The sequence below is a fragment of the Cupressus sempervirens genome, chromosome 9, assembly GCF_028749045.1.
Source record: "Cupressus sempervirens isolate cs-2001-9-10 chromosome 9, ASM2874904v1, whole genome shotgun sequence".
In the NCBI taxonomy this organism is placed as follows: Eukaryota; Viridiplantae; Streptophyta; class Pinopsida; order Cupressales; family Cupressaceae; genus Cupressus; species Cupressus sempervirens.
In genome coordinates this window covers 299581722-299870079 of record NC_143126.1, presented here as the reverse complement: position 1 = coordinate 299870079, position 288358 = coordinate 299581722, and the positions used below count along the sequence as shown (strand labels likewise).

General features: G+C 34.8%; 4 protein-coding genes across 4 annotated transcripts; 3 read left to right on the top strand and 1 right to left on the bottom strand.

The window, feature by feature from the left end:
- Positions 1-105209: 105209 nt before the first annotated feature.
- Positions 105210-251753, top strand: LOC149538587 (ATP12 protein-like protein). Its single transcript, XM_089799895.1, has 4 exons — positions 105210-105809; positions 124266-124440; positions 250739-251016; positions 251166-251753. The coding sequence occupies exons 1-4, from the start codon at positions 105396-105398 to the stop codon at positions 251268-251270; spliced, it is 972 nt and encodes a 323-aa protein (XP_089656021.1). The 5' UTR covers positions 105210-105395; the 3' UTR covers positions 251271-251753.
- LOC149538590 (uncharacterized) lies at positions 197473-200296 on the bottom strand. Its single transcript, XM_089800210.1, has 6 exons — positions 199935-200296; positions 199471-199769; positions 198958-199355; positions 198616-198839; positions 198303-198490; positions 197473-198196 (listed from the first exon to the last, which is right to left on the bottom strand). Exons 1-6 carry the CDS (start codon positions 200294-200296, stop codon positions 197580-197582), a joined length of 2088 nt encoding a protein of 695 aa, XP_089656336.1. The 3' UTR covers positions 197473-197579.
- Positions 204170-206094, top strand: LOC149538589 (uncharacterized). Its single transcript, XM_089800209.1, has 3 exons — positions 204170-205253; positions 205419-205674; positions 206038-206094. The coding sequence occupies exons 1-3, from the start codon at positions 204514-204516 to the stop codon at positions 206092-206094; spliced, it is 1053 nt and encodes a 350-aa protein (XP_089656335.1). The 5' UTR covers positions 204170-204513.
- Positions 206099-206923, top strand: LOC149538588 (uncharacterized). The gene is made up of 3 exons (XM_089799894.1): positions 206099-206230; positions 206349-206572; positions 206698-206923. Exons 1-3 carry the CDS (start codon positions 206114-206116, stop codon positions 206906-206908), a joined length of 552 nt encoding a protein of 183 aa, XP_089656020.1. The 5' UTR covers positions 206099-206113; the 3' UTR covers positions 206909-206923.
- Positions 251754-288358: the final 36605 nt, after the last annotated feature.

The window sequence follows — 288358 nt, the reverse complement described above, 5'->3', positions numbered from 1 at the left end:
TTATTTTGATTGAATATTGATGCATCCTAGATGGGGGAGTATCTATGATGAGAAAAGTCATCAAGGAATCTTGGTAGTTGATATTGAACAGTGTCTTTGGACACTTGAGCCAATTGAAGAATTGGAGCAAATGATTGACATAATGAAGCCTTTGTCATTGATGTCAATGGGGAAGAAGTATACATGAAAAAAATCTCCAATGAATGGGGGAGAAGTGTCTCCTATGTATGTTGGAGAAGTGTTATAATGAGGGAGAGTGATTGATTTCAATGAGAAGAAATGTTGAATATAAGTGTGAAAATTGATGATCATTCATGAAAGAATGAGAGTTGTTCCCGAGATTTAGACTATGAAAAACTAATGTCGATCCTAAGAAAGAGGAAGTATAGATAGAGCAATGTTCCTATGAGTTTTAGATTTGATTGATGAAGAGGATTTGTAAAGGAGAGAATAACTAGAGTTTGATTTGGTATTCTTGGAATTTAGATGTTTTTCATCTATGTTGCCATCAATGCCAAAGGGGGAGATTATTAATATGAATGTTGATGGTATTCCTTTAGGGGAGTATCCTAAGTATTGCTAGAACACTTGAGGATATTGTTAGCATAGTTGACATGTTTCATTCATGATTGTGTTTGTCATTGATGTCAACATATCATTGTTTTTGTGAAGACTAGCAGAGTAGTAGAGAGAGAATGAGATCGTATGAATTGTATATTTATGATCAGGTCAAGCATAGTTAAGGACATGTTCTACATTATATCTTGATGATGTGGATATGTCCACATACAAAGAGTCAAAGACATGCAAAAGATATTCTTGATTTATAGAAGACAGTAAGTAGATAGAGTACCTGATAAGTGGTTTATGATGATTGATTTATCTCTCTTAACAAGGATAGAATCATGATGAGCATAGTTAGACAATGACAATAGATATCCTGATGATGATTTTAGTGAGTATGCAAGATCTAAGGTTGCATGTGTGGAAATTTTTAAAGGCTATGAGCCAACAATGATTTGTAATTATGAAAAGATGTAATGTTTTGTATTATCTTAATGATGCCCTATAATAATTAATTGGAAAAGCCTCAAGGCTAACTCAAGGAATTATTTTGAGGATAAGGTATAAAGGAAGGTTATTTTCCTTTTGATGAAGTGTGTATTGAATAATTGAAGTGTGAATTGTGCATGTGTTATGTAAATTTGGTAAATGTGTGTAAGCGATCCAAGGGATTATTTGGATACGAAATTGGTGATCTAGTATTGAGATTAGAAGAGGTTTAGTTTGGTCAATAGGATAGAGAAGGACTTGAGATTATTTGATTAATATTATTCTACAAGGAATAATACAAAGATCAATTGGAAAGTGAGTTTGGTGATCCGTTTGCCTTCTACAACTCCTAACATAGCTGGTATAACTCCTAACAGGGTTGGAACCTCCTAACAGGGACTCAAAGTCTCGTATAGGGACTGATATGTACTGAATGTATTTCATTGGCTCCTAAAAAATTCCATCCTCTAAAAAGGAATATTTATATTACTACATCATTTTGTATGTACCATCCCCACTGGGTTTTCCCCTCTGATCAAGGGTTTCCTAGTTAACATATATGGTGTTATTGTGTATGAGTACCTTGTTATGGTTGTTGATTATATTGTTCAAATGTTTAAAGATTAATAAGCTTGATAAATTTTTTAATAGTTGGATAACTGATTCACCCTCCTCTAAGTTATCTTGGGGGACTTTACTTTTTAACGATTTCATTATTTTATGATACTTCTTGTTTGGTATAGGATGTCTTGTTTTGTGCATGACTAGATTATGGTTGTTTCTTACAATTCATCTATATATCTCATAATATTTTTTTATATAATCCACCATAAGATTCTCTTTCTTTCCTCACACCTATGGGGGCAAGGTTGTTTATACATTCAACTTTCCTTAGTATGGTGACATTTTTTCATTATATGACATTATTTTCCCATAAAGAATTGTGTCTTGATCATGACTCTCTCTTATACAAGAGGCACATGTCCTTGGTCATCACTTCTTATTTATTTGCAAAACTATGATCATAATTAGTATTGACCCCTAAGTTTTGCTTTTAAATTTGTCATCCTTTATCCTAGGATCCCTATTCCAACTATACATAGGGGGTTGAATAGGTGCATTCTTGTTCTTCTTCCCCTCTTTAGTCTTGAAGATGATATCTTTGTTTTGATACTCCTCTTGAAGATATATGCCTTACTAACAAGATAAATTCCTTTCAAGAGTCTCTTCTTATAAGAAACATATCATTTTATAATTTATCTATTCTCTTAGCTTACAAGTACTAACTCTCTCTTCTAAGTTTGTGGCATACATTGTTCTTAAAGGATATCTCCTTATTGATAGAGGTAGTTATCCTTGATTCTCTTCCTTACAGTGTCTATAGCAATATAATCATCCTAAGGAGGGGGGAGTACATACAACCTCTACTATAGTTTAATTTTTATGCACTTTTATTTTTTACTTTTACATGCCACTCCTCAATGGGTATTAGTGACACTTATCCATCCTAAGGAAACACATTTACATTTTTACTTTTAAATTACTAAACCTTAAGTATAAGTGATACTTCTCCATCCCAACAAAACACATAAATACATTTTATCTATAGATAATAAACCCTTGTACATATAAAAATAACACATACACATTTATACTCTATGGTGATACCAAGGAATTGATCCCTGGTTGTAGAACAACACATATGTACATGCATGCATAAGTCAACAACAGGTGCACATGATTGACTATCCAAAACACAATCCTATTAGGCCATTCAATATTTTGCCCTTTTTTTTGGTTGGGGGGGGGGGGGGGGGGGTGGTGGGGGTGTGGGGGGACATTGACTATCAGGCACATAAACCTAGTAGATTATTAAATCCTTCCTTTTTTTGATTCATAATAGGGCACACAAGCCTTACAGGGAAATATAATTACTCTCCTTCTCTCTATTTATACTTTCATGTTGGTGGGTTATAATTATGAGGGATGTAGTCTTTTGTGTTACTCTTGCCTTTCCCATGTGATATCTTATATTTTTTAATATCCTTACAAATATGATATTGGTGGGGGGATATTTCTTCAACTGAGGTCTCTTTGCTAGTTAATTTGGGTTTTATTACTAACCCCTTTTGTGTTTTTTGACTTTCTTTACCTTTTGTTTTCATTTGCTTTTTTTTTATGCTCTTATGCATAGGGATAGAGTTAGGATCCTAAGTTTGAGGGCTTATGCCCTTAATTTTTGTGATGTTTTATCTCATTGTAACATTGTTTCTTATCTTTTCTCTTCTTCCTTTACCAAGAGTATAAATTTCCTCATACTCCCACTAAAGTGGGGGCTGGATCTACCATCTTAAAATAGAAGCACCTCATTTTGAGAAATTTTAGCCCTCCTTAGTGTGGATTTTATCTCTCTTTTTCCTCCCTAATCTGGCCCATGTTTCTAGATCATCTCTCACCTTGCAACATGGTCATTTAGGTGTTGCATTATCAGCTTTTTGTCCATAACATATGGTAGATCCACTATTTTCTAATTATTTTTGCATCTTCTCCAAGGCCTTTGGGATCTTTTTTGTGCCCTCTCTTGGGAATAGATCTATAAGAGGTTGACCTAGGTCAATCTCTTCCCTAAAGAGCTAGGGTCATGGGGCCCAAAGTGCCTCAGGATTTCCAATTAATTTATTTTCTCCCAAGTCAGCCTAATTTGTTTTCCCATCCAAAAAATTGAATAAAAGGAGGATTAGGATCTTCATTTTCACATCCATGAATCCATTAACATATTTACTCACACAAGACATTGAATATCTATAAGAAAGCATATATATGTTCAAGCAAGCATCTTCAAACATTCATCAAGTTCAAGCATTTCCTCCTTATATCAAGCTTCTTCCTTCAAGGTGGTAGTGAAGTTTGGCTTCAAAGGAGGAGATTTACCATTCCTATTTATTCAAGTTCTTCTATCCTTAATCATGGCATGTCATATACATTCCTATACATGAGTTTTTGACTTATCTGATTTCTTTTGGTTTTGTTAAGTTGAGCCTGTTAAATTTTCATATTTTATCACATATTAAATTCATTTACATCTACAAAGGTAATTGTATCTTTCATTTGATATATTTGATCCTACTACATGTTAAAATTTCCTTTAATGTTACATTTCAAATTCAAGGTTGATTCATGAATGTGGGTCTTGACCAATGCAAGCCCTCATCCACCCAAAAAAAAAAGTACTATGAGGAGGAGCAGGTTAGCAAAATTGTGTTTGCATATTTAGAAATAACTTCCCAAGAGCTTTTAGAAAAAATCAGATGAACCTAGTTACATGGTCTCAAGAGCACGATGACTTTGGGGAATGGTGTTTAGACACTTTTCCTCTAGGTTGACTTGTTCTCAAAGCTTAGGTAGGAAAAATCATTTATGAGTTTTTTTTGGATTTTCTATTTTATTTAGGGATTAACAGATGAAACTTCATAATCATGCACAAATCCATATTTTTTAGAGAAAAAAGAAACCTTCCTCTATGTATTTCAAGGTGAGCACTCTATCATTGATTTTTATTTTTAGTTTAAACATAATTGCATATCTCGATTGGGTTGAGTGTACACATTTAACATTTAAATTCACAATATATTTTGTACTTAGTCAATTAGTTCAATTGCATAGTCACATCCACATATCACACATAGGAAAAAGAGCATTTTCTTGCATTCCATTCCTTTTTACAATTCAAATAGTATTCACATCCCTTCCTTTACTTAAGTCTTTCTAATCTAGTTTGAATTAAAAAGGGATTGTGCTTGGAAATTCTCCTTCTCCCCAAACACATTTTGATGATATTGAATGAAAAGAGGAGGCCTGTACCTTATTTAGCTCCTCTTCCATTTTTTACCAAAACAGGCTTATATAGAACTCAAAATAAACTTTATCCCACAAGCTAATTAGGCATCAAAATTAACACCTTAAATTAACCCTTGAATAGGGACCAAGAATGATACCCAACTAGGGATGCACTACATCCTTGATTGGCCATGCAAGGATGCACTGCATCCCTAATTGGCCATGTAGGGATGCACTTCAACCCTTCTAATTAGCTCTAGAATAATTAAGAATTCCTTAGAGTCCCAAAATAGGTCTTAACTTCCAAATATCAAATGAAAATTATGGAAAAACCTAGTTTCTATTGAAAATAATTATTCAATTGTATATTGTCATTGACGTTACACAAATTTCATACTCTAAATGAGCATAGCTAGTGTTAACTAAACTTAGTCGGGCATTGAAGAAAACTCTAGTATCAACCAAGCAGAATTTAGTATGAACCAAGTTTAGTTAGTCATAAAAGAAAGTTAGTGTTAATTGAGTTAGGTCGCTCAATTAAGGGAGTTTGTATTAACCAAGTCAGGTTGGTTACTAAAGGATTTTCGTATTAACCAATTGACTCATTTCAGTATTAGTTGACTATCAATAGATTACTTCTATTAATTAAATGATTAATACAAGATGACCTAGTGGATGTTAATGTTTGTTTGTGAGGGTATTCAAGCTGACTTGAAATTGAGTTTCATATATATGAAAGGTCAAGTCATGGATTGAAATGAGAAGGAATTGGAAGAATGAAAAAAAAAAAGTGAATTAAGAAAGATATTTGATTAAAGACAGAACATCCGATGAGCTGCATAGAATATTTTAATCAAGGAGGATTAAGAGGATAAACCATAATAGGGATCTAAATCTGCAAAATTATTTTCTTCAATAATTAGGTCAATCATTATTAATCTCTAACAATTGTAGGACTAAAGAAATCTCTTAATAGAGTTGGCTTAACAACCATTTTGTAAATCCTCTAACAAGGTGGCATTTCTAGATTGAAGTGTTTGAAGACCTCTAACAAGGCCACTCCTAACTAGGTAATTCAAATTGTCTAATAGGGTCACACTTAACTATGTGTTTTGTAACCTTTAACAAGGTTGGCTCTTAATAGGGCTCACTTCAGAAGAGTGAAAAGTTGTAACTAGTTGCATTGGTGGTTCTCCCAAATTGAGTTTCCACATTAAATCTCAGTGTCTCACGTGTTCATGTTTTTTATTCAATGCTTTATGTTTCTCCAACTAAGTTACTAAGAGGTTAATATACTATAATATTTTAAGGTTTCTTTGTTAACCGAGTTACAATGTATATCTAGTTCTAATTGAGCAATGCAAGTATTTGGCTTAGTGAGAAGTTTGTATTGACATCTAAGGGATTTGGAATTATTTTTATGGTAATTGATTCACCACTCCCCTCTTAGTTACTCCTCTTATATTTCCAACAATTGGTATCAGAGTTGTTGGTGCTTGTAGAAAAGGTTTCAAAGACCTAAACTAAAGATCAAGATGACTTACAAAAGAGAGATTCCTAAGCTTAACTGAGATAACTTTTTAGCATAGCAGAAACTAATGAAGCTACATCTAGGAACCATTGGAGAAACATGACTAAATTTCTTAGAAAATTAGTATGTGGCACCTCCAAAGCCTTTAACTATGGATTAGATGGTGGACATGAAGAATCACAACACAATGATGGTTGATATTGCTTCATCTCTCAACTATTTTGATTTTGATGAAGTCAAAGATTATCCTACTACCTATGACATGTGGAAAAAAGTAGCAAAAATCTATGGAGGAGATGATAATATGAAAAGAGGCAAAGTAGAGAGTATAAGAGGCTAGTTTGATCAGATGAAGATGAAATAAGATGAAAACATTGCAACATACAATAAAACAATCAAAGCAAGTGTAAGTGCAATCAGAGCTGCGAGAGGAAAAATAGATGATACAACCATAGTTAGCAACATATTAAAAAATATTTTTCCTATTTATGCAATTAGAGTCTTACTTATTCAAGAGATGAGATGTGATCCCAAAAATGATATAACTTTGGATGCACTAGTGGGAAGATTGACTTCTTTTGAGTTGGATAACTTTGGTAACTATCTTCCTAACACCAACAATATAGAATCAACATTCAAAGCCAAACTAACTCTTGGAAGAAAGGAAGGAAACTCAAAAGCCAAATAGACTAACAGTGAAGAAGATGATGATTCTAAGGATGACCTTGAAGCTATTGAAGCCCCACTTGCAAGAAGGTTACAAAAAAGGCAAAGGTAAATATAAAGGTAAAATACCATTGATTTGTTTCTCTTGTGAAGAAGTTGGTCACATTGTTGCAAGGTGTCCAAACAAAGAAAACAAGAATGAAAAAAAAATCAATAAGTTCAAAGGCAAAAAATATTTCACGAGCTACAAAGACTACAAAGACAAATGTAACATATCTTGTTACATTGCTAAAGATTCTAACAATGATGATGAAGATAAAATGGTATATATTGTTGTTAAGGATGAATGGAATAGTGAGGAAAATGAATAAATGACACTTATTTCTCATGTTAGAAAAACTAATACATGCATAATAGATAGTGGTTTTTCTCATCACATGACTGGTGATAAAACTAAGTTTGAACACTTGGAACATTATGATGCTAGAAGTGTTAGATTTGGAAATAATGAACCATGTTATGTGAAAGGAAAAGGATGCATTGCATTAATTGAAGGAATCAAATGTGACAATTCCTACTGGGTTGAAGGACTAAGAAAAAATCTTTTGAGTGTGGCACAACTGAACAACATTGGATACAAGGTAGAATTCATGAATGGGAAAGCCAAGTTGTTGGATGGTAACGGAAACCTAGTTGGGACTAGCAATCTGACTAAAGGTAATCTATTCTATCTAGATCTCACTAAAAGTTCATGTTTTTTGGCACAAGTGGAGGAAAGTTGGCTATGGCATAAAATAATATGTCATGTGAACTTTGATAATCTGGTTACCATAAGAAAGAACAAAAGAGTAAGAGGTATTCCAAATCTTAAGAAACCTGAAATGGCCATACGCAAATAATGTCAAATCAAAAAAATGTGCACAAGTAGTTTCAAAAGTAAGATTTACTATTCTGAAGAAGTCTTGGAATTAGTTGATACAGATCTTTGTGGACCAATAGGTATAGAAAGCTACGATGGAGACAAATATTTTATTTTGTTTATTATGATTATTCTGGGATGATGACAATGATTTTTCTAAAAGAAAAGTTTGAATATTTTCAAAAATTCAAGTGGTATCTTGATAGAGTTGAAAAAGAAACAAGAAAGAATCTAAAATGCCTAAGGTTAGACAGAGGAGGTAAATTTATCTCTAATGAATTCAATGAGTTATGCAATGAAAGAGGAATCCAAACACAAGTACAAGTACGTTCACCTAGTACACCTTAATAGAATGGATAGATGAAAGAAGAAATAGATCCATCATGGATTGTGCAAAAACAATGATGATAGAGAAAAATGTTGCAACCAAATATTGGAAAGAGGTAATCAACACAACAATTCATACCCTGATCTGAGTTCAATTGAAGAAAGGTACAAATCAAACACCTTATGAATTATGGTATGGATATAACCCAGTGTATTTTATTTCAAAGTATTTGGAATCAAATGTTATATCTTGAAAGAGGCACGAAAAGGAAATTTTGATGCGAAAAGTGATAAAGGCATATTCCTAGGCTACTTCAACAAGGGAAAAGCATATAAATGTTTGAATCTTGCTACTCACAAGGTTATAGAAAGTGTACATGTGAAAATTGATGAGTTTGCATAAAAGCATGAAGAGCAAAGCAAAAAGGTGTTGGAAATATAGATGGAGTAACTGAAAGGGGGGGGGGGGGGGGGGGGGTGAATCAATTACCACAAAAACAAATCCATAGATCCCTTAGATGTCTTGAAAACTAGTTACTGCTGTCACTTAGTAGCCACACAGAAAAATGTTGTAAATCAATAGATGTACTATTAGTTAACTTATTACTAATCTTTAAGCATTCATAGAGATTAGCATGCATGCATAAATAAATAAAATGAACACAAGAGACACTAGATTTGACATGGAAACCCAATATGGGAAAAACCACCAAGTAACTAGCTACCAATTTTCACTCTTCTGAAGTGAGCCCTATTAGGAGCCAACCCTGTTAAAGGTTACAAAACACACAGATAGGTGTGACCTTTTTAAAGGATTTAATCACCTTGCTAGGAGTGGCCTTGCTAGAGGAATTTACAAAAATTCAATAGAATTGTCCACCTTATTAGAGGATTTACAAAATGGTTGTTAAACCAACTTTGTTAAGAGATTTGGAAATCATTGCTACAATTGCGAGAAAGTAACAATGAGTAGACCTAAATGAGATGCAATTGAATTGCTGATACAAATCTTTGTTCTACTTCACTAGATCCCCACTGATCGAATAAATCTTTGCTGCTCCTCAAGGATATCTGACCCTTCTTCAAAAAAAATTCACAGTTTCCTCTTCATATAATCGACACATTTGCATGCTCACTCATCACATTCATCCATACATTAGAATTCACAACTTGACCTCTCATATATACCTTACAAATTATCAAGTCAACTCATTTACAAGTTACAATTATCAATAATCATTACATTAGTCAGCTACAATCATTACATTAAACAATTAAACTTTATTTCCCAAAACAATGAAATCCTTCATTGGCCGACCCTACTCGGTAAACACTACTCTAGAAATGATTTCCAGTGTTAGCCAACTGAAGCTCGGTAAACATTGCAAATTCTACAAAATCCTTTGGAGACCTAGTGAACTCGGTAAACATTGACTTTTCTTTACTGACCTTGTGAGCTCGGTAGAAACTGTTTCCATGGAGTATTTTTCAGGAATGCTTGGTAGACTCTGGAATTTTCTTTGTTAACCAATTGAGCTCGGTAGACTCTATCTAAAAATTGATATGACATTTGTGTAACATCAAAGACAACACACAATTGAACAATTGTATCCAACAATCTCCCTCTTTGGCATTGATGGCAACACAACATGTCATAGTAGATGAAATTTGAAAACAAGTCATTCTCTAAAAGAACATTTCTCCCTCTTAGATTTTATTCCACTAACTCTTCTAATACAGTAATCTCCCTTTGTAAAGGAATTACATAGCTTCTTTTCTAAATAACAAACTCTTCACAAAAAAATTCAAATCTTAGAAATATATGACAGTAAACTCTCCCTCTTTGACAACACGTGCCAAAGACAACACAAACCAAATGAGTACAATGTACCTTAAGTACTCATTCATATGCAATATTTACATGACTATGTTGCACCAACTGATAGATCTTGAACTTGGTATATGTTGATGCATCACTAAAACTTCATTTTAGTGAGCTTTAGATAGGGGAACGACCCCTAACTTACCTCTTAGATACAAGAATGCATTCTTAGGTAATGCGTTAGTGAATATGTCAGCAATCTGTTCCTTTGTATGGACATATTCAAATATGATCTCCTTATCCTGCACCAATTCTCTGACAAAGTGATGCTTTATTGCAATGTGCTTGGTTTTGGAATGCATTACTAGATTCTTTGATATGTTAATTACACTTGTATTATCACAAAACATAACAACTAGTTCTTTAATCTCAACCTTCATGCATTCTAATAATTGTTTGAACCAAATAATATTTGAATAGTTTGCTACTGCAACAACATACTCTACTTCTACTGTAGATTGGGATGTACAATTTTTCTTTTTACTTGTCCAAGAAACCAACCTCTTTCCAAGAAAGAATGCTCCACCACTTGTACTCTTTCTGTCATCAATGTTTCCTGCCCAATCAACATCAGTAAACACTTTCAAGTCTAGATTACCTCCAAATTTGTACCACAATCCATAATCTTCAGTGACTTTGAGGTATCTCAAGATCCTCTTGATTGCCATCATGTGATTCTCTCTAGGTTTTGTTGAAAATCATGCTACAATACCAACTGCAAGAGCAATATTAGGCCTTGTAAGAACTACATGCTACAACTTTCCAATCATTGATCTATATAAGGTTTGATCTACCTCTTTTGATTCATCATCCATGGTAAGCTTTAGTCCAGTACACATGGGAGTTCCAACTAGTTTACAATCTTCCATACCAAATTTTTTGAGTATCTCCTTGATATATTTAGATTGTGTGATGTAGATATCATTCTTGCTCTGCTGAATTTGAAGACCAATAAAGAATTTGATCTCACCAAACATAGACATCTCAAATTCCTTGTTCATTTGTTTTGAAAATTCTTTGCATTGATCATCATTTCATGTAAACAAAGTATCATCCACAAATATTTTTGCCAAAACAATCTTGTTATCTAGTCCTTCCTTGATATACAAGCTATTGTTATCATTAGTTCTCTGAAAACTAATCTAAATAAGATAGTTATACAATCTTTCATACCATGCTCTAGGGGCTTGTTTCAAACCATATAATGCTTTGTGTAATTTGCAGACCATGTCCTTCTTGTCTAGATCAACAAAACTTTTAGGTTGTTCAATGTAGACTTCTTCATCTAGAATACCATTAAGAAATGTAGATTTGACATCCATTTGATATACCTTAAATCCTTTGTATGTAGCATAAGCAAGTAAGGTCCTGACACCTTCTAGTCTTGCAACAGGAGCAAAGGTCTCTCCATAGTCTATTCCTTCTTTAGATTAGCCTTTACATACCAATCTAGCTTTGGTTCTTGATACCTTACCATCTTCATTCAACTTATTTCTGAATACCCACTTAGTTCAAATCACATTTTTATCTTTAGGCCTAGGTACAAGAGTCCAAGTTTTTCTCTTCTCTATTTTCTCTATCACTCTTTATTCATAGCATCAATCCAACTTTCATTTTCTAATGCATCTTTGACATTTCTAGGTTCAAAATCAGCAAGTAAACAAGTACCTTTTAGCTTACTTCTTGTCATAGTTCCTTCAGATCTGTCTCCAATAATCTGATCTATTGCATAATGTCTCCTAACAAACTTGGCTAATATAGTTTCCTTTCCTTTTGATTGAGTTCCACTGTCTTCATTTTGAGTTTCAATTTTTGGCTCTGGCTGATCTGACTGTTGCTTAGGTCCTTCAGACTCGGTAGGCATTGGCTCAGTAGCATCTAAATGTGACTCAGGTTCCTTCAACTTGGTTTGAACTTCTTGCAACTTGATGACTGAAGATTTGGGATTAGAAGTCTCCTGATTGATAGATGTATCTAGCACTATATCAAGTTCAATGAAAACAAATCTCTTGTAATCTTCTGGGGTTCCTTTTTGCTTTCTTCTTCATTCCTTTCTAGAAACTCATCAACTTTCACTTGTGCACTTTCTATGACTTTTTAAGTAGACAAATTCAAACATATATATGCCTTACTCTTGAAAGAATATCCTAAAAATATACCTTCATCACCCTTCACATCAAATTTTCTTTTTCTAGATTCTTTCAAAATATAACATTTGCTTCTAAATACTTTTAGGTAACTTACATTGGGTTTATAGCCATGCCATAACTCATAGGGGGTTTTGAATGAGTCCTTCTTCAACTATACTTGGTTCAAGCTATGAACTGCAATGCTGATAGCTTCCTTCTAGTATTTGATAGCAATGTTCTTTTCAATCATTACAGTCATTCCACAATCCATAATAGATCTATTCCTTCTTTCTGCTATTCCATTCTGCTTGGGAGTTCCAGGAGCTCATACCTATCTTTTGATTCCTCTTTCAATACAAAAGTTATTGAATTCATGGGAGATGAATCCACCACTTTTGTCTGATCTCAAGCATTTCAGTCTTTTCCTTGTTTCCTTCTCTACTCTGGCCAAATACCATTTGAACTTCTTAAATGCTTCTGATTTCTCTCTTAGATACATGACAGTCATCATTCTAGAGTAATCATCAACAAAAAGAATGAAGAAATTTTCTCTAGTATAGATCTCAATTCCAATAGGTCCACACAAATTAGTATGCACAATTTCCAAAACTTTTTCAGACTGATAGTTTTTACTTTTAAAACTAGTATTTCCCATCTTACCAATTTGACAATTCTTGCATAAACCAACATCAAGTTTCTTTATACTAGGAATGCCTCTTACTTTCCTGAATTTGCTTATTTTTACCAGGTTATCAAAGTTCACATGACATAACCTTTTGTGCCATAACCAAATTTCTTCAACTTGAGCAATAAAACATGAACATTCACCAAGTTCAAGATAGAACAAGTTACCTTTTGTCTGTATGCCTGATCCAATCAGCTTTCCTTTGTCATCCAGCAATCTTGTCTTTCCATGCATGAATTCCACTTTGAATCCAATATTGATTAATTGTGCCACACTCAACAAATTATGTTTTAGACCTTCAACCCAATAGGCATTATCACATACAAGCTCTTTGGTTAGTGAGATTCTTCCTTTTCCTTTTATGCAACAAGGTTCATTATAACCAAACCTCACACTACCACCATCATAGTCTTCAAAATGTTCAAACTTTGCTTTGTCACTAGTAATATGATGAAAGCAACCACTGTCTATGATCCATGTATTATTTTTTCTCACATGAGAGATAAGTGCCATCTTATCTTCCTCGTCATTATTAGATTCATCTTTCATAGCAATGTAAACAATTTCATCTTCACTATTGTTAGAATCCTTAGAATTCTTAGCCATGAAACATGTTTTCTTACCTTTATCCTTGAATGATTTGAAGTCTTTCTTGCCATTACAATTGTGACCTTTCTTCTCATCCGTGTTTTGCTTGTTTGGGCACTAGCAACAATATGACCAATTTCCTCAAATGAAAAACATATCAAAGGAACCTTACCTTTGTATTTTCCTTTGCCTCTAGAATATTTCCTTGATAGTAGAGCTTCAACCACCTCAAGATCACTTTCAGAACTTTGTTCTGATTCTTCTTCACTTTCTAACTGAGAATCTTTTATCTTTTTTCCCTTTTCTTTGAGTGAAAGCTTGGCTTCAAATGCCTATTCAATGTTCTTGGAAGTTGGAACATAGTTGTCATAGTTATCTAGCTCAAATATAGTCAATCTTCCTACTATGGCTTCTAAATTTATCTTATGATTTGCTTCACATCTTCTTTCTTGAATTGCAAAAACTCTAATTGCATATATGGGAAGCAATGTTCTAAGAACTTTACTTACAACTATTTCTTCTTTGATATCTCCTCTAGAAGCTTTGATTGCACTGATGTTTGCTTTGACTCTTTCAACATATTTAGCAATGTTCTCATCCTCATCTGATCAAATTGTCCTCTTAAACTTTTTTCTTTGGCTCTTCTCACATTATCATCACCTCCATAGATATCTTTCAGCTTGTTCCACATTTCAAAGGCAATTTTGCAGTCCTTGATATCATCAAATTCTTCATAGCTTAGGGCTGATGCAATGCCTATCATAATGGTGTTATGATTCTTTTTCTCAGCAATGTCATTAATAGATAATGTACCAATAGGAGTTGCATATTCTTCATCAAGATATTTCAATCTTGTATCTCCAATGGAAGCCAGATGGAATCTTAGGAGACCTTGCCATGTTGAAAAGTTATCTTTATTAAGCCTTGGAATTTCCCTCTTGTAAGACATCCTGATCTTTAGCTTAGATCCTTGAAATCCTTCTTGCAAGCACCAAATGCTCTGATACCAATTGTTGGAAATATAGATGGAGTAACTGAGAGGGGGGGTGAATCAGTTACCACAAAAACAAATCCATAGATCCCTTAAATGTCTTAAAAACTAATTACTATTGTCACTCGGTAGCCACACAAAAAAATATTGCAACTCAGTAAATGTATTGTTAGTTAACTTATTACTGATCTTTAAGCATTCATAGAGATTAACATGCACGCATAAACAAATAACATGAACAAGAGAGACACCAAATTTAACTGAGAGGGGGGGGTGAATTAGTTACCACAAAAACAAATCCATAGATCCCTTAAATGTCTTAAAAACTAGTTACTATTGTCACTTGGTAGCCACACAAAAAAATGTTGTAACTTAGTAGATGTACTGTTAGTTAACTTATTATTGATCTTTAAGCATTCATAGAGATTAACATGCATGCATAAACAAATAACATGAACACAAGAGACACAAAATTTAATGTGGAAACCCAATATGGGAAAAACCACTCAAGTAACTAGCTACCAATTTTCACTCTTCTAAAGTGAGCCCTATCAGGAGCCAACCCTGTTAATGGTTACAAAACACACTATTAGGTGTGACCTTGTTAGAAGATTTAATCACACTGCTAGGAGTGGCCTTGCTAGAGGACTTTAGAATAATTCAATAGAACTATCCACCTTGTTAGAGGATTTACAAAATGGCTATTAAACTAATTCTATTAAGAGATTTGGAAATCACTACTAAAATTGTGAGAAAGTAACAATGAGTAGACCTAAATGAGATGCAACTAAATTCCTAATACAAATCTCTATTCTGCTTCACTAGATCCTCCCTGATCGAATAAATCTTTGCTGCTCCTCAAGGATATCTGATCCTTCTTCAAAATTTGCTCACAGTTTCCTCTTCACATAATCAACACATTTGCATGCTCGCTCATCAAATTCATCCATACATTAGAATTCACAACTTGACCTCTCATATATACCTTACAAATTATCAAGTCAGCTCATTTACAAGTTACAATTATCAATAATCATTACATCAGTCGACTACAATAATTACATTAAACAATTAAACTTTATTTCCCAAAACAATGAAATCCTTCATTGGTTGAACCTGCTTAGTAAATACTACTCCAGAAATGATTTCCAGTGTGAACCAACTGAAGCTTAGTAAACACTGCAAATTCTACAAAATCCTTTGGAGACTGAGTGAACTTGGTAAACACTAACTTTCCTTTGCTGACCTTGTGAGCTCGGTAGAAACTAAATTCTACCATAGAAACCTTTGATGCCAGAGTGAGCTCGGTAGAAACTGTTTCCATAGAGTGTTTTTCAAGAACGCTTGGTAAACTCTGGAATTTGCTTTGCTGACCAACTGAGCTCGGTAGACTCTGTCTGAAAACTGTTATGACATTTGTGTAACATCAAAGACAACACACAATTGAACAATTTTATCCAATGCAAGGAAACTAAATACTACATAAGCATTGTTTACTATGACCTTGAGACTTTACCCAAGTTACAAGCAAATGTGATTGAGCTACAACAAACTATACTACATGAGTCACCCAAGTCTACAATGCAAACCGAGTTGCAACCTATGCAACCTGAGTTAGAAAAAGTTCAAACTGAGTCTCAAACAGAGGAAACTAAGTCTCAAATAGAGGGAATTGAGTCTCAAATAGTGGGAACCGAGAAAAGATCATATGTTCATAGAATCATTGAACATGATGAACCAAGTGAAACGAGTCTAGAATCTAGAAGGAAGAAACATGTACTTACTAAATGTGTTAGAAGGCATCATGCACCTGATCAAATAATTGGAGATCAAACATGAGGCATAATTACAAGGAACAAACTAAAAGGTACATGTTTTCTTAATGAATTTGAACATAGATCTATAAAAGATGCTTTGAGTAATGAAAGTTGGATAGAGGCAATGAATGAAGAAATGGAGTGAATTGAAAGGAACAATACTTGGACTTGTTCTTGGACCCAAGGACACAAATTTAATTGGTACAAAAAGGGTTTTTAGAAATAAATTGAATGAAAAAGGTAAAGCATCAAGGAACAAGGCAAGGCTAGTGTGTAAAGTATATGCTCAAGAAGAAGGTACAGACTATGTAGAAACATTTTCTCCTATTGCTAGACTTGAAGGAGTTCAAACACTACTTGTAAATGCTACACATAAAGGATTCAAAGTGTATCAAATGGATGTAAAATCAACTTTCTTGAATGGAATTATGGAGGAAGAATTCTACATTGATCATCCTGAAGGTTTCATTGATCCAAATAAAAGAGACATGGTTTGCAAACTACATAAAGCTTTATAGATCTGAAACAAGCTCCTAGAGCATGGTATGGAAGACTAAATGGATGTCTAGTAAGGATTGTTTTTCAAAGAACAAATGATAATAGTAGTCGATATATTAAAGAAGGACCACATAATAAGATATTATTAGCAAAAATATTTTTGGATGATATTTTATTCACAAGTCATGATGATTTATGTAAATCATTTTATGAAAAAATGAGGAAAGAATTTGAAATGTCAATGTTTGGAGAGATAAAATTATTTGTTGGTTTACAAGTGCATCAAATGAAGGATAGCATCTACATCAATTAGTGAAAGTACATCAAGGAAATATTGAAGACATTTGGAATAAAAGATTCTAAACCAATTAGAACACCTATGTCTACTAGACACAAACTATCTAAGAATGATGATTCAAAGGAGGAAAATCAAACTTCCTATAGATCCATGATTGGAAAACTTTAATATGTGGTATACACAAGGCCTAATATTGCATTAGCAGTTGGTATAGTTGTAAGGTTTTCTTCAAATCCTAGAGAAAAATCATATGATGACAGTCAAAGGAATTATAAAATATATAAAAGGTACTAAAGACTATGCTATATAGTACAAGAAAGGAGGAAACTTTGAGTTGAAATCCTTTATTGATGTAGATTGGGCTAGAAGCATTGATGATAATAAAAGAACTAGTGGAGGAGAATTCTTTCTTGGAAAGAGGTTAGTATGATGGACAAGCAAGAAGCCAAATTACATGTCTTAGTCTACAACAAAGGAAAAATATGTTGTAGCAGTCAATTGTTCCAACATAGTCTGGATCAAGCAACTATTGTCAAGAAATGAAGGAAGAAATGAAGGACCCAATGGTTATCTATTGTGATAACACAAGTGCAATCAACATATCCAAGAATCTTGTAATGCACACTAAGACAATACACATTGCAATCAAGTATCATTTTATGAGGGAATTAGTTCAAGAAAAAGAGGTAAGATTGGAATATGTAAACACCAAGGAACATTTTGCTAACATATTCATCAAGCCATTACCTAAGGATAATTTTTTGTATCTAAGAGGTAAGCTAGGGGTCATTCCCCTATCTGATGCTCACTAGAGTACATATTAGTGATGCATCAATAGAGCTTCATTAACAAACTATCAAGTTGGTGCCAGGATTTTAGAGCACATGACGTATGAATTAGTACATTAGGTACATTGAAAATTCATTGTATAAAGCCTTTGGCATTTGATGTCAAAGAGGGAGAGATTGATGTCATGACAAAGAATTAGAGGAAGATATTTGTATAAGAGCAAGAGGGAGAGTTGGTTCAGACTAAGTTTGAACATAAGATGTTAGAGGGAGAATCTTAGAGGAAGTTCTCATGGATGAAGAATTAGAATGAAACTAAAGATATTATAAATCATTTCATTTCTCAAATTGTATAAATCATTCAATAGTATATTGTCATTGATGTTACACAAATGACACACTCTAACCGAACACATCTAGTGTTAACTGAACTCAGTTGGGAACTAAAGAAGACTCCAGTATCAACTGAGCAGAACTCAGTATGAACCAAATTTAGTTGGTCATAAAATAAAGTTAGTGTTAACTGAGTTAGGTCAAAAAATTAAGGGAGTTATAGGTCAGTTACCAAATGATTTCAATATTAACTGAGTGACTCATTTCAGTATTAGCTGACTGTCAACGGATTACTTCTGTTAATTAAATGATTAATACAAGCCAACCTAGTGAATGTTAAATATTTGTTTGTAAGGGTATTCAAGATGAATTGAAATTGGGTTTCATATATATGAAAGGCCAAGTCATGGATTGAAATGAGAAGGAATTAGAAGAATGAAAAAAAGATGAGAATTAAGAAGGATATCTAATTAAAGACAGATTATCCAAGGAGCTGCATAGAATATTCCAATTAAGGAGGATCAAGAGGATAAATTAGAACATAGATATAAATCTACAAAATTAGTTGCTTCAATAATTAGGTCAATCATTATTACTCTCTAAAAATTGTAGGAGTGAAGAAATCTCTTAACAGAGTTGGCTTAATAGTCATTTTGTAAATCCTCTAACAAGGTGGCATTTCTAGATAGAAGTGTATGAAGACCTTTAACAAGGCCACTCCTAACTGGGTGATTCAAATCCTCTAACAAGGTCACACTTAATCATGTGTTTTGTAACCTTTAATAGGGTTGTCTCTTAACAGGGCTCACTTCAGAAGAGTGAAAAGTTGTAACTAGTTGCATTGGTGGTTTTGCCAAATTGGGTTTCCATGTTAAATCTTTGTGTTTCATTTGTTCATGTTATTTGCTTAATGCTTTATGTTTCTGTAACTAAGGTACTAATATTTTAATACACTTTAATATTTTAAGATTGATTTGTTAACTAGGTTACAGTGTATACCTAGTTCTAACTAAGAAGTGCAAGGATTTGGCTTAGTGAGAAGTTTGTATTGACATCTAAGTAATTTGGAATTGTTATTGTGGTAACTGATTCACCCCACCCTTCTCATTTAATCCTCTTATATTTCCAATAGTTTTGGTATAGTAAAGATATTATGAGTGGTAGGAAAGAGGAAATGGAGGACCCAAATGGACAAATCCTACATTGAACTTAAATAGAAACACCAATGAGGATCTATTAGGTCCTATCGTGATTCCAACTAGGAGGAATAGATAGAGATATGAAGAAAGAGGGAAATGCAAGTATAGAATTAAATCTTACTAAATACGTGCTATATCATCATTAAATTGAAGTGCTTATAATTTAAGATAGTACATTAGCCCCACCTTTTGTGAGAATATGAACTCGATCCAAACTATTTGTAAAGTAGAGCACAAGGAATGAGATAATATTATCACAGTCAATGAGACAAATAATTTTCAAGCCCCCAAGGGATTGAGTCTTTGCTAACTCCAAGATCATAATAAGAGAAAAATTACTATTGAAAGAACTAGAGAGAGAAAAGAGGTGTGATTAACTTGTGCAATGAGAAATGTGCATCTCACTGTGAATCACACAAAAGAATTGAAATATGTTACCCATGTATGGGACTTAGCATATTGAATTTGAATGTATAGGATTAAATGGTCTAAAGGGTTTGTGTGCCCAATAGTCAATCCCACAAAATTTTACACCTTGCAATCAATCCCACAAATTTTTGCACCTTGCAACGACTTTACACCCCCCTGATATGACATGCCTATACTATGAGAATAGTTTTGACTTTGATAGGATAGGTCAAATGGCCTAGAAAGTGTGTGTATAATTCTAGTCAACCAATCCAAGACATGTAAAAAGAGAGAGTAGTTGGCCCTAACAAGTTTTGTTATGCTAGTGTGCTATTTATGTTGCACTTGAAAAAAATACAAACATATGAAAATAGGGGAACCATGCATGCCCCCCTAAAATGGAGAAATAATTATTTATGTTAACATCTTAATGAAGTGATGAAGAAGGATAAAATAATTTCAACATCAAGAAGTATCCACAAGCAACACCCAGTCGAAACTAAAGAGGCCACAACTCCTATGAGGCCATGGAAGGGTAAAGTGCAATGAGACACTATGAAAGAAGTGAAAATGTAGATTCTTGCAAGGGATAACACACTACTACAAGGCTCCAAGGTAAGTGATCTATTTACTATGGAAATCCAATCACAAATGAGATAAGATTGAATGTCAAATGATAAAAAAATAGTACACAAACAAAGGAAATAATGGATCCTTGAGAAAATGATAAAGATGGATAGGGTTTCCTTGCCCCCTAAGTGTAGGAACAATAGGAAAATGGGACCTATTATGCTACTCACAAAGTGGACCATGTACAACAATGAATCCCCAACAGATAGGATAATAGTGTTACATAATGTTGGGCAACATAATAGGGACCTAATGTTAGGATTAGCCATAGATAGAAATAATAACTACATGAAAATATAACCAATATTGGAAAAATGATAAATCACGTAGAAGAGAACACAAGACACAAATATTTAACATGGTTCAGCCAATCCCTGGGATACATCCACCAAACAACAAGTCCAATATTATTATTATCTAGTGATTACAACCTAATTACAATCTATAATCCCTTATAGCTCAATACCACCACAAGAAGCTATAATCTCATCATACATTATGAAATCCCTAAACCTAATCCATTTTATACAAGACTTTTGTTGCTTACAAAATTAGGGCTAGAATAAGTTGTCTAATAGAAAAATAGTAGTTGATGCCTTTTACAATTATAAAGTCATTTGAGTCTTCAAGGGTGCTACCCCCTAAACCCGCACAGGGGTGTTTCCCCTTGAACCCATCATGTAATGCCACGACGAGTGCACCTGGGGCTCTACCCCAGGACCCTGCAAGGGGTGTTTCCTCTTGAACCTATCCTAGGGGTGTTTCCCCCAAATCCCCATAGCAATAATCTAAGGGAAAATTACACCAAATAAAGTGAGAGAAATTAACCTCCAAGACTGATTAGGCTTTGCATCACAACAATCTCCCACTTGGAGACTGATCAGAATCTACACCAATAACCTCCCACTTGGAGAATAGTCATAGCATCGTTGAACCTATAGCTCCCACCAAAAATATAAAACTACCTTGGACTCTATTGTTTTTTATTTTTTTTAGTCTATAAGACCAACTAAAGCTGAAGAGGAGTTCAACTTATCCCTTGTCACTGCCTTGGTAAACATATCTACTAGTTTATCATATGTATGTATCTTCTCCAACTGTAACTATCCATCATCTAAAACTGAGCAAATGAAATGGTACCACAATGATATGTGCTTTATCTTTGAATGTAGAGCAAAATTATTTGCAAGATGAATGGCACTCTGACTATCTATAAACAAATAAATGTCCTAGGGTTCTACTCTAAGACCCCATAAGAGGCACTTCCCCTTGACCCTATCTTGTGGGCATTACCCCCAAATCTTTGTAATAATAATTTAAGGAAAAACCATGCCAAATAAAGTGAGAGAAATTCAACTTAAAGTCTGATTAGGCTTCGAATCACAACACCTAGATGTTATTTAAAGAAATTACAATTGAAATAGAGTTCAAAATAAGGAAATATAAGAGTAACCTCATTATTAATGAGTTGTCTAATCTTGTAAAGTAAATCTTCACATTCATTATTAGAGTACTCATGATAACGGTGATACATGCAAAATAGAAGATTCATACATTTTTGACAATGTTTCTTTCTACGTTTAGGTATAGTAATCACCTTAACATGAAGGAGTTTAAGAAAAAAAAATTCTTGATTATAAGAGATGATAAAGGAGAGGATGTGGATAAATAATGAGATTCAACACTTTATTTCACACATTCTAATGTATAATAGATGATTATGTTGAAAGAATGCTCATGCCCCCAATTGCTTAAGGGCATATGATAATGAAAAGTCATATCACTAGGTTTGACAGATCCACCATGAGTAGAAGTAGCAATAAATATATTAGAAAGAGGACTTGGTCAAGAATTCATGAATGAAAGGTCCATAACTCTATATTCTCCAATAAAAGTTGATGTGAAATCCAATGTACCCCAATCATCTTTAGACTGAGTAGAAGAAGCAAGTTCATCTAGCATTTTAAGTTTTAGTTTTCTTCACTTCCAATGTAGAAAGGGAAACTTGAGCATATTCTATGTTTAAAAAAGGGTGAGGCACATCATAAGCATGACAGGTATACATAAATATTGTTATAAATAAACTTGACCTTATGATGAAGAGCAGAAGGAATAACATACATAGAATGAAACCAAGCTCTTCCTAAGAGAGGGTTATAGTTGAGGGGTCCAAGAAAAACATGCATAAGAGTGTCCAATATTAGAGGACCCACCTTAACAAGCAATGTTATAATACCCAAAGTTCTCTTATAAATGTTATCAAATATGTGAATAGGACTATTATTAGGTTGAATAGATGCAAGACAACATTTATAGCCTTTAATAGATCCATACTACAAATATTCAAACCCAATCCATTATCAATCAAAGTCCCATGTGTGGTATTTTTATTAATAAACACAACTACCATAAGATCATCATAACAATCTTGAATCTCCTTAGGAGGAGAATCATCACATGTAAATAGAATTGAAAGTCAAATTAAGAGATTGGTTAAAGCTTTTTTCAAGGTTTTTTGATTTTTAGGATATGTAATTGTGATACCAAATCAAAATCCATCCTAAGATTTTGACATAGATGAGGTGGAGGATGGAGGATAGGTCGAGAAGTTGGAAGAGATGTAGTAGGCTAAGGATTATTACTTGTACAATAGGTGTTAGACACTGCATGATAATCTAAAGGATCACTATATTTTCCCTTAATCGCTATTTGAGCCCAACCTTTAACAGTGAGAAGAGGTTTAGTAAGAGGGTGATAGATATTGAACACGTTAACTTTATGAAGCTCTTGATTATTTTTCTAGGAGAGAGATAGTAGAAGGATTGTGATCTTCCATTAATGCTTCATGTCTATTAGGAGTAAAAATATCCCTAAAAGGAAATTATGCTTGAGGAGAAAAGTCATGTTGAAAGGAAAAGGAATTAAACATATGATATTTTTTGTGAGGGAGAGAGTAATCAACGTTATCATCTAGAGGTCCATCCCAAATAGTGACATTGGGAACATCATAAATTAGTAGAGGTTGATCAACACCATCTTTAAAAAGATGAGATTCATTGAAAGAACACATAAAAGCATCATCATATGCATTAAATGAAATGTGTGAGATATCATGAAGAGGACTTCAAAATAAAGAGAAAAACCCCATTAAAACGAAATTTAAAGACTAGAGCATTTTTATTGTATTTCTACAATGCAAATATATAAAGTACAATCTATATGTAAATATAAAAGGAGATCTAAATACCACCAATGCAAATAATAGCATACAAAGTAGATCTAGATACACCAAGAATAAATACTAGTATATTTTGGCAAATATGTGACTACGTGACTAAAACTTTTAGTCACACCACAAAAAATATGATCATATTATACCATTTCTTTATAATTTACAACTATAGGTGACTAAATTGGTGACTAATTTATTCATGGGGTAAAAACATAAGATCAACCAAATAAATGACTAAACATATGATTGAAAAGTTAGTCACTAATAATTAGTCACTTAAACAAAAATAACTAAATAAACTACTAAATAGCTAATCACTAATAATCAGTCACCTAAACAAAAATTAATGAATAAAATATTATCACTCATTTATAATAATATTTGATAAAATAATCATAGACTAATATATAAATTAGAAGTTCCATTTTACTAGAAATGCTTGTTTTCTAATAGGAAATCTTATTTCATGAGAAATTTATCTATTCCCAACTCATGCCAAAAATCTAGATTTCAGGTGATTTTAAAATCAAATATTGATAAATATCATTTATATATATTATAATTAGAAAAAAAATGTAATTTTAAATAAATAAATAAATGAGAACTAGTTATTGATATTTCTTTTTTAATCTGTAATAAATGTATTTTACTATATGGTAATTTCAACATCATAATTCAGATTACAAGTACCCCATACCGGCCCACAAACCTATTGAAGCTTGCAAATGAGGTGGAAGTAAACAAAACTAATTACCACCTTGAATTACCCTCCCTACACTTATACCATTTGACTACTTAGGCATACAAAGAGTGCCCAATAAGACAAAATTAAACCAAACTAGTCAAAGTTTCAAGAGAACAAAAATATCATACAAACTAAACCAATACCACATTCACAAGAATCATCCCTTTATTTCATATTTTGATGATCAGTTGGAAATGAACATGCTAGCCTGCATATCCATCTTTTATATCTTCTTTCCTTGTCTACTATGTTGTCACTTGGGCACCGCCTATGATTTGGAACTTACAAATATGTGGAACTGCCTCTAAACTCCTCCTTCTGCAACACTCCTCCTAAATGATTGTAATGCATTTAATTTTAAAGAAATGAGATTTTAGAAGAGACATCTCCCACAATATTTTAATATATCATTAAGAAAGATATATACCGTTTAATAGTCAAAAGATATTATTATATTTGTTAACATTAATTAAACCAATTTTTTTTTACATAGAATTTATAATATACAATTAGAGTTATTATTATTATTTATATTAATTTAAAAATATAGATAAATATAATTAATTTTATACTCTCAAATAATTAATAAATAAAATTAATGAAGCATTTTAAACTCTAAAACAAAACTTATATTATATTAAATATCAAATTCGAAAAATAGTTTGTCTGTTGGAGGGAGCTTTCCTCAAATATTTGGCGTTAAAGTTCAAGAATTTTCATCATTTCATTTAGCCCACCAATTTTTTGCTCCAAGTTTTAAGCATAGGGGGGGAAAAAAACTTTGGTGTCAAAGTTCAAAGCAAATTTCATTTTTTTATTTTAGCCCAACAAATTTCCCTCCAATTATTTTGAGTAGAGACAGAAAAAAACCTTGAAATCATAGAGGAAATTTGCATTTTGAATTATCTCCCTCCCTCTCTTGACATGACTATTCTTCTATCAAATATCATTTTCCTATACAATTGTAACATAAAGCGTATACACAATGAGTATGTTCAGGCTTATGGTGACATGGAGCACCTTATGATCATTGCCCTGTTGAAACTGAACATCTATGGAATTAAATCCCATTCTGGTATAATTCAAATATTTTTTTGCACTCTTTTTGTATGTATTTATTTATTTAGTTTAGGTTTTAATAGTTTCAGTAGAAGGTGGGGTTTTACATATGATGACGTTGAAGCTAATAAAATAAAATTATTTTCATGTGTCTAAGAGGACTACAAGGAGAGGGTGAATAGCTTCATTTTCATGTGTGAGACTCTAAAATTAGAGGCTTCTTTTCTACAGGTTTGTGAACACTCACTTTTTCCTTATAAAACCAATCTGATGCTTGAGAATTTACTTTAGGCTTAGCTGCACAACCCATGTTTGTTTTGTTGTGTTAGATTTTCATCTTGAATTATTTTTTGAGGTAGAGAGAATTTTTTTTTTTTTGTTATAAGGGCTTATAAATTCTCTTCAATAGACTACACATATTATGAGGTTGTTATTTGGGTTTACCAAAAATTGTGATGCACAACATTCTACACCAACCTAACTCCAAGACCACTTATTGACCCAAACTTTATTCAAGATTCAAAGTATGAAATGAGGCTTATAACAATATTAATGCCTCTCTTTAATTAAATAATCTTCATAGGGATGGATACTTAATCTCAAGGTTCTATGCACACATCTCCATCCTTTACTCAGAGGCTTGAAAATAACTGTTCAACATAGTCTCTCTTTACCTTAGCAACTCTAGAACTCATAGGAACACTCCATTGTCTTCGTTAATCCATAGACCTAGGGTTATTAGGATTCCCCTTGACTATTCAAAAACTTCAAAATATGAACTTATCAACAACCTTCTAAACATAAATAAATCCTCCTCAATTTTGACCTATGTGAGGGTTACAAATAATGACTTCTACTTCTTATATTAATGCAAATTTTCTTAGAATAACACCAAACTAGGTTTGACTTATCATTGTGGAAAGTTAGTCTTATAAAGCCTACAATAACATATCCATTGCTAAAAAATATCATGGAAAAAATCCACTATCAATTTTATGACTTTAAAAAAAAGGTTTAATAACAATATAGTATTTGAACATAGAGGAACCCAATATTATTACGATTGTCCATAGTTTGGACCAATCTGAGCAACATCCAAAAATGTAGTCTAAAAAATTGTATATTCTTTGGATTTGTTTTTGAGAAGGGGATTTATAAATCAATAACAATATATCATTCTATCTTATATTCCTTGAAACCCCTATGATCTTACTAGCAATCATAAATACTTAAACTACAATACCTAAATTGGACTATCTAAAAGTACCATTGCCTTTTTTCATTCATCAATAGCATCTTGCCTTTTTCCAATATTCATTGTTCAAACTTGATCAAAGGTTACATACTATTTTTGAAATGACATAAACACATCAATAATTTTGAAACATGAAGAAATTATTATTTGATCAAACCTCTAACAATGAGAGTCATGTACCTTACAATATTAAAATAGTAACAAGATGGTTCAACCTCCTTTCCCACACATATCAATAGTTAGGAACAATTTATTACAAATTTAGGATCAATGCAAATATTCCTAATAGTATAAATTGATGACTCAAATAATTAATACTTTTGGTTGTAACTGTGACTATCTCATAATAGTTTTAACAATGTTTCAAAAAAAAGAAAAGATTAAATAACATAAGAATCCTTGTTCAAGGGTTATAGAGGGGTTTTGATTATTTAAAACCATTTCAATGTAGAGTTCCTATTCAAAAATTTATAGTCCCTAGTCCTTAACAAATAATTCACATAACTATCACAAAATAGTGAGAAATATCAAAGTGGCCTTGCTAGGGCATCAATTTATTCCTTAATGGCACAACCTTTGAATTTCAAACCAATTGAATATTAAAAAGAGCATCCAAAATTATAAAAAACCACTAAGTTCTTGAATTTTCTAATGATGCAGTCAGAAGAAATAGAAAATTCACTCTACATACCCTTGTAAATGACTATTTTAGAATACTTTAAAAAAAAATTGATTATAAAACCTCTACACAAAACGAGAAAAACTCCAACCAATTTTGAAATGGAGAAGACTCGCTACATTACAACTTCAAATAGGTTTTAGGACCCATTCAGTCCATAGCACTAAGATACATGCCATTGATCCATAAATTTAAAGAAAATGGTATTTTGAAATGTGTACAAAACTATAGGAGAAGACATTTGTACAATTTGCATAAGACCTCCCCATAAACACCTATATCTTAGAAACTCCTTTGACCATTAACTTATATTGGATCATCAAACTAAATGTGTTTTCCTTTTTTAATTTTATTAGTGGTAGTAAACTATAAAATTGATATTTGAATACATAAATTATAATTATAGATGATTAAGGGCAATGCTCAATTTTGAGTTTTGATAAAATACATCATTGTTATCATTTTTTTTTGAAAAAATAACCCATAAGTATATATAAGTATGATGTGCATTGTATAGTTTATACATATGGTTTTATAATCCAACATGTCTGACTTAATGCATGTTATCTTTTTGTAAGTGTGTAGTTGGATTGCTTCACTAGGAATCACCAATAATCTCTACAAGAATATTTCCCTTGTTTGAAATAATGGAATCAATTTTCATCTCTTACAATAATATCTCTTGAAACAATCTTGGACACAACACTGTGGCAATCAACACATACTCAAAGGTTCTTAAAGACTCTAATAGTTGTTCCTAGAGGTGTGCTTGACAATCCAAATGCAATTGCTAATTTCTCACTATGTTTGTAGAGTAGTAAACCTCACTCTTTCTTCTCCACATCATTAAGTATATATCTTTAATGTGGAACATACCCTGAAATTTTCATCTACAAAGATAAGTTCTCCCACTTTCCACATATCTCTTGTGTTTGTAGTCATGATTTTTCTCCAACACAAAAAAGCATGTACCATTTTATGATCTTTGATCCAACTAAATCTAGACATATTATTTATTTTTATATCTTTCATCGATATCTTTGGTATTTGAATTTCACCCACTAGTAAATTTTACATAGATCTTGGAGAGAAGAATATAAATATCAACATTTATGGGATTTGGGTCCAAAAGGAGAGTCACTGCTAAAATTCCCAATTTTCTAGTATTCTTATGTGATGCACAGGAACCAAGCAAGCTTGTCCACACAGCCAAAATAGGTTTAATTTGCATTTTGATGATAAAGTATAAAATTTACTCAAGATAGGCAACACAACAAAGAAGGTCTATCATGCACACATAATGATGAATTATAGGAACAACAAAATAAGATGCATTCATGTAATTGAAACATTTACAACCCTCATCCACTAAACCTTACAATGATGGTGTTCTAAGAGATAACATCTCTCTAGGTTAATTTGTCAAACAATTCATGCGCCTTTTGTATGCTTCCCCATTTTGCATACATATCTATCACAAATTTATTTAAAAAAAAATTTCACTATCCTCTAATGAATGTCCATTCCATGTTCTAAAGCTTCCATTGTAGCACATGCTAGGAGGAAGCTAAAAAAGTTGTGGAGTTTGGCTCTAAATGTGCCAATCTCACTTGCTTAAATGTTCCCAAAGCCTTTTCAACAAACCCACTTTGTGCGTATCCTAAAATCACTGAATTTCATTTGAGACATTTTTTCAAATAGTTCATTTTCTTTAAGTATGCTCCACATTTTCCATGAGATAAAATATGGTGTAGGATTACTTTATGAAAGTCTTAAAGCTTCATCTGAAAAACCATTTTAACCAAGATGGTTTTCATGGAACCAATCCTCACAAATGCAACATTGAATTTTCTCTTAATGAGTATCACAAGGAGTGTATCTAAGGAATTCCCAATATCACATTAATATATTGTTTTAAGATATATGCATCCTCTTTGATTGTGTGTGTGTGTGTGTGTGTGTGTGTGTGTAATGAAGTCAAACATTGTAAGGATTGAAGTATCATATTTGAGATAACAATCCTACCAAGGCTCAACTTTGAATTGCATTAGATCCTACAGGAAAGGTTTGGAGATACACAACTTAGGTTGGTATTTGCAGTGTATTATAATACTTACAAATTCTTGTGTACATTCCTATTATGTGCCTATTCAATTATCTATTTAATTCCTATTTATGTTGAGAGATGGACATGAGAGAAGCTTGAAAGAAAAATTTTCAATAAAAACTTGATGTATAAAATGTATATTAATTTAGAGGTATCCATGTAAATAGAATTATCTTATTTTGTATGAAGACCGATGCCACAATATATAATCAAAATTGTAAGCCCATAGTATATAGTTCTCTATATTCTTTTCTTATAGTTTGATTCTCTTATCTCCTTCCATGTTTTTCACCAACAAATTATCTGCCTAATATTTCTCTTATCTCCTTCCACATTTTTCACCAACAAAATATATGCCTTATATAGACATCAAAGAAAGATGATAAATCACAACCCTTACCTCAAAAGAGTTGTCTTCTTCCAACTAACCATCACCTCCTCTAAACACATGACTCTATGTTACCATTGTAGTTGTTGTGCTTAAGGATTAATTAAGGATAAAGGCTTGATGATTGTGGAGCCTCTTAGTTTGCAGAAAAGTAAAAAATATTGAGCTTCATGATTATAGAGGATCAAATAGTAATACATATATCTATCAATTTCGTATCATTGATGAAGTTTAATAGGCATTTATAGGTTAGAAGTGATGGCGAAGGCTTCATTTTTTGATAGCACTGATTTAGATCGACAAATTGCATTTATGGTTTCAAATTATTGACAAGAATGTCAAAGCATATTTCATTATGTCATAAATTGTGAAGTCTCACTATTTTCAGACAATTTTTTATTAGAATTTGACTAGGATCATGACAAGAGACCTCTAAAATTATCAGTGATGTTACTAGGCATTGAGAAATGAATCCAGGGTTTATATTGAAACACAATTCCCTGTTAATGCTTAGTTGCATTAAAGATTCATTATATCTCTAGGAATGAATCATGAGCTATCCAAGTCCTACATCATATATAGAAAATATGTTTCACAAATTTATTGAGAGATAGAGATCTCTATCATAGCTACAACCTTAAATAGAATGAACATCTTAGCACTTAAAGCTAATTATTAGATAAAGAATTGAGATCCTCCCAAATATTCACTATGAGTTTTTTGTTAAACCAATATGATGTAAATGTGCATAAGATAATCTAAGACCAATAAAAGTCATTTTTATACAATATTTTTCTACCCAATTAGTACTTAATCTACGTCTTGTAGTTTTCTAATAGTTCCACTCACAATATTGCATAGATCTATTCTATTAAAACTAGATGCACCTTAACTTTTTAGGTATTAAATTTGTGCCCTTCAAAATTATCAATAGCATATAATTTCTTCATTAAAGTAATCCGTATCACTCTAATAGAAAATTCTACAGTTTTGAAACTATGACTAACATTTAACAAAGTCTCCTAACAATGTGAGTGTAATAAGTATCAAAGAATTTGTATGTTGTTTGGCCAAGCTAGAAAAATCTACCATTCACTTATCCTTGTATACTCTTCATTTATTATGAAAATACTTCAAATTCTTTCTTTATAATCATTTAAAAACAAAAAAAAATCCCTTCTTCTTTAAAATTATGTAACTACTTTTTTGAGCAAAAAAATTTTAAACAAGTTGATAGTATAATAGTGAACATTCTTGAGGGAAATCTAAATATTCTCAACTAAATTCAAAGTAGGAACTCGAATACTGCCTCATTATCAATGTCTTCCATGATTTGTTCAGATTAACATATAATGTAGGAGCTAATGATGATAATGTAGAAAAACTATGATTGGAACATATTTTCCCTAAAATATTATTTATATCTAGATAGGGTGCCAAAGGAATTGCTCATTCTACCTCTTGTGGTTGTGCAACAAGAATGCCCATTTTAGAATTATGCTTGATTAATTTAGATCAGTTATGTTCACTAAGACTGCATAATCATTGATTTTTGTAGAAGCTTGAGAAGTACAATAATTCCATATTTGACTTGTGGATGTTACTTCACTTACAACTTGAGGCCAAGAATCAATTATAGGTACCAATGGTGGGTATGTAGTTTATGAAGCCTCTCATAATTGAATTAGGATGTAATTTCAAAGCTCTACTATGTGGCTTTTGAACTAGGATTTTGGGTATGTGGCCATTAAAAGATGGTGTAACCTACAATAGAAACTCCTACAAACAAACTAGATTGTGGTAATAATGAAAGTTCAAGGTTTGTATCAACAAAAGAAGACAATGATTCTATTGAAGGGTTAGGTTGCATTATGACATTTTTTGTAATTGAATTTCTAGAGCTAGAAGGGTTTAATTCAATATCAAGTCTTCGATCATTGGAAGAACTATTTTAAATTGTGGCATATTCATCTATATCAGCACCCAACAAAAAATCACAGAGCTTGCTAATGTCATCAAGTATAGAGCTTTGAGAAAAAATAATATTTCTTTGTATCATATCATTAGCATGTGTCTATTCTCGAGAATGAATGTTTATTGATTGTGTTTGAGTAATATAGTAGGTGTTAGAGGGTTTGGCCTATTATTGTTTGTAAGAAATATGTTGATGCAATTTTTGTCTCTGCAAATCATCTGTGAAAACCCAACTTCCATTTGATTCTATGACATAGGCTCCTTGCCCATGAGAGCCTAAACTTGATTGATCTCTCCAATAAGGGCTTGAAAACCTACTTCTACTCTGGCCAACTCTTGGGTTTAAGCTAGCCACATGCTTAATATAGAAGGAAGGTGTCAAGTCCTTATTGGCAGTAAAGTTTCTATTATTTGAATGAGATAAAGATCTCTAATGATCCATGGTAGGATTTAGCTAAAGAAGAGTTACTCACCCTATATTTTCTTGATTGCTTTGGCTTACAAGAATTATGTTCCTTGTCGTATTTATGGTATTGAAAGAGCATTGTAAAGTTCTAGGTGGTTCTTTGCAGTCATGCATCTTTTATAAATTCTTTTTCTTTTATTTTTTGAGAACAAACCTTTCCTATCTCAATATTCATGTCAAGCTTTGTTACAAGGTTGATGCAACTACCATTGACAATAGTTGTCTCTACAAAAGCACTATATTCTTTTCCCTTCAACTCTATGTCATCAGTTTTCACTTTATGATGACTTTTATTGAGATACATGATTTCTCTAGTTAATGAACTTTTATATACCTTACATTTGAACTTATTAGATGCAAAACCTACACATATGCAATAAAATTGTCACCAAACCAATTAAGCTCAATAATATTACTAGGGACTAGTTTTCTTGCTGGAAAATTAGGAATAAAATTACTATCCCCTTTTACCATAGCATTCGGATTATATTTCCTTTAGAGAATCCAAGACTTCTTCAACATTACTTGCTTGTCAAACTCCAACAATGGCATTCACTACCAAAATCAAGAAAATAACTCATGCTCAACACAATAATTTGTATCATTTTTTCCACCTTCTTCATCAATCCACACAAGACCAAAAGAACCAACACTTGATATGGGTAAAGCTCAAAGCAGAGAGGGCGGGGGCCCTAGCTCGGTTGGCTAAATCTTCCCTATTGCAGGGGGTTGGTCACGGGTTCTAGTCTCCCCCGTCCCCATGGTACCGGTGGGTGTGTCGCGCCAGCCCTACCGGTCACGTTAAAAAGTTTACCAGGTGCATTAAAAGAGTTAAAAAAAAAAAAGAAGCTCAAAGCAGAGTATCATTAAATTTATCTACAACTACTTGAAAAATTGATGGTCTAGGATGCTTTTTTAGTTTACTCTCAAGGAAAATGTGTTATTAACCATGAAAATAATACTTTCATTTTTCATCTAGATTTATTAGTTCCTATCATGGGCATGAATACTATTGCATTCATAAGGTGCAAGAGTCGCAAAAAGTTGTTGGCAATTTTGAAAAGTTGCTTGACAAGATTTGACAAGAAGATTGCATAACGCAAAGTTGGAGTTGTTAGTTACATAAACTATCTTAAAACTCTAAGAAAACTTATAAAACCATGAAGGAGACCCATTCCAAGGGTTGGAGATTCTAATAAGTGGACTTGAAAATTGAAAACCACATTTTGTTGTTCCACAATCAACAATTTCCATGTTTTTTATTGCTCAAGTACTTTGATGGATTGAAGGATTCCTATTTGAGTTGAATATTTGTATTTCATGTTATTATAGTGCATTTTTGTTTAGGTTACAAGTTTGTAGGAGTTCATTTGCTTACAATTTGAAGATCGCTTGTAAATAGACAATCTGTTGGTCTTATTTTGACAATTTTTGTGAAAATGGCTACCCATGAATCCCCACAGTGGAATCATCATGGCCTTGAGGAATATGGAAGTGGAGTCTTTGTACAATGTAAATAGAAAAAAAGGAGTCTGGACAAAAAAAATTGTTGTCTTTCAAGTGATGTCATAGGAAAGTTTTCAATGCATGGCTAGGCGATCACACTACTTGCAAGATGATTTTGATGGATTGAATGTGTTAGATAGTTCAATATAAGAGTTAAAAAATGAGGAGGGATGCATGAGGGAACTATATGTGAAAGGATAAGTTTCCAAGACAAGTTTTGTTATGTATTTCATTGGACCCTAGTAAGAATTGGTATGAATTGCTTGAAACCCTCATTATTAGGAAAAAAAAGTAACGAAAGGGTGTACAGACAGGTTGAGGACCTGAGATCCAAAAAATATTGAAGCATTCCCAAAAGGGTATTCACATTAGTGATTAGTTTTCCACTTTGTTTAGGGAAATTTGGAGTTTTAGCCCAAAAACTAACTTTGGAGGCCTAATTCAACTAGGCCTAATTAGGATAGTTTTTCCTAATTTGAAGGAATCAATAATGAGATCTATGGAATTTGAAACCAAAATTTTGGTAGAATTCCAAAATCCCTCAAAATGAATCTCTCACCCATGGTTGAAGGTAGAATGACCATTATTGGTAAAGTTTTGAGTTTGGGGAGTAAGTTGGAATGTCCCTCCGATGGATGCAAGTTGTAAAACATTGGTGTAGCTAGATAAGGAAATGTGGAGGATAAGATAGAAATCATCTCAAGGTTTGGGTGACGAAGGAGAACCCTAGTAGGCTAGAAGAGAAGCCTAGGTGAGTCCTTAGTGAAGAAAAGGGCTAGTAAGCAATCCAGTTTACATCATCAAGCATGGACATTTCAAATTTAGATTGCATAAGCTTTGAAAAACCTTGACTTAAAGCATCACCATTGGATCCAAATACTATATCATTAACATAAACAAGAACAATGATAATATCATCACATTTACCATAGATGTACAAGTTACTATCAACACCTCCTCTATTGAAGCCATTTTTGATAAGATTTTGATCCAACCTAGAATACCAAGCCCTCAGAGCTTCTTTCAAACCATAAAGAGTCTTTTTTAGCCTGTAAGCATGATTATGATAGTCTTTGTTTTGAAATCCTTCAGGTTGATCCATACAAACCTCTTCATAAACATAACCATTAAGAAATTTTGGTTTAACATTCATTTGGTGCATTTTAAGGCCCTTGAAAGTTGAATATGCAAGAAAGATTCTAATTGCTTCAACTCTAGACATTAGTGCAATTTTTTCATCAAATTCCACACCTTCTATTTATGCATAACCCTTACAAATCAATCTAGCCTCATTCCTTGATATCTTTCCATTTTTATCAAGTTTATTTCTAAAGACCCATTTTGCACCTATTACATTTTTATCTTTAGGTTTAGGTACTAATTCCCAAGTTTTATTATTTTCAATTTGACTTAGTTCTTCTTTCATAGCATTAACCCAGAATTCATCCATACTAGATTCTTTATATGATTTAGGTTCAATTTGAGATAACAAACAAATATTATCACATTCACTAGATGTAGTTATTGTTCTTGTTTGAATACCTGCATGTTTATCTCCTATATTATGTTCTTGAGAATGATACTTCTTCAATCTTGCTACTGTAGCCTTTGTACTTGTGGATTCTGGTGTTTCTATTTGATCTTTTATCTCTTCTTCACCTTCATCAACTTTATTATTTGATTCTTTCAAGTCTTTATCACTATCTTGTAGGAAAGTATTATCCATTCTTATTTCCTTTTTATCCTACACAACTTCATCCACTTTCACATGTACACTTTCAAAAAGTTTATTTAAACTTTTATCAAAACATTTGTAAGCTTTACTTTGAGAATAATATCCTAAAAATATTCCTTCATCACATCTTGAATCATAGCTTCTTATTTTATCATCATAATTATTAATGAAATATTTACTTCCAAAATTTCTAAAATTCTCAACAGAAGTAGGATGTCCATACCATAACTCATAAGGAGTGTACTTAGTTTTTACCCTTAGTTGTGCCCTATTTAAAATGTATACTACTATGTAAATTGCATCTTTCCAATATTGGTTTGGTACTTTAGATTCATCTAAAATAGTCCTTGCCATATCTTTCACTCTTCAATTCTTTCTCTCAACAACTCCATTTGTTTAGGTGTCCTGGATGTTGCATATTGTCTTTTGATGCCTTATTTTTCACAATAATCAACAAATTTCTCTGAACCAAACTCACCACCTTTATCTGATCATAAGCACTTAATCTTCATATCTGACTCATTTTGAACCATTTTCTTAAAAAACTTAATCTTGTTAAATGCCTCTAATTTATGCTTTAGGAAAGTTACCCATGTCATTCTTGTATAATCATTTATAAAAATCATGAAATACTTTTCACCAATTAACGACATTGTCCTTGTAGGACTACATAAATTAATATGTACTAATTGCAATGGTTTAGAAGAAAAATATTCTTTAGAAGGAAAAGATGCCTTTGTTTGTTTACCATGTTGACACCCTTCACAAATAACATTCTTTGGCTTACTTATACATGTCATACCTCTTACTTTCTGATGCTTACTAACTTTTACCAAGTTGTCAAAATTCAAGTGCCCAAGCCTTTTGTGCCATAACCAACTTTCATTCACTTGTCCCATAAGGCAAACATATTCATGATTGTTAGTGTTGGATACAATTGTTCAATTGTGTGTTGTCTTTGATATTACACAAATGTCATATCAGTTATCAAATAGAGTCTACCAAGTCTAGATGGTCAGCAAAGTGAATTACAGAGTCTACCAAGCATTTCTGGAAGTTACACTATGAAGACAACTTCTACCGAGCTAACTTGGGTGTCAAAGGATTTTGTGATAGAAGTTAGTGTTAACCGAGCTCCCAAGGTTAACAAAGGAAAGTTAGTTTCTACGTAGCTCAGAAGGTCAGTGAAGGAAAATTAGTTCTTACTGAGTTCATTTAGTGTCCAAAGGATTTTGCAGAGTTTGTAGTGTTTACTGAGCTTCATTTGGTTGACACTAGAAATCATTTATGGAGTAGTGTTTACCAAGTTGGGTCGGCCAATGAAGGATTTCATTATTTTGGGAAATAAAGTTTAATTGTTTCATGTAATGTTTGTAGACAATTGATGTATTGTTTATTGGTAAATGTAACTTGTAAATGAGTTGACTTGATAGTTTGTAATGTATAAATAAAAGGTCAAGTTGTGAATTCTAAAGTATGAATGGATGGATGTATGAATGAGTGAGTATGAAAATTGTGTGAAGAAGAAGGTGTGAGAAAATTTTGAAGAAGGATCAGATATCCTTGAGGATCAGTAGAGTTGTATTCAATCAGTAAGGATCTATTGAAGTAGAATAGAGATTTGTAACAACAAAGTTTAGTTGCATCTCATCCAGGTCACTCATTGTTACTTTCTCACATTTGTAGCAATGAATTCCAAATCTCTTAACAGAGTTGGTTTAGCAACCATTTTTGTAAATCCTCTAACAAGGTGGACAGTTCTATTGAATTGTTCTAAAGTCCTCTAGCAAGGCCACTCCTAGTAGGGTGATTAAATCCTCTAACAAGGTCACACCTAACAGTGTGTTTTTTAACCTTTAACAGAGTTTGCTCCTAACATGGCTCACTTTAGAAGAGTAAAAATTGGTAGCTAGTTACTTGGTGGTTTTTTTCATATTGGGTTTCCACATTAAATCTGGTGTCTCTTGTGTTCATGTTATTTCTTTTTGCATGCATGTTAATAATTGTGAATTCTTAAAGATCAGTAATAAGTTAATACATAGTTCATCTACCGAGTTACAAAAATTTTCTGTGTGGCTACCAAGTAACAACAGTAACTAGTTATTCAAGACATCTAAGGGATCTGTGGATTTGTTTTTGTGGTAACTGATTCACCCCCCCCTCAGTTACTTCATCTATATTTCAAACAATTGGTATTAGAGCTTTTGGTGCTTGCAGGAAGGATTTCAAGGATCTAAGCTAAAGATCAAGATGTCTTACAAGAGGGAAATTCCAAGGCTTAATAGGGATAACTTTTCAGCATGGCAAGGTCTCATGAGACTCCATTTGGATTCCATTAGAGATACAAGATTGAAACATCTGGATGAAGCATATGTAACTCCTTCTAGCACATTATCTACTAATGACATTGCTGAGAAGAAGACTCATAACACCATGATGACAAACATTACATTTGCCCTAAGCTATGAAGAATTTGATGATGTCAAGAACTGCAAAACTACCTTTGAACTGTGGAACAAGATGAAAGAAATCTATGGAGGTGATGATAATGTGAGAAGAGCCAAAGTAGAAAGTCTAAGAGGATAATTTGATCAGATGAGGATGAGAGAGGATGAAAACATTGCCAAATATGTTGAAAGAGTCAAAGTTTGTCAGTGCTATCAAGGCTTCTAGAGGAGATATTGAGGAGGAAACAATTGTAAGTAAAGTTCTTAGAACATTACTTCCTATTTATGCAATTAGAGTTTATGCAATTCAAGAAAGAAGATGTGAAGCAAATCATAAGATAACCAAATAATAAGATAAATTTAGAGGCCATAGTAGGAAGATTGACTGGATTTGAGCTAGATAACTATGATAACTACATTCCAACTTCCAAGAACATTGAGTCAGCATTTGAAGCCAAGCTTTCACTCAAAGAGAAAGACAAGAAGATAAAAGATTCTCAGTTAGAAAGTGAAGAAGAATCAGAACAGAGTCTGACAGTGATCTTGAGGTGGTTAAAGCTCTACTAGCTAGGAAATATTCTAGAGGTAGAGGAAAATACAAAGGTAAGGTTCCTCTAATCTATTTTTCATGTGAGGAAATTGGACATATTGCTACTAGGTGCCCAAACAAGGAAAACAAGGATGAGAAGAAAGGTCACAAGTGCAATGGCAAGAAGGATTTCAAATCATTCAAGGACAAAGGTAAGAAAACACGTTTCATGGCTAAGGATTCTAATGATTATGATAATGAAGAAGATGAGATTGTTTACATTGCTGTGAAAAATGAATTTGACAATGATGAGGAAGATAAAATGGCACTTATCTCTCATGTGAGCAAAAATGATACATGGATCATAAATATTGGTTGCTCTCATCATATGACTGGTAATAAAACTAAGTTTGAACAATTTGAAGACTATGATGGTGGTAGTGTGAGGTTTGGTAATAATGAACCTTGTTGCATAAAAGGAAGAGGAAGAATTTCACTAACCAAAGAGCTTGTATGTGATAATGCATATTGGGTAGAAGGACTAAAACACAATCTATTGAGTGTGGCACAACTACTCAATATTGGATTCAAAGTGGAATTCATGCATGGAAAAGCAAGACTGCTAGATGACAAAGGAAAGTTGATTGGATCGGGCATATAGACAAAAGGTAAATTGTTCTATCTTGAACTTGGTGAATGTTCATGCTTTATTGCTCAAGTTGAAGAAAGTTGGTTATGGCATAGAAGGTTGTGTCATGTGAACATTGATAACTTGGTGAAAATAAGTAAATTCAGAAAGATAAGAGGCATTCCTAGTATAAAGAAACCTAAGGTTGGTCTATGCAAGAATTATCAGATTGGTAAGATGGGAAAGATGAGCTTTAAAAGTAAGAACTATCAGTTTGAAGAAGTTTTAGAAATTGTGCATACTAATTTGTGTGGACCTATTGGAATTGAAAGCTATACTAGAGAAAAGTTCTTCATTCTTTTTGTTGATGATTACTCAAGAATGATTATTGTCATGTATCTAAGAGAGAAATCAAAAGCATTTGAAAAGTTCAAATGGTATTTGGCTAGAGTAGAAAAGGAAATAGGAAAAAGACTAAAATGCTTGAGATCAGACAAAGGTGGTGAATTCATCTCCCATGAGTTCAATAACTTTTTCATTGAAAGGGGAATCAAAAGATAGGTATCAACCCTTAGAACTCCTGAGAAAAATGGAATAGTTGAAAGGAGGAACAGATCTATCATGGACTGTGCAAGAACCTTAATGATTGAAAAGAACATTGCTATCAAATACTAGAAGGAAGCTATCAACATTGCAATTCATACCTTGAACCGAGTACAGCTGAAGAAGGACTCATTCAAAACCCGCTATGAGTTATGGTATGGCTATAAACCCAATGTAAGTTACCTAAAAGTATTTGGAAGAAAATGTTACATTTTGAAAGAATCTAGAAAAGGTAAATCTGATGTGAAGGATGATGAATCAAAGGAGGTAGATCAAACATTATATAGATCAATGATTGGAAAGTTGCAATATGTAGTTCAGACGAGGCTACATATTGCTCTTGTAGTTGGTATAGTTGCAAGATTTTTGGTAAAACCAAGAGAAAATCACATGATGGCAATCAAAAGGATCATGAGATATTTGAAAGGCACTGAAGATTATGGATTATGGTACAAATTTGGAGGTAATCTGGCTTTGAAAGTGTTTACAAATGTAGATTGGATAGGAAAAATTGATGACAGAAAGAGTACAAGTAGAGGAGCCTTCTTTCTTGGAAAGAGGTTGGTTTCTTGGACAAGTAAAAAGCAAAATTCTACATCCCAATCCATAGCAGAAGCAGAGTATGTTGCAGCAGTAGTAAACTATTCTAATATTGTTTGGTTCAAACAATTATTGGAAGGCATGAAGGTGGAAATCAAAGAACCTATTGTTATATTTTGTGACAATACAAGTGCAATTAACATATCTAAAAATCTAGTGATGCATTCAAAAACCAAGCACATTGCAATAAGATGTCACTTTGTTAGAGAATTGGTGCAAGATAAGGAGATTAGATTGGAATATGTCCATACAAAGGAAAAAATTGCTGACATATTCACCAAGCCTTGACCTAAGGATGCATTCTTATATCTAAGAGGTAAGTTTGGGGTCATTCCCCTATCTGAAGCTCACTAAAATGAAGTTTTAGTGATGCATCAACAAGTACCAAGTTGAAGATTTATTAGTTGATGTAGAATAATCATGGAAACATTGCATATGAATTAGTACATAAGGTACATTGTTCTTCATTTGGTTTGTGTTGTCTTTGGCATGTGTTGTCAAAGAGGGAGAGTATACTATCATATCTTTCTGAAATTTAAATTTATTTGTGAAGAGTTTGACGTTTGTAAATAAGCTATGTAATTCCTTCATAGAGGGAGATTATTGTATTTAAGAAGTTTGTGGAATGAAATCTAAGAGGGAAAAACATTCTGTCAGAAAAAGACTTGTTTCCATATTTCATTCTGCTATGACATGTTGTGTTGCCATCAATGCCAAAGAGGGAGATTGTTGGATACAATTGTTCAATTGTGTGTTGTCTTTGATGTTACACAAATGTCATATCAGTTATTAGATAGAGTCTACCAAGTCCAGATGGTCAGAAAAGTAAATTAAAGAGTCTATCGAGTGTTTGTGGAAGTTACACTGTGAAGACAACTTCTACCGAGCTCACTCGGGCATAAAAGGATTTGTTGCCATCAATGCCAAAGAGGGAGATTGTTGGATACAATTGTTCAATTGTGTGTTGTCTTTGATGTTACACAAATGTCATATCAGTTATTAGATAGAGTCTACCAAGTCCAGATGGTCAGAAAAGTAAATTAAAGAGTCTATCGAGTGTTTGTGGAAGTTACACTGTGAAGACAACTTCTACCGAGCTCACTCGAGCATAAAAGGATTTTGTGACAGAAGTTAGTATTAACCAAGCTCCCAAGGTTAACAAAGGAAAGTTAGTTTCTACCAAGCTCACAAGGTCAATGAAGGAAAATTAGTTCTTACCGAGTTCACTCGATCTCCAAAGGATTTTGTAGAGTTTGCAGTGTTTACCGAGCTTCACTTGGTTAAAATTGGAAATCATTTCTGGAGCAGTATTTATCGAGCTGAGTCAGTCAATGAAGGATTTCATTGTTTTGAGAAATAAAGTTTAATTGTTTCATGTAATGACTGTAGCTAGTTGATGTATTGTTTATTGGTGTAACTTGTAAATGAGCTGACTTGACAATTTGTAATGTATAAATAAAAGGTCAATTTGTGAATTCCAAAGTATGAATAATTGATGTATGAATGAGTGAGTATGCAAATTGTGTGAAGAAGAAGGTGTGAGCGAATCTTGAAGAAGGATTAGATATCCTTAAGGAGCAGTAGATTTGTATTCGATCAGTAAGGATCTATTGAAGTAGAACAGAGAGCTGTAACAAAAAAGTTCAATTGCATCTCATTTAGGTCACTCATTGTTACTTTCTCACATTTGTAGCAGTGAATTCCAAATCTCTTAATAGAGTTGGTTTGGCAACCATTTTTGTAAATCCTCTAACAAGGTGGACAATTCTATTGAATTGTTCTAAAGTCCTCTAGCAAGGTCACTCCTAACAGGGTGATTAAATCCTCTAACAAGGTCACACCTAATAGTGTGTTTTGTAACCTTTAACAAGGTTGGCTCCTAATAGGGCCCACTTTAGAAGAGTAAAAATTGGTAGCTAGTTACTTGGTGGTTTTTCCCATATTGGGTTTCCACATTAAATCTGGTGTCTCTTGTGTTCATGTTTTTTTCCTTTTTCATGCATGTTAATAATTGTGAATGCTTAAAGATCAATAATTAGTTAATACATCGTTCATCTACTAAGTTACAACATTTTTCTGTGTGGCTACCGAGTAACAATAGTAAATAGTTATTCAAGACATCTAAGGGATCTGTGGATTTGTTTTTGTGGTAACTGATTCACCCCCCCTCTCAGTTACTCCATCTATATTTCCAACTATAAGTATTTGTGATATCTTTTAAATTGTATACATTCCCTTTAGATCTTTTACCTGATGCAACGAACTATCCAAATTTTACTTTGATTTGACAACCATGATCATAAAAAACAAATTCATATCCATGATAAAAAAATTGACTAACACTTAAAAGTTGTACTTTAATCCATCAAGATAATACACATCATGAATGTAAATTTTATCACTAATCATCAAGGAACCCAAACCTTTAATTTGCCTTGAAGAATCCTCACCAAAACTAACATTGCCACCTTTGTAGTTAATCAAAATGTCATACTTTGTTTTATCTCCTGTCATGTGTCTAGAACAACCACTATCAATTATCCACAATTCCTTTTCTTTAGAATGTATAGCCATTTAAAAAACATAGACTTATTAATCTTATGCCTCCATAACTTAGTCACTTTAGTATCAAATTCTTTATCAACTTGTAGACTAGCATAAGATTGATCATTCTGAAATGACTTAGTTTTGCAATTCCTCATAATATGACCAAAGAGATTGCATTTTTAACATCTTAGAAAATTCATTTTAGGAAAGGAATAACCAAAATGAAACTTTTAATACCTCCTTGACATGTACCTACAATTACTTATTCTATGTCCATATTAATGACACATGAAGCAATACCCATCAAAGAAAGAAGTAAACCTATTTGAGTATAGTTTACCCATGAAAGAAGTGTTTGATATAACCTGATTTTTATCATTAGAAATATAATTAAAATATTCATTTTTACCTACATTTGAAGTGGTAGTAATCTGATTTGTATCATTACTTCCATATTTAAATATCTCAAATAAAGATTTATCTTTCTTGTCACTAGAACATTGTCCAAGTTCAAAACCAATTCATGTTAGATCATCGGTTCTTCTTTGTTTCCTTAACATATCATCCAAAGTAGTGTTCTCATATTTTTCTAACTTTATTTTATATGCTACTACTTCATTCATTAACCTTTCACATTCCTTAGTGAAAAAGACAATTCTATTTTGTTTGTCAACTTGTAATTTCAATTCTATAACTTGTTGGTGTAATTCTTTAATTTCTTTTTCAAAGTTCTCTTTTTCCTTTAAGAATTTATTTTCTTGAACACTTAAATTCCTTTTTAATTCCTTGATCTTTTTAAGTGCATAAAGAAATTCACATTCTAAATCAGCCTCAACAAGTTCAACATCATCATCACTATTTGATTCTTGACAAGTACTTTCTATAGCCATGAATAAAACTTCATTTTCATCACATTCAAAATGACTAAATTCACTATATGAAATAGTAGCAATCAAACTCTTCTTATTCTTATAGAACTTCTTTTTATTTTAGAATTTATTTTTACTTGATTTCTCTTTCTCATCATCTACTTCATTAGGACTATTATAAGGACATTTAGATGCAAAGTGTCCTATTTTATTGCAATTAAATCATTTGAAAGGAATTTTACCTTTGTATTTACCTGCTCCTTTCTTTAATTTCCTTGATAAATGTGCTTCAAGAACATCAAGATCTTTTTATTTTAAAGAGACTTGCTTCACTTTTTTTTCCACCTTGAATGTTGCTTCTTTGCTTGTGGATTCCTTCTTGCCAAACTCTCTCATTTTATAAGCTACACTCCATGAATATCTTCTATTGTATACTTATTAATATCTCTAGTTCCTTCCATATATAACATATCTTAGAATCAAATTTATCAGGAAGAGATATCAAAACATTCTTTACAACATCAATATCATCAATTTTTTCACCAAGTCCTCTTATGCCATCACAATTTCATCTATCTTAAGGAGATAGTCTTCTACCTTTTCATCATCACCCATCTTAAGGTCTTAAAATCTTGCTTTAAAATGTTGTATCTTGGCTTCTTTAACTCTATCATTACCATGGTATGTTTTTTTCAATTTGTCCAATATTACTTCTTTAGAATAATTGCAATGCATCACCTTAACAAAAACATCTTTAGATAAACTGTTAAGTATAGAAAATTTAGCTTTCATATGAATTTCATACTTCCTCTTTTCATCAAGATTTATAGGAAAAGTATTAGGAACTTTATAGCCATTAAAAAATGAATCCCAAACATTAACATTAATAGATAAAAAATATGTTTACATCATTACTTCCCAAAAAAACATAATTTGATCCATCAAAAATAGGAACCTTTGAAGAACTATCTTGATCTATAAAAGATAAGTAATCCACTCAACCAAAATCTACCCAAAGTTGTTAAAATTGATATAGGGAACCTTTATTTGATACCACTTGTTGGAATACAAACACCACTTGGGGGAGGGGGGTGAATTAGCGGTTTAAAATAATTTTCAAAACTTGAAACAATTACAAGTTATAAAATTTAACACATGAGCAAGATAGGTAATGCATAACAAAGTGACATAATATTTTAATGTGGAAAACCCGTTAGGGTGAAAAACCACTTTGAATCTAAAACTTTATTGGCCTCTTGGGAAAATATTTTAGAGCTACAACTCTAGGAAGCACGAACACCCTATTTTAGAAACACCTATTTCAAGGAACACCAATCCCTTACACCTGAAGCACCAACTTCAAGAATACAAGAAGCACCAACTTCCAAAATGAACAAATAAGATACAAAGTTAAAGGATCATCTCTGTGACAATCACTAGTACATTTTGGCAAATATGTGACTAAAAATTTTAGTCACACCATTAAAAATTTTAGTCAAGTGACTAAAATTGATCACATTCTACTATTTATTTGCAATTTATAAGTATAGGTGACTAAATAAGTGACTAAAATAGTCATTGGGTAAAATCACAAGATCAACCAAATAGAAATAACTAAATAAACTGCCAAATAAATGACTAAATATGTGACTTGATACTTAGTCACCAATAATAAGTCACCTAAACACAAGTAACTAAACAAGTGACTGGATAATTAGTTATTTGTACTTTCTCTCTTCACTTTCTCTAAGGTCTATGTATTAAAGAATTATGTTAACTTTATTTTCCATAACTCATTCATGACTCTTGGACCTTCTATTTCTCATAGTAATTGTGGTTTTACTTTGCATCCTTTCAGATAGAGGACACTTTTTAAAATGACTTTGGAGATTTAATTCACCATTTTGGGCTTCTCCATGAATATTGTAAAGTGATTTAGTTTTCCTCTAAAGATGTATATCAAAAAATAGATGGATCAATAATACTTTTCTTAATTTATTTCTCTTTTGTTTATATTACTCATTTGGATTCCTATTTGTTCATTTCAATATTCATAATTAAATGAATTATTAATTTATAACTAATAGGTAAAACCATAGTAAAAAAATATTGACAATTTATTATTAATTATAAATATATTTAATAACATGTAATTGCTAATTTTTTTTATAAAATATGAGAAAATAAGTATGCTTTAAAATTAAAACTATTTATCTTAAATTAAAAAATACGTTATTTATTATAATTATTAATTAATAAATACAAACTAAACCATTTAATAGAAATTAAATTAATTAATTAAAAAAAAAAAAATAGAGTGAACACTTCTACACTATATTAAAATAAAAGTAATAATATACTTATTCAACAATAAAAAATATACAATCAGATCATATTTTCAAATCTTTAAAAATGTAAGAAAATAGATTAGTAAAACTTAATACTATTAAAGATACTAGTCTAGGAAATTGAAAATATAATCCCTCTTTATTTTTCATTTTACACTTTCAACTTCCAATGCTTTTTTGGGGCTATGAAATTCCTATCCTACAAAGTTTCATTTTATTTTTTTCTTTTTTCTTTTTTTATGCTCTATTTCGGCCAAGAAGCATGCCACAATTTGATGAATTTCTCCATGGTTTCATAGCTTTTAAAGTAAAACTTCTTAATGATATCTGCAAGCCATGGATTTTAAGGCTTTCTTTGTGTGAGTAAGTCCTCCATTTTGTACATTAAAGCTTTATCTATGCTTAAAACCATGGAAAACAACAACTTCATGAACATGCTTGAACTTTGTGGATTTCACACTAATTGAAATAAATAACATAAGATTTTAGGTTTATTTGAGGATTCCCTTCTCATATGATTCAATATATTGTATTTTCTTAAGGCTTAACCTCTGTGATGTTACCATTTATCAAGGGTTTTCTATATTGATGACTCTATTTTGATATATACTTTGTTATTTATTATGCATAGTGGAAGGAAGAAGAAGAAGAATTATCATCACCATCTTCAAAATTAGGGGAAACAAAGGGCTAAAATGAAGGAAGCATGGACATGAAAGAGAGGAGGCACAAGGACATAGTTTCAATGCCCCACAAAAAGAAGCTGCAATAGTAGCAATGACAACAACAATAATCAGATCCTCTCAGCCAGGTGAGTGCACAATTATTTATTCTCTATGGAACCATAAGCACAATTCACCTTTGACTCGAGATAATATTTCTTTGACTGGATAACCTTTGGGTCAAGTTATGTTCTAGGTTTCTTTTTGTAAAATTATAGACTATAGTGCTAAGATTTGTGAGTCCAAGTTGAGCCGTTGAATGTTGGCTATAGTTGTTGGATAACGTTCATGGGATTTGTGGATTTTGAGCCCGAGTTGCACCATCACAAGTGTTGTTTTCTATTGCTAGACTAAAAATCTAAAGAGGTGAAGACAACTTTATTATTATTATCTTCTTGAACTGGAATCATTAGGAATTTTGTGGAGATTTTGAGCTTGTGTTATGCCCTCATAAATGTTGCTTATTTTTTCTGCACCACAAACTCCTAAAGCTTATTGAAAACTTAGTTCCACATTTTTGGTATGTGATTCTAAGTTTGGCACTTACAAGTGTTGCTTGCCACAATGTTTTGAAGTTTAATTGGAACTTATTATTTAAACATCTTTTTTGAAATTAAAAAATGAGCGGGCTATCTGAACCTGAGTTACACTCTTATGGCAATTATCTTTCATCACTAGCCTACAAAACTTTGGAATTAAGCCTAATCTTTATTACTAGATCTAGACTACTTTGAAAATATGTCATACGTATTACATCACAAAGTACCTTATCATTGTACTCACCAATAACTCAAAAGGTTACATATCCTTGTCTTGTCACGAAAATGTTTTTCTCATCACTCACTCAAGTTTCTATATATGGCTTAGGGTGCTCAAATGTCTTCAAATGCAACCTCTTCAACATCTCTAATGAAACTAGGTTGTCAAAGGAACCTAAATCAATAATCATGTTTCAAATCTTGCCTTGGCTTAGGCAGTTAGTTCTAAAAATTGAAATTTCTTGTTTGTGTTGTTGTATCCTCTCCTCATTTCTCACCATAAGGTTTTATCCATAAATATAGGGCCCCACTTCAATGACCTTGCCCTTGTCCACATCTTCCTCATTCTTCTCTTCCACTACACCTTGTGTCATAGTAACCCTATTATCATAATTTCTTATTTTTCAAGGAACTTATAGAAGGGATGCCCTTCCTCAACACATGTATAACACTTCCCACTAAACCTACTATTCCATCTACCAACACCAAATCTATTATTGGTTCTTTGTCCTCCTCTTGACTCATTCATAGGCTCCTTTCCCTTTTCAAGGTTATTATGACCTTGACCTTCATTGGATCCTCCTCCCCTTCATCTATTTGACTGATTTCTTCCTCCACCTTGCCTTTCTTGTCTTTATCTTTTCTTCATCGATTACTGCTAACTTGTAGCATTCCTCAACTGTATTAGGGGTATTCATACTTATCTCATCTTGGATTTTAAACTTCAAATCACCCAAATATCTTGCTACCTTTTCTTCCTCTTCCTCATCATATGCAACTTTTATATCCAAATTATGGAACTCCTTTTTATACTTTTGGACATCCATGTCCTTTTGCCTTAAGTTTTGCATCTTCTTGTATAACTAAACCTTATAGTCCCTTAGAAGGAACTTCTCCCTCACCTTGTACATAATTCTCTCCCATGAAATAATTTTGGGAAACTTTTTCTTCCATATTTCAGCTTGCAAACAATCCCACCATAATAAGGCATGCCCCTTTAACCTAGACTTTACAATCTTGACTTTGTGTTCTTGCTTCACATCTTCACAATCAAAGAAATTTTCAACACTGAACCAATCAATGAGTTCCTCCTCATTCATTATTCCATCATACATATGGATGTCTAATTTTCTTGTGTAGTCATCTTCTTTGATGCCTTTGATAAACATTGCCATTCTAGTGTCCTCAGGATCCATCTCTTCTCTAGGTATCCTCTCTTCTTCAACTTCAACTTCTTCTATATCTTCATTAAAATAAGATTCTCTCCCTTTAAGAAAACATTTAAACCTTTCTTCCAAATCTCTTCCTAACCCTTTCATTACTTTAACATATTAAAACTTTCCCTCTTGACTCAACACAATGCCCTTGAACATCCTTGTTGAAAACTGTCCCCAAACACCCCTCTTGGTAACACCATACCCCTTAAGGATCCTAACCATATCAGCTCCAACCCTTGACCATACCCTTACTCCTTGGACATTCCCAATACCCTTACAATGAATAAGAAATTCTCAAATGATTATGACATTTAACACAATTAGATATTGCTTATGACTATCCCCAACCCCATTTACCATACAAAAGACATCATGCTTGATGTTTGAATCTATCATATCCCTTCCCAAAGGAATAACCAAACCCCTCAAAAAATTAAAAAAATTTATTTGGACTCCACACCAATTATTAGACCCCACATTATAAATCTTATCTACCCTTTACATCCCTTATTCCATCATCCTATTAGGACTTTCCACAATTAGTCCTTCTAGGACAATTTTTATAATTCCCTTTGGTTGACCCTCTAAACATCAAAACTAATTTTACTAGAAAGAATACAAGTTTAAGGTAAATTAAATATATACCATTTCCCAAAATATCATGATATCAAAATTCTATTTGATCCCTCAACCATAATTATTTTCAGATTGCAAAATTTGAGACTTTCATTATGACAACCAGTTCCAAACTCTAAGATAGTCACCCAAAATGATTCCAGATCATATGCCCTACCTTGTAATAACCTGGAAGTCATATATAATTTCCTCTCAATTTACACCATATCCTAACAACCTTTCAAATCATGATAGGTTGGGAAAAATGTCACCAAACATGGTGTATACTATCTTGAACCATTCTAAGACAATGCAATTAGCTTTCGATCTATTGGATTCACATGAAAAGATGTGCATGTTTCCTAAAATCTAATTGGATATTAAAAAATAAAAAAATAAAAACGTTCCCCATGGTTTGTTGGTTTATTTTTTTGAAAACAAAAGAGTTTTACATTCTATTAATGTCATTAGTTACCTTAGCAAGGGTTTTGACCAGTTTCACCAAAATAGAGATATCTTCCTCCAAATATACTAAAAATAAATGCCACTAATGCCAAAATGGATATAATTCTACAATTAATAAATCCAAGATATTTATTGGAGGTTTTTAATGAGTTGTCAATATGAGAAATTATTGTGATCAGCCAATTATGATAGAAAACCATGAAATTTATAAAGAACTCGTGAACTTTATTGCCAAATTCATGGATCATGACCATTAAATTGATTTGAGAGAATTTTAATCTCATTTATAACCATTATAATATATCCCAAGTGAGAAATTAACGTTGGATAGGCCCCGATAGATTAAGAAATCTTTAGATTGTGAGACAGAGGGAAGAACAAGAGTAGGAATTTGATGAGGATATGGAGGGTGAAATTTTTTGGAATTACAATAGGAAAGGTAAACTCTAGGGGGGGTGAATTAGTCATTTAAACTTTAACCCATAAAATATTCACCATACATCCATCTCATATACAATAAGTAAACTGAGATACCATCTAAAGTATGTAAACAAGTAAAGATTCACACATATATGACGCAAGATATGCTTACCTAGAAACCCTCCAATGAGAAGGTAAAACTGGGGTGGGGATGACACCCACAAATCTTCACTACTATAGTAATAAAGTGTATCCAATGAAGGTTACAATGTTTGATAATGAAACATGATCTACCCTGTGAAAGGTCTACCTTGTTAAAGGCTTACAAAGACTATTAGGTCTCACCCTATTAGAGGATTTCAACATCCTGTTAGAAGTGTACCTAGTTAAAGGACTTCAACTCACAATTAAGTAAGCACCTTGTTAAAGGATTTCAAACAGCCTATTGGGAGTACTTTGTTAAGAGATTTAACTGATTCACCTATTAGAATGTCTTAGTAATGAACATGTGATTAGCACTCTAATGCTTGATGAAAAATCACCTCTATTCTACTATGTATTTGATCCTTCTTGATCAGATGTATCTTTGTTGTTTACTGTTTCTTCCTCTTCCTTCATTAACTAATTCTACAATTCAATTCAGATCATAATGCATTGGTCACCATGAATGTCCTATTTTGTGCATGCAAAAATTTCCTTGATCATTCATTCATTCCCTTTCTACTCATAAGAAGTTTAGGATTTATCCTCCTTAAGAAGACCTAGGTAACTTAGGGTTAGGTATGAATCAATGACTATGATTCATCCATGTTACCACTTAAACCTTCCCTTTATCTGATTGTGTGCATGTACTACATAGGGATTCCCACTTAGGATTCATCCTTATCAACAAAATATCGTAATTCAATCCTTAAGTCAGCCCAAAAATAGTTTACATAATATTTTGTGCCAATACAAATAACTATGACAAAACTATGTTACTTGACATCTGAAGTCCCTGGTGCTTGGCACATACTATGACTTCAATGCTATCACTCAAAATATGAATGACTTGGCATGCACTACTTGCTTGACTCCTGAATCACTTGGCACATACTATCTGCTTGGCACTTGAGTGACTCGACACTCACTAGTTACGTGGCATGCTCTAACTTATATGTTGTGCTTGACATGAACTAAGTAAATGACTTAAGTGTATAGACACTAACTAGTCAAAACCAATCTAAGATTAACATAAATTGTTGAGGTTGAATTGAAGAAGAGAAGAAATGTGATCTAGGGAGCTCGTCTAGGAAGAATAGGAAGGAAAAAGAGATTGATTTGGAACAAGATAGTGATTCTGAACAGGAGTAGGAAGAGAGTATTGAGAAGAGAGGAACATCGCATAAGGTTTCAGGAAACAAGGGGAAGAATGTTGAAAGAGATTGTGTCCCCTTTGATGATAAACTCTTAATTAAGAGGATGGAAAGAAAAAAAGGAAAAATGTGATTTCCCAGGATGTGGATGTTGAGAAAGAAATTAAGGAGACAAATTTGGATAGGAACAAACAGGGTGGCATAAGGACTACTCTGAGCATAATAGGAATGAGGATGACCATGGTTTTCTGAAGGGAATCTTTGGTAACCCAGGGATAATGATGAAGGATATTGGCACTCTAAAGTAGAAAATGCAAGACATTTCAAGGGATTTTGATCAACTCAATAAGATGACAAGGGAAGAGAGAACACTGGGTCAACACATTGACAAACTTTCTAAGGTTATCGACAACATGAAATTAGGTAAAGAATTTGATGAAATGTGTGCCACCACTTGAAGCTATGAATGAAAATTTAGATCAGCTAGGAAAAGATCTTCAAAAAAGGATGGATAGTTTGGATACTAGAATGGGTAACTTAGGGAAAATGATTAAGAAATTGGTAGATCAAAACTGCACTATCTTGAAGACTGTGGCTAAAAACTTTAATACTCTACTGAACAAGCTTGAACAGGGTAAAGGCCAAAACTCTAATGCTATGAAAGAGGACTAGGACCCGAGAAAATGCACAAGGGCTAATTCTAAGAAGAATGAGAGTGCAAAAGAATTTTTTTTGGATGACATGAAAACATTTGCAAAAAATATGAACATCGTGGTAGACCAAGTAGCAGACCTTCTAAAGACTCTATACCTGTCCTGGGGCTTTCTTTTTGCTTTCCTTTTGCTATCTTTTCATGCATAGTTGTTTTTTGGCCTCTTGTTTATGGCTTGTCTTGTTTGTTCCTCTTTTTGGCTACAAGACCTTCTGTTGTCTGAGCTTCTATGCTCTTGTTCCTATGCTACTTTGTACAAGGTTCCAAGTCCTTTAAAACCTATTTTTATGTATTCAAAACTTCAACCACCCTTTAACCAAATAAATGCAAAAGTTGTCAAGAAAAGTTGAAAAGTTACTTTATGATTTTAGTGCACCTTTTGCAACTTTTTTACTTTTCAAACACTTTATCAATCTAATAACCCAATATGATTAAATTATACATTTAAAATAAAAAATGATTAAAAAAAATATTCATTCCAAACCTTAGTCTATTATTTTGACCATTTGAGCCATTTTGACAACTTTTGACAACATGACAATTTTTAGGCCCTATGAACCAAATGACCCCATAAACATACTAGTTGACTTTCACTAGCCTTGTTTCATCATATTTGATCCTTATAGACCTTATTGAAATTAATGGTCCATCAAAACATAAATATTTCATATTTGACCTATTGGAGATCCTTTGAGCAACATGGTCATCCTACACCAGATTGTTGTTGTAGTTGACATTTCATGATTTTAATTCATAATTTGAAGGCCAGAAGTTAGTGTTTGATGAAAAGGATTTTCAATTGGGTGGGAAATGGTTTATAAATTTTAATCATACCATATGCTAAGTATTGAGGCTTTAGTAAAGTGAGAAGAATGTTGGAGTTCATAGATCAAATATTGACCTTGTGAAACTAGCACAAATTAAACCCTATTGAGAATGGGACAATCAATTTGAAGACCTTACATTGCAAAACAACTACCATTTATTTCTACATATGTTGAACAACATCCAAATGGGTACTCAAAAATGATTTTACATTTGGAAAATAATTTTTGGTTGGAAAATTATGGCCAAAATATGTGTTTCGTTGCTTACTTTAAGGCATAGGTTGAATATTACCAGTCAATTTTAGATTCAAGTGTTCCCAAGTAACCATATTATAAAATTGGAAATGTTAGGTAAACTCCAAAAGGGTATCTAAAAAATCAATTCTATTGTGGATATTTGTCTTGGATTAAAAGTTATGATAAGAAAGGTCAGTTGGCTGATCTACTACATCATATGCCTATTTGGTGTGAGCAATAGAAGTAGGGTGTAACCAGTGTTCTATAGAAGTTTATTTTGTCTTAATCATATAATTCTTACTATGTACAATGTTCATTAAAGGTTATTTTAGTGATTTGGGTCTTAATTCCATCCACGATGTCTTTTAGCCTTAAAGAATTGTGTTGCATTAAAGAAAATTTGCATGTATTGGAAATCTATAAGAAAATTAGCACTTTGCACCTTCAAAAGGAATCTAATTTTTTTCCCTCATGCCTATTTGATGGTGTGGAAATGTGGAGAACATAGGAGGGAGGAATGTAATCATCTTTATTCAATGAAAATCTGCAATTTCATAGATTTGGGCACAACAATATGAATATTGCTTAAGTATTTGGTTTTGATTATTTTCATTTGTATTAAAAAATGTGTATCTTTATGTTTCCCTAAATTTATCAAGTGAATCTTAATTAATTTTGATAAAAAATTCCATCTATCTTGAAATCATTAGGATTGTTTTTTGATAGTGTTGTAGGTAATCATTTTGCCTTAGTTTTGTGAACATAATGAAAGCATAGGGCTAGTCCCTCTTTATGTATTTTTTGTTTCTTGAATAATGAGACCCATGCATGTATTACAAAATTATATACTAAAAAAATTAGTTTTTCATTCACGTTCTATGTCCTCTTATTGTTTTATTTTGGTTGAAATCCAATTGGGGAAGGATATATAGTGAATCCACTTCCATTTGGTAAAGGTTTCATGTTCAACTATTGAGTATTAAGGAATAAAAAAAGGTAAAATGACATGTTTAATAATTTATGAGGACATATTGAAAATTGAAAATTTAATCTTTTTTCAACAGGTAGAGCTAAGCACATTTGCAAATTTACCAATTAAAATTCATTGTCGAAGATCAGATCTACAAAAACCACAATGTTGTTCAGAAGGGTCATGAACTATTATCAGGTATGATAGCTTGATTTGGCCTCATAAGATTTATTAAACCCTGATAGAGAGGTGTGTGGTGGGTAGCAAAAATTCTATGGATTTATAGGGGAAATGCAAGGTTTGTCCAATAGGTTTAATGACACCTAAATGGCTCCAAGAGGTCAAAACTCAAATTATCACTTACCCAATGCCGCAAATGACTTGAATCACTTGTTTGTTACTAATATGAAGTATTGCAACATCTTTTAGGCTTGTAGGTTTATCCTTAAACTCCAAATGTTTCCTTCTAGGCCTAGTTCAGCTCAAATTAGGATAGTTTGGGACTGCTTTTTCCCCATTTTCTCACAACTTTTCCAAACAAATTGAAAAATAAATTACATTTTAAGATACCCATTTTTCTTCTCTAAAACATATCAAAAACTTAGATAAGTTTTTTTTGGACCATATCCTTTTTGTACCAATATGGCCCTTTTTAAAGCTTGAAAACCACCACTTTTACTATTGGATACAATTGATAATTGCATGATTGTCTTTGATGTTACACAAATGTCATATCAGTCATCAGACAGTGTTAACCGAGCTCACTTGGTCATCGAAGAAAAGTAGCAGACAGTGTTAACCGAGCTCACTCGGTCATCGAAGAAAAGTAGCAGACAGTGTTAACCGAGCTCACTCGGTCATCGAAGAAAAGTAGCAAACAGTGTTAACCAAGCTCACTCGGTCATCGAAGAAAAGTAGCAGACAGTGTTAACCGAGCTCACTCGGTCATCAAAGGAAAGTCGGAGAAATCGGTGTTTACCGAGTTCACTCGATGACTGAAGGATTTCATGAAATTCTCTGTATTAACCGAGCTCAGTCGGTTAACACAAGAATTATTTTCTGTGCAGTATTTACCGAGTTAAGTCGGTCAACGAAGGATTTCTCGAAGGTTAAGTAATTAAAGTTAATTACTTTATGTAATGTATGAAGCCGACTCATAGCACAATTATTTATAATTGTAACTTGTATTTGAGCCGACTCGATAATCTGAAAGGTATATATGAAGGATCAAGTTGCGAATTCAAGTATGGAAGTATGAATGTGAAAAAGCTAGCAGATATGATTGAATATCTAATATGCAAATTATAAGGAAGGTCAGAGCAAATTTCTGAAGGATCAGAGATGCAGAATTGCATTTGATCAGAAAGGATCTAGAGGAACAGAACAGAGATCTGTATCAGCAAAGATAAGTTGTATTTATTTCAGATCACTCATTGTTACTTTCTAACAATTGTAACAGTGTTTTCAAATCTCTTAACAGAGTGGGTTTAACAGCCTTTTGTAAAATCCTCTAACAAGGTGGCAATTCAGTTGAATTGATCTAAAGACCTCTAGCAAGGCCACTCCTAGCAGGGTGATTAAATCCTCTAACAAGGTCGCACCTAACAGTGTGTTTTGTAACCTTTAACAAGGTTGGCTCCTAACAGGGCTCACTTCAGAAGAGTGAAAAATAGTAACTAGTTACATTGGTGGTTTTTCCCATATTGGGTTTCCACGTTAAATCTGGTGTCTCTTGTCTCTTGTTTCTTGTGTTTTCAGTTTGATTATATGAGTATCAGCAATGAGTATTTCCTTTGACATCTTAAGGGACTTGTGGGAAAAGTTTTTGTAGTAACTGATTCACCCCTCCCCTCTCAGTTACTCCATTCTCATTTCCAACAATTGGTATCAGAGCTTATTGGTGCTTGCAGGAAAAGATTTCAAGGATCTAAGCCAAAGATCAAGATGTCTTACAAGAGAGAAATACCAAGACTCAACAAAAATAACTTCTCTGCATGGCAAGGATTGATGAAACTTCATTTGGCTACTATTGGTGATACAGGACTGAAATATCTTGATGAAAAATACAAAGAACCTTCCGGCACATTATCTGTCAATGATATTGCTGAAAAGAAGACTCATAACAATATGATGATAGACATTGCATCTGCACTAAGCTATGAAGAATTTGATGATATCAAGGATTGCCAAACCGCTTTTGACATGTGGAACAAGCTGAAAGAAATCTATGGAGGAGATGACAATGTGAAAAGAGCAAAAGTAGAAAGTCTAAGAGGACAATTTGACCAAATGAGAATGAGAGAGGATGAAAACATTGCAAAATATGTTGATAGAATCAAAGCATGTGTCAGTGCAATCAGGGCATCTGGAGGTGATATCAAAGAAGAGACGGTTATAAGCAAAGTTCTCAGAACCTTGCTTCCCATCTATGCAATCAGAGTTTCTGCAATTCAAGAAAGAAGGTGTGAAGCAAATCATAATATCAATTTGGAGGCTATAGTTGGAAGACTAACCGCATTTGAACTAGACAATTTTGACAACTATGTTCCAGCTTCCAAAAACACTGAATCAGCATTTGAGGCCAAACTTTCACTCAAAGATAGAGGCAAAAAGAAATTAGAGTCAGAAAGTGATGATGAATCAGATCAAAGTTCAGACAGTGATCTTGAAGTAATTGAAGCTCTACTGGCAAAGAAATACTCCAGAGGCAGAGGAAAATATAAAGGTAAAGTTCCTCTAATCTGTTTTTCATGTGAAGAAATTGGTCATATTGCAGCTAGGTGCCCAAACAAGCAGAACAATGATGAAAAGAAGGGTCATAAATGGAATATAAAGAAAGATTACAAATCATTCAAGAACAAAGGTAAGAAATCATGTTTCATGGCTGAAAATTCTAAGGATTCTGATAATAGTGAAGATGAAATTGTTTATATTGCTGTGAAAGATGATTCTGATAGTGATGAGGAAGATAAAATGGCTCTTATCTCTCATATAAGTATGAATGATACATGGATTATAGACAGTGGTTGCTCTCATCATATGACTGGTGATAAAACTAAGTTTGATCAGTTTGAAGATTATGATGGTGGCAGTGTAAGGTTTGGTAATAATGAACCTCGTTTCATAAAAGGAAGAGGAAGAATCTCTGTAACCAAAGAACTTATATGCAACAATGCCTATTGGGTTGAAGGTCTTAAACATAACTTGCTAAGTGTGGCACAGTTACTCAATACCGGATTTAAGGTGGAATTCATGCATGGAAAGGCAAGACTGTTGAATGAGCAAGGAAAGCTGATAGGATCTGGCACACAAACTAAAGGTAACTTGTTCTACCTAGAACTTGGTGAATGCTCATGTTTTATTGCTCAAATTGAAGAAAGTTGGTTATGGCATAAGAGGTTGTGTCATGTCAATTTTGATAATCTGGTGAAGATAAGAAAATTCAAAAAGGTAAGAGGCATTCCTAATATAAAGAAACCTGAGGTCGGTTTATGCAAGAATTGTCAGATTGGAAAAATGGGAAAGACTAGTTTTAAAAGTAAAAGCTATCAGTCTGAAGATATATTAGAAATTGTGCATACTGATTTATGTGGACCCATTGGAATTGAAAGTTATACTGGAGAAAAGTTCTTCATTCTTTTTGTTGATGATTACTCAAGAATGATGACTGTTATGTACCTAAGGAATAAATCAGAAGCTTTTGAGAAATTCAAATGGTACTTGGCAAGAGTAGAAAAAGAAACAGGGAAAAGATTGAAATGCTTAAGGTCAGACAGAGGTGGTGAATTCATTTCACATGAGTTCAATAACTTCTGCATTGAAAGAGGAATTAAAAGACAAGTTTCAGCACCAGGAACTCCAGAACAAAATGGGATAGCTGAAAGAAGAAATAGATCCATTATGGATTGTGCAAGGACCCTAATGATTGAAAAGAACATTGCTATCAAATACTGGAAGGAAGCTATCAGCACTGCAGTTCATACCTTGAACCGAGTACAACTGAAAAAGGACTCATTCAAAACTCCCTATGAATTATGGTATGGCTACAAACCCAATGTAAGTTATCTGAAAGTATTTGGAAGAAAATGTTATATTCTGAAAGAATCTAGAAAAGTTAAATTTGATGTAAAAGGAGATGAAGGAATATTTCTAGGTTACTCTTGTAAAAGCAAAGCATATAGATGTTTAAATCTATCTACTCACAAGGTCATAGAAAGTGCACATGTGAAAGTTGATGAGTTTGCAGAGAAATCAGAAGAAGAAAGCAAGAAGGTTCCTGAAGACTATAGAAGATTTATTTACATTGAACCTGATACTATACCAAGTACTCCAGTTAATCAGGAATCCTCAACTCCCGAGTCATCAATGATCGAGTTGCAGGAAGTTCAAACCGAGACACAAGAAGTTTTTACCGAGCTAAAAGAATCTGAGTCACTTTCAGACTCTACCAAGCAAGTATCTACCGAGTCTGAATCTACCGAGCTAGAACAACAAGAATCTGAAGTACAAAGGGACAACAATAAAACTCATTCAAGAAGTAAAGAACCTGTGTTAGCTAAATATGTCAGAAGGCATCATGCTCCAGATCAGATCATTGGAGACAAATCTGAAGGAACTCTGACAAGAAGTAAGTTAAAAGGCACTTGTTTACTTGCTGATTTTGAACCCAGAAATATCAAAGATGCATTGGCAAATGATAGTTGGATTGAGGCTATGAATGAAGAAATAGAACAGATAGAGAAAAACAAAACATGGACTCTTGTATCTAGACCCAAAGATAAGAATGTGATTGGAACAAAATGGGTATTCAGAAATAAACTAAATGAAGATGGCAAGGTATCAAGAAACAAAGCTAGACTAGTATGCAAAGGATATGCTCAAGAAGAAGGTATAGACTATGGAGAAACCTTTGCTCCTGTTGCAAGATTGGAAGGTGTAAGAACCTTACTTGCATATGCTGCTCACAAAGGATTCAAAGTTTATCAGATGGATGTCAAGTCAGCATTTCTCAATGGAATACTGGATGAAGAAGTTTACATTGAACAACCTGAAGGTTTTGTTGATCCAAATAAGAAGAACATGGTCTGCAAATTACACAAGGCGCTGTATGGTCTAAAACAAGCTCCTAGAGCATGGTATGAAAGATTGCATAACTATCTTATTCAGATTGGTTTTCAAAGGACTAATGATAACAGTAGCTTGTATATAAAAGAAGGTCTAGATAATAAGATTGTTTTGGCAGAAATATTTGTAGATGGCATTGTTTTCACAGGCAATGATGATCTATGCAAAGAATTTTCAGAACAAATGAACAAGGAGTTTGAGATGTCTATGTTTGGTGAGATTAAATTCTTTGTAGGTCTTCAAATCCAACAAAGTAAGAATGGCATCTTCATCACACAGTCAAAATACATCAAGGAGATATTAAAAAAAAATTGGTATGGAGGATTGTAAACCAGTTGGAACCCCTATGTGTACTGGATTGAAACTTACCAAGGAAGATGAATCCAAAGAAGTGGATCAAACACTGTATAGATCTATGATTGGAAAGTTGCAGTATGTAGTACATACTAGGCCAGATATTGCCCTTGCAGTCGGTATTGTAGCAAGATTTTCAGCAAAACCAAGAGAAACTCATATAATGGCAATCAAAAGAATAATGAGATATTTGAAAGGAACTGAAGATTATGGGCTATGGTATAAATTTGGAGGTAATTTGGATTTGAAAGTATTTACTGATGCTGATTGGGCAGGAAACCTTGATGACAGGAAAAGCACAAGTGGAGGAGCATTCTTTCTTGGAAAGAGATTGGTTTCTTGGACAAGCAAAAAGCAGAATTGTACATCCCAATCTACAGCAGAGGCAGAGTATGTTGCTGCAGCAGTAAATTGTTCAAATATTGTTTGGTTTAAGTAGTTATTGCAAAGAATGAGGATGGAAATCAAAGAACCAGTTGTTATGTTCTGTGACAATACTAGTGCAATCAATATATCAAAGAATCCAGTGATGAATTCTAAGACCAAGCATATTGCAATCAAATATCATTTTGTCAGAGAATTGGTACAAGACAAGGAGATCAGATTGGAATATGTCAATTCAAAGGAACAAATTGCTGACATATTCACAAAGCCACTACCTAAGGATGCATTCTTGTATCTCAGAGGTAAGTTAGGGGTTACACCCCTATCCGAAATTCACTAAAAACAAGTTTTAGTGATGCATCAACGCATACCAAAATGAAAATCTATCTGTTGATGCAGTCAAATCTGGAAGCTTTGCATATGAATCAGTACTAAAGGTACATTACAATTCATTTAAGTTCTATTGTCTTTGGCATTTGTTGTCAAAGAGGGAGAGATTTACTTTACTGTCATATCTTTCTGAAATTTGTGTGAAAAAGAAAGTTCTTATATAATTCCTTCACAGAGGAAGATTACTGAAAGAGGGAGAGTCTATCATCTTAGAGGGAGAATTGTTTTGATGACACATTGTGCTGATAAGGACTTGTTTTCAAATTTTATTCTGCTATGACATGTTGTGTTGCCATCAATGCCAAAGAGGGAGATTGTTGGATACAATTGATAATTGCATGATTGTCTTTGATGTTACACAAATGTCATATCAGTCATCAGACAGTGTTAACCGAGCTCACTCGGTCATCGAAGAAAAGTAGCAGACAGTGTTAACCGAGCTCACTCGGTCATCGAAGAAAAGTAGCAGACAGTGTTAACCGAGCTCACTCGATCATCGAAGAAAAGTAGCAGACAGTGTTAACCGAGCTCACTCGGTCATCGAAGAAAAGTAGCAGACAGTGTTAACCGAGCTCACTCGGTCATCAAAGGAAAGTCGGAGAAATCGGTGTTTACCGAGTTCACTCGGCGACTGAAGGATTTCACGAAATTCTCTGTATTAACCGAGCTCAGTCGGTTAACACAGGAATTATTTTCTGTGCAGTATTTACCGAGTTAAGTCGGTCAGTGAAGGATTTCTCGAAGGTTAAGTAATTAAAGTTAATTACTTTATGTAATGTATGAAGCCGACTCATAGCACAATTATTTATAATTGTAACTTGTATTTGAGCCGACTCGATAATCTGAAAGGTATATATGAAGGATCAAGTTGCGAATTCAAGTATGGAAGTATGAATGTGAAAAAGCTAGCAGATATGATTGAATATCTAATATGCAAATTATAAGGAAGGTCAGAGCAAATTTCTGAAGGATCAGAGATGCAGAATTGCATTTGATCAGAAAGGATCTAGAGGAACAGAACAGAGATCTGTATCAGCAAAGATAAGTTGTATTTATTTCAGATCACTCATTGTTACTTTCTAACAATTGTAACAGTGTTTTCAAATCTCTTAACAGAGTGGGTTTAACAGCCTTTTGTAAAATCCTCTAACAAGGTGGCAATTCAGTTGAATTGATCTAAAGACCTCTAGCAAGGCCACTCCTAGCAGGGTGATTAAATCCTCTAACAAGGTCGCACCTAACAGTGTGTTTTGTAACCTTTAACAAGGTTGGCTCCTAACAGGGCTCACTTCAGAAGAGTGAAAAACAGTAACTAGTTACATTGGTGGTTTTTCCCATATTGGGTTTCCACGTTAAATCTGGTGTCTCTTGTCTCTTGTTTCTTGTGTTTTCAGTTTGATTATATGAGTATCAGCAATGAGTATTTCCTTTGACATCTTAAGGGACTTGTGGGAAAAGTTTTTGTAGTAACTGATTCACCCCTCCCCTCTCAGTTACTCCATTCTCATTTCCAACATTTTACAAAGGAAGTACAAGAAATACTTAAACCCAATCTGAAAAACCTTGGTAAGTATTTTATTTTGGTCCCAATTAAATACTTATATAGTCAATTTCAATCCATGACTTTATTTTCTATGGAAACCCCAAAAACCTCCTCAAATAGACCCTAAAATGAGAGTTTCTTCATTCAACTTATCCCAGTTAGTTTTGAGATCAATTGGTTTATCCTACAAAACTTTAATGATTTACTATAACTTCTCCAATCATAAAAACATAGGCTCATTTAGCCAAAACTCTCGATTCTATAGGCTAGCCTCAAGTTTCCTTTACTTCACTCCATAAAACTCATAGGGTACCCCTACAAATCTTAGTTTCCTTGCATGAAACATGTTATTACATTTATGTAAATGTTATTAGTGGCCCATTCCTTGAGAATCAGCAAGCCATTCAAGCAATGGACTCCAAAATCAAAAGTTCTACCAAAATTGGTTAATTAAAACCTTTATTTCCATACATCAGTAAGTATAGATCAGATTTTAATGTATTAACAGATCAAAAAAATAGGTAGAGACTTACAATATGACTGTATTAATATTCTTCAATAATCCAAATGTGATATTCAATAAATAATAATTAGTAACAAACCAAATCATGAGAAAACCTTTAATTTTATTACAAAATCTCCACTTCCAGCCGTATAGTCCTGTATATATTTAGTATTCTTCTTTTTCCATCTTTAAAAAGGCATTTAATTGTATTTCAACTTCTGAAATTGAATACAAAAGGTTAGAAGTTGAAAATAAATGCATAATAAAATAAAATAGACTTTCCCTCCTAAATCTAAGTAACCATTACAATTTAGATTTTTGAATTTGTAACTCTTTTATTTATCAACTTTTTGGAAATTATAATCTATAAAACTTTAATAAATAACTTTATATCATTATTCTAAGTTGTCTTAAACTATTTTGGATCCCTTGGGTACTATTTACCCCCATTACATTAGAAATTAGTCCTAGGCTCCTTATCATGACCCTTAGGACTCTTATTTTTTAAATTGGTATAATTGCTTCCAAAGGCCATTATTGCTTCCAATAGATTCCATTTGATATAATGAACTCCATTTGTCCTTTTATGATTTATCCATACCTCCTTGATCCTAGTTGAAGGCCTTGGTGCTCCTACACCAAACCCTTAATTCCTTCTTCTATTCTTGAAAGGAAAAATTAAATGTCAGCTAGCTAAACTTAAGAAATAAAGGAGAGATAAAAATGGAAGTTCAAATAATTATTGAGGAAGATCAATGTATGCACATATATAAATCTTTCATGCCCTAAGGCTCATGAGTTATTCTTGAGTCCCATAGATTCCTTTGGCCTCCTAGACCTTATTAGAATCCTTCATTCATTCTTTGAAGGGAGGAGATCAAATTAGCTAGCTAATATTTACAAAAAGAGGAACCAAAAGTGGAAATTCAACTAAAAATTCAAATATTAGCATAACTTGGCGTTAAATATTTGAAAGATGGTTGATAATCATGTCTTTAGGGAGATCAAGTTGAGGTATACATATATGGTTATTCAATGATTTTCCCCAGGAGGCAATTATCTCTGTAATAATGTAGCCCACACTACATAACAATAGGTGACCATATGCCATTTATTTGATGACTCTATCCATTATGTTTTGTCATTATGTAATGTAACACTCCACCAAGGGACCCAAAAGAAATGACCTAAAATTTTACTAAGTTTGCGAATATTTTTTTTTTGAAGCAAAAAAAAAAAAACATGCACATCAAACACATAGTAGCGGAAGCAATAACATAAAATCAACTAAGACATACATAACAAGTTACATTTCTTAAGGATCCCAAGATGTTGAATTACATATAAATTTAATCTAATACTAAGTCCATCAAATACCACATCCATATGAAAGAATAACTATAAAGTACAATGTCCATTTAAATAATATACATTTGCTCTTAATGCCTCTTAGCAAATTAAATTTGGGTTGCTCAATCATCCATTGTACATGTCATAGGGTATGAAAGGCTTAAAAGAATATACATATGTAGAAATAGAAATACAACATCCTCCTCGAATTCATGATACAAAGTACAATAAACATAAATGAAACCATTCACCATACATGATACATCCATCCATCATAAGAGATATAACATCCATCATGAAATATAACCATCCATCATAATGAAACATAGAAGGAATGAAAGTAAATGCAAACAAGGAATGCTCCATCCATGGTCACTATGGATGAATCTTAATGGTAAGAGGGAAAAAGAACTACCACCCGACTGCGTGGAACCTAAATGGCCCACTCCCATCGCGCTGAGGAGATAGTCTCAAGTACCAAATAGGATATCAAACCACATATCAAAATACTCTCTAAGTCTAAGAAATCCTAAAAGTAATATAACTCAAAGGGTCTAAGATAGGTCGACATCTAATTCTCAAAGGCACACAAGACACGTAGGAAACCTACTATGTAAGCAGGCAAGTGTCATCACACAAATCATGCTAGAGTTACTTTGGTAGTCTCTCAGGACCCCGACCCCCTAGTGATCCCTATGTGGCCACTAGTATCCTCTCGTACTGGCAAGGCATACTACGAAATGTAAGGTCGCAACCAAGTGTTCTCTCTACTCCCATCCTAGTCTGTACTAGCACTCGAGGCATAGGCGAGAACATACAAAGACTCTTATTAGGTTCATTTTACTCTCATTTAGTGTAATGTTTTGACTTATTAAACAACTTACAATGAGCTACCTTGGCAGCCACTTAGGGCCTCGGCCCCTATTGCAAGCCACTTCTCGACACTACATGTAGATTTCCTACCATAAGCTCATGAAATCACAAATCAAAGAATCATAGTAAAATCACCTTAGCCCTATACAAGTGACTGGAAAGCATCATAAAGATAATCATAATAATCACATTAGTTCTCTACGAGCAACTGGAAAGCATCAAAGATAAATCACAATATCCATCGATTCTCAACAAGAAACCGAAAAGTATCCCAACAATAATGATCAAAGACTCAAAATGGTTAAGTTAGGTATCTCATAGCATAAATCTCGCTATCCCACAAAGACACTAAAGACAATAATCAAAAATATAAACACAATCAACATAGAGCATACCATCACATACCATGGTTAAGTAAAAGTAATCAAGATCGAGTCAACATGATACCACACTCACAAAATCCCCAAGCCTTCGATAGATGTCCTAGAACTGGTCAACAATCTAGCCAACCCCAAACCCCAAACACAAATAACATATAGAAACAAGATCCAAGTACATGTTTTAGCTCGTGTTAAATCACATGGTTGGGTTAGATACAAGGTTTCCATTTTTGTTCTAGTGTATGTTTCAAGTTAAAAAGAATCCTCATTTACCCTATAGTTAACCCATGAATTTGCTTAAACAAAACAAAGATTTACCCCCCATATTTTTTTTTGAAATCAATTTTTTGAAATTTTACTAAGGGTAAACACTATACTTGTTTGAGTTTGCTAAAGTAAGATTCTCATTGATTTCCCAATAGAATAATTCTACTAGAGTCGGATTAAAAAATTTAAAAGATCTCCTACCTTACTAACTAATGCTCATAGTAATTTAAATTTAATTCAATTTTAAATAACTGAGGTCTATTAAATAACATTTAATTAATTAATTAATTTAAATAAATTAATAACTATATTAAATATCATTTATTAATTATTCTTAAAAATTAATAAATTTTATTTAATAAAAATAATATTAAATACTTCATAATAATTAATATTTAAAAACTCTTAATAAATTTTATTAATAAAATTATAATAAATATTATTTAAAACTTAAATTAAATTAAATTTTAATAAATAAATAAATAACTTTAAAAAAAAAACTTTATTTAAATTTGTTTTAAGGTCGGTGGTCATTCCCTTAAAAGGGAGGCACACGGCTAATGTGCCTACTGTAGCAGGCTTGTGGCTGCAGTGGCACGTGCCATTGTTGCTGTAGTCTATGATAGCAGTCGCATGACTGTTGTAGCAGGCAGGGGTGGGGGTGTAGTTTATCCACCCTCCTACTCAGTAATTTTTTTTTATTATATTTTTTTAATAATTTTTTTTAGAAAACGTTTTTCACAAACTTTTTTTTTATATAATTTTTTAAAATAAAACTTCCAACATTAATCTAATAGGGAAAATATGACCAACTAGTCAAATTTTTCCATTTAAATTTTGAATTTCAAAGCAAAACCCATTCCCTACTTAATTCTCAATTTTTAATTCTATTGAAAGAAGATTTTATTGATCAATTAAGAACATTCTATGTACATAAGAACTTACAAAAGTACCAAAAACTCTTAATATGATATATCTGTCACAAAACTATCCAGACAACCATTTAATAGACACGATGAAGACAAAAAAGAAAAGAGCGTATTAAGATATGCGAAAATCACAAGCATCTACCTAAACACTGATGCTAATCGCTACGCCCCAGAAAACTGTAGAGAAAATTCCTCCTTCTAGAACCTTCTCCTTTCCAAAAATTTCTTCCTTCTCCAAAATTCACGGTGATTTGAAAATGAACCCCACAAGTTGTGATATGGAGTTCTCTCCCAAAAATCGAGGCAGTAATTGTGCGTTCACTCTAGAGAACTCCTTGCTCACAACCCTTAACTCAATATTAACTTTTATTTATCTTTCTTTTATATTTTCCATGCACATTTATTAATTAATTAAATTACTTTATTTTAATTTTCACTTGACTCTTTTTGGATTAATTTATTAAATTAAATCTCATGCACACATCATGCAATAATGAAATTTTTAATAAATTAATTTCTTTTCCCACTTCTAAATTTATTTTTGAACATTAAATTTGATAACTATTTATTAACTTAAATAATAATATTATTTATTATTTATTTAAAAATGAATTCTAAATATATTATTTTTAAATTAAATAAATATTATCATGTTCCAAATTTACACTTATAACTTTTATCTTCAAATTTAATTCTTTTTATTTAATTAATTTCTCAATTAATTAAATATAATTAAATATTAAAATATCATATTAATTTTCCATTAAATTAAATCATTAGTTTAATCTTTTTAATTAGACTTAATCAATAGATAATTCTCCAACGACTCATAAAGTAAAATATGAAAACCCATCATAGAAAAACACATACAAAATCAAACTAAAGGGTTATAATCATGAATTAACGTCATCTAACGCATTCGGAGGGTACATGACTTGGATACTTGTCCTAATTGTCAATTAGGACAAATGGCTCAAAGGTTTAGGATTTGGACTTAAGAATTTATCTCCCCTCTCTTACCATTGAGATAATGCGATAGGGTACGCTCATCCTGGCAATTCAGGGAAGTCGACACGCGATATCTACAACCTGCATAAAATCCACGCATGTACATACACAATATATACTAAGCTAAACATGTAATGGCAAGAAGTGGTGCATCGTGTAGATCTCGACTAGCAAGTGACTATGACTCCCTTCCTTAACCACATCAGAAATGCCATACATAAAGAAAACAAACACGCACACCATACACATGTAGTATGGGGTAAGTATCCATAAGAAAACACATATAATGATCCATCTAACTAAACATCATCAATAACTAAAAAACACTGAAATAATCATCATGCATACATGAAGTATAGAGTACCAAGTAATCTCATCATTTATCAATTGAATCTGAAACAATATCTGATAATCTCAAGATAATGCTACTAATCATCAAACCTAAAACTGGCCTAAAAGAGTTTGGCAATGATAGCAAAATGTAAACTAGGGACAGACACTACATCCACCCCCCCTAGAATTAGGCTTACTCCAGGAAGCCTATAAACAAGTAGGGATATAAATCTCGTAATCTAGAAGCATCCTCCCATGTAGTTGAAGAGTCATCAGTAGGATCTCATTGGACCCTTACCTACTCTATGGTTCGATCCTTGAGGGTCAATTCTTGCTACTCTAGAATATGAGCTGGCTCCAAAGCAAGCTGCCTATCCTCTACTTGCAACACATTCCAATAAAAAACATGTACCACATCAGGGATATACTGCCTAAGTATTGAAACATGGAAAACATCATGAATGTGAGCTAGGTTGGGCATTAAAGCAAGACAATAGGCAACTGGACCAATCCTCTCAAGTATCTCAAATGGTCCCACAAAGCAAGGTGCTAGCTTTGAGCCCTTTCCATAATGGATTGTACTCTTCCACAGATGCACTCTCAAGAAAACCTTCTCTCCCATAGAAAATTGATTATCTGTCCTATGTGCATCAACATACTTTTTCTATCTATCCTATGCCATTGTCAAGTGCTCTCATATACACAGTACCTGTTGCTCCATATCTCAAAGCATCTCAGGACCCAATAGGATGCGATCCTCAATACTATCCCAACTCAAAGGTGTATGACAAGGATGACCATATAAAGCCTGGAAAGGTATCATGCCAATAAAATTGTGATACTCGTTGTTGTAAGCGACTCCACTAGGTAGAGATAGTCCTCCCAATGAGTCTGCCTATCCATCACATACATTCTCAACATATCTTCTAGAACCTAATTCACTCTCTATGTCTATCCATCTATCTTTGGGTGATATGCCAAATTGAAATTCAACTGCACTCCAAGATCATGCTGTAGTGATGTCCAAAATGTGGAAGTGAATATAGGATCTCTATTTGAAATGATCTTTCAGGGAATACCATGTAGTCTCACAATGTTGTGCATGAAGACATTAGCTACAAAAGCTATGGTGTGGGAAGACCTTACTGGTGAAAAGTGTGCCACCTTAGTCAATTTATCAATGGTGACTATGATAGCATCATGACGATGAGCAATCATAGGTAATCCCACTATGAAGTCCATAGAGATGATGTCCCACTTCCATGAAGGAATAAGATTTGGCTGTAAAAGTCTCGTTGGGTGCTAGTGCTCTGCTTTGAATCTCTAACACTCAAGGTACCTAGCCATAAAGTCAGCAATGTCGCACTTCATCCCTGTCCAATAGAATAAACATCGCAAGACTGCATGCATCTTCTTGACACCTAGATGTGCCGAGTAAAGTGCACGATGGGCCTTTGATAGGATCAATGTGTGAAGTTCATCCAGTAGCAACACATAAATCATTCTTGAATGTCTCAAAAGGCCATCTGACTCTAGGACATAGTCTAAATACTTACCCTCCAAAAGTCTCCCTGAATCTATCTCTCTGCACACCTCCTGATACCAAGAATTGGTAGGGAGGGCTTGAAGTATATGACTTCTCAAATCGACACTAAGAGTCATAAATGATATCACATGTCTCCTGCGACTCAAAGCATCTACTACCATGTTCTCTTTCCCTTGAATGTACTTCACCTCGAAGTCATACTCACATAGAAACTCCATCCATCGCCTCTATTGAGCATTCAGATTAGGTTGTGTGAAAATGTATTGGAGACTGTGATGAACGCTATGAAGTTCAAATCTATGCCCCAACAAGAAATGTCTCCATCTTGTTAAGGCATGAACTACCACTGCTAACTCAAGATCATGTGTAGGATAATTCAATTCACGATCCTTGAGCTTGCACAATTCATATGCAATCACCCATCCATTCTACATCAAAATTGCTCCAATTCCCTCAAGGGAAGCATCTGTACACACCATGAAATCACCTACTGGATCAGGTACTGCTAAGATCGGCACACTGGTCAAAAGCTCCTTGAGCCTCTGAAATGCTTCCTCGTATTTCTCTATCCATAAAAACTTCTTTCCTTTCCTCTAAAGAGAAGTGATAGGATGTGCTATTTTGGAAAAGGTTTAGATGAATCTATGATAATAACTAGCTAGGCCCATAAAACTACAAATCTTTGGCAGAGTAGTGGGTGTAGGCTAATCTACTATTGCTTGGATCTTTGTGGGGTCTACAAAGATACCCTCACCTGATATGATGTGTCCTAAATATTCTATCTTTGATTGAAATAAATCACACTTCACTACATTGGCATAAAGTTGATTATCTCTCAAGCACTGAAAAACCAAACATAGATGCTCCTCATGCTCCTTTTGGGACTTGGAATATATTAGTATATCATCAAGGAACACAAGTACCAATCTGTCAAGATAGGAATGGAATGCTCTATTCATCAGGCTCATGAAAATTGATGCAGCATTCATCAACCCAAAAGGTACTAGTATGAACTTGTAGTGCTCATAGTGAGTTTGAAAGGTGGTCTTATGAATGTCAGCTTCCTTAATGCGAAGCTGATGGTATCCTAACTTAAGGTTGATCTTGGAGAACACTATAGCTCCCTTGATCTGATTAAATAAATTGTCGATCCTTGGTAGAGGATACCTGTTCTTTATTTTCACCTTGTTCAGATGTCTATAATCAATACAAAGGCATAAATAACCATCCTTCTTCTTCACATAGAGCATTAGAGCTCCCCATGGTGAAACACTAGGTTATATACTACCCTTGGCCAAAAGTTCCTCTAGCTGTAGGCAAAACTCACTCAAGTCTTGAGTGGTCATACAGTAAGGAGCTCTAGAGATAGGCTCTTCTCCTGGAGTGAGGTCAATGCTGAAATTAATATCTCTCTTTGGGGGCATGCCCAGAATCTCACTCAAAAAGACATTTGCATACTCCTGTAGAATAGGGTGGTCCAAAGTCTTTCTCACATGATCTTCTTCATCTAACTCACTTACCATAACATCAAATATCTGATATCCCTTAGGAAAGCTCCACTTCAACTACATAACTGAAATCATCCATAGAGATATAGGCCTCGGTATCCCCACAATCTCCACATCCTTCCCTTGGTCATCCTGACACATAATGGTCTTCTTCCTACAGTCTATACTAGCTCTATGAGAGCCAAGCCAATCTATACCTAAGACCACATCATATGAGCCAAGAGGAATGACTTGAAGGTCAACTGATGTCTCAAACCCTCCTATGCTAAGCCCACACTTATGAACTATGGACTCTATGGAAACCTTAGTGCTTGAGGCTAGTTCCACTTGCCAATCCTAATCTTGCTTAATTGCTTCCAACTTACACTTAGCAACTAATGATGGAGAAATTAAAAAATATATAGCACCTAAATCAAACAATACAGAGAGAGGTGTACCTCAGATAGCTCCCATAGTCTCAACCACAGTCCCTTGATGGTCTGCCTAATGGTGATCAACTGCTACAAAAACCCTATGAGCTCTACCTGCATCTCTGACTGTAGGCTCAAATGCTGCTAGCCTAGGACCTAAATACTGAGGTGCTCATTGTGGACAATGGCCTGTAATGTGTCCAATATGCCCACACGTATAACATCATGTGCCTCTGCTAGATCCTCTCCCTATAGGTGGTGCATTCGATCGTTGGTGGCTATCCCTACTAGTAAAAGACTGGTTGCTCTGTGCAGGCTAAGTGTGTTGACTTCATTTATTGCACTGAGCATTGTGATTGTTCTTGGAGTTAGAACCACTACCATCACTCTGTGCTTGAGGGTATGATCCATTCTACTATTGTGACTATTGAGGCTGTTGTTGATACTAATTCCCCTTAGGACAAGGAGGCTTCTTGTTCCCACCTAAGTTGTGATAGCCCTTAGATCCTGATGTTGTAGGCACTCCCACAAAACCTCCATGTCCAAGGTTGACACTCTGCTCTACAAGGATGGCTTGATGTACCACATCCTTGAGGGTTTTAGGCTTAAATACTTTAACACCCCCAACTATACGGTTGTTCAAGCCTCTAATGAAATGTTGTGCCAACTGTGTTGGGTTGTCAATGAATCCCGAAAAAGGCATGAGCTCATAAAGCTTGCGCTCATACTCTACAACGGTCATAGTGTATTGTCTTAGGTTATAAAACTCATTTTCTCTATGCTGCTTCCATTCCTCTGGTAGGAATTGCTCACAAAAATTCTCCGAGAATATTTCCCATGTGACACCATTCATATTTATGCCCAACTTCTTTTCCTCTATAGTCCACCAAGTGGCTCCAAATTTTTCTAGGTTGGTAATGGCAAACCTTGCTTTGACATTATTGTCAAAGTCCTACATAGCAAAAATCCTATCAAGAGCAATAAGCCACTGCTCAGCTACATATCCTGAACCATGCCCATTAAAGGGCTTGACCTTGGTCCTCATAAATTCCTTCATCTGAGTAGATACTATGGATCTATGATGATCCCTCCAAGGGCTTCTAGACCTAGGTCTATGCTCATGTCCTGCTTGATGTGCTCTATCCCGATCATGAAGAGGAGGTAGGTGATCAATAATGGTTTGCATCATTTGCCTCAGATCCACCTCCTCAGAGTCGGTATGCTGCTCTCTACGGCTCTCTTCTTGATGCTCACTAATATGCTCTTCCCTATTCTCTTCCTGAATGGGGCCTTCATGGATAGAATCATGTACACTGATAGCTCTGCCTCATCCACAACCTCTTCCATGGCCAAGGCTACGACATCTAATGGAAGATCTCGTCTAAGATACCATCCTACAATAATATCCAAGATGCAAGATACTAAAACAACCATAAAGCACACTACTTTAAGCATGTATATAAAAGACACATGGTTTTGAAAATAGAATAAATTCCAATTTTCAGTTTTGCCTATGTTTAGGTTTAAGTATAATTTTTAGTTTGACATCTAAGTGTTGAAGTATGAAAAATATACGACTAAAAGTTTAAATTTTGTTTCGGTTTAACTAGTTCAAGTTTTAGTTTGATAGAGGTACATATAATAGTTTAAAGTTTTCATTTTTGTTCAATTAGTTAACACTAGTGGCGTTCCAATATACCTAGAGCTCCCAATGTAGAAACTTGGGCTCTGATACAATATGTAACGCCCTGCCAAGGGACCCAAAATAAATGACCCAAAGTTTTACTAAGTTTGCCAACTTTTTTTTTTGAAGCAAAAAATAATAACATGCACATCAAACACATAGTAGCAGAAGCAATAACATACAATCAACTAAGACATACATAACAGGTTACATTTCTTAAGGATCCCAAGACATTGAATTACATATAAATTTAATCTAATACTAAGTCCATCAAATACCACATCCATATGAAAGAATAATTATAAAGTCCAATGTCCATTTAAATAATATACATTTGTTCTGAATGCCTCTTGGAAAATTAAATTTGGATTGCTCAATCATCTACTGTACATGTCACAGGGTATGAAAGGCTTAAAAGAATATACATATGTAGAAATAGAAATGCATCATCCTCCTTGAATCCATGATACAAAGTAAAATAAACATAAATGAAACCATCCACCATACATGATGCATCCATACATCATAAGAGATATAACATCCATCATGAAATATAACCATCCATCATAATGAAACATAGAAGGAATGAAAGTAAATGCAGATAAGGAATGCTCTAGCCACAGTGACTACAGATGGATCTCAATGGTAAAAGTGAAAAAATACTACCACTCGACTGCATGGAACCTAAATGGCCCACTATGAACCTAATAAGAGTCTTTGTATGTTCTCACCCATGCCTCAAGTGCTAGTACAGACTAGGATGGGAGTAGAGGGAATGCTTGGTTGCGACCTTGCATTTTGTAGTATGCCTTGTTAGTACAAGAGGATACTAGTGGTTGCATAGGGATCACTAGGAGCTCGAGGTCCTGAGAGATTACCAGGGTAACTCTAGCGTGATTTGTGAAATGATACTTGCTCGCTTACATAGTAGGTTTCCTACATGTCTTTTGTGCCTCTAGGAATTAGATGTCAACCTATCTTAGACCCTTTGAGTTAGATTACTTTTAGGATTTCCTAGACTTAGAGAGTATTTTGATATGTGGTTTGATATCCTATTTGAAACTTGGGACTATCTCCTCAACACAGTGGGAGTGGGCCATCTAGGTTCCATGGGGTCAGGTGGTAGTGCTTTTTCTCTCTTACCATTGAGATCCATTCATAGTCACCATGGTTGGAGCATTCCTTGTCTGCATTTACTTTCATTCCTTCTATGTTTCATTATGATGGATGATTATATTTCATGATGGATGTTATATCTCTTATGATGGATGGATGTATCATGTATGGTGGATGGTTTCATTTATGTTTATTGTACTTTATATCATGGATTTGAGGAGGAGGATGTATTTCTATTTCTACATATGTATATTCTTTTAAGCCTTTCATACACTATGACATGTACAATGGATGATTGAGCAATCCGAATTTAATTTGCCAAGAGGCATTCGAAACAAATGTATATTATTTAAATAGACATTGGACTTTATAATTATTCTTTCATATGGATGTGGTATTTTATGGACTTATTATTAGATTAAATTTATATGTAATTCAACATCTTGGGATCCTTAAGAAATGTAACATGTTATGTATGTCTTAGTTGATTGTATGTTATTGCTTCCGCTACTATGTGTTTGATGTGCATGTTATTTTTTTTGCTTCAAAAAAAAAAAGTTGGCAAACTTAGTAAAAATTTAGGTCATTTCTTTTGGGTCCCTTGGTAGGGCATTACATGTAAGGCAAGAAAATTTCATAACCTTGAATGATTTTTTATGTTGTGTACATTATAATTTTGTTTCTAGTCTTGTATTATTTTTAGTTCTAGTTGTGCTTGTAATTGTGGTCTATTGTAATTATGTCGAAGTTATGCTCATGCTATCTCATTCGATAATTACCTTGTTTATATTTTTGCTAAATTAGCTATAAGCATTTTGGGGACCTTTCAAAAGCCACTTTTTCACCTTTATTGAAGGAATAATCTTTTATTTTAGAAACTCTAATTGGAGGAAAATAAACCAAAAATGATGTTTAGCAGATAAAGGAGAGGAAATAAGTCTTACAACCAATCAATTTTCTATTACTTTCTCCACACTATTGTCCATTCATGAATCAAAACTAGGCTTATGCTTCTTAGTATCTTACGTATTACAGTGTTGGAGGTGTCCTCTCATGCACAACCTCTAACCATCATGAGACATAAAACAAAACTATCCTCTACTTTTACTCTTTCTTTTTTGGCTTCTAATGGCCCAAAATATCATGAGGATCAGTTTGGAACAACCGAGAAATATGTGTATGGTTGTTGACTCATGTAACCTTGTCTCTAGTTCAACTATTGTATTGATCGATGTATCTGGCAATTTTGTCACTTGATAAAATGATCTCAGTTTCTATTTTCTTTCTGATTGGATTGTGTCTATATGACATTGTTAAGATTTTTGATGTATCATTATGGACTAGTTATTATAGGTAGAAGATCAATGATAGTTGTTAGACTGCTTTTGTTTTTCTTGCATTTGAGGGCATAGAACAAAAATGTAATAGTTACATCGTCAAGAAATATGATGCCTCATTTAGTTACCCTTTATAGTTATAGGATTCCTTTTGGCATTTTATTACAATTTAATGAGTTTTCCTTTGTATAAATAGATGAGGATGCATCTACTTGTATCTTTACTGAAAACTAGCTAGTGTGTATCTAGCATTAAAGAGGATCCAAGGCATAAGAAAAAATAAAGATTTGTGGCTTGTCATGTGAAGAAAGAAGAAAACTTAAGCATTGAAATTGGTGTTAGACGCATGATATCCAATATGACCTCTACAAGAAATAGTGGAAGTATGATCCCTCCACCATGCTCTAGTGCTCTAGATTTTGTCAATCACTTTGATAGTTCTAACTAAAATAGTGTGATTTGTTGTTGATAAGAACCTTCACATTATTTAGGCTCATTGGATTTTCCTCCTTAATCACCTTTAAAACTGTATCACCTCTAGTGAAAAAATAATATTTATTATTGTCACCTATAACTTGATACTAAAAGGATGAAGGTTGTCAATAATGAAAACAAAGCTAGTCTTTTCAAGTCTTCAAAAAACAAAATCAAGAAATTCAAATTTAGACATACGAACACAAACATCAATAATAATAGAAAAGGAGATTAATATAAATAGCTTGCAGAAAACTCATGAATAAATCACAAGCCAAGAAAAGGTATGTTCAAATCCTCCCAAAAAATATATATGAATTATATTACATAAATACCCTAGAGAAAGTACTAAAATATAGTTACCTATTAAAGGTTTGAAGTGTGTTTCCACCTCCAAATAACTTTTTTGGTGACCATTTTTTTCAATGACCTAATCCATTTTTCTTGTACCATGCCATAAATGGGACATGAATCACATCACGCCATTTAAAAAATTCATCTTAGACGAGTGCATTTATTTTTAAACCTCATTTGACCCAATTTACCAATTTACCAAATCTCAAAAGCCTATCCTCAAGGAAAAACCAAATAACCTGCCTACTAGGCCTAAAACTTCAACTAGGCTTCCACCTTTTTTTTCTCACATTTTTTTCCCAACTTTCCTAAAATATCAGATAAATAAATTGTATAATTTGACACTAATTTGGCTTCTCTAGAACATACCAAAAGATTAGGTAGGCTTGTTTTGTACCATGTCTCTTATGTTACACTATGGGCCTCTTTTTAGGCATAATACCCTCCCATTTACCAAGAAAGTATAAGAAATACTTATCTCCCAATACTATAACTTGGTACAATGTATTCAAATGATCCCAAACTAAGGATTATTTAACTATTTTGGACCCATCAACTCTCAATATATAGTTTCTATGAAACCTTGACCAAATTAAGCAAAACACTAGGGCCTCTTGAAATCCAACCAAGAAATCACTTCCATAATCAAATGAAAGTTATTAAACCATCCATTAAACATATATTAAATATTATAATCATAAAACATAGGCCTCTAATGGCTATATATCCTACTTTTGTTCCTTATACATAAATCTAGTGTCCTTCAAACACATAAACTCTAATGGTGATCACAATCTTTGGAAATGTTGTTCACCTCATGGATGTAGACCTTAATTCTTGTGAGATGATGATTCCATAACATTTATAATATTGTACCTAAGTTCTAATGTGCAGATAGAGGTGTGATACTAACAAATGATAACCACTCTTGCTTAGGAAAAACATGAAATTCATGGCTATCAAGCAGCAATAGGAGTTATGTCCATTTATGAGTGGAATAGTTAATATATTTTTAATTAATGGTGTAAAAACTTTCATTTGATTCTACAAGTGGGTTCTTGGTCGGATTTGAAGAGGCCCTAGTTTGTGGCCTTATTTGGTGAGAGTTTCATAGAAAGCACATAAAGAGAGTTGATAGGTTAAAAGTAATTGAAGGATACTTTGTTTAGGATCATTTAAAGATATTGTACCAATTTATAGGGTTGGGGGATAATTATTACTTGTAGTTCCTTTGTAAATAAAGGGGTTTTTATGCCTAAAAAGAGGCCCATAGTGTAACAGCAGAGACATGGTCCAAAACAATCCCACATAATATTTGGATTTGTTGTAGAGAAGACAAATGGGTATTCTAATAAGAAATTTATTTGTTAGGTTTTTTTGGAAAGTTTGGAGAAAAATGCAAGAGGACAACATTTGAGGACTAAATAGGGCTTGTAGGTCTAGAAGGCAGAGTTGTTTGGTTTTGCCTTGAGGATAGACATTTGAAACTTGGTAGGCTGGTTATTTGTGTTATATTAGGGGATTATAATCCCTTAGATTCCTAAGATGTCATTGGGGAGGTCAAGTACTTGATTTGGGCAACCGAAGCCTTAAGGTTGTGTTGGGAAACTTGTGGTAAAACACATTGTTTGAGCATTTTTTGTCATAGAACTTGGAAAATCCCACCTTGATCTACATCAATCATGAGGTATTTTCCATCAATATTAGGGTCTTATTTAAGTTTCCTTGTTTCTTCTTTCTTTTCCTCTTCTTGAATCAAGTTAACTCTCTTATCTCTGCCTTGATCAGATCCATTCCATTTGGGACACCTGAAAGATCGATGCCCTAATCAAAGAACCTTCATATAAACACATTACATCCTCTTCCTCCTCAAAATATTCCACCTCTAATTCCTCCTCTTTGGTCTAATGTGGATTCTTTTCCCTTATCCTTGTCATTGCTACATTGAAAATCAGAGTTTGTCCTTCCACCTCTTCCTCTCATTGATCCACCTCCTCTACTATTGCTACCTTACCTTTCATTTTTCATTTTCAACTTTTCCTCTACTCTAACAACAAGTTTAAAGAATTCTCCAAGGGTTGATGGCATGTTTACTCCTATCTCATCTTGAATGGTGTACCTTAATCCATTCATGTACCTTGCAAACTTCTCATCTTCATCTTCTAATCCTCTTATGCTTAGAGTATGAAATTTCTCTAGGTATATGACATAACATCCATGTCCATTTGCTTTAAGTTGTTCCTCCTCATCTTTATTTGGATTTCCAAATCTAATGGTAAGAATTGATTCTTAACCATGGTCTTCATTCTTTCCCAATTTGAGATCTTGTTCAGTCCTCTTTCTACTCTCTCATTTTGAATGTTGGTCCTGCATGTAAGGGTTGTTCCCCTTAACTTTTCCTTTGCTATATTTTTCTTCTTCTCTTCATCTACGTCCTCTAGATAAAAGTAGTTCTCAAGTGCTTCTATCCATACAAGCACTTCTTCAATCTCCATCATGCATTGATACATTGGCAAATCTACATTGCTCTTTCCTCCAGCACCTTGTACTGCTTTGATCAATCTGAAAAATCTTCTTTCTTCAGGGTCCTCTTCATCTCTAAACCCTCCATGTAATTTCCCTTCAAAATTACCTTCTTCTCCATCATGATTGTCTTCAAGAACCTCTTCTTTTGTAGGTTCTCTTCTTTCTTTCTCCAAATCTTCTATTCTCTCCAATATTTGAAGTCTTCCCCTCCTCATTTATCTTTCTTTCCTTTCCTTAGTGGCTTCTAACTCCCTCTTTTCCCTTTCCTTTTGTTCAAGTGACATGTTCACCTCTTCTATCTCCCTTGCCATTTGGTTCTTTGGTGCCATATTCCAAACTTGAGTCTTCTCCCTCTCAAAGGATCTACTTGTTGCTGCTCTAGTACCACTTTATGAAGAGAATTGTGATGGGAAACCAAATTTATATGGATTTATAAGGGAAAAACATGAATTACCCAATAGGCGTAATGACACCTAAATGGCTTCAAAAGTTAAAAACCAAACAATGACCTACCCAATGTCCCAACCAACTTAGATCACTTGTAAATACCTTAAATGAATTTTTAAAATGGATCTTGGACTCACAAACAATGGATTTTCTTCCAAACTCCAAGTTACTCCTATTAGGCCTAGTTTTGCTCAAATTAGGACAACCCAAAACTGTTTATTGCCATTTTCTCCAAAATTTTCCAAAGAACCTAAAAAAAAGATTAAATATTCTAATACCCTTTTGTAATTTACATAACATATTTAAAAATAAGATATAGTTTTTTTGGACCAAATCCATGAAAATTTGTTGATTTCACTAAATTTAGGCCAAATTAGGTCACTTTTACAAAGGAACCTATAGAAAAATTTGTTACCAAAGTCTCTCACTTTCAATGGAGTTGTATTTTTGTATAAATAGAAGGGTTTAATGACCCATTTGAACTCAACACTTAATTTATTATTAAAAGTATAAAACCCTCGCCAAAATAGGCTTAAATCTAGGCCCTCTTGGTAATCCAACCTCCCAACACTTCCAAGACCAAATAAATGATCCAACACCATATCTAGGACATGTCCTAACTCTTTTTGGAATAAAATAACCACCTCCTTAAGGTAGATATCTTGTTGCTATACCCTATCTCGGTTAGAACTTGTTACAAACTTGTTTAAGGCTTTAATACTAGTTTCCCTCCAAAAAGTAACTAATCATTGTAATTTGAAAATTCAAATTTGTAACCATTATTCATTCCTTCTAATTAATTCTAAACCTATAATTTTTTTGACAAATCTCTTCCTAGGATCTAGCAGTAGTGTAATTGGGACTGCCTAGTGAAGGCAAGTTCTATTGCTTTGCCTATATAGTGAATGTATCAACCATCTTCTAATTTCTTATAAAATAATATTTGTTTTTTAACACTTAAGTTTAAGAATGAGAGTTTTGTTTTGTTCTTTTAAGGTTTATATCTCTAACATGTTATGTATCATATGATATATTTGTATGTAAAGTATTTTCAATGATGTCATCAGGAAGCAATTCTAGTTGGAGAGGATAATCTTCGAGTGGACATAAGGGTTTGTTGTGGAGATGAAGTCCAAAATTTTTGAATTGCTTTTAAATATCAGCTATGAAATATTCATTCAAAGAAATAGTGAAGAAGTACATTAAATTAATGATTTCCTTTTTCGATCATCTAACTAAACTTACATATAGAATATATTCTCATGAGCTAATAATTATACTAGTTATAGATAATAAAATATTGTAAGATATGTGGTGTCTAATGTCAATGAAAGTAAGATGTTTGAATAAAAAATAGATATACATGTAGAATAGAGTCTAATGAGTTCACACACACACACACACACACACACACACACACACACAGATTCATTATGGATAATAAAATATCATCAGCTATGTTGCATCTATTGTCCACCAAAGCCAGATATGGTAATTCAATCAAATTGAATGTACACAATCTTCACTATTATGATGCCTTTGTTACAACAATATGATTCATGTGTAGATAAATTTCCTTAGCTATAACTTAAGGTAGGATGTGGTAATTTGGATAAGAAGTGAGCCTGGAGTATCATCTAAATAGAGCTTGATGTGCTCTATAATGTGCAAGAGAGAGTAGAACTACCACATAACTAATTGCAAATCATTTTGGCATTGGCTACCTACTAAAATTTAACAAATTATTTTAACATCGATATATAACTACAAGTAAAGAATATTTATGCCTTTATGCTCGCATGTCATCCTTTCTAGTTATTATTCCTTGATGAATAGGAACTCAGTTTACAATTCAAATGAAATAATCATTAGAATAACACATTTTATGAATAAGAAGCCTATAAATGAATCTTATCTTCTATTACAAATCCAAAACAAATAAATATTCATTGAAATGATTTCAGTCATTCAGATAAGTTTACTCAAACCTATTAGTTATACACATCTAAGAGCACTTCATCTTTAGCTAAATATTCCCATGTGTCCCATGCCAAAAGCTCAAATTTGATTACTAATTCGAATAGGTAGTGTTGATAACTCCAATGAATGTGCATTGGTATCTCATCCTCTCTATTTGAAGGCATTCTTCTTAATGGATAGAAATAATCTTCTCAACTTAATGAAGTAGTGAGACCCGACTAAAATGCTTTATTTCAAACAAGAATTTTATCAAATAAACTCTTCTCATGTACAAAGCACATGATTCACTAATTTCACATAATTCTATCCAAATTTTGTTCCAACTTAAATCTTCTCACATGATCTTGTTGGAAAACCATTATGTGTTGATTTTATAAGAACATTAGTAATAAGCTCAAATGTGTAAGATCTTGGAACACTCTTTTAAATTTAGATCGTTGGACCAATTTAAAAACTGACAGTAACATATGCTATTAGATTTAGATCATTGGACCAATTTAACACATTTTCACAAAATTCCTATTGTCACCTTATGATAGTAGGAAAGTAGTCAAGTTGATAATACTAAATAGAGGTCTCTAGTCTCATCATGGGGCTTTAGGGAGTCTAAAAGAAATTTTCACATCAATCAAAACTATTTTATCATGTAATAGATGCAAGAGAGGTTCTATCAAAATTAATATTAATCATATGGAAATTTTCTAGATTTTAAAAACCACTGTAAGATCTATATGTAGTTTCATAGTCATCTGTGCAACAGGGGCCTAGGTGACATCAAAGGCATAGTGATTGGATGTTGCCTTTTGACCCCATTTCAAGAAATATTGGTTCATAACCTTTTTGGGTGCTATATTGAGAAAGAAATGCAACAAATAATAATTTATTATGTATTTTTTAAAGGGTGCTAGCTCAATGGAAGAGCATGTACTTTACAAGTAGGATGGTGGTGTTTTGATTCCATCGTGCTCTATTATGACCAAATACACTACCAAATATGTGACTAAATATTCTATTGAATATTCTACTAAATATGTGACCAAATATACTATTATATATACTACTAAATACACTACCAAATATGTGATAAAATATGCTACTAAATAGGTGACTAAATCAACTATCAAATACAAACTAAATATGTGATTAAATATACTACTAAATATACCACTAAATATGTGACAAAATCAATGATCAAAATTAGTGATCAAATAAGCAGCTAAAATTGTTTAGTATTGTTATAAATGAGTGGATATTAACTACTATTAGACACATGACTGATTTTAGTCACATATATACAAATTTTAGTGGTTTTTTTAGTCACATATTGTTGTTTTTGTATTAGTGAATACAAATCATGAATCACTAGTTTCAACTTCTTGTTGAAAACATAACACATGATATACTTCTATTCTTCTCTTTTACTAATTCATTTACATCAAAAATTGCACCAGAGTATAGAAGCCTCTTTCAATGAATTTATTAGATGATATCATGTATAATTAGATCTAAAACAAAATATATGAATGCAATAAGATGAATTGAATTAAAGTCTTTCAAACTATCAACTTTCTTGAAGTGATAAACCCTTGTTTCTCCTCAAACCATCAAGTATCAGAATATGTTTTCTTTTTCCATTAAAAGATATGATCAAATATTGATATAAATGAATGAAGAAGCAATATATAACCCTTCTTATACCTCTAATAAACTTCTTCAATGAAAATCAAATCACAAATAGGAAAATAGAAACATAAAGCATTACCCTCTTATTTGTTGTTAAAAATCTGCCTGCAAACTGTTTGGTCTACAAAAAATTCCACACAAATTCTTCAACTTCTGTCAAAACCACCTGTTAGAAGTTTTAGAGAAATGTATCATCTACTTATAAACCCAAAAAGTTGACATTTTGGAGGCAGGTATAGACTCCAAACTTCAATTAGACCAAAACTACTCAAACTGCTAAAATTATTATAACAATTTGGTAACTACTTCTGATAAACAAAGTTTTTCTCTTTCTATACATGTGTTATAGAAAAACTAACAAAGACCCATTTTATCTAATTTAATGGACATTCCAAAAAGGTATGATAGTTGGGGTGTAACTAAAAAAAGTCTCGTTGACTTTCACATAGACCAAAACTATTTTTTGATAATTATTTTCTTAACCAATGTGAACATCAAGTGTTAATTGTCTAACACTTAAGTGTTTATCTTGAATACGTTTTGAACAATATTGAAGGACATCAAATAAGATAATTACATGATGTTAGCCATACCATATGCTCATTATAATTGCATAGACAAATTATTGACATCAATGACAACAATCAAAGACCAAATACCAAGGGTTCAACATTGGGATGCGATGATGGAAAAGGAAATCAACATAAAAAAGAAGGTTAAGAAGGAGAAGGAGAAATCAGTTCATTAGAAGGAGAAAAATAATACAAGAGACGATAACAACAATTATGAATTTTATGACAAAGAATGAGTGTGGATTATAAGTATATTTAGATTATACATAGTAGATAGAGTGTTCATTAACATTTGACCTTGTGATAATCTTGGAGTATAGTAGGTAAAATTGGGCTAATTATAAATCATATATATTGGTAGAACCATGTTAGGGGGTGAGAAATGGTGAGGAAAATCAACTAGGTGTGTAGATAAATATGGTGTAGTGTCGAAGGATGAAATGAAAAAGATGATATAATTAATCAGATTTCCACATTCTACTTGATTTGTGCAAAATGCTTCTAGTTTTTTATTGTGTGTGAATTTTTAACATCAACATTTCAGATCACACTTTGTGATCCATCATTAAGATGAAAAAGCATGCATGAGATATAAAATGTAAGATACAAACTTGGCCTCCCAACAAATATAATACAAGATCAGGAGAAGAGGGTGCATGCAAAATGAGGAAAAAAATAAAGGTCGAATCAAAGCTTCAAGAGAAGACTCAACAAATGAAAAGACTTTGAAAATAATAACACAATTTAATATTAACAACAATGATAAAAGCAATACCACTAATCACAATAACAACAACAACAATAATAGCAATAAAAAGAATTATTATTATAATCATTAATATATTATAACTATTGTTGTTGTTATAGTTGTTGTGATAATATCAATAACAATAATAATAATAAGAAGAAAAATAATAAAAATAAAAACACAAAATGAGGCAAGAGCCTACAACACAATGGTAAATTGTGAGCCTCTTATTTGGGAGGTCATGGGTTCAAATCTCCTCAAGTTAAATAAATAATAATAATAAATTAAAACACATAATAATTAATCTTGGCTTTGGCCTCTTACCGATCAAAAAAATAAAAAATAAAAACACAAAATGAAAACCAAATCTAAAAAATGAACTAAACAAAAAAGAAAAAACAACTAAAAGGACTAAAAACACCAACTAAATGGCTCTACTAAAAATACTTCTAAGAAAGAATTAAAAATGTTCCATAGAAAGGGCAGAGAAAAAATAGAGTAATAATTTAATTAATATTTGTTGGAAATCTAATTGAAAAGCTCATTGTTGTTGAAGATCAAAGAGGGAGATTGTTGTAAAAGAATGTTTTCAATCATTATTTTGTCATTGATGTCAAACCTACTATTTGTAGGGATGATATTTGCTTATAAGATCCAAGTACTATCACATAGTTGTTTGATGAAGAGGATTTGATCAACAAGATGTAACAAGAGTACCTAAGGGAAAGGTTGAGTTATGATGTTGTAATGAAGTGCAAGGATCAATTAAGACAATGGTCAAGTAATGTATTGATGACATACTCAAAGATATAGAGGTTGGTCACATTTAGAAACATTGAAGGAAGAAGTTGTAACAGGGTTGACTGCAAAGCTTAAACTAAGATCATAAGTGGGTGCCAAGCAAGTTAGTTGAAGCCAAGCAAATTCTTAGTAGGAGTCGAGTAATAGAAATTCCTAATGTGTGCCGAGTGATCTTCATGTGTCGAGTGAAGATCAAGTGTCGAGCATTAAAAAAAATTTAGTTGGTGCCGAGTGATCTTCAAGTGCCAAGGATCAGGAAAAACACAGTTGATGCCGAGTAACACAGTATGTGTCGAGCACCAGTATTTCAATAGTGTCGAGCTACTGCATTATTTCAAAAGATGAAGAATCACCAAATCTAAGCTGACATAGTGGTTACATTGAATTTTGTGAACAAGTTGGAAGATAAGGATGATGAGTTGTTGGCACAAAATCCTATGTAAACCATTTTTGAGCAAATTCTAAAGAATTATTCAACAAGTTTTTAAAAAATATATAATATTGGTTAGACATAATGAATCTTACCTAATCCATGCGAATTGAAATTGAAAAATGGAAGAATCGAGCGGGAAATGGTATTCCAAGACTTCTATTTGAGAAGTTATAGACCACGAAGCAAATAGTTGTTGATACTGTTGCTGCTGAAGAGCCAAATCTACAAAGTGGTTAGAAGGGTGTCAAGAAGGAGACATCTAGGAGAAGGAAGAGCATAGAGGCTCTACTTCTACAAGTGGTCTTGAAGAGATGATTGCACTGGTACATTGAGTATGGAGACTCAAGGTGACAAAGCTTGAAAGGAGGGCAAGCTATCAAGAGTTGTAGAGATTGAAGGCCAAGCAAGGGTATGAGTTGAGAAGTGATCTGAGATCTACAACATAAGTTGTATGTTGTAGTCAGATCAAGATTCTCTAATACTCTCTAGTAATTGTATTAGATCTGAAAATCCTATGGGCTTAGGTTGGCCTAATAGCCATTTGTAAATCCTTTAACAGGGTGGCATTCTAAGTGAATGTTCTAAAGTCCTTTAATCGGGCCCACTTTTAACAAGGTGGTTAAATTCTCTAACAAGGTCACATTTAACAGTGTGTTGTAAGCCTTTAACAAGGTAGGCCTTTCATAGGGCATCACTTTAGAAGGGTGAAAATTGTGTAGCATGTTAGTGGCAATTTTTTCCAAATTGGGTTTCCACATAAATCATTGTGCAATGTGTTGATTTCTTATATGTTATACTTGCATGTTGATTTACAGTAACTTGTTGATTAGATAAGTTAAAGCCTTATTGAATGAATGGTTGAATTGGTTCACTATACTTAGTGAAAAGCTTGAATGGGACATCTAGACCTTGAATAATTGATTCCCCCCCCCAAAGTTATTCTAAAGAAATTCTAACAATTGGTATCAGAGCCTCTGTTGATTTAGTTTCAAGGTACTAGAAGCAGAAAGATCAAGATGTCTAAGAGAGAAGTTCCCAAGCTCAACAAAGACAACTTTGCTACATGATAGAGTTTGATGAAATTGCACCTTGAATCAATAGGTGACTATGCACAAACCTCAATTGGAACAGAACATGTAACTCCAACAAGACCTCTTACTACAGATGATTTGAACAAAAAGGAGCATAACCAAGCAATGTTGGAGATAGCCTCTGCACTTAATTATGCTGAATATGATGACATCAAAGATTGTGACACTGCATTCAAGATGTGGAAAACCTTGTCAGAAATCTGTGGAGGAGATCAGAATGTCCAGAGAGCAAAGAGAGAAAGCTTAAGAGGAAATTTTGATGACATAAAGATGGAGGAAGGTGAAAATGTTGCTCAGTAAGCTGCAAGAATGAAAGAAGTGGTCAATGCAATAAGAAGTCTAGGAGGACAATCAGAAGAAGAAACAATAATGAGCAAATACTTAAGAACTCTGCTTCCTATCTATGCTATAAGAGTTTCAGCCATCCAAGAGCTGAGGTGTGTACAAGGGAACACACTAACCTTTGAAGGAATAGTTGGAAGACTTAGTACATTTGAGCTATCAAATTTTCACAACTATAGACTTGAGAACCTTGAATCTACTTTCAAGGCCAAGATGACAGTAAAAGAAACTAAGGAGGACACATCAAGCAAGAAAAGAAGAAAATGAAAACATGCATCCAGTGATAGCAGCACAAATGAGGAAGATGTGGAATAGTTGGAAGCACTACTGGCTAGGAGATTCCATAGAGGTAAAGGCAAATTCAAAGGTAAGCTCCCTATCATATGTTTCAATTACAATGAAGTAGGTCATATAACTGCAAGATGTCCACAAAAGAAGAACTACAAAGAAAGAAACAAGTTCAGGAATAAAAGAGAAGATGACAACAAGGAGAAAGGCAAAAGATGCTACATTGTTGAAGAAGACTTTGATGAGAATGATGATGAAGTAGTCTATGTAGCCATGAAGGATGAATCAGACAAAGATAAAGATGAAGCAACAACATTGGTTACCTGTGTGAATAAGAATGACAAGTGGATCATAGATAGTGGATACTCACATCACATGACAAGAGACAAAAGTAATTTCATTACCTTTACTCAATATGATGGACATAGTGTTAGATTTGGCAATGATGCCCTATGTCAAATCAAAGGAAAAGGCTCTATCAAACTTACAGAGAAAATTTCATGTGATAATGCATACTACGTTGAAGGATTGAACTACAACTTGTTGAGCGTATCACAATTAGGCAATGTAGGTTGCAAAGTTGAATTTGGAAACAAAAGTACCAAGATCTATGACACTAATGGAAATTTGATAGGAAAAGGTGAAAAAAAAAGGAGTAACCTATTTTACCTAGATATGGAAGATGCAACATGTCTTGTTGTTAGATTTGATGATGTGTGGTTGTGGCATAAAAGGTTGTGTCATGTTAACTTTGAAAATCAGATTAACATCAACAAGAAAAAGAAAGTCAGAGGGTTGCCCAAGTTGAAGAAACCTAAAAACACAATGTGCAAACAATGTCAACTAGGAAAGATGACTAAGTCTAATTTCAAAAGAAAAACATACACTTCCAATGAAGTACTAGAGTTAGTCCATACAGACTTATGTGGCCCAATAGAAGTACACAGCTACCTAGGAGATAGATACATAATGCTATTTGTAGATGACTATTCTAGGATGATTAATGCTATATTCTCAAAGAAAAAATTTGATGTATTTCAAATGTTTAAGTGGTATTTGGCTAGAGTTGAGAAGGAAATAGGAAAGAACCTGAAATGCCTAAGGTCAGACAGAGCAGGTGAGTTCACATCAAGAGAATTTGAAACATTATGCAATGACAAAGGTATTAAAAGACAAACATCAGCACCAAGAACTCCACCATAGAATGGTATTGCTGAAAGGAGGAATAGGTTAGTGATTGACTATGCTAGAACCTTGATGATGGAGAAAAATGCTGCACTAAAGTATTGGAGAGAAGTTGTAAGTATTGTAGTCTACACACTGAATAAAGTTCAAGTCAAGAAAGGTACAAATGCAACACCTTTTGAATTATGGTATGGTCATTCACCTAATGTTAAACATTTCAAAGTATTTGGCTGTAAATGCTATATTCTAAAAGATACTATAAATGGAAAGTTTGATGCAAAAAGTGATGAAGGCATATTCCTTGGATACTCCACTAGAAGTAAGGCATATAAGTGTTTGAATGTTAACACTAACAAAGTTGTGGAGAGTGCAAATGTAAATTTTGATGAGCATGCAGAAGTTTAGGTTGATGAGTCAAAGCAAATAGAGGATTATAGATCCTTTGTATACTTCTATGAAGGAATGACAGTTGAAGACAATGCTGCAAATCAAGTTGGGAATCAACAACAGACTTCAGTATATGCCGAGTCTCAACCAGTGAATGTCGAGCTACATTCAAAAGTTGAGCTGCAAAATATAAGAAATGCACATTCTGATTCTAAAAATAGTATTCAAGAAAGGAATGATGAAATGCCAAATGAAGAAGAATGAAATGAATTTGAAGTTGAAGGATCAAACATGGAAAGAAGGACTAAACCCAGATTGGCAAAGTATGTAAGAAGACATCACCCTGTAAATCAAATCATTGGTGACAAGGATGCAAGACCAATGACAAGGAATAGGCTCAGAAATGAATCATGTCTGCTAAGCAAGGTTGAACCCAAAATAGTGAAAGATGCACTACAAGATGATGATTGGTATAAAGCCATGGAAGAAGAGATAGATCAAATTGAGAAAAACAAAACATGGTCTCTAGTTCCTAGACCAGCTGGCAAGAATGTGATTGGTACAAAATGAATGTTTAGAAACAAACTTGATGAGAATGGTGAGATAACAAGAAACAAAGCCATATTAGTTTGCAAAGGCTGTGCACAAGAAGAAGGATTGGATTATGGAGAGACATTTGCTCATGTTGCAAGAATGGAAGCTGTAAAAACATTACTTGCATATGCTGCATACAAAGGTTTCAAAGTCTACCAGATGGATGTGAATTCTGGTTTTCTGAATGGTATACTGGAAGAGGAAGTTTACATAGAACAACCAGAGGGATTTGTTGATGAGAAGAACAAGGATATGGTCTGCAAGCTACACAAAGCACTTTATGGATTGAAGCAAGCACCTAGAGCATGGTATGAGAGGTTGCACAAATATCTTGTGAAAATAAGATTTGAAAGAATAGATGACAACAACAACTTGTACATCAAAACTGAAGAAGGTAAAGACATTTTGATATCAGAAATCTTTGTTGATGATATAATATTTGGAGGAAAAGATATTTTATGCAAAGATTTTGCTGACCAAATGAAGCATGAATTTGAGATGTGAATGTTTGGAGAAATCAAAAAATTTGTTGGATTACAAGTACATCAGTTGAAGCATGACATATTTGTGACCCAATCCAAATACATCAAGGAAGTGTTCAAAACATTTGTGCTAGAAGACTAAAAACCGGTTAGCACACCAATGGCAACAGGCCATAAACTATCCAAGAATGATGAGTCTACTAAAGTAAATTAGACATTGTACATGTCAATGATTGGCAAGGTACAATATGTTGTACATAGTAGACTAGACATTGCATTAGTTATTGGAATAGTAGCAAGATTTTCTGTAAATCCAAGAGAAAATCACTTAATGGTAGTAAAGAGAATATTGAGATACCTGAAAGGAACTGATGACTTTGGTTTATACTACAAGAGAAATGAGAAGTTTGAATTGAAAGCTTATACTAATGCAGATTGGGGAGGTAACATTGATGATAGAAAAAACACCAGTGGAGGAGCACTTTTCTTAGGAAAGAGGTTGATTACATGGATAGGCAAAAAGCAAAGTTGCACCTCACAGTCCACTACTAAAGTTGAATATGTAGCAGCTGCTATAAACTGCACCAATATTGTATGGATCAAACATTTGTTGCAAGGTATGAAGGAAGAAGTAATTGAGCCTGTGACACTTTATTGTGATAATACAAGTGCTATTAGCATATCAAATAATCCAGTAATGCATGCTAAAACCAAGAATATTCCAATTAAGTATCACTATGTAAGAGAGCTGGTGGAAGACAAAAAAGTGAAGATGGAATATGTTAGCTCAAAGGAACAAATTGTAGATATCTTCACAAAAGCACTACCTAAAGATGCTTTTGAGTATCTTAGAGGTAAGTTAGGGGTGATACCCCTATCTAAGGCTACTTAAACCAAAAAGCAAGTATGCCCTGCATCAAATAAGTTGAATGATGAAAATTTTATAAATTGATGTAGAGGATGTTTACTTTGGGATCCATGCCTAAAGTAGTAGAAGTGCTAAAAAATTCCAAATCATTCACAAGAAAGGTGATAGAGGGAGACATTAAATGAACCTATAAGAGTTACATCTTCATATTAAGATGCTAATATGACTTTGGCATTGTTGTCAAAGAGGGAGAAGTAAACAACTGATCAACAACTGTTGAAGATGAAGGATCAGAAAAGAGGACGAGATAGTAGACAAATGATCAAATAAAGATAGAGGGAGATTTTAGAGGTTGATCAAAATAGTAGAAGATGTACAATATAAAGGGAGAAAGACAAAGAACAAGGATACAGTAGCAAAGAGGGAGAAGCTGAAATGAAGCAATCAAAATAGTAGAAGAAGATGTGATGTTACAATTTACTTTTTGGCATTTGACTTACTATTCTAACCTAGTAAGCTTGTGGTTGAATGGTTTAGTCTGATGATTGATTAGTTTGGTTTGCCATCAATGCCAAAGAGGGATATTGTTGGAAATCTGATTGAAAAACTCATTGTTGTTGAAGATCAAAGAGGGAGATTGTTGTAAAAGAATGTTTTCAATCATTATTTTATCATTGATGTCAAACTTACTATTTTTAGGGATGATATTTGCTTATAAGATCCAAGTACTATCACTTAGTTGACTGATGAAGAGGATTTTATCAACAAGATGTAACAAGAGCACCTAAGGGAAAGGTTGAGTTATGATGTTGTAATGAAGTGCAAGGATTAGTTAAGACAATGGTCAAGTAATGTATTGATGAAATACTCAAAGATATAGGGGTTGGTCACACTTAAAAACATTGAAGGAAGAAGTTGTAACAAGGTTAGCTGCAAAGCTTAAACTAAGATCATAAGTGGGTGTCGAGCAAGTTAGTTGAAGCTGAGCAAATTCTTAGTAGGAGAAAAGTAACATAAATTCCTAATGTGTGCTGAGTGATCTTCATGTGCCAAGTAAAGATCAGGTGTCGAGCATCATAATATTTTCAGTTGGTGCCAAGTGATCTTCAAGTGCCGAGCATTAGGAAAAATACAGTTGATGCGGAGTAACACAGTATGTGTTGAGCACCAATATTTCAATAGTGTCGAGCTGCTGCATTATTTCAAAAGATGAAGAATCGCCAAATCTAAGCTGACATAGTGGTTACATTGAATTTTGTGAACAAGTTGGAAGATAAGGATGATGAGTTATTGGCATAGAATCCTATGTAAACCACTTTTGAGTGAATTCTAAAGGATTATTCAAGAAGTTTCTAGAGGAAAGAGAATATGGGTTAGATGCAATGAATCCTACCTAATCCATGTGAATTGAAATTGAAAAATGGAAGAATCGAGTAGGAAATGGTACTCCAAGACTCCTATTTAAGAAGTTATAGACCGAGAAGAAAATAGTTGTTGATACTGTTGCTGTTGAAAAGCCAAATTTGCAAATTGGTTAGAAGGGTGTCAAGGAGGAGACATCTAGGAGAAGGAAGAGCACAGAGGCTCTGCTTCTACAAGTGGTCATGAAGAGATGATTGCATTGGTACATTGAGTATGGAGACTCAAGGTGACAAAGCTTGAAAGGAGGGCAAGCTATCAATAGTTGTAGAGATTGAAGGCCAGGCAAGGGTATGAGCTGAGAAGTGATCTGAGATTTGCAAGATAAGTTGTATGTTGTAGTCAGGTCAAGATTCTCTGATACTCTCTAGAAATTGTATTAGATCTGAAAATCCTATGGACTTAGGTTGGCCTAACAACCATTTGTAAATCCTTTAACAAGGTGGCATTCCAAGTGAATGTTCTAAAGTCCTTTAACCAGGCTCACTTCTAACAGGGTGGTTAAATCCTCTAACAAGGTCACATTTAACAGTGTGTTGTAAGCCTTTAACAGGGCAGGCCTTTCATAGGGCATCACTTCAGAAGGGCAAGAATTGAGTAGCATGTTACTGGTGGTTTTTCCCAAATTGGGTTTCTACAGAAATCATTGTGTCATGTGTTGATTTCTTATGTGTTATACTTGCATGTTGATTTACAATATCTTGTTGATTAGATAAGTTAAAGCTTGGTTGAATGAATGGTTGAATTGGTTCACTATACTTAGTGAAAAGTTTGAATAGGACATCTGGACCTTGCATAACTTATTCACCAACCCCCCCCCCCCCCCCCCCCCCCAACCTTTAGTTATTCTAAAGCAATTCTAACAATATTTATATCAATATTATTATAATTACAATAAATAATGAAAATGAATACAATAAAATAACAAAAACAAGAACAACAATAAAAATAAACACAAAAAAATTTAAATTCAAAAAATAAACTAAACCACAATCAAACCTGACAAGGAGAAAAAATACAAGCTAAATAACTCAATACACCAACTACTAAAAAGAGGATCACAAAGAAATAAAAGAAACTATACATACATACATACATATACATATACATGCATACATATACATACATACACATATACATACATACATATATACATGTATACACACACACACACATAAATGTGTGTGCGCATGCACGTGTATATATGTACCTATATAAATATATATATATTAATGCTACAAGGAACAAAATATACCAACAAACCACAAGAAAGAGGGACAAGAAGAAGAAAAGCTAAAAACTAGAACGAGAACAAGATCACACATCGTGGAAAAGGGACAAAGATCAAACAAAGAGGTACAAAGGAGAGGGCAAGATGAAAGAACACATGGATAAGTAGAGGGCTGAATAACCACCATCCTTGAACCTTTTACTAAATTTTTAATAATTAGAAATGGTGAACTCAACGAAAAATGCAGTTCAAAAATATGTAAAAGCGGGAAAGGAACTCTTAATTGACAGTAGTGCTGAAGGAAAATTGTAAGCCCTGACATTCATCCCCTCATGTGAACTAGACCTACTCAACAAAAAATAATAGAGTTTAAAAGAGAATTTGGCAATACACTACAACAACAGTTTCGATATATTGGCCAAATTGCATGAAAAAAGGAACAAAGAAATCACAAAAGCCTTGAAAGTAGAGAACATGCATTACAAAACAACAAGACTCATGGAGCAAGCAATGGCCCAAGGAAGAAAGAAAAAACCAAAAAATCCTCCAAAAACACTGTGGATTAAAAAATTGAATGAAGAAGGATGACAGGAAGAAAAAAACAAAGATGGTAAACTCCAATTAAACACAGGAGAATGATTCCAATAGGCAAATGCAAAAAGGAACAAGTGAAAGCAAACAAAACTTCCTCAAAATGAAATAGGCTAAGTCTACAAAAGTCATGATTAGGGCTCTCACATCCTAGCTTACTATGGAGTGTCATGCTATGAGATCAAATCTAGATCAAAAAGGCATTGACAAGAACCAAAGCTATTGCATCCCTTGTCCAGAGATGGAAAATTGGGTGAAGAATTGGATTTAACTACATGAAATATTCTTCTCAAAGATAAAGTATGCAAAATCTAGATGGGGAAAGCAAGCAAGGCAAGGATCAAATCATAATCAACTACTCGGGAAAGGAATTTTTTCACAAACAAGAGGTACTATCTTAGGTTATAGCCAGAACTCCCATTCAAAATCCAAATAGAGAAAGCTAGAGTTAGTCCTATTCACCTATCAAAAGGAACCCTAACACACTATGCCCTAAGAAAATATCTTAAGCCAATAAAGCTCCATTAGGAAGAAAAAACACAAACCCTAAGAGTCTAGAAAACATTGCTACCCTACCACACCAACAACTTCCTAAAAAGAATGTGTATATCCCACCTCATAGGCTTAGAATACCTCACTTAGAAGCTTAAGAGAAACCTAAAATAAACATGAACGACAACATCCCAAATGCTGGAACTCCTAGAAATAATCAAACTACAATGTCCTAGATGAATATCAACATCTAACCAATAACCAATAGTTGCTTCAATTCAATTGAGCAAAATCTCAATAACACATAAAATACCTTAATAATTAGCAATAACTTTAGTGAAAATAGATGGATGGAGTTCCAGGAACAAGGGATCTATTCCTATTGGAATGGCCTAGAACCCAAATGCACCAATCTTATAAGTTGGTTAAGGGAATTCTGCAAGAAACAAGTAAGTACCTCTACCATGTCTATAAAGTTATTTTATATTCACTATAAAAATAAACATATTAGGGATGATTTTCTTTATGTTTCTCACTGCTATTACAAACATTTCTCTATAAATTTCTTCAAATGGGAACCAAATTTCAATGAATCTATGGTTAAGAAATATAAAACTCCTATATGGTTCATTAGTAATACTTTTCCTCCTGAGCTTAATCACATCCAAATCCTAAAGAAAATAGGAGAAGACATAGGAGAAATCATAGGTCTAGAATCAAATTCAGATGAATGAAACAATACAAAATTTCTCCTAAATATGGAATTAGGATAGTTTGAACTTAATCACAATTTTTTTTTTACCAATAGATCAATTTATAACCTATCATTTACTAGATATGAAGGAAAGATAAAAGAAATTATCAAAAAAAATCTATAAGATCTCTAAAGTAAAAATACATCAAAAGAACTTCAAGCCTTAAGAAAACACTCAGAATTATTCACATGAGAAACAAGAACCAAGATCATCAAAACTTAGATGTACATGTGGAAGTAAGCAACAAGGGCATTAATATCAATAACAAAATAGAAAAAAGGGAAGATAGGAAAGAAGAATTAGAAGGAGAGATAAGGGAAGAAGTTAAGAACAAAATACCAATAGTTCATATACTAGACAACAGAGCACAAGAGAATGATAGATCAGATCTAGAAAGAGCTACAAATATAAGTGATGTTAAAAATAACATTTCCAGATTGCTCCTATGCGAGCAGTGTAGTAAAGAAAAGAAATCTCCAGAAGACGCGAGAAGTAGCATTAAACACTACAAGAAGTTGGCTCATGATCTCTTACTGACCCAAAATGATATTAAAGGACAAATGCTATTATGAGATCAAAATCATGAGGGGCACACCCAAATTCTCATTCAAACAAAGGCAACAGAGGATAGAGAAGAGTAGAACAACATGAGGGCCAAAGAACCTATTTATGAAGAGATGGATAAAAAGACCCTTTTGAATAGCCCAATGAAGACTCAACATGAAATTAGTAATCAAAATATCAATGAAGCAACAAAATAAACACAAATAGAGTTCCCAATAGTGCCAGAGAAAGAAATAACCATAGTAGAAATAAGCAAAAATAACAATAAGGGGTAGGAAAGTGACACAATGAGAAACAAGTACAATACTACAAATTTATCAGCAAGATCAAGTGTCCAAAAAGAAGACAATATAAGAAACCACACAACAGATAAGGTAAGAGTAGAAAATGATAACCGACAATCAAAACTTCAGCAAGAGGAACGATTAACATATGTATAGACTACTGAAATATGTATCATAGACAAAGAGTACTCACAATCATGAATAGATAGAAAGAATAGCATTAATGCAACATTCAATAGCAAAGTAGTTGAAAATGATCAGCACAGTGAAGTAAGTTTAATGGAAGATTAGGAAAAAGTTGTTAAGGACAATTCAACTACACCTGCCATAATAAACAGTGAAAATAAGGAAGAATGGAGCAACATTAGAACACTAGGAACATATAATAGTCAGAAAAAGGTTTAAAGAAATCAAAAGGAAAACTTATTAATTCTGGAAAATACCCACAAATGGGAAGGATACCTTTGAACCATCTGAAACATTTTTGAATCATAAGAAGAATGAAAATAAGGAAAATCAAAGCAACAATTTCATACCAATTGAGGCTAAAACCTTCCTAACTAGGCTAAAAAAAGCTAGTCATAAAGAAATAGAGAACAAAAAGGACACATATATAGAAAGTCAACATGAAACACACATCAATCATAGATGGGAAGAATTTGGAGTTTAAGAGATCCAAGAACAAATATAGGAAAATATAAAGGTAGATAGTAACAAACGTAGAGAGAACACTTCAAAGATATTGATGTCAACAAGATAGACTTAAGTGATCAGTTACTTAAGGAACTAAAAGAAGATGAAGGGGACATTGTAGATGAGTCAATAGGAAACAACCTCAAAAATGCAAATAAATACATGGAAAAATTAGAAGTTAGGGAAACTTCAGAAGGTATACCAACAACAAGATGAGGTAAACAGATAAAAAAATGAAGTAGGAAATCACTAGCTAAAATTAGAGCAGCAACAAGTAAAGAAGAAAACAAAATAAAATCCTAGATATTCTAAATATGAGGAAGGGGAAGTTCCTTCCCACAACACAATGAGCATAACCACATGGAATGTTAGGGGACTAAATGCCCCTAAAAAGAAGTGCTTGTTCAAGCACAACTTAAGACTTTTGGAGTCAGATTTGATTATAATACAAGAAACTAAATTAAATAAAGAGGAAGAAGAAAGGTTCAACAAAATTCTTGGATTCTGGAAAGAAGATATAATAGAATCAACATGAGCATCAGGGGGTATTGGGATTATATGGGGCCCTAGGAAGATAGATTACCATAGAATAACATCAACAAATAACTAGATGGGAGGAAGAATCCAAAGCTATAGAAATGATATCCAACTTATACTCATTAATGTTTATGGACCGATCCCTACAACATATAAAAAAGAATTATGGAAAGAGATCAATGCATTTATAGGCAATTATCAGACAACCAACATATGTATAGGAGGTGATTTCAATGCTCTCTTAAACTTAGAAGAAAACTTTGGAGGAACACAAATGATTTCACAAACAATGACTGCTTTTAGAGAATGGTTCATAAAGGATAGTTTAATTGATATACCTATGACTAATGGGTTATCCACCTGGAGTAACAGAAGGTTAAGTTTCAACCACATAGTAGAAAGGTTGGACATGTTCATATTTAAGGTGGGTCTCAACAATTTTAACTATGGAATTCACTCATCAATACTTCCAAATGTTGGTTTAGGTCATTTCTCGATAAGATTAGAAATTGAAAAACAATTAAAACATACAAGAAATCCATTTAAATGTGAGAAATGTGGTTCTTAGATGACAACTTCATGGAAAATATTAAGCAATGGTGGAGAGAGAGAAACTACAAAGGATCTAAAATAAAAAATTTTTGTATCCAAAATCAAAAATTTAAAAGAAAAAATATTAAGATGGAATAAAAACCACTTCAACAACATCTTTAAGGAAAAACTAGATAACAAAGAAGATCTAAAAAAGCTCAATGAAGAAGTAATAAAAAATGGAATTGATAATGAAAAAATTATCAAAGAAAAAGAACTTTTAGCAAAACAAGAAAATATATTAGCTAAAGAAGAAATATATTGGAAGTAAAAATTTGGGGAGTTCTGGTTAATAGAAGGAGACCACAATACTATTTTTTTTCATAACAACACCATAAACAACAGAAATATAAGTAGAATATCAAAAATTTAAAACAATGCAGGAGACATAATAGAAGAAGCAAGATAAATAGCTAACATTTTTGTTAATTATTACACAAACATTTTTAATAATTATGAAATCTCTAACCTCTTAGCCCAAAACATAATGGGAACAACTATCATAAAATTAATTACTAAAAAAGATAACAAATAGTTAAACAAACCATTTTTGATAGATGAAATTAAAACAACTCTTTTTAGCATGAACCCAGACAAGTCTCTAGGCCTAGATGGCTTTCAAACATTTTTCTTTCAAAAGTGTTAGGACACCTTAGACACTGACCTTTGGAAAGACACTGAAGCAACTAGAAACTCAGGCTCCCTACTAACTAATATCACTAATACTTTTCTAACTCTAATCCCCCCCAAAATATTAAATGAGGAACCTAGGGAGTTTATACCAATCATCCTTTGTAGTACAATCTATAAAATATTATCTAAAGCACAAACAAATAGGCTAAAAATGGTAATGCCAAAGATAATATCAGAAGAACAAATATGATTCATTCTAGGAAGATCTATCCTCGATGAAATCATAACCATACAAGAGATAATTCACTCAACACAAATTAATAGGGAAGTTTGCATGTTGATGAAACTAGACATTCAAAAAGCCTATGATAAAGTAGATTGGAGATTCTTATGCAAAACACTAGAAGCATTTGGATTCTCCCATCAATGGATAAACCTAATTTTTAATTGCGTCACCACCCCTAAGATTTCAGTCCTAATCAATGGCACTCCTAAAAGATTCTTCAATATTTCTTTAGGAATTAGGCAAGGTGACCCAATATTACCATTTCTCATTATTATCATGCCAGAAGCCTTTGGTAGAGAAATAAAAAAAGCTTAAGCTAAAGGATACATAAAGGGAGTCGCTGTAAGAGAAGGAATTTCAAACATCACATACCAACAATTTGCAAACGATACCATTCTCCCTAGAGAAAACTCAATGGAATTAGCCCAAAATTTGAAACAAATAATAAAAACTTATACGAAAGCTTCAGGACAAATGGTAAATCTTGAAAATCAGAGATTTTCTTTCTTAATACAAAACCAAATATGAAAGGATGATTTGTAACTTCATGAGCTATACAAAAGGCATATTTCCATGTAAATACTTAGGAATACAACTAAAAAAAAAAAGGAAGATAATAAATCATGGAATCCTATAATTGAAAAAATAGTCAAAAAATAGAAAACTAGAAAGACAAATGGCTAACTAAAGCAAAATGGACAACTAAAACAAAATTAGTACTATCCACCATCCCCACATATCAAATCTCATGTTTACCATTACCCAAAGAAACTAGAAAGAAATTGGATAACAAACTAAGGAATGTCTTTTGGAACAGAACAACAAATAAAAAGAAACTAGCTTTAATCAAATGGGACAACATTGCAAACCAAAAGAACTAGGAGGTTTAGGAGTCAAAAAACCGAGTTGGAAAAATGAAGCTCTATGCACAAAATTAGTATGAAGAATGTATCAGGAGCATGAAAGCAAGTGGGCTAGAATCTTATATCAAAAATACTTATCATTGTTCCAAACCAGGAACCCTCCTAAAGGATCCAAAACATGAAACTTTATGATGCAATGTAAGCCCATTATCAACAATAACTTAACATGGCAAATAAGTAAAGGTGAGGAAGCCTTATTCTGGGAGGATTCATGGGATGGACTACCACTATTGAACAACTATAACCTACCAACAAACATCAAGACAACATTAACAAACATCTAGGGAAAATATGTTAGTGACTACTTACAAACATCAAATGATGAAATATCTGGAAGGTGGAAATGGAGAGATGGTAGAAGATACTAACTTATCCGATAAGGAAAAAACACTATTCAAGCAACTTCTCAAGCCAAGGAAAGAAAACCATTAGGAGAGGAAGGACATATTAATTTGGGGGGTCTCCAAAGATGATAAATATAGTGTCAAAAGGGGATATGAACTAATTTTGAACTCACAAAGATGGAATAAAATAGACATCCCTCTAAACCTTTACTAGGACCAAGCCTGCCTTCCCAAGGTAGATATCTTCCTTTGGGTGACAATACAAAAAAAATCCTAACTACGGATACATTTACAAAGATGAGATTTGAGGGACCATCAAGATGCCCTCTTTTCTATAATGACTCTAAAACAACTGAACATTTTCCATACTTATGCCCCTTTGCCAACTCTTGGTGGCAATGGTTAATGCCAAAAATTGAAATGGCAAACAAATCTCCTTGAAGACTTGTGGAATCTGCTAAAAAGCTGACCCAAATATGTACACTCCAAACTTGATAGTAACTTATGGAAAATATCCCCCTCTATCCTCCTATGAGAGATATGGAAGAAAGAGAATAGGAGAATACTCATCAATGAAGATATGTTTATGGAATCCCTCCTTAATAAAATGGAAGCTAGTATAATTGAAGCAATGAATAAAAACCATAGAAACTCAAACAAAGAAGAAGGGACTTTTGGAGACTAGGATGTTGAAATGAAGTGAAACTAGAGAAATCTCATAAATTTTCCTTTAAGCTACCTCAAATCAAATACACAAGCCATAGTAGACTATAAATGGGAACCACCCCCAAAAGGATGGGCAAAACAAAACTTTGATAGAGCATGTAGAGGTAACCCAGGCAAGGCGGGATTAGGGTACATAATCCATTTAGATAAAGGAACATGGATAGCTAAATGAGCCAAACATCTAGAAGAAACCTTGAATAACATTGCAAAATCAGAAGCATTAATGGAAGGTCTAAAGCTAGGTCTAGAAGTGGGTATTAGAAAAATGATTATCAAAGGAGATTCACAAATAATCCTAAATGCAATTAGAAGAAGAAGTATCCCAAACTAGAAAATTAATTCCTTACTCGAATATGCATTAACCTTCACTGACAAATTTGAGGAAAGCAAAGTTCAACACGTCTACCAAGAGGGAAACAAAGAAGCATATCATTTAGAAAATAAGGGAGCAGATGGTGAAGAATTTTATGCTATAAATGATTACAATAAACAATAAATCATAAAGAAATAAAAAATAGGGAAAGGATAGTAACCAAATAGATAAAACAAATTAGATTAGTAGCTTTGATATGTTTCAAAAGTTTCAAGAGACTCTCTCAAAGTTAGTCCTTAGTAAGTGTGGACAATAACATCTCCTTAGGTATCTACCCAACCATTATAATCAATTGCAAAGAGACAAATTATTCGTATCTAATACCCCCTAGCCATAACATTCTAGTTAAACATTTAAGAGTAATTAAACAAAAGACATATAAATTCATAATTTACCACTTGAAGGATCTAAGGCTTAGATAAACTCTAAGAAGAATAAACCAAAATCAAACAAAAACAATCGGGCTACATAACATTTTGGAAATGGAACTTATCATAACCAAATGATTGCTTTCCAAGTTCCTTTTAGTTGATGACATGAAAGTTCTTTTCATAAGAGAATAAGGTTGAAAGTCCCCCTTTATCTATCTTGATAACATAAATTATTCCAGACTGACCCTATCATAATAGTAAACATGTTATAAAAGTCTAATCCAGTAAATAAGCCTAAGTCTGCCCAGCCTCTATCCTCTCACTCGAAGCAGTAAATTGATAAATGCTTGCACTTCTATTCATTGGATAGATATAGTTTTGTGTTACTCTATTTCTCCTAGCCAACTTTTGATTTCGTCAAGTTTCTTAGATTGGGGTCACCCTTTGTATATAAATTTATATATTAAAAAAATCAAGACCTAGCTCGATTTATGTATGTTATCAGGCTTTGTTATTCGATGAGCAACATGGGTTAACAATTCTTGCTTTAATATCATGCTTTGTTATCTGATTCATGTATATTTCTTACCAAGTGACGAGTAGTAAGGGTCAACGATTCATGTTTAATATCTACTATTAATTAAAAAAGAGTCCAACTTCCGATCATATCTATAGTTAATAAAGACCACATATAAATGGAAACTATAAAAGAACTTTGAGGCAATAAATGCCAGAACATTAGCAAACACAATTTATAACTTTGCAATTCCTTTGACAAATTGATACTTAGAAGGAAGTGTAAAGTCCTGTCAATAGGATAATTATCGGAAGCTACCAACATATTTGATCCAACCCTCACTAACTAAACTTCAACATTCTGATTGACCACTCACAGAGCAAGACGATTCCCAACCCATCAACTATCAAAGATGTATCTTTATAGACTAATCTATAAGGAAATAAATAATAATAACATTTTGGCACCTAAATGTCAATAGATTGACAAAGACATAACAATAAATTAGAAATTTGACCTTGGATCACTGTTTGAAAAATTAGAACATCGCCCTGATTCATTAGACTAAAATACATAACATGAAAGAATAGTTCAACACTAAATATCAATAAACCTCCACTCCCATAAATGTCTATAAAGATCAAAGACAAACTAAAACTTACTATTTTCTTTCTTTCTTTCTTTCTTTCAGATAGGAGATTGCAAAACTCAAACCTTAGTATTTTAAATTTGAATCGTATTTGTTGGATACTGATAACATTAATAAACAACTTCCATCCTTGTACTCACTAAATTATGTCTTCCTCCAATTGTCACTTGCAATCCAAATTTTGAATTTAAATAACAATAGCAACAATTGATTTGATGATACTACTATAATTGAATATATAAAAGTAGGGGAGATAAATTTGCATACTAAAAGGTCAATTTTTATTATTATCTCTTATTAGAATCCCCTCATCATTCCAATCAAGAATGGTCAGCTTCTAATCCTATAATCCACTCACAAAGTGTTAAAATGATTGCTAAGAGCCTAACTTAAAATGTAGCAAAAAAACCTAATATAGTTTAAAAATACGTTTAAATTAAAGGTTTCTTAATAATTTATTAGAACTCCAAACAAGGCAAATACAATTGGAAATGTATCAAATCAACCCTTAAGAACTAAAGGATATATATCACTGATTGAACTAGACCACCTATCTTATTGTTAATTTGTTTGTAACTTTCCTAATTGATAGATTTAATGTTGATTTTAAGACTAACAGTTATAAATGAGCTTGAAGCTCTGGTAGATGCAAAGATTCAAGGAAGATCTATGAAACTAACAAGAAAGCTACTCACATCTTGTCATTCGAATCAATAAAGGCCTTACATTGTGCAGATATACGACAAAACCAATTAAAGGAGAGAAAAATTATAAAAACTAGCATGTAAAGGAAGGAATACCTTCCCAAGACCTTAAATGGGAAAGGGGTATTTGTATATAATTTTTATAAACTTAAAATAATTTACGATGCAAGGTGTCAACAAATGTAAAAAAGGGTTGCACCTTATCAAACTTAGAGGTATGCCCCTTTTAATTCTGTAACATTTACTTTATTAATAAATTTTTATATGGCTTTGACTCTTTATTGATTAAAAAAAAAAACTTCTATTTTAAAATTAAAAAAAACCACATTTATAATTGCAAATTTTTAAAACACAATAAAAATTTGAGTTTAAATTTTATTGCTATAACATGCATTTTAATCATTATTTTTAATTGAAAACAATTTAAAACACCAATGCCTAAATACCTCGTACTTGTGCTCATTGAGAACCACCACTTCGAAATTTTAAAAGTGCACGTACAAAATCCGTAGAACACCATCGTTTATTATTTATTTATTTGACATAAATACCTTGGCATCGATTTCAACAAAAAACTAAGTTGGTCTAGCTGCAGGTATAAAAGGATATTAGGTGGGTGGAAGGCTTTTTATGCTTTTCAGAATAGGTGCCGTGAAGCGGAGTTGTGAGATTGGAAAACTATTCAAACTTTGTTCGATCTTCTTGTGCTACCAGTTGTTCTTTACGGGTGTGAATTATGGTCCAACAACACTACTATAGCACAATGGAAACAAATCGAAGGAATCCAAAAGTGCTTGATCACAAGCAAGTTTAAAATCAAAAGCACTGTTCCATATGATATCATGCTAAGTGAAATGGGGGCTGCTCCTATTGAGGCAGTTGCTATGGTTCGCCTTCTAAGCTATTTAAAAAAAATTGAAAAAATGGAAGAGGATAGATGGCCTAAAGTTGTCTTTAGTGACACACTATGTAAGCGAAAAAGGACATGGATGCAACAAAACATCAAATGGATGAGTAAATGGAATATTCAATTCAATATGTGCCCCACAAATAATAAAGTAATAAGGGTCTTTGTCATGGAGAAATTCTATAAGAGAAATTGGAGAAGCGAGATCGGAAGGAAGAAATTATATTATATAAATGAGTTCAACCTCCCTTGTGATCACTCCAAAAAGCATACACAAGAGCCAACATTTCTTGGAGGGCTATAATTCTTATTGCTCCGCTGAGAACCAATTCTCACCAACTTCGTTGTGAGACCGAACGTTGGAAGAGGCCAAAGAAGGCTTGAGAAGAGAGAATTTGTAAATTCTATTATTCTGGAAAGTGGAAACTGAACAACACTTTATTTTAGAATGTGAGGCCTACAAGAGTAGCAGAGATAAATTTGCGGACACTATATGTGACAGTTCATAACATCTATTCAACGAAGAGTACATTGAGCAATTGGGTGGACTCATCATCATCCTGCACAAGAAGCGAACATTGCTACTTAAGTCTGCTTGAGTTGTCTTGCTGTCCCATAGGCTATTTTTAATCTTATAGACATTAAATTTTTATCTATCTATCAAATCAGTAAAAGTTTACGAGTATCTCCTCTGAATTAACAAATTCATACTGATATTTAATTTCCTCATTACTGCATTGCAACATCTCAATTCATAAATTTTGGCTCTAGCGAACAGAAACATATTTCCAATTTCAAAACAACATTCTTTCATCTCATCACATTCATACCACGATCAATAACAGCTTGATGATCAACAAAACCCTGCTAGGGGTTTTCCTGCGTGATTCATTTGACCTTTAAAAGTACCAAAAAATGGCTGCTACGTATGCAAAAATATTAATGAGAAGGATGCAAACGACTCCACAAAACATCTCATATGTACTCGCATGTCCCTTATCATCAAAATTTCAATGGCTTCTAAACTACAGTAATTACAGCACAACAGCAGCAGAAGTATCGAGAGAAGAGAAGAACAATAATTCGGACATTGTATATACACCACACTCTGCACTTGGCGAATCATTTGCTACCGTGCCCATCACTTCAGCTAGTGGATCCATCATAGGCAAGAGGTTTTACAAAAAAGCCACAATAAGGGAAGCAGAAGATGGAATTGGTTGGAATGTAATGCTGGATTATCGGACACTTAGAACGCCCTCTAAGAGGCCTCTCAAGTTGCCCACAATGGGCTTGGCTTATGCTATCGCTGCCGAATGGGAATATCAGGTATTATTTTTAATTTGATCATTGGTAATTGTTTCCTATTTTTTCCCCAAAACTGGGCTGGAACACATATAATTAGAAGCTGGTCTTTACCCTTGGTTCCCAATGTCACCAACAAACTTTGGATTTGAGTTTCTCTGGAAAATGCCCGAATGCATGTCAACTTCTTTGTCGGCAGCTGTCAAAATATAGCTAATTTATCTGGAAGATGTTTTTAACAAGGACTTCAATGCATTCTGTCTTTTCTTATCTAATCCTGATGATGGCTTTAAAATGAGATTCGACTGGTTAAATTTCTTTACTTTTTACATGGATTTCCCAGAAGCTGTTTTTTTAAACACCATCCACCGTCGAAGGTTAAAATCATTGATGATTATACTACTATACTTGAAGGTCCCTGATTCTAATTGTAAAAATAATCTCTCCATCAATAATTGTGTTATAAATAAGCTCTCCAAAATCATGGAATTAATAGAATTGCTTCACTGATTCAAAGCACCTAGCTTAGACCCTTACGTAACCTTTTTTGCCTTTTTTCCATATAACGATTGTTACTCCCGATATTTTTGTTCGTACTTGGTTCCCTTGCGTCCTTGTGTGATCTAGCTTTGTGGCAGGGCCAATATTAAAACTAGTCCAAAGTCTTTTCAACTGGAAGTTTCTTCTTTTAATAACAGACAAACCTCAGTCCTATCCATAATCTTAAATTTGATATTTTTTACATATGCTTCCAATGTTTTTTTATTCATTAGTTGGACCTTTGGCTCTCTCGTTCTGATGTAGCTTAATGTGGCAGAAACAATATTGAAACTACCCAGGTTAGGAAAAACCCATACAGCTTGGACTATGTTTGTTGGGCAATATAGTTTTAGGTAAGTATTATTCAATGTTTTTGTTCATTGATTGGCCCTTGCTTCTTTGTTCTGTTATTGATTAAGCAGTGCACTCTTCCTTGTTGCTGTTGTTGATATTTTTTATTCTCTTGTAACATCTTAAGGAATCAGATGTGCTATGTTCTAACCTCTCGGAGTTTCAGTCTGTCAGACCGAACTGAGTTAGGTGAATGTAATATGTAAAGGGGCTTTTGTGCTGCCCCACGGGCTTTCTGTCACTCTCCATAAAGCCCTAGCTGCAGACATTCAGAAGCTAACAGAGCGAAGCACAACTCAAATCAAAAGTACTCTGTAGATTTCCCGTGAGCTCTTAGCATCGAGCAAGCTATGGGCAGTTCAGTAAATTTGAAGAAAAACTATCAAGGCATCCCTGGTCTATTGAAATTCTACACAGAGGGGCCTTACAGGTTTTCTTCAGGTGCTTCTTTTGTAGTCTGCGTTTGTGACAACCAAGTTAGGATTGTGGAGGTAGTGAATAGCTCCATCAGAAGCATGTTGGAGGGAGATTCTGAGCCTATCACTGCAGTGGCATTCAACGATAAATTACTCTTTGCTGCCAGCTGAAACATGCAAGTTAAACTGTGGGATTTATTGTCTCTCACTTGCATCAGATCGTGGAAGGCACATGACGGTTCTCATGGCAGACATGACTTGTGATGCTTCTGGAGGATTGCTTGTAACTGCTGGTGTTGACAGAAATATTCTTGTGTGAGATTTGAATGGAGGATTCTGCATGCAGTCTTTTTGAGTCCACCAAATGGGTGTTACAATGGTTCTATTTCATCTTGATCCTCATGGATGTCCTTTGCTGATCTCTGGAAGTGCAGATGCCACAGTATGAGTATGGGATCTCTAAGCTAGGAAGGGCATTGTGGTCCCTGAAAGACATTTTTCCATTGTGATTAGCTTGCCAATCTCTGAAAATGGGAGACTTTTTTCTTAGCACTGGCAGAGACAAGACACGGTTACATTTGTTTCATAGCCTATGCTATGGAGTCTTTGAATAGACATGCCAAATTCATTGAAAAGTCATGACAAACAAAACTGGAAGGTCCGTCTAATGTATGACTCCAGGTCATTATGGTTGCTGTTACAGTGGATATTCTTGAACCGTTGCAAGTAAGGGACAGGTCTTCTTGTTTTAGTTATTATCATTCAGATTGAGGATAGTTCACATTTTTTGTTTTGTTTTTCTGGAGGTCTTCTTTCTAGGAATGTTTTATTGGAATTCATTGGTGGGGGGGGGGGGGGGGGGGGTGTGTGTGATTATCGCATGCATCATGGAGAGTGATTGTTGTATATGTGTTGAGTAGTGATCATTGTATAGTGTTGATATGGTGAAAGAGACCAGGGTGCTATAGTAGGGAAAGATATGAAGATTTGTGTTGATACAAGTGCTTGGAGATTTAGAGGGAGTCACTTCATCATGAATATTTGTATTGATGCAATGGCTTGGAGCTTCAGAGGGAGTCACTTCATCATGAAGATTTCTTGAAATGCATTTTTTCTCTGAGAGGGATAAGTTTGAGGTGAAAGCCTTTGTAATGCATTTTTCTCTAAGAGAGAAATTTGAGGTGAAAGCCCTTGTAATTCATTTTTCTCTAACAGAGAGGAATTAACATGAAAGCCCACGTGTTGCTTATTTCTGTGAGAGGGAGAAATACAAGGTAAAAGCCCTTGAGACACATTGTTCTTTCCACTCATGGGAGTAGCTGAGGCAGTCAAGGTAAGAGAAATCCGCAAAGGAGATGTCCAACCTTGCAGCTAAACCACCACGGTGGAAATGGCAAAACAAAACAATAAACAACACCAACAAATAAGGAAATATGATCTTCAATTATCATCAAATTGGCCTGCAAGTGCAAATCACAGATTATTTAACAAACATGCCTCATTAGTAAGGACATAAGCCTTATTTCTGATCTTCACAATTAGATATATTGGCTGTCCTTATTAGTGATCTTCCTACCTGAATGCTACTACCAAACAAGAACTAGTACCCTACTTATATACAAGATCACTAGCCACAAGTTGGCTTATCTGATCAACAACCCCCAAGACGAGGAAACATATTACAAACAATATAAGTCAGGACCCAAATCCATAAGAACACTCCCAATTAGTGAATATACAAGGAGGTTGACCACATGTCTAACAACATAGAACAATGTGCCATTAGGCTTTGCATGGCATGGATCTCCATTGCAAGCCGAATCTTGCCAACCTGGTCATTAGAACAAGAAACCATATATAGGACTAGACCATTCATAAGATAACTTCATCTGGAAACATCGGATCAAGCTGCGAAGCTAGACATAGGAACTCCATGATGTCTAGATCACACCATAAGGATCGCATAAGATAACAAGCCAACTGGACCGATCACTGCCCAAAACACCAAAAACTGTCCAACTGAAACAAAAAACAGACAAACAGAAAGGAAATCTTTTTTGGGTGATGCAAGATTGCTAACTACCCGTGGATGCTCCTGCATCAAACACTTCAGGTGAATAGAAGATGTTCCATAAGATGAACTTATGAACATCTGACAGGATTCAAGACATAAATCCCATGCTCATTCTTAACCTACATGTCCTCCTTGTTCGTAAGGTACATTTTTTGCAAATAGTTGTGCCGACTATCCAAATTCACATCCAATAGTATACCATCCTCCATCATGCACTACTTTTCTACTTTCTCACAACCTCTGCTCTAATTCTCCAATCTACATCAATTGCTTCTGCCTTTGTCTCTCTTACAATCAACAATCAATGTCCACTTCTTCTGCTGCTTGATTCCACCTTTGTCACTGCTAAATATCCTCTTTGCCTCTAATCTACTCACAAGATCCTGCTGCTCATTTGATACCACTTTGGTAACCTACTGCTGCAACACTATCTAGTTGTCATCAACCTCCAACTCTATCGGTTTAGAACCATTCATCAAATCCTTCAACAACCGTACAACTTCAAAAAGCTTCTCAATGACCTGTTGCAAACCCATCACCTTCTAATGCAAAGCAATCTGATCTCCTAAGGTGTAAGTTTTCAGTACACTCAAGTTCTTAGCCTTCCTTCCTTCTTCCTTCAACGGAATTAAGGTGAACTTCCTACCATCCTTCACTATAGGCACAATGTTCTTTCGACAATCATGAACAACTTTTTAAGGGGCTGGTGATTCACAAGAGGAAACCAAGAGGCCGGATGGGCCTGTGCTGCAAAGCTGGGTGCACACGTGACACAGGTGTGGTGTAGGCAAGACATGGGTCGAGCCGAGGTGTAAATGGGACTATGTCGTGTGTTGGGCAGACATGGTTGTGGTGTAGGATCTTGTCCTAGACATGATCCGAGGTGTATGCTGGGGACTGTGTTGCGAGTTGTTCCCTCCAACATAGTTGTGGTGTAGGCACGGTGTGCAACCGAGCCGAGGTGTGATCTTGGGGCTGTGCTATGAGATGTTCCCTCTAGCATAGTTGTGGTGTAGGCGAGGCGTGGAGCTGAGCTGAGGTGTATCCGCGGAGGGTAAGTGCCGGTGTACATAATGGGTGGCTTGGAGAGTCCACCTCCCTCGAGAGGGCCGAAGTAGAGTAGTCCCTCCCTCTGGTCTCCGAGAGACAGAGGGGACGCAAAGTCTTTAGGAGCAATGAAGTGTTGCTCCGCCGTTACGCAATGTGGTGAGATTTGGTGCGATGACAAGGGTCCCTGTCTCAGTGTAGCAGAGAAGCTGGACCAATGTTGGCAGCATTTCCCATGGAGGTTGTCCGGTGTCTGAAAGCTGGGGAAAGAGGAGTACCTAGTCCTGTGGTAGGAGGCAAAGTGGTTTGTCCGAGTAAGAGCATTGTAGGCTTGTGGTTAGCTGTGTGGGAAAGGTGTCATTGTGCTAGAGATCTAAGGGGTGCGGTATCGGTTGGGTGTGGCACTGGGTGCACATCCAGGGTGCTTGGTTGCATGGGTTTGCATTGAGGTAGGATCTCAGAGACCGGGGTGGTCAAGTATGGCAAACGGGATGTAGTGTCTCGGAATGGTGCTAAGGGGATGCCGAGTTAAGGGGGCAGATCTGTGTCAAGTATCCGAAGGGGTAGTCATTGGGCATGGTTCAGGGAGGTGAGTCATGACGGAAGGCTAGGAGCAAAGGCTTGTGGTGCATGAGTGAAACGGGTGAAGCAGATGAGTGAAGTGGTTCAAAGGTGAAGTAGCGAAGTGGTAATCGAGTTGGTCTTGCTAGCCAGTGTCCAACAGGGTTGGGTGGATCATGGAGCTAGGGTGTGGAAGTCAAGTAGGTTGTGTAGTGCAAAGGGATCCGTGGATTGAGTATGAGACGGCGTGGATGCATGAAGGGGTTGGTTCGAGTGCACGGAGTGTACGAGGACACGATGTTCACCAATGAGGGCATGTAGACATAGACTTGGGTGTCGAAGCAGTTGGGGCTCATGGTGGGGATCTAGGGTTGGCTAAGGTAGTCAGTAGTTCCGTGGGGAACAAGGGTTGGGCTTCAAGGGTTCAATGGGGAGCTAGGGAGACCAACAAGAGATGGAATGCCACGGAGGCACGATCATTTTGAGGATTGGACTGGAGGACTCTAGGAAGTTCAAAGAGGTTCCATAAGGGTGTCGAGTATACCGTGTAGGTGTGCGCATGAGCCAAGAAGTTCAGAGAGGTACCGTGAAGGTGTCGAGTATGCTTTGTGAGTATGCGTATGAGCCAGAGAGTTCACAGAGATGTCAAGGTGGTGCTGAGTATACATTTGAAGTATGTGCATGAGCTAGGGAGGACTCATGGTGTCTAAGTCAGGCAGTGTGGATGCAGTGTTCAGCAAGGGAGTCTAGGTGGTTCTCGATGCAAGGTCGCAGAGGTGTAGCGTTGGGCTTGGGGAGTCAGGTGAGTTGAACAAGGGGAGCTCTGGGAGCTTGGTGCATTCCAAGTGTGGCAAGGTGATCATAGAGGATCAGGACGCGGTCAAGAGACTTGTGGGGGTTGAGATCACATGTGGCCGATGTCGGAGTAAGGTGGGCTTATGGGAGTCACTGAGGCGAAGATATCACAAGGGCTGAGTAGGGGTTTAGCGTGGAGGTTGAACATGAGTAGAGCTTGTAGCTTGAGGATGTGTGCGTGGAGCACCTAAGGAAGAGAACCAGGAGTAAGGATGGTTCGGCATGCGCTTCTATTCCGCAGGAGTGTATGTTTAGGCAGTCAGGTGCATGGGCGCTTGATGAAGAAAAGGGAGGTGTAGTCTGGGTGAACGAAAATGGTCGCATCTTACTGTGGATTAGAAGTAGGGATTGCCAGTGCCGCGCAGAGTTTGGAGATTCTCAAGTAGAAGGCTTAACCTGGGCATAAGCATAAAATCCAGCCCCGTGACGAACTCTAACATGATACTGCCAAGGTCTTCCTAACAAAACATGGCAAGCACTCATGTTAACCACATCACACAATACCTCATCCTAGTTTGGTCCAATGTTAAACTTAACCCAACACTCTTTCACTTCTACAATATGGTCAGCTTGAAACCAACTAATCCCATATGGGCAAGGGTGCTTAAGTCTCCTCAGTTCAAGCTTTTGTACCATCTTCTGTGATACAAGGTTATCAGTACTACGACTATTCATTATCACCTTGCAACATTTACCTCCCGATTTACAAATAGATCGAATCAATTGCCTTCTTTGCACAAGCTATAGTTGCTTCTTATTCAACATAACACTCTTGAACGTCAAAGACTCTCATCTTTAATGCAACCTCTCTTTCAACAAGTTGTTTCTCATGTGTCGATAGGTTTTGTTTTCCTTTTATTTTGCTAGAACCAACCGAACATTTGAAATCTCTATGTCCAACACTCCCATATTTGAAACAAGTCCCTTTGAACTCTCTGTTGCCATTGCCTTTTCAATGAGTCTTCAGGTCAGGTTCCTCTTCAATCACTAGCTTATCCTTGTTGTTATCACCAACCGGTTTATTTCATTTCTTAGGTGTAACTTGTCTCTTTTTTAGCTTATCTCCAACCTTTAGAGCATACAAATAAGCATCCTCAATTGTACTAATCGTCAAAATCCTTATCTTGAATGTTAAGTCTTAAACCATTAACATACCTAGCCACCTTCTCCTTAGATGGCTCTTGGTGTCCATATATGATTGTCATCTTATAGAACTCTTCGATGTACTCCTTAACTCTCAAATCCTTTTGCTTTAGATTTTGCGATTTCTTAAACAATTCCAATTCATAATTCTCCGATATGGACTTGGCCTTAATTCTAGAAACCATAACTCTCCACCTAGTAATTTTAGGCTCACCATTATCCTCTCTATCTTTCTACAATTCTTTCCACCATAAGACAACATGACCCTTCAACTTAGGTTGTGCCAACCTAACCTTTTGCGGATCCTGAACATCTTCAAGCTCAAAGTATTCATGTAGCTCATTAACCAATCTAATAATTCCTTAGTTGTAATGAACCAACAAAGCAAGAAATATCCGTTCTATGCCTCTTACCCATTTGTGCCATAGCTCTGAGTAATCTTTCTTCATTTGCAAGAATCTTAGCTTTAACTATTTTGAGATCTTCAACAAATTCTTCAAATTCATCTTTAGTCTCAGGGATCCTCCTAACCCTAGTTGAAGTATTTCAAATCTTAGTCCTATTGGAGATCGTAGCTACGATGGAGATCTTTATCTCTGGGTGTTAATACCATTACGGTCACTGTCAGCCGAAGAGGACATTTGTGATCATAATTGTAATATTAAGTATAAAGTCATATGTCATACAACATGCTTTGAGGCATGGAAATGCAAAGAGTTGTATTTGAAAATAAAGAGTCATGTTTTGGAAAATTGAAGAGACCTTTGGTTGTAATAAAGAGTGCAATGTCCCCACTAATAGGGTTAGGGACAAGTAATACCTGCAAAATAAATGTTAGAATTACAATAATAATAAAACTAACTATATTATTCTACCCTCTAAGTTAACCCCAATCTTAAGGACCTCTCCAGATCGGGCTTCTTAGCTCATAGCTACCTCGCTGTCATCCTGGGTGTGCACTCGTTAAGATTCTTCTTGGACGGGCATCCTCTATCCAAGACCAACGACATATGCATATGTTTGACAACATCAAAATATTCTGACACATTGATTATCGACCATGGCGGACAATGGAGATCTTAATATCTCCATGCTTCATGCTTTGATATCGATTCTCGGCCATGGCAGACAATGGAGATCTTAATATCTCACATGCTCCATGCTTCGAGTTCACATTAATATCCATGGTGTTAACCCCATGAGCTAACACAATATTATCCACAAGTATGGTTCATTAATATAAATAAATTCATAAACATAATTAACAAAATATAATTCATAAACATACCTTTCTTACCTTCTTTTTCAAGAGTCACACCCTTTCATAATACAAATTCTTTGAAAAGTCACAACACTTCATAGTTATAATACTTACAAAAAGTCACAACACTTCATAGTTATAATACTTACAAAAAGTGACAACACTTCATAACTAAAATTCTTTGGAAAAGTCCCACTACTTTATAATCACAATTTTTTTGAAGAGTCGCAACTATTCATAATTATGACCCTTTTGAAGGTTCATATCCTTTCAATGTCATTGACACCTTTTCAAAAAGTCACTTCCTTATTTTCTTCATATCACTTCCCTCTTCCATTTTTTCCTTTTTGAACTCCTCTCTTCTCCTCCTCTTTTTTTCCCCTCTCTAAAATAAACTCTCTACCCTTTTATATCTTAATTTTAAGGAGTCATGTCTATTTGTTAAGCATCTCTTGACTTTTCATTAGATTTAGTTACTTAATATTATTCTATGTTATATTATTTATTTACTTACTTATTTATGTTTATTATTATTTATTATTAAATTCTATTTAGAAAGTTTACATGCTTTCTACAATATTGTCACTTGTATTTAATTTAGTTTGTTTATTTACTCATTGAAATTTTATTATTTTTTAATTATTTAAAATATCATAATAAATATTATTTCATTAATAATATAGATTAAAGAAAATTAATTACCTAGAATTATATATTAGTATTAGTTTTAATATAACTTTATTATCATTGTTTATTTAATAACATTGTATTATCTAATTATTATTAAAATTTTATCTTAAAATGGGGATATGACAAAGAGTCTCTCTATGTGTTATATATATCACTTCAAGCAGAAGGCATTGCACCTTGAAACATTTTACTATCAATAAAGTGATTTTTTGGTTGTGTGGCTGGGTTTTTCCCTTCATTTTGAAGAGTTTTTCCAGGATAATTTTCTGTCGCTTGCATCTATCTATATTGCTCTTGCTTATTGCTGTTTATCATTGATTTTTGGTTTAAAATCCTAAAATGATATCATAGCCAAGTTGGTTGACAGAAAATAAGCGAGCTTCTTTTGTTCTTAGTTTGATGTATCTATCATAGATTGTAATGTTTTTTAGGCTGTATGTATATGTTGAAGCTGCTTGTTATGGTCACCAAGCTGATCATCTTTTAGCTACCAATTTTTCTTTCCCTCTTTGAATGAGGTTTTTTTTAATGCTTCAATGGGTTGGGGCCAAGGGCTTCCCAGGGAAGATTGTGATTTATCACAAGTGTTCATCGTTTGATGGGAAGCCATGGTCAAAGCTTCCATCTTATATGCATACCCTGTCATAGTCCTGTCAAAGCTTTAGCAGGTTCTTGCTAGTTCGTTTAAATATCTTCATCCAACCAAGCGGAAGGAAGGGTTTGAGCTATTAGATCAGGCTTAGAATTTGTGCCTCAACAACAATTTTGTATAGAAAGACCAAGTTTTCAGCTTGTTTTATAGTTTGTCTTTTGCTCGAAGTACGTTGGAGAGGCCGCTAATGAGCAAGGTAGCATGCATGTAGCACATTTTGCAGTCAGATCAAGGAGATTTTGAGACACTATGAAAATATAGAATATGCATTCGAACAATGCACAGTCTGTGATGGTGGCATATTTATATCATTGGATACGATGCGTGAAAATATTTTGATGATGAACAAGTTTTGGCAAGGGAATGATGATAATACCATTAAGGCTCCTTGATTTCGACAAATTTGGAGTTGTTGCCTTAGTATTGATATGAGAAGTTTGTATCAGGTCATTGAAAAACCATCATCGTGATTGATGGGCCACTGAAGAAGCATTCTCTTCTAGTTCAAATCAATATATTTTCAGATTGAACTTTTCATTTGTAATGACAAAGGCTGATGATTCAGGAGAGATCCCTTGGAACAATAATCTTCATGCTCCGTTGGTTTCCAAATTGTATATTGGATGGAGTGTAGATGGTATGAGCAGTGTTTTGGTTGCTAGATCACCGTTAATAATTATTGCGAAGAAGAGTATCAACGTTGGCAATAAGTGCGTCTTCGTGAAATTCAAACATCTCTGCAAATTTTTGCTGCTAAGAGGATTATCCGCGACCATTCTCCTTTGGCTACACATGTGGAACGTATGACTCATTGTTGTTGGGTGTATTCTTTTATCGATAGTTGTATCCCCTCAAAAGGTGATGGTTCATATTTTCCTTGCCGTTTCAAATGTTTTGTAACTGGCAAGAGTCTTGTCTTGCTCTATTGACTATGCGTTCATGAATCTTTTGTTCAAACCAGATGAGTGTATTTTTCTGTTTGACGTATTTAATTAGTGCTAAGATTTTCCTTCGTGACGTTTTTCTAAAGATGAATGTATTAGAACTTGCACTATGTCTTTAGCAACATGTAGAATAACATTTGCGACACAGATAAAGGTTCAAGTTTCCTTGGTGCTAATAATATTGGTGGATGCTAAGATTCCTACCAGATGAAAGTAACTATTTTTGTTTGTGCTGATTACATGAAGAGTGTCTGCGTGGAATTTCTTGGGACATATGAATCACTCATTTGGAAGGTGTTTGATGTTGCATTAAAAGATCTTAGGAAGTGTCGTGAGGGATGCATGCAAAGTTTCCCAAGCGTTGGGATTGTATGCCTCCTAGGATTTGTTATGGTGTTGTAGGTAATATGATTTGAATGCAAAGCCTCCTATTCCTTGTGATTTGGATGCAAATTCCATTAGAGCTCGTGCATTATGTCATCCATAAGCTAAGAATTTTCTATCTAAAGCCATCTAGTGTCTTGTCATATATGAAATGGTTGTAAAATTTGTGAGTTTTAAATTTGGAAAGTTCTGTTTTTTTGTTGTTTGCTTTCAATATTACTTTTGACAATTTAATTTTACTAAGCTCTCTTGACTGCAGCTGGATGCAATGGGCTGATGAGAGATTTAGCAGTCTGCATGAGGATGTTGTTTATGCAAATTTTCATTCAGATGGGAGCTTGTGATTCAGAGGGTGATGTTCAACCTTAGAGGGGGTTATATCACTATTTGTGTCAATTGAAGCCATCTTGTTTAGAGGGAGTCTTTGTTGAGAGGGTATTTAAATCATTGTATACATGCTGTTAAAGAGTTTCCTTATATATGATAAGTTATTGACGTTGTAGGATATTGAGACTCTTGATGGAAATAACTCTCAACTGTGATTTTTCTTCTTGTTAATAATGGATTCTTATTTAGGTGAAATAAATTAAAGTTGTAAAGTCAACAGTCAACTTGATAACTCTTTCACTTATGAGAGACTCATAGTGAGTGTAATGTTGAGAGAGTCCATGACTGTATCACATTGAGAGAGTCCCTGATAAAATGATGATTGTAAACCTTACTAACTTGTCATGCTGAGAGATTCCATAACATTATATTGAGTGAGTCTGTCATGAAAAGTGATTGTGATTCTTTTAGGTTTGTCACGTTGATAGATTCCGTGACAACATCATGTTGAGTGAGTCCATGATGAAAGTTAAATGTGATTTTGAAGGTTTTTCATGTTGATTGATTCCATGATTATGAATAATTGTTATAGATCTGTCATGTTGAGAGATTCCATGACAACATCATGTTGAGAGAGTTTGCAATGAAAGCTGGTTGTGTTACTTACAGGGTTTTCATGTTGAGTGATTCCATGAATTTTATAGGATCTATGTGATTAGATTTTAGCATTGACATTTTGGTTGCAGTCTTGTGTGACTGTTTAGCTAAAGATCTCTCTCTCTCTCTAAGAGGGAGTGTTGGAGATTGTAGCTGCAATAGAGGTTTTATCTTTGGGCGTTAATACCATTATGGTCACCTTTAATTGAAGAGGATATTTGTGATAATAATTGTAAAATTATTTATAAAGTCATGTGTCATACAACATGTGTTGAGGCATGGAAATACGAAGAGTTGTATTTGAAAATAGAGAGTCAGAGACCTTTGGTTGTAATGTGAAATGTCTCTTTATGTGTTATAAATATTGCTTTAAGTGAAAGACATTGTACATTGAAACATTTTATTATCAGTAAAATGATATTTTTTGTTTGTGTGGCTGGGTTTTTCCCTTCATCTTGAATGGTTTTCCCAAGATACTTCTGTGTGTCTCTTGCATCTGTTTTGTTCTCCCTTATTGCTGTTTATGATTTTTGGGTTAAAATCCCAACAAGTTCTTATCTCAGTCTTGAATTCGTTCATCATTTTTTAAAGCCTTATAGGGTTCATTCTTCTAGGCAAAATCTTTGCAAACTTTAGGAATCCCCTTCTGAGCTTCCTTAGCTTTGGCGATCTGATCTCAAGTGTTGATTTCCCTAACACAATCAAGCAATCCACAGCACCTTCAATTTGCCTCAAACAGTTTGTCAATGCAATCTTTGAAAATCACCAACTTGTCCTTTAATTGATCCAAATAATCCTCCAATGGTTCCTTTTGTACAAACCTAATTGTAGGTCAGATTTGCCTTCTGCCACCCCACAACTAGGATCTTGAGGATTCACAATCTTCGGAACTCAATCTGATCGATCCTATTGTTGAAACTCTATTGTCACGCACTATTAGCAACAAATCCTACCCTGAACCACCTTGCGCAAGGCACTTGTTGATGTAGGTCAGATCCTTGGTTCTACCACCCCACAAACAACAACTCTACAACTTTGCAAGCTCAAAAACTCAAATCTGCAATCACAAGAATCACAACTAGGCTCTGATTCCATTTGACGCAGTCAAGGCAAGAGAAATCCCCAAAGGAGATGTCCAACCTTGCAGCTAAACCACCATAGCGGAAATGACAAGAAAAAAACAATGAAGAACACCAACAAATGAGGAATATGATATTCAATCATCATCAAGTTGGCCTGCAAGTGCAGAACACAAATTATTCAACAGACATGCCTTATTACTAAGGACATAAGCCGTATTTACAATCTTCAAAAGCAGATATATTGGCTCTCCTCATTACCAATCTTCCTATCTAAATGCTACTACCGGACAAGAACTACTACCCTACTTATATACAAAATTGGCAGTTATAAGTTGGCTTATCCGATCAACAATCCCCAAGACGAAAAAATGTATTACAACCAATATAGATTAGGACCCAAATTCATAAGAACACTCCTAATTAGATACATCATAATGTGCAAACATACAAGGAGGTTGACCACATATCTAACAGCATAGAACAACGCTCCATTAGGCTTCGCATGTTGTGGATCTCCATCGCAAGCCGAAGCTTGGCAACCTGGCTGTTAGAACAGGAAACTAAATATAGGACTGGACCATTCATAAGATAACTTCATTTGGAAACATTAGATGGAGCTGCGAAGCTAGACATAGGATCTCTATGATGTCTAGATCACACCATAAGAATCACATAAGATAACAAGCCAATTGGACTAATTGCTATCCAAAACATTGGAAACTATCCATTTGGAACAGAAAACAGATAGGAAATCTTTATGGGTGATGCAAGATAACCAACTACCCTTGGATGCTTCTGCATCAGTAGCCATGGTGGATCTCATGTTGAGAGACTCCATGACAACATCATGTTCAGTGACTCTGTGAAGAGAGCTTGTGTTTACATTTATTTCACACAATGGGAGTAGCCATGGTGAACATCACGTTGAGTGACTCCACAATGCTATCATGTTGAGAGACTGCGTGATAAATTTTGTTTTTGTTACAAATGGGTGTAGCCATTGTGGATGTCATGTTGAGAGATTCTATGACTTGGATATCTGAAAAGATACCTCCCTAGCTAAGAGGGTGTGTTGATGTTTGAGGATCTGGAGTTATCTTTTCATGGGTGTCTCTTGATTTCATTTGTAATTTGAAAGGTTATTCTTTGTTGTAACTGCCTGAACTTTCATTATCAATACAATGAAGGGTTAAGACAAGCTATATATGTCTTGATGGATTCACATGAGTGAGTGATTTTTGCTTCTGTGTAGTCCAGCATTTGGCAATATTTTAAGTCAGATTCTAATCTTTCATTGATATGTAAAAATATTTCTCTTGGTGTGGCTGGTTATTTCCCTTGAGAAGGAGGGTTTTCCTAGGATAATCCTTGTGTCATCTTGTTTATGCTATTCTGGTTCAAAACTTAACAAGCTGGAAGGCTCAATGTGTAGTCATTATGTACAAAGCTTCAAATTTTAAATCTATTGTATAGATGTGAAAGAGACTCAAGACAAAAAGCAAGTGGCATGTCGAAGGCCCTTCTAGTTTCCCTGCATCTCTGAGTGCTTTCTGAATAAGTCAAGCCACTTCTTTGTCTTGGTGCCTCCTGAAGAAGTCAGGCTGCTATTTTCAAGTCTTGGTGTCTTCATGCAAGCAAGGGTTTTATGTTGTTTCTCAGGAAGGAATGGACATCAATGCAAGTGTTGCACCATCCTTCAATGGGATCACATTCTTTTGTTTTGAGGAGGCATTTTATCGAAGCATTTGTCAGGGTATTAAGTTAAAGCAATTTAATTGGAGACTATGTTTCTGTAATGAAATCATTTTTGAAAGAGGATCTGCATTCAAATTGTAGGCTGATCACTGATATTCATTCATTATCTCATCCTTGCTGTTCAAATAAGGAACTAAAGGGAGAATGTATTGAAATCTGCAGAAAACTTTCTCTATTTCCACTTCCTGTGTAGCTGGAAAAATTTAAGAGGTGGTTCTTCTTTCAACATGCCTCCAATCATGGAGTTTTTTATCTTTTATGAGCTCCTTTTGTTGATGGCACCAAGCTAGACAATGGATCCATCCTACATTTGAACAAAGGCATCTGCATGCATTGCTGTAGCCTGTAATCATTTGTTGCCCATTGGTGCTGGGCATCAAAGTTGTCTAAGGCTATGGCAAAGTTCATTTTTTCTGGCCTTAAATACCTGTGCAAGTCATTGAAAATTTGCTGCAGGTTGATATGTCACAGAGGTAAGATCATGTTGATTCACTTAGAGTGGTGTATTCTATAGATGATGATAAACGAGATTGCTGAATTATGTTTGCCATAAGACCATGTCAAAATATTATATCATCAATCTATTGTAAACCTAGCGTAAGTAAGCCTCAGAATGAAATATTGTAAGAACATGTCACTCAGATAAGGTGTCAATTTTATTCCTAAAGTATCTCTAATCTGGCATATTGCTGATCAGAGTGGTGAGAAATAGGTCAAACACACATCTAGTTCTAATTAAAACAATGGCAGAAAACATTCAAATTCTCCTACTACCCGAGTCACAAAAATTGACTCGCACCAACTATAGTGTTTGACAGTTTGCGAGTACAATAATCTTGCAAAATTCTGCTAAAAAAAGAGAAAAGAGGCTGGAGGCCAATGCTGCAGATATGACAGACATCATAATGAAACCTTGTTGATACTGAAGTTTGCAATGAAGAATCTTTTCTAAATTTGTGAATCAAGTTTCATGATAAGTACCAGGCTTTAGAAGCAAACAATATTCTAATATAGCAACCCAATTCTCTGTCTTCCCAATCCTTTTTCACCCTATCCACCCTTAGCAGATTCACTTAGATTTCTCCTAGAGTATGAGTAGCTCAAAACTCTACCGGGACATCATACAGACAAATCCACATTTTCTCATTCTCTTTACCTGCCTCTTTAGGATTAAACAAAGGTCAGCATTCTTTCATCATCAGTTCTGCCCCTTACAACATTGTGACACCCCCAGATACGAATTCTTCTTTGTCTTCCTCTGAAGTAAATCAAAGGGAAGAAATCATTTGATAATTGCCTTGACTCCAAATTGACCCAACATAGATCCTTGCATTCTTCTTCATCTCCCTTGGTTGATTCACCCCCCTCCGTAATACATGAATATGCCAATTTTTTAAGCCTGTTAACCCTATTTGTTATGTGAGCATCAGAAATCAGAACTAGCAAAGGGCTATCTTTTGTGGTCTCACCTATGACTAATCTCCATTCTTGGCCTGCCACCGATTTCTGTATCCTCCGCAGCATTGTTTTGCATCGTGGATCTTGATTCCATCTCCTATCATTTGATATCTCTGTGTTCTTATGCCCACATCGCCCATACCCTGTATTCCATGACGACTTTACAGGACTTGATGTTCTTCCGCATCAATTCATCCTCCCACTCAGGTCCCAGTTTTTCCAAATCCATGGCAGTCTTCTGGGATTTGTGCATTTTGGGAACACTCTCCCACCAATTGTAAGCTTTTGATTTCACTTCAAGTCCCTAATAGTCTGATCATTTCGCCCACACTCAGGCAAATCACATTTCTACATCTACCTAATGGGTTCTGAATTGGGGAGGGGCAGGATTTCATCTGCTAGATTTGTCCATCCTTGTCGCTCCACTCCAGTATGAACCAGATCAGGATATTCTGGGGGTAGAACCCATAGCCTCTTCTCATCCTCTCATCGCCCTTTGTGGAAGACCAACTGTGGTTCCCATGTGAAACTTCCCTCTGATTTAGGCCTCTGCCATCATGGATACAATTGTGGGTTTCGTTCTTACCTCTTTCCTGCACCTCCTTGGTCCTTGCATTTCCTGTGCTTTCCCTTGCCTCTTCCCTGTTTTTCCCTCCTCTCTGAATCCCTTCTGCACTGCCACTTTCTGATGCAAATGACAATATTCATCGAATTTGTAGGAGCATTAGACTTGCATGGCAATGGCACAAGAAACTGAAAGTGTAAATGAATTTCAATTATACAAGTTTAAGTTGGGGAAAACTCAGGAAATTAAACAACACTAAAATATTAAATACTCATAAAAACATGGAATAAGAGAAGCCAAGTACAAATACTGGAGGACATAAATTAGGACTCAACATTGCCAATAACTCTCAAATTCTCCCTGAGGATCAATATTTCATTCCTATGGTACATATTGTCATTGAATCATTACTCATACAAAACAAAATTGGATTATTCAAAATTCAAATAGCCTCGAAGGCAGCTATGACTAGATATGTGAAACGGAAGTTGAAGCCCATACATCAGCAACTATTTGCTCCAAATGAGCACAGTCATGATTTTCCATAACCTCATTCTATATATCTGGGTTTGAAGGAACAATACCAAATGTTTCCCACTGCTCTCTCCTGGATATTGCTACTATGGTTGAGTTCTTATAAGTTTGAAATCCTTCATTCTATTGGAGTCAATGATAGATACTGTCTTTATTTCAGACCTTGGGATTATGCAAATCGACCAGTCAAATAGGTCTGAAAAAGGCTCTTACAGTATTCTATTAAAGTTTATTAGCTTGAATAGGTTACAAAATTGAAGTGGTACTTCTGATAATTGTGTTCCATGGTGGCATTTGTTGAGTGCTTTGTGCTCTTTTGTGATTTGGTTTTCATTTTTAAAGTTAGAAAGAGTGTTTAAAATTTCAGAATACTGTAAAATTGATAGCTATTGAAATCAAGATTAAGTGAGAGTACCTATTCAGTTTTCTAACTTGAACTGATTCTTGCAGCCATCAGAAATTTATTCAAGTATTAATGGAATTTGTAATTCATTCCACAAAATATTCATTTGAGAGATCATGAAAAAACAAAAGAAAACCATTGTTTTTCGTCTGTAAATAGAAAACTCTCCACTCACAAATTCATTTACTGCATGGTGGAATGCATTGTTAATGGGAATACTGTTCAGTTTAAAAACCACGTTCATGGGTATAACTAGTTGTTAATTAAAAGTCACCAAGGGACTCATACCCCATTTTAGGACCACATTTTGGGGTGAAAGTCACTAATGACGTGCTACCAAGTTATTTCTATGCAGTACTAACATCACTAAGAGGTGCTTGTGTGCTTTGTGGATGCTGTTGCCTTTTTGTTATTTCCAATTAATTTGAGAAGAATCATGAAAGAGATGACTTATCATGGAAATTGGTCATCAAAGGAATGAATTAATATACATGATTAAGAATCCCCACGAGTTGTCTGATTAAAATTGAGCATGAAGCTTAAACAGCTTATATAAATTTAAATTGTCATATTTTCCACCATTGCACCAAAACAAATAAAGAGGAGAGGAATAAATCAGATAAATCAATAATACTTCTTAAGGTCTTTGTGTGAATTGGTCTAACATGTAATGTTTGCAATTACAAATTGTAATGTACGAGAAATTTTGAAGCTTTATATGCTTTTCAAGATTACAACTGGATGGAATTCTTGTGCTTGACATATATATGTATTTTGGCAGATACAAGATGGAATAAGACCTTTCACGATGCCACTGATGAGGCTATCCTGTACAGCATTAGAAAGGATTCCACTGACTCGTGACAAGATAATTCAAAATTTGCTGAATCACTTTCACACAGATGTTGTTTTCTGCCGTCCTCCTGATGACAGTGTTTTGACCAGTGATGTTCATGGTTTGTACATTTTATAATCAATGCAAGCCTAATTTTTAAATGCTTTTTCACTTCATGATTAGAAATTCATCCTTTCATATCAAGATAAATGTTTGCTAAATAGCTTCATCAGTGTCCCTTCTTTCCTCTGAGCAACTAGTGTGTATTATTTTTATATAGTTGTAAGCATTTCTATTAAAAATAAGAAGTCAGTTTTGCATTTTGTCTATATAAGCCTGTAGTTATGGCCCATATGCAGCTGCTTACCCATGAGTGGACTGTATGAGTATTTTTCCTGCTTTTCTTTTTCATCTTAAGGTAAATCATGTGCATCGCTGTATTGATGTATGCTTTGTTTGTTTGACTTTTCTATTTAATTTAGCCTAAGATAAAAGTAAGAGTAGAAGATGAAGTGTTCAGTCCGTAATGTCCACAGTTCTACTTTTAACCTAAGGAAAAAATATCCGAAACTGGTCAAACAATTTTTTTTTGAAAGTGATTAAGGCATTTTATGTGTTAATTTTCCCAGATTATATATTTTCAGTCATTATTTTTATTAGAAAACTCATCAGACTTTCAGGTGTTTGCCAATTTAACAATAACATAGTAGCAGTCCATTTCTACTATGGCTCTTAAGTTCTCTTAAGTTCTGGTTAAATATAAACCGTAGTCTCAATGGATCCTATAATTAAATTTTTAACTTGGTTCTTTATTCAGAAGAACTACAAGAAGATCTTCACAAATTTGAAAGGGAAGAAATCCTTCGTGAACTTTTGTTCATTGTAGAGAAGGAGATTCTTGAGGATGAATTGCAAGAAGTTTCAAACACTTTTGGAGTAGAAGATAGTCAAGTAAATGTGCTGAACAAGGAATTACAAGTTATAACAAATGAATTCAAATATGAAGCACAATTTGACAAGGCAACACAAGACATCATTACCACCATATTCTTTGGTGGGGTGCTAAAAATCTCATGGAAGAAATACAATGGAATCATTGTCAAAGACATCTCAGGATAGACAAATTGTTGCAACTGGTATGATTTGTTAAAATTTAAAGATCAGGTTTATGTTTATTTTCTACATCAGGTTGATATCCTTTTGCAAAATCTTAAATATTCTTTAATATAAGTCAGATTTCAAACTATAATAATCAGTATATATATGTAAGTGTGATTTCATTTCACACTAACATAACATGGACGGTGATATATTGTAGACTATTATGATCTGTAGCACACCAATTTCCTTGAAGACTGTTTTAAGTCTATGTTCACCGGTTTCTTCCAGATATACGTATAGTGCTGTGTGTTGCAGATGTGCCACCTATATATACTCATTGCAGATATTTACTTATGCACGGTAGCAGATAAATGTTTGCAGTTCTTACTCGTTGCAGATATGATGTGTTTGATAGTAGTTTAACGCAGCAGTGATCTCCTATTTAAATGGTGATGGGCAGTCACCACCCGATGGGGTGACTCCCTCATGGAGTCATGTCTCATCGGGTCGTGACTGTTGAGTTTCCGGGATCGCTACAAATGTGCTAAGCACTGCCATTATATTTGGTATATGTTTTCCAAATGGCAGCGACCTCTTAATTTAAATTGAGAATAAGCCATGAAGAGATATGTCTCATGAATGAGACATGTCTATTCGTTAATTAAATAATTAATATAATAAAAATTTAATCATTGTTTTACACACACACACATATAGTATTATATATATTATTGTATTAATTTCTCTCATATAACAACCTTATATCTCATATGTAACTATATCTCATATATAATTATATATAGCCATAGTTTTTTCCGACTGAAGCTACCAAACATCAACACTCCCTTTTAGCTAAAGAGGATAAACACAAGACAAAGATTACACCATTAGCAATCTTTAGGAATGCCACATTAAGGAAATTCAACAAATACTCTGAGTAATGGTCTCCAGAATATCAATACTTGATATTCACCATGTACTCAATAAGGTAATGGTCTACAAAATATCAATATATGATATTCACCATTTTGATATCACATTTGAGTATTGGTCTACAGAATATCAACATATGATATTAACCAAATACTCTTTGAGTAATGGCCCCCAGAACGAGATGCAAGATATTCACCAAGTACTATGAGTAATGGCCTCCAAAACATCAAGTCGTTGATATTCACCATGTACTGTGTGTAATGGCCTCTAGAACATCAACTTGCATACCATTCATCATGTACTCAAAAATATTTATAAAGTATATGCACACACATTCTCATATTGCTTACCATATAAACATTCACTATGCAAAGTATAATCTATCATGATTTGCATAGATGTTTAAGATATCCATTATAATAGAAAATTAAGTTATTGTAAGATTGTTACCTTTCAATAACTTTTGCAGATAAAAATGACATCATTTTGAAGTTGTCACTTCCTCATGATGTACACAAGGGGTAGGCTCATTAAAATCACATAGGCACGAGGTATATTCATGAATCGCAGTCCTCTTTGACTGTTACAATTTATTGATCACTAGAGAATCTATCTCAACACGGTTTACTCCCTTTGAATCAATATAATTGAGATCACCGAAGGTTGCTTGAATCATATCCTCTATCTGCTCCCTCTTTTTCAAAGTTACCTCTAATGAAATGTCAGACTCCCTCCGAATCTCAATCTCCCTCTTCTTGCAGTAACATTCTCAGAGGAAAAGATCAAGACACATAGTTCCTATAGTACATAATGAATTACAAACATAAGAGAGACTAACATAATACTCAAGGATAATTCTGCATAATGATATAAGATCATTCCAATGAAATATTGCTAAAGTTATAAGCTAAATATATACTTTCAACATATATGTATTTAGTATTCTAAGTATATATCTTTAATCTATGGTTTCACATATTATTACTTTATATATTTATATAATCACCATATATTTTTTCAGTTATACTATCTCATATAATATAACTACAAAATAATTATTAATAATGACTTATATTATCATAATATAAAATGGAGATATAACAATAATAATGTAAAGGAAATACATTGCCTCAACATTACCTTACATACTTTGTGGGACCTGATGCTTTGTTAATAGTCCTCACCACCGAAAGGGTGTCTCATATGACTTGGCATTGGAAATCATTTCTCTCTATTGTTTGGCTTCAAGTATCAATATTCCGTGTCTTTACTCTTGTGTACACCCTTTTTATTGGGTTATTACTAATTTGCATGTTTACAAACATTACATAATTCATATTTTAATAAACTCTCTAATCCAATAGACACAACACTTATTTCAATTAGTTGTTGACGTCACTTTATCCATCATATTTATATGTATGTATGCCATTTGACCTCCTTGCCCTAGAATTGGGATTTGGCATAGTTTGACTGCACATGAGCCACTTAATTTCTTTTCCTAAGACACATGGGCCCCTCTCTCCCTGCAGTGGCACTTGGCTTATCCCATCTTACATTATAAACTACTCATATTTTGTGCAATAATGCTTTGACCAATATTGTCAAGTGGACTATGTCTGCTTGTGCTCATGACCGCAGGTGGTGGCGGATCCTATCAGATGTGTGTAGTTGCAAATGACAATGAGAAGGCTCGCTGAGAATAGGCAATAAATGCACTACCCTCGTGCCCGTCCAATGTTTGTGATGTTGGGCTCCAGTATGCCATAGAGATAAAAGAAGACTTGTACTCCAAAGTGGGCGAGCCGATGATTGCAACTGTCATAAACATTTTGACCACCCTCTTTGCACAATGCTTCCAATGTTGTCATGGAGCCCTATAATCAATCTCTCCATCTCTGCACTTTTCTCACCAAGACAGTTCCCTAGTCCTTTACCGTGCCAATGCTTGTACTTGTCACCTCAATTGAATATATTGCATCTACATTCTTGTCGATTGGGACAAGCTATAATAGTCAACTGTGACTTGTAGATGATTATCTATTATGAGGATTGTGCCGCTTTCACGGGTGCCTCATCAAAACCTTTGTATGTCGCAAATTGATTTATCGCCTCTTCATAATTTCAATGTTCGGAGAAGACCCACACAACAACATTCATTTATTGTGAAGTTGGTATACCTGAGTACCTGGTTAGATCATGTAGCATGGCTCCATTTCCAAAATAGTTATCGAGGTTGGGTGCCGAGAGAGAGAGAGGAGATATTGGGTGAGTGATGAGCTTGCCTTCATACATCCAAGGAACTTGCAAGTAAATATTGATGCGCACTAGTAGTATTGATCGACCCAGATCAATGACTGATTCTCCTAAGTCACTGGTGATGTGTTGTGTGGTCTACTAATGCTGCTCGGGTTAAGGAGGAGCGATGTCGATTTGAGGCGCTGGCATGTCGCCCCCAAAATTGAAAAAAAAATGATGGATCTTTATAGTAATTAGGTTGACTAGATCATATCGTACACTTGCAGCATGGCTCTAATACCATGTTGAGTTTCCGGGATCACTGCAAATGTACTAAGCATTGTCATTATATTTGGTATGTGTTTTCCGAATTGCAGCGACCTCTTATTAATATAATAAAAATTTAATCATTGTTATATATATATATTTACACATACACAAACATATAGTATTAAATATACTATTATATTAATTTCTCTCATATAACAACCTTATATTTGATATGTAACTATATCTCCCATATAATTATATATAGCCATAGTTTTATCCGCCTGAAGCTACCAAACATCAACAGTGACTTCCACGTCACCCCTTATAACACTTGGAGATTATAAACAAGAACTTTAACACTGTCAACAATGAATTGGTCAGTTTGTGATTTGTTTAATAGAGTTGGTCAAATTAGGATTAATATTACGCAATTTAATTAATAAGATATCAAGAATATATATATAATTTAAATTGCATAATTATAAAATATAAATATATAGTACACACATAAATATTTATTTTGCAATATGATTTATCCAACTTGATTGCAAAACTTTAAAGCTAATAATTATAAATCAAGAATAACAATGATAAATTTAATTTATCAAGAGGACTAACTAAATATGGTCTATCAAATCAATCCGACTGAGGCTACAAACATCAACATGATTCACCGTCAACTCCAACTTCTAGAGATATTGTCACTTGAAATGCCATTTGATGATCAATTTGTGAAGATGTTTGATAGTCCTATCAGTTTTGAAGACACCAGGCTTGATGAAATCGTTAATGTTTGATAGCTTCAGTCGAATAAACCTTGAGACAATGCTGTTGTAGATATATATACATATTTATTATGTGAGATATAATATGTATTTGAGATATAAATTTATATATAAGTATTATTATGTGGGAGAATTTAATATAATAATAATTCATGAAATTATATATATATATATATATATATATATATATATATATATATATATATATATATATATATATATATATATATATATATATATACATAAATAAATTATAATTAAAACTTATTATTATATTAATTCCCTAATAGCGAATAGACATGTCCCATGAAGGGACATCTCTCTTCTCGCTTATTCTCAATATATAAATTGAAGGATTTCCTGCCTTTGAAAGACACCTACCTTACAGGCCAATACAATTGCAGCTATCCTGACAATATCAGCATGGTATTAGAGCTAGGTTTCCCAAGCTTGCTAGATTTTATGAACAACGATGATATTGAGAAGTTGATTATATCACTGCAATAAGTATGTCTAAAATGAACAGCAAATGAATGATAGTGATTGATCGCAAAGCATATAGAACCCATGCTAAGGAGATGTAGCTTACTTGATACCTTGATTTCTAAATACCCGCAGCAGATAGATATGGACATAATTTAGAGATCACTGTTTATACTGACACCTGTTTTGAATTAGAGGGCAATAATTCCTTGATACAACAAACATCTATATACACATAGAATCAGATAAAATTTAAAGGCATCTAACAACATAAAATAATCATCAAGATGGGATGCAAAGGCATCGAGGGTTGCATTTGACACCCTTGTCACTCATTTCAATAGTTGAAAACATGCGAGCAAATCGTACAGGAGGTCACAATAGATTAGACCAAGGATGAATAATCACCATTGGGTGCACAACCAATTCACAGGCTATTGTTTGGATAGCAAGGTCCGAAACCATTGAATGGCGATTGATAGAAGTTGAAATATCATCGAGAGATAATGTTCATTTAACTGTTGATGAAAGGGATTAGAACAATCGAAGGGCTTCAATCATAACCATTGCACCGATGACTATTGTTGCCAAATTAGTTACATTCAACATGGAACATCAAAGAGTTCCTTTCTTTCATATATCACGATGACCATTGTTGTTGTGTGGAAGGCAGGCATCTCAAGCTTTGCAAGCATGAGAAACAACATATTTTAAATTATACGCTATAGAGTTTGAATTCAAATATCTTCACGGACGGTTCCATTGAATTACATAGGAACAAATGACTTATGCCATTTTAGTTGTTTGTAAAGGGATTAAACATTGCAGATTCTAAGGTATTGGATTGGTGAGAATATGATTTGTATTGCCGTATTATCTAGATTATAATAGTGTTTTTATTTGTAAATTGCTGGTTGCAATCTTGGAGTGTTTAGAAACGCCAAGTCCATTGTGGTTGGACGTGAGTAGTTGGGGTTCCATTATTCACCGTGGGTGTCTGTTCATCATCGGTTTGTGACTTTCTCTTGTTAGCACGGTTGTCATATGGTGTATTTAAAGACAAGATTATCTTTAAATTGGAGAGTGAGGGGCATGCCTCTGTTGGCCTTAATTAAGAACTGAGCCTAATAGAAGAAGTCACCACATGAGATAAGTATTCTTTTTTGAGTATAATCTCTAAGTATTGTATTCCTAATATAGTAAATCTCTCTTATTTGTACTTCTATATTTACTATAAGAGTGATTTGTCTTGATCTCTTCATCCGAGAATGTTCTTGCAGGAAAAGGGAGATTGATATCAGGTGCAAAGGGAGTTTGACACTTCTTCAAAGACAACTTTGGACGAGGAGCTTAGATGATTGATATTCAGATGGAGTTCGAAAGTCCATCTTTGTGACTGTATGATTTTAATGGGCCTACCCCCTGTGTACATCATGAGAAAGTGACGACTTCCAAATGATTATCACTTGTATTTGCATTAGTTATTGGAAAGTGACGATCTTACAATAACTTAAATCATGATATACATTTTTTATGTAAATGTTGAAACAGATCATGATAAATTATATCTTGTAAATCAACAACTAAGTGTTATGTCATTCACTTGATGGTCTAGGAGTTGTTTGAAGGTATTTGGTGAATATCATGTGTTGATATTCGACATGCCATTACCTTATTGAGTACTTGGTGAATATCATGTGTTGATATTCTGCAGGCCATTACTCAGAGTATTTGCTGAATATCACATGTTGATATTTTGGAGGCCGATACTCATGATATCAAATGTGATATCACAATGAGGGAGATCTTCTGATCAAAGATATCCTTAAAAATTTGCCATTCCTAATATTACCAATGGGTGTAATATCTATCTTGAGTTTATCCTCCCTAGCTAAGAGGGAGTGTTAATGTTTGATAGATTCAGTTGAATAAACCATGAGATTATACTATTGTAGATATATATATTTATTATATGTGAGATATAATTTATATATATCTAAATATTATTATGCGAGAGAATTTAATGTAATAATAATTCATGAAATATATATATATATGTAAATTATAATTAAAACTTATTATTATATTAATTACCAAATAATGAATCTTTTGGCTTATTCTCAATATATAAATTCAAGGATTTGCTGCCTTTGAAAAACACATACCTTACAAGCAGTGCCAATACAATTACAACAATCCTGTCAACATCAAGAGAAATTCCACATGAAGAATTGCAAGATGCTCCTAAGGAAAAAGCAATTGGCAATTAAGTATGAGATGATGAAGATTCAAATGTATTTGGTGGGAATAGGCAAGATATGTTTAGAGAAGAACAAGTTACTTCCATGGAAGAAGAAAATGAAGAGCAGTTCAAGTTGGTGCCACAATTTCATATTGCATTTGAACAACTTGAGATATTTGAGGAAGAAATCATCAAAGAATCCTTGATTTTGAGGATGCACTCAAGGATATTCACAAGGATGCATGGTTCATGTTTCACAAGGAAAAGCCTCCAAAAGCGATATTTGAAGGCCTTGACTTCAAGACTTATCATGCCTTAATCTCTCACGAATTTGATGCTGATGCTAGTCAAATGGTACATCCTCAACTTTGGCCTCTTGAAGTTATGCAGAATTTCCAATTTCCATCTAAATACAAAACATTCCAGTTTGTATCTTTCCCTGCTTTTAATGTTGAAAGTCATGAAAAAATTGTTTTTGTCATAGAGATTTAGGAAAGAGAACTTGCATTTGGATCTGATTATGGCCCATATGAATTGCCCCAACTGTTGATTGTGCAAGATAATTCTCCTAAATTTGAAAATGGGGTAGTATATATTTTTAAGAGGTCAAAGATAAATTTGCAAAATTGAGAACCATCACTCATACCTTGTTACTCTTGCACACCTTGAGAAACAAGATTTGGTCAAGCATGCATATAGCTCTTTTGAGTGTTGTCCTCTTGGATCCTCTATTCATAGTTAGGGTAGGTTTGTCTTCAACCACTTGGTTCAAAAAGGTTAGAGTAGGTTTCCCTTTTGTTGGTTTGCTTAGTTGTAGGTTTGCCTTGAGTCTTTTGACCCAAGTGGTTTTCTTTAGCTATTTAGTTTGCTTTAGTTTAAGTGTCTTCTTTGGTTAGTTTAGTTTAGATGAATCCTAATTTGCGAGAAAGGCGAGGTATCATACAACATACTCCAGAATTTCCTAGCAGATTCGTTTGGTTTATTTCTTGGTTATCTCTTTGTGAGGCTCTTGTGATTTGGAAATTGATTCTTAATAGCCTTATCTTTCAAAAAGGATTGTCCTAAATTTGGAACAAAGTAGTAGTTGTGTTTTGAGTACCCGAAATTACAACATTTTACTTAATTGCACTAAGTGCTTTGGGGGTTCTCAAGTTGAAGTTGGAATCAATGAAAAATTTATACATCTACTTAAGCATTACTATGGTTTTTTCAAACCTCTACAAGCTGCACTGCTTGTAAGCAAAAATAAAAGATAGAAAAGAAAAGAAAAACATTATCAAAAGGAAAGAAAGGAAAGCAAAGAAAAGGAAGAAAAGCAGAAAAGTGAAGAAAAGTAAGGTATTTTGGCTTTTTGGGTGTGTGAATCTCTATTGGTGCTACTCAATAAAATTTGTTAAATGGTGAGCAATATTCATATCGAACTGCAATGGTAATGTTGTTGGGGCTATGGACACTTGACTAGCAATGAAACTTCATTCATGATGCTTTTGAAGTAAGGATATCAAAATAGCTAAGTCCAATGGATCTAAGAAGCTTTCTATGTTCTTGTCGAGCAAGGAATAAATACACTTGCACACACGTGGGCAATCAAGGATGAAGACTCTTAGCTTAATTTGTGATTTATTCCATTTTGAGTGCATTTCCTAGTTGTTTGATAGGTGAAAGTGGAATTGATTAAAGGTTCTTTGTTCCAAGTGAATTTTATCTTTGAAATGTTCACGAACATTTCTTTGGGTGGGTGCTAGATGTAAGGTTTTTACTTTTTGTACTATCATCCCATTGCAAATGGGGAACCCCTCCCCTTGTGTTGGCAACAAGAGTAGTGGTCATAGGTGCTTTTAGGAGGTCTTAGGTAGTCTTGGTAGAGATTTTTGTTCAGTAACATGGATCATTTCTGCAAATGTAATTATATTTCCATTGTTATTGATATTTTCCAACTGCAGATTTGAGGACTCAAATATGAGAGGAGACATGTCTCATGAAGAGACATGTCTCTATAATTAATCATCATTAGTTAGTATATAAATAATCATATGTATAATATATAAATATATATATGTAATATATATTATATATTATATATATATACATATATATAAAAGAATATTAATCTAATGATGATTTACCATCAATAATGAATCGCATGATCATATCCATATGATAGTAACTACAAACTTAACACTCGCTCTTAGTTAGGAAGGATTGATATAGAACATATTATGTTCTTGAGTATATGAAGAGATATCATCTCAGAATGATATTCCTAGAATGACATATTTAAGGATATCAATATAAATCCATCAACACACACACACACATATATATTACATATAATACATATGGAATTAGCTTCGATTCACAATGAGGCTAAATTTCTCAACACTCCATCTTTAACAAAGAGAAAATTAAAGCAATTTGATCACAAGATTTGAACACCACCTTAATTGTGGTCTATGATGGATTTAAGTTATGGTGTCCAACGAGATCCGACCTGAAGAACTATAATAACTTTCATGGTGTCCAGCAAAATCCGGTCTGAAGAACTATGATAAGTTGGTTATCAAGGTGTTCGGCAAAATCTGCCCCGAAGAACTATGATAACACTTTCTTGAACACATTTTGGTGTTAGGAGATAGGTCTATTATTGATAAGATAGTCACCTTTCAATAGTTACCTTCTTTTCGTTATCATAACTTTCAGCACTTCGGGACAACAACTTAATGTAGTTTGTTATGATAACGGGTCCAACTATTGATAAGATCGTCACCTTTCAATAGCTCCCCTCTAAATATATACATCAATGAAAAATCGTCACCTTTCATGACATAATCACAACAACATCATGTAGTAACTCACATGATATCCACCATGAACTAAGCCAGAGGGTGGACCCACCATAGCTGCTACTAGAGGGTGGAACAAGGGTTTTCACCTCAGACTTCTCTCTCATAGAGGAGAGTGTGTTACAACGAATTTCTCTTAGAACTTCTCCTCATAGAGAAGATATCATCCACAAAGGATTGCATCTCAAAATTCTCTGAACATTGGTCTTGGGAAGTCAGGTCTTCTAGTTACTTCCTCAGAAACTCTCTTCACCCAAGGACGCCTGTCGAACTCACTCTGAATTAGATATCAATTTTTTGATTTTTTGGTGATAAGTCATTACTTCCTCATGATATACATAGGAGTAAGCCCATCAACATCATGCAGTTACTCACATGTATTTCTAGACTCCCTCTGAGTATCAATCTTCTAAGCTCCTGCATTGCCTCAGAAGAAGTGTCATACTCCTTAATGTAGACGAATCTAGTAATCTCAATCATCAAAGATGTTTTCTTCAAGAGCCTCACTTTATCCATCTTGATTATCAGGGTCTTTGGAGCTACTATCATTAGATTGAGTCTGCACAATATTTGGTAGCATATGTAGAGTACCAACCTTCTTTTCCTATAAGAACATCCTCAAACATAAACAAAAAAGATCAAAGCAAATAACCCTTATAGTATGTATAGAATTACAAATAAGAGAGAGACTACAAAGAGTAGATAAATGTAAAAGATAAAAATACTTATCTGCACATGAAGATTCAAAAATTGTCCTTTAAGATTATTTGAGAATGGAACATCTCCCCTCTAAATAAGGTCCAAGTGGGAATGAAACATTGACTATTATTCCCCCCACAATGTAGAATTTCCACTCATTCTTATATTGTTTGAACAATTTTGCATCAAATATGACAATTCCTTTCTAAGTTCCAACTTACTCTTTTCGTCCATTGAAGGTCCAAATATTTATTTAGTTTAATAGTAGAAGTGAATATGTCCTTCCATTTTATCAAACTCCTTCACAATATGCCATTATCTTGATTAAGTATGATTGTGCCACATGAATGACTCTACAACTCATACGTCAAGTTTCATTCATCAAGGAGAAACTCGTAGCTGGTTCAAATGAATTCTTAAAAAACTTCATTAACGTCTCCAAACAACTCAAATTTTCTTACATTAACTTTTGCAAATTTAGAAGTCATCACTTTCTCGTGATGTACACATGGGGTAGGCCCATTAAAATCACATGGTCACAATGAATAAATCATGGTCCTCTTGACACTGACAATTTATTGATCACTAGAGAAATCCATCTCAACATTGTTTACTCCCTCTTAATCAATAAGACCAAGATCACTGAAGATTAATTAAATAACATCCTCAGTCTTCTCCCTCTCTTTCAAGGTTACTTGAAATACTAACCTCCCTCTGATTCTCAATCTCCCTCTTTTTCTTGTAATAACATTCTTGGAGGAAAAGATCAAGGCACATAGTTCTTATATAAAAAAAATATAAGAGAGAGAGACTACATTAATAGCTAAATACAATAGTCAAGGATAAATACTTAACTGTAGATCAATATCCTTTTATACAATCTTTCATAACATTAGACATTAATATTATAATTAAAAAAAATTATATATTATAGTTAATGTCCCCTTCTATTAGGCCGGCTTAGAATGATCCTACAAAGGATATGAGATTGACTAGAAGTCAAAACTTGATTTAATTGATTGTATTTGAACCAAGTTGTAAATATCATCACTAAATTCTATTAGAAATTCCAAATAACATCCATTTTCTACATATATCACATCACATAAGGGATGGTTGATTTACAACTGCACGAGGTTGGACATGACCTATGTGGAGCTCTCTTACCCCAATATGGGTGTTTCTCTTTCCCTTGTGCACACTCCCTATCCACTACATAATCGATGCAATGCTTCTTGTAGACATATCTGTCATTTACTAATAGTATTAATAATTATATTAGATTCCTTGCAAGAGAACAATGTATAATCACATTAAAAAATAATCATTTTACCAATGCGTATTTCAATCAATTTGATTGTTATAATGATATTTCATAACAATATTATAAATTTTTATAATATTAAGGATTAGTTTATTATAACATGACAACTCTCAATAATAATCTAATCCTTCATCTCATTATAAAATAAATAACCTAATTATGAAATGGAATAACAAACATATAGGATTTAAATACTCTTTCTCATACCTTGTAACTTCCGCAAGTGAGGTTACCCTTCACAATATATAATTGAGGATCAAATATTCCTCACACCTTTTAATATATACTCGATCTTGATCTTGGATCCCATTGCATATGTATTTACACATCACCCCTATCTTATTCGCTTAATCTTTTTGGGAGTTATGTACTATTTCCTACCAATGCATGAGAATTCGTCAATAATCCATAATTATTATTCTATGCGCTCATTTGAATATACTTATTACATTGCATGGGATTTGGGGTTGAATCAATTAGAGAGACACAATCCACTACGCTTGAACATTGCACTTCTTAGTGGTGCCCTTGCCCATCTCCAACACATCAACCCTTTTAGCTTCCACCATTCTCAAGCCCACAGAGCCAATTACCGACCTCTACACACATAGGGCCTAGTCTATATCTACAACTTGGCCCAACCACTCCATGTAGGTCTTCGAATTAGCGACACAATCAAATATGCTCGATGTACTCATAGAAAAAGTGATCCAATGTCACAGCCCTCTGTAGCGAACATTCAGAAACACTTATACAAATCCCCCATCGGTGGACTGAATTGGAGAATACAGTGACTAAAGAATTGAGCGGCCACTCATCCAACCAACACATAGTGGTAGGTTAAGCTTGACAATCATTATATTTGATGTAGTGTGGATCTCGTCCAAGATAAGCCCGCAGACTTAGGCAAATCATGACTGCAGCTCTCATTTGCTTCATGTCTCAAATCTGTTGTCATCCATGCAAACCAATGATGTCCCACACCATTCTCAACTCCGTGTAATCACAATGACCCTTCACCTGCGGACATTCATCTAGCATGGCACCAATTACACATGATCTGCAAATCTTGCCACCCTTTATTTTCCCAAAGTGGTCCCTTAGCCTGATCCAACAACTCATCGGGCCACAATATCTTCCAACACGGGAAAATGAAGCATCTAGATTTGCATATCCTTATTGACGACTGAGTAGCAAACATTCATTGTTCCCTTGCATTGAACGTGGCATCCAACTCAGAGGTGAATGATCTAAGTGAACTCCAAGGTGAAAATAGAAATCTACGGGGAACTCAAGACCAATCGACCAACGATATCCCAATCACCATTAGTGGGACCTTCGTAGCCTTCATGAGGAGATAGACATTGTGGAGTCCAAGAGCCAAACAATCAATTTGATCCAATCAGGCCTGCTTTGTGGACTGTAATGTCCTCTTTTTTCTGCGACATTATAATTTTGTGTGCTGGCTTGCTTCGCCTAGGTTTCAGGGGCGGTAAGGTTCTTTATAGGGTTTAGTTCGAGGTTTGGCCTAGGCATTTCCAGTTTCAGACCCATCGGAGCAGTTTTGGCAGGTTGTCCGGATACTTACTATTTTTTAGTAAGTAAATAGAGCACAGTATTTTCAATACCTCAGTGTTGGTTTGGAAGCGTCTCGCCGAGAACTTTCCGACAAGCTATTGCATGTGATTATCTGAGTTCATTTGGTCAGCTATTTTAATGCTTGATGATTATATGGTTTCTGATTAAGTGACTATTAAAGTTATTTAATTTGTCACTTTATTTTTAAAAGTTACTATGTTCACTTAAGTGACTAAAGGACAAAAAGGTGCTTTATCCCACATTGCTTAAAAGAGCGTGCATCACATTGGGAAAAGTGATAAAGGTACAACAATGCTCCACATGAGAGATATGAAGATTATAATATTCAAACAAATATTAATCTAGGAGCTAGAAACAGTTACTGGTTATTTCTTCTAGGACGCAAACCCTTGAAGAAGCATTTGAAGGTTGGACGCAAACCTAGCCTTCTTACAGGTTTCATCTACATTGCCAATTTGACTGTCATTTCTGTTTATAAGATTGGATTTTCTGGATTGTTGAGTGTTATTGTATTGCTGTTGTATAATATAGTAACATATTTGGCGGTTATTTGTGTTAATTTCCTGGTTTATATATGTACTTTTTGGATATTGGTGAAATAAAACAAAGTTTTTTGAGTTTCCTTGTATGCAAATCTGGGGGTTACAAGTCGGATTAAGTTATGAAATTTATATTGAATACTGGTTTGCTGCTCAGGTTTATACCTGCACTTTAATATCACGGGTTTTTGAGAAAAATATCTGGAAGGGGATAGTTCAGTGGTATCAGAGCAGTGTATCCTGCCAGCCTGAGAAATTAGAAGTTTCATGAGTAATGAAGTTATTTACAGTCTGACTATTAAATCTGATTGCACACGGGAAAATTATATTATCAGAATTTCTGGGAAATTATAGGGAACTTTGTTGCTTTAATTGATAATTTTACATTTGTTGCATGAGACTCAAAGACTGGAAAATCAGCTTCTGTTAACCATCTTGTGCCACAAATAGAAGAAGAGAAAGCACTATATGCTAAAGGAGAAGTGAGAGATTTGAAGAGAACAAAGGTGGGAATTTGAGCAAGGCCATAGGCTTCATGGTGATTGCAAGAGACTGTGAGATTTATTGAGAGAAGGTCGTGTCCTGTGTGATATGCCTGTTTTGGTAGACGGATAGCATTCTAATAAAGCCACCAGACTTAAAAATGCTCTGATTTCTCAACCCTAGCAATGCAATCTACATGGGCGAATCTTTGGTGGGTTTTTGATGCATCGAGCTTTTGAGCTTGCATTTTCTATATGTTATGCTTTTGTTGGTCAGACTCCTTGTTTTTTGGAAGTTGCGATTTCGACTGGAAGCCCTACACGTTATATGTAGGTCAGAATTTTTTGGGTTTTAGTGGAAGCACATTGGATTGTTGTAGAGTCAGTTTTGGGAAGACGTGAGTGTGGACATGGTTTCGGAAGGAGGGAGTAGCGTGTTCAGAGGGAGTAACGTCTTCAACCGTATAGTAACTCAATGGTAGCTAAGGAAGGTTGGGTCGAGTTCGTAATAGTGCGGGTTGAGCAGGGCATTCGAAATTCCTCCACGCGTGAGTAACATAGTCTAACCGCAGGCTGAAGAAGGGCATCCGAACTGTGGTATGCGAATTGTCAGAATACGTGAGTAACAGCGGATGAAGGGAGTTGGGGTGTTTCAAGGGAGTAGTATTGACAACAGTGTTGTGATACTTAGTATTGAAAACAGTGTTGTGAGACTCCATTTTCGCCCAGCTCTATCCTGCGACCTCTGCCGTGGAAACACAGTAACCAGTAGAATAGTCGGGTGAGATTGCATTTTTCCTTTGGCATAGTTTCGGGTCTGTTGCGGGTGTCACGACCATTGTTACAGTCAGCAAGCAGGTTGCCAAGTGTAATGCTGAAGCTGGGCATTTGGACAGAGTGCTATAGGTTATACGCAAGGGCAGATAACAGTGTTTCCAGACGTAGTGAGAGTTCATCCTGAACCACCTCCTCGACATTAGCTCATGGGTTGCCTTTCACACGGTCGGGTATCATTCCAAGGACACATCCGAGTCCCAGTTGCTGCAGACAGTCAGGTTGTTTTCTTCACACCAGTTATCTTTGCAATTCCAATTGGTGGTGTGACCAGCATTGGGACAAAGGCCAAGATTCTTATCATTGTCTGGAGAAGATAAATAACTATTAGCTCCATTTCATTTCAGCGACATCTACAAGGGCCTCAAATTAGATTAATTGTAGATTGCGGGATGTAAGAAAGGTCTGTGTATGGGATTCCAGGTACCTGTGGTTCATTAAGAAACAAAAGCGGTCATTCTAGAGACAACATTTTTAATTAGAGGGTCTGTGTTTAATAGCGGTGAGATACCAAAAGAGCTTTCTAGACTTTCAAACTTGATTCACATCTTATTGGATAATAATGACTTGATAGGCGGTAAATTCTGTTGCTGTGTTAATACACTCTTCGTGAAAGGAACAACATTTATGAGAAGCAGATTTTAATACCTGGGCTGGCAGCATTGAGTGGACATTTGGAGGAGTAACATCCCTCTTGCTGTTACAGGAATATATTTGAGCAAAGTCAGGAATCTCCAGCAGTGATAATAATTTTTGATCTCTATGCAGGTGGAATACGTTAAAAATGTAGTGATTCCTATCCGAACTGATTTCTAACGGGTGCCCTAATAATCTGAAATGGTTCAGTCTGTTTTGTTTTGAAACCATAACATTTGAGAAGATTATTCTATCTTGTGGAGCGTTGCTATGAGTAGCATGAGCCTGTGCTTCTTGTTGGTGAAACTGGTTCTGGAAAAACTATTGTTTGTCAACTACTGAGCCTTGATTTCAAACATTACTTGCACATATTAAACTGTCATCAACACATAGAGTCATCAGACTTTCTTGGGGGTTATCGACCAGTATGTGAATGAAATAATGCCCAGTCTTAGTTTGGATATTATTAAATTTCTTGAGTTATTAATGTGGTACAGTCATTGGTTCTGATTCAGTGAAATTTCTAAGCAGTGGTGTTTGCAACCGATCTATATTCATTGTTAGAAGATATGATATTCGTGGTTTTCCTTGGATAACAATTACCAAATATAAATGCTGAACTTGTGTTTGAGCTGGAAGTTTCCTTTAATGCTGAGACAGTGGTGATTATTCACCCATCAATTTTCCTATTGGTTTGAAATCTGGTTATACTTAGAGATTGGCGCATCTGGGAATTTGAGGGCAAAACATGAAGGTTGGAGGAGTTTGCTGAGACAAGGACAGGACTCTTGTTGCTACTTAATCCATTGGCATTGCTATATGATTATCATCTGCCTTTCCCAGTCATGTTACAGTATAGAAACCTTGGTCATGTGAATAGACGGCTTTCAGTCTGCAGCAGTACAAAGCAGATCTTGATCAGTCTCTCAATATAGGTATAGAAAGCCAGGAAATTGTTGAAGACACAAAACATGGCTACAACAGACTTTCAAAGAAATAAGTATTCAAGGTACACTTGTGATGGGCAAGTCAAAGGTCATTATGATTGTAAAACTGAAGTAAGGAGACTGTACGATGATTATATCAAATTTCCGTCAAAGCTTCAAAAAGAATTTCCTTTCATTGATTAAGTGGACCTTCAGCTAGAGTTGCAGAACAAGACGGATATGATAAGAAACAAATACTATGATTTGGCTCGAGATCTCCTTGCAGAGGACAGTTATAGGAATTTGCATGAGGAAGGCATTAATCAACTGGATAGTAGCAGTAGTAATGGCTCAGGTATACTAACAGGTAATAGGAAGAGAAATATCCTATGGAGTTGTTTACACCGGTCCTTCAGATGAGCATGTTGATGGTCTAGATAGAAGATTTGACCAACCTGCCAACGTTGGCAACTCCCTGTCCTATTTAGACATGGAAAGCTCCAGCATCTTATTTGGTGACATAGAAATTAACTTGGATAAATTTTATGATGATACAGGCTGGAAATTATATCAAATTTTGAGGAGCAAATGGACAGCGATGTTGGCAGGTTAGATGATCTAGCACACGTTGAGCTAGAGGATATATCTGAAAATGTTGTTTCCCAAGGTGCTGAAAAATCAGAAAATTCTATGGAGAGCAGCCCACTTGTGTTTAAAGGAGATGGTCAAAAACCATTTTCGCTCCCTGACTTATTAGATATGTTGTTGGTCAAAGAGGACAAGATTGTCCAAGTGTTGACAAGGATGGATGATTTTTCCAAATTGGTTGAGGATCTCATACGGCAGATTGTGACAGAAGAGGGACATGGTAGTGCATGTGGTGTCACAAGTCCTCTTTTACATACTATCTTTGAAACGTTGAAAACGGTAAAATATGAGTACTTGCAACTATTAATGGATAGAGATCTAGCAATAAAATTTGGAAGGGATAAGGAGAGTGAGGTAGATGAGCTATGTCTTAAATTGAGCTTAACGCATCATTCCATCCACAAAACTGAAAATCAAATGAGTGAGGCAGCCACTTTTGAAGAAGATAACCGGGATTCAAGGGCACAAGAAATCAGGCAAATCATTGAAGGAATTCATAAAGTGGGTAGATGTGAAGGAAAACAATATGATTTAGTCACGTGTTCCCTGTTTGAGGCTTTCTACGGTGAGAAGAATTCTATGGATCAGCAAGTTGATGAGTCTGAAAATTCTAATTTTTATGACAATAGTTGTACATCTTCACAGGAGCACATGGTTAATGATACAACAAGTGAGGATAATCCAGAGATTACAATTAATGGTGAACCTTCTTTTCACGAAGTAGGAAGTTCAAATTTATCCTTAGCATGCTCTGAGGGATTTTTCAGCTTACCCAGAGTTTTATCACCTAGCTCTTATGAGATGGTCACGGGCTACTTGTTGATTGGTGATTTTACTTGTTGGTATATTCCAGCTATCAGTGGTTTGCCTGTGTATGATGGTAGTATATTCGTTGATTCTATTTGGCCTTCAGGGGTTAATGAGTTATTTGCAGATGAATGAGGAGAGCATACATTATCCTACATACCACATGAGGTGTCTACATTTTTTACTCAGCAGTATACTAGAGACTGTGTTAGCATTCATGATGTTGGTGATTCACCAACCACTCTTTCCTTTACCCAGGATAATGTTGATTGGGTGATTGGGGATCCAGGTGCTAATAGTATCTTACATTTGGTGTTTTATGCTGTGTTGTTACACAGACACAGGGTTATGATCTATGTGTTTCAGCCTTCTGACATATTAGAGATCCAGAGATCAGGATTACTTCGTTTTCATCTGGGTGATATAGTGATTGAGTTAGATTGGCCGGATCTATCATTATCATCGGTATAGATATTGTAGGGGTGGTACAGTGGTACAATGGTGTAGATATTACAAGAGTTGGTTAGAGGTATCTCAGACAGTGTGTGAGTTCTCACTTGGGATCCTGGCATTCAGTTATTTGGCACATCGATTCCTCTTGTACTGCTTCGGCATTCGAGATTTGAGATGATGCATGCCGGATTACATCGACTGAGGAGTAGAATCGCTTTCTCAAGGCGAGTATGGGATCCTGGCATTTGGTTTCTGTAGGTATGAGCGGATTGCTTGAGGGCAAGCAATCTTTGAGAAGGGAGGCTTTGTAATGTCCCCTTTTTCTGGGACATTATAATTCTGTGTGTTGGCTCGCTTCGCCTAGGTTTCAGGGGTGGAAAGGTTCTTTACAGGGTTCAGTTCGAGGTTTGGCCTAGGCATTTCTAGTTTCAGACCCATCGGAGCAGTTTTGGCAGGTTGTCCGGATACTTACTATTTTTAGTAAGTAAATAGAGCATAGTATTTTAGGTACCTTAGTGTTGGTTTGGAAGCGTCTCGTCAAGAGCTTTCTGACGAGCTATTGCATGTGATTATTTGAGTTCATTTGGTAAGCGTCTCGTCAAGAGCTTTCTGACGAGCTATTGCATGTGATTATCTGAGTTCATTTGGTCGGCTATTTTAATGCCTGATGATTATATGGTTTTCTGACGAAGTAACTATTTAAGTCATTTAATTTGTCACTTTATTTTTAAAAGTTACTATGTTCACTTAAGTTACTAAGTCATTTAATTTGTCACTTTATTTTTAAAAGTTACTATGTTCACTTAAGTTACTAAAGGACAAAAAAATGCTTTATCCCACATTGCTTAAAAGAGCGTGCATCACATTGGGAAAGGTGATATAGGTACAACAATGCTCCACATGAGAGATATGAAGATTATAATATTCAAACAAATATTAATTTGGGAGCTGGAAACAATTGCTAGTTATTTCTTCTAGGACGCAAATCCTTGAAGAAGAATTTGAAGGTTGGACGCAAACCTAGCCTTCTTACAGGTTTCATCTACATTGCCAATCTGACTATCATTTTTGTTTATAAGATTGGATTTTTTGAATTGTTGAGTGTTATTGTATTGTTGTTGTATAATACAGTAACATATTTGGCAGTTATATGTGTTAATTTCCTGGTTTATATATGTACTTTCTGAATATTGGTGAAATAAAACAATTTTTTTTGAGTTTCCTTGTATGAAAATCTGGGGTTTACAAGTCGGATTAAGTTCTGAAATTTATATTGAATACTGGTTTGCTGCTCGGGTTCAAACCTGCACTTTAATATCACGGGTTTTTGAGAAGAATATCCGGAAGGGGATAGTTCATGGACTCTACGCAGCCCTTCCCTAGGAACTGATAGTTCCAATAGACACTATTGTCCCTTCGCTTGGAATATTGGAGCGTGATCTGGCAGAATCCTATCGTGTCGCCATCCTTATTATTTTTCGATCACCATTCCTATTTCAGACAATTGTTAGTACTTAGAAATATTATCAGTTGACACTAGTAAATAAATTGTTGTCTCTGATTTTCTTAGATTTGCAGTCGGGCTTTGATACCATGTTAAGTAACATGGATCGTTTCTGCAAATGTAATTATATTTCCATTGTTATAGATATTTTCGAAATGCAGATTTGAGGACTCATAAATAGGAGAGGAGACATGTCTCATGAAGAGACATGTCTCTATAGTTAATCATCATTAGTTAGTATATTAATAATATAAATTATCATATATATATATATATATATATATATATATATATTTATCTAATGTTGATTTAGCATCAATAATGAATCTCATGACCATCTCAATCTGACAGTAACTACAAACTTAACAATTTTCATGTCTCCAAGCTTGAGAGTAAGTTTGAGCAAATTTTGGCTTGCAAAGAAGTCAAGTCTGGGATGTGAGCGAGAGTTGGGGTAACTCTATCAGGGTTTTGGAGTTGAAACCAAGGGATTTGGGATGAAATGAGTTAAAACCTTAAAAAATCCCTGTTCCAGCTTCAATTAGACCTTAGATTTCATCAGTAAAGGTTATGGGAGGTAACACTGCTGAAGGCATGCTGAATCCTGAAATTTGGCATGCTAAGTCTGATTTTTTTTTCTTCAAAAACTTCCAAAATCTGGAATCTCTATTAGAAATCCTGTGAAGCTAAAACCTATCCCCGACATCTTGACAATATCTATATAAAATATAATTTATACTATAAGAAGGAAACTTAAATGGTAGATTTTATATAAATCTTCCCGCCCTCTAAGTTGAAGAACTTGACTTGAAGGACTGGGGAGTTAGCTTGCAAATGAAAAATCCCAATACTAGGTCAGAATTTGACCATATATTGGGATTCCTGATCCTGATGAATCCTGAAATTCCACCCCTATTAAAGGCAAGGTTTAAATGCAAATTCATGAGAAAAATGAAGAAAAAGTACAAAAATGATGGTTTTGGGATGAAAATGTGTGAAGGTAGAGAAATCCCTAGGACATGGAGGAATCCACCTGTCTCTTGGTAAAAATCAAGCAGGGCCCTGATTTCAGTCCCCTCTCTTAGTGCAAAATCCCAACTAATCCTCAAAATTCACCCAAATAAAAATGTCTCAAGACGAGGGGTGGTTTGGTACAGTTTGAAGCTCGAATTCCAAGTGAAAACTGAAAATCAGATCTAGAAAATGCAAGCAACATGATAAATTTTTAAAATGCATAATTTAGATCAGATTAAGAATGAAACTTCTCTTGGAAACCAAATTGAAAGTGACGATTGGGATCAATGAGTTCAAAACAAAGTGAGGATGAGGTTGTGAAGTGAAAAAATTCTCAAGGGGCAAAATCCACTCCCTTCCTGGGGTTTTCAGTCTCAACCAACTTGAAATTTCCGCCTTCTCATCAAGACTCCCAAAGTGAGAGCATAATCAGATCAATGTGACACAAAAGTATGTACTTGAAATGAAATGAACTAATGTGGATGAGATTGGTGAATTCACAAGGCAAACTTGTCAATGGTGGTGACAAAGAAAAATCCCAAGAACATGAGGGAATTCATCTGTCTACTAGTATTCCACAATTCCCAGCAGGGGCCTTATTTCCGCCTTAAGTTTTCTTGGCAACCAATGGCTCACTCCAAAGTGTTAGAGGGAAAAAAGAGTTTAAGGTTGAAAGCAATGGTTTGAAGCCCACAAAAGAGCAATATTTGTTCCAACTAGACATGGAGAACTGAAGTTTGGAACATGGCAAGGAAAAGCCCAAGGACATAGATGATTCTGCTGCTCTACAGTGAAAAATCCCAAGAACCATTGGATATCTACCCTATGCTGGTTATCAAAACATCAAGGCATGAAGGTGATAATTGCAAAGGCCATGATCAATCAAACTAAAGGGTGGAGAAATAAGTGTATTTTAAAGGCTAGACTTGATGAAATTAAATGAGAATGAAGAATTTTGTCACATCCCCTCCTGTCAACTAGGCTCCAAGTTGACACTTAGCCTATTTTGCACTGCGATAGAAGTGATTACGTTACGAGTGTCATGGGTGGGGAACGATGAGTAAAAGTCTATAATTTTTTATTCCCATTTCAATCTTAATAATCTTCCTCAATTCGGGCCTTGGTGTTGGTCTCATTTTGTACGTGGCATTTTACTTCTTACTGCTTCCTATCTGGCAGCTGCGTTATTGAATTTCCTCCTACAGTTATGTTTGTAAAGTCTGGGCAGTTGGCAGCATGTTGGTCCTGTTGTAATATCTCCTTCCTCAGTGTTTGGGGTTTGTGGAGAGTCTTTTTGGGTTTGTTGTGGGTGTGGAGGAGGCATACAGAGTTCTGAACATATCTTCTCTGCAAAGGTAAACCGTGTTTTATGAAGGACGAAATCCCTTCTTTAACTCAGAATAGGACATCACCTCTATTCCATTATTTCTGCTAGCAAGTTCATGTCACCTGTGTATTCACACAGAGTGCTTAATAGCAGGTTGGAACCCGAGTTGGTAGCTGTTGAATGTTGGGGATTGTATCTTACTATTTGGCCATATTGGATGCAATAACAAGGAGGGCCTGACCCGAGCTGTTTGAGCCACTGTGTGAAATCAAGGAAAACAGAGTTGCATGATCCGATGTCTTCTTTCTCAGGATTCCATAGCTGATAGTCATGGGGTGCGAGTTCGCACAGTCTATGAGCAATCCGCATGTGGCTAAGAAGCCCACTCAACCATTCACACTGCTCCCTAAGTGTTGAACGTGTATCTCAAATCATCCAGTTCCAGCGTTAGACTGGTATTTATAAGTTCTTATATCTGAACTGTTGTTATCTGGTTATTTACAAACTCATTACCATTGCATGTTAAGTGACGATGATGTCTGAGGATATGTCGAATTATTTTTTACCAGTACAGCTTTATATGACACTGCTAAATTGAACACAGTCCGAAATAGTGCATCACAGATTTTGATTAGTAAAATACTAAACAGTGTTACACCCATTGTCTGCTGTTAGCTCATAAATTCATGACAAGACTTCTCCTGCTGTGAGAAATAAACATTCATCATTTTAGATATATTAGACAGCACATCACAAATTTGTTTGAAGAGGAGGGCGGATTCCACCCTCTGCTTGGGATTCTAACCCCTTGAAGGGCATGAATTCTGCCCTTATGAAACAGTGGATCCTTCGAGCTTGCAAGCAATTTCAAACTCCTAACAAATAGAGTGGTGCAAAATGAAGAGAGGAGTCTAGTAACAAAGTGAAGAGCAGTCACAAGAGGGAGGGCGAATCCCCCTTCCTCTTGGGATTCCAGAAATCCCAACCAAAATTCAAATCCTGCCCTTGACAAGAACATAGTCTAGTGACACCTTGATTTCCAGCATGAAATGGAGACTTTAAAACATGTGTTTTTGCCCCGAGTTTGCATGAAGAAGGGTGAAGAAAAGGAAAATGTAGATGGAAATCACATTTTGATAAGCAAGATGAGAAAATGAAATAATTTGGTTTCATAAACTCCATATTTCAATCCAAAATCAAAGAAGAAAGCAAAGTGAACAAAGTGAAGAAGGAAAAGGAGTGGTTCAAGTTTCATGAAAAATTTGCAAAATTTATCACAAGGAGGGGGTGGATTCTGCCCTCTGCTTGATAATGTTGAATATCAAGAGATATTTTCTCATCACTAAGAAATTGATCAAGTCTACAGGATAAGGATGTTGAGGTGACACCTATTTGTCTTCTACCAATCAGAAAATTCCAGCATTCAATCATATTGTGCCAAGTGTACAATTTGCTCACTGGCTTTCGAGAGCATTGTAATTTTCTGATTGGCCTACAGGGTGGTGCGCTCACATAATTGGATGACAAGGTGACAACCCTAATTTGTGTTTGTGGGGATAATCTTGGTCCTTGATCTTTACCCTTCATTGTAATTGAACAACTATAAAAGGCCAAGGCCTTCTCATTTGTAAGGGTCAGAAGGTTATAAGTTAGATTCATTAGAGAAGAGATCACGAGTAGAAGTACAGTAGGATGAGACTTGATGAAATTGTTACCATAATGCTATCAAAGTAACTGATGATTCATTGTGGGTCTACATGGTGTATTACTTAATGTTTCTTTGAAGTATTGCATGGTTTCTTCAATTCCTCACTTAGATTAGATTTTATTTCATGTTAAGTAGAGGCAGAATTAGATGAATGAGAGATGTTGAATGGTGATTGATGGTGAAGCTAGTGTCCATACCTTTTGGTACTTACTAATTGTAAGTAACAGTGCAAGGTTAGTTTGGGCCTACATTGCAAGTGTTTTACTCCTATCGGAGATATTCATTTAGATTGTACCTTTATAGGGTAATTGGATGAATAGTGACAATTTGAATATCATTCTTGCATCCGTAGAAGATAACACCCTTCTATGCCTAGTTGACACGGTGAAGGAAGGATCATCAACATTATCCCACATTCTTAGTGTAGATAGAATTTCTAAACCCTTTCCTTTGCAAGTGATTTGGTTGAAAGTGATTTGAAGAAGTGAAGTGTAATATCCCGTCTCCCAAGATAATTATATATCAAAATTTAATTTAAATATATATAATAAGTGATTGATTAATTAAATACCAACAAATCATAATAATATAAGTTGTTATTAAATATATAATAAAGGATGAAATATTAACAAATTTATAAATGAGTCAATATTATTATCATCTCATGAAACATTAATAAATTCTATAACTAAAAATATTATATTATATTAAAATATAATATTTTGTTAGTAAAGATAATGATGAACCTGAATTGATACGACCATTAGAGACATCAAATAATATATAATAGAGTTATACAAAGGGGAGAGAGATTTCAACAACTATCATCATAAGTGAATGAAGAGAGGACATTGTCGGTAGACAAAAGAACCATAGATAAGTAGGAGATAGTTTCCACAGTAAGCCAAATTGTGATATTGTTATGAGGATTTTAATTGTGTGATTTTGAGTCAAACTCATTGACCCGTGTTTCATGAGTAGTGATTCAACATGAATCCATCTCTCATGAGAATAAATCGAACACTTAGCACTGCTCACAAGGGTGAAGCATCGGGACTTCTCGGGAGGTCACCCATCCCAACACTACTCATGAAACATGGGTCAATGAGTTTGACTCAAAATCACACAGTTAAAATCCTAATAGCAATATCACAATTTGACTTGCTGTGGAAATTATCTCCTACTTATCAATTGATGAGCTTAAGGGGCTTTCTAATGAATGGTTCATAAGGCACAACACTTGGTGAAGGTTTTGCAAATGGGGTTGCAAGCTTTGGGTTTAACTATGGAGGAAACTCCGTAGTTAAGCGCGCTCAGGTTGGAGTAGTACTGGGATGGGTGACCTCTCGGGAAGTCCCGATGCTTTACTCCTGTGAGCATCACCTAGATCCAATGAGTGCTAAGTGTTCCATTTATTCTCATGAGAGATGGATTCATGTTGAATCACTACTCATGAAACATGGGTCAATGAGTTTGACTCAAAATCACACAATTAAAATCTTGATAGCAATATCACAATTTGACTTGCTGTGAAAATTATCTCCTACTTATCAATTGATGAGCTTAAGGGGCTTTCTAATGAATGGTTCATAAGGCACAACACTTGGTGAAGGTTTTGCAAATGGAGTTGCAAGCTTTAAGTTTAACTATGGAGGAAACTCTGTAGTTAAGCGCGCTTAGGCTAGAGTAGTACTGGGATGGGTGACCTTTCGGGAAGTCCCGGTGCTTCACCCCTGTGAGGATCACCTAGATCCAATGAGTGCTAAGTGTTCCATTTATTCTCATGAGAGATGGATTCATGTTGAATCACTACTCATGAAACATGGGTCAATGAGTTTGACTCAAAATCACAGAGTTAAAATCCTGATAGCAATATCACAAAAGAACCATAATCAGGTTACACCAGCCGTGGGGAAGCAATCCAACAATACTTAAGAACCTCAACGAATCTGATAGTGTATCAACAAATGATGGAAGCATCAGCTTGGAAAAATAAAAAACAAAGAAACATCACTACAACATATCACCATCGAGATATCTAACGCAAAGGACGGTCATAGGGAAGATCGACTAAGTTGCCAACGAACAACAAAGACATCCCTAAAGCACAAACGATCAAGGAGAGCAGTGATAAGTAAGCAAAGGGAAAGACATGAATACATACCCATCAACATGGAAACATAATATGACATAGTCATTGCACGATAGGGATATCACAAACGTGGACAAAGAGATCACGAGGATAGCGTGAATAATAACAAACAAATCGAAAAAGGAAAGAAAATAAGATAGCGTCCCATGTCAAGGAGGGCATATATATATATATATATATCAATAGTAGAGGGCAAATAAAAAAGAAGACTTTGGCAATGGACTCATGATACATAGACCAATCTAATAGCTAGTAGAGAATTTTCCATCGCAGAAAGCAATGAATAGAAGGATATTATTATCCCAACACAAACAACTCTCATTCTCTATTCACGTAGATGTCCAAGATCATTACATTATATATATATATATATATATATATATATATATATATAGTAGAGGGCAAATAAAAAAGAAGACTTTGGCAATGGACTTATGATACATAGACCAATCTAATAGCCAGTAGAGAATTTTCCATCACAGAAAGCAATGAATAGAAGGATATTATTATCCCAACGCAAACAACTCTCATTCTCTATTCACGTAGATGTCCAAGATCATTACATAACATATACAAACTTCATAGAGTAAGAGGAATAAGGAAGAAACCCAAAAATGATCCAAATAAAAGTTTCATCTACCAATTTGCAGCCGATGAATATTGGGAGTGAATCGAATACTACACGAGGAATGAATTATATCAAGTGCATAGTCTAAATAAAATGCAATGTAACTATTATCATTAAAAGGTGGATTACTTACCTGGGGAAAAGAGTAGGAAGTGACACAGTCAACATATTGTTAATGAATGGTGATAGAGAAGCAGGAAGATAAGGAGGCAAAACTAACAGCAGAGGACTAGACACCGTGCACTTGTAGCTTAGCCAAATTGGGGAGTATCGAATATTCATATCACTAAGACAATCTCCAAGCCATCATAATTCTATAAACAAATCATCAACGAAGAATGAAAAAGTTAAGGAAATATAGTGCAGGTCATTACTTCTAGTGGTAAATACTCAACATTTATTCACTTTATGGTTAGAGCAATAAACAAATAGTGTCTGCGAGTGAATCCTATCAAATAGAGGTTTGTTATAAGATGACATTTACAGAGACCAAGTTGATCTTGATAGAGGGCATCCATTAGCGGATGTCGAGTTCTCTTCAAATAACTCAGAGACTAGAGGGCATTCGTAATCGAATGTCGGAATTCCAAATTGGATTCCAAAGAGGGATTTATAGAGAATCCCTTAGAGACAATATATATTGTTGTGGTCAAACATATGCATATGTTAGAGATAAGAGACTTGGTAGAGGTGGGATCTCTACCAAGTAGTGTTACCAGAGATCCCAAAGAGGCCTAAGGGAGAAACTCTTTCTATGACAATTACCTATTCGAGACGTAGTTCTCACTAGAGGGTTAGGTGATTGGAGAAAAGGATCTCTCCCGAAGGATTAGGAAGGGTAGCTTGGGTAGTATTTAGATTAGTATTTACTTAAACCTAATGTTGCTAATATGTTTTACATACAATTTTTTGATATTGTACTGACAAATGCTTGTAGGTTACAACTTTTGAACCTAATTGGAAAACAGGGACATACCACGAAGTTAAGTTCATATCCATTGAATGGATATTGTAAGTCGCTTTGTGACAACCATCATATCACATCATTAAAATTGAGTGAAGTGCATGATTAAGAAGGAACCTTTAGGTTGTTTCATTTGATCACAATTCGTCCACATTGTTTAGCATATGAGCATCCTTCTTCAAGAGAGTTGGAAATTTGGTTTTTCATTGCAAAATATTAAGTATTTGATTTTGTATGTTATAGTAGAATAAATCTCACATCAACAAGTCCTAGGCTATTAGTCAGGGGATCAATTTGGCTGCTCCAATATGAGTAGGTTAATTGAGCAGATAACCCTCATTATCATATAAGGGATGCAATATAGCCATGTGGCACACAACACCTACATAAATCAATCAAATATGACAGAAGTTTGCTATATGAACGATCGAGCGAGTTACATGGAAATTTGAGATATCCTATACTTCTATTTATGGTTAGTGTTTGTCTTTTCTTGAGGAATAATGTTCCTGGGAAGATTGTTGTCCTCTGTATGTGGGAGATCATGTCAAGTGATTTCTTAGCAATCAAGCTTGAGTCTTGTTGTGTAAGGATGGAGGATAAATCTTAGAATCTCAAGCTTTACATGTCTACCTTGAACACAACTATTACCTTCAACTGGGAATTGAGGAGCATGAACAAAAAAAGATAGTGAAAGTCTATTTAGGATAGACAACAGGTTTTAGAATTTGCAACATAATTTGAAAATAATCAACCAACGAATAAATCTGGGTATTGCTAATAAATAAGAAAACTATGATTTCACAATATGCTTAAATTGGATGATTTAAGTAGAGGGAGCCCAAACGAAATTGCTTGAACCATATTTCAAATTGTTATCGACAACTTATTGCCAAGAGCCAAAAAAAATATTGGCAAAAGATTGGAGATTTTAAATCAACAACATATGGACAACAAATCGAGAACTTAAAAAATTCCTTAAATTTAATAAAAAATGCATTTATTTTGCAAAACTCAATGAGGAGATGCATCTAATGAGTTAGGGAATGAGTAAAAAAAACTAACAAGCTGAGTTTACATATATTTAATTGCAAATAGGGTACAAAATAACATCCTCGTGTGGAATGCTGATGGCTGATAGCCATTGCTTGATGATCAGAACTTTGAAGCAAACTAAAAATAGGAAATTGTCATTGTAAAACTATAAGAAAAAATAAATACAACATCTAAATGGTCTACATTTTCCTCTTCCCCTTCCCAACAACTTTAATAAAACTATTGGAGAGGTAGGAAGTCTAGTCCTTGAAGTTCACTGTGCCTGTACCTCCTCCCTTTCCACAACTAGCCTTGACTCAACTTATGTTATCAAATACAACAATAGGCATTTTTTACCAACCACATCACCCTCCTCTCCCCAAAAAAGAAAAAGAAAAAAATGCCTTCCAAACGAAAAGCATACATCAATCAATATCCAAGAAGACTAATGATAAGCATGTAGATAATTACTTTTACTACACAAACTTAAAGTTGTAGTGCTCTCCGAAAATAAAATGGGTGTCTAGGGGCAACAACCTAGTGAGGTCAAGGGGCAATGCCCCTGCCGCTAAGACCAAATTAGTACCTTGACAACCGTACAAAAGTCCATGGAAAAGTGTAAAATGAACTTGAATTGGGTTGTTAATCCCAATTAGCAGATTGCAATCAATAAATAACCAACTTATCACTGGTTTATCAATGATAATTTGGGATTTTATTGCTGATAAAATCCAACTTATCAATGATAAAGTTGTGTATCTTATCAACATGCCCAACTTATCATGATAAAAGAACTTATCAACAAATGATCTACAATATTTTGAACTATGATTGTGATATTTCAAATGTGCATATGGGATTCCTTTAAAGTTGTTAATGTTTGATAGCTTCAGTTGGATAAACCCATGAGACTAAACTGAAGATATATATATTATGTATGTGAGATTATATATATATATAGTTAAATAATTAATTAATTAAATAATAATGAATAGACATGTCCCTTGTGTTTTCCACAATGGAAGAGAGAGATTGCTGCTCTTGGAAAACATATATCAAAGAGACAATATTAATACATTTGTAGTAATCTTGAAAGCCACCAACATCATATCAGAGCAGCATTGGACCCAGAGTTCACTTGCACAAGATGAAATGTATAAAACAATATTTATTAGTGGAGATCTGAACTGTAAATATTTAACCTTATTTCGACACTCAATATGCAAAAATATCGCTTGAACACCCAGATATAATTCTCACAGTGATTGTGACATAATACTTTCTAACACCCCTGGATCAGATTTTATTATATTGGCTATAACAATTCATAAACAAGAGTGCAAATGGTGTACTGCAGAAATCATTTCCAATCATCGATTTGATTTTGTTGGGGATGTCTATGAATTGTGATTCGTATTATACTTAAGAGCCTCCTCTATCTAGGCAAAACTAATTTACTAATGCAAATTAAGATTGTAAGATAGCAGAGTCAATAAGATCGTAGGTGTTCACTGGTGCAATATAGTTCTGTCTAGGACCACTGTCAATACATATAACAATATCAAAGGCATCCAGGTTCATGTAGGTTGACTCTATTGGGATAAAGTGATTGAATACAAAGGGACACGTATTCATAAGGAATCAGAGGTGGTATAAGGAGGAACCAAAAGAGAGAGCATGACGATAGGGCCTGCATTAGAAGAGGAACTATTAATTAGTTATTAATTAAGGCACCCCATAAGGGAAAGTAAGGAAGATTGCGTAAGCACCAGAGAGTGAGGATGAATTAATGACGTGCAAGGGAGGCGAATTGTCATTGATGACTAATCAAAGACATAAGCATGCAAGAATAATTTAAGACCCCATTTATTACATAGGCCAATAATGTATATTAAACATGACGAATATAAGAGGCCTTAGGCACCAACCTACCAAGCAAAGTATGGAGCGGTAGAAACTTGATCATTTCTAGAGCCCAAAATATTGTTAATATGAAGCGGCTACTTGTATTTTGACGACCAATATCTTCATCAATAAGGCAACGGGGCCCACATGCATAGTCAACCTTCCATACTATATGACCTCTAGCACACTCAATCCTTTCATAAAGCACACACATAAGTAAGAGCTTGCTACAGACAAAGAAGGGACAAGGGAGTGGATTAGGAGTGAAGGCACTCGGTATAAAGAGTAGCGGTCCTATGTGACAAATAGCATCAAGCTCAACAGGTTGAATAAAGGTATAATTAAGGAATTAAATGCATGTTTAATGTTCTTCCATATTATATGTTTTATTCCAATGTTATAAAGGGAAGAAATATGATTTAAGGCAATGGGTTTGGTCGCCAACAAAGGTAAAATGGGTCGGACCCCAGGTATGATATATTTTATATGTTATTTCAATGTTATAAATTAATAATTTTTCATACTATATATTTGATATGTTTTATATTATTATGAAAGTATATGTAGAAAGCTACAAATGTATAATATGTAAATTTATATTAATCTAATAAGAATGACATTATGTCTTTTGGACATATAGAGTTATAGTAAATCAGCATAATCTCTTTTAACGAAATAATTAATGTAATAAATAATTGTTTTCGATTACAATATTAATGTCTAATGGAATGAAAGATTAAATAAAAGGATATTGATGTGCAGATAAGTATTTATTATCCTTGAGTATTTTACCTAGCTAAACAATGTAGACTCTCTCTTATTTGTATTTCTATATGTTTATAAGAATTATTTGCCTTGATATTTTCTGAGGATGTTCTTGTAGGAAAAGGAGGATTGATATAAGATTCAGAGGGAGTCTGACACAACTGTCTTAAGGAGTAGACAGAGGATATATTTCAACTGATCTTTGAAGATCTTGATCATATCAGAATTGGAGGGGTTTTTAACTTCATGTAAATTTTTGGTATCATGCGTGTGACTGCATGATTTAATGAGCCTACCCCTTGTGTACATCACGAGGAGGTGATGACTTCCAAATGATCATCACTTGTATTTGTAGAAGTTATTGGAAGGTGATGATCTTACAATAACTTCAGTCATAATATACATTTTATGTAAATGTAGAAACATTTCATGATGGATTATATCTTGTATATCAACAACTAAGTGTTAGATGTCACTTGACGGTCTATGAGTTGTTTGTATAGATATATGAAAGGTATTTGGTGAATATCATATGTTGATATTCTGGAGGCCAATATTCATGATATCATATGTGATATCAAAATGGTGGATACCTTCTGATCAAAGATATCCTTAAATTTTGTCATTCCCTATATTAACAATGGCATAATATCTGTGTTTATCCTCCTTAGCTAAGAGGGAGTGTTAATGTCTGGTAGCTTCAGTTGGATAAACCCATGAGACTAAATTGAAGATATATATATAGTTAAATAATTAAAATAATAATGAATAGACAAGGACATGTCTCTCCACGTGTTTTCCACAATATAAGAGAGAGATTGTTGCTCTTGGAAAACATATACTGAAGAGGCAATATTAATACATTTGCAGTAGTCTTGAAAACCACCAATAAAAGTTCTATCCAACAAACTCATCATGACTACGAAGCACCAATTAGGAGATCATACAAGGTGCCTGAAGCTGTTCCACCAAGCCTAGGAGCACAGAATGACAACCTCCATCCGACCTCCCGATCCCATGGATATTCTAGTGATGTTGCTTCCTAGCTACTTGTGTCCATCCTATGTATTATATCTCTCCTCCAAAATGAGACAACCCAAGGAATACGACTCCTTAAAGGAATCTTTATATGCCATATTGTACAAAGGAAGAGATATATGTCATGACCCAAAATTGACATATATAAACGTATATATTTTTAATGTGTATGTAATTGCTTTAATACAAGTATATAATTAATTATTTACTTAAATTCTTTAAACAATAATTAATTTTTCATTTAACGAGTAAAATATATTAATTAATATCAATAATTGTAACCAGTATTAATATAATATTAACTACTAATATTAATCAACATTAATAATACTAAGAAATAAAATTTTAATTAATATAATATTAATAATATTTAATTCATGAGTAAAAAGGTAAAATTTGCAATTTGATGGATTGAAACAGGCATGCCACCACTCATACTTAATCGAGATTGCAACAACTACTACATTTTGATGGGATTTCAAATCCAAGGATTAGGCCCTAAAAAACTTCCCTGTTAATGCCGCACTGTGGAAACCCTTATGTTAGGTTTAAAACCCTTATGTTGTGTTTATCAGTGAAAGTCATAGGAAATTATGACAATGTGAGTAAGGAGTGTGTTGAACAAGCAAATCCATGAAAGTTACGAGTGGAACTGTGAGACCATTGCCCTATTGTTTGAAATTAGGGCACGTTAAGCTCGGTACCACAACCCACGAAACTTCTCTGCCGGATCAAAATTAGTGTTTTACGGAAACTCATGCAACCAGTTTGGGGAATTGTAAGCTTAGTTCGCAAGAGAATTTCTGCATGTGAGATTTGAAAGCTGTGTGTATGCTCTTATTGATTTAGATAATATTATCCAATGATCTAATTGCTTGCAAGACGCACACACCCTTCGAACCTCCATCTCCGCACCTCTTCCTTACGCCCTTAGAAGAGATTTTTCAAGTCGCTGATCAATCGTGGGTCCAAAGCGCTGATATCCATCACCAACAGATCTCAAAGAACTTCATGACAAGGAGGGCAAAATATAGAAAAATGACAAAAATTACAAAAGTTGCGAAAAAGCAAATAAATCAGCATTTCCCAGATTCGTAAATCATTCCTTTTCTAGAAAGCATCGACATCAACAATCAGTGGCAAATAAATTTTTCCCTAATAAGGGTTTGACTTTTTCTCAGTCAACATAGAAGCAAGAAGAAGACAGGTTGAAAGGAAAACAGGTGATCCTGTGTATTCTGATCAGCAACAGATTTGCAGTTTTAAACAAAGATCATTCAAAGTCGAACACATTTAGTGCCCTGGTTAAATAGCATGAAGCTAGGGATAGGAAGATGATAAAGATTAGTAAAGATCCATGCAAAAATAACAATGGGTGACAAGTTGTAATTTCAAACAAGAATCGAAGAAAAAACACATCACAAGAAAAAAAGAGGCCAATGATGGAAGAAAATAAAAATGACCAGAAACAATCCACCCAAATTATCAAACCAGTAGAGGAAGAAAAGTGAATGGCAAAATCGATAACTTTCCCAACAAAAGCGGACAAAAATTGTAAGCAAGCAATATATAAACCTGCCAAAATTTCTGAAGCTAACTCTATTATGCTAGGGCAATAGCAAGCAGACTCAGAAAAAGTACTTAGGGTTTCTGAGAAAAATACCACCACATAAAAAGGAGAATGCTATATACCACCACATAAAAAGGAGAATGCTAATTCAGATTATACAAAGTTGCCAACACATAAAAGCAATATGACAACCCTGCCACCAGACAAGGTGAAGGAAACTAATTGTTATAAATGTTCTGATATATTAATCATTAGTGATAGATACACAGAAGAAAAGTGGAAGGAATGCTCAGAGCTAGGAGTATATGTTTACTGGAGTGGACCAGACAAGCGTTTATCAAAATTGACAAAGAAATTAGAGAAGATCTGCAAACAACACGTAAGTATTAGTACTTCTCAAAATCGTCGATTTATCTTCATTGTGAAAATAAAGAAATTAGAAATAAAATACTTTCAATATCAAAATGCTATTATAAAAGGCATGTAGTTAAATTTCAAACTTGGATACCTAATTGGAATGATGAAAAAGAGCATATGATACCAACTTGGTATGAATGTTGTAATCTTCCAGTAGAAATTAAACATTTATATATATTATTCAGAATAGGTAAATCAATTGGTAAACTTATAGGTATAGACTTAGAGTATGACAAAACTAGCAATGTTAAATTTCTAATAGATGAGGAACCAAATAAAAAAATGATTAGGAGAAAAAAGATTATAACAAATAGATCCATTTATGAGATTGAAATTAAGAAATATGAAGGGAAAATTAAAGGCATTATTAAAACAAATCTAGAAATTGATCATAATTTGTCAACCATAGAGGAATCCTTTTAGAAGTGTTAGAATAAAGATGAGGGAATAGAAGATTAAGGCAATTAATAGGGACAAAAATAAGAAGATAGAAAAACTAGATGACAGGAAATTTTTTGAGCAGTGCACACAAATAGAAAATACACCTATAGTAAAAAAGAGTAAAGAACAAAGTCAATTGGAATATTCAGAAGTACCAGAACAGAGAATGATAACTTGAAAGAAACAGAAAGAAGGAGAATGATAACTTGAAAGAAACAGAAAGAAGCATTAAAGAATGGTATAAAATGACACATGAGATTAAATTATTACAGGCGAACATTGAAGATCAGGCTATGTTAGGAGAACAATTTCATTAGGAACATGAGGTAAGACAACAACTTACAGAGCAAAGAAAAGATAAGGAGAATTATAATTCTAAGATAGAAATTGGGGTCAATATGGACAATAGGATGGTAAACAGATCAGATATAAACTATTTTGAGGAAGACACTAGTCAGATACATTGGGATGGTGAAGACATGACGATTAATAAGGATATGAACCAACAAGCAAAATTGGCAGTGGAAAACACAGAAGAAGAAAGTTTAAAGCCAATAGAGTGTACAGAAGATCAGGAAGAAGAATATATAATTCCAACAACAGATTCAGAACAATGGAGTAATATAACAATTAGAAAAAAGTCAAAAAAGAAAAGTTATAAATTTTGGCAAACACGAATAGATGGGAAAGATATATTTGGAATTAAATCTATAGAGGTGAAGGATAAAACAGAGGAATATAGTATCCCTCCAAAAGTTGAAGCTTTTCTAAAGGAGTCTGAAATGTATAATCAGGAAGATTCTATCACAGAGACTGAACTTATTGAAGTGTCATAGAACTAGGAGGAATTCGGGGTACTAAAAGAGACCCCAAAAACATTGGAAAAGGTAAATTTAGAAAAAGATACAAATACAGATGTAGAAGAAAATGGAATAATAGAACACATATTAGAAGATTCAATAAATGAGGAAGAAGATAAAGAAGGAACTACAAAACAAAACAATAACTATGTAAGTATAGATAATTTGGGTATTTCAATTAACCAGGAAGGATTTAGAACTCCAAAATGTGGTAAATCAAAATTGAAAAGAGGAAGAAATCACTTACAGAATTAAGAGAAGTAGATGGTCAAGCCAAGGAACAAAAAAAGATATTTGAGGTTCTTAAATTTGGGAAGGGTAAGAGCCTTCCTGAAGAGCAATGAGGATCATAACATGGAATAATAGGGGCTTGAATGCTTGTATTAAACAAAGAGTGTTAAAACGTAACCTAACACTCTTTGAGTCAGATATAATTATGATACAAGAAACTAAGCTTAACAAAGAAGAAGGGGAAAAACTAAGAAAAAGACTAGGCAGATGGAATGCAGAATTGAAGGAATCAGATGGAGCATCTGGTGGAATGGGAATCATTTGGAATAATACCAGAACAACAAACATTAAAATTATAGTATCAAATAGCAACTAGATGGGGAGTGTGGTTTCAAGTAATAAGCATGATCTCCAATTCATTCTCATTAATGTTTATGGTGAATACAAACTTTGGATAAACGAAAAGTTTGGGATGATGTATCTGCCTTTATGGAGTTATATCCTAAGACAAACATGATCATAGGTGGTGACTTCAATGCCATACTTGACCTCAAAGAAAAATTTGGAGGTTCTTAGATTTTAACAAGAAACATAGTAGAATTCAGATTATTGGTCAGAGTTAATAAATTGATAGAAATACCAACCAGCAACGGAGTATTCACATGGAATAATAGAAGAAAAGACTTCACTTATATTGCAGAAAAATTGGACAGATTCTTTTTCAAAGGAGAATTAGCAGAATTGGATCTCATAATCACTGCCTGCATTCAGCCTATTGCAGGATTAGATCATTATCCAGTCAAAATTGAATTAACAAAACCTATAAAACCTAATAGGAATCCCTTCAAATGTGAAAAGATGTGGTTCTTAGATAAAACATTCATGGAAAACCTTAAAAAATGGTGGGATGAAGGCAAGTTTATAGGATAATGAATTTATTGTTTTGTATCAAAAGTCAAAATGCTCAAAGAAAACATACAAAAATGGAATAAAACATATTTCAATAATATATTCCAAGACAAATTGAATAACGAAGATCTTACAAAACTAAATAATGAAATTATTAAAATGGTGTGGACAATGAAAAATTCATTAAAGAAAAATAACTATTAATCATATAAGAAGACATTTTAGCAAAAGAAGAAGTCTTTTGGAGACAAAAGTCGAGGGAAAAATGGTTAGTAGAAGGAGATAGAAATACAAAATTCTTTCATAATAGTACAATACACAACAAAGCTCTCAAAACTATTACTCAAATTAAAGATAATAATGGTAGTACTATTGATAATCCAACAGAAATTGCTCAAAGCTTTGTCACATACTATGAGAATCTATTAAACAATTATGACTCATCCAATTTAACCAAACAAAAAATTATGCTTAATAATATACCTAAAGTTATCATAGGATTTGACAACATGGAGCTCAACAAACTTTTTACAAAAGAAGAAATCAAATTAGCCCTTTTTAAGCTTAGCCCAGATAAATCTCCAGGGCTTGATGGTTTCCAAGCTTTTTTCTTCCAAAAATGTTGGGAAATCTTAGGGGAAGAATTATGGAAAGCAATAGAGGTAGCTAGAAAGGGGGATCAATTTTAACTGAAATTAATCATACTTTTTTAGCATAACACCAAAAAAAGCTGCAGCAGTGTCACCTTCAGATTTTCTCCCCATTGCATTATGTAATACAATATATAAAATTTATTCAAAAGCAATAGCAAATAGGATTAAAACTTTGCTTCCAAAAATTATCTCAGAAGAACAAATTTGGTTTGTACCTGGTAGATCAATACTCGATGGAATATCCATCATTCAGGAAACTATACATTCAACTGTTAAAAACAAAGAAGCTTGTATGTTTATGAAGTTAGATATACAAAAAGCATATGACGCAGTAGATTGGAGGTTTTTATGTAAATGCCTAGAAAAGTTTGAATTTTTCAAACAATGGATAAATATAATTTTTAAGTGTATATCTACTCCAAAAATCTCACTACTTATTAATGGTACTCTTGATGGTTTCTTCAAGATTTCAAGGGGTATCCGACAAGGAGACCCCATGTCACCTTTTCTTTTTATAATTATGGCAGAAGCATTTGGTAGAGCTATTCAAAAGGCACAAGGTGTAGGATTAATTAAAGGCATTACTGTATTGAAAATGTTCCAAATACTACCCATCAACAGTTTGCTGATGGTACCATGTAACCATTATTCCAGGAATTAGTACCAAGGAAGAAATCAAAGCTTTTAAACAAATTATATTGGATTATTCAGCAGCATTAGGACAAAAGGTTAATGAAGAAAAATCAGAAATTTTCTTTTTAAACACTCCAAGGAACATGGAGGAATACATATGCAATTATATGGGATACAAAAAGAGTAACTTTCTATGCAAATATTTAGGGATATACTTAGAGAAAGGAGCTAGAATGAAAGAGGATGGGACAATATCTTAGAAAGAGTAGAAAAACAAATAGAATCATGGAAAGGAAAATGGCTAACTAAAGCTGGGAGAGTAATAAAAATTAAATCCGTTCTGTCCTACTTATCCTCTATCTTGCCTTCCGCTATCGAATAATGTTAACAAAAAATTGGAAGGAAAACTTAAATTTTTTTTTCTGGAGTGGAATAGAAGAGAAAAAGAAACAAGCACTAATAAAATGGGATAAGAAATGTCATCCTTAGAATAAAGGAGGATTGGGAATAAAAAATCTCAGTTGGCAAAATGAGGCATTAGGAGCAAAGCTAGTATGTCTTCTATACAAGGAAAAAGATAAAAAATGGGTAAAAATACTTTATATCTTAATCCATTAGACCCTTCCTCTCTCTTTAGAATCAGAAATCCACCAAGTGGTTCTGAAAACTAGAATTTTATGATGAGGTGTAAGCCTTTGGTCAACAAATATCTAACTTGGGATTTAGGTAGAGGTGATGAGGCATTATTTTGGGATGATTCATGGGATGGTCAACCCCTGATTATTAATTCTGGAATATCCAAAAACAAAATCAATGTCATTAGTAATATTTGGGGACCCAAGGTTTCAGATGCCAAAACACTTATTAGGATTGATGAGACTGAGACTTGGGTATGGAAATCTTTGGATAATATTAATATTCCAAGTATAGATAAAACTATCCTCAAGGGTGGATTTGTGATTCACAATAATCAAGCAGATAAACTCATTTGGGGAGCATCTAATGATGGAATATACAAAGTTAAGCTAGGATATGATGTTATAATTAACTCACAAAGATGAGATAATATTGCTATACCCTTGAATCTATGCTGGGATTCAGCATGCCTACCTAAGGTTGGTATCTTTCTTTGGGCAGCAATTCAGAATCAGATTCTTATAGCTGATAGGTTCTCTAAAATGGGGTTTGAAGGACGATCCAAATGTAGTCTATGTAAAAATGAATCTAAAAATATGGAGCATATTTTGTTTAAGTGCCCCTTTGCAGAAGATTGTTGGTATTGGGTTAAGAATAAATTGAATTGAACATCCCCTATACCTCAGGATATCGAGAGATTTCTTAGGGGTTGGCCTATTAAGAATAGGGTTAGTGTATATGAGAAATTATGGAATATCACACCTGCAATCATTATGTGGGAAATATGGAAGGAAAGAAATAAATGCATATTTCAGAATTTAGAACTTAGATAACTTTTTTCAATAAAGTCGAGGCAGCCATCACAGAATTTATGAATTGCCATCTCAGGAACACACCCAAGGCAGAAGGTACATTCTTAGTATGGGATGAGAATATGAGGAAAAACTGGCTACATTTGATTAATCCTCCCTTAGTTTATCCTAAAAAGGATAATATAGCCAGGAAAGAATGTAAATGGGTTGCACCTCCAATAGGATGGAAGAAACTAAACTAAGATGGAGCTTCTAGAGGGAATCCTGGGAAAGCATGATTGGGCTGTATAGTTAGATTAGAAAATGGAGATTGGATATTAAAACGAGCTAAACCATTAGGTAATGTAACTAATAATTTAGCTGAATTGGAAGCATTAAAAGAAGGATTAAAATTAAGCATAAAAAAGAATATTAAGAAGTTAATTATTGAAGGTGATTCACAAATAATCCTAAATGCAATAAGAAAGTGACAAACACCGAACTGGATATTAAATGCTAAACTGGAAAGTGTACTTAATCTTATAGATCAATTTGAAGAGATTAAAATTCAACATATTTATCATGAAGGGAATTTAGAAGCTGATAAATTGGTAAATAAAGGAGTGGATGGAGAAGACTTTATATATTTAGCAAGACATAATTAAGTTAAGTAGAATACTAAGATTAGAGCAAAAGATAGTTTAGTAGAAGTATGACGCACATTTATAAGAAGTAATTATTAGACAAACATTCATAGCAAGTATATCTACTTACATTTGTAAGGCATTTGAGATACAATCATGAAACATTAAGTATAGTCTTTTAGTGTATTTAATAATTCTACACACATATGAGTAGGCATTAATCAATGCTTAACAACCCGAGAGTTGCCATTTGTTATTTAAGGCTCGGTGTACTAAATCTTTTTACAACTCTTCTTTCTTTATAAACCCTATAGTTTCTCTATGAGCATGGAGTCTTCAATTGCCTGCTTTCACGCTCTGGAAGTGAGGACAATGTCGTTCAGAGGGGTTGTCAAACAGGAGAGGTGGAATAGGATCCTTAACTTGGTTGTTGATGTTTCTAGGTTTTTTGATTACTTTAGTTGTTACCTTACCCTAGCTTGGGTTGAAGCCTCCCATGTTCCCTTTTGATTTCTTCTCTCTGGTCTTTTGGGATTGAGCTAGATCTTTGTTATTAAAGATTATAATCATTATTGAACAAATGTTGGTGGTTTTTAGCTACTAATGTTGATCTATGATCTGTTATTTTATTGCTTTCATTTCTTCAGTAATAATTAATGAAGGAGGCTTAGATAGAATATTAAGCCGATCTGTATTTGTGAGGTATTTAAATGAACCTTTGGGCATGTATGCTTGAATTTGTATTCTGTCCGGTTACCACTGCTCTACTTCTTTCCCTTCATCATTATGGATTTAGTTTGCACTTCATTATGCTTTAAACAGAGCAAGGTGTGTATCGATTCCCCTACTACTGATTATTTTATAACCTTAGTTAGGCAATATGAATGAATTCAAGTTGGCTACCGATTCAGACTTCAAACTCATAAGTATATGATAAGAATAAGATGAATCAATGAACATCTTAAATTATTGAAATAGTTAATATAATCTTGATTGATTTTTTCATTCGAACTAGATAAAAACCCTGAATATCTAATCCACTCTAAGTAAAAATAGTAAACTGAATAGGATAAGGGATGAGATTTTAGATAAAGATTCATTTAAAGCATATTATAAAACTCTTCTAATTAACTCCATTGGTACAATTTAGGATTCTTATTGTATGACGAGTCTCTCAGTATGTTGATTGGTCTTTTTACTCCTCCCACTTCTTCTGATCACATTGATTTGGTACTAATCCCATATTGGAAGATAATTGTATTTTGTCATGCAGATGGTTGGTGGATCACTTCCTCATGGCAGGATCCTTGATGAATTTAGTTTGGAACCTTGCCTCTCCTTTGATTTATGCCCCTTTTTTCAAAGGAAGTCTATTTGTTATTAATTGTTTCATCAAATTTTGTATAAACTTGTACGAAGTTTCATATAAATTGGGGTATGCCCCTTTTAAATTGTATAATATTGGACTTCGGTCTCGGGTGAGCCTAGAGGTTTTCTTGCTCCATTCTTTCCTACCAGTGCCTATTTGAATGGAGAATTTTGTAAATTCAATTTTATTTTATTTAATATAATACAAGGCTTCGGCTGTTTACCAATCAAAATTAAAATTGAAATTTAATTCATAGCATACCTTTGATTAATTATTGCTAATGGAAATAGATATTATTATATCTATAGATTGCAGTAGATATCAATGGGTCAAACGACACTTAGAGGTTCATTGACTCCAGACCACCCACGCTAGCAGCTAAGGAAGCGACGTGCCTCACGGATGACGAGGGGATATGTCCCCATGGAAAAAGGTTTAAAAACATATCCTGAAAAGAACAAGGGATATACGAACAACATAGGATTGATAAGTGCCCATGGTGGAAGAAGAATAAGACAAGTCAACAATCAACTAAGGTATAACCATTGAAAAATATCTATATCAATTAAAATCATAAGCATTGTAACTAATACCAAATATTAATCAGGAACCAGTACCTACTTCGGACAATACATACAAATTAGAGAGAAAGGGTGGCGGTCTAAAAAGGGATTATTCAATCATTGTTTGATTCATTACAAAGTTCCTTCAAATTCAACTGGAAACAATTCATTGTGGGATTGAAGACCGATCAATAAGAATATGGCAACCAATCACAAAGAATGGTCAAATATCACATAAGCATTGAACCATACATCTGAAACAGCGATAGCCTATATGATATCCTTGCCATTACAACAGCTATATCAGATAAGTGATCAGATTGGATAGCAAATGTTGTTTACACTTGATTGATATATCATATTGATCAGGGAGTAAGATATTTATTATTAATTTTAAGAAGAAATAAGAATGAAGGGATTGGAGAAATAAAAAATATATGCGTTTGAGCATTGAATATGGGGAAGTAAAGGGAAGAGGATATCTGCAGAGGAGAAGATATCGCTGCTACTGATAGAAAATAAAAAGTATGTTACAAACGTAAATTGCAGAATACTTGACTTCTTAATCAGAGATCAAATGATCTATATATACGAAGAGGAGAGTCAAATAGAATAGAAACATTCTATTCTAGACTACACCTAAATATTAGAAACATTCTAATATTTACAGAGATACAATAAGTTACAATAGTGAGCATTAAAAAGAAACATAAATATTATTCGAATACCCCCCCTTAATGCTCAATCTATTTAGTACACCAATAGATCCCTTGAGTTTAACAAACTTGTCAGGACCAAGGGGTTTTGTGAAATTATTTGTTGGTTGCTTTGAGGTAGGGACATAGAGTAACTGAATAGATCCATCTTCTAGTAACTGTCGGATGTAATGGCAATGAAGCTCTATGTGCTTGGTTTGTTCATGGAACACTGGGTTCTTAGCAAGTTTGAGTACTTCTTGATTGTCTGAAAACAAAGAAGTTAGACCTGCTTGAGGAATATGCATATCTGCAAGCATCTGACAGAGCTTAACTGCTTCACAAACTACCTTGACAGCTCCTCTATATTCTGCTTCTGTGGAGGAGAGTGCCCATGCCTATTGCTTCTTACTGGTCCAGGTAATTACTGCAGTTCCGATACTGAACACATAGCCAGAAGTAGATTTCTTGTCATCAATTGAGCCGGCCCAATCGGAATCGGTGAATCCACTGAGCTAAGGAGTATCACTCCTTGTGTAAAGAAAACCATAATCTGAAGTACCATGTACATAGCACAACACACATTTCGCTTCAATCCAATGATCAGTCTTGGGGTTCGTCATGAATTGTGAGATGTAGTTGACTGCAAAACTGAGATCAGGTCTAGTAGTAGTAAGGTAGATGAGACTACCTACTAGTTGCCTGAAGAGTGTTTCATCTACAGGAGGAGAATCAGATTGTGCGGACAATTTCAGACCAGTCTCCATAGGAGTGGAGGTAGGTTTGCAAGCCCGCATTCAAAACCTGTCAAGCAAATTTTTGGCATACTTGGACTGAGACAAAAAAATATTGTTGTCAGTGTGCTAAACCTCAATACCTAAACAATAATGAAGCAATCCGAGATCTGTCATATCAAAAGTTCTGCGCAGATCTTGTTTGATTTTTGAAATCAAATGTTCTAGACTCCCGGTAATGATCAAATCATCCACATAGACAACAAGGAAAAGAATATCATTACTAGAGTGTTTAATATACAGATTATTGCTTGATGGGCTACGTTGAAATCCCTGAGCAACCAAGTACTGATCAATCTTTATGTTCCAAGCCCGAGGGGCTTGTTTAAGACCATAGAGGGCCTTCTGGAGTCTACATACTTTTGTTTCTAAACCGACAACCTTGAAACCTGGGGGTTGTGTCATGTAGAATTCTTCCTGTAATTCACCATTGAGAAAAGCACTCTTCACATCCATCTAATGAACTTTCCAACCATACTGAGCTGCAATGGCAAGAAGGCGAATAGTGCTCATCTTGGTTGTTGGGGCAAAGGTCTCCTCATAGTTAATGCCTTAGTGCTGGGTGAATCCTCGAGCAACAAGTCTAGCTTTGTATTTGTCTAAGGTACCATCTGCATGGTACTTGACCTTATAGACGCATTTACAGCTAATGGGTTTCTTCCCAGGAGGGATATCTGAAAGAACCCAGGTGTGGTTCTTTTGAAGACTCTGAAACTCAGCATCCATGGCTTGTTCCCATTCTGGAATCCTTTGGCCTTTGCATATGTATGGGGCTCAGGGATACTGTGGATGTTGGCCATAAGAGCAGCATTAACTATGTTGTGCTGAATACTCTTATTTCTGGAGGTTCTACCCTCAATGAGCTCATCAGGACGAAGATCACTAATCGGTTGAGCCCACTATTTTGGCCGAAGAGTAGAGGAGCCAATATCAGATGCTGTCGAAATAGCTGGAGCAGGAGCAAGAGTTGTCGGGAGCAGAGCTGTATTATCTGGAGGTGGCTGAGGTGGTGTATCAGTAGCATCAGATGACTCATATAAAATAGAATGACCCAAGTCAAAGATTGCTAAAGACTGAATCTCAGAATGTGGTAGGGAGGCAGAGAGCTGAAATGGTCCAAGTTCCTCATCAAACATAACATCACGACTGGAGATTAAATGATCAATGTTTACATCAATCAGTCTGTAGGCCTTATGTGTGTGACTGTATCCTGTAAACATGAGTTTCTGGCTTTTGGAATCCAACTTAGTGCGTTTGGCATTAGGAGTCCATACATATGCTAGAGAGCCAAAAAGTCTCAAATGGTTGATCCTAGGTTTGCAACTAGACCAGGGTTCCTCAGGAGTCTTATGTTTAACTGCAAGGGTGGGTGACTGGTTAAGAAGGTAGATAGCTGTGGATACTGCTTCTGCCCAATCTTTTCTGGGAACATTTCTACGTTCTAGCATAGCCTTGGCCATTTCTGTGATGGTACGGTTTCGACGCTCTACAACACCGTTTTGCTGAGGGGTGTGAGGTGTGGTGAATTGACATCTAATGCCATGAGTAGTACAAAAGGTAGAGAAAGAGAATAACATAATTCCCCCCCATTATCGATTCTAAGAGTATGGATGGGGGAACCACTCTTTTTCTACTAGGGCTTTAAACTGCTGAAATACAAGAAAAGCATCTGATTTTTGCTTAAGAAAATATACCCACATTTTGCGACTGAAATCATCCACAAAGAGTAAGAAGTACCTGTTTCCAGTAACATGAGTATTCATAGGACCACATGCATCAGCGTGGACCAGTTGGAGTACTTTAGATGCTCGCCATGATTCGCCATCCTTAGATGGTGTCCTATGTTGCTTCCCTGCTTGGCAAGCTCGGCAAACACGATGGTTATGGGTATGGATATCAGGTAGGCCATGGACTAAATCATCCCGAGCAAGTTGTGCTAGATATTGAATGTTTAGGTGACCGTATTGTTGATGCCAGAGGTTGCTGAGAGCGGATGATTTGGCGATGAAGGAACGCTCAAAGGAATTGCCTGAATCTACAAGCCTATAAATACCATGATCCTCATGATTGACAGCAAGCGTAGTGCGAGAAGCACGATCAATAATCGAACTCTTATTTCCACTGAAAACGACATCCAACTGAGGGGAGTGCTTCATAATCTGACTAATAGACAAAAGATTATGTTTTATGCCAGGAACATAACATACATTGAGGAACATGAGTCTTCTTCCTCCAGACTGAATCTGAACATGGCCCTTGTCGACAATATTGTATGCCTCGTCACCTCCAAAGATTATTGAGTCAGAATAGGGAGTGAGTTCAACAAATCAATCACGCCTGTGAGTGAAATGTCGGGAGGCATCGAAATCTATGTACTAGGCAGAAGATTTCATATGATCTGCAGGTATGCTAGCCATAAAGGCATGGTAGATAGATTCTTTCTACTCTAAGTGTTGGGCAGCATTGGCTTGCTTTTTAATTGAGTTTGACTTTTGATGCTGTTGATACAGATGCTCATAATATGTGAATATCTCAAATGGCACAAACTTTGAGGAGAGAAAATGAAAGACCTAAGAAAATCAGAGTACCTAGAATAGAGCTCGAAAAACCTAAAAATAATATGCTGTCGGAATCTGGATCAGCTGGCTCAAAAATTGAGGCACAAAAATCTAGGCACCGAGAAAAATATGACAACCCATTTGAGATCTCGAAAAACCCACCAACAATCTATAATCAGAAAAAAATTCCAAGCCCAAAAATTAGGGTTTTGAAAAAAAAGGCCCTGGCTGAAAAAAGCTTGAAAAAAACTCAGAATTCTTGATAATAATGGCAGATTTGTTAAACAAAACGCTGTTGGCTTCCACCAATGAAGTTGTTTTTGGATTGTGAAGTAAAAAACAATAGTGTTTGTGCAAGAAAGACACCATAAACTGCACTCAGAAAAGACTATGCCCAGATTTTCAAAAAATTTCCAAAGAAAACAGACCCAAAGAATTTCGAAAAATTCAGTCACGAAGTTATAAGGGTTTTCAAAAAATTCCTTATAATGGCTTTGATACCATGTTACGAACGTAAATGGTAGAATACTTGACTTCTTAATCAGAGGTCAAATGATCTATATATACAAAGAGGAGAGTCGAATAGAATAGAAACATTCTATTCTAGACTACACCTAAATATTAGAAACATTCTAATATTTACAGAGATACAATAAGATACAATAGTGAGAATTAAAAAGAAACACAAGTATTATTCTAATAAAGTATGGAATATATCATATTTCACCACCGTGGGAATCCTGTAGCTTAGGAATCAATCTTGGATTACATAATGTTATTTTGAATTCCATTAATGATTAAAATTCTTGACTAGTCTAATATGTATAGCATTATATAATTAATATATTTATAACAGATTTATATATATATATATATATATATATATATATATATATATATATATATATATATATATATATATAGAATAGGTGAAACTATGTAAATATTATATTTCATATGTGAATCAGCATTTATATATATATATATACACAACACAAGAATGAAGTATTAATATTACAAATCATAAATAGATGATCTCAATCATAATATTTATATGTATATATTAGCAATAACCAAATCAAACTTTATGTCAATTATATTATAAATGCTAATATTTGTAATACATGATTTAATAATATAGCTGATTCATTAACCTCTATCTAAAGCATATGTGGGATAGGAAGTTTGTGAAGGGAGACGAGTATTCCGGTCATATTGAGGCGGAAATCCCAAAATGGGTGCTAGTTAGAAGTTCTGTCTTAACATGTACATTATAATAGCTTGTTCAATAGCTTTCTAATTATATTTGGGCAACAATGGATATGCTTCAACAAATTTCGACAAATTATCATGTTGAATTATAGAATTGAAGACATTCATAACTTCACGAGGATCTTCAGACATAAAATTGGAAGGAATGTTACTTGTCCTTCTAGTTTTTTTGCTTTTCTTAACTGTTCCCTTGGATTCCTTTTTCAGCATCCCCTATTCACTGTCATCATCAATGTACACATATTTTGTCTTCTTTTCTGATGTATCAGATAGTTTTAGTCCACCATTTTTCTCAGGAACCCAACAAGGCCTGGGCACGATACTCTCAATGTAGAAATTATCTCTATCAATCATAAATGTAAAATTCTTTCTGTAGTTTCCTTTTTTCCATTTTCATCAAACTTCTTTACATATATCTTCATTTTTCTCTTTCCTCGTTAATATTGACTTTTTTTTTGGTGGAAGAATCTTTACATTTTCCCTTCTGAAGAACCAAGCAACATGTCCTGATATATTGCAGTTCTAATTTGTAGGACATTGTTGCAGAGTATCCCAACATCTTCTCCCATTAGATTTGTGTTCAATAGCCTTATGCTCATATTTGTTGCATGGTATTGGACATTGCTACCATTATTTACATTCATAAATCCAGTTGGCATCATCCTGCTTCTGCATTCATTTACTTTATGTCCATAATTATTATAGGTATAACATTGACCTTTGAAAGGCTGGGATCTGATCTGACTGCTACATTCCCTAGCTCCCTGTTCAATTTTATTGCGTGAGAAATATTTACCATTGCTAGATGCAGATAACCTGGATTGAGTGCAAGCAGATTTTTTGAAGTTATTGCTCGTTACAGGGGTAAACCCCTTTTGGTCCTTGTCATTCCTTTTGAATTCATCTTTGATTTTTTCCTTTCCTTTGTTTGTAGTTCTAGAGCTTCCACTTTCGCTAAAACTGAGTGCACCTTTGTCCCTTATGAATTTATGAAAACTAAACATCTCATCAAGCATATTAGTGCCACCTTTAAATTTTAGGTTTTTCTCAATTTGTTCCTCGTCAGCTTCCTGCTCTTTTCTTTACATTATAACTTTTTTCAAGCTTAATGCAGTCAAGATTTTCCGTTGTTCTTTATCTTCCTCCAATTATTTCTTCAACCTGAAGATTTCTTCTTCAAATGTATTGTATTCATTTATCTTGACTTGTAACATTGTTTCAAGACTATCAAAGTTTTTCTTTACTTCTTCGAACTTTTTTCAGATGGACATAGTTTTCTCAGCTTTCTTCTACTTCTCTTCATGCTCATCCATTCCAGCAAATGCACATTTCAGTTCACCTTCAAGATCCACAGTAGCTTTAGTGTTTCGTGCTTGTGTTTTCATGGCTGTAATGTCCCCTTTCTTGGACATAAGAAAATTAATAGGCCAACCCAATTTATGTTAATATTGACTATTGAGGGCTTAATGCAGAAATATTAAGTCAATTTAATATTAAAAGTATGGGGTTAATAAGATAAGAATTGGAAAAAGGACAAGGATAGGATTAAGGAAGTTGAAGAGTCACCTGTTGGGTCCTTAAAAGATGATGGAGAAGTTCATTTCTAGGTATGCTTGTTTATCATCTTGGATTTGGATTTTGAGTTTCTCTTGGAGAAACATTGGTAGAACTTTCAGCTTTCTATTCAGAGCTCGAGGACGGAAACCTTTAGACTCAACTTGTTCAATCGGACGCCAACCCCGTTCAGCATTAGGGGTGGATTCACATCAGAGTTCACATTTGGTGTTATAGGTTCCTTTCTTGGATTTTCAAAGCTGACTGTTACTGTTGTTTGTAAGATTGGATTTTATGTATGTTGTATTGCTGGTTTATAATTCAATAACAAATCTGAAGTTATAAAAACTGAGTATTTTAATGATCATTTGCAGGTTATTTCTGCTGGTCTTATTTGCAAAAGATATATGTTGTTGTTTGAAAATTATTTTTGAGATATATTTGGGATTGATATCCATTAGGGATATTATAGTGGTATCAAAGCATTGATCTTGTCATCCTATGGAGTATTTGCAAAAATAAAATAAATATTCTTTACAAAAGTTATTTTCAGAGTTGGTGTTCCGGTCTGTGAAGTTTATCAGAAGCAGTTTTATTGAGGCTCTATAAGATGACCAGCCTATGAGGTTGCGAAGCTCAATTTTTTTTTGAAATCTCTATTAAAGAGAAGTAAGGTTTCAGTATTGTGCCTTCAGCTAGAAAATCAATAATTCCTGTGTGTTAAAATTTGAGTTTGAAGTGGGCAATGAACATTAATGGTGAATGATTTGAATAACCTGAAACTGCACAGAATGTATCTGTCATCATGAAAGAATAAGTTATTATGGATGTGAGATTTCATTCAATTTATATCTATCGAACATATTTAAAAGAAACATTATAAATTGGGATTTTTATTGAAACAATTTAATTGGAACTGCTGGATGAAGCACTAAATATTTTAGTGGCTTATTGTGCCATAGTCTGAGGCAAATAACTGAAAGAAATTTGGCATCCTTATTTGTTGGGAAAAAAATATATTGCAGCCCATATGCATTTGGTGAACTCATAGTAGTTGTGCTAAATATATTTGAGATTGAATCTGCAAGGTGAAACTTCTTAGTTGCCGAGTTTCTAAAGTTTTCAGCAAATAGTATTTTAAAAACCACAGAGAAGGCACTTGTATATGGCGGGAGGAGTATTTTCTGAGACTTCCAAATACTAATGCCGTCGCAAATACTGGGGGTCAAGACTGATATGCTTATTGTGGCCTTATTCAGGCGAAGAATGCAGTTAACAGTAGATCAAGGAGTATTGAGTCATGGCTTTCAGGAGGAAACTGTCAATATTGTAGAGCTTGGCATAGACGGTTACAAAAAATATTTCTAGCAGAAAACTGTCGGCAATGGTATTGAAGCATTCAAAATCTTGCCATGAATGATATTGACTTTGCTTGTTGTTGAGAACAAATTCTGAAAGTTCTGATTATGTTTTTGTGAACATTTTGTGTGAACAAGAATATAAGATCAAACTCATTCTAGTGAGTCTAAAGTAGGACAATTTAATTTGTATTGGCTGGACCTGTTTGAATTGTTGATTTTCTAGTATCGTTTCTGCAAATGTAGTAACATTCCCAATGTGATTGATGCTTTTCAAATGCAGATTTGAATCTCATATAAATATGAGAGGAGACATATCTCTTCAAGAGAAATGTCCCTATAGTTAATCATCTTTAGTTAACTATATGTATAACTCACTTTAAGCATATATGTAATATTAATATATTAATCATATATATAATATATTATTATATTATTATATAATAATATATAATGTATAATATATATAATATATATTACATTACATATATATATAATATATTATGTATATATTATTCTTATCAATAACATAAGACATAAAACAATGTTCATATAAATCATGAATACAAATACCCAATGTAATGAGTATATCACTTCAACAGATGCTATACTTCAACACTCCCTCTTAGTAAAGGAGAAGTGACAAAAAACATTTTATGAGATATCAATATCAAGGACATCTATCAACAACATATTATCTGACTTTAACACTCTGAAATAGTGACTTGTCAATAACTATAATCACAATGTTATGAACACTATCATAACATATATTATGATCTCTAATTGTCCAAAACAATATTTAGATTAATCATAATGCTTTCATTATCAATGACTTCTGGCATATCTGGAACAAAAACTGTCACAATAATAGGCCTATCATTTGCAAGATCATCATCTTACAAAGATTACCTTCTATCTGTTCGTTATCATGGTGTCTGGCAAAATCTGGCCCAAAGAACCATGATAACAGGTCTACCATTTATAAGATTGTCATCTTATAATGGTTACCTTCTGTTTATATATGTCAATGAAAGATTGTCACCTTTCATTACATATGTGAAATAGTAACCACCATGAACCCAGTCAGAGGGTGGTACAAAGGGTTTTCACCTCATACTTCTCTCTCATAGAGAAGAGCGCATTATAAAGAATTTCTCATAGAAATTCTCCTCAAAGAGAAGATATCATCCACAAAGGATTGTATCTCAAAATTTCTCCCTCTGAACATCGATCCTAGGAAGTCAGGTCCTCTAGTTACTTTCTCAAAAACTCTCTTTACCCAAGGATGCATGTCGAACTAATCATTCCCTCATGATATATGTAGGATTAGGCCCATCAACATCATGCAGTCACTCACATGTATTTCTAGACTTCCTCTGAGTATCAACTTTTTAAGCTCTTGCATTGCCTTTGAACAAGTGTCATACTCCCTCTTAATGTAGAAGAATCTCATAATCTCATTCATCAAAGATGAGAGCTTTATTTTATCCATCTTGATCATCACGGTCTTTGGAATTACTATCATTAGATTGAGTTTGCACAATTTTGGTAGCATATGTAAAGTACCGATCTTCTTTTCCTGTAAGAATATCCTCAAACATAAAGGAAAAAGATCAAAACAAATAACCGTTATAGTATGTATAGAATTACAAATAAATGAATAGATAAATGTAAAAGATACAAGTACTAATCTGCCCATGAGGGTCATGGAATATCTCTTTTTCTAAGAATGGTTCAAGTGGGAATGAAACATTGCCTATTATTCCTCCCCACAATGTAAAATTCCCAATCTTATATTGTTGAACACTTTTACATTACATCAAATTTGACAACTCCTTTATAAGTTCCAACTTGCTCTTTTGATCTATTGAAGCTCCAAACATTCATTAAGCTTAATAGTAGAAGCGAACACAAACTCGTCCACAATACTCCAATATCTTGATTGAGTATGATTGTGCCACTTGAATGGCTCTATAACTCATACACCAAGTATTATTTATCATCTATCGTAGATGGTTCAAATGAAGTTACCACTTTCATATGATGTACACAAGGGGTAGGCCCATTAAGATCACATAGTTACATGAACTATAGTCCTCTTGATTGTTACAATTTATTAATCATTGAAGATTCTATCACAACATGGTTTACTCCCTCTGGATCAATATGATCGAGATCACCAAAGATTGATTGAATCATATCCTTTATCTGCTCCCTTTCTTTCAAGGTTGCCTGAAAGGTCAGTCTCTCTCATCTTGCAATAACAATCTCGAAAGAAAATATCAAGGTACATAGCTCTCGGTTGCATACAAATAAGAAAGAGAGATTACGATAATACTCAAGAATAATAAATAGTTTTTTATAATTATATAAGATCATTCAATAAAATATAGATAAATATCTTATATGCTTTGAACATATATACTCAATCCCAATATATATATTAATCTATATTTTAAACATATTATTTGATTATCAAATAACTAATAATGGGTATGAAATTCTTATTCAAATAATGAATAAGGAAGTATTTCAAACATAGTTATTTACATAACCAAATAATATATTAGTCACCATAATGATAATAGAATTTACATAATATTTTTCTCTATCCTCAATATAATATAATTATTGTTTTGCAAACCATGCAAATATGTAATTAAGATAAGCACATGTGTAATTCAAAATATGAATGTTAGTAGTTTAACTCATGTCTGTTACTAATAATAACATAAATATATTTCTCAAAATTCACATTATAATATTAGATCCTTTAAAAATATATACACATTATTCCATAAATAAAACTTCTATTATATCCGTACCATTTGAATGGATTCTATTTTTAACTATAATCTTTATAAAGACTCAATATGCATTCATATAAAATTGTTCACAACTTGTAGATTTCATTTACAAGATCCTATATATTTCATTTTCGATAATATTTATATGTTAATTTCAAATAAATACACATATAAATAAATAATAAATCATCACTACTCCGCACAAGGAAAATCAACACAAATTAATTTACCTCTACTTACCTTAATATGAGGCCCACCTCATTGTTGACATAGCAGATCCCCACTTTTATACAATCGTCCACCATAATTTTCTGCAATTCCATGTAGATACCCACAGTATCTACGCCTTGGAGTTGACAAAGAGCCAGTTTAATCCATGTCCATGCCTTTGCTATCGTTTGTTAAGTCTAGTCATATATTTTCCTTTCTGCTATCAATTTGCATACTAAGATTGATAGTCGTTATCATTTTATTTATTTATACAATTTATTAATTTTCTTGCTCATACTGGAAGACTATGTCTTTGTAGAATGGAAAATATCACACAGTTTCTCAGGTACATAGAATGGTCCAATTGATACATATGAAGTAAGATCTAAAACATACCATTCATACCACAATACAAGTAGGCAAGGAAATGATTTCTTTATTAATACCAAAAACCAACATGAGTACATTACCAATGTTCCAGACATTCATAGAGGGGTAGGTTAGTTGGAAACCAATTGACGCATTTCCTCACCACCTAACTACCCAGCCCGACTAGCTTTAACAAGTACTAAACATAATAGTTACTTTATTCTGACTACGTCTATCCCCCCAAAAAAAGAAGTTGTCTTCCAGATGACTGTAGAACATGAAACCAACAAAAACAACTTGACTTCAAGAGGAAGGATGGGAGGACATCCTTGTGCTTGGAGTTCCCTTTAGCCGTTGTAGGTCTCGCTCAGCTGTGTTCCGCTTTGTCTGCACGCCCTGCAATAGTTGTAATGCGTCCATCTTTTTGGCTTCTGCGATGGCGACCTTGCCCTCCAATTCAGCTTTTTCTTTGTTCTAGGCTTCCTGCATAGCAATTTTCTCCAATGCCCATTGCTGTTGAAGACTCTTTTATTTTTAGCCCCAAGCTATAGCTAGGTTTTTTTCCTTTTGAAGTTTCAAAAAGGTTCCTTGAAAGGCAACCTCCATAGGTGCCAGCGCCTCTATGAGAGGCGATTGCTCTTGTCCCATGGAAATGATAAAGCTGCCTGTCCATGTAGTAGCCATGTCCTTTGAATAGCCACCCTGTTCTAGTAGTCCCCCATCTGTGTGGCCAACGCCTCTGCTGCCGCGATGATAATTTCCAGATTTTGAGCCCTGGCCTGCTGCATGATCTTCCTAGTAGAATGCTCCATGGCATGAAGCTTAGTGAGGAACAGTTTGGCCTTGGCTACAAAAAGAGGCCATGTTCGATGGTTCCCCGCGCTCACTTTGTATCTCTACCTACTCCTCATCAATTGTCTGTAAGGGTGAAGACACCATGCCTTCTTCCTCGAGTAACCTGTTTGCTTCCTCTAGGATGGTATTTGTCTTGGCTACATTTTTACCAGCCACTGTTGTCATGCTACCCCAGGTGTGAATTTTCCCGATTTTCTCCTCTCCTCCAACTGGCTGTACCACAAGAGCAATTGGGTGGACTATTTTTGGGCCAAGAGGTGTTTGTAACCTCACTTTATGGGCACACTTTGGCACCTCAAATCGATGACTTTAGTACGGGAGGGCTGTTCCGGAAAGATAATTGGCGCCATCTTCGGAACTGATATTCTGGAAGCCCCCCATGTCGGAATTTTTTGCCTGCCACCTGTTCCTTGACTCTTGCTTGATTTGGATTGGAATTATCTGCTGCATCAATTCTATCGGGATCACTAGGCGGTTTTTGGTAAAGTTCAGGAGGTTCTGCTACCCCTGTTAAAAGTGCCCCTCTGTAGGTGGTAAAAATGTCACTACCTGTGGAGTCCCCTGTAGATGACTTAGGCGGATCTCTGCCTCCTGTGAGTCGGAGGAGGATGAATCCATATCGCTACCTTCTTTTGAACTTCTGTCAACCTCTTCCTCTTCTGCTTCATTGATCACTATTGTTTATTTCGGTTTCCTTTTCTTGGGTTCACCACCATTGTGAGATCCTACATGCATGGTATCCAAATGGAGCCAATAGGTCATAGCTGGTTTGTAAGGTTCTACTCTACTAGCCAATACCAGTGTCCCTCGGTGTTCACTGCTCACTTGAGTGCGTACTGCTTTTAAAAACAAAGCCACCATATCATGAGGCATATACAAGGCTTTATGTTTCAACTCCATGAATTCTTGAATTTTATCAGAAAGAAATTTCGCCCAGTTATATGTCTGCTCTTTATACAATCCATCCATTGCAGGTAACATCCAAAGGGCAATGTCAGAAGTGTGGCTGCCTGCAGTGAGCTTACTTTTAACCAAATCGACAACACAACGCCATTCATCATTTGTTATGAAAATTTTCTTCAAACCCCTACTGTTCTTCAAGATTCCTTCCAATTCCAGACTTGTAAGATCTTTCCGGCATATTAATTTCAACCATTTCTTGTCTTCTATTGTCATAGAAATTTTTTCCGCTTCTAGTCCTCTGTTGGGAATTCTAAAAACCTTACTTATTTCTTCTACTGAATAAGAAACTGTCACTTGTTGTTGGAAATGCTATACTATAGATTTATGACATGATTTCTCATACCTTGTGATTAAATTCCATAGTATAGGTTCAAATTCTTTTAATTCAAAAATCAACATGAAAATGATTTTATCTACCTCTGCTGTACATAATGCTTTCCTCAAAGGATGATCTGCCTCTGCTTTTTCCCACCAAGTCCTGTACTCGCCTCCCATCACACTTTCAAATGTAATATTCTCAGCCGTGATGGTGGTTTTCCCTTTACTTTTTGTCATCTTCCTTACCTCCTTTGCTTGCAATGCGACGGATTTCTTCTTTTTGGAGTCGATAATGTTTCCCTTGCTCGGATTTCCAATGCTTAGTTTCACCATTGTGTGTTGATGCGTTAGTTCCCAGATCTTTTCAACTATTTCCCAGATCTTTTCAACTATTTGTATACGCCACTTGTATCAATTGTACCAACCGTTATTACGATGTGACTGCTTGCAACAAAACCCTTTTCCGGTCTTAGAATTGATAGGTATGGTTGATTTATCATGTACGAATATTTTCTCTTCCTCATGTATGGATGTCAATAACTGCAATTGTTGTACAAATGTTAATGACTACACATGCCGTACAAATTTCCATGCCTGCTCATGCTGTATGAATTTCCATGCCTACTCATGCCGTATGGATGTCCAAGTCTGCTCATGCCGTACGGATGTGTGTTACCGTATGGACTCCGCTCCTGAAGATTGGTGCCGTACGTAATTCCCTCCTGAAGAATGCTGCCATACGGATGTGTGCCTTTATTGTACGGGCTTGCTTTCTATGTGACTTTGCCGTATGATGTCATGTTCAGGAATTGGTGTAATTCCTTCCTCCTGTATGAATGTGGTTTGGAAATGCCGTATGTTATCTTGCTGCTGTTGTACGCCTTTCTTCAGTATGGTTATGGTCTGGAAGTGCCCCTATACGACCACCCTTTCCTCTCGTACGATTGTCCGTACAACCACCCTTCCCTCTTGTATGGCTGTCCGTACGACCACCCTTCCCTCTTGTATGGCTATTCGTACGACTATCTCTTCGACTGCAGCTACCTCTGTTTCTTCCTGTTTGTCACTTCCTTCTCTAGCAATTCCTTCTCTGTCACTTCCTTCTTTGGGAATTCCTTCTCTGTCAATTCAGGGAATGTTTTGTGACTCCGTCTCTTTATAAGGACTTGGTTTGGTTTTTCCTCCTTGGTCACTCTCTCTTTTTGTTTTTCATCCTTTTTCCTCATTTATATTTATAAAATAGCTACTTGCCAATTTCTCCAGTCTCTCATACACTTTTAACTTAGACCCATCAACTAGGTCTCTGATAGGTTTGTTATCCAGAGTAGATAACTTTATGGCTCCATTCTCCTTTACTTTTGATATTTTAAATGGTCCTAGCCATTGGATTTTAAATTTTCTTGGCTTTATTTCATTGTTTCCATTATATCTCAATACCAATTGTCCTTGTTTAAAATCCATTTTCTTTAAATGCTTGTCATGCCAAATTTTTTGTCTTTGTTGGGCACCTCTATACTCCATTGAGCAAATGTCCTTTTTTCATCCAATTTGAGTAAAGTACATAATCGTTCCTTGAGGCTCTCCTTATCCCCCAATCTGTTTTCGAACGCCACTCGTAAGCTTGGTACTACATATTCCATTGGTACCACGACCTCTTGTCTGTACATAAGGGAAAAGGGAGTATGTCCAGTAATGGCCTTATACGTAGTCTTGTATGCCCAGACTACTGCCAGGATTCGTTCTTCTCAATCCTGCCCTTCTACTCCAAAAGTTTTATATAGGATTGCCACTATTACTTTGTTTGTGGCCTTTGCTTGGCCATTTGCTCTTGGATAATAAGGACTGGAGAAAGAATGAAAATTTTTATACTCACTTGTCATCCTCCTGATGGTATGATTGACAAAATATACTCCTCGGTCACTTGTTAGCTGGGGTGGAATCCTGAATTTGGTGACTATTTGTTCATACGAAAATCTGGTTGTGTTGAGAGCCAAGTTGTCTGGAAGGGCCCGTACTTCGGCCCATTTTGTTAAGTACTTTGTTGCCACCACTATGTACTTACATTGATGACTTTTGCTGACCAGTTAGGGTCCTACAAAATCTAGTCCCCATCGCTCAAATAACTCTTGTGATTTGGATGGAAGTAATGGCATGAAGTCTCTTTCGAGTGGTCTTCCTGCTCTTTGACAAGTGTCACAACTCAATACCCATTCCTTTGCATCTGCGAACAATGTTGGCCACCTCAGTCCTTTGAGAAGTACCTTCCTCGCCATAGTATCTAGTCCTATGTGACCTCCGGCCAATCCTTCATGGGCCTTGCTTAAAACCCTTGGGATTTCTTCCTCCATTACACAGCTCCTTAGTATTCCGTCCGGTCCCATTTTGTACAATAACCCTTCAATTAGCTGGAATGTGCTACTTTTTAAGGCAATATTTCTCCTTTGTGCTGTAGGCATTTCCTTTGGAAATGTTGTTGTTGATAAGTAGTGTCGAATTTTTTCGTACCATTGAGGTAACACTATAATCTGAAATAAGTGTGCATCTGGAAAATCCTCACACACCCCACTACCAAAGCTTCCCCTGACTTGATCCTTGACAACTGATCAACAATCACGTGAGATTTTCTCGGCCTCACTATAATTTTAAATGTAAATTCTTGTAGTAGAATTAGCCATCTACTTACTCTCTCTTAAATCACCGGTTTATTTACTAAGTACATTAGTGCTTGGTGGTCAACAAAAAATGTAAAGGGTGTAGCTATTAAGTAATGCTTGAATTTCTGCACTGCATATACCATACCTAATGTTTCCTGCTCCGTGGTATTGTAGTTACATTCTACTTTAGATAGGAGCCTGTTGGCAAAATATACAGGATGGTCCAACCCTTCCTTCCCTGTTTGTGCCAAACTGGCACCTATTGCATAATTGGAGGCATCCACATGGACACAAAATTCTTTATCCCAGTGGGGATATACGAGAATAGGGGCCCCGACTAATTGTTTCTTTAGTTCTTGGAAGGCCTCTTCCTGCTCTTCCTTCCACCAAACCGCTCGCCTTTTTAATCTTTCTAGTGGCATTGATACTTTGGAAAATCCTTTTATAAATCTTCTATAGTATCCTACATGACCCAGAAATGACTTGATACCTGTTACATTGGACGACGCTTCCATTTTCCAAAATCACCTTGATCTTATCAGGATTTGTCTTCAATCCTTCTTTGCACACAATATGCCCAAGCAGTCTCTCGTGTGGAACCATGAACTTGCATTTTTTTGGATTGAGAGCTAATCTTGCTCTTCGACATTTCTCCATGTATTCTCCAAGAATTTTGAGGTGTTGCTCCTGCCCATTGTAAACCGACTAGTCATCTAAGAATGCTTTGAAATTCTATCGAAGATATGTAGTATGATCCTCTGGAACATGGCTGGTGCATTGCATAGTCTGAAGGGCATCTTATTGTAGGCACACACCTCGTCTTCAACCACAAATGCAGTTTTTAGCTTATCTTCTTCCACAATGCTAATCTAATTGTATCTTGAAAATTTGTCCATGAAGGAATACATCTCATGACTAACTACCTCCTCCAAAATGCTATCAGTAAATAGAATGGGAAATGGGTCTTTATTGTTACCGCATTCAAACATCTGAAATCTACACACATCCGAATTTGAGCGCCATCCTTCTTGAGTGATATGACTATAGGAGATACCCATTCACTTGTTTGTACTTTGAATATTATCCTTGCTTCTAACATCTTTGTCATTTCTTCCCCGACCCTTTCTGCATAGTTTTTATTCACTCTATAAGGCCTTTTCTATACTGGGCTTGCTCTAGGTACTAATGGAATTTGATGGACACACAGTTCCGAAGGTACTCCCTTCAAGTCTTTGTACGTCCAAGCAAAAAGGTCCTTATACTCCAAGAAGATTCTAAGGGCTGCTGCTTTCAGTACTGGGTCCCAATCATCTCCTATCCATATTTTCTTGGGTTGATCTCCTTCTCCGAGTTTCAATGCCTGGAGCTTGGCCTCTTCGTATTCCACCTTTTGTTCAAAAATGTGTGCAGGGTCTTGTTGAGGGTTGCCATCCCTTCCTTATACTTTGTGTACCCTTCCGAGTATTGTTCCTCCGACGCAGATTCTTGTACTTCCAACATATTACATTTGGCATGGAAAACTTCATAATCTCCCATCTGCTAGTACTCCTTCCTCATTTGGTTCCATCCCTCCATAGTCTTCTCCTTCGGAGTCTGATGCCAAGTCCTGACTTACTGGCTGGTTCTTGAGGTCTATGATGTACTTTCTTCCTTTCGACTCCATAGATAGAGTGTTTCGTTTCTAGTTATGGGTAGCTTTTGCTACAACTAGCCATCCCCTTCCTAATAGAGCACCGTATCCTTTCTTCTCTAGAGTGATAACCACAAAATCAATAAAAAATTGTTGCATACCAACTATGACTTTTTGTCCCATCAGTGTTCCTATACTCTTGATTCCATGTTGGTCCGCTCCCACTAGTTGAAATGTTAGGGGCCAGATTGTAGGTTTTCCCATTTCATTCCATGTTTCTTCTGATAAGACATTTATATTGGAACCTCCATCCACAATAGTATTTGAGAGTTTGCACTCTAGTATCTCCATCTCTACTACCGTTGGTGTTCTCTCCATCCCTATGGTGAACAATGTATTGTCTTTTGTGTGTACTTCTCCCTCCTTTTCTTTCTTTGGGGTTATCCCTTTTGGGTTTGTCCCCTGTGTTAGTGCTACCTGTAGTTGGGGTAGTGTTTCTAATAAATCACCTATTTTCATTGGGATAACAGTTTCCAGTACTTGCCGCACAATATTCGTTACACCCCTATTTGAAGTAGGCTTTGGCTTTGTCTTACCTTCCTCTCTCTTGCTATCTTGAATGTGTTTGTTTGTTTCCTGAAATCTTTCGGTCTCTGTAGTAGCATCCGGATAGGTTAATTTTTTGGCTTGCATCCTGGTGATTGCAAGAATCTCGCCTTCTGGATCATAAATGTCTAGCATATTTACTCCCTTTTGTCTCGGGTAATTTGCATCCTCATGGTTGCCTGGCCCACACCATTTGCAAAGCATCCCTCCATTTTGTCCTCCTTCATTTTGACAATCTCGTGCAAAATGTCCCCATTCATTACATCTCTTACATTGAATCATCGACCTCCCCTTGGAATCATATTGGAGTGGCCGCCGTGGTGTGTTGTTATTGCTATTGTTGTTGCTATTATTGTTACTTCCTCTCTTATTATTTTTGTATCCTCTTGGTGAGGCTTCTGTATTTGTGTTCTTCAGCAGAGTGGAGGGAGGTGTGGATTGTCCCCCTTGGGTCAGGAAGACTTGAGCGCTCTTTGTTTTCAAATTATAGGGGCAATCTTTAATTGCGGCCCCTAGTACTCGACAAATCTCACAAAATGCTTTCTTTGGGCATGCTCTTTTAGTATGGCCTTCTTTTTCACACTCAGTATACCAAAGTTCTCTCCTTTCTTTTCTTCTTTACTCCTTGCCACTTCCTTCATCAAACGCCTCGGGTCTTTTCTCAGGGCTTGAATGGTTTTGGATTCTTCTTCCCTCTCTTCTGAGCTTTCACTTGAGCTTTCATGCCTTCTTGCCTTGGAAGTTTTACTCTCGCTTTCTATGTCCATGGCATGGGTACATGCATCTGCAAAGGTCGATGGTTGGACGATCTTCATCTTTTTCCTGAAGAACGGTGTTAATCCTTCGATGAACCATCGTTTCTTTAGTCCATCTGCCGGCTTGTTATCTAGTTTCCCTATTAGCTCTTTCATTATTTTGCTATAGGCTTTGATAGATTCACTCTTCCCTTGTCTTGTTTTATAAATCTCTGTTACTATTTCATCGTCATCTCTTAGGAGTCTGAATTCTTCCTCGAAGGCTGTGCGGATGTTATTCCATGTGTTTTTCTTTGTTGCCTCCAAATCCGTATACCAATCAATGGCAATACCCTTTAATGTCACTGGAAAAGCTTTTAACCATTTCGCCTCGTCATTTTGTCCATTCGCTCGCCATATTGTTATACATGTTTCACAGTGGCGAGCAGGGTCCTCTGAGCCGTCTCCTATGAACCTTGGTAATTTTTGTTTGTCTATTGCCATTATGTGAACACCTCCCGATGGAACACCTCTAAATGGAACACTTCCCGATGGAACACTTCCTCCCAATGGAACACTCCCTCTCGATTGGAAGTTCGTTCTCGAGGAACTACTGAAAGTATCCCCTTCTTTTTGACTTTTCTCTTGTCGAAAGTCTCTCCCTGCTGGTGTCTCTGGATTTTTGTATCCCAACTTCCTTGTTGGTGTCTTTGAGATGGTCAAATTTTCTTTTCCTTCAATTGTATGCTTGATCAACCCTTCTTGGATTCTCATGGTATCACCTTGTCCTCCTTTTTAGTTACGACATTTCTCCTGCTGCTATTGGAGACGTAGTATCCTCAAGGCGACTTCTTCCTTAGCTTCTTCTCCCTGTGCCCGCCTGGGATATATAATTGGAATCAAGGGCATGAATCGTTTTAATGTTTGTTTCCCTTTTTGGAATCTTCACGTTCTTCGCGCTTCCTCGTCCTCCTTTCCGCAAATTGTTGTAGTACTTGTCTCCTTTCCCTTTGTGTCTCAGCTCTTTCCTCTTCCACTCGTAACAAATTTCGTGCTAATAGGCGAGGGATCTCTCCTAGGAGATCATACACTGCTGGTGGCACCTTCAGGGACCGTTCTCTCACGAGCTTCCCTTTGTACGTATTGATCGACCGCAACTTCGTAGGCCATTAACAAATCATGTGTCAACTGATCTTCTCTAGTTATTTCCTCTTACCTTTTACCATTTGTTACTTGGATGAGCGGTACAAAGGGGCTTCCCATTACTCCATCTTGCCGAGCTCCAAGTTCAGACTTTGGTAACAACGCCAAAAATGTAGAATGAAAAATATCACACAGTTTCTTAGGTACACAGAATGGTCCAATTGATACATATGAAGTAAGACCTAAAACATCCCATTCATACCACAATACCAATAGGCAAGGAAATGATTTCTTTATTAATACCAAAAATCAACATGAGTACATTACCAATGTTCTAGACATTTATGGAAGGGTCGGTTCGTTGGAAACCAACCGACGCATTTCCTCACCACCTAACTACCCAACCACCCAACCCGACTAGCTTTAACAAGTACTAAACAAAATAGTTACTTTATTCCGACTACAATCTTTGTCCACCGATGTCCATCTCCTTTAACTTATACGGTAATCATTACTTTTCATGTATGTGTTACATTTTCAATTTGGGGGTTAATGTCTCTCTCTCCCCTTTGCCAGTTTGTTGGTTGTCATGAGACAAGGCAATAAAAAGTGGAAGCTCTCATTAACATGTTGTAGGTATTTGGTGGTGGGCTGCTTGTTTATAATTATTGTGATGAGACAGATCTTTTAGTGTCCTCTAGGAGGTATCCACATAGACAACATTGTCTTCTTCTAAGGTGTAGGGTTGACATCCCCATGATGAAGACATCATCAGTTGATTCAATTCTCAGATTTTGTGAGGTGTGTAAGATGTGGCACACACATATACATATGTTAATAAATAAATATATTATTCCAACCAAATTTAGGACAGCGTGATGGGGGGGCAATGTGGGTCAAGAATTGATGTGTTTCCCTTGTCATTCCTTCTTTCTTTCCGTGTCATCTGTTGCATTTCTCTGCACTTTTGTACCTTCTCCATATTGTTCAGGTCTATCACTATGATTTCACAATGATTTTGGAGTCTTCTTAATTTTCAATAGTCGTTATGCCCAGTAGTCTCGAATTTTCCATCTCAGTATTCTACAAAACTTTGTAACAAAATTAGTAAAATGGTCAAATGTTCCTGGCACTTTATACATGATAATATTGTGATCTCTTATCCACTCCCTTGTGTTGGGTCAAAATATTGTGGGCCTGCTCCTTTAATCCCAAGAGAGATAAGCCATTCCTACAATTGAGTCAGTTGAATGTATGGCATTTTTTTTTGTTTGTGTTTGAGGTAGATTTTCCTACCTATCTTCGTCTATGATTGGGAAATTACAATCTCTTCCCTCAATAGATATGGAAAATTCAGGTGGCTAATCATATAGGAATGTCATATATGAGAGTCTTATTTCTTGCCCTTTGGTCTTGCTGAATTTATCAGACTTGTCAAATGGCATTTTCCTTCTCCACGTGGTATATCAGATTGATTCAGTTTGATATTTTCATTCTATCTATTATCTGATGCTCCATCTATTAGTACGGTATGAAGGATTTTTCATATTATGCTCATGGAGTCATTCTCAAGGTCCAATTTGATTACATCTGCATGTCCAGCATTGGAACCAGAATAAGGAAAGTTTTGAACTGATTATACCAGAAATTATAATCTCTGCCATTTTTTATTTATTATTATATCTTTTCTACATTTAGTTGGCTTTGATACCCTGTTGATCTTCTAGGATCGTTTCTACAAATGTAGTAACGTTGCCAATGTGATTGATACTTTCCAAATGCAGATTTGGATCTCATAAATATGAGAAGAGGAGACATATCTCTTCAAGAGACATGTCCCTATAGTTAATCATCTTTAGTTATATGTATAACTCACTTTTAAGCATATATGTAATATTAATATATTAATTATATATAATATATTATTATATTATTATATAATAATATATAATGTATAATATATATAATATATAATATAATATTTATTATATATTATTATATAATATAAGACATAAAACAATGTTCATATAAATCATTAATACAAATACTCAATGTAATGACTATATCGCTTGGACAGATGCTATACTTCAACATGAATCTCTCATTCCAACATTGCTTCTTACTCTCGGTGATTTCTGAAGGTTCTATTTTTGTCGTGAATGTATATGGAGAACTCAAATGACACTTTCAGAGTTACCTGAAAAAAATAAAAATTTGTAATACTTTTTGTATTGCAAGTTTTTGAATAAGAACAAGGAGCATCAACAAGTATTAGTTGTATCAATTGTGTAACAAAGGTTTCATATCGACAGAAGATAAATAATTCCTAGAGCTGGTTGTATTGCTAAATCTAAACCTAATGAAGGAGCACCAATTACTTTGGACAACATTTTATGATTTTGTCACCAAGTAAGTCTATAGTGGAACAACATGAAGTATACAAAATATTTGGGCCATCTTTGTCTATTCCAGCAGCAGAGGAGTAATTTTTGATGACATAATACGACGAAACAAAAATTATCGGGAGAAAATATTTATCAGGAATTCATAGTTTTTGGCACTCATATTTTGTGAAGAATTGAATGGTGGGGCCCTCATCATTGCCGCACTAGGAGGGATGTTACAAAATATTTCGCTAGGCTGCACTAACTAGAGTTTTCAATCATGGTTTTTTTGAAGCTCTAGTAACAGGCTATTGAGTACGAGGATTAGACTAAGGAAGCAATTATGAGTGGAAACTTGGCAGGCTCTCCATCATTTTCCATGTGTACAAAATATTCTGTTTCAGCTGCCGTAAACGTTTTTGAGTCCAAATGTTCAATATGGTCAGAAATTATTGAATCGGTGGCTTGGCTATACTTCAAATTCGGAATGCAAACCTTCGTAATTTTTGCCATTGCTGAGAGGTATTCCTCTAAGGCTCTAGGATATTAGGGAGTTTTTGAGTAAGATTGGTATCTCAAATTTTCATCTGCTCTTATAATCAGGCTATGTGAGTGCTACAGAATTTGTAGTATAACCCTCTGTGGTATAGAATTGTCAACTTCTTTTGGAAGCTTTACAGGAAACGCTTGGAGGTTGAACTTGACAATTTTCTGATTTGGAGGTGATTTGTATTTTAGAAGTGATGTTACTAATACTTTGGATGTCGTTTAGTAATTTTTAATTGTTTGGAAGGGATATTAAGTGTGTTCAGAGTTATCAGACTATAGGATATCAACTTGAGTGTGCTGCCCAGATCCAATGGAAGGAATACAATCAAAATGCTAGATGCATATTTGTAGTTGGATCATCATCATTCTCTACAAGTTTGAGAAGAAGATAGGTACAGAAGAATGCTAGACATATTGTTTCTTAGCCACATGTTCATACCATTTCATGGGTGCTTCTTTCCCTGGGACAGCCAAGCTGAATTCATTTCATGGGCAATCTAGCAAAACAGTTACCAGATATTCATGAAGTATACAATCTAAGCGAGAAGATTTTGGAAAATTTGACATTTTAATTCCTGCCAACAAGTCTAGTATTAACTGTACAAAGTTTGGGAACTTGAGGAAGATTCATGTCACCTGTAATAAGGTGTTGAAATAATTGATTTGAAGCTTGGGTCACAGAAAGATAGTGGAAATGATATAGCTGCAGACTGCACAAAAGTGCTCAAATAAAAAAGTGGTTCTGTAAATTTTAATAAAACACAGTATTATTCGCTGTCTGTTGTTACTACAGGCTGCAATTTTTATGTCAATCAATCCACCAGCAAAAATCTTGTATAAAACCCAAAACAAAGAGGCACAAAGCTGAGAACATCCCGAAGAATAGTTGCACAGACATTTTAATACTCTTTAAAGTTGGCAAGAATAAATAATAAGGGATAAAATCACATTGGTGTCTTTCCTATTTGGTGATACCGAATTCTACTTTTCTTTAAATCTAAGGTGACAAGAAACTTGTACAATTTTGTCTCCAAGATTGAAGTCTGCAACATAAGTTTTGCATCAGATTCACATTTGGAGCGAACTGATCAAGCTAATCCTGAACGATGCATCACTATCGACTCTGACTCTATTTACGGATACTAATAAAGAAAAGAACTGGAAAAAAGGTGGTTGTTAGAAATCGGAACAGATTCGGGGTACCTTGCTATAATAGCTAATTTATCCTGAAGGTTCAGATTTACCACAACAATTTATATATAGCTGGATCATTAAAAGGAAGTATAAAATAAAAATTACAGTCAGGAGCAGGGGTATCATTGGCAATATTTCAAGGCAATGAACCAACATTCTTAGGCAGTTGCCCAAACTCATTGACAAGGACAAGGAACAGGTCCTTGAAGAAAACTCTTCAATATAGAAAGGAAACTTGCATATTTACCTCAATCAATGCATAGACTACTTTGTGATTTGGATGCAATAAAGAGCTGTTTATCCATGATAGAACAACTAGGTTCTAAGATTAAACAAGTGAACGTCCTTGCTGTGATTCCTTTGGTTAAGCCAACATTGTTGAGGCATCCTGATAGGGAGGTAAGATTTGCAGTCACTCAATGTATTGTCCATGTATGAGGATAACAACACCACATGATCCTTCCAACAGGGAAGTTATGAAGGAGGCATTCCAACGGATCGTGGAAAGTTTTCAAGGATTGTGTAATATCAATGATTCATCCTTTGGTAAGACAATTAACATTTTAGAAACAGTTGCAAAACTTCTTGCTTGTGTGATTATGTTGGATCTTGGTTGTGAAGGCTTAATCTTTGATATGTTCCATCAGTTTTTGGTTGCCATTAAACAGAACCCCAAGCTGGGTGTTCTATCTTTTATGCATTCCATTATGTCTTTGATCATTGAGGAAAGTGATGATTCACAACATCTCTTATCTACCATTTTGGTTGATCTGAAACAAACACATGTTACTTCTTTTGATTCTTGTAGTTTGGTTACCAATGTGATAACAAACTGAAACCATTCTTAATAAGAGACAAAATTGAGGGAGGAAGGAAAGAAGAATTGTTTCAGCCTATAGAGAGCGATGAAAAGAAAGATAAAATTCAGTCATATGGGCATCTTAGCAGGGATGAAGCTGATGATATTGTAGATCAGCCACCTGGGATTTCAAGGGAGTCTACTTCCATTATGACAACATGTCCTTTGGTTGATGACTATAGGGGTGATGAGGTATCTTTTCTATCAACTATATGTGTAGAAGCACCCGAGGATAATTATTCTTATGATGATAATACTTTCAGCCAGCATAATGTTGATTGGATGAAGTGTAGTAATTCACTTTATGAGATGGATGCTGATTGGATATTGGAGAATCCTTTTTATGAGTTTGATGATGGAACACTATTTGATATTAATCAAGAGTCACAGATTGATACTGTTTGCAGCCATGAGGTGACTATTTTATTACATTTGACAAATGGGCATAATGCTGATTACAAATCAGCCTTGGATAGTGACTTGGTTAACAGTATGGCCTCAAATCATATAAGGAGAAAGGACAGGGTTGGTGGGTATTCATTGATTGATTCTTTTCCTCATGTAGCTAGAGCTCAACCACATTGTCCCAACGCCTATAGTTACTCTACCATCACAGTTGTTGAGCATGATGATGGACTATAGCACTGGGGTTAAGTCTACTCAGTATGGGATGGTCGAGTTTGGTATACTTGGTAGTGTGATTCTTTCACAAAGAGGTGAATTGTATGACTCCTTGTATAGGGAGTCCATTATGGAATTTGAGTGTTGATTTAGAACTCCCAGATGAGTTGGTTTCCTTGCAAGTGTGCAATGGGTTTGGCATCTACTTGTTTAACTGGTTGATTCAGGAGGTTGGTGCTTCACCGATCATCTATTCCTACACTCAAGATCATGCTGATAGGTTGGTTTGTGATCCGGGTGTTAACAAGATGTATCCTTTGCATTTTGTGGATTTTGTTGTGAGACTACACAGTTTAAGATCTATGATTAGAGTTGTGCAACCTACATAGGAAATGGAGTTTCAAAGATTAATATGGGGTTCTAGTATTGGTTTATTGAGTCATGATTGCTTGGTGGCAAGCAATCTCAAGGAGGGAGGACTGTAATATCTCCTTTTTTGGGACATTAGACAATTTATAGGCCAGCCCATTTATGTTAATGTTGGTTGTTGAGTACTTAATGTAGAACTATTAAAGTCAATTTAATATAAAAAAGTGGGGTTAACAAGAGAAGAATTGGCAAAATGACAAGGATAGGATTAAGGAAGCTGAAGAGTCGCATGTTGGGTCCTTAAAAGATGATTTCGAAGTTCATTTCTAGGTATGCTTGGTTTATCATCTTGGATTTGGATTTTGAGTTTCTCTTGGAGAAACATTCGGAAAACTTTCAACTTTCTATTCAAAACCTGAGGACGAAAACTATCAGGGACAGAAACCTTCAGGCTCAGCTTGTTGGATCAGGCACCAACCCAGTTCAGTATTAGGGTGGATTCACATCAGAGTTCACATTTGGTGTTACAGGTTCCTTTCTTGATTTTCCCAATCTGACTATTATTGTTGTTTGTAAGATTGGGATTTTTTGCATATTGTATTGCTGGTTTATAATTCAATAACAAATTTGAAGTTGTATAAAGACTGAGTATTTTAATGAGCATTTGTTGGTTATTTCTGCTGGTCTTATTTGCAAAAGATATATGTTGTCTTAAAATTATGTTTGAGATAAACTTGGGATAATATCCATTCGGTATATTACAATAGTATCCAAGTCTTTCTTTGATACAAACTGTTCAAATCTTAGATCTACTGTAGTTGTTAAACTATCTCCTTCAAGAACCTTGTTCCAATACCAATTGTTTCTAAATGCTGAGCGTGTGTGTGTGAGATTCAAAATGCACTCAACAATTATCAGTTGTGATTTATATGTGAAAGTGAATAAGTGAAGCAAAAAATAAGCAACTCCTTGGACCAAGATTTTTACATAGTAAACCCAAGAGAGGAAAACCATTCACTATATGTTAAATAATATTACAATGACTGTTATGTGTATAAATTTTCTGACGTTTCTTTGTCTCCAACCATCTTTTTTGACCTATTCAATCTTTTTATCCCTCTTCTAAAGAAGTTCATGGAGCCCTAATTTTGCGCAAAAAATTGGGGATCCATTTAAGATAAAATGCTAGAAGACGTATCAGGTTGTTGTCAAGACTATTTAAGAAATAGAGTTATAAATTACTAATCTTGCAACATCTGTGTCCATCAAAAGTTCATTGTAATCTACACTAAGTGAAGGTCAAAACAATGATATTATGGACTCTAGACCACAGTCAACAAGTTCTCTTATGATGATGGCAGACTAGTCAAATACCAACAAATAACAATGAATACATGCAAGAGATAAGAGGATGAAATGTTTTGGAAGACAAGAGTATGATGCACATCAGAAAGAACGATGGTGTTGTGAAGTTACAAAAGACGGCAAAGTAAAATGAAGTCCTTGTGAATCTATAGTCAGCATTGAGCAAACATTTGAAACAATGATGATAAAACACTCTTTAAGGAAAATAACAAAGGACGACTTCAGAATGAAAGCAATATAAACAACTAATCATGAAGCCAAAAGAAGACACCATGCACGGTGTTGGAGACAAATTGGAAGATATCTACTAACAACAATGATTCACACTCAGTTATTGAAGAGGCCAACGGGCTTATCCTGTTTCATCTAGTTTTGTCCTCACCGAGTCCTCACCAATGGATGCCAAAGTAATCTCTAGCTGAATCCCAACTAACAGTATGCATGTGCTAGCTTCCAGTGTTGGTCATGTTTGAATTGGGGAAAGACAATTATTGATTGAAGAAAGCTCAATACTTATTAACAATCACGTAATCATTAATATGATGACAATTGAGAAATGATTAATCCCCATATGAGTCAACAGAATAGAAGCTTGGTGAGCATCGAATACAGATGAAGATGTTAGAACCAATTGGTCAAAGAAATGTAAACAATGATAATCTTTCCTTCTCATAATAAGCATCGCACATATATATGAAGGTAGCAATAAAAGGATACAAAGACGTCATTAGGAAGCTCTTGCAAAGAAGAAAACAAATCATGTATATGCTAGCCATTGTGGAAGGATACAAGCACCAAGGATGGTGACGTGAATATATAAAAGTCAATTATGCTTTGAAGAACAAAATTTCTCGCAAAAAAGATGGAACAACCGATCTTAGATGCCAAGCTTTGAAAATCAGGCACATTCTTAATTTTGCACTAGCAACAACCAATGCATCTTAATTCTCAATATAGGATGCTTACACATTAAATGGTGTTTTATAGTACTAAAAATTTGCAGTAGCCATTCTTGCGACATGGTGCTTCTCTTGTTCCATGTAGTACATCGAAGTCGAAGGCTGTGGAATTTGAACTTTGTGATTTTGCAATAAAACACAACAGTTGCTAAGTCTTGTAGCTTTGATACCACTATAATATACTCAATTAGGGGTAATAGAAAATGACAATCTTCTGCAAACTAGGGTATAAAATATCTTAAATTTACTTTTATAAAAATATTTTCACAACCTAGACTTCTAATTAGAAGTAATTACAAAATACCTAGAATCTAAGTCACAAGGTTCGAATTCAAATTCGAGTTTGTCGATCATAAAATTCAGATGAAATTTGGCAAGAGGAAGAATTCGGAAAAAAATCGACATTAAATTGAACTTAAATATATTTTTAATTTATTAATATAAGTAATATCATTGATGTAAAAATCGCCTGAGGAGATTAATCGCCTAGGCCTGAAAAAGTTTAATCGGGAAAAATCGGGAAAAAATCGGGAACTAAAAGACCACTAAATTTTAATAAAAAAATTCGATTTTTTTACAAAATTCAATGTTTTTTTGCATCTAATGACTTAATTACTAACAATACATAAGAAACAATCATGTTTAGATATATATCAATGCAAAAAGAGTTATTAATTGGTAAATTACTAACAAGTAAGTAGTGACAAGTTGTAAATTACTAACAACTAACAAGTTCACAACACATGAGAAGTATTCTCATAAATAAATTGTCAAATGTAAAGAGTTCAAATAAGCACATCAACATGACTACAAATAAGTACAAATGTCAAATACAGGACTACATCTTCCTCTTCCCAGTCACTTTACTAGCGAGTGCGGGAGAGGGTAAAGCTCTAGAACTAGAACCCCGCAGGGTTTGTGCCCGTGTCTGTGTCTGTGCCAATGCAGGAGATGGTGTAGCTATAGAACTAGATGTCGGTATCTCCACATTCGCTGTGCGCAAGATGTCAAGGTCCTCTGCAATAAGCTCAATGTCATCATCCTCATCATCGCCCTCCTCGATGTCATCCAAATCGATGTCATATCCAGTTCCACCCCCTTCCTCCTCCGCAGCCTCCTCCGCGGCCTCCCTCTCCAAATTGGAGATGTCATCCTGTGTAAATAAGGGAGCCTGCTCCTGTGCCGTCCAATCATAATAAGGATCTATCTCATCCAAATCGATTGGCCCAGGAGGATCTTGTTGCGCCTTTTTCATGCGCAATTTAAGATTATATTGCACATAGACCATGTCATTCATCCTCTTTTGGGACAACCTGTTTCTCTTTTTTGTGTGGATGGCCTCAAACAAACTCCAGTTGCGCTCACAATGTGATGCGCTACAAGGCTGTGATAGGATTCTGAGAGCAAATTTTGCAAGATTTGGAGTGCTTGCACCCCAAGTGGTCCACCAAGCCACTGCATCACAAAAATTGTACAAGTTAGAAAATACTAATAGACAACAAAAAATGAAACATAAATATTAATTTAGCATTTGAGATTCAGAAGTTTGCAAATGTATTACCTGGGGTTTGTGTAAGCCTTGCTCTCTTGCAGAGAGAAGTGGAGAACACCTTGCCTCCTGCTGAAGTGAAGATCTCCTGCTCAACGATGATTTTATCTCTTGTTTCCTCACTGGTTACCATCTTTTCGACGCACTCACTTAGGCCTCTGATGACCTCTCCATCAGGATCTGCATATGTACCATTAGCCCTAAAACCAAAAACCAAAAACAAATAAGTCTTCCAATTTTAGTACACACCCAACACCCTACGAAAGCAAAATGAACTCAAGTCTTCGTTAACTTAAATTTGAGTAAGAATGAGCTTACAGTATACCTAAAACGTGGGTTGAGGAAATATCCTGCTGCATGAATGGGTTGGTGAAGCTGATTATTCCACCTTCTATCAATGATCTGCCAAATGGGTTCATATTTGATGCTTTCCCCCTTGTAGTAATTTTTGACAGATTCTTTGGCCTTGTCCATGGCCTCATATAGTTCACCCATTGGCGTTTGGTCTCCATCAACCAAACGCAAAACTCTGACTAAAGGCTCAGACACCTGCAATATAAATTTGAAATTATTTGACAAGTTACAAAATTATTATTTACTTGAGTTACAAACTTAGTATGTTATAAAGTTGTAAAGTGTAAACTAAAACTTAAAGTTTTGTAGTTACCTTTACTATTTCATCAGCCTTATCTTCAAAATATTTATCAAACACAATCCGCACAACATTCTCTCCTTCACTCTTCTTTGAAAATGTGGAAGCAAGCCATTTTTTGGAAACAAACATTTGCTTCAAAGAAGCCAAATTATCGAGAATGCTTTGCAATGTCAAAAAAATCGTTGCAAACCTTGTGACGGCAGGCCTGACAATTTCTTTGCCATCAGTGTGCTCTCTCATCAGGCTAAGGACCCATGGGTGATTGTATATGTATTTTGTCACCCGCCTTGCATCCTCCACAATTGGAGTGACCCACTCAAGTTTGCCCATGTCCTCCAAAAGAAGGTCAAGGACATGTGCTGCACACGGGGTCCAAGAGAGAGTGGGGTGCCTCTGCTGTAGGAGTTTTCCTGCCAATTGTAAAAGCAAATACTAATTAGTTTCCAACTTTTCAAATATATCAAACTATTAAAAATTCTTGTTGTGAAATTCACAATGCACATGCAACATAAAATTACGGTTTACCTGCTGATACATATGCAGCAGCATTGTCTGTGATGATTTGCACCACATTTTCAATGCCAATCTCTAAGACCATGTTCTCCAACATCAATGCTAATGTCTGAGCATTTTTTACCTTGTTGGAGGCATCGATTGATTTTAGGAACACCACATTATCATTACAGCAGGCCAAAAAATTAATTATGGTCCTGCTCTTCCAATCCGTCCACCCGTCAGAAAGAATGGTGCAACCAAATTTTGTCCATTCTTGTTTCTGTTCCTCAACAAATGCTTTGGCCCTCTCAACAGCATTTCCAATAAGCCTACAAAAACAAAATTTAGTTATGTCTTAGATTCTTAGTAATTTAAAATTGATTTAAACTTTAGTAATCAACATTCTAATTTCTAGATAAATTAATTAAAATTTAGAACTAAATAAAAAGTTAAAAATTAAAAGGAAATCGAGTGTAATAAAATTATTCGCTTACCTGCCACCCAACACAAAACGAGAAGGGGACTTGTACCCCTTTCCTGCAACTGTCAACCCTGTGGCCAAAGCCTTCCAATAGGGACTGTCAACAACACTAATAGGAAGGTTGTTGAAAACCCAGAAATCTGCTAGTGCATTGTCCAACTGGTCATGGACCTCCTTATTCCATCTAGTGGCCTCTAATGAAGGTTGTGCACCAGGTGTGTGCCTCGGCACAAAATAGCTCCCTATCCCAGAAGCACCTGCTGATCCTGATGGTGCGGAAGTGCTAGGAGGTGTAGGAGTGGGAGTGGGAGTGGAACTCGTGAAAGAAAAAACACCCTGTTTGTGGACACGCAGCCCACGATAAGAGCTAGCCATGCTCTCAGTGGCTGCCTCCTCCTCCTGAACATCAACGAAACTGCCCTAGGTCTCTGCTATGGCTGCCCTGACATGCAATTTATTCCGTTCTCTTTGCAAATTTTTTTGCTCTCCAGCTGCGAGCAAGGCATTTGCAAACCTTTTTATTTCTTCTGTTTTATTCTCACAAGGATTCGTATCATGTTTTGAGATCCCTGCGATGTGATATTTGAACCGGTAAATGCCCCCGGATATTACTTTTTCACATCGAATGCAAATCACTTTGGTTGGTTCATCGGGTGCTTCATAGGCATATTTCCATGCTTGATCTCTCGCATTCTTTGGCCTGGTGCCAATGTAGCCTGAGGGGCATGGAGTCAATGGCCATTTGTCTGCCATTTAAAACTACTGCAGGCTGCCTACACATACAAATTTAAAAAAAAAACTATAAATAAATTATAACAAGATCAAAGTTAACAGTTAAACAAAGAATTCAAGAAACATTCCAATAATAGCACCAATAAATTGAAATCCAAATAACATTCAAACAAACTAGCTGCTAGGGTTTCAATTTTTTTTTAAAAGGGCAAATTTTGAGCATAAATTCGATCTAGAATGGAAAAAAATGCAAATGAATGCATTTAATCTTGCTTACATTCATCAAATGCATTCCTAACTAATTAGGAATGTATTTTTATCCATTTACATGCAAGGAAAAAAAATACAATCTCTTGCAAAAACAAAAAACAAAGATTCAAATCACTTACCTAGTAACGAAGAAATCGAATCAAAAGGCCTCCAAATGCACTTGATTCTGCCTATTTCTTGCCAAGAACTCCTTCTCTATCCTCTCCTCTCCAAAACACCCTAAGCAATGTAAAAACATAATGAAAAAAACGTGTTTTTTCGTCACTTTATGTGACTACCGGGCGCGGGCGATTTTTTGCAAATCGCGATTTTTTAGGCGATTAATCTGCGATTTTTTGGAAAAAATATGCAAAAAAAAATCGCGATTTTTGGGGCGACTAAATCGCCAGCCCCAAAAAATCGCAATTTTACCTCGTATCGCCGATTAATCGGCGATACTCACATCTATGAGTAATATATGCACAAAATTGTCAAAATAGTTTGACATTGCTATATAATCAAACTAAATGACACAATATTATATCAAAATAAAATAATATTATATCAAAATAAAATATAATATTATTATAAATAACAATATTATATTAAATATCATAAAATTCAGATGAAGTTTGGGTAGGGTAAAAATTCGCTGAAATTGGAAGTTCATGGATGATCATGTGACTTAGTTTGTGAGTAATGAAGAAGCTTGGGGAATCAAAATAGTTTGAAATCCCTTCAATATGTGTTAGGGAATGTGAAATTTGTGGGCCACTATATGAATCTTTTGTTAAATTAGGGGTAGAATTCATCATGCATGTTGTGGCTTCCCTCATTGTCTTTGTAGGAGAAGCTTCTTGATTTAAGCTAACCCTAGGATTTTGCATGAAGGTAAAATGTTTCAAAACAATCCAGATCTCTCTTTTTATCTTGGAGGTAGGAGTACAAGGTCAAAAATACTTCTCACCATATTTTTTTAATTTATGTAACCAAGCAACAATAGTATAGTTTGATTAAAAGTAGATATCAACGGATACTTATTACCAAAATAGTGGTTTTGAATAAAAGAAATAATATCAATGATGACAATGAGGCAAGCAAAATGGAAAAAAAAAACAATAAACCTTACGTATACAAGGCTACTCCATAGGATAGAAAATAGATGCCACATGAAGTTAAATACAGATGTTCTTTATTGTTGACAAAGTCTCCTACCTCCAACATAGTAATCCAACTAGTAAACTTTAATGAAAATTTCTGTTCAATTAACCTAGTAGTACTTTAAATTTTCTTGTAATGCAACCTTGAACACCATGTTATGAAAAGAGGCAATATACACTTAATGTTGTATAAAATAGGCTCTCCTGGGCACTTTATTGCTTTAAAACCTTAACGTTTTCCTTGATCAAGTCACCTGAGGGTTGTTTGTGATTGGTTTCTTTTTGCTGTAATATACAAACTAGGGGTAATTGAAAATGAAAGAAACTTTTGCAAACTAGGGCACAAAATATCTCAAAATTTACTTGAATAAAAATATTTCCATAACAACCCATAATTTTTATCAGAAGTAATTACATAAATACCCATAATTTTCCAAAATAAGCTTGGCTGATTTTTTCCCTAATTTTTCAGTTGAAATCAAGAGACTAAGCAGTGTCTAATATAGATTTACCTCAGAATTATTTCTGGATTTCATCAAACCCTAGCTGTCCAAAAATGCAAGTGCTATAATCCTGAAATGACCAATCAAACTAATTTTGCTGCTCATTCGCAGACGTCCACAAATGCTCAGATATTGACAAAATGCAGCTGTAGATGACCACCAATCTGAGGCTTTAATTCTGTTATCTTCCTCTGCTTTGGCCTTCAACCTGATAATTACTTGCAGCTCAGAATAAACAACGTGCCAGGGCTTCACAAACTGGAGTTGTTCGACTCAAACACACTCGGGTGAGCCCATGTGTCTCTCAAAAACCAGGGATACTCAAGGGTTTGAGTCCTCAGGCCAAGTTGCAGCAGCAATAAACAAAAATCTTCATCACATAGTGAGCTCTAAATGAGCCCTTAGGGTGCTTTATAACACCTTTTAAAAAGATGGATCAATCTCCACCATTGATATTCCACCTCTTAATCTAGTACTTACAAATAAAAACCTAAAGTGTGCACCAATGAAACTTTTTGTAGCTGGGGGTCCATGTCTTTTTGTGCATGAAAGAGGGGATGACTTAAGTCCCTTAGCTAGGCATCATTCAAGTTGCCTAAAAAGAAGTGCCTAACTTAAAATGACTTAAGAGGCTCATCTAAAAATAATTTGAGGTCACTATTGCATCAAAAGATGTGCACTCAACTTGTAATTCGAATTTAGAATGAGCGAAGGACTTCATTTATTACCCAAGGACACTCTACATCCTCTTACTTGTCGGCTAAGTTATCGATTTAGATACAAAATCGAAAGCGAATGTGGGAAGCAGATACATGATTTTTTATTTGGGTATGGATGCGTTTGGAAACATCTCTCTCTCTCTCTCTCTCTCTCTCTATATATATATATATATATATAGATGCAAAGAATTTAAGAAAATTATTAATACAAGAACTTAAGAGTTAGAAATTTAGAAATATACAAACATACATCATTTGATAGTATCATTATTAATTTATTCATATGATACTTCACCATTGATCGAGATTCAAGATATTTCATATGTCAATTAAATAGTTCAAGCTTCAAATTAAAACTTAATAGGCACAAATATTCATGTTCTAGACTCCATGTCCAAAATACAAAATAAAAAACATAGTTCATGATTCAATGCTCAGAGTTCACTAATCCGAATCATAAGGATTCTCAAAAAAATCTGAATCCTCCTCATCTCCAATCGCTGCAAGGTCCATATCATAGATGTGAGTATCGCCGATTAATCGGCGATACGAGATAAAATCGCGATTTTTTGAGGCCGGTGATTTAGTCGCCACAAAAATCGCGATTTTTTTTTGCAGATTTTTTCCAAAAAATCGCAGATTAATCGCCTAAAAAATCGCCTAAAAATCGCGATTTTTTGCAAAAAAAATCTCCCGCACCCGGCAGTCACATAAAGTGACGAAAAAACATGTTTTTTCCATTATGTTTTTACATTGCTTAGGGTGTTTTGGAGAGGAGAGGATAGAGAAGGAGTTCTTGGCAAGAAATAGGTAGAATCAAGTGCATTTGGAGGCCTTTTGATTCGATTTCTTCGTTACTAGGTAAGTGATTTGAATCTTTGTTTTTTGTTTTTGCAAGAGATTGTATTTTTTTTTCTTGCATGTAAATGGATAAAAATACATTCCTAATTAGTTAGGAATGCATTTGATGAATGTAAGCAAGATTAAATGCATTCATTTGCATTTTTTTCCATTCTAGATCGAATTTATGCTAAAAATTTGCCCTTTTAAAAAAAATTTGAAACCCTAGCAGCTAGTTTGTTTGAATGTTATTTGGATTTCAATTTATTGGTGCTGTTATTGGAATGTTGCTTGAATTCTTTGTTTAATTGTTAACTTTGATCTTGTTATAATTTATTTATAGTTTTTTTTTTAAATTTGTATGTGTAGGCAGCCTGCAGTAGTTTTAAATGGCAGACAAATGGCCATTGACTCCATGCCCCTCAGGCTACATTGGCACCAGGCCAAAGAATGCGAGAGATCAAGCATGGAAATATGCCTATGAAGCACCCGATGAACCAACCAAAGTGATTTGCATTCGATGTGAAAAAGTAATATCCGGGGGCATTTACCGGTTCAAATATCACATCGCAGGGATCTCAAAACATGATACGAATCCTTGTGAGAATACAACAGAAGAAATAAAAAGGTTTGCAAATGCCTTGCTCGCAGCTGGAGAGCAAAAAAAATTGCAAAGAGAGCGGAATAAATTGCATGTTAGGGCAGCCATAGCAGAGACCCAGGGCAGTTTCATTGATGTTCAGGAGGAGGAGGCAGCCATTGAGAGCATGGCTGGCTCTTATCGTGGGCCGCGTGTCCGCAAACAGGGTGTTTTTTCTTTCACGAGTTCCACTCCCACTCCCACTCCTACACCTCCTAGCACTTCCGCACCATCAGGATCAGCAGGTGCTTCTGGGATAGGGAGCTATTTTGTGCCGAGGCACACACCTGGTGCACAACCTTCATTAGAGGCCACTAGATGGAATAAGGAGGTCCATGACCAGTTGGACAATGCACTAGCAGATTTCTGGGTTTTCAACAACCTTCCTATTAGTGTTGTTGACAGTCCCTATTGGGAGGCTTTGGCCACAGGGTTGACAGTTGCAGGAAAGGGGTACAAGTCCCCTTCTCGTTTTGTGTTGGGTGGCAGGTAAGCGAATAATTTTATTACACTCGATTTCCTTTTAATTTTTAACTTTTTACTTAGTTCTAAATTTTAATTAATTTATCTAGAAATTAGAATGTTGATTACTAAAGTCTAAATCAATTTTAAATTACTAAGAATTTAAGACATAACTAAATTTTGTTTTTGTAGGCTTATTGGAAATGCTGTTGAGAGGGCCAAAGCATTTGTTGAGGAACAGAAACAAGAATGGACAAAATTTGGTTGCACCATTCTTTCTGACGGGTGGACGGATGGGAAGAGCAGGACCATAATTAATTTTTTGGCCTGCTGTAATGATAATGTGGTGTTCCTGAAATCAATCGATGCCTCCAACAAGGTGAAAAATGCTCAAACATTAGCATTGATGTTGGAGAACATGGTCTTAGAGATTGGCATTGAAAATGTGGTGCAAATCATCACAGACAATGCTGCTGCATATGTATCAGCAGGTAAACCGTAATTTTATGTTGCATGTGCATTGTGAATTTCACAACAAGAATTTTTAATAGTTTGATATATTTGAAAAGTTGGAAACTAATTAGTATTTGCTTTTACAATTGGCAGGAAAACTCCTACAGCAGAGGCACCCCACTCTCTCTTGGACCCCGTGTGCAGCACATGTCCTTGACCTTCTTTTGGAGGACATGGGCAAACTTGAGTGGGTCACTTCAATTGTGGAGGATGCAAGGCGGGTGACAAAATACATATACAATCACCCATGGGTCCTTAGCCTGATGAGAGAGCACACTGATGGCAAATAAATTGTCAGGCCTGCTGTCACAAGGTTTGCAACGATTTTTTTGACATTGCAAAGCATTCTCGATAATTTGGCTTCTTTGAAGCAAATGTTTGTTTCCAAAAAATGGTTTGCTTCCACATTTTCAAAGAAGAGTGAAGGAGAGAATGTTGTGCGGATTGTGTTTGATAAATATTTTGAAGATAAGGCTGATGAAATAGTAAAGGTAACTACAAAACTTTAAGTTTTAGTTTACACTTTACAACTTTATAACATACTAAGTTTGTAACTCAAGTAAATAATAATTTTGTAACTTGTCAACTAATTTCAAATTTATATTGCAGGTGTCTGAGCCTTTAGTCGGAGTTTTGCGTTTGGTTGATGGAGACCAAACGCCAATGGGTGAACTATATGAGGCCATGGACAAGGCCAAAGAATCTGTCAAAAATTACTACAAGGGGGAAAGCATCAAATATGAACCCATTTGGCAGATCATTGATAGAAGGTGGAATAATCAGCTTCACCAACCCATTCATGCAGCAGGATATTTCCTCAACCCACGTTTTAGGTATACTGTAAGCTCATTCTTACTCAAATTTAAGTTAACGAAGACTTGAGTTCATTTTGCTTTCGTAGGGTGTTGGGTGTGTACTAAAATTGGAAGACTTATTTGTTTTTGGTTTTTGGTTTTAGGGCTGATGGTACATATGCAAATCCTGATGGAGAGGTCATCAGAGGCCTAAGTGAGTGCGTCGAAAAGATGGTAACCAGCGAGGAAACAAGAGATAAAATCATCGCTGAGCAGGAGATCTTCACTTCAGCAGGAGGCAAGGTGTTCTCCACTTCTCTCTGCAAGAGAGCAAGGCTTACACAAACGCCAGGTAATACATTTGCAAACTTCTGAATCTCAAATGCTAAGTTAATATTTATGTTTCATTTTTTGTTGTCTATTAGTATTTTCTAACTTGTACAATTTTTGTGATGCAGTGGCTTGGTGGACCACTTGGGGTGCAAGCACTCCAAATCTTGCAAAATTTGCTCTCAGAATCCTATCACAGCCTTGTAGCGCATCACATTGTGAGCGCAACTGGAGTTTGTTTGAGGCCATCCACACAAAAAAGAGAAACAGGTTGTCCCAAAAGAGGATGAATGACATGGTCTATGTGCAATATAATCTTAAATTGCGCATGAAAAAGGCGCAACAAGATCCTCCTGGGCCAATCGATTTGGATGAGATAGATCCTTATTATGATTGGACGGCACAGGAGCAGGCTCCCTTATTTACACAGGAGGACATCTCCAATTTGGAGAGGGAGGCTGCGGAGGAGGAAGGGGGTGGAACTAGATATGACATCGATTTGGATGACATCGAGGAGGGCGATGATGAGGATGATGACATTGAGCTTACTGCAGAGGACCTTGCCATCTTGCGCGTAGCGAATGTGGAGATACCGACATCTAGTTCTATAGCTACACCATCTCCTGCATTGGCACAAACATAGACACAGACACGGGCACAAACCCTGCGGGGTTCTAGTTCTAGAGCTTTACCCTCTCCCGCACTCGCTAGTAAAGTGACTGGGAAGAGGAAGATGTAGTCTTGTATTTGACATTTGTACTTATTTGTAGTCATGTTGATGTGCTTATTTGAACTCTTTACATTTGACACTTTATTTATGAGAATACTTCTCATGTGTTGTGAACTTGTTAGTTGTTAGTAATTTACAACTTGTCACTACTTACTTGTTAGTAATTTATCGATTAATAACTCTTTTTGCATTGATATATATCTAAACATGATTGTTTCTTATGTATTGTTAGTAATTAAGTCATTAGATGCAAAAAAACATTGAATTTTGTAAAAAATCGCATTTTTTTATTAAAATTTAGTGGTTTTTTAGTTTCTGATTTTTTCTCTATTTTTTCCCGATTTTTCCCGATTTTTCCTGATTAAACTTTTTCAGGCCTAGGCGATTAATCTCCTCAGGCGATTTTTACATCAATGGTCCATATCATTCAAACCAAGAATGATTCCACTTGAGCTAGATGCACCATGTGTCATGGACTTATCATCACTACCATCCATCATCATGGTAAGATCACGAAGTGTTGCATCCAAGTTTGCACACTTAGGGAGTACATCCCAAAGTTTGGCTGCCCTATCCATGTATTCATCATCCTTGCATGACAAAATGTAAAGTTTCTGCAAATTTTGCTATAAATCAGACTGAGATAATGCCTTCTTAATGCTTGCTGAAGATGATCTTCTTTAATTCAGAAATGTCTACATCACAATGTGATCTTGAACTCATCTAGATCTGACAGTAGATCTCTACCATTCAACACATTATATAAGAGATCGTCATCTCTCATAACGTCTTTTATACAAGTGTTCATTATCTTAGAGATCGTCATCTCTTAGATAATAAATACAAATGGTGAAGCCCATAACAGTCAATAGCCTGACAATAATAATTTCAATTAAAAATTAAAGAATACAAATGTATTACAATTCAACCATACCAAGTGTTTTTTTGAAGTGAACTATCTTCACTCGAGAGAGAGGTTGGTAAGAATATCTGCTGTCTGATTTGCAGTGCAAATGTATTCTAATTTTACAGTATTCCTATCTACCATATCTTTTACATAATGGTAAGGAACTTCAATATGCTTGGACCTGTCATGAAAAACTGGATTCACAGAAAGCTTGATGGAACTTTGATTATCACAATGAATAATGATAGTATTCATGGGTTGACCAAATAATCCCACAAGTAATTTTCTGAGCCAAACTGTTTCTCGAGAGGCCATTGCTGCAGCAATGTATTCAACTTCTGTGGAATTGTGTGCTACTGATGCCTGCTTTCTGCATATCCAAGATATCATCGTTGAGCCTAACTTGAAATAGCATCTCTAAGTGCTTTTCTTATCAACAATGCTTCCAGCCCAATCTGAGTCTGTGTACCCATGTAGGTCCAAGTCAACTTTCTCATACTTGAGCCCAAGGTTAAGAGTGCCTTGTAAGTATCTCATAATGTGTTTGACAACAACTAGGTGAATCTCCTTTGGCTCACACATAAAGTGACTTAAGGCATTAACAACATAGCAAATATCAGGTCTTGTATTTACCAAGTACATAAGGGACCTAATCATCTGTCTGTAAAGAGTAGAATTTATGAAGGGTGATTCTGCTGCTACTTCCTTAAGTTTGTGTACATTAGTCTCCATAGGAGAAGACGTAGGTATGTAGTTCCACATTCCAAATCTCTTCAAGATGTCTAATGTATACTTTTCTTGATTAAGTATGATGTTGTTAAAATTCTGCCATACTTCTAGTCCTAGGAAGTAATGAAGGAGTCCTAAATCTTTCATTTCAAATTCTCTGATTAGATCTTTCTTGCATTGACCTATAAGATGATCATCACCTATTATTAGTAAATCATCAACATATAGTATCAATATTATCATATCATCTTTATCCCTTTTATAATAGAGATTTGGATCAGCTTCATTCTTGGAGAATCCTAAATTGGTGATATACTTATCAATTCTTTCATACCATGCCCTTGGAGCCTGTTTAAGTCCATAGAGAGCTTTCTTGAGCCTGCAAACAAAAACTTTAGGGTTATGAGTTTCAAATCCCTTAGGTTGCTCCAAATATACCTCTTCTGTAATTTTTTCATTCATAAGTTTTTTTTTACATCCATTTGATGTACTTTCAATCCCTTCGATGCTGCAATAGCTAGGACTGCTCTTACAGAGGTGTATTTGGCAATAGGAGCAAAGGTTTCTTCATAATCAATTCCTTCTTTCTGAGAGAATCCCTTGGCTACGAATCTGGCTTTATATTTTTCAATGCTAACATCAAAAACATGCTTGATTTTAAATATCCACTTAGAAGAAACAATGGATTTTCCTTCAGGTCTTGGAACAATTTCCCAAACATCATTCTTAATAATAGATTAATATTCTTCCGTCATGGCATCCTTCCGAGCTATATGTTTAATAGAATCTAAAACATTGGTTGGTTCTGATTTAGATAAATCACTCATGTTTACTGTATAATTAGAAAATCTTTTGAGTCTTTTGCTTTCTTTGAAGGTTCCAAATGGTGCAACAAAGTCTTGTGCTTCCTCTATTGTCTTAATGGCCCAAAGTGGTCTTTTCTTTGACTTTTGAGTTTCCTCAAGATTAAGATTTTGAATTTTATCTTCAATTTCTTCCATGTTCTCCCTCTGAAACTCAGATTTAGTATTTTCTTCAAAACTAGGTAAGGGAGAGGGTTCTCCAAAACTTAGGGCTCTTTTGAATGCCAAATCTTCTTCAAATATCACATCCCTACTAAGTTCAATGTTTTTCTGACCAGGTATGAAAATCCTATATGCTTTAGATGTTTCACTATACCCGACAAAAATACTTTTTTTCCCATAGGGTTCTAACTTAGTTTTCTTTTCGTTCAGAATATGTATATATATTGGGCACCCAAAAATCCTAAGATGAATTATATTAGGTTTATCCTTAGTAAAGACTTCTTCAGGAGTTTTATCTCTAAGGTAGGAGTGAGGACTTCTGTTTTGAATATAGACAGCAATACAAGAGGCTTCTGCCCAAAGATAATATTCTAAATTTTGATCAAATATCATAGCTCTTGTTGCTTCTATAATTGTTCTATTCTTCCTTTCTGTTACCCCGTTTTGTTGTGAGTTCTAAGGAACGATATACTCCCTCTTAATTCTAGCTTCTTTACAAAACTCTTTAAACAAATTTGAAGTATATTCCCCTCCATTATTAGTCCTAAGAGTTTTAATTTTGTGTCCTGATAAGTTTTCAGTTAAGGTTTTGAATTCTCTAAATCTCTTAAGGATTTTTTTTGATTCTTTACATTTTAAGAAGTAAATCCAAGTTTCCCTAGAGAAGTCATCTGTAAAAGGTATATAGTACCAGAATCCTCCAAGAGAAGGAACAAACATAAGTCCACATAAATCTGAGTAGATTAATTCCAAAACATTGTTAGTTTTTCTAGTGCTATCATGAAATGAACTTTTGCTGCTCTTACCTAGAGTGCATCCTTTGCATATGCTTGAATGATCTTTATTCAACTTAGGTAAACTAGTTACCATCTTCTCCATAGTCGATAAAGTTTTGAAATTTAGATGTCCTAACCTTCTGTGCCATATTTCATTTATATCAGCTGCTTCATGAATTAAGGCTTGAATAGGTTGACAAGGTTCTGTATTTAATTCATACAAGTATCCCTTTCTTTGACCAATCAACTTTGATTTCTTAAATGGAGAGTTCTTAGACCAGGTCATTAATTTACCGTCCATGAATGCAACATTATGCCCGTCATCTTCAAGTGCTGTAACAACGATTAGATTCCTTTTTTTTCTTGGTACATAGAGTACTCCTTTGAGATGTAGAAAACTACCCGACTTTAATTTCAAGGTGCAATTTCCAATTCCTTCGACTGAATGAGTAGAATTATCACCGATCGTAACTTCGCCATCAATTTCTTTAGATATAGAGTCCAGTGCTTCTTTGTATCCTGTAATGTGTCGAGATGATCCACTATCAATTACTCGTGCTTTGCTTGATACTTCATTTGATAGTATAGAATACAATACATGATTCTCAGGATCATAGTTATCTTCTTTCCTAATAATGTTTGTACAGTTTACTTGCTGCTTTGTATTCTCAAGGTAATTAGATCTATAGTGTCCAATTTTTTCACATTTGAAGCATTTTATTTTGGATAGACCTTTGTTAGGTTTGTCATTTCTTTGATTACCCTTCTTCTTCTTGAAGTGCTTCTTCTTACCTTTGTAGGAATTTGTATTGAGAACATGAAGTTCTTCATCTTCAATTTTCAATCTTCCTCCTTTCTTAAGTTTCCTAGGTTCTTCTTGCAAGCAATCTCCTTTAAGTCTATTAAAGTTTGGAAGATTGTCTCTAGCACTTACTTCTTGTGAGAATGTTCCCCCCGAATTTGGGAACCCATCTATAGCCATAAGTGTTAATTCCTTGTCTTCAATTATGGTCCCTATACTTGCAAGTTCGTCTCTTAGACTAGCCACCCTTAGGAAGTAAGAGTTCATAGATTCTCCCTTCTTTATATGTATATGATTTAGTTGCCTTTTTAGTGCAAGGGTTCTAGTTGCATTGTTAACCTCATATGCATTTAATAATGCATTCATCATATGAAATGTTGTTTGATGTTTCATTAGCATAGGTACTATTTCATTTTTTACTCCATCTAATATGATCTGCATGGCTTTCCTATTTCCTTTACTCCAAATGGTTTCATTAGGTTCAACAACAGGTTGCTTGGATGCTGAATCAACAAACTGTTTCACAACATTGTCTTCAAAAATCATCATAATTTTGAATTTTCAAGCAATAAAGTGTTCTTTCCCATCAAACTTGTCCTCAGGTCTGATTTTGCTTGCCATTGAAGATAGAAAAGATGTTGCTAGATACATATAAACTCCGATTGTTAATTTGTAGAGCCTAGGTTCGACTACTAGAGCTCGTATACCATGTAAAGTTTTTGCAAATTCTGCTATAAATCAGACTGAGATAATACCTTCTTCTTAATGCTTGCTGAAGATGATCTTCTTTAGTTCAGACTTGAAGTGTTTATCAATATTATAAATACTATTCTGGAAATGTTCTTGCTTTGCAATAATTCGTATAAGGCAGTAATGTAGAGGAGCAGACTTTTGTTTTGTATTGTGTACTCTCTGTCCTCATACTTGCCCTCTATTTATATTGAACCCAAGAGGCATGTCCTTATGAAGGACATGACTTTTCTAGGTTGACCCTTATAATAAACACAAAATTATCCTCCAAGATCGACGTCTATTAGAAGATCAAATTAGATAGCAAATAGAGTTTAACAATTATGCAAACTAAACATTATTCAATGCTCCTAAATGAGATGCCGAAAAGGTAATTCATAAAGGGTTATAAATAGGCAAATCCTACATGAGGATGTCCATTTATCTGATCATGTACAATCTGCTGTTCAGATCAGTATGTTATCGAGTTACATAGAATTAACGCAAAAGATGCAAGTTGGTATGAATATAGACCAAGTCCTCAGCTTTCTTTGACCCCAACTGGTTGTGCTTCACTGAATGGATATAGGAGCATGTGATCCAATTCCTTTTAGCAACAAAAGAACTTGCAACCTGCATTGTGTTCACAAAATTAACTTTTAAAAATTAAACATTCAAATGAAAAGTGAATTGACAATATGACAGAACACAAGTTGTAATCTAAAAACAAATTCAAAACTTACTTGTGAGAAGATTTTAATTGCAGGAGGTTGTAGATGCTTGTATGGCTGACCATAATTGTACCACCATGCGATTGCTCCCATTTTATTTTGATCCTTAATTGCAAATGGAGGAAGCTTTTCTTCGGAAGCAAATAAGCCAAACTCTAGCCTCACCTTTTCATGCATCTCATCATCTTGGAAGATTCTTTCAAAAGCTTTCGAGTACCCATTAGCAACCTCTTCATCAACATATGGTGCAATTCTATCTGGCATAGAAACTACTGCCTCACTACAATACCTCGGAGATAAAGCATATGCAAGGAGGTGCAATGGGGTAGTCATCTTCTCTCAACAATGCATAATTATTGCTTTCACTTTACTGAATAAGGTTTGACATTTTGTAGGCTCACTCTCATGTGCTTGTATAGAATGTTTAACCTTCTTAACCGTGGTGTCTATGCCATCATACACATCTCCCAAGCAAGGTGTATTTGTATTGGCAAAGCGAAGCATAGTCATGATGTGCTCGGTGATATCCAATACGTATTGCACATGAACCCACCAACATTCATCCAAGATCATACCCCTTTAGGGCTCTTTTTGTATTTGAAGCCTTCCTTGCACCCCATTTAGGACAAATGACCATTTGGCTCAAAGCATCTTTCACCTTGAGAAGTCATCTCGTAACAATAGTATGAGATGCAAAATGGGTCGCAACAACCTAAGCAAGTTAACAATATGTCAATTGACAATAAAATTATAAATATTAACTAAATTACAAATCCATGAAATTTATTTATTGCAAAAAATTAACTTACCTTCAGCAACTCCAATTGTGAGTATGTTCTAAAAATGGATTGTGACATGTTGTGGTTAGTCACAAACATTTCGATGTCCTCTCCCTCTTCATATATTTGCTTCACCCAATCTATTTGAGTGCCAATTTGTTGCATAATCATAGGGAGTGTACAGTGCATGGTGTCCAAAAAATATAGTGATATCAACCCTCAACCAAAGATCCAGCTCCTTTGCAATTTTTGGCATTGTCTGTAACTTGGACCATATTCTTATTACCCACCATATCTATGGCCTCAACGAGAATATTAGAGATGAATTGTGAATCCTTCACCTCCCCTTGACAATCAATTGCCTTTAGAAACATTGCCCTTTTGGGGGACACTGCAATCACATAAATTGATGGCCTGTTTCTTGTATTTTTCCAACCATTAGACACAATTGTCACACCTGAAGTTTTCCAAGAATTTCTAATGGGTTGAAGTGCTTTCTCTATAGAAACTCACTCCTTTTGCAAGAGTGTGGTATGCACCTTTTCATACCCAAGACTTGTGTAATCATCTGATGCTTCTTTGATGGCTCTTACTATTTCCTTCCAATATGGTGATCTTACCAGGTTGAAAGGAAGGCCATTAGCATAGAGGCAACGTGCAATGGCTTCATCAGCATTGTCTCTTGCCTCCATTTCAAATGTAGAGTGCAATGGGCCTCTTTTCTAGGCTGCTACAATTTTTTTTTCTTCATCCTTCTCTCCTAGTGTAGGTACTTGCATGAATGGATGTTTGGAAGATAGAGTTGGTTCCATTTCAGCTGGTGGTTGCGTTTTGTTCTTTTTTGAGGAAGGAGGTTGATAATGACTCTTTTTCATCTTTTAACCAAATGATCAACAACCTCTTGTTCTTTTACAAATGAAACTATTTGTGCATCAGACAATCTCATCCCATTTGCACCTTTGCACATTCCAAAACCTCTACCAATAGGGCCCATGAAATGAAGTTTTACCTAAGAATAAGAGCTATTGAAAGGCCTTCCTTTCTTGCTTTGACAATAATTACAACTCCAAATATAGGAGCCACCACCTGTAACTTGTGATATTCTTGTTATATGTCTCCATAGAGGAGACCCTGAATCAATTTTGAATTATCCCCTCCTTGCCTTGCCAATGAACTTTGACCTTGTCCTCCCATTGAACTCTGACTATTGGTGGCAGCCATTCTTGCACAATACAATGTAGTTTCTTTCTATAATAAGAAATTATACTAAGTTGCCGGATTCGTTCCCTACTGCCTGGATTCGGGTCCGGGTCCGCACGGGTCCGGATTCGCCCCCGGGTTCGCTGCGGGTCTAGGTAGGGTCCTTAGTTTTGACTGTGGATTCGTCTGGGTCCTTGCTGAAGCGAACCCAGACGAACCCACAGCAAACCCGGGGCTAAAACAACATTAAAGAGTGTGCCTTTTTAATTGTTTTCTTATATAACTCTCAAAGGAACTTAATAAAAAACATTTCACCCATCTAATCCCTTATGTCAAGGAGGAGGACGATGATATAGCAGCATATGGGACTAGTGGAACCAGTTTGGGTTCCAATGATGAAGATCTAGATATAGTTGCAGTTGGGGATGAAGCCATTGATCCCTCATTTTATGATGATCCATTTGACCCTTGAAGGGCATTTGATACTATGATTATTGATAAACTACTAAACACTTGTCATCTATCATCATGTTTCAAACTTTATTATTTGATGAACTAGTCTTTGTTTTGCAATTTAGTAATTCAATGTATTATTTGATGAACTAGTCTATGTTTTGCAATTTAGTAATTCAATGTATAATTTTCTTTACAATCATGAAGATAGATTAATGAGTGAGTATTTAATGCTTTTAGATTCAGGTAAAAACAGGTTTTGAAGGGACTCTAAACCCTTTGGCATTTGGCATTGATCAATGATCAAGCAACAATTGTTCATATTGTGAAATGACTTTGTTTTGTAGCTATGCATGTTTCTCTTTTATGTGTGTGTGTGTGTGTCTATATATATATATATACTCACGAACCCACCCACGAACCCAAATAGGGAAATTTTTTTTTGCCTGAACCCACAAACCCGAACCTCGAACCCGAACCCGTCCCCGAACCCGAATCGGCAACTTAGAAATTATATAAATTTAAATCAATAAAAACATTATGAATATTAAGCGTGCAAGTAAAAACAATGATGCAAAACCATTCAAATCAGTGTTCCGGGACATTGTGAGTTCGAGGCAGAGGCGGCCTTTTCAAGGCAAATGGTACTCTGACTCGGCCGAGTCCTGATAAAGTCCACGTGGACTCTCCAAGTCCAGGGACTCTATCGAGTCTTGAGCCTAGGACTCTCCCAATTTTTTTAATTTTTAATTTTTAAATTTAAAAAGATAGAGATTTCTGGAAGGTGTTTTTGTTTTTCAGTGTATATTAATTCTGAAAATGATGTTGTGGTATGTCAGGAATTTATTAAGGATTGAATCTTAAATCTTCAACTTTATATTATGTTATTTAGTTGTTTTCCTTCAGAAATTTGCTGTTATACTTATGTGATCTATGCAAAATTGTGTATGAGTGTTAACACTGTTAAGTAGCTTCTATTTATCTCAATTATTGTGTATTTAATGTTGATTGACTAAATGATGCATGAAAAAATCTTTAAATCCTTAAAAATCTTTGAATTTCATGAGTTTTTCGATTTTTCGAGTCCTTGCCGAGTCCTAGCTAAGTTTGGTCGCCGAGTCCGAGTTCGAGTCCGATTTTGACTTTCCGAGTTAGAGGCGAGTCTGAGTCCCGTAACTATGATTCAAATAGATACCTAAACCTATTTCTCAATTTCTTTAAAAAAAAAATTGAAAAATTTCTTCACAAACTTGGAAAAGTCATCAAAATCTCTAAAAATATTATTGAAACACTCAAGAATGGGATGCAATGCTTACCTCTTTGTGTTTTAATGAGCTTGCGGAAGCCAACTCTTGCCCTACGATCGTTCCTCTTCGAAAATAATCAAGTTGCCTTCAAAATGACAAAATGGAAGCCAAATGAGAAGAGCAAACCCAACCGCAAACAAAATGATGGTTGAATGCTTCCAAGGCCTCTATTGGGGCTATTTTAGGGTTTGGCAAAAAAAATGATATTATAATCCAAAAAGGCACAATTTTTTTGTGTTTTCTCGTGACATTCCCGTAGAGGTGTCCGAATGCCATCCCTAGGCATCCAGATGCATCTGGAAGCCTGAAACAGGCTTTTGTTCGCATCAAGATGCTTGCGGATGGCATCCAGACAACATTGCCTCGACTCCATGTGCTTGTCCACCTAAGCCTCCACCTCCACCCTAGGAGCCTACAAATCGGTATCCTAGAAAAGGGGGATAAATGGTTTGCACTATGACGATCTGCCTGTAGAATGTGCCTTACCATTTGTAGTTTTTCTGCCTTCTCCTTCTCTATGCACCGATGCCCTACCATTCACTTTGTTATGATTCAACTGGCTCAAATAGAGATTCTTATCATCAACAGTCTTATCATGTTTGAAAACATCCATTTTTCTTCTTCACTTGATGATGGGGGCTGATTTGAACCTGCCATTGTTCCTTTAAATTTCTCTAGACTGTGACCTCCTTTTCTTCGCATGAAATCTAAGTCACAAGGTTCGAATTTGAATTCGAGTTCGTGGATCATAAAATTCGGATGAAATTTGGAAGAGTAAGAATTCGGGAAAAAATCGACATTAAATTGAACTTAAAATTTTTTATTTATTTTTTAATATAAGCAATATATCCACAAAATTGTCAAAATAGTTTGACATTGCTAAATAATTAAACTAAATAACTCAATATTATATCAAATAGAATAATATTATTATAAATAACAGGATTATATTAAATATCATAAAATTTGGATGAAGTTCGGAAAGGGTAAAAATTCGCTGAAATTCGAACTTCATGGATGAAATTTGGCGAATCTTGTGAATTAGCCTAGAATATTTCCAAAATAAGCATGGCTGATTTTTTTCCCTAATTTTTCAGAGTTGGAATCAAGAGAATAAACAGTGTCAGGTATAGATTTACCTTAGAATTATTTCTGGTTTTTTATCAAACCCTAAGTGTCCAAAAATGCAAGTGATAGACTCCCCAAAAGTCCAATCAAACAAACTAATTTTACTGCGCTTTTGGAGCCGTCCCACAAATACGCAGATATTGACAAAATGCAGCTGTAGATGACTACCAGTTTGAAGCTTGAATGCTGTTATCTTCCTCTACTTTGGCCTCCAACTTGATAGTTACTTGCAGCTTAGAAAACAATGTGCTAGGGCTTCACAAAGTGGAGTTTTTCCACCGAAACACACCCTTCTGATCAGAGAGAGGCCCATGTGTTTTTCTGAATCTAGGGATACTTAAGGGTTTGAGTCCTCAAGCGAAGTTGCAGCAGCAATAAATAGAAACCTTTATCAAATAATGAGCTCTAAATGAGTCCTTAGGGTGCTTTATAGCACCTTCTAAAAAGATGAATCAATCTCCACCTTGATATTCCATTTCTTAATTATGTGCTCCAAATTAAAACGTAAAGTCTGCACCAATGAAACTCTTTGAAGCTGGGGGCCTACCTTGGCTTTTTGTCAAATGTTTTTATTAAAAGTAAATAAAAGAGGCGATAACTTGAGTCCCCTGGCTAGGCATTGCTTAAGTGGCCTAAAAAGACGTGCCAAACTTAAAATGACTTGAGAAATTCATTTAAAAATAGTTAAGTTCACAAGTTGCATCTCAACTTAAAAATTTGGATTTAGAACAAGCCAAGGACTTCATTTCTTTCTCAATGATGCTCTATGTCCTCTCCCTCTTGGGTAATCCAAGGAAAGGACAACCATTTATTGTTAGTTGTCTTGCTTTGAGATGGGGTCATTACATTTGCTTTCACATCTTTTAAATTTGGTGGTGATGTTCTTTAACAGCTTAATCACGTAGTTGGGATTTTCTATGATCATCTCCATCATGGTCACCTCTCTTTAGTAGTGTTGACATAGGAAATGAGAATAGTTTACTAGTGTTGTGATTATCTAACATGATAGTGATTTAAGGTTGGCATTGCACGTTGGTGTTATTGTAGCCTATGTTACCCAGAAACGCGTTTCCACCTCTAAGACACATGTTTCGGAAACGGGGACAGTTTCGGGGACGGGGGGACGGCAAGAAACGTTTCCAAGCCGTCCCCACCTAGATAGGAAAATCGGAAACGCGTCCTCGAAACACAGGAAACAGTCAACGAGTTTCAGAAACTTGTTGATTGTCCCAGGGATTGCATTTTCGTTTCCTAGAGGTTTCTGGGATTTCTAAAAAAGTTTCTGATTTTTACCACAAAAATTAAATAAGCCACTGGCGGACCCCGCAACTTCAAATATATTAAAAAATAAATTTTTTAATGTTTTTTATATAGACTTAGGTTTGTTAATATAATAACTCAATGTTTTCATTTCCTATCTTAATGTTTTATTATATATAATCATAACCTTGCGTCCATTATTATATGTAATCATAACCTTGCGTCCATTAATAATAATAATAACTGTATACTTCTGTTGTTACATGATCCATTATCCCCATGGTATCATACAGATCTCTTTATCTTTTATGGTTTAATTTATATTACAGATCTAGTTTAATTTAAAAGTTTAATTGTTTAAGTCTTAACTTTTCAATGTTTTCATTTTGTTGAAAGTTGATGTTTTTCATTGTCGCATTTGATTCATTTCATGACTTACTAATGGTATTATAAGTACTTAGATGATGATTGAAAGTGATTATTTGAATTTTCTTAGAGAATTGAAAATGATGCTTTTTTAGAATTTTGATTTTCTATGACGACTCAATTAGATGCTGATTGCTATGCCCTATGATCATTGATGAATCAATATTTGATGAATGGAATTGATAATTTTTAACTATGTTGCTGTGATGAATGTAGAATTGATGAATATTTTTGAAAATTCATATATATATATATATATATATATATATAGCCGCCCCTTGCCGTCCCCTATTCTTGCAAAAAAAAAAAACCGTCCCGGAAATCCGTTTCCCCATCCCCTTGTCCCCTCGTCCCAAAAACTTAGGGTAACATAGATTGTAGCTATGGTCAGATTCCTTCAGGCCGACATAGATAACATAAAGGTTGTGATAATATAATTATTATGATATATAATATTATTGTGATATAATTATAATATAATTTTATAATAATATAATTATAGTAAATAATAATATAACAATATAATTAGTTCCTGCCTACGGCAGAAAAACTACTGCATTGGTTAGGTGCAATAAAAATCAAATGAAAATATTTGTTTGACCAGTCAATTTTAAGAATTTTTTGAGATCTTGATTTTTTTTATAAAGTTTGAACTTCTATATTAATAACAATAAAAAAAGACAATTTATCTGCAATTTTATTGGCTTCTATAAAAATTAGTATGGAGGGAAAATAATATTTCTTAAAAAAATTATCAATTTTTTTGAAACCTGACCATTAATGGCTACTTTTGGCCACCTGCATGCATTAATGGCTCAATTAATTCTAGACTGTGGAAGACTCTAGAGCTTTTAGTCATCTCTTCAGCTTCGTAGAATAAGACTAAGTTTTCTGATCAACAAAGCTCTGTGATTTTTTGGAGTGGGAAGGGCTTGGAGAAAAGCACATGCGCGTAGAAAGTGGAATTAGCTGATATGTTTCCAAGCTGCTGCGCATTGAAACACAAATCTGCAATATATTATTTGGTAAAATAACTGTTTGTTAGTTTAAATTTATTACTTTCTAGATTTATGTTCTATGAATTATTTTGGGTAGCTATGAGTTGGAGATTAGTCTTGTAGATTCTTGCTGAGATGTTTATTGAATGTAGAATTGTTAAATTAATGTCATTTAAATATTATTTAATAATATATTGATTATGGTTTGATTTAATTTATGAGAAAGTTATTTCAAACATATTTATGTTAAGTAAATATTATTTTATAATTTAAAAGAAGTGTTTTTAAGATTTAATTATTGTCCAACTCTAAAAGTGTATTTTTATACAGTTTTTAAATAAATGTTGTTATAATGTTTTCACTTTAAAAAAATTTAGTTCAATTTTTAGTCTTAATTTAATTTCTATAATTAAATATGAAAGAAATATTGTAGATGATTTAAATAGATAAAAAAAAGTATATAAAATACTTAATAAAGTAATATATTGATTGTTATGTATAACATTTAAAATCTTATATTAATGGAATTTTTTTTTCAAGAAATAGTTCATCCTAGTTTTTTTAATTCCTTTTTCTTCTATTACAAGAATGAACTATTCTTAAGTGGTGGACACTTGAAAATTTTGTTATTATAATTTAACACTTCTAAGAACTATTTCTTTAAGTTCAAAAACATTTCAGGAAAAAAATGTAAATTCTATAGAAATTTTAAAATAAGAATATCAACAATAATTGATTTATAAGATTCAAAAACCTTAAAAAATCTAGTGAAAGGGCTAACATTCCAAGTGGGTTCTGCAATTTTCCCTAGCTTATTCACCAACTATTTTAAGAGGAACATACTCTAAAAGAAGGTCTGCATATGGGAGTTTTGACAAATGACTAATCACAAAATGTCACTTCCTTTAGGTAAGGTTTATAATGCAAAGATCAATTGCCAAATGCAAATGAACTCAAACCAAATAGAAAAGAAAAACAATAAAAAACATATGACGAATTGGGAGTGTTTTAGTTACCCTTAACAATAAGGCAAGAAATGCAATGCATAGTAGTTATCATTTTTCTATAAATGCTTACATAACTTACAATCAATTAGGAAGGTTATGAATTTATGTTCAAGATATTGTTTAAATATTCAGATTAGATTGTTCTCTTTAAGTGTCAAAATATGTCTTCCTCTTTCTAAAGGATTAGTATGACAGAACTTGTTCACTCTTCTTAAACACATTCTCATTTTACCATATATTACCCCTAAAAACATTACACAATAGTCAATGTTTGTGTCCCTTGTTTAATAATATAAAATAATTATTTGAATTAATTAATTGGGCCTCGGTGAAGGGGCACCACCAATATATATAAAGGACGATCAGATCTTCCTCTTGGTGATGAATAACATACATATAATCTGAGAAACAACATTGTATCAGAGAGCAAACCCTGAGATAAAGATCTCAATAAAGATTATAAAATACTAGATTGCAAGAAATAGGAAATAGAATGTATCAATAAACCATATGAACATCAGACACAACTAATGAGGAGAGTAGACAAGGAGAAATTGGATGTTAGAGCACAAATCATTTGCTCCTTTGGACACTTGTTATCCATTCCAACATTATGACCAAAAGGGGAGATTCGTTAGATCAACCACAATGTATAGATAAATACAGAATATACAATTTCTATGGAGGAAGTGACAGATGGGGATTAATCACTTTGTGATATTGCTATTAGGATTTAACTGTGTGATTTTTGAGTCAAACTCATTGACCCATATTTCATGAGTAGTGATTCAACATGAATCCATCTCTCATGAGAATAAATGGAACACTTAGCACTCATTAGATCTAGGTGATGCTCACAGCGGTGAAGCACCGGGACTTCCCGGGAGGTCACCCATCCTAGTACTACTCTAGCTTGAGCGCGCTTAACTACGGAGTTTCCTCCATGGTTAAACCCAAAGCTTGCAACCCCATTTGCAAAACCTTCACCAAGTGTTGTGCCTTATGAACCATTAATTAGAAAGCCCCTTAAGCTCATCAGTTGATAAGTAGGAGATAATTTCCACAGCTAGTCAAATTGTGATATTGCTATCAGGATTTAACTGTGTGATTTTTGAGTCAAACTCATTGATCCATATTTCATGAGTAGTGATTCAACATGAATCCATCTCTCATGAGAATAAATGGAACACTTAGCACTCATTGGATCTAGGTGATGCTCACAAGGGTGAAGCATCGGGACTTCCCGAGAGGTCACCCATCCCAGTACTACTCCAGCCTGAATGCGCTTAACTACGGAGTTTCCTCCACGGTTAAACCCAAAGCTTGCAACCCCATTTGCAAAACCTTCACCTAGTGTTGTGCCTTATGAACCATTTATTAGAAAGCCCCTTAAGCTCATCAGTTGATAAGTAGGAGATAATTTCCACAACTAGTCAAATTGTGATATTGTTATCAGGATTTAACTGTGTGATTTTTTAGTCAAACTCATTGACCCATACTTCATGAATAGTGATTCAACATGAATCCATCTCTCATGAGAATAAATGGAACACTTAGCACTCACTGGATCTAGGTGATGCTCACAGGGGTGAAGTTGGAGTAGTACTGGGATGGGTGACATCCTGGGAAGTCCCAGTGCTTCACCCCTGTGAGCATCACCTAGATCCAATGAGTGCTAAGTGTTCCATTTATTCTCATGAGAGATGGATTCATGTTGAATCACTACTCATGAAATATGGGTCAATGAGTTTGACTCAAAAATCTATCACAATTTGACTAGCTGTGGAAATTATCTCCTACTTATCAACTGATGAGCTTAAGGGGCTTTCTAATAAATTGTTCATAAGGCACAACACCTGGTGAAGGTTTTGCAAATGGGGTTGCAAGCTTTGGGTTTAACCATGGAGGAAACTCCGTAGTTAAGCACGCTCAGGCTGGAGTAGTACCAAGATGGGTGACCTCCCGGGAAGTCCCGGTGCGTCACTGCTGTGAGCATCACCTAGATCCAATAAGTGCTAAGTGTTCCATTTATTCTCATGAGAGATGGATTCATGTTGAATCACTACTCATGAAATATGGGTCAATGAGTTTGACTCAAAAATCACACAGTTAAATCTTGATAGTAATATCACAATTTGACTAGCTGTGGAAATTATCTCCTACTTATCAATTAATCACTTTGCCGTATCTCAACCTGAGGCAAATTTGTAGAGGAAAGATTTAGTAATGCTTGGTTGTTCAATCAAAGACCAATATTTTTTGAAGACCATAAGGCACAACACTTGGTGAAGGTTTTGCAAATGGGGTTGCAAGCTTTGGGTTTAACCATGGAGGAAACTCCGTAATTAAGCGCGCTCAGGCTGGAATAGTACCGGGATGGGTGACCTCCCGAGAAGTCCCGGTGCTTCACCCCTGTGAGCATCACCTAGATCCAATGAGTGCTAAGTGTTCCATTTATTCTCATGAGAGATCGATTCATGTTGAATCACTACTCATGAAATATGGGTCAATGAGTTTGACTCAAAAATCACACAATTAAATCTTGATAGCAATATCACAATTTGACTAGCTGTGGAAATTATCTCCTACTTATCAATTAATCACTTTGCTGTATCTCAACCTGAGGCAAATTTGTAGAGGAAAGATTTAGTAATGCTTGGTTATTCAATCAAAGACCAATATTTTTTGAATGTCTATTGTTGCTAATAAATATTTAATCATAGTCATAGCTAGCATTTGGAAGGGTGGTTCTTCATATCTATTGCTGGGTGCATAATTGAAGGCTAAGATGGGGTCCAGTCGAAATAAATTTACAAGAAGAAATAACTTACCATGGTAGACATGAAAACTGACATTATCTTAAGCAAGTATTTGCAACTTCCATTGTATTGTTAGTGGAAAGGAATTGATTTAAGGTTTACCATAATACCATATTGGAAGCTACCTTTCTGTTTGTAGATTATAGATTGAAAAATAAGAGTCTACTGTATGTCGATGTGCCAATTCATCTATAGACTTAAATAACATTTACAATTGTAAGGCATAAGAGCATAGGTTGATTTGGAAGACCTGTGGATAATGTGGCATTGGAAGAAGTCAATTTTGGTCTTAAAGAAGATCAATACTTGAAGACAAGGCAATTGGTTGGTGCACATTACAATGGTTTGATTTATGTTGGTACATCAATTACTATGTAATGTGGGGCTTGATGTGATATGGACAGATAGTGTCGACCCATATACAAGAGATGATTAAAGTGGCCAAGTCGGCAACTACAAATTTGATGCCATAGTAATTTGAAAAAAAATTATATCTTGATTTGAATAGATACAAGTATGATTATCATTATAATGCGGAGGGATAAGACCCATTTATAGACCCATGAGGAAGTTGATCATAGAATTCGACCCATTCTACACTAATCGTTTACATCATGGCATGAATAATTAATGGAAAGAAATAAGAGCACTAAAGAAAGTAGAAAGTATAAGATGGAGTATAAACAATTGTCATCATACCATAACAAGGATTGTTTCTCATTTGAGTGATTACATTAATGCTGTCGTAAAATTTATTTTGGAGATGTATGACTTTTGTCCTTGCGATTGACCTTGAACCATTGAAGATATAAATAAATCTATTTGCGTGGTGGGGACCTCAATACTTGAAAGAGTATCCAAGTTTTAATAAATAAGGTCATATTGCATTAATCCTTGTTACAATTACTATTACTAAACAGAGTGGAAAAGTTCTTGGTTATCACACAGACAATACAGTTCATGTTGGGATATCGGAAGCTCAACAAAGAAAACTGATATGCATATGATTGGATATCTTTGCGGAAGAGCCAACCATTACATACACATTTCCAGCGACATATTAAAATCTGAACACATGGACGAGGAACATTATACCGAGATTTCATAATCGACAACAATCATATTTGAAGGAGAATGTAAAGTTGAACATCATATAATTTACAATGCTATGTGTATCAAGCAAGCCAAACACACTACGACACATGAGGGAGTCTGTAATTAACAATTCATTAGATGAAGAAGGTTGACATAGTGGAAACAAGGGAGATGTCTTTAACACAAGGCAATATCAAATGAATAGCGATCACCATTGCATGAGCGAGCCATGTTGAAGTATAAGACAACTGTTTGACATTTGAACTCTTGGCTTGATGGGCCTCTATTGGTGTGAATTCTTCAATAACATCAGATTTTCGTTGACACAAAGAAAAATAATACAATTGCTGGTTAGTATCAAAATTAAAGCACTTGAAAATTTGGAGGTAACAAGACATTGAGCATGTCAACCTAGTTGAATATTGAAGTTCTTCTTTGATGTAGTTATGGGATGTTTCAAAGCATCACTCTTCTAAGATATTTTATCAGAAGATTGTATTGTCCTAATATTCAAAGTTTATTTATTGGGTGATTAGAAATTTGAGGGATTGAATCATTAATGTTATTTGGTGAGAGAGAGAGTCCTGCCCATGTTGTCAAGGACTGAGTTGAGACATCTCTCTAAAAGGAATAGTCTATACAAATTGTGATCATTTTCTTTGAAGAGAAGGAATTAACATTTGGAGGGAGTTTGGCATTCCACTAGAGGCGACCTTGGAGAGGTCAAGAGGTCGATGCAAGCACTTGAGCTTCGAAAGGATCAGCTAAAGGATATGCTTAAGTTAATATTTGAGGATATTGTTCATGTTGGTTTAGAGGGAGTAGACCATGTTGAGATGTTTTTCTAGCGATCAGGTTGGAAAGCTTTTATGCGGAAACCTAGGTCATGATTTTCCTGGATAGATGGATACTTGGCGAGCTTGGGATTCACCAAGAGTGATGTAGACTGCAACCTTGTATTTCATGACTGGTCAAAGAAAGTAGAGATCGAACATCACTATATTAGAGATATGTGTTGGGTGGACATTTTTCAACTGATAGTTTTGGGTAAAAATTCAGTCGCAAAATAGGATGACCAGCCACAGCGTGTGAGACAGAGTCTCTCCTACTTTAAAGGGAAGACTCCCCCTTCTCACTATTCCTTGGATCAACTCAAGGTAAGCAAGAAATCGAGAGATTTTATAAAATGGGTGTTACCAATATCCTTTCTTCTTATCTTTGAAGAAAGAATCCACTTACTCATGCAGTGAGTAATGGGCAGGGTGAATCTCTAACTACACTTCTATCAAGAACTGGAAACAATGATACTGATAAACCTTCACTAACTCAAAGGCTAGCTGAAAATGTACTGGTTTGGCTCTAAGACCAGTCGTACTTCTATATGAAAAAGCTTTACAAATAGGGCACAAAGACTCCTAAGAGTAAGAATAACTTAACTATTTTACGAATTAAGAAAGAAGTATAAGCTACCGACAAAGCTTCTAGTTATACACTTCCACAATTGCTCCTGGTCAAAGCTCCAGTTACTTCTTAACTCTTTTATATTCAATTCACAAGATACAATTACCCAAAACACAAGATAACATGAATCAAAGATAACTTAGATGAATTATAGACAAAGCTTATAACTCACACAAGTAACGATCTCACTTAATCAAAGTTAAGTTTCAAATGCTACTTTGTATTCACTTTCTCTCAGAATAGTGCTACACAAACAAAGTTTTGCTGGCACAATTTCTCCAAAGCTTTCTTGCATAAAGATAAAGATGATTTTACAATGAGGGGGCACTCCTTTATATAGGCACAGGAGTTGAGAAAAAGATGGAGGAAAAAGTGGGAGCAACTTAACCAACTTTGACCTAGTCTAACTAAAAGAGAAATTATAGTGTTACATGCAGCTGCACATGCAACTCGCATTACATCGTTTTACATACATGTAACTCGCATTGCATGTAATTACACTTTTTTATGTAATACATCCTCTTAAACCTATGAACATAAAAACAAAAACAACAATCTTAAAGATTGTTGCTCAGTGCCTTGAATTTGACAATGATATCACGCACTGTGGGAAGATCAACAATTTCCATGGTCTTTGATATGGCTTTGATCCTCACTACTTTTGCATATGCTGATTGCACAACTTTGGAATTTGCTGCCATAGAATCTAACAAGTGTTTTGTCGAGGATTTATACAAGACAAACTTGTTCATTGTGCGTGAACCAAAGTCTTTAGAATCTACATCAGCATTGATCCTGATTGTATATTCCGAGCTTATCCTTTTAACTGTAATGAGATTACCGGATTCATCAGTAACATGGCATTCCATCTGTTCCAAACCACAAGTAATACCTGTTTCAACTACTTGACAATCTCCAAGTGCTGCCTGCAACTTTATGATCAGCTTCCTCAATGTTTCCTCTTTGTAACCAATAAGTCCTTGGAATCTGAAGAACATTTTACATGATGGAAGAATGTCACATGAGACCAAGGCATCTAGATCAAAACTTGTCATTTTATCCCAATCATTGAGGATTTTCTTCAAGTCATCCACTTTTCGAGTTAAAGAAGAGATCAAGCTTTGCTCTATTCCATTTATCTCTTTGACACACCTAAGAACTGCAATGTCTTTGTGATGGCTCAAACTCCTTCAGAGATGATTTCTCCTATCCAAGACTTGGTGGCTTCAATTAGCTTTCTCTCCTTGGATGTTTGAGACATAACAACAACACATTGAGAAGATTGTTGCCGAATGACCTCATTCAGGCGTGAAACCTCCTATTTCAATTGATTTTCCTTCTCCTATAGCTCATGATTACTCTTTGACACATTAGCCAATGCATCTTGCAAACAACTCAGATGTGACTGTTTTCCGATTTCAACCTTAGTGAACTCATAATTAGAATGAATAAGTTCCTCCGTAGGTTTGTCCACTAAGGGCTCAACAACTTCAACAAACTTGGTCTTATCTGAATCAACCAAAATCCTTGAAACAATCTTATCTTTCAAAGATTTGGATTTGGTCTTCTTAACAGGGAGATTATCTAGTGGTACGACCACTTTTCTTCTCTTTATTGTGATTCTACTTAACCATGTAGGCAAATTGAAACATTCATCCATAGAAGCAGACACAATGGAAACCATTGGCATTGATCTAGATTGTATTTCCATTGTAACAAAAGAAGATTCGTTCTGCATAGCTGAAGGCATAGGAACATGTTGAGAAGACTCTGTCATGAAAAGCTCAAAACCCGTTAAAGATGTGTCAAGTTGGGAGACTTGACCACTTGTGAGAGAAAATCTTCAAATACATTTGCCAAATGCTCATATGGTTCATTTGTAGGAATGAGAGGAGCAGTAGAAGAAATAGGAAGGGCCATTGTATTAACTTCCAAGACTAGAATAGAAAGAGTGAAAACATTGGAGAATTAATCCACATCGTCATCTACTTCATTCAGAAAAGGCTCTTCATGTATAGATGGTGCACAAGCTTGTGCAAGCTTTGGGGGAGATATGACCATGACTTCCCCTTCATCTCTATCTTCTTTATCTGATTGTCTTCAGTTCCTCTTCTGATTCTTCCTCTGATTCTTGAACTGTTTCAGAGATTTGAGGTCTTCCTCTGATTCTTGAACTGTTTCAGAGATTTGAGGTGACTTAGAACCTTTTCCACCTTTTAATTTGAACTTGAGAGAACCCTTAGCATCAGAAGACGAGGCACAATCTTTCCTTGTAATCTCTAGCTGTGACTTCCCGCCAGGAGGGCCAAAGCTTTCACAATAGGAGGGCCAAAGCTTTCACAATCCAATCCCATCTTAGGATTAACTCTTTTAAGGCCTTTATTTTTAAGCATTTGTTAGTGTTTACCAAGATGGATTGAAATCTATCCACGATAGATGTACCTTCCTTCTATTGCCATTGAATAGGAAAAGGGCACTTCTTATCAAAGCCGGCTTGATGAAAACTCTGGATCAAGGATGTTGCCATCATCTTCAACTTGGAAATCTGAAGGGATATCCAACATGTTAAGATCGATTATTTGCTGTAGGGTTAATCTGCAGTAGTCCGTCTTCATGATGTCAAGCTCTGTTCTCATATCAATCCAGATGTCTTCGATGCAATGAACATGTGTGTAAGCTCTTTTCATTTGAGAATTCATTTCTCGAAAATCAAAGTCAAATTTTGCCTTGAACTTCTTCAAGGTGATCAACTGCAACTCTACTTCCATATTCTTTGCTTTGGGCACAGAATTGATTGAATAGTTGCCAATAGCCAAGGGTTTAGCTGAGGTAATACCAAAACTAGGCCTATGCATAGCATGATGATCACTCTGCACGTCCATGAGTTGTCTAGCTAGCTCCATCAAGATGATTCGATTTGTAGCATACCTAGGTAAGGTATAAGGCTCACCTGTGAAATACCCAACTCTCAAGTATGTAAAAGTTGGAAACTGTATGAAAATACAGCCATATTGACTCACCTTATCCCATGCTGCATCAAATATTCTCTTGACAAATAACTGTTTATTGAACAAACACCGGAAATGCCCAAAGAAGGCATCTTGGACTCTTCTGTAATGAAATTTACAGTTTGCCAAAGTGATTTGGTCATAGTAATTCCAAATTGGAACCTGAAGACGATCTCCCTTGGTTGAGAGACCAAAGAAAGATCCCATGGCAGCAGCAATGTAGACAAGATAAAAGTTCATGTAGAAAGGCACTGAAGTTCCCACATTGAGTATCTACTAGCAAAGTGCAGTGCTGATCAGCTTGTTGGTTCCGAAACCGCAGATTGGAATCCTATGATTCTTGCCAACTCGATGCTAGGATAACCAACCGGTTATGGCCAACTTGATGGAACTGAACAGTGTGGTCCAAGTTCCCTGCACTTCTAGCTTAGCAAAACCAAGGCGGGTGCAGCTGATCCTGAACAAAACACTTAGATCCAAGACACTTACAACAAATTGATTAGAATGCAAATATATTGAAAGTTTCCCAAACAGCAAGGATTACAAAAAACTTTAAACTTGCAAATTATGAACTGAGAATGAATATATGAATGTTTTCAAAATGAGAATAAGTATAGATTAATGCAACAAATGAATATATTAATTCTCCAGAGGAAAGATATGAAATAATTGCCAACATATAGATTGTGAATCATGGAAAATATAAAGACCAGTGTTGAAGGGTGATAGAGTCAGTATTATAAGTTTAAAACATACAACTTTATAAAATTCTACGCACATCAATTATAAACAATTTAATAATCAAGATGCAATAGATCAAATATATGGACGCAATTTTAAAACTGTCTGGAATGTATTTTAACTCCTGTGTTTTAGAGACAAATCAAACATAGATTCGGAAACAATTAAATATTTCTCAATATCTATGATGTTTGATTTTAAAATGCTATAATTGATCTTGTCCACTTATCTATCATATAAATTATTTATAAGATTAAAATAATAATTATAAAGAACAAAACTATATAATATCTTAACTCTAAAGCTTTATGCAAATAAAATAAATATATCTTACTGATCATGCCGGAAATAAAATTACACTGGAGACACTCCTTATGGATGATCCATCTAGTGTAGTTTGACTCTAGAATCGCATAAGTATATTTACTCAATAATCTGAATTCATGAGCTTAGTTAAAAAAAAATCATTTCTTTACCAATGAAAGAATAAAATATATCATAGAGCATATATATAACTTGGGTATGTAAAAATTTTATATGAATATGAATCAGGTATTGTTTTTTACATCTCATAGTTATAGAGGATAGAGAGGTATGTCCTCAACCATCGCACTCTTTCTACATACCTAATTTCAACTTTAATAACTATAACCGCTTGAGTTATTCAATTTTGTAATTGTTTTGAAATGTATAACAACTTTGCGGAACTACATAAGGGAATAATTTATTCAAGAAAATGGATGGTAACTCTCTCAAAATTGCCGTGAATGATTTGTTATATATTATCGATGCCTTTAAAACATCTTCCCCGATTTCTCCAGAATAAAGCCACGCCATTATTTACCAAAACTTGATTTGTGTGCAATGACTGAGGATCTCTGCATCACGAGTATCTCCTTTCTATTCTTTTCACAAGGATCTTTGAGCACATTTTTACTCTCCAATCCGTCAAATTGCAATCACGATGGTCAAATAAAAGATTATGGGTAAGGCGAACACACCCTCGACTTAATGAGGGATTTCCTACAAGATGTGTTGTTGTGGCAAGGACAAATCTGTCAAGCTTGGAGGGTTGGCAAACCACACGCTGAGAGAAATAGGCCAATCAAGGTAGTCAAGCCCAGCATTAGCGACAAACAAAATCTACTTAACAAAAAACAGCTCTTGAGGGGTTCTCGCTTCGTTATAGAGGAGGATTTAACCATGAGACAGCAAGTAGAAAGAAGAATGGAAATGGAAAAAATCAGAACAGCTAGAAATGAAGGCAAAAGAGCTTGGATGTTCAAGGGAAAAGCAATTATTGCTCATTTTGGCCACCGCTCCAATGAAGGGCAGCAAGAAGGCAACAAAGGTGTGACAACAAACACATTAGCATGCAGTGATACAACAATATCAACAATCACGCTTAGCGATAATAACTCAACTTCGAGTCTTTCACGTCAAAACAAATAGCAATCAAACTTAAACCAGGCATCCTTAAGTTTAGTTTGTTGGAATTGCAGAGGTTATCCATGGAGACATGGGCCTGGGTTAGGACCTATTGCGGAAGGCAAAGACATTATTTGTCTCATAGAGACACATGAGCATGAGGGATGTAAGACTCCATTGTTTGAAGGCTATTGGAAGATGGCAATGTGGAATGAGGTAGCGGGAAATGGTAAAGGTCATGGAGGTATGATGGTTCTAGGTAAAGAAAGGGAAGGTCGTGCCATTTAGTTAGAAAAGACTGATTCTAATAAACAATTTATATGGCTCAAAATTGTGGAAAATAACACTCTTATCAGGATTGCAACTTGTTACTTTGCTCCACAAGTATCTAAAACTTATAAAAAGTGTGGCTTAGATCACAATGACCCCTATGTTGCGTTAAAGAAAGATGTTGCTATTTTTTCGCAGCGTGGGGATGTTCTTCTTGTTGGAGATTTCAATACTAGGACAGCAAATTGGCAAGCAAGTATTTTCAGCTCCAAAGTAAATGATAACCCTATTTGGCTCACAAAAAAAAGAAATCATCAATGGGAAAGAATATCCGAAGATGCTAAAGGCTGCAATCATTTTGGGCAAGAATTGATCACTCTATGTGGCACATTTGATCTCATAATTTGTAATGGTTTGGCTAGATGGGCTAAGTTAGGCACTTTCACTTGCAACACATACAACGGGGCAAGTGTGGTAGATTATGTAATTTGTTCGCAGAATGAAAATATTGAAAAAGTTGAAATTGGAGAACACATTTGGGATCTCAAATCAGATCATAGATCGCTGTACGTAAATTTGTATTGGGCAAAGGATAGGCGGATTGGAGCAAAAACCCAAGGCCCTCAATATCCCCCTTCTCAGGGCAGAATTTTGTTAACTTCAGAAAATAGTAACACTTTTAGAGCTACTCTTGAGGAACTTTGTATGGGACACCCTATGTATAAACATGGTGTTAACAATTATGATTTATCAAATCTGATTCATGAGGCTCTTTCAAAATGCAAGAGAGCAAAAAATAGAAAATTTGAAACTAATTGTTTTCCAGCCAATGCTTGGTTTGATAAGGAATGCAAGAGGGCTAGGAGAAACCTAAGGGAGTCAAGTAAAACTAACCTTGACATTGACATTAAGGCCTACAAACAGATCTTAAAGAAGAAAAAAACTGATTTTATGTTCACAAGGAGAGAGGAGCTAATTTTCTTGGGTAGAAATAACCCCAAACGTTTTTGGAAAAAACTCCAACCAAGGAGAAAACAAACTGAAAATAATAATATTACTGCCACCCAATGGTTTGAATATGCTAAGAAACTTTATGAATAAGAGGGTGGAGTGGGACAGCCACCTTTGGTCAATGATGATACAAATCTTTTCACTGTGCAAGAGATAGAGGCAAGGATTAAGAAGTTAGGTGGAGGTAAAGCAAAAGACTTTGTTGCGCTCCAAGCAGAATATCTGAAGTGGGGTATGAAAACTCTTGCACCGCACATCACTGAAATTTTCAACAAAATTTGCCAAGAAGGGTTTCCGAAAGATTGGACAATCAGCCTTTCAATACCACTTTTTAAGAGTGGTGATGTTAACAATCCCTCCAACTACAGGACTATAATGATCAATCCCCTCTTTGCTAAACTTTTTGGCAGCATGATAGAAACTAGGATCAGCAAATGGGCAGAAGAAAACCATAAACGTGCTAAAGGGCAAGCTGATTTTAGGCCAAAGCACTCGACAGTGGATCACTGTGTCACTTTGAGACACATTATTGAAAAAGAATGGGAGAAAAAGGAAGAGGTATTTTGTTGCTTTGTCGACTTTAAAAAGGCTTTTGACACCATCTCGAGAGACAAGCTTTGGTTTAGGATGGAAGAATTGGGGATTCCTATGCATCTCAGAGCTGCTGTTCATAGGATGTACGAAGAGGTGAAAGTTAAAATCAGAACTTCAGATGGCATTTCAGAATGTTTTAGGAGCGATATCGGGGTCAAACAGGGCTGCCCTTTATCTCCTACTTTGTTTGGTTTATATATTGACAAACTGGAAGAGTGGTTAAACATGCAAAAGGGTGAAGGCATTCAGCTAGGTGAATTTGTTATACAGCTGCTCCTATATGCGGACGATCTCATTTTAATTGCCAAATCTGCCTATGGTTTGCAAGATCATCTATCTTCTCTTGAGTGCTTTTGCGGAATGGTGGGGATGCAAGTCAATATCAGCAAGACTAAGGTTATGATTTTCGCTAATAATAAAAAAACAACACTAACATGAATTTTATTACAATGGAAGTGTTCTTGAAGAAGTTGCAAAGTATAAATACCTTGGCATCGATTTCAACAAAAAACTAAGTTGGTCTAGCTGCAGGTATAAAAGGATATTAGGTGGGTGGAAGGCTTTTTATGCTTTTCAGAATAGGTGCCGTGAAGCGGAGTTGTGAGATTGGAAAACTATTCAAACTTTGTTCGATCTTCTTGTGCTACCAGTTGTTCTTTACGGGTGTGAATTATGGTCCAACAACACTACTATAGCACAATGGAAACAAATCGAAGGAATCCAAAAGTGCTTGATCACAAGCAAGTTTAAAATCAAAAGCACTGTTCCATATGATATCATGCTAAGTGAAATGGGGGCTGCTCCTATTGAGGCAGTTGCTATGGTTCGCCTTCTAAGCTATTTAAAAAAAATTGAAAAAATGGAAGAGGATAGATGGCCTAAAGTTGTCTTTAGTGACACACTATGTAAGCGAAAAAGGACATGGATGCAACAAAACATCAAATGGATGAGTAAATGGAATATTCAATTCAATATGTGCCCCACAAATAATAAAGAAATAAAGGTCTTTGTCATGGAGAAATTCTACAAGAGAAATTAGGGAAGCGAGATCGGAAGGAAGAAATTATATTATATAAATGAGTTCAACCCCGCTTGTGATCAACTCCAAAAAGCATACATAGGAGCCAACATTTCTTGGAGAGCTAAAATTCTTATTGCTCAGCTGAGAACCAACTCTCACCAACTTCGTTGTGAGACCGGACGTTGGAAGAGGCCAAAGGAGGCTTGGGAAGAGAGAATTTGCAGATTCTGGAATTCTGAGAAAGTGGAAACTGAATAGCACTTTAGTTTAGAATGTGAAGCCTACAAGAGTAGTAGAGATAAATTTGTGGAGACTATATGTGATAGTTCTTGGCATAACCTATTCAACGAAGAGTACATTGAGCAATTGGGTGGACTCATCATCATCTTGCACAAGGAACGAACATTGTTACTTAAGTCTGCTTGAGTTGTCTTGCTGTCCCATAGGTTATTTTTAGCCTCGTGGACGTTAAAATTTTATCTATCTATCTGTCTATCATACTTTTGCAAACTCCCCTCGTTCCATGTGAGTACTTGCAATAGATTTAAAGAAGTATTAAATATGAATTAATAATGAACGAACTCCACGATTAAAATGATTGTGGATGTTAAAGGAATCCTCTAGTGGGCATGATAATAAATCTCTCAGAATTGTTCAATAGGCTGCCATGTCATAGGTATTGCCTTTATATAAATTTCTTCTAAGATACAATTCATGCTTTGGTAGACATCTCTTACACACCTGCGAATATTGGTTGTGCACAAAAAATCAACACATAAGGATACTGTGCTCATCCATCAACCAAATTCCTTGCATATATACAATGCTTCTGTAACATTTCCAGGGCACAAGAAAAAGGTTTTGATGATCAATATGCTACCCATTTGACTAGTTTATTTCTCGATTTTGCATTTGTTCTGGAAAATGAACATGTCTTGGAAACTGGCAACCTCAAAAGTCCATTTGTTTTCGTGATTCCTGAATCTCAGTCGCTTAGCAACCATAGTGAATATCAAATGAATGAACAACACATCAATATTTGCATGAATGCCATAATAATATACAAGTTTCTACCGCAAAAAATGGCCCACTTATCCTTGTGCTTAATCAATCCTACCAGGTTTATAACTTCTAATGGTATCCTCAGAAAAATAATGCTTTTGAACAAACTGAACTTGCAACCTGATATTAATTTCTCAATGGGTAAAATTGAATGATATACACATTTACATTGCTTTCTTGTTATGATCAAATGCCTTCTTGTTTCTGAATATTATCCAGTCATTATTAGTTCATGTGTTGAATATGTTTCTAGGTTCAACAAATTCGCTGAACAATAGTTCCAAGATGCACAATACAACTGAAATTGAATAATTGTAAATATGGCACACTTGAAGACAAGGATTACACTTAGTGAAAATGAAGATTCTCCCCTTGGCATGGCATTTCGGACTCTAAATTTTGCAAAAATTTAGAGTTCCGTCACAGCTCTCCCCAAAAGATGTGCTTTTTGTTTTTAGTGATTTGAAAAATGAACTTGTACATCCATGGTTCGAAATCAGTAGAATCCTTGAGACCGCAAATTCTGCTGAGATGGATGATGAAATCCTTGTACTCTTGTTTAAAGTTAGACTGATGAATGATAACCAATATTGGTTAACATATTTCTGATAATCACCTTTCTGCCCATTCTAGCATGCCAGAGATGATTCCTTGGTTAGATTTGCACACTCTGCTTTATGTGGTACTTTGAAGATTTGTTCAATGATCTCTAGATCAAGGCTAATGACTACCTTGTTGTCAACGCCCTTGATAGTCTTTTATTTTGGAGTAAAACCCCATGCACAACCAAGAACAAAATCAGGTTCCATGGCTGCCATAGGAAATGCAGCCACCAAGTGAATGTTACTTCTTTTTATGCATTTCATCTTATGAACAACATGATTTTCAACTCTTTGCAGAAAATCAGCCATGTCCACATGATCAATCATTGTGTCCATTATGTTGTCAAGAATAGAGGCAATTGATGATGGAGTTGCATGAACCAACTCCTTATCGTATTGGTATTTCATCTTTCCTTTGGATTTTGATGATGAGGGCATCTCTTGCGTTTGCGCTGTAACACAAAAATCCCAAAACATAGACACATCGTTAGAAGGAATCACCATACAAGTTGATTTGCGATCAGCATCAAAGGTTTGGAAACGGATTGGAGACTTTGTAGATCCGATGAAATGATCTCAAAAAGAAATCATCATGCATATGCAGTGAATGAAGATGTAATAAATGGAATATGGAATGAAGTGTTATGAAGGTGGAAAATGGAATGAAATGTAAATATATGAAAGTGGAATGCATGGGAATGCGTGCTAATGAAGATTGCTGATTTTCGAATGTGACTTAGGGTCTCAAGGCATTATTGCACGAAAAATGAATAAATGTAAATGCAACATGTAATGGGAGATGAAAGGTGAGATGAGATGTGAATGTGGATGGAGGATAAGGTGCAAAGCATGAAAGGATGCAAAAACATGTATTTGTTCATGAAGACGCAAATGCATATGGAGAGATGAAAATGGAAAATGAAAGAGGGATAATGAGTTTTATAGTCATCTTTGGTGAAAAGGTGAACTCAAAGTACATGACAGATGAAAATGACATCTTTTTGACTTTTCAAAAAGTGACTTTTGATCAAAATCAGAACTTTTGGATGCAATTACACGTAATGCTTTTCGTGTAATTGTGCCATGCGAATGAATGTGAAAAGTGAGATGAGTGGAAATGAAAACGGAAAATGGGATTACATGCATGTGTGTTTGGTGAATGAGATGGAAAACATGTAATTGCATTTGTTGGATGAGATGCGAAGTGTTGTGACATGGAAGATGGAAATGAAATGTGATGATGCCTTCGCATGAAGTGAAACAATAACAAGTTCTTGGGAAAGAACTTTTAACTTTTTCAAAGTGGAGAAAATCGGCAAACAAGCACAAAGCACAAAAACTCAAAAGAAAAATGTACCTTTGAAAAGTGACTCAAACATGTCAAGATGCAATGCACTTCAACATAAATTCGGATTTGGAAATTGGAGAAAAACCAAAAACAAGAAAATGAACAATTTTATCATTTTTAAAGGAAAAATGCACTTTCCATGGCATTGATTTCAACGAGTGGCAATCATCAAGCAATAATGTGCATAAAATCAGTAAGATAAACACAAATTAAATAACAAGAAAGAATAAGTCCACTTACATGAAGATTAAGTGTCAAAAATGAAGGAAAAAGATGCTCCAATGTTGAAAATGTCTTCAAAAACATTTGAATCTTTCAAACTCTTGCAAATTCGAATGGGAGAAGGCAGCAATCAAGGAGTATTTGGAGGATGATCCCAAAATGTGCCCTAATAATGCTCCAAGATCCAACGTTTTGCATGCACAAGCTTATGGGATGTTTTTAATGAAAAACATGTTTCACCAAGGAGCATGATCAAATCGATTTGGAGTTTGAAGGTCAAAATGTGTATCATAATGCAATGCAATTACCATAAAACACCAAATTGATTCATTCTTGTGCAAAAATGTTGATAAAAAATGGATTTATTTGAAGTTATCTCCAAAAACGTGTCCTATGATGGAGCTTCCAAAAACAATTTTCAGCATGATAAATCCATTCTTGATGCAAGAAAACCCATTGCCAAGCAAAAACGCCTTCAATGGAGAAGATGTCATGCAAATCCACCAAGAAAATCTCTCACAATGAGCAAAATCGGGTTCTTGGAGAGAAAATGCATGTGTTCTTGGTAAAATCAGACTTTTTGGAGGGCACAACACATTTAAAAAATGCCTTTAGTTAAAATTGCACCTTTTGGGGTGACAAACACATTTTAAAAACTTGCAATAAGGCAAATCAGACCTTTTGGAGTGCATGACATGTTTTAAAACATGCAAGTGATCAAAATCGCACCTTTTGGGGTGACATGCATATTTTAAGTTATATCTCACATTTTGGATGCAATGACGCAAAAACTTACCTTTTGATGTAATGACATCAAAAAGGTCCATTTTTGATAGCCTTTTGATATAATGACATCAAAAAGGTCCACGTATGTTTTCAAGTTGAACTTTATATGCAGTGATATGTAAAATGTCCACTTTTGATGGATTTTACATGTAATTGCATATAAAAGGTCCACTTTTGATAACTTAAAGTCAATTAATCACCTTAATTTCATATAAATGTTACTTAATGGGACATAAACAATATTTATATATCATATTTAAAAATACAATACATAAATATCATTTAAAAAATAACATTAAAATGAGCATTTGATTTTAAAATAAAAAATAAAAAATTAAACTGAAACTATATAATTTATATATTCACTTTAAGTGAAAAATCAAAAAGTAACTCAACTTAAAATTATAACATAAAGTGCACTATAGTTACTTCAAGTGAAAATTTAAATGATAAAATAACTTAAAAACATAACATAAAGTGAATTTAAATTATATTCAAAAAGTGAATGTTAAATTGAAAATATAACATGATATTTTTAATTCGTGTTGTTGCATAAAAAAGGTCCACTTTTGAGGCAATAAATCGACCAAAACTCTTGACTGACAACTCCGATTGAGCTCTAAGTTAGATCGGATTGAAGGGAAGACCGAAAACCATGACATGAGCAAAACCAAAGGACTAAAATCCAACAAATGCAAACTTAAAAGCAAAGAAAAAGACGAAGGCATCAAAAATAAAGTAGAGACTCGATAGAAAGCAAAACAAAAAAAACTTGACAACGACATCAACGACATCGGAGAAAATACCTGTCAAATCTCACTCTAACCGTCAATAAATCCTTCTAGTTGCTTGACAGTCACTTCACACTGCTGAGATCCCATGGATTTTTTCTAATGAAAGGATAAATTTCTGAATTAGAAGTGATAAAAAATGAGAAACTTTAGGTGTTTTAATATGCATTATGCACCTATGCTCTGTTTTTAGTCAGGGAAATTTTCAGCCTAGACTTGCCAAATAACTCGTGAGTTTTGATGTTTAATTCTTGAGCCATTGTTTTTGAACTATGGTGCCAATAACATTGGTTCATGTTGTATGGGTTTCTGCCTCTGTTATCAGGTTGGGTCGGGGACGGGTTCAGGTATGAGAACATGGTTCATGGGTTTGAGCATTTTTTTAACTATGGATTTTAGGGGTTCATGTGTGTGTATAAATATACCCAAAAAAAAAGAGAAATATACAAGAGTTTAAAACTAAATAATTTCATAGTATAATGCTTGATCATTGATCAATGTCAAATGCCAAAGATAAACATTAAACCATGATTCTATCATTATAATGCAAATCATTGCATTGAATTACTGAATTAAAATATAGTGCATGGAAGGTTGAAAATTGAAACATGGTTCAAAGTTTAATGTTCATCAATAATCAAAGTTTTGATCAATCATCAAATGAATTATCAGAAAAATCATCGTGTATAGGATTTTTATTTTCCACAGCTGCTAGTAGATCCTCATTATCACCCAAACTGGTTCTGCTAGCACTAGATCCACCAGGTGCCATGTCCTCATCATCATCCACATCAAGCAACGTGGCTCTATCAAGATCTTGAATGGACATATCCAAGTTAGTGGACTTGTGTGCTACGTCTCACAACTTCTTTGCCCCCTTTTTGTATTTCGGATCCTTCTGCGCCATGAGACACAAATTGGTGTGAATAAACACCAAGTCCTCAACTTTTTTGGCAGCCAACTGGTTACAGTTGACTGAGTGGATAAAGGAGTAAGTACTCCAATTCCACTCAATGCACAAGAGTGAGCAACTTGGAGAGAACAAACAAAAAATAAAATAAAAAAATACAAGATAAATTCAAGAAATTCAAGTATTGCATTCTAGAATGCAAGTAACCAAAAAAAAAGAAAATTAAAATGAAAAAATTTCTTGCCAATGGACCTTAATGGCAAGAGGTTGGAGGTACACATAATCTTGACCATGAAGGTACCACATGTAATTGCGTCCATTCTGCTTTGGTCATTTATAGGAGGGAGAAGATTTTTTTCTTGAGATAAATAATCCAAATTCTCTCCTAACAGCTGCTGCCACCTCTAGATCACTAAAGATCTTGCTAAGTGCCCTCTTGTACCCACAAGCAACCTCAACATCTCTATATGGTGGTATTCTTCTAGGAAAAGCGAGTACCTTTGCACTATAGTATTTGGGAGGGAGAGCATAGGTGAGGAGGTGTGGTAGTTTTGTTCCAAGGATGGAGAACAATTGCTCCCATCCTTTTATAAGGTATCTTTAGGGTCATTCTCTCTTCTTTGTATCACTTGGGATATCAAATGATGTTCTTGTAAGTTATCTTGATGTAAGTTATGTCAATGGAAAATTTAATATCTCTCAATAAACAATGATAGAGGAATGCATTATAAATTAGAATTTATAACTTACCACTTTTATCCCGTCCAACATAGTGTCCATGGCATCATAGACATCCGTGAGGCATTGTTCATCACTATTAGCAAAGCAAAGCATAAACATGATTCACTCATCAAATTCCAATGCATACTCCTCATCATCCAATATCATTGCTTTCACTTTTTGGACTATATTGTACTGCTTCCAAATGGCCCATTGGTTGCTGATAACCATTTTTGACAATGCCTCTTACCTTTGCAAGTTGTCTCAAGATGATTGTGCGAGAGGCAAAACGAGTTCCACCCACCTAAGAAGATGTTAATAGTAAGTTGGTAACACATTTAAAATATATAAACAATGCAAAAATTATTTTATGATATTATGCTAAGCATGACATAAAATGATAAATGAAACTAAATAACTAAATTAACTTCAATAGTTCCAATTTTTAGAAAGGTCTGAAAATTGCTTGTGACGTATGACAATTTGTCACAAATGTCTCAATCTCCTCATCTCTTCATAAATTTGGTTCACCCTGTCTACTTGGGTACCAATTACTTGCATTGCCAAATTAAGAAAATGTGTGGTGCATGGTATCCAAAAGACGCAATCATATCTAGCCTCTAGCAAAGACACTGCAGTCCTGCAAACTTTTTCATTATTTATAATTACTTGGACAATATTATTACTACCCAGTGCCTTTATGGAATCAATGGGAATCTGGAAAATAAACTCTGCATTTTTTACTTCTCCCTCACAGTCAACTGCCTTCAAAAGCATTGCCCCCATGGGGGACACAGTAATAACATTGAACAAGGGATGATTTTTGCAATTTTCCATCCATGAGAGATAGTAGATACAACTTATTGAATCTATGAATATCTAATTGGTTTTAATTGGGCCTCTACATTCTTCCTCTCTTTATGTAATAAGGTGGTGAACACCTTTTCAAATCCAAGAACTTGGTAGCCAGAAGGCACATTATTTATTCTTGTCATCATCTCCCTCCAATAGGGCGACCTCACTAAGTTGAACGGAAGGCCATTTGCATAGAGGTAATGTGCAACGTTTTCATCAGCAATATCTCTTGCCTCATTTTGAAATGCTTGATCTAGTGGGCCTCTCTTGTAGATGGTGACTTGTGGCTCATCTGCATCTTCATCCTCCTCCCTAGAAGGCATAGGCAAGAACTATAGAGGCTTGTTGAGTGCGTGATGGTAGTGGTGTTTTTTTCTTGGAACTATAACCACTTTGTTTTCCTTTTGCAACTAATTTCTCTGCATCTTCTTGTTCTTTAATGAATAGGGCTATTTGTCTAGGTGGGAGCCCCTTCTTATCTCCCCCCGTTGTACGCTCACACATATTAATCCCTTTATCCCTAGGGCTCATAAAATGAAAATTTACTTGGTAGTTGGAGCTTCTATATTCTGAGTTGTAAAAATTGCATTTTCATACAAATCCCCCACCTCCAAGACATTGAGAAATTCTTGTGTATTTTGATAGAGGAGACCCTTTATCAAATTAAATTTTTTGAGACCCACTCACTGAGCTGACCACTCATTGTTGCAATCTATAACAAAAATAGAAAAAACAAACAAACATCAAAACTTCTACCAAAAATTGCAAAAATTTAAAACTTTCAAAAAATTGAAACAATCTATCAAAATAACTATAGAATATGGTTGAAATGTGTACCTTAAACACTTAAATCTGCTCTTTGGAAGATGTTTGCAACTCCACAATCGATATCCTTTGAATACAATCACCTCGCTTCAAACTTACAAGATGGAGAGAGCAAAATGAGAAATGAAATGTGTTTGCGGGCTCCTTAATAGGGTTGTTTGTAATACCCCTGTTGGATATTGTTCTCAACCCCTCAAAATAAAACCACAAAATAGTGAACAACAAATGCATGCAACAGATTTAACCAGTTATTCAACCCAGAACCAGCAATTGCACCAATATCATAGATTAAAAACAACCTAAGATTTGTTATTGCATTATACATCAGCAATACAATAACTCTTATTACCACCCAAATCCAATCTTACAAATAGAGACAGTCAAATTGGAAGTACTGAAAATCATAGATACAAATAAGTACAAGTGAGACATTTGAAATGACGCCTCCACTACGATGGGTTTTCATCCACCATCTTCCGACTTCTGGGTTTTTTGTTCTCCAAGTGGGTTGAAAGTTGAAGCTTCCAATTGACTCTCCAAGAGAGCACAATATCCAAATCAAATCCAAGCAAATAGCCAAGCATAGCTGAAAATGAAAGAAACTCCCTCTTTTAATGCTCAACAGTGACGCTTCAATTGCCTTCTATCTTTTTGTCTTATTCTTCTCTGTCAACTTTAACCCATTTTATAATATTGATTTTTCCATTTTATAAATTTGCATTAAGCTTCCTTAAGCCAAAATAAATATTTTATGGATTGGACTTAGGATTTCTAATGTCCCAAAAAGGGGACATTGCAAATCCTCCCTCGAGATTGCTTGTCCTCAAGCAATTGGTACTAGGATTCCATATAAATCTGCAAGTGGCTTTGTAGCCCATCCTGAAAACATATCCTGTAACACAATTAAACAAGGTTTCCAACTGCAACTCTTCAACCAATGAAATTCTTGGATCCGAAGTCAATCTCGATACTCCGCTGTGTTTGTACGCTATAAGACTCTTGTCATAAATCTCTTACCGTGTAACATCACAACATAATTCTCAAGAGGCAAGACATATATCTTATTAACACCTAGATCCCAAACCAACCTATCAACACAATCTTGAGTGTAGAAATAATTTATCAATGAATCTCCAACCATCTACATCAGCCAGCTGAATAAAAGGATGCCCAACACAGTGTCCATATGCAAGGAACCTAACTCTTCATGACTCAAGATGTCGATGTCATAACTCGGATCAACATTAGGAATGACAATGCTATCACCACTTGCCACTGAACTAGAAAGGTAAAATCCCACATGGGACATATTGCAACGTGTGTTGTCCCAACTCATTTGCATATAACTCACTAACCTCTATAGGCCAAGCCAAATCTGATTTTCAGCCTGGTATAAGGAGTGATGTGCCATACTTTGCTGGAGACATAACTCATCTCCCTCTCTTTATCTTCAGCATGTTTGATAGCCATATCTCTATCTTTGAGCAACTTCAAGTAATCTGATTTCATTCTTTCCAATGCTTTCTTATGAGTGTGAAGACTTGCACTATTGGTCCCCTTCATTATTCGCTTCTCCTTTTCAATACTTTCAACCTCCCACATGATCTCCTCAATGTTTTTATGGGTCTTATCAAAGTGCACTAAGGCTGCAATCACCATAACATTTGATACTTTTAGCTTATCCTCCAAATTACATGCTCCAAAATCATCATCCTTAAATGGAATGTTTGCATGGTCCTCCAAATCAGCCCCTAAAGTAACATTATGTTGCTCTGGTTCTTGAGTGCTAGATTCATTTTTACTTTCAGCTGTACCATTTTCAGAATTTTCCTCTCTCCAAATGTATTGTCTCATCAACTGTTATGTCATTGTCTTCACATAATTCATTCTTATTGAGATTACCATAGTCTTTGTCAATAATAACCTCCAAGTCACCCAATAGGATATTAGAAATAGAATAATCCTTACCATTAACCATAGTGGGCTCCTTCTTATGGCCTTCATTAGGTTGAAGTTGAATTAACGAATCCTCTGCTTCCTCAATGCTGACTTGCATTTCCTAAGCTGACTCTTCCTGCTTGTTATCCCCACAAATGTGACCAAGTGACCAAAAATGCTTGCAAGTAAAACAGATCTGCTCTTTCTTCATTTGGTTCTTGCTCATTTTTTGAGATTCTACAACCTATAATTCTCTTGCCTTTGGTTCTTGTTTAACCCTTTGTTGTTTGTACTATTCAATTTTTGTCTTACATTGTTTAAGTACCTTGTTGACCAAGTTACAAGCAGCTTTTGTCCTCTGTTTCAAATTGCTAACAACATTTGTAGAAGTGGCTGAAAATGAGCATCACTCTCATTAATTGTCATGACCATAATGTCTTCCATGACTGCAACAACATTTGCATTGTGTTCTTACCTGATCGTGCCTAATAGACTTTGAAACATGTTATGTATTGAATCATACAATCTCATGTCAAGCCTAAGATTGTATAATCTGATTTTTGCAAATAACTTCAGCATAGCGGCCCTTCTAGGAAATTGATGACTTCCAACATCCCCAAGATTGTGAAAGCTGTCAACAATGAGCTGAAGCACCTTCTTCATTACCTCTGCTTTGTAAGGTTCTTGAGGTGCTAAAATTCTTGTAACTTCCATCAAACAAGAAGTTACAAACAACTATACCCCGCTATCTGTCTGCTTTGGCCACTTGAGGGGATTCAATGCAGTCACTATGGGAACAAGAACAATCTGCAATAAGTCAAGAGGGTGTTTGCTTGACCATACTTAAACATGCATCCAATTGGATCAACGTGATGAGAGTATGTTCCCCTGTTTGTGATGCTGACCACAACCTGCTACATGTTTCATAAAGTATTCTGGCCAAGCTGTGATTAGATGCCATTTTTTGAAATTCACAAATCTGATGCAACTAAAGTTCTGCGCCTATGGCTTTCTTACTACTTCTATCCTGTTTAGTTCTTGTAGCACTTTTGCACCCACAGTTTCACTCTTTGGCCAAATCCTCTATTTGTACGGAGTGTCCTTTCCAGTAGCAATGAGCCTTTAGTCTAGAGTATTAACCAACAATGATGATAGCTATACATAGGCCTAATGAGTTGCACCTATAAGTAGTAACAAAATTAATCAAGCTCCAAAAAGGTTACCTACCAGAACTGGTTACAAATGTGAACTTCCTCAATTGTTCAGAATACACTGAGAAATCAATTTTATTAGTCGACCAGAATATGCAGAATCCTTCGACAATGATAAATTTTGAACTCCACGGTACCCCACATACTCAAGTAAGTTGTCAACCACTAATCATCCACCCCATAGATATTCAAATCTTTTAGCATTAACTCTTCAATGATCCAACTTGAAGATTACTATTTCAATCGTCACGACAGCATGAATGAATTTTCCATTAATTTTTTCAAGCCACCTCCCCTGCCTGTTCTTACTTCAAGTGGAGAAATTACATCAAGAGTCTCTAATAACAATGCCTCAGCTATTAGACTATTGGATGCCGATCACCACACCTTATAGTCTCAAAATTCTCAGTGGTGTTGCCTATCAATAGTCAATTAATGCTCCACTATCTGCTTAGTCTGCAATGATGGTTATCCTGCCTCCATTTCTTGTGCAGATGTTTGTTAGCAATTCTGTTCATCTGATTGACATCAATGGACTCCGCCTAAATTCATGTGCAATGAGATATTTAACAACACTGGCCACAACCCTGACAATGTCTAACTTCGACTGTAGGCACTTGTCTTGTATTTCATGTGCACCCAATCAAGCTAGCCCATTACTCCCCTTTGTCTTGCTAAATTAATACAATCTACAAATTTGCATGACACGCATCAATATTTTCACTTTTTTTCTCTTAGAAGTACTAAATCTAAACTTCCAGAACTTATCAACTGCCAGCTTGGAGGTATATGGGCTGAGGTTGGATTCGTAATAGTTCCTTCACGAAAGGTCATGCGTGGCATAGTATATCCGACCGTGCATGCGTTTCCTAATCGAAATGCACTCAGTTTTTGACAATAGCTCCAACGAATCTTTAATGCCTGAACGTGTGCAGGAAGATGAAATGTTTACTGATTAGGAATTGCATCGAAAGCCCTGTTCTTCAAATATCAACACATTTAATTAGTGTAACGTCTTTGAGAAATGCATACCACCATTCTTTCCTGATAGGTCGGTAAACAATGGTGAGTGTTGTAATGCTTGCAGTGAATAACTCCAAAACAATCTCGTTTTCTTTGCCTTGTATCGTCCACCCAAATGATGCTTGTGATGATGTAATGGTTTTTAGGTAACTAAGGAATTCCAAACATCTATCCTGGTAAATATCGATGACCTCCCAAACTCAAAAGTCACCACATACCAACTTCCCATGATAATATCCAACAGTTATGATGATACTAAAGTGACGGGTCACTCCTTGTAACAGTTCCACTAGCAACAACCTTAGTCCCTCTTGTTGATTTATCTTTAGTTGAATGCAAGGGTCATCATTAATAGGATTAACTCTCGGTGACAAATTGGGTTGTAATAATGCAATTCTCCTACGTTGGAATTTCAGTTTCTTTACAGTTCCCGTCTTTGTGCTCTCTGCTACATTGATTCCCTTAGCCAACAAACTTCCTGTGCCTAACACTACAACAATTGCAAGTGTCACCGGCTTAGTATGATAAATGTTCTGCCTTATGTATTCATATGCATTTGAAAATACCTCTATCTTCAATCCCATTGGAGACTCATAGCCCTGACAACAATGGGACAACAAAATATGATACTGCCTATATGAAGATGCTAGAGTCGCAATGATCTCTGCACAGTATCACCCAACTTAATGCGTGCAATATATGCTCAAACGGCTACTCTTGCAGACAAATACGACACACTTCCAAATGACTCCCTCAAACGCGAATCTGCTATTTGTCCATCAAAAAAAACTGGAAGTTAAGTTTTTTTCAACACCCAACTATGGCCACTGATAATGAATCATCCTCGAATAGGAAGTGCTCAACTTTAGAATAGACGGCTCAAAAGATGATCATATGCCCAGACATTAATAAACCCGCAAATTAAACCACCAACAACTCGTTTTTTGAGCAATTTATCTCAGCTTGACCAATATATTTCTCTAAGTCCCTTAGATGTTTGAAAGAGACCACGTCAAATATATTTGTGATGCCTAAATAATGTACCATAAATTTTGAGATGGGCGATGGCATATTAATTTTCCCGTTGCCAAAATAGCCAATGACAAATATTTTTGTGTAAGAAAGTCTGAAATTAAACTCCACTGTTAACACAAATATCCCTAAAGTCTGACTTCAAGAATTAATCAGAAGCTCCACCAGTTTAATGCCTCTGCACGATTCTTCACTTAAACTTGTAATATTAATCTCGATGAACATTAAAGTTAACTTCTGGTGCATTGATATTCAGAAAAATCTATATATCGGTCCACAGAATTTTGGCTCACAAATTTCACAGAATTAATATTTTAGCCAGACGATTATTTACAATACTCATTCAAAATGCCACTTTCCTCTAATTAATTCCCCACAACCAAAATCAATGTCTTCCACTGCTCAGAAATAAATAAAAGCTTCAACAGTAATAAACTGTGATTATGTTCAAATTTATCCTCTGATTCTAGACAATTGAGCTTCCTTTATTGCTCATAAAAACTTCACAGGATGGCAGGAAAAACTGATCTGATACCACTCTAATACACCGGCTGGGCATCGTTCTCAACCCCTCAAAATAAAACCACAAAATAATGAACAACAAATGCATGTAACAGGTTTTACCAGTTATTCAACCCAAAACCAGCAACTGCACCAATATCATAGATTAAAAACAACCTGAGATATGTTATTGCATTATACATCAGCAATACAATAACTCTTATTACCACCCAAATCCAATCTTACAAACGGAGATACAGTCAGATTGGAAGTACTGAAAATCACAGATACAAATAAGTACAAGTGAGACACTTGAATGGTGCCTCGACTACGATGGGTTTTCATCCACCATCTTCCGACTTGTGGGATTTTGTCCTCCAAGCGGGCTGAAAGCTGAAGCTTCCAATTGACTCTCCAAGAAAGCACAATATCCAAATCAAATCCAAGCATAGCTGAAAATGAAAAGGACTCCCTCTTTTAATGCTCAATGGCGACTCTTCAACTGCCTTCTTCTTTGTCACCTTTAACCCATTTTATAATATTAATTTTGCCATTTTATAAATTTGCATTAAGCTCCCTTAAGCCAGAATTAATATTTTATGGATTGGACATAGGATTTCTAATGTCCCAAGAAGGGGACATTACATCATTTTAAGTTTTGGAGCAAAAATAATAATAAAAAGATATTATTTAATGCATTTTGGGGCCACATTTCCATTTTATAGTTGTGGGTCCGCACAGGTCTGCATTGGGTACCCCCAAGTCCACGGAGGGTTTTGGACCTGTGGGTCCATGACGGTTCGGACCCAGATATACACATAGGTCCAAACGTGGACCCTGCGATAACCCGACAAGGACCATTAGGCGAACCTGAACCTGGTTCGAGGGTCTAGGGTGTGAATCCGGTAACGTTGGTTTTTGCCAAGACCAACCCCTCACCTAAGTGGTTCTTTGAATGCTGTGGGAACCAGGATCTCTGAACCATTCTTGAGTCTTTTTGCATTTGTCCCCCTATTCCTGGATAACTTCTAAATTTCTGCCTTGTCCACTTCCCTGTTACTGCATGACCTCTGCATGTCTGCCTTGCCCAATTCTATCTTATATTGGGTGTTGGAGAAACATGCCTTTAAACACTTCCTAACTTGCACAGAAGTACAGCTGATCAAGTCAATTAATTATGATACTTTTCCATAATCCAATCCAGATCATCATAAGAGTATGAAAATAATTAATACCTTGTACAACTACAGAACTATGGTGAGATGGAACATATAATCTTTGATGTCTAGAAAGAATGGATAAGAAAGACCAGCCCAAAACTTCGTATGAAGGGGAATCACACAGAACTATCACCTGAAAGAAATTAAAGGTTGGAACATTCCTGTCAAACTTTTGCGCTGCTTTGTTTGTATTCTTATGGTACCTGTGAGTATGGTAGGTCCAGATTATGATAATTTTTTTGGCTACTTATTCCCCAGAAGTGATACAATCACATTGAATCATCACTTGAAAGAAATCACATGTCAGGTTATTCCATATGAAGGCCTTCTAGCAGAAGTTTGTTAATTTTTTTTGGATCAATAATTTTCCAACATTCACCCTGTTTCTTTGCAGTTGTGCATGTCCACTTGATGGACCCTTTACTTGATTGGATGAAGTCACATCTGGGAATCAGGCCTGTCACCTATACAAGCATTTTTGCTGGCAAACAGCCAAAAGAGGTAGTTGATGCAGCGGGACAAATTCTCAAGAAAACAACCAACTGGGAATTGGCTGCAATAGACTCACTTGCCACATCTACAAATTCTTTATCAATAGCTATCGCTTTACTTCATGGTAGGCTTGGAGTTGAAGAAGCTATGAAGCTGAGTCGACTAGAGGAAGATCTACAGGTTTTCTCTATTATCTTAGTTTCTTTTTTCCCTGTTATTGTTGTCAAAAATACATAAACAGATTGCCAATTCAATTTTGTGAAATATCATATCATTAATTTTGAAATTGCTCTCAATAGTGATGAAATTTAATAACTTCTACTTTGCAGATTGCTAAATGTGGTCTTGTGGAAGGAGGTCATGACATTGACATGGCAGATTTGCGTGTACAAATTTCCTCTGCTATCGTACTTTTAGATCTTGTGCAAAACTGACACGTTCAATTAATTCCTGCATTGTATATGTAAGGTCTTCCCAAGAGTCGGGAACCCTTACAGGTTGAGTTTCATATAAGATAATGCTACTCATTCATCACACTTGGCAATTGCACAAAGATGAAGTTTCTGCTTCTGGGTTGCAAGAGGCACAATTAAAAAATATAGTAGGGGTCAGGGTCCATGATGTATGCTTTGTACAACATATTCATTGTTTTAGGAGGATAGCATTACAAATCTCAGTTTATTAATCTTGTATTGAATGACATTTCGTTTTGCCTTCTTTTTGAGTACTGTGGCTATTGAGGTGCATGGTTTCCTTTTACCTTGATGTAATAAGAATCAGACCTGAGCAAAACTTCATCGAGAATTTTTATGATCCAAGTGAAGTTATGGCATTTGCTTTGGGCTTGTGATGCTAATTGTGGGATTTCACTTATATGAATTTTACAATTTATGAATAACAGCTCCTTAGTTTGCTAATGCGACCTATTGAAGCATATGGATTTGATTTCTTGAATCCATTCTATTTGTAATATTTACATTTCTCCAACTGACTTGCAATTTTTAGATAATGGGGGTGGTTTTAGGAGCTACAGGCTTTTGGTTCTTGAATTCATACTATGCTGGAAATTTTATTTGAGCCTTCTTTCTTATTGTGAGATTTTACAGTCTTAGAGGCATCAGGTTAGTAGAATATCTCTCTGTAAATGTTCTACATTTGTCAGGTCCGCAATTAGCATAGTGATGGAAAGGTGGGGCAAAGAAAGTATTGTGGTGTCTATAAGTTACATTTTTTGTTGTATTGGTTGTTTCATGGCATCACGCCTAAAATCTGTTTCATTCATTGGACAGTGAATCCATTTTAATCTTTAACCAAATACAAAGGCTTTCACATTACACCATCTTAATTTTGAAGTTATTTGGTCAATTATAGTGATTGACAGCAATTTTACTAAATTTTATCTAAGCCTCTTAGGGCTAGAGTTTTTTAGAGGACAACATTTGTAATCTTTCGTTGATGTTTCTCTTTATGATAATCTTTACAAAAGTATTAAAATGCATTGATTCAAGATCTAGGATGATGTTGCAAATAGCTTATATTTTGTAATTTGGACTTGCCTGCATCCTCTACAGATTGCAGTGCCCATGAACTTAATATAATATGTCGACCTCGATAGCAAAATTTCCCGATTGCAGTTGATTGTAAGAACCCTGTTGGCTCGAACTCTAATTTCACTGTTAATTGACTAATTTTCAATGCGATTGGGGTTTGAGTTTTATGAGTTTCGAAAATAACAATGCATAACAATAGTTTATCTTTTCAAATCAATAGAGAAGTATTTCAACTTCATTTTGTAATTTGATTGAAGTACAATTGCATTTATTGACGTCAAGAGATGAAATTATCAACATTTATTGAACCTGGAACGAGATGCTTCCTTGTATTCTGTTACAAAATTGCTTGCTGCTTGCACATGATGAAAGGAAACCATCAGGCATTGATACCTGAACTCAAAATGTAACCCCAAACACCACACATACTCACCAGGAGGCTAGGCATCTATCTATATGACTCACATGGCTAGTTCGCACAGTGCAGCCGCCTCACATTCGCCCCAAAATGCTGGTTAAAGTGCTGTGTTTTCTTGTGGTTGGCTATTGGTTCAATCACTGCAATTTCAAATGTCTTAATTGCTGATAATCAATTGAATTCTATTCACCATTTTGCACAATTAATGACTCTGAACTGAGTCACTCCAAATGGCAAAGATCAGTACTGCTTTCAGCACCTCAGATGCTTGAATCTCTGAAGAACTTTTCGTTCTCTAAAGTGCAGAGACCTTGGGCAAATGCACCAATTCCCAATTCCAAGAAACTTGGGCCAAAATCAAGTAAAAAATATATGCATAATGACCATCAATTCTCTTTATGAAGTCCTAAATACGTAGTGCCAAATCCCATTGCTTTTGTATTTTCTTTCAAAAACATTAAATGCATTACTTTTTTATGTCTTTCCTTGACTGAGGAGAATGGTAAATACACTCCCTCATTATAACATTCATTTAATGCACTTTTAAAGTCAACTGTCCCCACTTATTAAATTCTTTATATTGAGACGTTATAATGACTTTATCACTAATAAATTGACTCTTTTAATGATAAATAATATCAATGCACTCAAATAAAAGTCACTCTATTAAGCCAATTGACGAATGTGTCAACCATTTTGCAGATCATGAGTGGGTGCCCTGTCAGATACAGCAACTTCTCAACAATGACTTACTATAAGTACTCCTGTCAATGATACCAAATTCCAACACTGCCACCAACTTGTTGAGACATCCTACCATAGATTGAAATCCTGATGTTTTTGAAATAGACACGATAAATAGTAAGTGTGCCAAACTAGTCTAAACGAGGAGCAATCCCAAACACCCTTGTCCTCTGGAATGGGAATTGGCCTCTGGTTTTGCCAACTGAGACGCTCTATCCCACTGACTCAGGCTACGAGGACCACTGATAGGCTGATCCACATTAAGAACCAAGGTGAGCTAAAATGGGGGCGTTACATTGATGGCATGCAAACATTCTTTAAGTATTATTCTATCCATAGTACTAAAAAACTTATATATATTTCAACACAAGAAGCGAATCAGTATGCCAATACAAGCTTAAAGCAACTTGAAAGCAGTTTAACCAGAATTCAGTCTTTACTCTTATAATTTGCTTTTCTCCAATTATTATTCTGTATTCCTTCCTATGACTAGTTAAATTCGAGTGTTCCCTAGGCAAGATGTCCATCTTGTAAACTGCTCTTACCAAGGGTAGAACTGTTAAGGCATTGCTGCAATCGTTTAGAAAAGCTCTTCATTTAACAATTAATACAGGCCATTGAAACTTAGTTAATTGAATATTTAGAAGTTCACTCTCTCTTTTGACTATATGGAAGATCACCAAATATATTTTTCAATTGTCAATTTTTGTTTCGGTATGTATCACATAATTACATGATATTTGCAAAATACCATGTCAGAAAAGAGATATTTCAAAATGTAAGTTGCACATATATCTCACAATAGATTTGACATCATATGTTGAAAGACAGTCGTCAGATGATGTGAGAACCCAATAGAAAGACAATAAATTGGAGATGTCATACCCGTCAAAATCCATCAACTTTAGCGTCCAAAGTTGCATATTGTGTATTGACTAATTTATTAGTGTTTAGCATGTTGCATGCAATCCTTTTAGATCCCTGCAATGGTGATCCTTAGTTTTGAGGATGCTAAATTGTTTGAGCAATGACCATTTTTCATTTTTGTAGATAAATTATCTAGAATATAAAACCATCACTATAGATGTCGTTCTTCCATAATATCACTAAATATGCAATTGATTCAATTGGATGGTAAGAAATTGCTATATATTGGTTTCTTGAATAGTATATATGTGTAGTGCTGCAGCAGTTGATTCATAATGGACTTGAGAGATCGGTGAAGAATCATAAAATACGGTGACATGTCATAAGAATGACTTGGCCATATTCAAGAACTAGTAGAACGAGTAAATCAAGATGGCGAGTCTTTCATCGCTAGTAATGTATTTAATATTTAGGTCAATTTGTTTGTTATAGTTAGCAGACATGATATCATTCTCGATAGACCAAGTTGCTGGTATGGTTATGGTTATGGTTATGTGTAGGGTAGTAGGGTATGAGAACATCGTACATGTAGGGTAGGATACAAGAAGAGGGCACGTGGGTTTGGGTGTGTATATAGATGTGCAAGCGTTCACACACAAACTCAAAGAAATATAGAGAATTGTAAAACTGAATACATTTGATACTATGATGCTTCATTATTGTTTGATGCCAAATGTCAAAATGGAAGTACTAAGATACATATTAAATGTCAATTGATTGTTACATATTTAATATTTATGTATACCAATTAGCATTTGATATTGATAATATTAGTTGTTGTTACTTGTCCTAGTTCTTGATTTTGGTCTCTATTCCCAAGCCCCCTTATTGAAATCAAAGTAATCAAATTTCTTATATGATAAGAGATTCCACTAACTAGTGGCTAAGTTATCAATTTGGATGTGGATTTCGGAAGTGGATACGGGATGCAGGAATTTTTTTTTTTTTTTTTGGATTTGAATGCGGGAGAAAACGTATATATATGTGCAAAGAAATGCAAGAAATATACAAAAACAAATCATTTGATAGTAAATTCAAGATATTTCAAAATTCATATGATGTATCAATATGTGCTGGTCCAACATTCGAGTTTAGTTTTAGACATTAAGTTCAAAATTTCAACAAAAAAAAACTTATTTAATGATTGAAGATTCAATCAACTAATATGCATTCTAAATAATAAGGATTTGCAAGAAAATCCACATTCTCATCATCATCTACCACTGCTGAAAGATCATTTGAATCAAACATGGTTCCAAATATGCTAGATGCACCACATGCCATGCTATCATCATCACCATCTCTGATTGTAGTAAGTTCATGAAGTGTTGCATCCAAATCCACACACTCAGGGGTTGCATCCCAAGGCTTTGTTGCCCCTTCCTTGTAATGATCATTCTTACATGACAAAAGATGCAAGTTGGTGTGGACAAAGACCAAGTCCTCAACTCTCTTGGAGCCCAACCTAAAAAAATAAATTTTGGCACATGCATAATGAGGAACTTAAGTTGTTTTTAGATTTTTTTTTATTTTTTTTTTAAATTTTAAAAATTATGTTATTGGTTGTTGGGCCCATGAGTATAGTGTGATACTTCTGGAAGCCCTGTGGAAGTTTGCTGGAAACAAAAATTAGCCCAATATAGGACAAATTGATATCCTAGACTAGTGGGTGTTTGAGAGTAGAGACCCTAATGGGTTTGAGGGGTACTGATGATAAGATGCACAAGGTTCTAGAAGTACGAAAACACAACAATAGAAGGGGTGTAGCCAAAATTATATATATATATATATATATATATATATATATATATATATATATATATATATATATATATATATATGGCAAAATTATGCTTTTAGGGGTATTTTAAGGTGTTTGGATGCATAAAAGGTCAAAAATGTCATATTTTTTGTTACATGTTCATGCTCAATGCCTTTGGGTATGTTCAAATATGTACCCAGGGCTTACTCAGGTATACTTTGAGGTGAACCCATACCTAGCCATATCCAATACAAGTTTGGGACACCTTAAGGGCATACTCGATAACTAAGTCTAAACATAAAGTGTTGATCGAAGCAAGTTATTAGTGAATGCTTAGTTTGCATATGGATGTGTATTCTAGCAAGAAAAATTAGAGACATAAACCAAAGTTGTAAGCCCTCAAATATTTTCTATGAGTTGTATTAATATTTTATGCCTATTACTAGAAGCGGGTTAGAAAGTTAGTCTATAATGTGGAATAAACAAGTTAATAGAATAACCCATAGATAAATTAAATAAATATCATATCACATAAATTAACAAACTTCCATATAAATTATAAATCTATTCTACACCACCTTCGTACTTTTCATATCATATATTCTCTTATATATTACTATTTCTTCTCTTTATTACATCTTACTTTTGTTAGATGATGTTCTTCTTATACACACTTTCCTAGTGGGCATGTCCTCTTAGCGTAGAGATAAACCACCTTTTTTGGTGGTTTGTAGTTAGATCCTTGACTATTTTTTCTTAATGGTGTATTTTTTGCTAACATCATCTCCCCTTTGAAAGCTATATCTTGTCCACAAGACATTATTATCCTAGTTACATTGTCATGCATGGTAGTGTTTCTTACATGTGTGTAGGGTGGGATAACACGTGTTATCCCATTTTGACATTTATTTTTTAACAGTTTGATTTGGTTGTTTGCAACATAACACGTTACTAGGACTAATTATCCAGTGTTTAGCTACTTCTTTTGGCTCCTAACATGACACCAATGCATCCCCATGCTCATTTACTCATTTGCAGGGGTAATTTATCCCTTTTGTCTACTAGATGCACTCATTTGTCCTACCTTTTGTCACTTCGTGACATAAGTACACACAAAGATCGTATGTTGGATCTGATATTTAATTTTTCCTGCAATCTATATTCTTAATCCACTTGGTTGGGGTTTGAACTCTAATGAGGCCATATGATTTATGCTTTAACTCTTTAAAAGGTAATCTTTGGTAAAATTTTTTGGGTTCTTCTCTAGTTCTTTTATAGTGCTATTCCCTATTTGTAATTTCCTTTTGCTTTCTACTAATGATTTTTCCTATTTTTACTTTAGACATTCTAATATATTTTGCATGTTATTTTTCCTTGTATATGAACATCTCTTTCTTGATTCCTAGCTTGAATTTTGTTAAATTGCTTATTGTTTTCTTGTGAATGTGTTTTTCCTTATAGTAGTTGATAAGTTTTAACCTGGATTTTTTTTTTTTGGTCTTTGGAATGGAATTGGATCAAGACCCGTGTATATTTTTGGGATCCTTTTCCAATGTTTTGTGCAACCATAGGTAGACAATAATATTTTCAATCTAGTGCATCACCCCCCTTACTTCATGTAATCTTTCTCCTTTTCCTCAAAATCTTGTGGTTAGGTGCACACTGATTGTAATAAAGTCAAACTTCTCTAAAGATTCAAACTTACATGTGCAAATCTCAAACTTGGATGTTGTTTCCATGTTACACAAAGTTGCTTAAGAATAACGCATTAACTTTTGTGTTAATAGTTTTTGGCTCGCTTGGTGGGACACATGTTCAGTTGCATAAGTCCACTGTCTAGCGAATTCAAACTTCATTCCTTGAGAATTTGAGTGTTTTTCTCAGTGCAATTAGCCTTTGCAGACATTTTAATCAAACACCATATTGACTCTAAGTGCAAAATTTACTATTTTCAAGTTTTAGTGTTGGTGTATGTAAAGATAATATATGATCTTTTATGTTTCTTCAAATTTCTTATGAAATTGTTAATCTAATTAACTAATCATGGACCCATTTCATAGATATGCATACTATTCCCCCACCAAATCATGAAAATGCTTCCCCTCTATTGTCTTGCATTTTGTCACCATAAAATGTTGGTAACAACACAAATTTTTTCAAGCTAGTTTCACATATCTCTAAGTTTGAATTTGATATTCAATTGCTTAATGTTGATTGATCGATCAATTTCAATTCATCTATCAAATCATTTTATTGAAGGCTTTCGTCAAATCTTTTTCATTTTTCTTTCTGTCGAGCTTTTGCTTGATTTTTTAGGCTTTCACTGTCATTTTCTTTTCTGTTGAGTGTGTGTTTGTTAGTTTTTAGTCCTTGGTCTTGCTCAAGTCATGGCTTTCTGTTTCCCCTTCAATTTGATCTAACCTAGAGCTCAATCAGAGTTGTCAGTTAAGAGATATGCCCATTTTAGTGCCTCAAAAGTGGACCTTTTTGGTGCAACAACACAAATTAAAAATACGATGTTATATTTTTAATTTGACTTTCACTTTTTGATAAATATAACTTAACTTCACTTTTTGTTATGTTTTTAGGTTACTTTAACTTTAAAATTTTCACTTAAAGTGACTATAGTGCACTTTATGTTATAATTTTAAGTTGAGTTACTTTTTGATTTTTCACTTAAAGTCACTCTATAAACTATATAGTTTCAGTTTAATTTTTTATTTTAAAATCAAATGCTCATTTAAATGTTACTTTATAAATGACATTTATGTGTTATATTTTTAATATGATATATAAATATTGTTTATGTCCCATTAAAGTAACATTTTAATGAAATTAAATGGATATATGTCTGTTAAATGACTTTAAGTCATCAAAAGTTGACATTTTATATGCAATTACATGTAAAATCCATCAAAAGTGAACCTTTTTGGTGTCATTACATCAACATGTGACTTTTTCTGTCATTGCATCGAAAAAGTGAGATACAACTTAAAATATCCATTGCACTCCAAAAGGTTTGATTTTGGCCATATGCATATTTTAAAATGTGTTATGCACTCCAAAAGGTCTAATTTTCTTTGTTGAAAGTTTTTAAAATATGCAAGTCACTCCAAAAGGTTTGATTTTGATCCAAAAACATATTCTAAAACATGCTTATCACCCCAAAAGGTCTGATTTTGGAAGAACACATGCATTTTCTCTTTAAGAACCCAATTTAGCTCATTATGAGAGATTTACTTGATGGTTTTGCATAAGATTTTCTCCAATAGGGTCATTTTTACTTGACAATGGATTTTTCGACATTGAAAATGGATTTATCTTCCTAAAAAACATTTTTTTTTCGAACTCCTTCCAAGGGCACATTTTTGGAAAAGCTTCAAATAAATCCATTTTGAATGATTTAAATCACATTTTTGTAACAAAAAGACACGTTCTGGCATATTCAATCATTGACAATACATCAAGGGTCACGTTTTTGCATTTGGAAGTGAAAAATGACTTATATTCTGCCCTTTATGAATCATTTTTTTCTTTAAAAGTCCAAAAAATTTAGGTTTTTATCCACTTTTATGCATTTTGAAGTCACTTTTTTGCATTTGGATCCATGTATTTGCATTTGGGGAAGTCATTTTTGCATTCACAAGTCAAAAATGACAAAAACATGCATTTTTTGGCCACATTTTTGCAAAAATGGGCCAGAGCTTTTCATTAAAAAGTCATGTTTTTGTTCAAAAAACTCAAAAAATGGCATTTCAACTGATACATTTGGATGAAGAGGGGTTGTTTTTGAGTTTTAATGCGTGTTCTTGTCTTTGGAGACCACGTTTTTGGCCTTCTTATGTCAAATTCAACCATTGAATGTCCATTACATGCAAGTACGAAAAAAGTCAAAAAGTTGTTTAAAAATCCGGATTTGAGGGAGAATTGGTCTTCAAGTCTATAAAACTTGCTATTTTGGTTCTTTAACCTCCAAGGAAGTGGACATTTTCAAACTTGCTCATCAATTCATACTCATCTTGCTATTTTCATGCATATTATGGCTTGTTATTGCACACTTGTCCATAAATATGCCATGAAAAATGCATTTTTCCTTTAAAAATGAAGAAATTGTTCATTTTTTTATTTTGAGTTTTTCCCCAATTTTTAAATTCGAATTTACATTTGAAAGCAATTTGCATATTGACATGTTTGAGTTTAAGACCAAAGGCATGTGTTTGTTTTGTGCTTGTTTTTCGTTGTTTGTTTGCTTTCTTTTCATTTTTCTTCTTTTCAAACAAATTGTAAGTTCTTTCCCAAGAACTTAAGCATATTTCACTTCATTCCACATTCCATTTTCATCTTTCCATGTCACAACACTTCACATTTCATCTGACAAATGCGATTACAAGTTTTTCATCTCATTCACCATCCGCACATGCATGTAATCCCATTTTCCACTTTCATTTCCATCTTTTCATTCTTTCCATCTCATCCATCATTCACACTTGCATGTTAAGTGCATCGTCCATCCGCCTTCGCATCACATCTCATTTTTCATCCCTTGTCGCATGTTGCACTTACATGTAATCATTTTTCATGCAATAATGTCTTGAAAACCTTAAGTCACATTTGAAAATCAACCGTCTTCACTTGCACACATTCCAATGCATTTCGCTTTCATGTTTCAAAGCATTTCCATCCTTCCAAGCACTTTTCTTAAAAAGAAAAAGAAAAAGAAGTTAAAGGTGTTGATGGAAAGTTGTTTCGTATTTATATTCAGACACCATCGAGAAGGTTTTCAAAGTGTCAGAGACTCCAGTTTGTGCTGATCTACAAAGGAGAATTCATGACAACTTGAGCGAGAAAAGTTGGATCACATCAAGTTTTCAAATGATAATGGACAATTCATCAAAGTTAGAGGTTATCAAAAGATGCAACACCATGGTTATCAAGGTGAATGTAGCTGTACAAAGTATAGGAACTTCCGATCCTGTGATCATCTAGGATTGCATCATCAATGTACAAGGCCCTTCAGAATAATCCCTAGGATTGTTTCCTTCTTTTACATCTTTCTTCTTCTTCTTTCATAATTGTAGTTGGAGAGGATGCATGGCATGAAAAAATGTAATTACATGTAATGCGAGTCAAATATGTGTTAAAAATATGTAATACGAGTTGCATGTGCAATTGCATGTAACTCTAAAATTTCTCTTCTTGTTAGACTGGGTCAAAGTTGGTGGAGTTGCTCCCACTTTTTCCTCCATCTTTTTTTCAACTCCTGTGCCTATATAAGGGAGTGCCCCTTCATTGTAAAAATTATCTTTTGGTGTATGTGAGAAAGCTCTACTACATTTGTCCAAGCATAACTTTGATTGTGCAGTACAAAGTTGAGAGAAAAGTGAATAAAAGAAGCAATTGGATTCGAAGCTTTGACTAGAAGCAATTGTGATAGAGCAAATTAGAAGCTTTGACTATGATTTGTACACATTGTCTTGATTCATATTATTATTGTGTGTTCAATAAAAGAGCATATTGATTTAAGAAGCAATCAGAGCCAAAGCTTTGATTGAGAGCGGTTGTGAAAATATATAGCTAGAAGCTTTTTGTCTGTAGCTTATACTTATTTCTTAAATTCAAAAAATAGTTAAGTTATTCTTACTTTTAAGAGTCTTTGTGCCCTAATTGTAAAGCTTTTCCATATAGAAGTAAGACCAGACTTAGAGCCAAACCACTACATTTTCAGCTAGCTTTTGAGTTAGTGAAGGCTTATCGGTATCATTGTTTCCAACTCTTGATAGAAGTGTACTTAGAGATTTACCCTACCCATTACTTGCTCCATGAGTAAGTGGATTCTTTCTTGAAAGATAAGAAGAAAGGATATTGGTAACACCCATTTTATAAAATCTCTTGACTTCTTGCTTACTTTGAGTTGATCCAAGGAATGGTGAGAAGGGGGAGCCTTCCCTTTAAGGTAGGAGAGACTTTGTCTCACACGATATGGCTAGTCATCCTATTTTAAGACTGGATTTTTACCCAAAACTATTGGCTCAAAATATCCACCCAACACCCTCAACCCTCTTACTAGCAATATTAGCATCAACCACAATTTGGTTATGACACAAAATTCTTTGCATCACCAAATGGACAATATGCTCAAAATATACATCAGCGTCATCCTCTTCCACCAACCTCACATCTTCCAACAAGTTGTTGCTATGTGGAGCTTAATCAGACTCGGAGGTTAATTTTTCCCCACTTTATTTGACACAGTTTCCCCCTAAATTATTCCATGATTTGCATCATTTCAACGCTAGTGACTCCATGCCCAATTGATTGGTTAAGGCCATTGATCATCTGCTTAGCAAGAAAGCATGCCCTTTGATTCACCAAAAATGTTAGCTGTTTTTTCACCACTAGCTTAATACAGATAATCAATTTGAGACTTCTTCATCATAGGGTAAACTCTGTCATAATGGATTAACTTGTCATGTTTTCAAGTGGCTAATCTATTTTGTTATCCTTCCTCCACATAGGATAAAATGTTGATAAGACTCTCACTAAAATCTTATAATGCAATATGCATAAGTGAAACTTCTATTGTCTTTGGGAGATAAGAAACACATCTTGAAGGGCCATGTTACCTTGATAAAGAAAAATGTCAACTAAACACACGACATGTTTCATCAAAATACACAAATGAGGAAAACTTCAACGAAACATATGAAATGGTTTTCCAATATCTCAAGTGGACCAACATGTCATGTTATCCCATTTTCACAATTTCACAAGGGGTAAATTAACATCTTACAAAATGGATTTTTTTGCCATTTTGTACTTTCTTCTTCTATTAGTTGCAAAACCGTGCTAGCCATCTGATTAAGAGTCTTTCTTCATTGACGGTTGTGTTCTGATCTTGCATTAGGGGAATTTTGTGCCATATCTTAACCACCCCATTTAGATCAGGATCTTCATCGATGACTCACATTTATGTTGGGAGCCTAGGTCTAAAAGTTTATGCGTGGAAATGTTTCTTACAAGTGTGTGGGGTGGGATACCACATCATGCCAATTTTAACATTTCTTTTCTAGTAACTCAATTTGACTATTTGTAGCCACGACAAGTTACCAGGATTGATTATTAATCAATGTCAAGTGACTTCTTTTGGCTCTATAACATGGTACTAGTGTATCCCCATGCTCATTTACTCAGTTGTAGGGATCATTTTTCCCTTCCACTTTTTGGATGCACTCATTTCAACCTCCTTGTAACACTTCATGACCATAATACACACAACATTAGATTCTGGATATGATCTCAATTTTTCCTACAATCTGTAACCTAACTCCACTTGGTTAAGGTTTAGACTCTAATGATTTAATCCAAGTTAGGTATGAACTCTTTAAAAATAAAATCTCTTGTAAATTTTATGGTTTCTTATCTAGTTCTTTTATAGTGGCTATGGCCTATATTTGTAATTTCCTTTTTCTTTCCATTAATGATTTTTCTTGTTTTTTCCTCTTCTTTCATTCTAATATCTTGTGCATGTTATGTTGCCTTGTATCTGGAAGTCCGTTTCTTTGTTTCTAGTTTGAATGTTGTGTTAAATTGCTTATAGTTTTTGTCTTGTGAATGTGTCTTTCCTTGTAGTAGTTGATAAGTTCTAACTTACATTTTTTCTTTGGAGTGAAATTAGATCAAGAATTGTGTATGCTTTTGGGTCTATTATTAATATTTTGTACAACCATAGGCATAGATCAACTCCAGTTTCAATCTAGTGCATCACCCCCTTTAATTTTATGTCCTTCTTTGCCTTTTCCCAGAAGCTAATAGTTAGGTGCTTCTTGATTGTAAGGAAATCAACCTTCGCTGGAGATTCAACATCACATGCCCAAGTCCCACTTGGAGGTTGTTTTCATGTTACATAAGATTGGCTAGGGGTAATAGATTAGGTTAGGGTGCAAAATTTTGTGTTAACAATTACTACGGATTTAAGTTTTGGACTATCCCTACACAATTGAGAAAGACAAGTGAAGTGTATGTACATAGTTGGTTACTATAGTTTTTGTAATTAATTTTTTTAAGTTAAATACATTGTTAAATAATTAAATCACAAGTTATTACTTACCAACAAATGTGTTGTATATGTTCTTAATTTAATTGAAATTCTATGCTTTAATCTAACTAGGGATTTTAGATATTAATTTGTATTTGAGGTTGAATTGATTTTAAGTTATTGATTTTTAGCCTTATTACATCTTAGAAAATGCCTTAGTATTTTACAAAGTGATTTCATTAACTCACCTGCCAATTTTTGTTTCCAATTTGCTCTCCAAAACCTATTAGTAGAAAATCAATTTCTTTCGACTTGGAATGTTTTGTGGAGAGTTTTTTTGGGTGTTGATTTGTTAGATTTTGATTTGGATTACTATTAGTTGTCATAATTTTTGTTGCCTTTTGTTCTTCATTTCAAGGTAGAGAACTTCATAGATTTCTTGTTTCTCTATTTCCTTACTACATGATTATTGCAAATGGTTTGTGGGATGGATTTATTATTATTCTCCACTTGTATGAATCAATTTGATGCTCATTTAGGCTTATCAAAATTTTGTATGTAAATGTGGGTTTGATATGTCGTTATGAGGATTGCTTCTTCATGCGAAGAAAAAATAATTTTGTTGGATCAAGGTGACATTGTTTATTTGGGATCCAATTGGTGTTCCTAGAATTGCAAGATATTACATTCAAAATTTTGGTATTTTTGGAGATATATCAAAGGTAATGGCCTCCCTAATAGGTTTTCAACCACTAATGCCATTTAATGAAAATTGGAATTTGATGATTGTGATATGTTTATCTATTGTGGTTTAGTGCTTTTATATATAGAATTTTCATTTGAGGATTATTGGGATCCAAACATTTGGTAAAGAGGTTGATCGAGCGTGCTTTTGCATTATTTTACACTTGTTATTTTGGGATTGAGTTATTGTGTTTGTATGTTTAAATGAGCTATACAAATTTCTATAATATGTGAAATGTATTTGGGATCACTTTGAGATTTGTGCTATTGGCTATGGGGCCAATCACGTGAGGCATGATTATGGTTGGAATGTGTTACTATACTTATGATGTCACACATTACTTTTTCAAATAAATGATAAAATTAGATTTGTAACATCAATAAGTAGTGCTCGTATTTTATTTCTAAATTGTTAATGTATATATTTATTTATAAATAAGTTTTCATGTCAAACCAAGTATAATTTAGACATAGTTGTATAACTTTCTGGACAACTAGTTTTGTATGTATCATATTTTTTTGTGAAGACAAAGATGTTGATATCCAATGCATAAGTATGTTTTTAAAAATTATCACCAATTTACCATATTTCCACATGTAAGATAAATAACTTGATGTTTGATGAAAAACCTATCTTAGTGAATCATAAGAATAAATTCATAATAAAACTAAGATAAATTATAATTGTGTTGGAAAGACCATTTCAAAAGCTAAGATCCTACAACTTGGTTTGTCAATTTGATTACATTTGGAGGTTCAACCCAAATTTTGGAGCTTCGATAGTAGAGAGACCTTTCCAGAGTTGTTTGTTTGTAGGTCCTTCAAATGAGGGTATCTTTGAGTGAACATATTGTCTTTATTCAAATGTACCTTTGAATGAAGGTACCTTCATTTGAAGGCATTGCTTTATGCAAATTATCAATGCAAAAATCCTTACAACCTATTAACAAGGGTAATAAATTTTATTCAAAGCTCCAAGTATCTTTGTTTGAAGGTGGACCTTTGAACAAAGGAGTTTGCAAAAAAAAAAACTAATGTACCAAGTTTGGGAATTGATATTAAGGGATAATTCATGATGGATGCAATACATTTTTTTTGAACATTACTAGAAGAAAGTGATATTTAACAAAGCATCAAAGAATAGTAATGGACATGTGGGTATAATAATTTTAATAAAGGAAGTGTGGTGTAGGTGTAATATAATATAAAAACAAGAACTTATTCAATGCATGACACATATTCGAAAGTCAATGTAATAAACAAATATAACATTTCCTAGAATTTCTTATCAATTATCGTAATTAATGAATCAATTGAATTGCTTAAATTATTAGACAACCATCATTCAAAATATTACACACATTTTAAAGTACACACTTGATTTTTAATCTCTACTTTCAACTTGAGTAACATCTTGTATTTTCTGTAGGTGAGTTGGTCTATGCCTTGAGGTTTACTTCCTTAAGGTTATAGGTTTGGTTCCCTTTTTTAGTGGAGAAGGGTTGTAGGCCAGTTTCCCTTATAGGACTTTTGTGCCAAGTACCTACTCCGCTAGCCTAGGGTATAGGACTAGACTTTTTCCCCAAATTTTTCACTTCCTTAAGGTCATGGGTTTGATTCCCCTTCATAGTGGAGAAGGGCTGTAGGTTAGTTTCCCTTAACAGACTTTTGTGCCAAATACCTACTCCGTTGGTTTGGGATATAGGACTGGACTTTTCCCCTAAAGTTCTAACTGCCACTTGTAGATGATTTGATTATTGCCTTGAGGTTTACTTCCTTAAGGTCACAGGTTTGATTCCCCTTCGTAGTGGCGAAGGGTTGTAGGCCAGTTTCCTTGACGAGACTTTCATGCCAAGTACCTACTCTGCTAGCCTGGGGTATAGGACTAGACTTTTCCCCCAAATTTTTACTTCCTTAAGGTCATAGTTTTGATTCCCCTTCATAGTGGAGAAGGGTTGTAGGCTATTTTCCCTTACAAGACTTTTGTGCCAAGTACTTGCTCCGTTGGCCTGGGGTATAGGAATAGACTTTTCCCCCAAAGTTTTCCCTTCATAGTGGAGAAGAGTTGTAGGCAAACTTCCCTTATGGGAATTTCTTGCCAAGTACCTGCTCCACTAGCCTGGAGCATAGGACTGGACTTTTCTCCCAAAGTTTTTTGTGCCTTGAGGTTTACTTCCTTAAGGTCACAGGTTTGATTCCCCTTCATAGTGGAGAAGGGTTGTAGGCCAATTTCCCTTATGAGACTTTCATGCCAAGTACTTGCTCCGCTGGCCTGAGGTATAGGACTGGAAATTTCCCCCAATGTTAGAAAACAAATTGATTTTTTAAGATGAAAGCTCCCGTGAAAGTTCCCACTCAAGGTAGGTTTCAAACCCCCGCTCCTACTTCTCCCACCCATCGTCCACTGAATGCTTCAAGGGAGGTTCTTCATTCCTTGGGTGCAGTTCAGGATGATCCTTCTGCTGTGGCTCAAAATGTCCCTACTATTCTTGTTCCCATTGCCCCTACATTTGCTGATCCTGGGTCTCAGGCTATTGTTTCTAGGTCTTAGGCTGCTATTTCTAGGTCTCAAGCTACTGTTTCTAAGTCTTGGGATGTTGTGGGGAGATTTGCTATCTCTTATGCAGATGTTGCTATGTACAAGGTAGGTATTCGTGGTCCTACTATGAAGGGGGTGGGGGGGCTAGCTCTGGTGGTCTTGCAATAAAGGGGAGGTGCCTATCTGGCTGTGCCTGTAAGTAACCCACTTGTGCTTCACTTAGATTCTAATATTGTTGATGAAATCAAGACATATGAGGTGGATTACTATTCTACTGCTACTATTTTTTGTTGAAGGGGTTTTTGGCCCTCTCTTTTAGATCTGCATGCTTGGATCTCCAAATATTGGGAACCTATCATTTCAAATTTAGTTCAGATTTACCTTGTGGTAAGGGGTTCTTTATTGCAAAATTTGCAAATGCTGAAGATAGAAAGACTATCCTGTGCTATGATTTCTCTTGGAAGGAGAGGTTCCCCTTGATGGCCAAACCTTTGTGTAAGGATTTTGACCCGACTACTAAATCCTTTAATAAGATTCCTTTGTGGGTTCGGTTGCCAAATCTTCCCCTTCACTTGTGGCTGGATTCAGTCCTAGAGGCTGTCGGGGAGGTCCTTGGGGACTTTTTTTGGTTGATTCAAATTCTTCCAATGTGTATAGGATGATGTATGCTTGCATTCTTATGGATATTGATGTCTCCAAGGGGCTCCCTAAGATGATTATGTTGGCCTCTCCTTCTGGTTCTTGGCTTCAACTTCTAAATTATGAGGGAATTCTCTTCAGATGTAGGAAATTTCATAAGACTGGCCATCTTGCTGTGAGATGCTCCTCTGAGAAGGTTAGATCAAAAAAATCACCTTCTTGGTGGTTGGAGGTTTTGGATGATCACTACATAGTTCAAAAAGCATCCTCATTTGTGAATGGGTTGGAAAGCTCTTCTAAGATAGATCTTTCTTTGATGGAAAAATTTTTTGTTGTCTCTAATGATTCAATTGTTGTCCCTATGACAGGGACTCAGAATGTTGCTTTTGTTCCCTCTTCTGCTATTGGAACTATTGGCTCAAATATTGTCCCTTTAGAATATATGTTTCAACATGGTGTTGTTGTCCCTTCTTCTGATGTTGTCCAGAACATTGTCACTAGAGCTATTTTAGATGTTTTATCTCCTACTATGAGGGGGTTGTGGGTTAGTTGTGGCACTGATTGCCCAGATTGGCAGAAGGCTACTGGGAAGGTGTAGGATGTATGGACATTAGTAAAATGAAAAAAAGTTATGTCCTCCAAACCTTCATTTGATATGTCTTTGCGATCTCAAAAGATGGGACCAAAATGCAAATCTTGATGGTCTAAAAGGATTAAGGTTTTGGGTCCTTTCAAAACTTGGTGCTTGCTTGCTCTTTTAGAGGTTGTTCCTTTTAGTTAGGCTCTCTTGGCCTTTTATGGCCTATTATTTTTTGGGTTTCTTTCGGTTTAGGACTTAATGTCTGTATCTTTTGTAATCTGTTGGGTTTCAGGCACCCGTTAAAACTTGTTTTACTTAATAAAAAATATCTTGTATTTTCCTTACATTCAAATATTTGAATTAAAGTCCCCCACATAGCAATAGTAATCCTAACACTTAAGGTTTCAGAGTGTACATTATGACTCATTCAAATGCTACATGCATTTGTTCAAGCTCTACCATGACTTTCATGCACAATATGCTCGTATTGAGATTCACAAAATATTTAAACTTTTATTTTATTTTCCATCTAAAACTCCCATTTCTATAATCCCTATGTGTGCAACTCTAAAATTTGTTGTTGTTGCTAGGAGGGCTCCCTAAGAAAAGAACTAGAAAGAAAAACTTTGTTCATAACCCATTGCAATACAAAGTGTGTTATTGAGTATAATCTGCATCAAAACGTAAAAGCTACCCAAGAAAGCACATGATCATGCTTAACATCTAGATCTTATGAAAGAAACCAATATAGAAGCCCCACAAACCCAATTACAAAGATGCTCATGAAAAATGAGCCCATCATATACATAAGTTTTTGGAAAAAATCACAACCCGATATAAACCCCAAGATTAGATTATAAAAATCTAAGAAAATATATTCTCATAGAAGAATTTGGTCATGAGATCTCATGTCCCACCTAACATACATAGAAAACATAGGAAATCATAGTCCCTTTCATTGAGAATCAAGAATATGAAACTTGGTATAGTGTAGCTAGAAGTATTTGCACAAGAGAAAATCATGAGAAGCATTTCATTCACAACAGTAATAAAAATCCATGAGATAACCTATGAAAAACCCATTCACTTCAAAGTAACCTTTGAGATGAAAATGAAAATTCTACCCAATAAAAGATACCTGAATGAGCCTTGCTAAAAAGAATCCTCCATTGATCATTAGAAAGCATATCAAAATGCTATTATTTTAAAGGCATCCCATAACTGATAATTGGAAATCATCATTAATTTAAATAAAATAAATTTTTATCTATATATATATATATATATATATATATATATATATATATATATATATATATATATATATATATATATATATATATATATATATATATATATATATATATATATATATATATATATATATATATATATATATATATATATATTTATATATATATAGATAGATAGATAGATAGATAGATAGATAGATAGATAGATAGATAGATAGAGAGAGAGAGAGAGAGAGAGAGAGAGAGAGAGAGAGAGAGAGCTTTGTGAAGCATGATAACAAAAAAGTGAGGCAAAATCTCCAATATTTCATATGAACTACAATATCTAACATGAAGTTGCCAATGTCATAGACCATTTTCACAGCATCAAGTATTTCCACAAATTCTATCCTATTAAAGAGAAAATGATTTGGAAAGAGGATGAGCAATACTAAGCAAGGATAGAATAAAATGATCAATGATAGATGAGGATAATCACAAGTATAAAGCATGAGAATGAATCACTATCATTGAGTGGGGCATACAAGAAAATCAAATACTTTCCTTAGTGATAATTTAAAAAGATCAAGAAAATCTTGGGGGTTTAATGGGGTAATTAGGGAATCAATGAAAACCCTATTAGTCCCCAAATTAGCAAGATGACCAGCCAATAAATTACCTTCTCAATAAGTATGTAGAATATAACATTTAGGGATTGAGTCTAATAGAGACCAAACTTGATGCACAAATATATTGAATTGATCAATTATGCACATTCCATTTAATACATGCATTAACTATGATGGTTGAGTCACCTTCAACATGTAATTTGGATATAGATAGTGATTTTGCAACTTCCAATCCATAGAGAAAAGCTAATTCCTCAGCTTTATTATTAATACCCTAAGGGAGAGTAGAAGACTTAGCTACAACATTTCCTTAGAAGTCTCTAATGACAACTCCAAAGCTAGATTTCCCCTAGAAGCTCCATCAAAATTGAGCTTATACTACCCCATACAAGGGGGATTCTATTTTGTTTGTGCTCTAATTAAATGAACCTTGGATGGGCACAATGGAATAGGGAGATGTGGGAAAAGCAATCCTTTCCACTATTGACTAATAAAATTATCCCAAGGAGTAAATACATGTTGACCCTTATATTTACTTACATAAGCATTAACTAGTTCTACAATCGCTCTTTCTAACCTTTCCAAGACTAGGGAGATTGGAGATGGGGCATGCCTATAGATCATTTTATTTCATTCCCATCAACTAGCCCATATTACAGAAGAAGGAACGCACTTCCAAATACATGAAAATATTAAATCTATATACACAATTGGTCATGATTGGAATAAATCCCATAAAGAATTAGGTAGAGGAGTAGAAAGATTAAGTTTATTAAGAACAAATTGTCAACATTCTTGTGAAAAAGTACATTTTAAGACACACAATCAAAAGAATTAGCAATGTTTAGTCTTTGGAGTTTCTCACTAGTCAAAATCTGATGTTTTAATGTAAGCCATGAAAAGTAGTCTGCTTTAGGTAAGACTGCATTGTTCTAGCATTACTTGAAAGTGTAATGTTTGATCTGGTTATTCCAATTAAATTGAAGAGCTAAATAACCTTGTTTGATAGAGTATCCACTATCTTTAGCTGGGGCCTAGAAGAGGCAATCTGGTTGATTAAACATGAAGAAAACCCTCTCAGCTAGCAACTGTAAGAAAGCAACAAACTTATTTTGGGGAATGGGAAGGGATGAAGGGTCTTTCCAAATGACATGACCTGTAAATCTAGAGATATCTACAACATAATTGTAAAAGAATGTACCCCAAGCTTGGATCATTACGGTTGAGACATCCCTCAAAGAATCAAAAGAAATAAGGGCAGAAACTATTCCAAGAATCAAACTAAAAAATTATACTTTTCCTATTGTGCACTTCCCATGAAATGAAGGAGTGTTGGTGGAAATTTTTTTCTTCTAATAAAAAGAAAAAGAAAGAAACATCTACACCCAAATTCACAAGACAAATGCAATCTTCCAATAGTTGAGGAATCTTGATTTCTTCAATTCCTCTCTAAATTTTAGTAAGGTTCAACTTCCTTATTAGATCTTCAATAAAAACTATCTTTTAAATTTGAATTACCATTAACCCAAAAGTATTAAGGCTTCTTGTCTATTCTTAGATAGGGGGATAATCTGATTAACAAGAATTGAATAAACAAAAATGCATATCACAGAGAGAACATAGTTCCTCTACCAACCACTTCTTGAAAAAAATTCAACCTAATATTCATCTAACATGGAAAGAAACATCCAACATCAAATGAATTTCAACGATTCAATACTAAATATATAAAGAACAAATTCAAAGCATAACATCTTCTAACATTTAAACATTTTCCTTTTCAAAAGAACAATACTGTTCAGATACAATACTAGAAACTTAAAACATTTGCATAGTTATAATAACTTACATAAAAATGGTCACAATATGATAACGATCAAAAACTGTCAACCCTTAACACTATTGAGTTTCAAACTTAAATAAGAAACTATCTGAGAATCTCCATGAAAACCCTTGATTCTTAGATAATTAAAAGTAGTTATGAAAACCAACATAAGGGTACGCAAACCCAAAGTTTAACTTTTAAAAACATAAACTAAATGTTTTAAAAGAATTTTAAAAGATAACACTAATCATCTGCCAATTGGTCAAGCAGTTCTTCTTCTTCCTCATCTTCAACATCACCCTGTCCATGTGCCAGCTTCCATGTCCTAAAGACGTTCATGAATTCAGTCATAATAGTTGTATTCAGGCTCTTGATGCTCTACAGTCAATTTTTCCAGATGTCTTTATCCAGTGTCATCTTATTCATGGTATCTAGATAACTAGGGAGTTGTAGAGTGCACGTGCCTGACATTACTTCATTTTTGGCCACCTTGGAGAATTCAAATGTTGTGAGATAAATTATATCCTTTACAGACTTCATGCGTTCTTCATGTTGTAAGATAAATTTTATCCTTTACAGACTTCATGCGTTCTTCATGTTGTTTGATCATGATCTCCACATCAAAACCTCCTTCTTTAACAGGGCTAGAAAAACCTGAGCTAATGGATTGAAAGTCCTTGCTTACATGCTCAAGAAATATTTTGAATTCTTTTTCACATGATTGCATCCTAGAGATAGCAGAGGTGTAATTGGATACCCTCCAAGCTATATTCTTCCTTAGAACTTAAATCAATCCTATGTCCACATGTTGCACCATGTTCTCCTTGAGGAACTTTTCTAGTCCAAAATCTTCCACTTCTACTAATTTAGTCACCATGGCTGAGAATTTCTGGAATTCTCCTTTCCAAACCATAGACTAAATACGAGCTTCATCAAGTGCAATTTTGGCTAGAGAAACAATCTCATGAAATTTTTTCATGAGTTTAGCGACTTGGTTTGTTACTCGCATGATCCAACTAAAAATCGTAGACATCATCATTTTCCCATTCTTTAAATCCTCTAACAGTTGTTGATTTTCAAGAGCACTGGAATCAAAGGCAAGTTGTGATTTGATTATTGGGGATTGAACTTTGACCTTTCAATGAATTTATATATTTAGCCATTGCATTATTCTTAGCTTTTAGTTTCTTCTTTTCAACCTTGTCTTTCTGTGACTGAAGCACAATTTTCTTGGTAGATGTTACTACCTAGTGTTCTTTTGTTTCACTGTTCATTACCCCCAAATCTGTGCATGTGATTTCAAAGTTACTTAGGTCTAACTTATTTGTTCCCTCTTTTTTTTTTATTGTAGGTGGCTACCTCAGCTATACTTCTCCCCATTGCATTATCAAAAGTTTTCCTAGTTGTGCTTTTAGTCCTCTTAGGTTTGTGGGCCTTGTTGGTATATTTGCTCACAATGTCATCAACAAGGAAAGAAATCAAAAGCAAACTCCTCTTCCTATTTACTGGAGCTACAAGCTAGTTAGGAGTGGTAACATGTTGTTGCGACTCAATAACCTTTTCAAGAGTGTTAATGACTTGCATCCTTGAGGGAGATGAACCCACAATCATTTGAACTCTCTGACTATTATCAATAAGCTCATTTCCTAAGTCTTTATTTGACTCGCCATTTACCTAGATCACCTAATGGAGCTTTACCAATATTGACATTTTATTTCTCTTTCTAGAACAAACCTTTTGCACAAGAGGGAGATTATGGATCTTCTCAGAGATCCTTGATGACCTTTTGTTACCTATAATTGTAAGACCAACATTAGAAATAGGGTCAATTTGGTTACTAATACGTGTGTCCTTTTTCATTCTCAACCAAGACTTTTTCTTTTCAATCACATTTTCCATTCTTTCAAGGATATTATCCTCTTCTTTGGAATTCCAATCTATAAAAATTGTGTTATAATTTGTAGGTTCAGTTTCTTCGATAGCTGGGATATCAGTTTTATCTTCCTCTATGTCTGTTATATCTACACCTAGTTTCAATTGAGAAAGATGGAGTTGTGTAACAATGAACCTGGATAATTCTCTTATTTTCACCTCTAACTCATCTGCATAATCCTCCCAAAAATATTCCACATTAGGGACATGCACAATCCTTGCATGAGTGTCAAATAGGCTATGTATAATTGTTTTGCTGTCAAAATTTGGTCTAGCCTGATAGGAGCCAAAAGTGAATTTAACCAAGTCAGAGCTTATACACACTACATCTTCCATGCTTCTGCATGTCAATTTTCCTAGCTTAAGTGGACAAATAATATTACAAGCTTCTTCAGTTGGGAATTTTTTTATTACAACAACTAATTGTCGAGCTACCTCTGCCAGGACAAAGCAATCAAGGAGAAACCTGGGAAGGCATATAGGTACTTCATCGAAACCTTCTACTCTCAGATAAGTAAATCTCGAGAATTGGATTTATAGGATATTGAAGGATTGAATGAGATTTTGAGATTTAGGGGTAGTCTATGATGCAAGGGGCTTTTCATATCAAAACACATCTTTCTAGAAAAGATGTCATGGACCCTTCTAAAATCTTCTAGAACCTTATCTTTGTGCAACAAGGGACAATAGTTATATATAGTGATATTCTCAGTTTATGGTTCATGAGGAAAATGCTATAAATCCTGAGTGGTAGCTAGCATGTATATCAAATAGGATGACATGAAAAAGTTCTTTTTCAAATTGAGATCCCCTTTCAATTGATCTTTGAGAGAGCTAGCTAGTAGTTATGCCCACTCTAGAAATTGTGAGCCTTTAAACACAATTTGAATATAGAAATACATCCATTCTTCAAAAATAGAGACATCGAGAGACCCACAAATTCTATGCAGTAGTACCATTATGTCCTAGACCTAAGTGGTCATTTGGCCTTTCTTCAAGGTTTTGTGTAGCCTAGAACCACATTTGTAGAAAGATTCAACCCATCTCTTTGCTATGGTGTTCCTATAGACATTTTCTTATTCTAAAAATCTAACCATGGACAAGGCAGGAGTAAGGTAAGAAAATTGTTTCTCTTCCAGGTGGAATAATTTGGATACAGTTTCCCTATTGACACTCAACAAAATGCTTCCATATTTTTTCAATATATTCCCTCTAGACACATTATACATATGAATGTATTCTTGAATCAATTTTGGGCAAGGGAAAGCTGGTGGGAAAGTGGAGGCCATGAGGAGGTTAGTATCCAACACCTTAGTAGAAAAAGGTTTGACAAGTCTTTCACATAATCTCTTTGCAACACTTCCCAAATCAACCCCTAATAGGTTTGTGTTAGCTAGTATAGGGGATTTCCACTGTAAACTATGAGTATTCCCAAATAAATGCAACACATACTTCATGATTTAGGAGCTTTACTTGTATTTGAAAGCAAAGAAACAACCACAAATATGCTTCACTCAACAGGTGAGAGAAAAATAATCAGAAAGTAGAAGGTTTACCTGAAGAGTGACGATTGTTATAGATATGGGAGAAGGCTTGCCTTCTCTCCATTTTTCTTGTGACTGATTATTTCAGACAAGAAAAGAAATTTTATGCCTTCTTTTTAAGGGTGAAACCTTCCTTATATGCATCTCGAAAATGGGAAATGATCATTAATTATGTGGAGGATAGAAATAAGTTTGGCATGTCGCAAAGGTAAGGTGGTAGGAAAAATTAGTGACTGACATTAAACTAAGAAGCAAGAACTTTAATTTATTACTCCCCTTTACATGTTCCAAATTTTTATTTTCGCACTCTTAAATCAAGGTTCTAGCGTGATCATTTATGATGACCTTACTTCGATCATTAATTGCTTGCACTCACCTCTAAATCATAATGTCACTCACTATCGCGTCATACATGACAAGGCACCCAGCTATTTCTTATCCTTTATGCATGCATATACACGACATGTGAATTAGGCCCACCAAGGAACATGATCTTTGAAAAATCGACAAAGCATTGAACTTGTGAATTGGTTCAATGGGTACAAAGGGTTTAAGGTAGCTTAGTGCTATTTGAATTTGGTACAATGAGTACAAAAGGTTCAAGGGGTACAAAGAAGACTACATTTGATACCAAGAAACTTTTGAACTTATTGTAAGATGGTTCTGGGATAAATCACTCCTAATCAAGCTTTCTAAAAGGAGGACTTGGTCAACAATTAGCTTGATGAAAAGATGAATTGAAGAAATGAGTTCAAAAAGAGATAAAAATGTTATCACACCTCATTTTGCATTTGACTCTTAATAAAACCAATGGTCTAAACTAAAAATGCTCTAAAATAAGAGTAAACCAAAGGTAAAGAATAAGAATGATGACTCTAAAAAACATTAACTAACATCGACACTATTTGGGGACTAGTTTTCACTTGAAAAATAGAGAACTCAAAAAATTGGTTGGCAAACCTAAAGCAAGGAAACAAAATGAGAAACAAAAGAAGCAAACAAAAAACAAAAACAAAAAAGCAAAAAAAAAATTAGGCACCTAGGCTAAATATATACAAAAAGAAGGAGCCTTCTAAAACTTGAATAATTTCAAATCCTATCCATTGTAGGTATATGGCAGGATCTCACCATTTAGATATGACAGTTTCACCGCATTGGGGCCAATCAATTCAATTACCTTGAAAGAACCTTTCCATAATGAGTCAAACTTGCCATGAATTCCTTTCTTCTGATTTCTCTTATCCCATAAAAGAACTTAATCACTAGGCATAAACTTCCTTGGTCTTGCATTTTGATCAAAGATCTTTTTCATAATTCATCTGATGTTCGATGATTCTATCCACCATTTTACCCTTTTCTTCTTCCAGCCTTTTCAGCCATATGATCCTTTTCTCTAGGGATGATTGAAAGTAGGAATCTTCTACGACTGTTTGTAATTTTGTAATAGCAAGATTCAGTGGCAAAGAGACTTGTTCATTAATTCCATATACCAATTCAAATGGAGACATACTTATAGACCTCTCAGGGGAAGTCATTTCCGTCCACAGTGCTTCATATAACTTCTTATGCCAATCCCGACCATTATTGCTTACCAATTTCTTCATGATGGAGATTAAGTTCTCATTGCTTGACTTGACTTGGCCATTACCTTGTGGGAAATAATCTAAAGCATGTGCTAGGGTGATTCCATTTTCATAGAAGAACATAGTGATGTCTTCAGAAGAAAAATAAGAGGCATTGTCAGCAACTATCTTGGTAGGCACTCTGAATCTCACCAAAATATGGTTCAAAAGAAAATCATAGGTCACTTGAGTGTTTGGATTTTTGGTTAGTATAGCTTCAACCCACTTAGTGAAATATTCAGTTGCTGTTACAATAAACATATGCCCTGCACAAGATATTAGACTTATAGGTCTAATGAAATCGATGCCTCATTGTTTAAAAAGGTTCATCAATAACCACTAGTCTAAGAGGTAATGTACCTAATTGAGGCTTGTCTATGAATAGTTTCATTTTTCACAACCCTTGACATAAAAATAAGCATCTTGGAACATACCAGGCCAGTAAAAACAATTTCTCAAAATTTTAAAGCTGTGACTGAAGAAGAAAAATGACCTCCGCACATTTCTTCATGGAATGTCTTGAGTAATTGCTTTTGCTCAACTTCATTGACACATCTCAGATAAGTTCCATCTATCCCCTTTTTGTATAACACATCTTGAGCAATTACATATTTTGCATCTTTTAATCTCAAATCTCTTCTCTCCCTAGGAGTCATTCCTTCAGGACAGTCTCCATATGTTAGGTAATATGCTACTCTGGAAAACCATGAGTGAGGAGGCATACTAACAAAACTTGAGGTGATTCTTCTTTCTCATTTGTAACAACAATGTTTTCAACAATCAACTTACACGAACCTTTCCCTCTCACTAAGCTTGTTGGCTTTATATCAATATCATATTCCTGTAGTTTAACCACCCAAGTAGCCCTTTTATTTAGTCCTACATCTTGCTGAGTCAAAATACTTTTCATAGTACTTTCAGGAACATAAACATCAGAATGAGAATGTAGAATGTAGTACCTAAATTGTTTAACAACTTTTACTACTGCAAAGGCTTCTTTCCCAATGAGTAAATATTTTAATTCATGCTTTTTCAAAGGTACACTCATGAATGCAATAGGGAATTTGTTGCCTTGATTATTTTTTTGTGTTAAGATAACTGACAACATATGCTCAGATGCATAAAAATAAATGATGAAATCTTTTTTAAAATCCAAATTGACCAAAGTGGGAGCTAGAGCAATAGATCTCTTAATCTCTTCAAATGCTTTCTTACCTTCTCCATTCCAATTGAAAACTTCTTTCTAACTCATCATTTTTATTATATCTTTGGTGAGTTCCACAAAATTTGGTACGAAAGCCTGAAGAAAGTTAACTTGGCCAAAGAAAGATTCAAATCCACTCCTATTCACCAGAAGACTTAGTTGATGGATTACTTTCACCCTTTTAGGATCTATCTAAATTCCCTTCTTTGACACAATGTGGCATAATAATTCCCTCCTTCAACAAATAAAATTGACTTCTTGGCATTCAGAGATATCCCATGTTTCTTGCACCTCTAAAGTACCATAAATAGATCTTTTAAATGATCTTTCCTTCTCTTAGAGAACATTGTTAGATTATCCAGATAGATTACAATAATTTTATCCCTTAGATCTTTAAAAGAAGAATTTATGGCTCGTTGGAATGTGGCACCAATGTTGATGAAACCAAAAGGCATCCTATTGTAAGTGAATGTACCATAGCAAGTTATGTAAGCTATATTATGTTGATTGGCTTTAGCTACACTGATTTGGTTATAACTTGAAAAACCATCAAGCATTAACATCATTTCTGCTCTTGCTACCTTTTCTAACAAGTGTTCTATTATGGGGAGTGCATAGTTATCTTTGAGACTGGCTTGATTTAGATTACATAAATCCACACAAATCCTTATTTCTCCATTTTTCTTCTACACTTGAACAATGTTAGCCACCCAAGTAGAGTGATGAAGAGGGTAAATAATTTGTGCTTTGTGTATCTTTTCTACTTCTTTGAAGATAGCCTCTGAAACTTTAGGGTTGTAACTTTTCAACTTTTGTTTAAAGGGAATAACTTCTGGTTTCAATGGGATAGAATGTCTATACTCCCCATTCTTGAAGTTTTTAAAATCATCATAACTCCAAGAAAAAATGTCCTTAAAACCAATTAATAATGATATGAGTTTATCCTTTTCTTCTAAGGAATAAGTTTTCCCAATGGAAATCCATTTATGATCATCACCATCTCCAATGTTAATCTTATCATACTCTTTTTTCACTTTAGGGTTTGGTCCTTTCTTCAGTATAAAACCCTCGCTCTTCTGTGAGAAAATATTTTCAAGGGAAACCAATCCACGAGGAATTCTATTTCCCTTTAATTGAACTATCTCTTGCTCACTAGAAAAATCCAATTGTTCTTCATCTAAAACTTTCGAAGAACCTTTAAAATAGGACTCAAAAAAACATCCTACACAAGTTATGACTTGTTCAATTTTCTTATCATTATCAAAGACTTGCCAATGATTTACATTATCTGGCACACTAGGCCGATAGACCATCTCAATCTTGTATTGTCCCGATTGAACTCTAAGTGCAGAAGAAGTAATGAAGTTGACACTTCCAGTAAGTTTACCTTAGAATTCTCACTCCTAGGGATTGATTTGATATTAAATGCATCAATAAATTCAATACTGTCCCATATTAGATTTTGGTACTGCTTCAGATGCTCATTTTTTATAGCACAAAGACCTCTAACCTACTTTACAATTAGTTCAACATCTCCCTTCACCATGAGTGATTTTATTCCCTTTAGCTTTTCTTTATGCAATCCCAAAAGGAGAGATTCATATTTAGAAGTATTATTAGTATTAGGAAAATCCAATTTGAAAGTGTATCAACACGTTTCCTTTAGGGGAAATTAAGACAACACCTACTCCTGATCCACAACTAGACCAACTTCTATCAAACTCCATATTCCACATTTCTTCCTCTTTCAGTTGGTCTACCTCTTCTTCATATTGAATAAATTAATTACCAAATTGACATTCTTGATACAAGATGTGAGACTTTGGGTCATCTAAAGGGAAAATTGTTTATTTATTCTTTTCTTTGGGAGTCAAACAGAATTTCTTACTACCCACAGGAATAATTTCCTAAGACCAATCCATCTTTATCTCACCGCCCATATCTCTGCAATTTTTTTGACTAAGTAACATCCCATAACTCACTAGTATCTTGGCTACCAAGATAGTTAGTTTCAATCTCTTATTTGGATATGCCACTAAGACTACCTGTGCATCCTTCACCTAGCCTATCAAAGGTACTTGTTTACCATCCATAGAGTAGCATTTCCCATAATTCTTGGTAAGAGTCAGACCTAGGGCCTTTGTGATAGAGGAAGGCATTATATTATCAGACACACTAGAGTCTATGATGCAATTACTAAGCTTCCTTCCATTTAGTAACAAAGAGATACAAAAAAGGATCAGGTTTTCTGTCTTGACTATCTATCTCTAGGATCATTAGATTTTCAAGGTTTGTGGCTTATTCTAGGATATGTTCATTTGTTGGGGCATGTGTCTTGGTAGAATTAGAGGTTTCCCCAATGAGTTGTGAATTATTACATGATTCACCTTTGACAAATTCCACTAGTCTATCTAATTCCTTAGGGTTTGTTTTTAAATAATCAGTAGTAGATATAGTAATAGTAGAAGATTTACAAAACTAAATTATATCAAAGGAAGTAGAAGAACTTTGATTTGTGAAATTTTTCTTAGGAGGAACATTTTCCATACCTTTGCAAAATCTCTGGTAGGTTGAGATGAATCCTTTGCTTTCATACCTTGTGAACTCAAGCCTATATCAGGAGAAAATTTGGATGCCATTTGACCTCTAGTCAACATAGAACATGAGTGATCATTTGTGGCTAACAAAAAATCTCCATTTCAATCAAAATCAAAATCATATTCTATAAAAATTGTGTGTGAGGTACTTGTTTCAAGTGGGTTTGATTCTACTTCAGTAACAATTCCATGCCAACCTTCAGTTTCTTTCATTTGCAAATGCCTTTGCAAGTTTGTACATGTTTCACCATCATGATCCATGGTAAGATGAAAAGAACACATCACCTCTTTATCGAGAGGAGCTTCAATCTGCAACTTATTCTGAGGACTAGGTAGCTAATAAGTACCTCTTCTTTGCTACATAGGAAAAGTGTTTTGCTGAGATTGATTCTAATATTGGTTTGGGTAAACACTAGGTCTACTGTGTTGTCTTTTTAGGGTGATAACATCGCTAACTAAACTAAAAATTATGTACTGGTGGAGGTTTGAGGATTTGAGGTTTGAACATCTCTTCTCCATTTTCTTGCAATTATCAAGTCATCTTCTAATTCGATGGCTAATCTTTGAGCAACAGCCAAATTAATCGGCACATTCCTTCTCATATGGAAAGAGATGTCAGGGGGCATTTCTCCTATAAAGAATTCCTTCCAATTTTCATCATTTGGTCTTGAAGTCATGGGAATCCTTTCTAAAAGCTTGTTATAGTTAGCCACGAATTCTCTGATGGGCTTGTGCATATCTTTCTTGAGTTGAGATAATTGGATAAGAAGAGAATTTCCATCACTATGGGTTTTAAAATGTGCTTCAAAAGCACGAGTCATGGTATCCAAATTAGTTATAAAGGCATGGGGAAGATAGTTAAACCAATTGGTAATTGTATCAGTAAATGTTTGGACAAAGAGTTAGACAACAACATCTTCAGTAGGGACATCTATAGTTCTGTAGGCTTCTTTAAAAGAGCTTAGATGATCTTCAACTAAAACTTTACCATCTCCACTAAATTTGGGCAACAAATCTTTGGCACCCTTGGGCATGGCTCCAAGGTTTGCTCCAAGTTGGAGAGGTCCATTTTGTTGGCCCTAAAAAGCCATAGTTGGTAGGACGATGTTCAGAGATTGGATATTCAAAATGAAGGAGGTAACACTAGTAGGAATATCAAGAGCTTGTAGAACTCGGGAAGGTTGTGATGGTGGTGGGGAATTAGATCTACTTACTAATTGTACTTTCTTTTTTCATTTGTGAGTGTGATCAAGTTTAAAATCAGTCAATTTTAAAGCTTCAAAGTCATCATCAGTGAAACATCTTTCTCTATTTGCTCTGGTGAATCTCTTTTTAGCCAAATTTCTTGGCTTTTCTTATTTAGTTCCTTATTGGCCCTTGAGCCAATCTATTCTCTACTGCAACATCTTGAATTGCAGGAACTCCTCTCAAATTTTCACCAATCTCCTCTTCTCTTTCTAGTGTTCTAGCTACTTGGAGGTATTGTTGATTTTTTTCCCTTTCTCTCGAAGCCACTACATTCAAATCAGATATGATATCTTCCTGGGTGTCGTTAAAGCCAAGATTGGGTTGAAGAACAATAAAGATATCATAATGCAAGAGTACCATATTGGAGCATAATATCAACTTCTTAAATAGTGAAATACTAGATCTTCTTCGATCGATTCCCCAGTAGAGTCACCAAAAATATATTGGTGGATAGATTTGTCTTCTAATAAAAAGAAAAAGAAAGAAACTTCTATGCCTAAATTCACAAGACAAATGCAAGCTTCCAACAGTTGAGGAATCTTGATTTCTTCAATTCCTCTCTAGATTTTAGTAAGGTTCAACTTCCTTATTAGATCTTTAATAAAAACTATTTTTTAAATTTGAATTACTTTTAAGCCAAAAGTATTAAGGCTTCCCGTCTATTCTTAGATAGGGGGATGATTTGATAAACAAGAATTGAATAAACAAAAATGCATACCACAGAGAGAACTCACAGTTCCTCTATCAATCACTTCTTGAAAACATTCAAAATAATATTCATCTAATATGGAAAGAAACATCCAACATCAAAGGAATTTTGACGATTCAATACTAAATCAATAAAGAACAAATTCAAAGCATAACATCTTCGAACATTTAAACATTTTCCTTTTCAAAAGAACAATATTGTTAAGATATAATACTGGAAATTTAAAACATTTGCATAGTTATAAAAAATTAGATAAAATTGGTCACAGTATGATAACCATATAAAATTGCCAACCCTTAGTAGTATTGAGTTTCAAACTTAAATAGGAAACTATTTAAGAATCTCCCTGAAAACCCAATTCGTAGATAATTAAAAGTAGTTATAAAAACCAACATAAGGGTACACAAACCCAGAGTTTGACTTTTAAAAATAGAAACTGATTTTTTTTAAAGTATTTTAAAAGATAACACTAATCATTCGCTGATTGGTTAAGCGGTTCTTCTTCTTCCTTATCTTCAACATCACCCTACCCATGTGCTAGCTTCCATGTGAAGGCATTCATGAATTCAACCATAGTAGTTGTATTCAAGCTCTTGATGCTTTGTAGTCAATTTTTCCAAATGTCTTCATCCAACTTCATCTTATTCACGATATCCAGGTAACTAGGAAGTCATAGAGTGCACATGCCTGACATTACTTCACTTTTGGCCACCTTGGAGAAGTCAAATAATGTGAGATCAATTTTATCCTTTATAGTCTTCATGCGTTCTTCATGTTGTTTGATCATGATCTCTACATCAAAACCTCCTTCTTTAAGAGGGTTGGAAAAAGCTAAGCTGATGGATTGAAAGTCCTTGCTTACATGCTCAAGCAATTTTATGAATTCTTTTTCACATGATTGCATCCTAGAGATAACAGAGGTGTAATTGGATACCCTCCAACCTATATTATTCCTCAGAACTTGAATCAATCCTTTTTCCAAATGTTTTAGTGGGTTCTCCTTGAGGAACTTTTCTAGTCTGAAATCTTCCACTTCTAACAATTGGATCACCATTGTTGAGAATTTCTTGACTTCTCCTTTCCAAACCAGAGACTGAATACATGATTTATCAAGTGTGATTCTAGCCAGAGAAACAATCTAATGCAAATTTTGCATGAGTTTAGCAACTTGGTTTGTTACTAGGCTTATCCAATTGAAAACTACAGACATCATCATTTTCCCTTTCTTTAAATCCTCTAATAGTTGTTGATTTTTAGGAGCACTAGAATCAAAGGCAAGTTGTGATTGATTACCAGGGACTGAACTGTGACCTTTCAGTGAATTTCTATATTTGGCCATTGCATTATTATTAGCTTCTAGTTTCTTCTTTTCAATCCCATCTTTCTATGGCTAAAGCACAATTTTCTTGGTAGATGTTTCTACCCAGTGTTCTTTTGTTTCATAGTTCATTATCCCCAAATCTGTGTGTGTGTGTGTGTGTGTGTGTGTGTGTGATTTCAAAGTTACTTAGGTCAAACTTATTTGTTCCCTCTTTTTGATTGTAGGTGGCTACCTCAGCTATAATTCTCCTTGTTGCATTATCAAAGGGTATCTTGGCTGTGCTTTTAGTCCTCTTAGGTTTGGGGGCCTTGTTGGTATATTTTCTCACAATGTCATCAACAGGGAAAGAAACTAGAACTAGACTCCTCTTCCTATTTACTAAAGCTACAAGCCAGTTAGGAGTGGTAACATCTTGTTGTGACTCAGTACCCTTTTCAGGAGTGTTCACAACTTGCATCCTTGGGGGAGATGAATCCAAAGTCATTTGAACTCTCTGGTTGTTATCAATAAACTCACCGCATAAGTCTTTATCTAACTCACCATCTACTTGGATCACCTGATGGAGCTCTACTGGTACTGATATTTTATTTCTCTTTCAAGAACAAGCCTTTTGCACAAGAGGGGGATTATGGATCTTCTTCTCAGAGATCCTTGATGACCTTTTGTTATTTGCAATTGTAAGAGAAACATTAGAAATAGGGTCAATCTAGTCACTAATACGTGTGTCCTTTTTCATTCTCATCCAAGAATTTGTCTCTTAAATCACATTTGTTGTTCTTTCAAGGATATTATCCTCTTCTTTAAAATTCCAATCTATAGCAATTGTGTTATAACTTGCAGGTTCAGTTTCTTGGGTAGTTGGGATATCTGTTCTATCTTCTTCTATGTCTGTTATATCTACACCCAGTTTCAATTGAAAAAGATGGAGTTGTGTAATAGTGAACTTGGATAAGTCCCTTCTTTCCACCTCTAACTCATTTGCACAATCCTCCCAAAAATCTTCCACATTAGGGACATGCACAATCCTTGCATGAGTGTCAAATAGGCTATGGATAATTCTTTTGCTATCAAAATCTGGTCTAGCCTGATAGGAGCAAAAACCAAATTTAACCAAGTCGGAGCTTATACACACTGCATCTTCTATGCTTCCACATGTCAATTTTCCTAGCTTAAGAGGGAAAATAATATCACAAGCTTCTTTAGCTAATAATTATTTTTATTACAACAACTAATTGTCGAGCTACCTCTGCCAGAAAAAAATAGTCAAGGGAAAACATGGGAAGGCATATAGGTTCTTCATCAAAATCTCCTACTCTCAGATAAGTAAATCTCAAGAATTGGATATATATGCTACTGAAGGATTGAATGAGCTTTTGAGATTTATGGGACAATCTATGGTGCAAGGGGCTTTTCATATCAAAACACATCTTTCCAGGAAAGATGTCATGGACCCTTCTAAAATCTTCCAAAACCTTATCTTTATGCAATAAGGGACAATAGTTATATATGGTAATATTCTCAGTCCAGGGTTCATGAGGCAAATGCTATAAATCTTGAGTGGTAGCTAGCATGTACATCAAATAGGACAACATGAAAGAGTTCTTTTTCAAATTGAGAGCCTCTTTCAATTGATCTCTGAGAGAGCTAGCTATTAATTCTACACAGTCTAGAAATTGTGAGCCCTTTAACACAATTTGAATATAGAAATACATCCATTCTTCAAAAACAAAGACATCGGGAGACCCACAAATTCTATGCAGTACTACCATTGTATAATGGACCTTAGTGGTCATTTGGCCTTTCTTCAAGGTTTTGGGTAGCCTAGAACCATCTTTGTAGAAAGATTCAGTCTAACTCTTTGCTATGGTGTTCCTATACACATTTGCTTGTTCTAAAAATCAACCATAAACAAGGTAGGAGTAAGGTTAACAAATTGTTGCTCTTCTAGGTGTAATAATCTAGATACAGTTTCCCTATTGACACTTAGCAAAATGCTTCTATCTTTCTTCAATATATTCCCTCTAGACACATTAGACATATGAATGCATTCTTGAATCAGTTTTGGGCAAGGGTAAGCTAGTGGGAAAGTGGAGGCCATGAGGAGGTTAGTATCCAACACCTTAGTAGAAAAAAGGTATGACAAGTCTTTCACACAATCTCTCAGCAACACTTCCCAAATCAATCCCTAATAGGTTTGTGTTAGTTACTATAGGGGATTTACATTGTAAGCTACGAGTATTCCCAAATAGGTGCAGTGTGGGCTTCATGATTTAGGAGCTTTACTTGTATTTGAAAGCAAAGAAACAACCACAAATATGCTTTGCTCAATAGGTGGGAGAAAAATAATCGGAAAGCAGAAGGTTTACTTGAAGAGCGATGACCGTTATAAATATGGAAGAGGGCTTGCTTTCTTTCTGTTTTTCCTACAACTAATTATTTCAGACAAGAAAATAAATTTTATGCCTTTTTTTTAAGGACGAAACCTTCCTTATATGCATCTCGAAAATGGGAAATGATCATTTTTTATGTGGAGGACATAAATAATTTTGGCATGCTACGAAGGTAAGGTGGCGAGACAAATTAGTGACTGACATTAAACTGAGAAGCAAGTACTTTAATTGATTACTCCCCTTTACATGTGCCATATCTTTATTTTTCGCACTCTTAAATCAAGGTTCCAACGTGATCATTTATGATGACCTTACTCTGATCATTAATTGCTTGCACTTAACTCTAAATCATGACATCACCCACTATTGTGTCATACATGACAAGGCACTCAACTATTGCATATCCTCCATGCATGAGTATACACGACATGTGAATTGGGCCCACCAAGGAACATGATCTTTGAAAAACCGACAAAGCGTTGAACTTGTGAATTGGTTCAATGGGTACAAAGAGTTCAAGGCAGCTTAGTGCTATTCGAATTTGGTACAATGAGTAAAACAAGTTCAAGGGGTACAAAGGAGACTACATTCGATACTAAGAAACTTTCAAACTTATTGCAAGATGGTTTCTGGATAAATCACTCATGATCAAGCTTTCTAAAAGGAGGACTTGGTCAACAATTAGCTTGATGAAAAGATGAATTGAAGAAATGAGGTTGGAAAGAGATCAAAATGTTATCATAACTCATTTTGCATTTGACTCTTGATAGAACCAATGGTCCAAACTAAAAATGCTTGAAGACAAGAGTAAACCAAAGGTGAAGAATAAAAATGGCGACTCTAAGAAACATGAACTAACAAGGAGGTAATGAGTTCTTGAGAGGTCATCATAAAATCTCATATAACAAAACCTTTTGGTGGGTCAAGAGCAGTAAACACTCTAGAGGATTCCAAGCTATCTAGATACTTTTCTTGCATAAGCAGACACCATTTTGAAGAAGATTTTTCATACATTTGCCAAACTAATTTGGCACCAAAGGCTTTATTTTGATTGGAGATTATGTAAACCTACCCCTCGTGTCTTGCAAGAAGCTGACATATCAGAAATATAGACTAGGGACAACTTCTTTTGTCCATTCATATTTGCTGACCAAAGAATGGTGCGAATTAATTTAAACACAATAAATAATAATTTCATTTAAATGGTCATTCATTCAAAATATGACACAATTTGAAAGTCGATAATCAACAAATATGACATTTTCTACAAATCTCTAAACAATTGTTGAATCAATATGATCTAGATAACCATTCATCCAAAATATTACACA

Bases quoted from the DNA above. Each gene is read 5' to 3' on its own strand.
- LOC149538587 (XM_089799895.1), top strand. From the start codon at position 105,396: ATGGCTGCTACGTATGCAAAAATATTAATGAGAAGGATGCAAACGACT. The intron at 105,810-124,265 runs GTATTATTTTTA...GTATTTTGGCAG, and splicing joins CTGCCGAATGGGAATATCAG to ATACAAGATGGAATAAGACC. The intron at 124,441-250,738 runs GTTTGTACATTT...GTTTCTTTGCAG, and splicing joins TTTGACCAGTGATGTTCATG to TTGTGCATGTCCACTTGATG.
- LOC149538590 (XM_089800210.1), bottom strand. From the start codon at position 200,296: ATGGCTAGCTCTTATCGTGGGCTGCGTGTCCACAAACAGGGTGTTTTT. The intron at 199,770-199,934 runs GTAAGCGAATAA...TTGTTTTTGTAG, and splicing joins CGTTTTGTGTTGGGTGGCAG to GCTTATTGGAAATGCTGTTG. The intron at 198,840-198,957 runs GTAACTACAAAA...TTTATATTGCAG, and splicing joins AGGCTGATGAAATAGTAAAG to GTGTCTGAGCCTTTAGTCAG.
- LOC149538589 (XM_089800209.1), top strand. From the start codon at position 204,514: ATGGCAGACAAATGGCCATTGACTCCATGCCCCTCAGGCTACATTGGC. The intron at 205,254-205,418 runs GTAAGCGAATAA...TTGTTTTTGTAG, and splicing joins CGTTTTGTGTTGGGTGGCAG to GCTTATTGGAAATGCTGTTG. The intron at 205,675-206,037 runs GTGCAAATCATC...ATAAATTGTCAG, and splicing joins AGATTGGCATTGAAAATGTG to GCCTGCTGTCACAAGGTTTG.
- LOC149538588 (XM_089799894.1), top strand. From the start codon at position 206,114: ATGTTTGTTTCCAAAAAATGGTTTGCTTCCACATTTTCAAAGAAGAGT. The intron at 206,231-206,348 runs GTAACTACAAAA...TTTATATTGCAG, and splicing joins AGGCTGATGAAATAGTAAAG to GTGTCTGAGCCTTTAGTCGG. The intron at 206,573-206,697 runs GTATACTGTAAG...TTTTGGTTTTAG, and splicing joins TTCCTCAACCCACGTTTTAG to GGCTGATGGTACATATGCAA.